This window comes from Choloepus didactylus, chromosome 15, assembly GCF_015220235.1.
Source record: "Choloepus didactylus isolate mChoDid1 chromosome 15, mChoDid1.pri, whole genome shotgun sequence".
NCBI classification, from domain to species: domain Eukaryota; kingdom Metazoa; phylum Chordata; class Mammalia; order Pilosa; family Megalonychidae; genus Choloepus; species Choloepus didactylus.
Window position 1 is genome coordinate 54,895,142 of NC_051321.1, and position 288,358 is coordinate 55,183,499.

Genomic DNA, 288,358 nt, shown 5'->3' on the forward strand with positions numbered 1-288,358 from the left:
TGGTTTGTACTGTGGCCTCATGCAGGCCTAGGTCTCTTTCTATCTTGGCTTTGCTGTTACCATTTTCAAATCTTCTAATCACATCCAGGTACACTTTCAGTATTATCACCTTGCTTTTCTTCGCTGCCCTATCAACGTTGTTGACCAATTCCCTCTTTCTATCATTCATTTTTCCAAAATGTCACATGGTTTTATCACTGGGAGACAAGGAGGCCATGCAACTACACACTTTGTTGTTTGCGGGTGAACTAGGTAATGGATCCTCAGTGACCAATCACCAGCAGACTTTGAAGGAATTAATGTGATTCATCATTGATCATGATACACATCTGTTATTTGCATAATGATTTATGGACAAAAGAGCTAGCAGCAAAGTTTGTACTTCATACAACTACTCACAGCACTGTGGTTACTGAAATTTTAACTGTTTTTGGCAGATTGGTGTTATTTAACTTAACTATTAAATAACTGGTAACTGACATTCATGCATATTGGAACTGTGCAAAGCAAGGACTACCTGTATCTTATATAAATCTTCAAATCCTTGGTCAGATAAATCCAACAAATGATGTTTTCTAAGAAAAACATCCTTCAATTTTATTCCTTAGCCCCTCTAAGTACCACTGTGGCAAAGTGTCTTGCAGAAAGATTTCCTTGAATTCAGAATAATCAATGTATCCTCATATCAGAATCTCGAACTCTTCTGAGGTCACATACCTACAGTCAACCATACTAAATCTCCTCTGTTATCGCCGCATCAGGGGGCCAGACACTGGCATGCCCCAGGATTCACCTCAATTTATGTCCTGACTCTCTGCTTCACATTCTTAACTTTGCCTTCAAAACAGGAGTGATGCTGACCTCCCCCCTACATGGGATTTGACACCCAGGGGTGTAAATCTCCCTGGCAAAGCAGAATATGACTCCCGGGGAGGAATCTAGACCTGGCATCGTGGGATTGAGAACATCTTCTTGACCAAAAGGTGGATGAGAAATGAAATGAAGTTTCAGTGGCTGAGAGATTCCAAAAGGAACTGAGAGATCACTCTGGTGGGCATTTTTATGGGCAATATAGGTAACTATTTTTAGGATTTAATAAATTGAAATAGCTATTAGTAAATACCTGACACTACCAAACTACAACCCAGTAGCCTTGAATCTTGAAGACGATTGTATAATAATGTAGCTTACAAGGGGTGACAATGTGATTGTTAAAGCCATGTGGATCACACTCCCCTTTATCCAGTGTATGGATGGATGAGTAGAAAAACGGGGGGAAAAAAAAACTAAAGGAAAAATAGGGCAGGGTGGGACAATTTGGGTGTTCTGTTTTTACTCTTAACTTTCTATTCTTATTTTCACTTTTTTCTGGTACAAGGAAGATGTTTAAAAAAATAGATCGGGGTGATGAATGAACAACTATATCATGGCAATGTGATTAATGGATTATATACTTTGGATGATTGTATGGTGTGTGAATAAATCTTAATTAAAAAAAAAGTCAGTTGGAAATATATTAAAAACAAAACAAAACAAAACAAAAAACAACAACAAACAGGAGTGATGGCACTGATTTGAGCCAGGACAGGTGAAAACAGGAGATAGAAGATCTTGTTACAGCAAAACACACCAACCACCACCTGCCCCCTTTCTCATTCACACTAGTATTTGTCATGCTGAAAGTGTCTCTGCATTCTGTTTAAAAGAGGAATTCCTGGGCAGGGGTGCAGATATTTTCTGGCTGACTGGACCAATCCAATAACCAATTTAAGTTTTCCTTCAAGATGCTTTCAACTTCTTTCCTTCTCTCAATATAATCTTCCTCATAGTGAGAGCTCTCTATCCCAGTGCCATGGGTGTCAGTTTCAGAAGCTCCATCAGTGCCTTTTGATGTCTGTGAGCAAGGTGGGCCCTCACAGTGAGAACTCTTGGAACTGCATCCTCCAGATTTATGCTGGACATCCAGTAGTTTTTTTTGGGGGGTCACCATTATGAAAGAGGAACTAAGGCTGAAACACTGCTCCCATTCCCATTATTGTTATAGTGCATTTCTACCCAAGAGCCTCTTACTACTGCCACAAAGATTTTTCTTCTGTTTTCCTCTGAAAGTTGTGTAGGCTTATGATCTATTTTGAATTAATTTTTGTATATGGTACAAGATGTAGATCAGTGCTTTGGGGGGTGGGGTGGGCATATGCCAATCCAGTTGCTCCAGCAAGCTGTTCTATTTGTTGAATTTGTGGAAACAACTATGCATTCACCATTGAATTATCTTGGCACTTCTGTCAAAAATTGCTTAAAACCATTGATAAAATATGTGCCAGTCTGAATATATTATGTCCCACACAAAGCCATGATCTTTTAATCGAATCTTGTTGGGTGGAATATTTTGATTGAGTGTTTCCATGGAGATGTGACACACCCAACTGTGGGTGATACATTTGATTAAATTATTTCCATAGAGGTGTGACCCTGCCCATTCAGTATGGGTCTAAATTAGATAACTGGAGTCCTATAAGAGAGTTCACAGACGGAGCTCAGAGCATCTGAGAGAGACATTTGAAGACAGCTGTTGAAAGCTAATGCTAGGAGATGCGGACAGAAGGACATTTGGAGATGCTGATGCTTTGAGATGCTAGCCCAGAGATTGCTCTGGAGAAGCTAAGAGAGGGCAAAACTCCCTGAGAGCAGCTGAGAGAGACATTTTGGAGAACGCTATTTTTGAAATGCAACCTGGATGCAAAGGACGAGGAGACGCCAGCCACATGCCTTCCCAGCTCACAGAGGTATTCCAGACACCATCAGCCGTTCTTCACTGAAGGTATCCTCTTGTTGATGCCTTAGTTTGGACACTTTTATGGCCTTAGGACTGTAAATTTGTAACCAAATAAACATCCCTGATAAAAGCCAATCCATTTTTGGTATTTTGCAGCATTAGCAAATCAGAACAAAATGAAAACCTTAAAAGGATTCAGAAAATAAAAGCATGTGGCAGAGAAACAAAAATAAGGAACATATAGATTTTTATTAGTCAGAAACCATGTAAGCCCCAAAACAATAAAGCAGCATCTTTAAAGTACTGGAAGAAAGAAAGAATTGTCAGCCTAACCCCCAGCAATATGGAAGGGATAACTGTATTCAGCTGAGTGTTGATCTACACATGGTATGAGGAAACCACAAGGGCAGGGAAAAGACCACCAGACAGGATTCAAAGAAACAAGCCAAGGAGGTCAATTACACAAGGCTAGGAATACTGTCTGCTCCCACCAAATAGAGTGGAAAACCTCATAGTTTATGGGAATTGAGTAGAACGCTCAGAAAGATTTTGACTCAGTAGCAGGGTAATATTAGCTCTTGATTAAAATTCTCTGGTTCCACCTAACAAACCTTAGAAACAAGACCAGAAAGGATTTCAGGTAACTTGACAGCCTAATATATTTTATTGGAGTCACTAAAGAGGAGAGGAGGGGACAGAAAACTATTTGAAGAAAAAATGTCCAAAAATTTTCCAAATATGATGAAAACTGTAAACCTACAGACCTAAGCACAAGAAACATGAAAAAAAACTATGTCAAGGCTTATAATCAAATTACTTGAAACTAGTGATAAAAAATCTTAAAAGGATTCAGGAAATAAAAGCATGTTGCAGAGAAACAAAAATAAGGACCATAGTAGATTTTTGTTGTTCAGAAACAATGTAAGCCCAAAAACAATAAAGCAGCATCTTTAAAGTACTGGAAGAAAGAAAGAATTGTCAACCTACAAATTTTACCTAGGGGAAATATCTTTCAAAAATAAAGGTGAAATGAATTTTTCAGACATACAAAAACTGAAAAAATTTATCACTAACAGACATGCTCTATAAGAAATATTAAAGAACATCCTTCAAACAGAAGAAAAATTATATAAGATGGAAATCTGAATTTGGAAAAAGAAATGAAGAGCACAAGAAATGGTAACTATGAATAAATATAAAACCTTTTTTTAATTTTTAAAAAGATAACTGTTTAAAGCATAAATAGTAATAGTGTATTGTGGGCTTTATAATATAGGTAGAAGTAAAATGTATAACAATAATGGCCCTTTGCCAAAAGGTGAGATATGGAAGTATATTGTTAAAAAGTTCTTATACTATATGGAAGAGTTATAATTTCACTTAAAGTAGAATGAAATGGGTTTAAAATGTATATTATAAACCCTAAAACAATCACCTAAATAAGACAACAAAAGATTTTAATAAAGATTTTAATTAAAAAGAGAGGTAAAATGCAATCATAAAAAAAATTCCAAAAGAAGGCAGGAAAAGAGAAAAATGAAAACAAAGAACAGAGGGAAAAAAATAGAAATAAATAGCAAGATTATAGTTTTGAACTCAACCATATCAATAACATTGAATATAAATGATATAAACTTCTCAATTAAAAGGCTGAGATTGTTAGAATGAATAACAAAGAATCAGCTAAATGCTGCCTAAAATAAACTCACTTTAAATATAATAACAGAAATAGGTTAAAAGTAGGTGGAAAAATATACCATGCTAATAATAAAAAGAAAGCTAAGAAATAGTGAAGAGGGAATGATAACCTAATAAGAACAGGTAAGTTATTGTGGGTAAATTTAACATTCTGGGAATGCTCAGGAATGACTAAGGTTTGTTAATTTCTGGTGGATATGTACGAACAGTTCACAGAAATGTAGTTATCTTAGGTTATCTGTTTTTCTTATTCCTTTGCTGGGTTATAGTCTGTATATTTTCTTTGGGTAGAGTAGAAACATTATGGAAGTAATGTAGTTATTTTAGGTTATTTGTCTTTTTTTCCTTATTCCTTTGTTTTGGTTTTGTTTGAAAATTTTTTTTTTATTGTCTGTTTTTCTTTTAATTTTTTGATAAAGTTAATTAAAAAATATGAAAAAAAATATGCAGAGCACCCCTGAGGAGCTGGGGGAAATGCAGAGGTGTTGGATTTCCTCACCTGGATGGTTGCTGATGTTCTCACAAACATTGAGGACTGGCAATTCGATGTGCCGAACCCTCTATCACCAGACTTGCCCTTAAGAAGCCTGTTACAGCAAAGAAGGGGGTAGGCCTGCTTGTAAGTGTGCCTGAGTCTCCCCCTGAATCCCTCTCTGTTGCTCAGATGTGGCCCTCTCTCTAGCTAAGCCAACTTGGCGAGTGAAATCACTGCCCTCCCTACTACGTGAGATCTGATGCCCAGGGGTGTAAATCTCCCTGGCAACATGCAATATGACTCCTGGGGAGAAATCCAGACCCAGCATGGTGGGATGGAGAACATCTTCTTGACCAAAAGGGGGATATGAAATGAAATGAAATAAAAGTTTCAGTGGCTGAGAGATTCCAAAGGGAGTCAAAAGGTCACTCTGGTGGGCACTCTTATGCACAATATAGGTAACTCTTTTTAGATTTTAGTGAATTGGAATAGCTAGTAGTAAATACCTGAAACTATCAGACTATAACCTAGTAGCCTTGAAGCTTGAAGATGATTGCATAACAATGTAGCTTACAAGTTGTGACAATGTGATTGTGAAAAACTTATGGATCACACTCCCTTTATCCAGTGTATGGATGGATGAGTAGAAAAATGGGGGCAAACAACTAAAGGAAAAATAGGGCAGGCAGGGGGACGATTTGGGTGTTCTTTTTTTACTCTTATTTTAATCTTATTTTCACTTTTTCTGGTACAAGGATAATGTTAAAAAAATAGCTTGGGGTGATGAATGAACAACTATATGATGGTAATGTGAACAATTCATTGTATACTTGGGACGATTGTATGGTGTGTGAATAAATCTTAATTTAAAAAAAAAAGAAACCTAAGATAAACAAGATTTAAAGCCAAAAAATATTATAAGGGAAAGAGAAGGCCATCTCATAATGATAAAGGAGACAAATCATGAAAGGATATAACATCCTAAACATTTATGTATGTAATGATAGAGATTCAACATGCATGAAGCAAAAATTGACAGTATGACAACCAGAAAGAGACAAAGCCACAGTTACAGTCAGAGATTTCAATACCCCTCCTTGGGGATTTGTACAACAAGTAGACAGAAAATCAGTAGGGATACTGAAGACTTGAGCAACAAAGGATAGGCAGAATACACATTATTTCCAGTACACACACCATTTATCAAGATAGACCATATTCTGGACCATAAAAAAGTCTTATATATTTAAAAATGATTCAAGTCATTCAAAGTATGTTTTCTGGCCAAAATGGAATTAAATTAGAAACCAATAACCAAAAAATCCTTTGAAAAATCTCCAAATATTGGGAAACAAAGTAACACACTTCTAAATAACCCAAGGACCAAAGAAGAAATTGAAAGATATAATAGAGCATTTTTTAGGCTGAATGAAAATGTAAAAGCAATATGTCACACTGTGTGGGACACAGGAATATAGGTAAAGCAGGATTTGTAGGATAATTTATAGCACTAAACACCTATATTAGAAAACAAGGAAGTCTAAAATCAATGACTTCAGCCTCCATCTTTAAAAACTAGAAAAAATAGAAAATTAAACCCAAATTAAGCAGAAGAAATGAAATAATAAAGATCAGAACAGAAATCAATGAAATAGAAAATAGAAAAACAATAAAGAAAACCAATGAACCAATACTGGTTCTTTGAAAAGATCCATAAAATTGATGAACCTCTAATCAGATTTGTCAGGAAAGAGAGAGAGAATACCCAAATTAGCAATATCAGAAAAAGAGAGGTATCATAACTATAGGTTCTACAGATATTTAAAATAAAAATAATCAATTTTTTAACAAAAAAAGTTTTTAACAAAATTTTTGTGTTGAATCTATACATCATTTTGGCAGGAACTTACATCTTAAAAATCTTGAGACTTCCAGTCCATGAACTTGGTATTTCTCTCCATTTAGTTTCATCTTTTTTGAGTTCTTTCATCAGTGGATTTTTAAAAATTAAATGTGAGTAGGTTATATCATCTATTAATTTCAGTTTAGGATAGCAAAGGTGTTTTTATAAAGTATTTTTTATTAAAAGGGTTATTAGGTCTCATAGGTTTGAGAATCTGACCTAAAAATTTATTACATAAATGAGAGAACTGATCTTCCACAGTACATCAAAACTCAATGACTGATAAGAGAATGATTCAGCAAGAGACAAAACAGGGAAAATGAGATGTCACAGAAGCCAAATGAAGATGGGCATTTAAAATGGAGGGCATGATCAACTTACTGTAATCAAATGCTTTTATGTCATATAAGATGAGGACTAAAAATTGAGCTTCAGATTTAATAATATGGAGGTCATTGCTCGACAAAAACTGATTCTGTTGATGGGGATTGGGTATGAAAGCCTGATTGGAGTGGGTTAACAGAGAACAGGAGGAGAAGTGAAGATAAATCCAGATATGTCACTGAAAAGGAAGCAAAGAAATGGGGTGGTAGATGTAGGAGCATAAAAGATTTTTAAGTGGAATATTATATATATATGGAAGATCCTACACATATACTGATGGGAATGAAACAGTAGAGAGGGACAAATTAAAGTTGCATGAGAGAGAAGGGTGAATTGCACCAGTGACTTTTTTAATACATATATCACATCTGAGGTTGACATCACATAAAAATTGGTAACATTCGTCCATTACAACAGGGAAAAAAGCACGTATGGGTTCAGGAAATAGATTGGTAAATTTGGTGGTGAAGTGACATGAAATTTCTTAGTGAAAATGTAAAAAAAAAAAAAAAGGTAACATCATGGACTAAGAGCAGGTAAGTGAGGAGGCATGGTTAAACACATGTCTAGGAGAGTGATGGAATCAATAGACTTGGGAAGGAATAGACTTGGGAAGGATTTCCTGGCAGCATTTAGAGACCACTTTCAATCTGAAGTCATAAATTTCAGTTGATAACAGTCAGATGGTTTTATTTTTCTCCAACCATCTTCAGCTCCAAGGTACAGGTGTTGGGTTGGTGGAAAGTTGAAGGTAATTGGGGTTGGGTTTTACCAAGTGGATATGATAGAGGAAATAAGACCAGGGAGCTGGTGGCTGTGTGTATGGGAGTGATTACAATGAAGGACCCTGGAATCCAACTTGGGTAAGAAGGAAAATGACTACATGCAAAAGAAGTAAGATCAATGCTCTGGAGGTCCTGGTGGGGTAGAAAAAAAAATCTTTGGCCTAAAATTAATAGATAGGATAGGAGGATGTCAGAGTGGGTTTGCAGGTGGGACAATAATTAGTAATGTCTAGTGTATGGCTGTAAAAGAACAAATGACTGAAATGGGATGGCAAACAGAATCATTGGGATTGAGGAGGTCAGGTACTGAAAGTTCAGGATGTTGGGGAAATCATCTATGTATATGTGGAATTACTTTAGAAACTGGGATCAAGAGTATGACTTAAGCTGAGGGTTAAAATTGACATCATTGAGAAACTGCAAATAGATGATACAATCAGAGAGTAGGTACTTCATGGGAGTTTGCTTTGCTTTGTTTTGTTTGATGAAAGAAGCAGATATAACAGTAGTTCAGGAAGTTTTGCCCAGAGGTGACAGAACACCTATCATTTCTGGGCATAAAGTTATTCAGGTATGGGGGGAAACTACCATTTCCCTACAATATCTGCAATATAAGATATTGAAAATATAAGAAATTATGCAATATCTTTTGGAAGGATTACTACAGCTTAAGAATTGTGATAACTGAAGAAATAAACTTCACTTACTTGCATATCTGTTACACTGACGTTTCTAATATGTCCTCTGCTATTTATGGTTTAGTCTCAAAAATATAAGATTATCATATGCGAAGAATCAAATACTTGAGCTCTTGTAAAAGCAAGGCCTCTATGAAAGCTATAAAGAAAATGTGAAAATTAAACAAAACAGCTACATATGTATATTTGCATGGCTACTGAGCACAAATCTGATTAATCATATTACTTGTGGTTAGGCAGAATTACCATAGATATAAAAACTAGAAATTAGGGAAAACCCACTGAGTGCTTTAGATAAATTAAGTCCAGAGTGCTAGATGTTGTCATTATTAAAAGAAGACTTACTAATTTGATTTTCTCCAAGAGTGATTTTTCCCTAAAAGAAATAGTCAAATCAAATTAAGAGGGTAAAAACCATCATAGTATTCCCTCTGGGAAAAACATACAGAAAAAGGAAATTATGAAGTCAGCAGAATTTCTAAGAATTTTCACCTTCCCTGATATATTAAATACTAACAATGGAAAAATAGAGTAGGGAGACATGACAATTAATGAAAAATGTGAAATTCTGATTTAGGGGAACTAAAATTATCTAAATTGACAATCAAACAGCACATTCAAGTTCAAATTGTATTTTAGTATTAAGTAGTCCCTGCACCTAAAAGCAGAACCAAAATTACTAGTTCCTTGAAAAAAAAAAAAAAGTAATAGAAAGTATGCATTTGGTTCTTTGCATAATTTTTGTTGTAGAAGCATAAGAGTTTGTACACACTTGGAAGAAAGTTAACTGACATTTGAATTATCAGCAAGGAAGCTCATAAAGGAATAAGACAAAGTGGCTTAGGATACCAAGCCATTTTCCAAACTATAACAAAGTAATAAATATTGGAAAGGACACTATGGGACTGTCCAATGTCTTTTACCCAGGGTAGGTAATGGGTAGAAACCTGTATATAGTCAAAAGAAGGAACAAGAATAGGGATTTTTAAAATTTGTATATGCTGCTTGTCCTTCTGCCTTTATTTTGATCAGCAGAATTAAATGTCCACATCGTTTGACCTGTCTGACATTGCGGCTTGATGAAACTATGGACTGTGACAAGAATCACTTTGGGTGTCCTGAGTTGGTCTGAGATTGGAGCATAGGGTTGATTGAATTATGGCCATCCTATATCTGTGCCCTTTGCCAGAATCCTTCTTGACTCTAGAATTGGCAACACTAACAAATTTGACACAAACAGAAGCTTGAAATGTGCTGGTATGTGTATACTTCTTCTCTTGGACCCCTACTCCACCAAGAGAAAATATTTGGACTAGAATGCTGGAAGGATGTGAGAGACACATCATCTAGCCATCCAGACAATCCATCCCAGCCACCCTACACCCCAGTCCCACCTTCCACCCCCACTGACTTGCCAATTTACTATAGAGATTTGAGTACGCCCAGACAAATCAGCAGAATCAACACCACTTATAGATCCATAGAATAATAAAGGGTTGTTTAAGCCACTACTGTATTTTGGAGTGTTTTGCAGCAATTACTGACAGTGTCAGGCTACTTGATCTCTTAGATTATCTTCTGTACTTCTGGCATAATCTGAGTGGGTTGGGCCCAACCAAAATAGGGAGTGGGAAGAGGAAGTTAAACCTGATGAAAGCTAGAAGTTATGGTGTTATGGTGTGTTTATACATTTACAAAAACAAAGATGTACCATGAATGGATTCAAACCCCATAAAATATAAATTTAGACTATTTACCTTAAGTTTACAATCTTAAAGTCATAAAGTTTATGAGATAGATCTGATTTCCAGTTGACTAAGATGGTGGCATAAGATGTTCCAGGGCACTGTTCCCCTACAGAATCTTTGAACAAGTAAAACTGGCAGACCCATCTTCCTCAGAACTCCAGAAAACAGATAAAGGGTTGCAGTAGGTGGACAAGTGCCAAATCAAGAAAACACAGCTTTAAAAAAATGGTAGAAACAAGTAGGACACTGGCTAGTTTCCTCCTCCTTACCCTCCCTAGTGCCACATGGAGGCTGACTTTGCTACCATTGAGGGTTTCTAGCCCTGTTCTGGAGGAAGCAGAATAACCCCTATGTACTTACTGGGGTGCCTATATTTCAGTGCCAATCTGTTGGATGTCGGCTTAAAAGATTGAGCCAGGAAACTCCGCTCTTGCTCACCATCTCAGAACTTGCCTGGAGGCAGAAGTAACTTACAGACACCTAAAGCAGTGTAAGAAACAAGTTGAAGCAGCCTGTGGGAAAGGGTTACCAGATTTAAGAAATACAAAGAGCACTTGGGAGGGAAAGTCTATTTTAGTGGAGTAGAGGGAGCATTCGAATTCCTGTAATGGGAATTCCTAAGGATGTCACAAGCAAGCAAAAGCCCAGGGTAAGATGCAATGCTCAGAAAAGAAGGCTCAGAAAAAGATGGAGAGAACCCTGAATTTCATATTTACCTTCGGATGATCTCTTATAAAGGAGGGCTAAAGTCTGAAGGAGAGCACCAGCTAACCCAGAACCAATTTGAAAAGCTGCAAAATGTGTTTTTGCATTGGTTTAATTTTGTTAGCTTCTGGCACTTAAGAAAATCACTGTCTTATCACTAGATGGATACAAATTTAAGGAACAGAGAGCTCAGAGACTAAATCCCAGAGTTAACACTTTAAAATATTAAAATACACAGTGTGCAATAAAAGATCACAAGACAAAGAAACAGGAATGATGGCACATCCAAAGAAACAAGAGAATATCAACAAAGAATACCAGACTCTGGAATACCACACAAAGGCTTTTGAAAAATGGTTCTCATTATGCTTAAGGAGTAAAAAGAAAACATGGAGAAAGAACTAAAGGATATTGGGAAAATGATGACTGAGCAATATGAAAATCTCAATAAGGAAATAGAAATTTTAAAAAGGAATGAAACAGAAATAATGGACTTGAAGACCACAACCACTGAAATGAAAAATTCCCAGTGTTTAACAGCAGATTGTAGCTGACCAAAGAATCAGTGAATCTGAAGAGAAGACAATTGAAATGATGCATCTGAGTTGCAGAAAGAAAAAAGAATGAAGAAAAGTAAACAGAGCCTAAGAAACCTGTGGGGCACCATCAAGTGTACCAATATATGCATTATGGGAGTTCCAGAAGAAGAAGAGAGAAAGGGGAAGAAGAAATATTCAAAGAAATAATGGCAGAAAGCTTCCCAAATTGAACAAAAGACATGAATATACACATCCAAGAAGCTAACAAACCCTAAACATGATAAACTCAAAGATAACCATGCCTATATACATAGTAATTAAACTGTCCAATGGCAAGGACTAGGAGAAAGCTGGAAGAGAAAAGCAATGGGTTATGTAAAAGGGAGACCCAATAAGATTAAGTTCCAATTTCTCATCAGAAACCACAGAGGCAAGAAGGCAGTGGGACAAAATATTTAACATGCTCAAAGAAAAAAATTGCCAACCAATAATTTTATATCTGGCAAGACTGTCTTTTAAACATGAGGGAGAGATTGAGACTTTCCCAGATGAACAGAAGCTGAAGGAGTACATTACCACTAGACCTACCCTACAAGAAGTGTTAAACAGAGATCTTAAGACTGGAAGGAAAGGACACTGGACAGTGGATTGAAGTGATATAAAGGAACAACATCTGGTAAAGATAAGCTATTGGGTAATTATACATGCCAGTACTATGGTATTGTATTTTTTGATATGTAACTCCACAATTTTTACTTCTCACGGGTGCTAATGCAAATGTATACAAAGTTATGTTATTTAGGATGTTAAATTTAAACTCCATGGTAAGCACAAATAAATTATCTGAAAAATATATAGAGAGAAGGAAATTAGAAGGGACTCAAAGTGGTAAACAATAAAAAAAAATCAAATAAATATGAAAGTGGACATTAATAAAAGAATTGAGGGACAAAAAAGGTATAAGATTTACAAAGACCAAATAGCTAAAATGGCTAAAGAGAGTCTTGCATTATTAGTGGTTACTTTAAATGTAAATGGATTAAACTCTTCAGTCAAAGGCAGAGATTGGAAGAAGAGATAAAAGAAGCATGACCCAACTATATGCTGTTTACAAGGGACTCACCTTAAATTCAGACATAAGTAGGTTGAAAGTGAAAGAATGGATAAAAATACACCATGTAAATGTTAATCAAAACAGAGCTGGCATAGTTATACTAATAAAAGATAAAATAGACTTTAAGTCAAAAATTGTTATGTGGGACAAAGAGGGTCATTATAAGCTGATAAAGGGGTCAATTTAACAAGAAGATGTAACAATTATAAATATGCATGCTCCTAACAGCAGAGCCCCAAAACATATAGAAGCAAATATTGACAGATTAGAGGGAGAAATAGATGGTTCTACATAAATAGTAGGAGACTTCAATACACCATTTCAGTAATGGATAGAACATCTAGATAGAGGATCAATAAAGAAATAGAAGGCTTGAATGATACTATAAACCAACTAGACCTAAAGACATATATAGAAAATTTCTCCCAATAGCAGCAGATTACATACACTTTTCTAATGCAATAGGTCATTCCCCAGGACAGACCGTATGTGTGGTCACAAAACAAGTCTCAACAAATTCAAAAATATTGAAATCAATGTATCTTCTCTAACCACAATGGAATAAAGCTAGAAATTGATAACAGAGAAATGGAAATTTCACTAATATGTGGAAATTAAACAATGCACTGTTAAACAACCAATGGGTCAAATAAGAACAAGGGAAATCAGGAAATATCTTGAGGTGAATGAAAATGAAAAACACAACATAAAAAACTTATGGGATTCAGCAAAAGTAGTGCTGAGAAAGAAATTTATAGCTCTCAGTGCTTATATTAAATAGGAATAAAAGTTTCAAATCAGAGACCTAACCTCACAACTGGAGGATCTAGAAAAAATACAAACTAAACCAAAAGTGAGCAAAAGGAAGGAAATAACAAAGATCAGAATGAAGATAAATGAAATAGAGAATAAAAAAATAATAGAATTAACAAAACCAAAAAATTGGTTCTTAGATATGACCAATGAAATTGGCATACCTTTATCTTTATCAGATTGATGAAGAAAAGAGAAGATAAAAATAACTAAAATCAGAAATGAAAGGTAGATCATTCCTACCAACCCTACAGAAATAAAAAGGAATATGGAATATACTATAAAACAACTATATGCCAACAAATTACATAATCTAGATGAGATGGAAAAATTCCTAGAAACACAAACTTCCTACACTGACTCAAGAAGAAACAGAAGATCTCAACAGACCAATAACAGTCAAGAGATTGAATCAGTAATCAAAAATCAAAAACCTTCCAACAAAGAAAAATCAAGACCAGATGGCTTCACTGGTGAATTTTACCAAACATTCCAAGAATTACCACAACCCTTCTCAAATGCTTCCAAAAAATTTAAGTGGGGGGGGGGGGTGGACACTTCCTAATTCAGTCTATGAGGTCAACATCACCCTAATACTAAAGCCAGATAAAGATACCAGAAGAAAAAAAATTACAGACCAATATCTCTTAAAATATGGATGCAAAAATCCTCCACAAAATGCTGGCAAACCAAATACAACAGTACATTAAAAGATTTGTGCACTACGATCAAGTGGGATTTATCACAGGTATGCAAGAGTGGATCAACATAAGAAAATCTATTAATGTAATTCACCTCATTAATTGAATGAAAAAAAAAAAAAAAAAACCCACAGTCATGTCAATTGTCAATTGATACAGAGAAGGCATTTGACAAAATCCAGCACCCCTTCTTGATAAAATTGTCAGAAAACTAAGAACAGTAGGAAACTTCCTCAACATGATAAAGAGCATAAATGAACAACCACAGCTAACATCCTTCTTAGTGAAAGACGGAAAGCTTTTCCCTGAACATCAGGACCTAGAAAAGAATGCCCACTGTCACCACTGTTATTGAACGTTGTACTGGAAGTTCTAGCCATCGGAATTAGGCAAGAAAAAGAAATAAAAGGCACCCAAATTGGAAAGGTAGAAGTAAAACTTCCTCTATTTGGAGATGACATGATCCTACATACAGAAAGTCCTAAAAAATCCACAACAAAGCTCCTAGAGATAATAAATTCAGAAAAGTTGGGGTAGAAGATCCACTCACAAAAATCAGTAGTGTTCCTATACACTGGTAATAACCTCAAATGGGAAACAAGAAAAAAATTTAATTTACAATAGAAGAGCCAAATATCTAGGAATAAATGTAACAAAGGGTGTAAAGGACATATACCCAAGAAACTGCAAAACATTGCTAAAAGGAATCGAAAACCTAAATAAATGGAAGGATATTTCATGTCCCTGGATTGGAAGACTAAATATCATTAAGATGTCAGTTCTACACAAAATGATTTATAGATTCAATTCAATAACAATGAAAATTCCAACAGTGGTTTTTGCAGAAATAGAAAAGTCAATCACTAAATTTAGAACTAAATAAGAACAAGGGAAATCAGGAAATACCTTGAGGTGAATGAAAATGAAAAACACAACATAAAAAACTAAATCACTAAATTTATATAGAAGGGTAAGGGGCCCTGAAAAGCCAAAACCATCTTGAAGAAGAATGAAGTTGGAGGAATCACACTTCCTGATTTTCAAACTTATTATAAAGCTACAGTAATCAAACAACATGGTCCTAGCAGAAGGGCAGACATATAGACCAATGGAATTGTACTGAGAATTCATAAATAAACCCTCACATCTTTGGTCAATTGCTTCTGACAAGGGTACCAAGTCCACTCAGTGGGGAAGGAATAATCTCGTCAACAAATGGTCCTAGGAATAGTGGACAGCCATATACAAAAGAAAGAAGGTGGATCCCTCCCTCACAACATATACAAAAACTAACTAGAAATGGATCAAAGAATATAAGAACCTGAATATTAGAACCAAAACTATAAAACCCTAGAGGAAAACATAGGGTAGTCTCTCCAGGACCTTGGTTGCTTATACCAAAGGTATGAACAACAAAAGAAAAAAATTGACAAATGAGATGTAATCAAAATTTAAAACTTCTGTACATCAAAGGACTTCATCGTGAAAGTAAACAAACAAGCTAAAAAACAGTAGGAAAAAATGGGAAATCACATCTCTGACAAGGGCTTAATACCCAGAATATATAAAGAAAATATACAATTCATCCACAAAAAGAGAAATAGCCCACTTTAAAAATGGGCCAAGGATTTGAACAGACATACTTCTAAAGAAGATATACAAATGACCAATAAGCACATGAAAGGATGTTCATCATCATTAGCCATTAGGGAAACACAAATCAAAACCACAATGTGATACAACTTCACGCCCACTAGAATGACTACTGTTTTAAAAATGGAAAATAACAATGTTGGAGAGGATGTAGAAAAATAGGAACATACATTTATTGTTGGTATGAAAATGATACAGCCACTGTGCAAAAGTTTGTTGTTTCCTCAGAAAGTACAGAATTACCCATATGACCTGGCAATCGCACTTCTAAGCCTGAAACTAAGAGAACTGAAAGCAAGGACTCTAACATATTTTCACACTGATGTTTATAGGTGGTATTATTAACATTTGCCAAAAGATGGAAACAATTCAAGTGTCCATCAACTGATGAATGGATAAACAAAATGTGGTATATAAATACAGTGGATTATTCAGCTGTAAAAAGGAATGAAGTTTTTATACATGCAAAAACATAGATGAACCTTAAAAACATGTTGACTGAAATAAACCACATAGAAGAGCAAATACTGTATGATCTCACTGATATGAAATAATCAGCAAATTCAAGAGAGAAACTAGAATATAGGTTACCAGGGGCCAGGGTGGGGATAGGGAATTGGGATTTAATGCTTAACTGGTAGAGTTTCTGTTTGGATTGATGGAAGTGTTTTGTTAATGGATAGAGGTGATGACAGCACATTATAAATGTAATTAACCCCCAAATTATATATTTGAATGTGGTTTAAAGGGGGAAGTTTTGGGTTGTATATGATACTAAATAAACTTTTTTTAAAAAGTCATAAGACTACAACACAGTGAACCCTCTTTAACTATGGACTATAGTTAAAAGAGCAATAATTATAATAATATTGTTTCATCAATTGTAACAAAGGTATCACAGCAATGCAAAATGTTAGAAAACTGTGGGTGGGGGGAATATGGGAACTCTGTATTTTCTACATGATTTTTCTGTAAACCTACAACTTCTCTAATTAAAAAAAAAAAATGTATCAGGTGATATTGTGCCCATTCCAAGGCACTTAAGATTTTCAAATTATTTTAACTTCCTAATCAGTAATTTTTTAAAACTTCCCTAACTTCTCTTGGAAACATAACAGATTTGATTTTTAACATTTTGGGTCATCTAAGTTATCTATGTCCAAAGCATCTCTAGAAAATTGTTAGAAGGCAAGTACAATGTAACTTATAAGCAACCACAGGATATTTTCTCTAGTTGTCCAAGTAGTCATCATTCACACAAAAGGCCAATGACACAAATAGAAAAAGACAAGTCCCAAGATTTGTTGCAGGAGGCAAAGATAAATGATCTTACCTACTGACGAACTTTTCTTCCAGTTGAGATGGCTGGTAGTATCTTGAGCCATTGCTGGCTGTATTTTCTTGTATTCTAAGCACATTTCTTTCTTCACTACTACAGTGCTTTCCTGGCTTTCAAATAGTTCTAGTTGCTCTTTCTGCTCAAAGTGGTTCACATTCTACTGCACACCCTCACACTCAGGAACTCTTTGTGAAACTTGCTACTGAAAGTGTGGTCCAGCATCACAGACCCCATTCAGGCCTACTGAATCAGAATCCACATTTTAACAAAACTCCCAAGTCATTATTTTATGCATTAATGTTTGAAAAGCACTTGTTTATAGGACTTCCCTCCAGTTTTTAGAACTTATACTTAGCTGTAATTTGGGTACTATGGTAGTAGAGTAGAGTAGAGTAATTTTCAGCAGTTAGGCAGCTAGTATTAATTTGGAACAGAGGAAGAAATAACTTCACATCTTATTCCTCCTCCCCACAGTGCACACGTAGTAGCATAATACGTTCTTCTGAAGCACTGACTCACAATTGCCTGTGACATAACGAAGCACACACCCTCTTTTCTAGCATGCGATTAAATGACTCTCCTCGCTTTCACAATCCTGCTGGATATTAAAGACCAATCTGAGCCCCAATAACATTTTATTCCACATTTACATATTTTTTCTCCCTACAAGACAGTGCGTATCTTGAGATAAATCCCTTAGTCAACTTCTCCAGATCTCCAAAGCCTAGTTCAGTACCTGGTAAAGAGTAGGTGTTTGACAGGGCCTGCCCCTCTTCTTTTAATTAATGAATAAGAATAATTGGTTACTAAGTAACTGACTCATTTCAAACACATGAAAAAATATCTTCCCTACTTCTGCTGCTTTGAAATTATAGTATATATTTTCACTCAGAGGCCACCTTGCAGGTCTTCCCTACTCCACCCTACCCCCCCTTCTTTTCTCATCTTGCTTGTTTCTGTGCAGGTGTTTGTTTCCACTCTTGCTTATTAGTGTGCAGGTATTCAGTATGTTTCTCTTTCAGACCACAGGCAGCTGGGGTAGGTGTTAAATTTTAGCCAGTCTCAGCTGCTTGCCAGAGCAAAAAGCTTACTCCTTGGCAGAGCCCCCTCCCGCTAGAGTGAATAAAAACTCAGCACTCAGGCAGAGCAGGTATCCCTCATCTGCAGCAGAGAGAGGCATGTGAGCTGCCATCCACTCACCCTCACCTGGGCAGGTTGCTTCCTGGGGTGGGGGGTATGATTTGGGGGAACTGGCCAAGGTGGGATCTCCACCCACCCCACCCCCTGGCTCTTTTGCACCCTTTGTGCTGTATAAATAATATAGCAGTTACTTGAAAGCCTTTGTTGTGCCTGAGCCTGGGTTCCCACAGTGTACCATATAGCAACTCTCTCCACAGTTGACTCCAAAAGACCTTAGTTCATCATGATGGAGAAAATTAAATATTCCTACAAAATAGTTTACATACTTTACTCCTAATGATTCCTATAGTTTCTGGCACATAGGATGCACTCAAATATTTGTTGAATGAATAACATTTTCACTCAAATGTTTCATGAGGTATGTTACAATTAATGAAAAAAAGCTCCAATGCAAAACGTTTTAATAGGTTGTCAAATATACAGTTATTAGAATTATCTAAATATCACTTAAGTTACAAAAAAATCAGTATATCACATTAGATGATTATATAAAATAAAAACACAAACCACATATTGACAATAACCCCCACAGTTCAAGAATACCCCCATCAATACAAATAACAAGTACATTTAAAAACGAAAAACTAGCGACATTAGACATTGAAACTAAGGTAACTGAGACTAGACTAAGTACATTAAGTACATTCATTCATCAAGTACAATAAATTTAGCATTGCTGCTTATAGTCACTAATAACACAATTTTAGGTGCAATTTCACATGCTTTCATAAATCTTCCAGTACAGTTCCCAGAGTAAAGTGTCTTTGTGCACACCATTGTCATTTATATGCAGGTGCATCATACATATTTCAGAATATTTCACTTCATAGTTGAACTGTTAATATACATTGTAAGTGAACACCAAGTCAAAATTTAACCCCAATGATGATAAAATTTAAAAATTAAAAAAAAATATATTGAAAGTATATACCAATTTGTTTAATCACGTAAGTACTATTTCCTCTTACTAGATGCTATGAAGATAATAAGAATTTAAACATTAGCTCCATAAAAAGGGAAGGTTTAAACTTTTCTAAAATATTAACAAGCATTTTAAGTAACAATAAAATTATTCTGTAGGTTGAAAAGTAATTTCATATTCATTGCCAAATTTAAAATACCAGTGATTTGAAGATAAGATTGAGGCCTAAAACACTGGTATTAAATTGTAAAATACAATTTCAAATGTGCAGTAATTTGCTTATGAATATGTAATGGAGTGTTTTCCACTGTAATGTTATGTTAAAACACTACTCTGAATGGACAATCTAATTAAATGTACCTTTACTGGGAAGAAAAGGGAAAAATTAAGGCTCTGTATGCTATCTATAATTACTACACAAACTCAAAAGTCAAATAGAGGTTACAATGCTGCAAAACATTATTCTTAACATCTTTAACATACTGTTAGCTGCTTCATCTTGACTCAATACTTATCTTTATACAGGCCCAAATGCTAGTTATCTTTATTATCTTTAAATGCATATTTTTGTATCTCTATTTTAATCAATTCTCTACCCCCATGCCATCTAGACAGAATGCTGGAACTGGTTAGGAACTTTTCTGATTGGTTCACAACTGTATATTTGGAGTCCAAAAATGCTTGGCATGTGGTAAACATCCAATAAATATTTTTGAATGAACTAAGAAGTCTGACATCCAAAGGCAATCCTAATTGTTTATTCAAAGCATTAATATACAATTGCTACCTCTTTACATAACCAAACTGACAAAATTTTAAAAGAAACGGATGTCTCCTAGACTATGAAAACAACATTATGGGATGTAAAAAAAAAACAAAAAAGAAGAATTAGGGTTACAAATAAATCAAGCTTGTTAAAGGCACTGAATAAGAACAATAATTACAAAGTATTATAAACCATTTTTAAAGCAAATTAAGTTTTAGGTAACAAATGCCAAACTGCTAAAGAAAATGGTATTAAAATGATGACACTTTAAAATAATGGAAGCAATTTCTGTAATTTCACAAATTAATTCTTGCACTGCTTTACCGCTTTCCTTCATTCTAGGTCTTCTACAATATTCCAAATACTAGAAATAAATGTGTTTTCAGTTACAAGAAACAATAAAATTGCAACTGAAATATCTCTAGAAATTAACTCCTTTTTCTTAAGTTATGTTATAAATTTGATATATAGTCTTTATATAAATGAAACATCCTCTTGGAAATCATAAAATACTAAGTTTTACTCGATAAAAATTCAGGAAAAAAATTCTTACTCAGTTGAAAACAATCTAACAGCAAATTGTAGTGTAAAAGAGGCATAAATATAATCTTCCCTGACACATAAGGAATAATGAGTAGTGAGTTGAAAATACCACAGGCTCCATGTTCGAGCCATTTAATATACACATTTTCATAACTGTTTATTAGAAAACTATTTAGATAAAATAATTATCATTTTATTGACTTTTCATCCATTTGCAACTTCCATCTATATTAAAATATCAATTAATGTAAATACTTTATTATAAAACTATTATACAATTTAAATTCTTATTAGAGAAATGTATTATTCATTATCAACAATTTCTTGAAGTCCTTTTTATAATCTCATTCCATAAGAAATACACTAAAATCATTATTTATGTTTCCTGGGTGGGAACAGGGGGGACTATGATAATCCTATTAACCCAAACTATATCCTTATTTTGCTTCATCTTAAACATTTATATGTTCAAATATGCTTGGTGAGTCATGATCATTCATCCCCACCCCCAGTAGTCAAATTTAGCATTATCTTAAATGACTAGCCTAGATAGTAAAATAGTCACGTGTAGATTACATAAATTGATACGAACTCTATTACATGTAAGCTCACTTGTAAAGTAACATAAAATGGGTCTTGGATAACAGTGATGTAAAAATGTAAACAAACAGAATTAAATGTTAATCCCTTCCCTGAAAAACAAAAAGACAAAACTCTTCTTGTTTTATTAAAACAAACAAAAAGAAACATAATATATTGTATAAAAAAGATAAGATTAATTTTATAAACCTGTATTTCCAAATATGGATAACCTGGAACAGTTGATTCAGACTTTACTGGGCTAAAAATGTGCAAAATATCTGGTAATACTTAAGTTTATTAAATTCATTGTACATAGGCTGATGCCATCCCATATATTAAAAAAAAAGCTCTGTCTCTTTAAGTAAGACTCAAAATGGTGTTAACTGTCACAGCTTAAGATTTATTGAGCTATTTTCCAAACAACAACAACAAAAGTCCACATTATAGGAAAAAAATGTAAAACTAAAAATTTTCTGACTAATTATGCCTTGAAATTCATCTCCACAAAAATAAGCTACACAGCCAATACCCATTTAGGCAGTCTCTAGAAAAAACATGAAATCTCTATGGAAAATACTTACACTGACTCTAAATTAAAAATGTAAAGCAATCAAATTTTGCTCTAATAAAATGCATATGAATTTGAAAGTCATTCAGGTTTAATAAGTTTACTAAGCATTGAATTCATAAAGCATATGGTACTTCTGTTTGGCTTCAGGTATTTGCAAAGTGCCCTCAGAAAGAGGTGAAACAGTGAGGTAAACATAAAATTGTGATACTTTCTTCCACAATACAAAAAAAGGTATTGATTTAAAAGTTTAATTTGTAATTATGGGGGGGGGGAGGGAAAAAAAAGTCAAACAATTTACAACTCCAAAACATTTCTAGAAATATGGCAAAACTGTTCAACCACTTATAAGTGTTATTAGTGACTCAAAATGCAAGCAGTGAAAACATAAACATCAAACATGTTTACAAATTTAATTTCAAAGTTTTAAATGTTTTTAATAACAAATAAATATGTTTTTTAAAAGGTGATGGTGTAAAACAGACAATACTTGAACATCTAATTCTTCCAGGAAAAGTAGGATTGCCCCTCAATCCCCATGGAATTAAATTTTAATAAATTTCTCTGCTGAATATGACATAAAACTTTTTAAAATAAGAGTGAAATGGAAGCAAGGACTTGGCTACGCACTCAACTCTATATGGCTAATTAACATATACAGTATTTTAATACTCACACTATTAGATGTTGTTACTACTTTGCTTATTAGAATTATAAGAACAATATTTAGCAACATGTTTATACTACTATTTAACTAAATGAGGACTTTTTTTAAAACTCAGAAGTTACATAAGGAAAAATAAGACAAAACTTCAATCATCTACCTTTTTGAAGCTGCTATTAGAGAAAAAGGTACTATATGGTTTACAACACTTTTCATAATGTATTAAACATATATTTCCATTTTTCCATAGATGAAAGATTTCAGAATAAAAGTACTTTGTTCCTTGCAAATAACCTCTCTTCTAATCCTGGCAAGAATAATTAGTGCCATTAATTTCAAGATTTTTGTTGTTGTTGTTCACTCCAATAACTTTTTCATGAAGTATATATACTTTTTTGAAATACATATAAATGGAAATTAAAAGGAAAGCCTGATTTTGGAATGCAGCAATTCTAAATCATTTCACTGTGAAGCACCTTTTGATATGCTGGTCTGAACTTTTAATACAGAACCTAAACAGTACTTATTTCTGAAGTAGAATCTTCTCCAGTTTTATTAATTTCATACATAGCATACTACGGACATCAACCTGTTTTTTCTAGATTTCTGTAGGTGTTCTAATAATTCAACAGTTTAGATATGGCTCATTGTCAACGTTGGGCAGGCTGAGATTTCACAATAAATTGGCTGCAGAGAGCAAACTAAATTCTTAATGACCGAACAATGGTTTGTGTTTTGCTTGAGTCAAATAGATGTTTAAGCCATGTACCACCACATTCCCTGCTTACTGCTTAATATTCTTAAGTTTCTTTATTCTTCATAGTTTTCCATTGAACAAATAATTAGTTTTCCTGAGTAAGATCATAAAAAAGTTAACCCTTCTACCAAAAGTATATAGACAAACAAAATGCAGACATACAATACAAATTTTTTACATAGCATTACAAGGACAGAGATACTGACTGTTGCTCTTCATTATGATTGGCCCATCCCTTAAAAAAGATTGCAGCAAAGGATTCAATTGTCCAAAATACTTCGCAGTACAGTAATTAAATGCTTTAGCCCATGAACATATCCCTCATCTTCTGTATTGCTAGGGAACACATGAGCAAAATCTATCATTCGCACTTCTACTTCTGCATCCTCTTGACAACCAGTGGGAAGGTGGTAGAAAACTTTTTCCAGTTTGGAAAATACATTTCCATTTAAATGTTCCTGTGACATGCTCTTCCACCCATTGTCTTGCTCCGTATTTTCAACTTTCAATGAAGTCTGACTGTGATGCCTTTTAGAATACATTTTTCTGTGACGAGCATACATTTTAGACAAGCTTTTGCCTACTGAAGGCTCTATTTTTCCATTTGCCATGGAACTTAACACATGAAAGTTATTATTGTACTCCAGTACTTCTGTGTCTAACTGCTGTCCTTTGGACAACAATTTTTCTGCCAAAGTTCTGTCATTTGTTTTTGTAGTGGTTGGCTGAGATGAACCTTCATAAACAAACAGTAATGAACTTGCGTAAAAGTTAAGCTGCTTCTGGCTTTCGAACCACTGCAGAATTTTCTCAATCTTCTGAATACTGGCAGCAACAGCATCTTTTCTTAAGCAGAACCCATTATGAAAAAACCTGGAGACTCCTATTAAAAGGAAAATTTTAGTATTATAATGAAATTATGAAATAACTATCATTTGGGAAATAAACTCATTTTAGAGGCAATTCGTCACTTTTTTCCCCTATCATCTCTTTCAATTAATTGAACAGGTAAAAGTCCAGCCAGGAACAGAAATTTGGACCTCCACTTAAATTTTGATGAAGATGTTCTTATTGGAAAACATTTAGGTGATACTTACGTAAGGTGAAATCTCCTATATAGACAAAAAAAAATTCATTATAGGTACACTGGTAGTTTAGTTCAATATATATATTCTCTTACGGAATATGATTCCTCCAAGATTTCTTTCATTTGCTCTTGTGTGGGATTTTGCAGAAAGGATTGTTTGCTAAAATCACATTCAAAAGCTAATCCAAAACCTAGAGTCAAATCATAACCATTTATAAAATGATGTCAACAAACCATTATTAAAACACCAAACCATAACTCTACTAATTTTTGGTCTCAATAACATTGATTATATCTGTCTTTTCACAAAAGTTAAGATCATTCTTGGGATTTAGCACTTCTCCAAGTTGTGCATTTTATTAAAAATTGAGACTTGTAAATGTTTTAACTTGTCAGATTATTAGGCTTCTTTTAAAATTATTTATTCCAATTTTATTATGTTTAGGAATTTAGGGGTATATATAATTTGATTTCTAATTTTTTAAAAGCCCCACCCCTCAACTATGGTACAGAAACTGTTATAAAAAAAATGTCTTCACATTAAGACCACACTGTTAATCTGAGAAACTGTTTTTATAAGTAGCCAATCTGAATATTATCTTTCTATTGGTTAAGTATACTAAGGCAAACACCAATTATTAAGATAATAGTTGTGGATGTTTGTTTTCATAAGTAAAATAAAAATTCTTCATACTCTTTATACTACATACCAGTTCTTCCCCACCTTAGACAGAGCTAAAACTAAATGTCTAATAGAGTATTATTTCCAGAAATTTTCCTTTTCTAGGATAGCTCTACTTTTGTAGTATCTTGGCCACAAATATTTTAGACACACATATATTAACTCTTTTTTAAACCAATTTAACACCATTTGATTATTTATTATATAGCTCTAGAAGCTTATTATAGCGCAATGATAAATGGAAAATTTCAATAAAAATACACTACATGCTACAATACAAACATTTTTAAGTCTCTAACACACAGTAATTAAATACTATTATCTACAATCTTTACTGGAAGAACTACTTTAAAGATAACTTCCAGTTGCAGTAATTGGACTAGATGGCTGATTCACAGACATTCATTACATTTTAAAAAAGTATATTAATAAAAAAGACATGAATGAAAAAATAAAAGGGGCATTCATGAACAAATAGTTTTGATGAGTCATGAACCAAGGATTACAACAATTCTGTGAAGCTAAAGTCCATTAAGATAAAAACATTTCTTTACTATGAGTTGAATCACTATGCCAAAGGAGAATTAAAACAGAAATACCTACAGATTTATTTTGATAACTGTCCAATATTGAAAGTATTTAAATATATGTTTTTAATCCTTACCATCCTTTATTGTTTCTTTTGTTAAGCTTCTTCCATAGTGCTGGTTCTGTGTCTCATAGCTATCAGAATGAACATGATAGACCTGTCCAAAAAAAGCATTAATATTATCTCTTATGACTATAGATGCAAAACTCAACAAAATACTAGCAAACCAAATCAAATAGCATATTAAAAGGGTTATATACCATGACCTAGTGGGATTTATCCCATGAATGCAAGGGTGGTTCAACGTAAGAAAATCAAGTAATGTAATATACTCCATCACTAGAATGAAAAGAAAAAAAATAAACACATGATCATTTCAATTGCAGCAGAAAAGGCATTTGAAAAAATCCAGCATCCCTTTTTGATAAAAAACAATCAGAAAACTAGGATGAGAAGGAAATTTCCTCAACATGTTAAACAGTATATATGAAAAAGCCACAGCTAACAAACTCAACAGTGAAAGACAACACTTTCCCCCTAACCCCCTAAGATCAAGAACAAGACAAATATGCCCACTTTCACCACTTCTTTCAACTTTGTACTAGAGCAATTAGGAAAAAAAAAAAAAAAAAAAAAGGAAGAGAGGGAGGAAAAATAAGGCATTCAAAATGGAAAGGAAGAAATAAAACTTTACCTAATCACAAATGAATGTTTCTATATACAGAAAATCTCAAAGAATCTATGAGAAAGCTATTAGAGCTAATAAATGAATTCAGCAAAGTGGCAGGGTACAAATCAGCACACAAAAAATCAGTGGTACTTCTATACACCAGCAACAAACAATCCAAAAAGATAATCAAGAAAATGACTCCATTTACAACAATGACGAAAAGAATCAATTATCTAGGAATACATTTAACCAAGAATGTAAAGGATATATATATATATATATATATATATATATATATATATATATATATATGTATACACACACACACACACACACACACACACACAAATATATATATATACACAAAACTACAAAACATTGTTGAAAGAAATCAAAGAAAAACTAAATAAATGGAAATAAATTCTGTGTTCATGGATTGGAAGATTAAATGTTAAGAAGTCAATACTATACAAAGCAATGTACAGATTCAATGCAATCAAAATCAAAATTCAATAGCCTGCCTTCTCCCCTATGTGGGACATGACTCCCAGGGGTATAAATCTCCCTGGCAACGTGGGATATGACTTCCAGGGATGAGCTTGGTTCTGGCATCATGGGATTGAGAAAGCCTTCTTGGACCAAAAGGGGGAAGAGAAAGGAAACAAAATAAAGTTTCAGTGGCTGACAGATCTCAAATAGAGTTGACAGGTCATTCTGGAGGTTATTCTTATGCATTAGATATCCATTTTTAATTTTTAGTGTATTGGAATCGCTAGAAGGAAATACTTGAAACTGTTGAACTGCAATCCAGTAACCTTGATTCTTGAAGACAACTGTGTAACTATATGGCTTACACTGTGTGACCATGTGATTGTGAATACTTTGTGGCTCCCACTCCCTTTATACAGTATATGGACAGATCAATAGAAAATAGAGGGCAAAAAGTAAATGAATAATAGAGAGAGATGGGGGGGGTATGGGATGTTTTGAGTGTTCTTTTTTACTTTAACTTTTATTCTTATTCTTTTTTGTGTGTGATAATGAAAATGTTCAAAAATTGATTGTGGTGATGAATGCACAACTATATAATGGTACTGTGAACAACTGATTGTACACCATGGTTGACTGTATGGTATGTGAATATATCTCAGTAAAATTGAACTTAAAAAAAATCAACAGCCTTCTTCACAGAAATGGAAAAGTCAATCATCAAACTCAAAGGGAAAGGCAAGGGCCTCAAAGAGCCAAAACCATTTTGAAAAAGAAGAAAAAAGTTGAAGGATTCACACTTCCCAATTTCAAAACTTATTACAAAGCTACAGTAATCAAGATAGCATCCCTGTACACTTGAAAGTGGTTAAAAGGGGAAATTTTTAGTTGTGTAATGTTACTAGAATAAAAAGTTTTAAAAAAAAGTTCATGAGGTGAAGAAAGCAGCTATGGTACTGACACAAGGACAGACCTAAAGACCAATGGAATGGAACTGAGAGTTCAGAAATAAACCCTTCCCTCTTTGTCTACACAATAGGGGAAGAATAGTTTCTTCAACAAATGGTGCTGAGAGCTAGATACCCAAACACAAAAGGATGAGACTGAATCATTACCTCATATCATGTATGAAAATTAACTCAAAATGGATCAAAAACCTAAATATAAGAACTAAAAACTCCTAGAATAAAATGGGGGAATAGCTTCAGGATCTTGTATTAGACAATGGATTCTCAGACTTTACATCAAAAGCATGAGCAACAGAAGAAAAAATAAAATGGAACTTCATCAAAATCAAAACTTTTGTGCATCAAAGGACATTATCAGAAAGTGAAAAGATAACCTACAGATGGGAGAAAATATTTAGAAACCAGAAACCATCTGATAATGGTTTAATAAAGAACTCCAACAACTCAACAACAAAAAGACAAACAATCCAATTAAAAAATGAGCCAAGGATCTGAATAGACATTTCACCAAAGAAGATATACAAATGGCCTATAAACACATGAAAAGATGCTCAACATCATTAGCCATTAGGGAAATACAAATTAAAACCACAATGAGATACCATTTCACACTCTTTAGAATGGCCATTATTTAAAAAAAAAAAAAAATTGGAAAACAACAAGTGTTGGTAAGAATGCAGAAAAAGGGGTACCTCTGTGCACTGTTGCTGGGAATGTAAAATGATACAGCCATTATGGAAAACACTCTGTAGTTCTTCAGAAAGTTATGTATAGAATTACCAAATTACCTAATTACTATCTCAAATCCTTCACTACACTGAAAAATACAACCATGTTCTAAACACAAATACACACACAGCCTATTTTAAGATAGATCATTCATCTTGAACAAAGTGTTACTATGAATTGAAGACAACCATTTATAAACACCAAAAAATTACATTTTATTATAGGATAAATCATTTTTAAAAGAGAAGCTCAGCATATCAAAACTTGCTAAGGAAAAAAACCTTACATACACTATACATATAACTATGTTTAAAAGAGATTCTCAAAATAGAAATTGTCACTGTTCTATTACTCAGGATGCATCATCTGAGCCAATTTAATTTCACATATGGACTAGCGCTAAATAGTTTCATTGAAACTCCTTTGCTGATATTTCTTCTTCCTCGTTTATGTCTACTTTGCTAGCAAAAGCTGGAATGGAAAGAGTTCTGAGAGTTTCTCCCATCTCTACCCACTGCCCAGTCTTGGTCAGTAGCAAAGACCTTTGTAAATCAAAAGTTACACTCCCAGATGCAAGCTTACAGAACAGGTGACTCAGAATCCAAGTTCCAGCAAAAATACACTAAAATAATTTAAATGTCCAGGTTTCAACAGAAGATTACAAAACAGGATGTGATGGCTGGGGCAGAGGAGATTAAAGCATCAGAAACCATCAAGGAGGAAGGAAGACCAGACCTGGGACATACCAGACAGACTTATACAAAGAAAGGTCCTAAATATGTTCAAAGAGCTAAATGAAATCATGGACAAAATGTTAAAGGAAATCAGGAAAACGATAAAATGAATACAAAGAGAATATCAACAGAGAGATGGAAATTATGAAAAGGAACCAAACAGAGCTGAAAACAACGGTAATTTAAAATTTTCTAGAGGGGTGTAACAGCAGATTTGAGCTGGCAGAAGAAAGAATCCATGAGCTTGAAGATAAGACTATTGAAATAACCCAGTCTGAGAAGTAGAAAGAGGAAAGAATGATGTGAACAGAGTCTCATGAAACTGTGAGTCACCATCAAGTGAACCAATATACACATTATGGAAGGCCTAAAGTAAAAGAAAGAGGGAAGGGAGCAGAGAGGATATTACAGATATAATCACTGAAAATTTTCCAAATTTAATGAAACAAATGAATATACACATCCAAAGGACCCATACCACAGCATATAATTAAACTGTCAAATCCCAAAGATTAAGGGAGAATTCTGAAAGCCGCAAAAGAGCCAATGTGCTATATACAAGGGAGCCAATAGTATTAAGTGTCAATTTCTCATTGGAAACATTTGTGGAAAGACATATTTAAAATGCTGAAAGCAAAAAGTTGCCACCCAAGAATTTTGTATCCAGCAAAACTGTCCTTCGAAAATGAGGGAGGAATTAAGACATTTCCAGAACAAAAGCTGAGGGACTTCATCACCACCAGACCAGCCCTACAGGAAATACTAAAGGGAATTCTGCAGGTTGAAAGGAAAGGACACCAGACAACTGACTGAAATCACAGGAAGAAATAAAGATCTCTGTTAAAGATAATGACATTGGTAAATATAAATATCAGTACTACTATATTTTTTATTTGTAACTCCACTTTTTACTTCCTACAGGCTCTAAAAGGCAAATGCATAAAATATTATGAAATATCAATGGTTTTGGAAAGTAATGTTTAAATACGTAATTTGTGGTAAGAACTACACAGAGGTGGGGGGTGGAAGGACATAGTTTATGTATGCTATTGAAATTAAGTTGGCATCAAAGCAAACAAGAGTGTTATAGATCAAGGATGTTAAATTTAAGCCCCATGTTAGCCGTAAAGAAAATACCAGAGAACAAACTCATAGAGACAGAAAGTAGAGTACAGGTTAGCAGGGATGGAGGGCAAGTTAATGCAAAATAGTATAGGATTTCTGTTTGCAGTGCAGGGAAAGTTATAGTAATGGATGGTGGTGAGGGTACTGCAACATTGTGAATGTGATTAATCCCACTGAATGGTATACTTGCGAGGGGTTGGGATGGGAAGAATTATGTTGTATATATGTTTTTATAATTAAAAAAAGAAAGAAACTAAAGAGATAATGAGAAATAAATGCAACACATTTTTCTAGATGGGACCTAAGAATGGAAAAGGCTCAAAAGGACTATACTGGGATATAAGAAAAAATTGGAACATAGAATGCAAGCTTTGTATCAACATTGAATTTCCTGAACTTGGTGAATGCACTTAAGGTGACTGAATGAAGTACTCTGTTCAAGGAGTATGATGTGTGCAACCTGCTCTCAGATATATGGAAGATAGACAGATGGATCAATAGACAGACTGACAGATATACAGATAGATGTTAGACTAATGAAATAATATAGCAAAGGTGGCAAAATGTTAGAAATTTTGGATCTGGGTATCTGGGGGGTTGGAGTATGCTGGAGTTTTTTGTATGGGGTTTGTATTACTTTCATCACTGTCCTGTAAGTTTGAAATTATTTCAAAACAAAAGTTTTAAAAAAACAAGGTTATACTTTTACCTTGAAAACATCTAAGTCTATAGTGAAAAAGGTATCTACATTTTTTTTTAATTGAAAAGAAAGCTGGAAGACATGAGTGGGGGGGATAGAGTACCAAGCAAAAACAAGCTTCAGCTCTTTCTGGATAAATCACTACCATAGAGACTTTCTTGGAAGGAGCAAACAAATTCAAACATCTTTAGCAAAATAATTTAATATTAAGCTCAATTTATGGGAAAGAAAATTTGAAGTATTATTGCCATTTACTATTATGAAGGGAATAGAAATACAGAGTCTGATTTTTAGACAATGTGTTAAATAAAGAGGGAAGCATCTTTTCCATAGTGATTAGGAAAGGTTGTCTCTCTCCAAAGGGTAAATATTTCCTTGTTACAAATTTAAGTTGTCTACAAAATATACTGGAACATCTAAAAATTACACCATCTAAAATCTTGTATTACACGAAAAAACTTTTCCAGTGAATTTTTACATTTTGTACTTTAGTTACTTTTGTTAAACAGATATAATAAATCCCTATAATTACATAGCAGAGTCAATAAAACAATGGAAAATTAAACAACAATGTATATAATAGTTAACTCATAAGGGCACTATTTCAAAAAACAGAGTTCCAAAGCAAGTTACTGATATACTTACTTCTCTCAAGTCTACATCCATATATAGTATACTCTAGTCATCTTATATATACTCCTAGCTGTTTCATAAATACGCTCTGCTTCTTGTTTTTTTTGTTTGTTTGTTTGTTTGTTTTTTTACCAATTCACTTCAAATACTCACCTTTCATTGAAACTGTGTTCAAACTTCAACTTCCATGTGAGACCAAGGGAAGAGATGTTTATTTGGTGTAGGATCTACATTTTCTAAACAATATAACTTCTACAGTCAGTTTGTTCAAACACTACAATTACAAGGAACTTTGAATAGGAAGTGAGCTGTGGTAGGTCTGTACAGATCAGAATGAAATAGCAACACATCCTAAAGTAATTTGGGTGGGGAATAAAAATATATATTCAGGGCCCCCCTGAAGAGCTGGGGGAGAATGCAGAGGTGTTGGACTTCCTCACCTGGATTGTTGCTGATGTTCTCACAAACACTGGGGACTGACAGCTTGATGTGCTGAGCCCTCTATCTTGGGGCTGGCCCCTATGAAGCTTGTTGCTGCAAGGAGAGGCTAAACCTGCTTATAATTGTGCCTAAGAGTCTCCCGAGTGCCTCTTTGTTGCTCAGATGTGGCCCTCTCTCTCTAACTAAGCCACCTTGGTGGGTGATCTCACTGCCCTCCCTGCTACGTGGGACCTGACTCCCAGGGGTGTAAATCTCCCTGGCAACACAGGATATGACTCCTGGGGATGAATCTGGACCCAGCAACATGGGATTGAGGACATCTTCTTGACCAAAAAGGAGACACGAAATGAAACAAAATAAAGCTTCAGTGGCTGAGAGATTTCAAATGGAGTCGAGAGGTCACTCTGGTGGACATTCTTACGCACCATATAAATAACACATTTTAGGTTTTAATGTATTGGAATAGCTAGAAGTAAATACCTGAAACTACCAAACTCCAACCCAGTAGCCTTGACTCTTGAAGACAATTGTATAACAATGTAGCTTACAAGGGGTGACAGTGTGATTGTGATAACCCTGTGGCTCGCACTCCCTTTATCTAGTGTATGGATGGATGAGAAGAAAAATGGGGACAAAACCTAAATGAAAAATAGGGTGGGATGGGGGGGGTGATTTGGGTGTTCTTTTTTTATTTTTATTTTTTATTCTGATTCTGATTCTTTCTGGTGTAAGGAAAATGTTCAAAAAATAGATTGGGGTGATGAATGCACAACTATAATATGGTACTGTGAACACCTGATTGTACACCAAGGATGATTGTATGGTATGTGAATATATCTCAATAAAACTGAATTTAAAAAATAAAAAAATAAAACTCACCCTTCCCCTTCAACCCCTTTTGACTCCCTTGTTCCCTCAGGCCATATTCTGTTTCTACCTCTATCTACTGTAACATTTATTTTGATAAATCTCATTAAATGATGAAGCTTAACACTATACAGAATCTTGGTATTAAAGAAATATAGAATAACTGCTTAAAAATAAAGAATTCCTAAATCATCATAGAAATAAGCAAGTTATTTTATCTACCAAACCTCTTCTACTACTGGTTAAACATGATAACAGAAATGTATTAAAAATGGATACACTTGATCACAGTCTACAATGATATGAAAGGATATTTTATTTTAAGGCTTGATGGTCCATCTGGATGGAACTCTTAAAAATTTGGAATATCAATTCTAAAATTATCCAAGTTTATCTTTATTACCAGTCTACAATCCAATATGATAAAAATTTTAATGAATTTATCACCTACTATAGAAATAAACTATTTTGTAAAAGTAATTCTAACACTACAATTAAAGCTCAAGATTCTTCTCCCAGTTCCAATATTCTAGAATTATATACTTGAATCCATAGTCACATTATCATTTTCATTTATTATTTTACATTTCAATTATATCCTCCCTCAGATAAGTACACAGTATGTAATTATAAACTGGTAAGTACCATATGAAGGAAGCAACAAAAACAGAGTAGGAAACTCAAATTGATCCAGTGCAATCCTACCAAAATCCCAGCTGGTTTCTTTGCAAAAACTGACAAAGCAATCCTAAACTTCATGGGGAAATTTAAGGAGTACAGGATAGTCAAAAAAAATCTTCAAAAAGAAGAGCAGAATTGGAGGAGTCACAATTCCTGATTTCAAAACTACAGTAACCAAGACAGCATGGTGCTGGAATAAGGATAGACACATAGAACAAAGGAATAGAATTGGTCTGCAATTGAGAGTTCAGAAATAAACTTTCACATTTACAGTCAACTGATTTTCAACAAGGGTTCCAAGAGAATTCAAGAAGGGAAAGAATAGTCTTTTCAATAAATGGTGCCAGAACAACTGGATATCCACATGCAAAAGAATGAAGTCCGACCAACTTCCTCACATCATACACAAAAATTAACTCAAAGTGTATCATACATCTAAATGTAAGGGTTAAAGTGATAAAACTCTTAGAAGTAATTCTAATAGTAAGTATTTGTGACCTTGGGTTAAGCAATGGTTTCTTCAATATGACAACAAAAGCACAAGCCACAAAAGAAAAAATAGGTAAAAGACACTTACCAAGAAAGTGAAAAGACAACCCACAAAATGGGAGAAAATATTTGCATATCATTTATCTGATAAGGGACTTGTATCTAGCATATATAAAGAATTCTTACAACTCAATAATAAAAACACAACCCAATTAAAAAATGGACAAATGATCTGAATAGACATTTCTCCAAAGAAGATAAATAAATGGCCAATAAGCATTATAAGCCATTAGCAAAATACAAATAAAAACCACAATGAGATACCACCTCACATCTACTATTATAAAAAAGAGAAATAATAAGGATTTACAAGTATGTGGAGAAATCAGAACCTTCATACACTGCTGCTGGGAATGTGAAATGGTGCAGGCAAGGTATGTACATCTGTTAGCAGAAAATGAAGGGAGATGCCGCCTGAGAGCTTTCATTTTTTCTGAGGCAGAAAGCAAAGTCATCTATTGAAAGTGAAAGGGGTAGTGGGAGGATGAGATATTTGAAAAGTGAAGGTTCAAACAGTCGCCTAGTCATATTCCTCAGGGATGTTTAATTTCTTATTCTGTTTTTAAATTTTGCCTTTATGCTTTCTTCCTTTACTATATATCCACATTAAATTATAGTTTTCTAAAATGAAATAACCACATGGATAATATCTTTGGTTTTGTTTATAATCAGCATATCAGAATCAATTGTGCTATTAACATCATATCAACAATTAATCTATAATACTTCCTATTAAAACTCAAAAGGAAGACTCATATGTCTTCTTTCATCATGATTTTGAAAACTGCCTATTTTGCATAGATAGATAAGCAATCATTTGTTATACTACAAATGAAAACTTATCTTGAAGACACATCATTTGTTTAGAAATTTTTATTCCACATAATTAACTTCTTAGCTGTGGCATACTATTTGAAAAGACAGCTTCAAATAATTCCTCCCATCCTTTTGCACAATCCCATTTGCATTGTGACTTAACAATGCATCAGAAGAAGAGTCTTATTTCCTTGCCCTTTCAATCTGGGCTGGCCCTGTGATATACTCTGATCTACAGAATTCCATGGAAGTGACAGTGACTTTCTAGCTTAGACATTAAGAAACCTTGCAGTTACCTCTCTCACCTTCTTGAAATATGGTACAACATGAGGATGCTTGAGCTAGCCTTCCAAAGGATGAAAAACCACATAGGAAGAGGCCCTGCCAAAAGATAGAACCAACTCCCAGACATGAAAGTGAGATCATCTTAGACCATCTGGCCCCAGCTGAGCCACCAAATGACTGCAGCCAATGAGAGACACTAGGCAACCGAAAGAATGGCCCAGCTGACCACAGCCTAAATTGCCAACCCACAGGATCATGAGGAGGGGAGGGAGGGAGGAAGGAAGGAAACTCATTGGTGTTTTAAACCACTTAGTTTTAGAGTGGTTTGTTATGTAGCAAAAGTCTGACACGATGATTGTTATGGATTGAACCATGTCTCCCACAAAAGCATGTTCAAGTCCTAACTGCTGGTACCCTGGGTGTCAACTCATTTGTAAACAGGACCTTCAAAGATCCTATTTGGATGAGGCCAAATTGAGTGAGGGTGGGCCTCAATCCAATATGGCTGAAGTCCTTAGAAGTGGTGGAAATTTGGACAGGGTCAGTAGAAGCCAGACACCAGAATAAGCCAGAGAATAAAGGCAGATCACCACATGGTGAAGCAGAGATGCAAGCCAAGAAACGCCAAGGATGCCAGCAAGATATCACCAGAAATCTACAGTCCCAGGGAGAAAGTATGACCTGTCAAGACCTTGATTTTGGACTTCTAGCTCTCCAAAATCATGAGACCATAACTTCCTGTTGTTTAAGCCAGCAGTTTTGCAGTATATGTCACAGAATACCTGGTAAACTAAGACAATGACCTAATTTCCGATTTCCCTTTTCTATTTTAAAAAATAGGAAAACAATTGAATATACAAACTTGACCCTTTTCCCATGGGAAAATCATAAATATCATGTTTACTGTTAACCTTTTTTTGAACCTTAACTTAAAGCTTCTTTATAATAAAATTACCCAAATCAGAGTCTTAAGGTACAACTATTCATTCATTTCTTCATTAAGCACCTGCTACGTGTGCCAGGATAATCCATGCTGTCATAGAGTTTACACGTACTGGGGAGATATGGCCAACCAAATACCAAAATGTGTTATCTTCTGACATATTTCAATTATAATGACATCTATAATTGTCAAGGAAATAACATATAAAGAGAAATGTGTAGATTATACTAATAATCACTCTTACCCTCATGCCAAGCACCAAAAACCCAATCTCTTCCATCAATGGGTACTTGCTGACCTGTTGCTGAATCTTCTCAGATGAAGCAAAAGGATCATAGCTTTTTTGCCCTATCTTTACATCCATTATACAGGGCTTATTAAATTTATGCGTCACATCTTCCAGTTTTAGGTATAAATCTGTTATTAAAGAAAACCTTAATTAGTAATAGGCAAACATTTTACTACTCAAATAACTGCCAGGGGAAAACAAAATGAGGAAATTCTAAAAACTGAAAGAAAACAAATTTAAATTTAATAATTATTATTACTCCACCTAAAAAATTGGCTGACCAGCAAATTTATAACAAGTATCAATATTCCTCTGTGGCAGGAGATGGATTAATTACCATTCAATGTGAAGCAAAACATATGAAGCAGATATAAGGTTACCAAGGACATTAAGAAGGCAATGAGATTATTTCAAAAGCTGTTCCAGAAATGCATTTTCCTTTGAATACAATTTGTCACTTATATTTTTGTATATTTCTTGGTAAATTATTTTAATATTTTTCTTAAAAGTTTAGTCTTCATTTAAAATTGATAACAGGAATAAATTCTTCCCATAGATTATACAACAGAAATATAGAATAAGAAAGGTAATGCAATCCAAATTATGGTAAATGCCAAATATATATTCTGGTCTCAATAGTTTCAAAGGAAAAACAAATAATCCTGCTTTTTAGAACACGGGCATTCCCCAAAAGATCACCTGTAAACCACTTTGGCATCCTAGATGCATTTTCTCAGGGAAAACTATTACACATGGAGATTCAAGATTCAAGTCTAAATGTACAAAAGCCTAGTGTCATACCCTGTAGCTAAACTACAAGTCTTAGCTTGAAAATAAGGGTTCAGATTATAAGAAAAGGAAGAAATGAGGAAATAATTCTCTTACCCTTTCCTAAGTGAAACCATCTTTCTAGACAAAGTTCTGAATTAAATTGGGAATCACTGTTTAGTTATGAATGTAATATGAAGCATTTTTCCTAAAAAGTTTTCATCAAAGACAGAAGAGGTTATGTTCTATCAATGTAACAAATAAGGTTAGAGAAGGTATATCTTTTCTTTAAGTTAACTAAAAGGAGGGTATCAAGGGAAAGAGAAGACTTATCATGGAGGTCCTTCATTGTCCCTGTTCCACCAAGATTAGCACAGTTATTAAATTACAACAAAGATGAATGTGCTGAATCAGAAGTGAGACCAACCCTGTTAGGGCTTAAGAAAGTTATGAGTCCTTTAGATAAGAGGTATAAGTCTTCTTCCTCAAGGGACAGGAGATAAAGATAACAGATAAATTTTATGTGTTAGTCAAAGGAAGATTGGGGGAAGGGACATGGATGTCTAGAACTAAAGGAGTTTAAGCCCAAATATGACAAAAAAGGAAATGTAGCTGAAGAGCACAGCACTAGCATATCAAAAGGAGCTGAAGCCCTTCATAGTTTAAAGTTCTCACAGATACCTTCAACAGAATAAGAGAAAACAAAAAGGTCTTGACACAGACATGAAACTGCTGGCAGTAAAAGGTAATGGGACAAGTGGGAATATCCTGATTAAGGAGCTGGAACCCACCCAAGCTTCTGCGCCTTAAAAAAAAAAGACGACAGGATGAGAGAAAAACATGGGGAAAGAAGCACAGGACAGTCCCTTTCAGATTCTCTCCTCCCACCTCCAACTACCTTGAGCAAAAGGAAACAGACCCATCTTCTCTCTACAGCTATATAAGAGTTTCAGCAACAAGGTTTTTACTTTAAATATCAGAAAAGATGAAACATATCCTAACAGATTCTTGGCATTCCAAATTTATCATCACTGATTTCCTTAACTGAAGAGGATCCCAAAGGTCTTACTGGGATGAGACTACGTATAGGAGAATAAAGATAGTGAGTGAATTTAGCCAACTATCCAGCATTTATATCTCAGTGTATGGTTATTATTTTCTACTTGTCAATTTGGCAGTGATTAAAAATAAACAAACAAAAAAAATGTTCCTTTGTAATACAACAGAGAAGACAGAAGCTAGAGACTTTGAGAGTCCGAATATAAAATCCCCCCTTACCTCTTCTACATATACTAGGAATACAATAAATGTTTGCTGAATGAATGAATGTTTGCCATTCCCATTCCCACTGGGACTTTGGACCTGACCTTTCTCACACTATAATAAATTGAGTCATTCTTCCACTGAAGTCATTCCTCTAAGTAAATAGGCCTGAGCATGATGGTATTTGACATTTATTTCAACTCACCAAATATTTTTTCCTTTACCTTTACTTTCAGGTTCTTGATATATTTTAGATGCTTGTATTACCAAATGTCTGCTAGATTATTATTAACTTTCAGAAATGAAACCTTAAGTTAAGGCTTGGTTTAGTGATTTCTTTTAGTTCTCTGGCCTTAATGATTTTGTTTTTTTAGGTGAAAAGTTAAGAATACGTGTTTCTCATTTTTATCTTTCTCTTTAAGTTATAAAAATAAACATCAAAACCTGCTTCAGGCATGCAGAGCTCTTTTTTTTCCCCTTTATTAGAGATGCTGTGGGTTTACAGAATAATCATGCATAAATACAAGATTCCGATATACCACCCTATTATTAACACCTTGTGTTCGAACCGAACATTTGTTACACATGCAGAGTTCTTAAGAAAGAACTCTATGTATATAGCAGCTTACCATAAAAATGCTAACAAATGATATAAATCAGAAAATGGGGGCATGATCTGAGCATTGAGATCTTTACTGATTTTTTTACAGGCATCATCACTAGAAATAAATCCGAATACTACATCCACTCTGGGGAAAAAATGCTATTTTAGCAAATTATCTAGAATAGAGCTTAATTAAAGGTAGTTCAATCCTGAGATTCAATTACTTAAATGATCAAAGGCATTTCATTACAAGGCAGCTTCACTTACAAAGCAAGGCCACAGATTTAATAACAAAAGACACCATTTCAGCTATGACCCCCCCTCTGGGTATAGAGTGGAATACTATTTTTCAATTTGTAGGTTACAACCCATTACTGGAGTGTTAATTCAACCAAATGGGCTTTTTGAATGAAAGAGACAATACCAGACTGTCTCACACATTAGTAAGCACTGTTGTGTGGTTTCATCCCAGTTTTATATACCATGAGTTGCAATGTGAAATATATTTCTTATTGTATACCATAGACAAAAAATTTTTTTTAAACATTTGAATAGGTAGAATGTCAGTGTATGGAGTCTACCCAGCTCTAGAGCTAGCCTCAGATCCACAGGAGCAGTCTCTTTGGAGCCACAATCATACTATGGGACTCCAGCCCCTTGGCCATAGTCACTGGAACAGAGATGAACATCTAATCCAAGTTTGGCCAGTCTTGCTAATTTGGAATTGAGACTTAGAAATAACTATTATTCTTGGTGGATGCCTGGTGCTGAAACATGTAAATTTGTGGGGTGAGGCTAGAGATACGCGGAGCAGAAAGAAGGCAGAGGAGAGAGGAGGGGTTAAGAAAATGAAGTGGACATGGCAGAGAGAGCTCCACCTGGGTTCTGACAGAGTTTTCAGTTTCTGGTTCTGGTCCATCTTGGACCCAGCTGGCCAGACCTTGGCTTTCATAAGATACTCCTGTATCCTTATAATAAAATTTTCCTTTTTGTTTAAAGTGATAGCTTTGGAAACAGAGAAAGTAGATTCAAATTTAAATAAAACAGATAAAAATCCCTGCCTTTACAGAGCTTCTTTTGTAGAGGAGAGATAGCATTATATTTAACATATTTGATACTCATTGAGCATTTATTAAATTTTAGCAGTAGGTATACTTAAATATTCAACAAGCATGTCATTGCTAAATACTAAAATTTATCAAATATGTTAGGTCACCAACAGGTACAGGTTGATGTTCAAATATTCAGTTTTAAAAAATATAATTTAGAGACTATCCTTATTCTTCCTTATAAGACAAGTTTAATTTAATAACAAAAAAAATAAATAAAAAGTTGTCACAACACAATAATGTGTTTGATACTGACTACTCTCCAACTCTCAGACTAATATCAAACTTTAGCCTGCAGTTAAATATTAATAAGAACATCTATTTATTATATATTGTTTTTATCTCGAATTAAAATAATGTGCTACTGCAAGTGGCACAGCTGCTAAACACACTCAATGATGATCACTAATCTTAAGCTGGCCTGTAAAGCTGCTCAACTATCATACTAAACTTCCCAAAACTTCACTTTTCCATTCTCCAAGACTACCATTTCATATACTTCCTCCCTCATCCATATTCCCAGCTTACTTCTTATATGTATTTTTTTTAATTCTGCAGGAGAAAAGGTTACAGATTAGTTAACATTATAGAAAGTAAAGATTACTGCTGCAATTATGAAAGCTGTTTTTGTTTTTTTTATTTTACATTAATGGTAAAAAGATGATAATAGTAAACAGAAAATGTGTTCTAATACCCATCAAAAAAATCTGATGGGCTAGAATAAAATCATGCCTACAAATTAGATATTTATGTGACTAATAAGATTGTGGCTTCACTGTATCTTCACTATTAGTAATTATTATGATAAATATGTTCTATCTGAATAGTTTAGTTTCACCCTGACTGAGGTCAAGGAAATAAATTGGACAACATTAATATGATGTTTGGAAAATATTCTGAAAAATATTTATGATATGATTATTTGGTAAGATGCAGCTTGCAAGTGAAGACCAGATTTTGAAGATTAAAAAAACCAAGTTGATTTTTACAAATACTGTACATGTAGATGTATATAGGTGTGTATAAATCATAAAGATAAATACTATGATAATGGGATTTACTTTTTCAATTCTGGAAGCTATATTTAGGACAACTGACACTTATGAACAGTGTGTCACAGGTCCAGGGACTGGCATTTGCAAACCCCAGATCTATGAGAAATAATTTGTAAAGCCTGGTATTTGTATAATAAATAAAAGGATATCAACTTTTATAAAAATGTGGAGTTCATTACAAGAGGTCACCCTGGCTAGAAATAGAGTTAATTCCAAGAGCTACAGTTAATAATCTATTATTTGAATAATTTATTCAAAGTATATATAGATTTTCTATAGTTCCTTAATTTTCTGAGGTAAAGATCCTAAAAATTACTACCAGGTGTTCCACAATGCAACATTTCAAGCCGTTACAAGCACACTAGGGGGAGCAACAAACAAGATAAGATTTAATGGAGATCTATGAATACTGAAACTTTAAATAAATATATATATATATATTTTTTAAATGCAGGAGTGTTGGAATAGCTGGAAGGAGGTAAATGACATGGTAGAACTGTAACCTATAACATCCTTTGAAATTTGCTCTATAACTACTCATTGAATTGTGCTTTGAAAGTCTTCACCCTTCCGTATATACCTTATATTTCATAATAAGGAAAGAACTGAAACTGTGGAAATGTAACCCATAACCATTTTTGAAATTAACTAACTGCTTATTGAGCTGTACTTTGAAAGATAACACGTTTTTGTATGTATATTTTACAATAATGGAAATAGCTGAAGTTGCAGAACTGTGACCCATGACATTCTTCGAAATTTGCTCTGTAAATACTTGTTAAATCCTACTCTGAAAGTTACCACTGTTATGTATATATGTTAAAGTTCACAATAAAAAAATGCATTAAAAAAAGATTACACAAAGGGTACTATAAATGAAAAAAAGCTTTATTATTATTTTGTTAAATAAACACATAGTAATGCAAAACAGTATTCTACCGCAGTTTAACACTGTTTTTTATGATCCAGTGGCTGCAAAGTATAAAATTTCCCATCTTATATTTTTTTCTTTGACAATTGAAAGCATGAAGAGAAACATGATTCCATGAAGTTTCTAGCAAAATCAAAGGAAAACAATCTGCATGGTACAACCATTTTGTCCAACTTCTTGCAGAGCTAACAGAGAAGGAAAGGAATATGAAATCCCCTGAGGTAACTGTTAGTACTACTGGAACACTCTATATCATGTGTAGGCTTTTTTTCTCCTGTTCTTTTTTCCCTTGTTATATATATATGTTTTCCTCTCATTTCTTATATCCCTTCCGCTTCTCATCTCAGTAGCACGAATTATCTCCAGTTATATTCAAATAAGAGCATTATAGTTTATTATAAAGCATTCTCACATCAAGTATTATGTCTTCACAGGAAATCTATATGGTATTATTTTCACTTAATGGAATAAAAAGTAGAGGCTCAAAGAGATTAATGTGTTTACTTGAAATCAGTAAACAACCAAGGTAGAACATGAATCCTAGTCTTCTCACTTCAAAGTTATTGCTCTTTCTACATTAGTATACGATGACCCTCAAGATTATTTAATATTAAAAACCAAAGATTGTTGATCGCAAGCAAGTCCTTGCTTTGATTTTTAAATCATGTGCTAATATAATTCTAAACTAAAAAAACGTTACTTTCAATCAAAATATTTCCTCTTATGCAAATTCTGTATAGTGTACTTTTCAAAGTATTAATATTCTGCTTGCTCAGTTAATCTACCCCTTCCAACAAGCTTTTTAAACTGTACAGAGAGAGAACTGCTATGCCCTTAAAATTTGCCTCTAACTATGAAACTTACCAGCGTTTTTCAAAAGACTGCAATTTCAGATCTATAGGTAGGGGATGAAAGGATAGGAGGTAGGGAGGAAGCCATATGGAAATCTATTTTTCTGGATTCCCTACTCAAAATGGGAAAAGAAATTGAAAATAAACTAGAGAAAAAAATAAAAAGGAACATCTGTAAATTAATACAGCATTAAGCACTAACACATATACTCGCAATGAACTGTAACACATTGGCCATTTATGTGTGTATACCTTTTAAGATATTGGTTATGAAAAACAACAGTATTAAGTTTTGTCTAATAAAGTAAAAAAGGATTAGAGAGAGAAACACATATATTCTGTGTTTTTATATGACTAGTCTTGATTTTACATAAAACCTCTTTAAAAGTCACTCATGCTCATGAATTAAGACTAAAAGACAGATTTTTTTCAGGATTACCATTTGGTGCAGTGGGAGGTGACCAAATGCCATAATATTTGGGTAGATATTTTCGTAGCTCTAGAAGAACACTGTCACTACAATCAGCAGCATATACCTGAAACAAAGGTAAATATAACATTTGCAAGTTAGTTTCTTAAAATGATTGTATGTTATAATGCTTGCTTGTTGAGTTTCTTACAATGCTTTATAAATAACTTTTAAATGCCCTGCACATTTCTCAAATAAAACACAGAACAGCTGAGTCATAATTTATGAAGGTTTGAACTTCAGTTGGAAGTATATTAGGAATAAACAGAAAAGATCACTGGGAGTCTGTGAAAACTATGTATTGTTTAGAGCACTCCCTTCTAGTTTATCTGATTCTAGCCTTTCAAAGTCCTTGAATTATTTCACAACTCTGTAAATTGTAGGTAACTGATAGCAATGCAAAATAATTGTTGTCCATAGACAAGAAAATAAAATCTGGCAAGTGGAGATTCAACTGACTTCCCTCCACACCCCATGGGAAGGGGAGGAGTTTAGTATCCATGTGTAAATTTATTTCACCACCTTTTATTCCATATACATTTGAGCTTCTCTGACTTTTCAAACAGTTTTGATATCTGCCTGGTCCCCTCATTAAATACTGAGTTAAATAAAATCTTTAACAAGTATATATTTTACATCTGTATGGGAGTCATGATTTTATCTTTAAAAAAACATGTATCTTTTAACACAGTCTAAGTCTATTGCTCATTTAATTTCTTGGTTTATAAATAATAAGTCTAGACAACTAGAAATTTCTAGATACCCTGAAGCCAGATTCTAGGTTTTTTCCCCCTAGAAGAGGAGAAAAAAATACTTTTGTTTAAAAACAATTTGTAAGATATTTTATCCAATGAACTCTCCAAATACAGTCTACTTAATTATCAAAGACCACTAGAGTTAACTGCTGTTAAATGTTTACTAAAGCTTAGTATTAGAATTCTAATTATATCAAACCATATTCATGTCAACTAGTTACATAAAACATAATTCCAACTAAACTCAGTTGTAGCAGAGACTCACCAAATACCTATGTGCTGCATTTTATTTCCCAGCCTCCCCTGTCGACCCCCCTTAAAGGTCCATGTCTTCTCCATAAAGTTACCTTCCCTGGGTTCCAGTAATCACTCCCTCTCCTTGATCTTTAAGGAACAGGGATGGTACAGCTTTATCTCTTGCAGGCTGCCTTAAACTCTGACCACACCTTTGTAAATAGTCCCTTTTTATTAAACTGTCTGAGTATACCATTTGTTTCTTGATAGGGCCCTGACTCACACAGAAGGCAATTTCCTTAATCTGATAAGTATCTACCCAAAATTTAGAAAGTCATGCTTTAATAGAAAATGTTAGAAGCATTTCTCTTAAATTAGGAAGATGCCATCATTATTACCATCTATTCAGCCCTGAAGTGTAGGTCCTGGACAGAAGTATATGGATTTGAAAGGGGCACACAACAGTACCAATCAGAGAATATATAATTGTCTACATAGAAAACTCCAAAGAACCTCAGATCAATATGAATTACTAAGAGTTCACCAAGAATGCTAGATGTAAAACACTATGCAAAATCTATTTCATTCATGTATATTAACAATAGTTGGAAAGCTATTTTAAAATACTATTTACAATGGAAACTAAAAATAAAATACCTAGATTAAATCCAACAAATTATGGACAAGGCTTGTATAAATAAAATGTTTTCTTCAAAAAAGAGGCAGTATGTAGTGGTTAAAAGCAGACTCTGGAGCCAGACTGCCTAGGTTCAAATCATAGGGCCATCTTATTTACTATTTGAATGATCTTGGGTAAGTTATTAAAACTCATTATGTCTCAGTTTGCACACTTACAAAATAAAATAGGGATAACAGCATTACCTAACTCACAGGTAACTGTAAGGATTAAATTAGTGAATAGTGCTACAGCATGTACAATAGTACCTGGCACATAGCATTATGTAAATGTTAAATAAAATAGAGACAATGTAGATATAGAGATAAAAGTTCATAGAAAGGAAGATTCAATATAGGAAAAACATAAATTCTCTTCAAATTAATCAGAATTATTTATAAATATTATACATGATGTCATAACAACACCTTCAATATACAAAGAGTTAATACATTTCATTAAAAAAGGAAACCCAAGAGAAAAATTAGTGAAGGTTATACACAGGAAATTCATACAATATAATAAGAACAACAACAACAACAACAAAAAATACACTAGCAGCCAACAGCAATTAAGCAAACAAATGAGATACTATTTTTTTGTCTATAAGATTTGGTGAAATATTAACCACTCTATTGTGATGGTTTGAAGCTGTATGTAACCCAGAAAAACATGTTCTTAAATATAATCCATTCCTGTGGGTGTGAACCCATTCTAAGTAAAACCTTTTGATGAGATTATTTCAATTAAGGTGTATACCACCTCAATCAGGATGAGTTTTAATCCTATTACTGCAGTCCTTAATCGAAGAATGAAATTCAGACAGAGAGAGAAAAAGCCACAAGGAGCAAGAAGCTGAAAGAGAACCCAGAAGAAAAGTTAAGATACCAGGAGACACAGCAATGTGCCTTGCCAGGTGACAGAGGAACCAAGGATCACTGGCAGCCATTCTCAGAAGGCCACAATCTTCAGGGAGAAAGCAACACTTTGATGATGCCTTGATTTGGACATTTTCCTAGCCTCAAAACCATGAATTAATAAATTCCCATTGTTTAAGCTGAACCTTTTCATGGTATTTTCTTGAGCAGCCCAGGAAACTAAAACAACCATATATTCTTATAGCCTGTTGAATTAAAAAACAAAGGGCAATAAATAGTATATGCCGGAGTGCAGCTGTGAAGGACATTTGGAAGAGGAGCTACAGCCAAGAGGGACACTTTGAAAAGTACACAGGAGCTGAGAGAGCAGCTGCAGCTGAGAGACAGTTTGAAGATGGCCATTAAAAGCAGACTTTTGCTTCAGAGAAGCCAAGAGAGGAGAAACGCCCCAAGAGCAACTAAGAGTGACATTTTGGAGGAACTGCAGCCTAGAGAGGAACGTCCTGGGAGAAAGAAATTTTGAACACAGAACTTTGAAGCAGACACCAGCCACATGCCTGCCCAGCTAACAGAGGTTTTCTGGACACCACTGGCCATCCTCCAGTAAAGGTAACTGAATGTTGATGCATTACCTTGGACACTTTATGGCCTTAAGATTGTAACTGTGTAACCAAATAAATCCCCTTTATAAAAGCCAAAAAAAAAAAAAAAAAAAAGAGTATATGCCAAGATTTAAAATGTGAATGCTCTTTAATCCATCAATTTAATGTCTTGAAATCTATTCAGTAAAAACCTTGACGTGTACACAAAATTGCCTACTGGATATCACTGTAACATTGTTTGTAATAGCAAAAATTCTGAAATCAACTTAATATCCACTTATACAATCTACCCAATGGAGTATTATATAGCTGTTAAAATAAATGAAGCACAACTCTAAATACAACTCTAAGTTCATATATATTAACAATAGTTGGAAAGCTATTTTCAAAATACTGTTTACAATAAATGGAAACTAAAAATGAACCTAGAATAAAAATGCTCATTTTTCTTTTCTGATAAAGACTTTAATAATAACTGACTACTACCTTCAACTCATAATTATATAAAATTGATAATCCATATGTCTTGGTTTGCCAGAGCTGCTATGACACATACCATATAATGGGTTGGTTTTAGCTACAGGTATTGGCTCATAATTTCAGACACTAGATGTCCAAAATAAAGATACCCGGCAAGGTCATGCTTCCTTTGGAGTCAGTACCTTTCTGGTGATGTCAGTCCTCCATCACATGGCAACGTTCTTGATCTCCTGTGGCTTTCTCCGATTTCTGGCTTCTTCCCATTTCTACTGACTGTGTCCAATTTTCCACTCTTTTAAGGTCTCCAGTAATACGGATTAAAACCTACCCTGATTCAATTTGGTCACACATTAACTAATAATATTATCTTCAAAAGGTTCTATTTACAAATAGGAACATGGAGTAGGATTACAAACATGTCTTTTGTTGGGATATGATTTAATCTAATCTATCATACCACATTACTATACATTTTCCCCCAAAAGATAACTTCACAACTCTTTACAAGAAAATTAAAACATCTGCCTAAAAATAGTTCACCGCTTCTTCTACAAATAGTCTCTCAGTTAAGTGTTCTCAAATTGTGGGTTATAACCTGTTAATTGAAATCAGTTTAGTAGTTCAGAATAAGGAGACTTAAAAAAAATGAAACGGAGTAGAAAATACTAGAATGCATCACAAACAGTAAAGATAAGCATTGTTTTTCATGAAGCTTTTGTTTCAATTATACATTCATAGTGTTTCAATTATATATTCATAGTTTACTAAGATGTGTAAAACATATTTCTTACTGTAAGTCACCACCAGAAAACTCTTGAAAAACACTTTGAATACAACAAAACAAATCTTACCTCACTTACCATATTATAGAATTCCAGCTCTCTTGGACCCCGTGGAGGGGGTTGTAACTGTTTCAAAACTGTGCCATCTGGATGTTGTAGTATACCTATGGGACAAAAAGCAGAAATTTTTAAGTTGCTTGATAATAGCATATCTTGCTTAATAGGATTGATTTCTTCCTGAAGTTATAAGTAAACTACTTCATAAATACAAGAATTTTCTTTTACTCATTTCAAACATCTTAACATTCAACCAACATGTTTCAGCGCTTGTTATATGAAAGCACCAGAACACAAATTCTGAATAGCTTAGGGTTAGTCTCTCCAACCACCATTTCCATTCTGAGACCCTCAGGCTTTCTAATAAATAGAGTATATGTGTAAATTTTTATAGAAATTCTTAAGTAGTAAATTTTTCCCAAGATATTAACTTATAGTGAAACAAGTAGCAGGTTAAAAACAGCATAAACTGACCTCATTTTCATAAGAAGAAAAAAAATACATGTTAACAGTGGCCATGTGAATTACCTAGTTGGTAATTTTTTAAAATTTCTCTCATCTGCTATATGAAAGCAACTAAAAAGATTCCCTGCATCAGAGAAGATGCATATGGTTGTACATGTGATACAAGTACACCTAGCCAAGGGGATAAGGACTATAATTAGGCACCAAGTCTGGAGCTCTGACAGGTGGCAGAAAGGGGCACCTTTTCATAATCGGTCTACTCAAAGAAGCAGTCTTTTTCTAAAGTTAACATACATGTACTTGCACTAGCCCTGTTTTTGTACCATGAAGACTCATTCCAAAGTTGATATGTTAAAAACTTAAATCTTCACACATTGGGATTTCAGAAAACTGTACAGAAGAGGACACAACCAGCTGCAAATAAATCTATTTTTAAATTGATAAAACATGCCACTTGAATTTTTATTTTTTATTTTTTGGCAAGTGTCACAAAGTTTTAATGGCAAAATGCAAATGCAGATTATTTTAATCAATATAAACAGAAAGTCTCAACTTAAGATGCAATGATCTAAGTTATTTAAGACCTGGATACAGAATAGAAGGGAGGTAAATATTAATCCACATGAATAAGACTAGTTGGTAAGTAATATAAAGATTTTGTGACTTCAAGGAGTAGTCTAACATAACAAAAATCACCAAAAAGAACTTTTGCTTCTGAAGGATAGGATGTAGAATAAGAAAAGCCTTCGTTCCAATAATGACACTTTCTATGGGCCTAATGAAAAGTGGTATATGCAAGGAAGACTTGATGATCTGAATTCCAGAGAAAAACTGGGGGCATTCTTAAATGAGAAGAGAACCATGGCAGCTTCCATACACTGGGGGCAAGCACCTGGTCAGGATAAAGGTGGGCCTGCCATTAAATTGACATTTTATTGGCAAGCAGAAATCAACCAAACTGTGAACAACAGTCTGGGAAAGCATACTTGATTACAGACCAAAATAGTCCCAAGCACAAAAACAGACTGTTTGTCCAGCAATCTCCCATACTATCTCCACCCAACAGAACCCCTCCAAGTTTCTGAGCAAGCAGTTGAGGAGGAAAAGATAATAATCCCAGACATTCTCACAATGAGTTGAATCCAGGATCCCAAAGTAAACCAACAGCATCTGGAATGGTACTCAAATCCCTCCTAGCTCAATCCCTGTCAAGGGAAAAAAATGGAGGCACTTTGAGCCAATAACTTATGAACCAATCTAAGACTGTAGCACAGCACTACCTTAAATAACTCTTAAGAGGAATATGTCTTATCAGTCCTACACCCTAAATACTAAACCAAGGAAAGGGCTTGTATTCTATGGGAAGCAGCAAAACAAAACAAAACAAAATTACATGGCAGTCCCCACTGCTCTTGAAATAAAATGTCTGAAATTCCATAAAAAATTATAAGACATAAAAAATTTCAGGAAAATGTGACACAAGAAAAAACATAGCTAACACAGAAGACAAAGTGATTCCAATTAGCAAACAAGGATTTTAAAAATAACAATTATAAACATGCCAAAGAAATTACAGGAAAATATGGCTATAGGTGCTAATGAGACGAGGTATTTCGGGAAAGAAATGAAAATTTCTAAAAAAAAAGAACCAAATGAGGCAGGGCAAGATGGCAGACTGGTGAGCTGTATGTTTTAGTTCCTCCTCCAGGAAAGTAGGTAGAAAGCCAGGAACTGCGTGGACTGGACAACACAGAGCAATCTGACTTTGGGCATACTTCATACAACACTCATGAAAACGTGGAACTGCTGAGATCAGCAAAATCTGTAAGTTTTTGCGGCCAGGGGACCCGCGCCCCTCCCTGCCAGGCTCAGTCCCGTGGGAGGAGGGGCTGTCAGCTCCAGGAAGGAGAAGGGAGAACTGCAGTAGCAGCCCTTATCGGAAACTCATTCCACTGATCCAAACTCCAACCATAGATAGACTGAGACCAGACACCAGAGAATCTGAGAGCAGCCAGCCCAGCAGAGAGGAGACAGGCATAGAGAAAAAAAACAACACGAAAAACTCCAAAATAAAAGCGGAGGATTTTTGGAGTTCTGGTGAACATAGAAAGGGGAAGGGCAGAGCTCAAGCCCGAGCTCAGGCCCTGAGGCGCATATGCAAATCCCGAAGAAAAGCTGATCTCTCTGCCCTGTGGACCTTTCCTTAATGGCCCTGGTTGCTTTGTTTCTTAGCATTTCAATAACCCATTAGATCTCTGAGGAGGGCCCTTTTTTTTTTTTTTTTTTTTTTTTTTAATCCTTTTTTCTTTTTCTAAAACAATTACTCTAAGAAGCCCAATACAGAAAGCTTCAAAGACTAGCAATTTCGGCAGGTCAAGTCAAGAGCAGAACTAAGAGAGCTCTGAGACAAAACGCAATAATCCAGTGGCTGAGAAAATTCACTAAACACTACAACTTCCCAAGAAAAGGGAGGTGTCCGCTCACAACCATCATCTTGGTGGACAGGAAACACTCCTGCCCATCGCTAGCCCCATAACTCAGAGCTGCCCCAGACAACCCAGTGTGATGGAAGTGCTTCAAATAACAGGCACACACCACAAAACTGGGTGTGGACATTAGCCTTCCCTGCAACCTCAGCTGATTGTCCCAGAGTTGGGAAGGTGGAGCAGTGTGAATTAACAAAGCCCCATTCAACCATCATTTCAGTAGACTGGGAGCCTCCCTACACAGCCCAGCAGCCCAGAACTGCCCTGGGGGGACGGCACTCACCTGTGACATAGCACAGTCATCCCTCAACAGAGGACCCGGGGTGCACAGCCTGGAAGAGGGGCCCACTTGCAAGTCTCAGGAGCCATACGCCAATACCAAGGACTTGTGGGTCAGTGGCAGAGACCAACTGTGGCAGGACTGAACAGAAGGATTAGACTATTGCAGCAGCTTTAAAACTCTAGGATCACCAGGGAGATTTGATTGTTAGACCCACCCCCCATCCCTGACTGCCCAGAAACACGCCCCATATACAGGGCAGGCAACACCAACTACACACGCAAGCTTGGTACACCAATTGGACCCCACAAGACTCACTTCCCCGCTCACCAAAAAGGCTAAGCAGGGGAGAACTGGCTTGTGGAGAACAGGTGGCTCGTGGACGCCACCTGCTGGTTAGATAGAGAAAGTGTACTCCACGAAGCTGTAGATGTGATAAATCAGAGATAAGGACTTCAATTGGTCTACACATCCTAAAAGAACCCTATCAAGTTCAGCAAATGCCACGAGGCCAAAAACAACAGAAAATTAAAGCATATGAAAAAACCAGACGATATGGATAACCCAAGCCCAAGCACCCAAATCAAAAGATCAGAAGAGACACAGCACCTAGAGCAGCTACTCAAAGAAATAAAGATGAACAATGAGACCCTAGTACGGGATACAAAGGAAATCAAGAAGACCCTAGAAGAGCATAAAGAAGACATTGCAAGACTAAATAAAAAAATGGATGATCTTATGGAAATTAAAGAAACTGTTGACCAAATTAAAAAGATTCTGGACACTCATAGTACAAGACTAGAGGAAGTTGAACAACGAATCAGTGACCTGGAAGATGACAGAATGGAAAATGAAAGCATAAAAGAAAGAATGGGGAAAAAAATTGAAAAAATCAAAATGGACCTCAGGGATATGATAGATAATATGAAACGTCCGAATATAAGACTCATTGGTGTCCCAGAAGGGGAAGAAAAGGGTAAAGGTCTAGGAAGAGTATTCAAAGAAATTGTTGGGGAAAACTTCCCAAATCTTCTAAACAACATAAATACACAAATCATAAATGCTCAGCGAACTCCAAATAGAATAAATCCAAATAAACCCACTCCGAGACATATACTGATCACACTGTCAAACACAGAAGAGAAGGAGCAAGTTCTGAAAGCAGCAAGAGAAAAGCAATTCACCACATACAAAGGAAACAGCATAAGACTAAGTAGTGATTACTCAGCAGCCACCATGGAGGCGAGAAGGCAGTGGCACGATATATTTAAAATTCTGAGTGAGAAAAATTTCCAGCCAAGAATACTTTATCCAGCAAAGCTCCCCTTCAAATTTGAGGGAGAGCTTAAATTTTTCACAGACAAACAAATGCTGAGAGAATTTGCTAACAACAGACCTGCCCTACTGGACATACTCAAGGGAGCCCTACAGACAGAGAAACAAAGAAAGGACAGAGAGACTTGGAGAAAGGTTCAGTACTAAAGAGATTCGGTATGGGTACAATAAAGGATAGTAATAGACAGAGGGGAAAAATATGACAAACATAAACCAAAGGATAAGATGGCTGATTCAAGAAATGCCTTCACGGTTATAACGTTGAATGTAAATGGATTAAACTCCCCAATTAAAAGATATAGATTCGCAGAATGGATCAAAAAAAATGAACCATCAATATGTTGCATACAAGAGACTCATCTTAGACACAGGGACACAAAGAAACTGAAAGTGAAAGGATGGAAAAAAATATTTCATGCAAGCTACAGCCAAAAGAAAGCAGGTATAGCAATATTAATCTCAGATAAAACAGACTTCAAATGCAGGGATGTTTTGAGAGACAAAGAAGGCCACTACATACTAATAAAAGGGGCAATTCAGCAAGAAGAAATAACAATCGTAAATGTCTATGCACCCAATCAAGGTGCCACAAAATACATGAGAGAAACACTGGCAAAACTAAAGGAAGCAATTGATGTTTCCACAATAATTGTGGGAGACTTCAACACATCACTCTCTCCTATAGATAGATCAACCAGACAGAAGACCAATAAGGAAACTGAAAACCTAAACAATCTGATAAATGAATTAGATTTAACAGACATCTACAGGACATTACATCCCAAATCACCAGGATACACATACTTTTCTAGTGCTCACGGAACTTTCTCCAGAATAGATCATATGCTGGGACATAAAACAAGCCTCAATAAATTTAAAAAGATTGAAATTATTCAAAGCACATTCTCTGACCACAATGGAATACAACTAGAAGTCAATAACCATCAGAGACTTAGAAAATTCACAAATACCTGGAGGTTAAACAACACACTCCTAAACAATCAGTGGGTTAAAGAAGAAATAGCAAGAGAAATTGCTAAATATATAGAGACGAATGAAAATGAGAACACAACATACCAAAACCTATGGGATGCAGCAAAAGCAGGGCTAAGGGGGAAATTTATAGCACTAAACGCATATATTAAAAAGGAAGAAAGAGCCAAAATCAAAGAACTAATGGATCAACTGAAGAAGCTAGAAAATGAACAGCAAACCAATCCTAAACCAAGTAGAAGAAAAGAAATAACAAGGATTAAAGCAGAAATAAATGACATAGAGAAAAAAAAAACAATAGAGAGGATAAATATCACCAAAAGTTGGTTCTTTGAGAACATCAACAAGATTGACAAGCCCCTATCTAGGCTGACAAAATCAAAAGGAGAGAAGACCCATATAAACAAAATAATGAATGAAAAAGGTGACATAACTGCAGATCCTGAAGAAATTAAAAAAATTATAAGAGGATACTATGAACAACTGTATGGCAACAAACTGGATAATGTAGAGGAAATGGACAATTTCCTGGGAACATATGAACAACCTAGACTGACCAGAGAAGAAATAGAAGACCTCAACCAACCCATCACAAGCAAAGAGATCCAATCAGTCATCAAAAATCTTCCCACAAATAAATGCCCAGGGCCAGATGGTTTCACAGGGGAATTCTACCAAACTTTCCAGAAAGAACTGACACCAATCTTACTCAAACTCTTTCAAAACATTGAAGAAAATGGAACACTACCTAACTCATTTTATGAAGCTAACATCAATCTAATACCAAAACCAGGCAAAGATGTACAAAAAAGGAAAACTACCGGCCAATATCCCTAATGAATATAGATGCAAAAATCCTCAACAAAATACTTGCAAATCGAATCCAAAGACACATTAAAAAAATCATACACCATGACCAAGTGGGGTTTATTCCAGGCATGCAAGGATGGTTCAACATAAGAAAATCAATGTATTACAACACATTAACAACTCAAAAGGGAAAAATCAATTGATCATCTCAGTAGATGCTGAAAAAGCATTTGACAAAATCCAACATCCCTTTTAGATAAAAACACTTCAAAAGGTAGGAATTGAAGGAAACTTCCTCAACATGATAAAGAGCATATATGAAAAACCCACAGCCAGCATAGTACTCAATGGTGAGAGACTGAAAGCCTTCCCTCTAAGATCAGGAACAAGACAAGGATGCCCTCTGTCACCACTGTTATTCAACATTGTGCTGGAAGTGCTAGCCAGGGCAATCTGGCAAGACAAAGAAATAAAAGGCATCCAAATTGGAAAAGAAGAAGTAAAACTGTCATTGTTTGCAGATGATATGATCTTATATCTAGAAAACCCTGAGAAATCGACGATACAGCTACTAGAGCTAATAAACAAATTTAGCAAAGTAGTGGGATACAAGGTTAATGCACATAAGTCAGCAATGTTTCTATATACTAGAAATGAACAAACTGAAGAGACACTCAAGAAAAAGATCCCATTTTCAATAGCAACTAAAAAAATCAAGTACCTAGAAATAAACTTAACCAAAGATGTAAAAGACCTATACAAAGAAAACTACATCACTCTACTAAAAGAAATAGAAGGGGACCTTAAAAGATGGAAAAATATTCCATGTTCATGGATAGGAAGGCTAAATGTCATTAAGATGTCAATTCTACCCAAACTCATCTACAGATTCAATGCAATCCCAATCAAAATTCCAACAACCTACTTTGCAGACTTGGAAAAGCTAGTTATCAAATTTATTTGGAAAGGGAAGATGCCTCAAATTGCTAAAGACACTCTAAAAAAGAAAAACGAAGTGGGAGGACTTACACTCCCTGACTTTGAAGCTTATTATAAAGCCACAGCTGCCAAAACAGCATGGTACTGGCACAAAGATAGACATATAGATCAATGGAATCGAATTGAGAATTCAGAGATAGACCTTCAGATCTATGGCCGACTGATCTTTGATAAGGCCCCCAAAGTCACTGAACTGAGTCATAATGGTCTTTTCAACAAAGGGGGCTGGGAGAGTTGGATATCCATATCCAAAAGAATGAAAGAGGACCCCTACCTCACCCCCTACACAAAAATTAACTCAAAATGGACCAAAGATCTCAATATCAAAGAAAGTACCATAAAACTCCTAGAAGATAATGTAGGAAAACATCTTCAAGACCTTGTATTAGGCGGCCACTTCCTAGACTATACACCCAAAGCACAAGCAACAAAAGAGAAAATAGATAAATGGGAACTCCTCAAGCTTAGAAGTTTCTGCACCTCAAAGGAATTTCTCAAAAAGGTAAAGAGGCAGCCAACTCAATGGGAAAAAATTTTTGGAAACCATGTATCTGACAAAAGACTGATATCTTGCATATATAAAGAAATCCTACAACTCAATGACAATAGTACAGTTGGCCCAATTATAAAATGGGCAAAAGATATGACAAGACAGTTCTCTGAAGAGGAAATACAAATGGCCAAGAAACACATGAAAAAATGTTCAGCTTCACTAGGTATTAGAGAGATGCAAATTAAGACCACAATGAGATACCATCTAACACCGATTAGAATGGCTGCCATTAAACAAACAGGAAACTACAAATGCTGGAGGGGATGTGGAGAAATTGGAACTCTTATTCACTGTTGGTGGGACTGTATAATGGTTCAGCCACTCTGGAAGTCAGTCTGGCAGTTCCTTAGAAAACTAGATATAGAGTTACCATTCGATCCAGCGATTGCACTTCTCGGTATATACCCGGAAGGTCGGAAAGCAGTGACACGAACAGATATCTGCACGCCAATGTTCATAGCAGCATTATTCACAATTGCCAAGAGATGGAAACAACCCAAATGTCCTTCAACAGATGAGTGGATAAATAAAATGTGGTACATACACACGATGGAATACTACGCGGCAGTAAGAAGGAACGATCTCGTGAAACATATGACAGCATGGATGAACCTTGAAGACATAATGCTGAGTGAAAGAAGCCAGGCACAAAAAGAGAAATATTATATGCTACCACTAATGTGAACTTTGAAAAATGTAAAACAAATGGTTTATAATGTAGAATGTAGGGGAACTAGCAATAGAGAGCAATTAAGGAAGGGGGAACAATAATCCAAGAAGAACAGATAAGCTATTTAACGTTCTGGGGATGCCCAGGAATGACTATAGTGTGTTAATTTCTGATGGATATAGTAGGAGCAAGTTCACAGAAATGTTGCTATATTAGGTAACTTTCTTGGGGTAAAGTAGGAGCATGTTGGAAGTTAAGCAGTTATCTTAGGTTAGTTGTCTTTTTCTTACTCCCTTGTTATGGTCTCTTTGAAATGTTCTTTTATTGTATGTTTGTTTTCTTTTTAACTTTTTTTTTCATACAGTTGATTTAAAAAAGAAGGGAAAGTTAAAAAAAAAAAAAAAAAGAAAAGAAAAACAAGGAAAAAAAAAAGATGTAGTGCCCCCTTGAGGAGCCTGTGGAGAATGCAGGGGTATTCGCCTACCCCACCTCCATGGTTGCTAACATGACCACAGACATAGGGGACTGGTGGTTTGATGGGTTGAGCCCTCTACCACAGGTTTTACCCTTGGGAAGACGGTTGCTGCAGAGGAGAGGCTAGGCCTCCCTATGGTTGTGCCTAAGAGCCTCCTCCCGAATGCCTCTTTGTTGCTCAGATGTGGCCCTCTCTCTCTGGCTAAGCCAACTTGAAAGGTGAAATCACTGCCCTCCCCCCTACGTGGGATCAGACACCCAGGGGAGTGAATCTCCCTGGCAACGTGGAATATGACTCCCGGGGAGGAATGTAGACCCGGCATCGTGGGACGGAGAACATCTTCTTGACCAAAAGGGTGATGTGAAAGGAAATGAAATAAGCTTCAGTGGCAGAGAGATTCCAAAAGGAGCCGAGAGGTCACTCTGGTGGGCACTCTTATGCACACTTTAGACAACCCTTTTTAGGTTCTAAAGAATTGGGGTAGCTGGTGGTGGGTACCTGAAACTATCAAACTACAACCCAGAACCCATGAATCTCGAAGACAGTTGTATAAAAATGTAGCTTATGAGGGGTGACAATGGGATTGGGAAAGCCATAAGGACCACACTCCACTTTGTCTAGTTTATGGATGGATGAGTAGAAAAATAGGGGAAGGAAACAAACAGACAAAGGTACCCAGTGTTCTTTTTTACTTCAATTGCTCTTTTTCACTCTAATTATTATTCTTGTTATTTTTGTGTGTGTGCTAATGAAGGTGTCAGGGATTGATTTAGGTGATGAATGTACAACTATGTAATGGTACTGTAAACAATCGAAAGTACGATTTGTTTTGTATGACTGCGTGGTATGTGAATATATCTCAATAAAATGAAGATTAAAAAAAAAAAGTCAATCCATTTCTGGTGTTTTGCATTCTGCCAGCATTAGCAAACTAGAACAACAGTCATGTGACCGAATCCACTGATTCCATACAACCAAGTAGCTCACCTAAAAAGAGTATTTTGTAAGGCTCGTCAGGCTGTTTCTCAAAGCAGTTCAGAGATTCAGGTGCCCTTGTTGGGCTCCTAAGGAAGCTCAGAAATAGAGTTGCCACTATTGTCTTCTAATCCTAGTTCAGAGACAGCTTCAAGTGGATTAACTACCAAAACTAGTTCAGAGACAAGTGTTTCATCATCAGTTTCTAAAAACAGTTCCTCATCAGGCACATCCTGGATAACTTCCAAATATATCACTGCGGTCTTCTAAAAGCACTTCCCAGGTAGCTGCATCGCTGTTAACTTCCAAGAGCAGCTCCCAGAGCAGTGGATCTCTGGTTTCCAAAAACACTTCCTTAGCAAGTGTGTCCCAGCTGGCTTCTAAGAGTAGTTCTCAAACTAGCACATCACAGTTGCCTTCTAAAAGTACTTCACAGTCAAGTGAGAATTCAGTCAAATTCTCCTGTTGCAAGTTAACCAGTGAACATGTGAAACAGAAGCAGCCTTTTTTAATAGACTGTATACAACCGTGGCATGGAAGTTGGTAGCTGTTGGTGGTTTTAGTCCCACTGTGAATCATGGAGAGCTCCAAAATGCAGCTATTGAGGCTCTGAAAGCAACACTGGATGTGTTTTTTTTGTCCCAGTAAAAGAACTGGCAGATCTTCCTCAAAATAAGAGCTCTCAAGAAAGTATTGTTTGTGAATTGAGGTACAAGTCAGTGTATTTGGGCACTGAATTTGGGCAGTTGCATCAAGAGAGGCATTGAAATTATTTCTCAAGAAAACAGTGGTGGTAAAAATATGTAAACGAAAATACAGGGGTAGTGAAATAGAAGATTTAGTACTCCTTGATGAAGACTCAACCTGTAAACTTACCTCCAGCATTAAAACATCCTCAAGAATTACTATAATGTCTCCAAAAGATAACTGCATAAAACATAGTATCTGAAGAGAAAAACTGGCTTACTTTTGCATAATGTAAAACACGGGCTTTCAAAAATTTTATATTGCTTTTTTCCAATTTTGCAGAAAATTTACATTCTAGCTCTCGTCACACAATACAAGTTGTAAATAATTTGTGAGTGACAGTATATATTAAAAGGTATGCATAAAACAGCATACTAGTATGCTGGTTTATTTGTTGAGGAAAATACTGTCTTCTATTTTTAATGATACGTTAGGTACGATGTGTAGTTCCATAGCATCTTAAAACTTTTGTACTACTTTCAATTTGGTGAAAATGTATTAAGTTGTCTACCATTCCTTTCATTTTTTTTTTAAGCTGATTAAACCTTCAAATCAAAGAAAAGGGGACCACAGTATTTGACTGTCTGAAAGTCTGTGAAACTTAAGGTTTTCAGAATGTTGCCCATAATGTCAAACATGTCTGTTAAAGAATAAAAGAAAAAATAGTTGCCTCAAAAAAAAAAAAAAAAAAAACAAGAAAGAGCTAAGACCAAAGACCCAACTAACAACTGAAGAGGCTGGAGAATGATCAGCAACCTAACCATAAAGCAAGTAGAAGAAAAGAAATAACAAAGATCAAAGGAGAAATAAATGATATGGAGAACAAAAAAACAATAGAGAGAATAAATAAAACCAAAAGTTGGTTCTTTGAGAAGATCAACAATATTGACAGATTCTTAGCTAGACTGACAAAGTCAATGAGGGAAGACTCAAACAAACTGAATCAGAAATTACAGTGGGATAATTACTACAGATCCCAAAGAAATTAAAAAAAAAAATGAGGATTATGGAAAACTGTATGTCAACAAAGCCAGACAATTTAGAGGAAATGGACAATTTCCCGGAAACACGTGAACAACCTAGACTGACCCAAGAAGACATAGAAGACCACAACAAACCAATCACAAGCAAAGAGATCCAATCAGTCATCAAAAATCTACCAACGAATAAAAGCCCAGAGTCAGATGGCTTCACAGGGGAATTTTACCACTTTCCAAAAAGAACTGACAGCATTCCTGCTCAAACTCTTTCAAAAAAATTGAAGAAAAAGGAACACTGCCTAACTCACATTATGAAGCTAATATCACTGTGATACCAAAACCAGATAAGATACTACAAAAAAAGGAAAACTATAGGCCAATATCCCAAATGAACAAAGGTGCAAAAATTCTCAAGAAAATACTTGCAAATCAAATGCAAAAGCACATTAAAAGAATTATACACCACAACTAAAAGTGGTTCATTACTGGCATGCAATGATGGTTCAACAAAAGAAAATCAACTACTACAATACAACACATTAAAAAATCGAAAGGGAAAAAAGTCAAACAACCATCTGATAGACACTGAAAAAGCATCTGACAAAATCAACATTCCTTTTTGATAAAAAACACTTCAAAAATTAGGAATTGACGGAAACTTCCTCAATATGATTAAGGGCGTGTTAAAAAAACCCACAACCAGCACAATACACAATAGTGAGAGGCTGAAAGCCTTCCCGCTAATATTGGGAATGAGAGAAGGATGCCCACTGTCACCTCTATTGTTCAACTTTGTGCCAGAAGTTTGAGCCAGAGCAATTTGCCAAGGCAAAAAAAATAGAAGGTATCCAAATTAGAAAGGAAGAAGTAAAACTGTCATTCTTTGCAGATGATATGATCTTATATTTGGAACATCCTGAGGAATCAATGACAAAGTTACTTGAGCTAGTAAATTCAGCAGAGTGGCCGGATACAAGACTAAGGAACATAAGTCAGTAATGTTCATATAAACTAATAATGACCTAACTGAAGAGGCTTTCAAAAAAGATTCCATCCACAACAGCAACTAAAAAAATCAAGTACTAGGAATAAACTTAACCAAGGACATAAAACACCTCTATACAGAAAATTACAAAGTTTTACTAAAAGAAATAAAACACGACTTAAATAGGTGAAAAGATATTCTGTGCTCATGCATAGGGAGGCTAAACGTTATTAAGATGTCAATTCTACCCAAACTGATCTACAGATTCAATGCAACTCCAATCAAAATTCCAACAACCTATTATGCAGACTTGGAAAAGCTAGTTATCAAATTTATTGGGAAGGGAAAGGGGCCTCGAATTGCGAAAATCCTAAAAAACCCTAAAATCCTAAAAAAGTGAGAGGACCTACACATCCAGACTTTGAAGCCTACTATAAAGCCACAGTGGTCAAAACAGGATGGTATTGGCACAAAGGTAAACATATTGATCAATGGAATTGAACTGAGAGTTTGGAAACAGACCCCCAGATCTATGGTCAACTGATTTTTGATAAGGTCTCCAAATTCGCCAAACTGGGACAGAACAGTCTCTTCAATAAACGGGGCTGGGACAACCAGATATCCATAACCAAAGGAATGAAAGAGGACCCCTACCTCACACCTTATATAAAAATTAACTGGAGGCGGGGCAAGATGGTGGAGCAAATGAGGTGTAGGTTTTAGTTACTCCTCCAGGGCAGTAGGTAGAAAGCCAGGAACTGCGTGGACCAGACACCGCAGAGCAATTTGACTTGGGAATACTTCATGCAACACTCACGAACATGTGGAACAGCTGAGATCAGCGAAATCTGTAAGTTCTTGCACCCAGGGGACCCACGCCCCTCCCAGCCATGCTGTTCCATAGGAGGAGGGGTCATTTGTGCTGGGAACGAGGACAGAGAACTGCAGTTGCGGCTCTGACTGAAAACTCAGACTGCTGATCGGAACTCCAAATATAGACAGACTGAGACCAGACACCAGAGAATTCGGGAGCAGTCAACCCAACGGGGAGGAGATAGGGCGAGCAAAAACAGCAAAAACCCAAAAATAAAAACAGAGACTTTTTGGAGTTCTGGTGAACACAGAACGGAGAAGGGCAGGGCTCAAACAGAGTCAGGCTCATATGCAAATCCAGAAGGCATGGTCCCTGGTCTGAAGAGCCGAAGAGCCAGGTTCTCTGCTTTCTTGATTGTTCCTTAATGGACCTAATCTCCTTGTCTCTCAGCATTTCAATAGCCCATTACATCTGCAAGGAGGGCCCTTCTTTTTTTTTTTTTTTTTTTTTTTATCTTTTTCTAAAAGAATTACTCTAAGAAGCCCATTACAGAAAGCCTCAAAGACTTGCAATTTGGGCCCAGACAAGAGCAGAGCTAAGAGAGCTCTGAGACACAAAGCAATAAGTCCAGTGGCTGAGAAAATTCGCTGAACACCACAACTTCCCAAGAAAAGGCGGGTGTCCGCTTACAGCCATCTTCCCAGTGGGCTGGTAACGCTCCTGCCCGGCACCAGCGCCACAGCCAGAACTGCCCCAAACCCAGTGTGACGGGAAGTGTTTCCAACAACACACACACACACACACATACACACACACACCCCACAACCTTGATTAGTTTACTAGAGCACTTATAAGCTCAGACAGAAGGAGAGATCTTGCTACCGCCAAGAGGGACACTTTGAAGAATGCACATAAGCTGAAAGAGGAGCAGCAGCTTACAGAGACATTTTGGAGATAGCCTTTGAAGGCAGACTTTTGCTCCGGAGAAGCTAAGAGAGGACAAATGCCCCAAGAGCAACTGAGAGTGACATTCTGTAGAGAAGCTGAAGCCTAGAGAGGAACATCCTGGGAGAAAGTCATTTTAAAACCAGAACTCCAGAGCAGATGCCAGCCACGTGACTTCCCAGCTAAGAGGTTTTCTGGACGCCACTGGCCATCCTTCAGTGAAGTTACCCCCTCACCTTGGACACTTTATGGCCTTAAGACTGTAACTCTGTAACCAAATAAACCTCCTTTATAAAAGCCAATCCATTTCTGGTATTTTGCTTAGGCAGCATTAGCAAACCGGAACACTAAGTTTATTCTTCAGAAACTCAAATCCTCTAGAGAGCTCCTATGCCAGCTAAGTCCCAAAACCCAGAGGCAATAGCCTCTTCAAGAACATCAACCAGATGTGTCCCCTTTTTCCATAATGTGGACACCCCTTCAACATGAACAAATTTGCCCAGATGTCTCTGAAGATCAGGAAAGTGATTAAACTCAAGGAAGGGGTAGCAACAGAGAAGACCAAATTTAACAAAGGATTATGAATACTGAATCTCTATATAATTTTATTTTTCTTAGTTGACAGGCTATTAGAATAACTAGAAGGAAAGAATTGAAATGATGGAGCTGTAACCCACAACATTCTTCGAAATTTGCTCTACAGCTATTTGTTAAATTGCAATCTGTAAGTCATCACCTTTTCTCGTATATGTTATGTTTCACAGTAAGGAAACAACTGAAACTATGGTACTGTAACTCATAACATTTTTGGAAATTTCCTCTATAACTACTTGGTGAGTTGTACTTTGAAAGTTACTACCTTTTTGCATATGCGTTGTATTTCACAATAAGGAAATAACTGAATCTGTGGAACTGTGACCTATGACATTCTTTGAAATTTGCTCTCAAAATACTTGTTGGGTTGCACTTGGAAAGTTATCACTTCTATGTGTAAAGTTATCACTTCTATGTGTATATGTTATATTCCACAATAAAAATATGATAAAAAAATTATGAACAGCTTCATGCCAGTAAACCCAACAACTTAAATGAAATGAACAAATTCCTTTTAAGACAAATTATGAAAGCAGACACAATATTATTCAACCACAAAAAAGGACTGAAGTTCTGACACATGCTACAACATGGAGGAACCTTGAAAAATTATGTTAAGTCAAACAAGTCAGACACAAAAAGACAAATATTGCATGGTTCCACTTATACTACAGAAACTGAGATTAAGCATTTAGAAACTTTTTTAAGGCAGTGTTTTTCAACCTCAGCACTGCTGATATTTTGAGCCCAATAATGATTTGTTGTGGCACTGTGGCCGTGAAACCTAACATATACAGAAAAAGGTGATGACTTACAGATAACAATTTAACAAATAGCTATAGAGCAAATTTCAAAGAATGCTATGGGTTACAGCTCCACCATTTCAATTCTTTCCTTCTAGCCATGTTTAGCAGTACCTGTGATCACTATCCATTAGATACCAGTAACACCCTTCCCATCAGTTGTGACAACCAAAAATGTCTCCAGACATTACTAAATGTCCGAGGGAGGAAATCATCCCCTTCTCCCAACTACTGTTTAAAAATAATTTGACAGAGGAACTTTATCTGTTCAACCTAATAATTAAAAATAGGACCTTTGGGAAAAAACTGACATAAAAAGAAATAGAAAATCTAAATGACCCTATGTCTATAAAAATATTGAATTCATAATTTAAAACGCCTATGAAAACTGCAGGCACAAATGGCTTTCCAACTAATTTGGTTTATTGGTTTAAATATTTCAAAAGGAGTAAATATATTGATGCTTTGGAGAGTCAGAGTTCTCAATGATGAAGAAAGGAGATACAGATATAGAATAGGAGGGGGGCAAAGATGAATCTGTGGTGTTACATCTAAATTATAGATATGAGTATGAACTCAAAAATTTTAACAATATTAAATTATATATTTCCTAGTCTAGTCTACTGAAAGGGCAGATGGCAATCAAACCCTAGGAGCAATGAGCACACCTAGTCCTCAGATCCTAGTTTCCAAACACCATTTATCCCTAAAGGAACCAGAGTTCTCTGAAGAAAAAATGGTACATTCCAGGGCTAGGGCAAGGAAAGTACAAAATGAACACGGAACATACTTTTATGAAAAAATGTTAGAAAATGCTTTAAAAAAAAATCAGTAAACATCAAAAAAGAAACAGAAGCCAGCTTGAAGAAACTCCCACTGCCCAAAACTGGGAGAAATTGAGCATCAAAATAAGCAGCAACAATAATGGATAGCATCCATCCATTTAAGTTTTTAAAAATCCGTTACTCCAACCTAATAATGAATGAATTAATGAATGAGACAAGAAACCTATTCGTTAAAGTAGAATACCAACTAACAAATGTAATAGGAATGACTGAGTATTACCATTTTGTAACTATCATAGTAATAAGTAAGTCAGTAGGTTTAAGTCATAAACTTTCAAAAATTTCATGGTTATTAAAGATAAAGAAAAAATGAAGAACTACTTCCAAATGACAAGCAACCAAAGAGTCATGACAACTAAATGCAATGTGTGATCCTGGATGGGGAAATTAATGCTATAAAGAATATTATTGGAACAATGGTAAAAAAAAAAAATGTTAAGTATTCTGAATTTGATAATTTTACCATATTTAAGTAATAAAATGTCCTGTTTTTAGGAGATAAACAATTAAGTATTAGAGGAAAGGGGTCATGATGTCTGCAATTTACTTGTGAATGGTTTTGCAAAATAACAAAAATACTATCATATACAGAGAGTGATAAAGCAAAGGTGGGAAAATATTAACAGTAGGTAAATCTAGATGAATGGCATACATTAGTTCATTGTACTACTCCTGTAACTTTTCTGCAAGTATGAAATGTTTTCAAAATTTAAAATGTGTTTTTTAAAGGCTGTATGATTTACAGCAGCATCAAGTATTTAGGGAAAATCTAGTGATTAATGTGTAAGACCTCTACAATAAAAACTGCAAATCACTGAGGGAAACTGAAGACCTAAAAAAATGGAGATACTCCATTTCCAAGTAACAGAAGACAACAATGTAAAGAAATCAATTCTCACCAAAGCAATCTATAGTACAGATTCAATGCAATCCCAAAGAAAATTTCATTAGGTTTCTTTCGGAAAATGACAAGGTGCTTTAAAATCTATATGGAAATGTAAAGTGCCAGAAAATGTAGGATGCTTACTCTACCATTTATCAAGACTTACAAAGCAACTTTAATTAAAAGTGAGGTATTATTGCTAGGATAAATAAGCCAATGAAAACAAATAAAAGTACAAAAACAAATCCAGGAAATCAGTTGAATAAATTAGTGTGTATACACACAATAGACTACAATTCAACTTAAAATAAGATGAGGAAGAGCTCTATGAACTTATATTGATTTCTAGGATATGTTATTAAATAAAAAAAAAAGCAAAGGACCAAACAGTACATACAGCATACTATATTTTATGTCAGAAAAAAAGGGACATAAGAACTTTTATATAGATCTGCTTATTTTTGCAACAAGAAACTCAAAAAGGATCAATCAGAAAACAATGAAATTGTTTAATTACAAGGGATGCTGAGGAAAGCGGAATGGGGTAGAATGATAGGGAAGGGAGTAACACTTTCTATTTTATCTTTCCGGAAAGTTTTGACTTTTGGAAGCATGTTAATGTTATAAACATCCAAAAATATATAACTAAGTCAACAAAAATGCAATGGAAGGAACTGAATTTAAACAGAAACAAATGAATCCAACTGTATTTCAAACAGATAATGTTACCATAGGGAAGAGGGAAAAAATAAATAACAACAAAAAAACCTAATTTAATTATCTTTTGAACACAGTTTCTGACCAGATACTTTCAGCATTAGGGAAAAACCCATCTTGCACTCTTTATCAAAAGTTTGTTTTTGCATTGCTATGGGGGTAGAAATTCTGACATTTCTTTTCGTATTACAGGATTAAGCCAAAGTATAAATGTATTGATACTGTTGGGAGCTAGGGTTCTCACTGGGTGGAAGAAGGAAAATCCAAATTTGGAATCAGGAAAGGAAAGGAAGAACCCTACAGAGCTAGACTGGACTGGAGTTATCAGTATGAAATCATGATTTCTAAAATATTTATAAATATTTTTTAAATTATGTCCACCAAAAAGGCTGTAACCAAGGAACACACCTAGCACCAGATCTTGGTTTCTAAATACCATTTAAAAAGAACCAGGAGGAGATCCAAGATAGCTGATTAGAGAGAGCCTGGCTCACTTCTCTTCCAGAAAAATAATTAGGGATCAGGCAGAAACTGTCTGCAGAAATGGATCTGGGGCTCTGGAAATAAGAGGAGGGCTCTACAACACACAGGAAAATGTGGGAGGAAGAGACAGAGAAGCTGTGGTGAGAGATCTGAGTAACCCCCTCAGTCACAACTCTGGGCACCCATTCCCCTATGGGGACAGAAAGCTTTGATTCTCCAGGCTCTGGCCAGTGAGGAGCTCCAGACCAAAAGGGCAGGAGAGGTCTATTCTCCGAAAAACAGGGCAATATTTGATCTAGCACTGTGCCAGCTTTGAGCCTATGAATTTGGACTCCTGGGACCACCAAAGGTTTCAATCTGCCCACTTGACCCAGCTAGGCCATTGTCTGGTGTGGAGAGCTAAAAATAGCCTGCCTTCTGAGGGCTAAGGGGAACACCTGCCAAAGAGTATCTGCTGGCAGGCAAAGAAAGCACACCTCCGGAAAGACACCTATAAAAGGCTTCTGAAGAGAGCCATATGCTGGGCAAGACAGAAAAGTGCACCCTTGAGAAGCAGAATTAAAGGCTTTTGGCATCTTTACTAACCCTCTCCCTGGGGCCCTGTGGAACTGGTGTGCGCCCCCTCCATGGGTCCCTGGCCCAGCCCTGGTTGGGTAATACTAACAAACCAAGTGTCAACCAAGCATTAACACAAAACCGATCAACAACAAAAGCTATGACAAGACAGAGACTTCAACTTCAGAGTAATCTCACCAAGATAACCCGATGCCCAGACATCAGTAAACAATAAGAAGCCATATTAAGAAACAGGAAGGTACAGTCCAAAGGAGCAAATCAAAAGGTCAGACAAGATACAGAATCTAGAACAACTAATCAAAGATGTTCAAACAAATCTCCTAAATAAATTCAATGAGATGGCTAAAGAGATAAAGGATATTAAGAAGCCACTGGATGAGCATAACGAAGAATTTGAAAGCATGTAAAGAAAAATAATAGATCCTATGGGAATGAAAAGCTCAGCAGAGGAAATTAAAAATACGCTAGAAGCACACACAACAGCAGATTTGAACAGGCAGAAGAAAGGATCAGCAAGCTAGAAGACCGACATCCGAATTTGAACAGACAGAGAAAAGAATGGGAAAATATGAGCAGGGTCTCTAGGAAATGACTGACAACACAAAGTACAGATTCATGTCATGGTGTCCTAGAAGGAGAATAGAAGGGAAAAGGGGCAGAAGGAATATTTGAGGAAATAATGGCCAAGAACTTCTTACAAAAGGCATTGATATCCAGGTCCAAGAAGCCAAATGTACTCCAAACTGAATAAATCCAAATAGACCACTCCAAGATACATACTACTCAGAATGTCAAAAGCCAAAGATAAAGAGAGAATTCTAAAAACAGCAAGAGAAAAGCAATTCATTACATACAAGGGATGCCCAATAGAGTAAGCACCAATTTCTCATCAGAAACCATGGAGGCGAGAAGGCCATGGTATGATATATTCAAGGCACTGAAAGAGAAAAATTGCCAGCCAAGAATTCTCTATCCAGCAAAAATGCCCTTCAAAAATGAGAGAGAGTTTAAGATATTTACAGACAAGCAGAAGCTGAGAGAGTTTATTAACAAGAGACCTGCCCTGTAAGAAATATTAAAGGGAGTCCTGCAGGCTAAAAGGAAAGGACAGGAGAAAGGGGCTTGGAGTAGAGTGTAGAATGAAGATTATCAGTAAGGGTAAATAAAAAGGTAAAAAGAGAGACAAAAATAAGATATGACAAATAAAAACCAAAGGATAAAATGGTTGATGTAAATACTGCTTTTACAAAGACACACACTAGCAGAATTGGTTAAAAAAAAAAAAAAGAGTCATCTGTATGCTATCTACAAACGACTCAAGTTAAACCCAAGGATACAGATAGGTTGAAAGTGAAAGGCTGGAAAAAGATATTCCATGCAAAACAGTATCAAAAAAAAAAAAAAAGTGGGGTAGCTATACTGGTATCAGACAAAATTGACTTTAAATGCAAAAAGAACCAGAGTTCCTTGGAAAAAGGGTTGATTCTAGGGTTGGGTAATGGAAGGTATGGTAGGAAGTCCAAAACATCTTGTGACAGAAAGTTAGGAAATGCTCCCACCAGCCAAATCTGGGACAATTTAAGCAGGAAAATAGGAATCCGTGAGTCCAAACTGATAATACATAAATGCATACACACGTGTGTGTATACACACACACACACACACACACACACACATATATATCAGGTATATATTATGAGGACTCTTCCTCATAATAGATTGTAGACTGATAAAGGTGAGGGAGTAGTAGAATTGGGAAAATCATTTGCAACTATTACAGTAAAGACTGCTTCAGGCAGTAATCAATGGATGACTAATCTATGGTGAAGTGTTTGATTAGAAGCAGAATATCTGCATGATCTTAAAAAGTGTCTGCCCACTGATGGCTTATTATTTGCAAGGGGAAAAATATTAACTATATAGTGAAGAAACCAGACCACACTTTGACTAGGTGATCAAAATGAGTACCATTATAAGGAGCAAACAGACCTTATGGGCTTCCAGATATGACACTCTTAAGAAAGATATACTTGTGTAGTATTCCAGTCAGAGATGCATCACTTGAATTTCATTGTAAGGACCCACTAGAAAACCCAAATTGAAGAATATTAAAAAACAAACAAACAAACAAAAAAAAAAAAAACACTGCCCTGCACTCTTCAAAAATAATGATGTCATAAAAGACAAAGGTTGAGGAACTGTTACAAATTAAAGAAGACTAAGAGACACGTCAACTAAATCCAAGAAATGATCCTGGACTGGACCCTGGACCGGAGAAAAACAAATACGAAAGAAGACATTATTGGGACAGTTGATGAAATTAGAATATGGACTAAAGATTAGATAAAAGTATTGTGTCACTGTTAAATGTCTTATATTTGATAACTTGTGGTTAAAGAAAAGAATACCCTTGTTCTTAGAAAATACACGCTGAAATATTACTGTGTAAAGTGGTTTGATGTAAACAGCCTACTCTCAAATGGTTCGGAAAAAATAAATATGCATACACAGAGAATAATAAAACAATGGGAAACTTTGTTATTGCAACTTTTCTGTAAATTTGAAACTATTTTAAGCCAGTTCGTTTCAGAAGATATTTAACAGATAGAGCAGTAAGCCAAAGCAGTTGTGAGTCTTCACACACAAGAATATTAGTTTAAATCTTTGTTTTCCCTGTAGATGATCTCATTTCTATATACTGAATTGGATCCAAATACAAATATCAGATTTCAACCATTTGTTTGAGACTTTAAAGATTTTTGAAGGAAATTAATGCAACCAGTTAAATAATAAAACAAAAAAATTTATTCTAACTTTGGAGAGCTTTAGGAATTTAAAATTGATAGCAAGTACACATTTGTGAGACTTTCCAACAGAAATAGCTGCACAATGTAAATGGTATGCCATAATGTACAAATATGTTCAATACATTATTTATAATAGCAAAATCTAAAACTCTAATACTAGAGAAATAGTTACATAAATTATGATACAACCCCACGATAGAATACAACAGTCTTTAAAAATAATGAAGTATATCATAAGCACAAATATGGATATTGTGATATAATACAAATTGTAAAAAGTTGCTGAATTATCTATTTTATGAAAAATCAAAATTGTGTTAATATGTTTATGTATGTGCCTAGAAACAAAGGCCTTGGAAGGATCTGATGAAACAGTTAACAATGATTGCCTGTGGGAAATGAGAGCAGGGGAAAAGGCACTACTCTACAGTTTGAATTTTTTTCCTAAAAGATCATGTACTGCTTTTAAAATTAAAAAAAAAAATAAAACAAGTTTTATTCTTAGAAGAATTTAAATGTACTTTGATGAAATATGATTTCAGTGAAAAACATAAAATATAACTTTTATATCAGAATTACTAACATATTCTTGCTACTTAACTATAACAAAATAATTCTGTTCAAGTACTTTCTTTTCTATTGTGTTTCACATTTTTAATTTTTAAAGTTAACAAACCTAACAATTACTTTTTGGAAGTAGGTAAGTTATCAATTCTAAATGGAAAAATCCTTGTTACTTAATGATAGTATCAAAACAAAACCAAAAAAAGAATATCCACAGAATGTCTTTAACAAAGCTTATTCTGAGAATTATTTCAACTGCCAGGCTCCACCAAGATATAATCGAAACACTGTACTTTAACACTGTAAGTAGTTTATGATAGTGCAGGGACATAATAAATTGTTGAACTTTGAATTACTGGCCATCTTGTTATCCTTTGCACATTTCATGAATAGTGAAGATTATCATCATTCACATATCCTTTTACTAACAATATATGCAGAAGTTGGAAATACCCTGAGAATTAAATTCAACAAATATTAGGTTGCTACTACAGTATTGTTCAGCGCTTTGAGCTCTGGTGATACAAAGACAGTCCCTAGTAACAGTCCCTAGTCAAAAGAATCTTACAAAATTGAAAAAGTTATTTTAAATTTAAAGCAATAATAAAGAAAATTAAGGATTACTTCTATAATCCAGTTTAATTAGGTTATTCGGGTGAAAAATTAACTTTTCCAGTCACAGTTTGCACTGTCGTTTTAAATAACATTCAGTACACATTGTAGTTAGTCAGAGATCACTATTACATAGTGTAACAATAGTTACACTCAAAGTGACAATCATCATTGGGATTTGGGATTTTTTGTTTGTCTATTCTCCTTTGCACATAATTCAATCTCTAGGGATCTTTAGGGAAACAATTACTTTTTCAGGGCTCTAAAATATTATTAGGTGCATTAGTATTACAGTTCATAATAAAATCAGTAGGCATGCCTCTATTAGCAGTAACTCCATGATGACTCTCAAACACTCATTACCAGAAGTGACACACACACAAAAGAAACTGTCTTTGCTAAGCACCTTGAGAATGTTGTTGTTGTTTTAATTTCACTGTACTGAAAGAACTGTCAAATCTCACTCTTTGACACCAATTGAGCATTAATGTGTGTACCTGGCTATGGAGATAAAATTATCTGGTCTCTAACTTCAAGGAACTCACAATCTAGTTAGGGAGAAAGACCCACAATTTACATGACAACATTCAACAAAAGGAAAGAGGTGGCAGAGATAAAAGTAATGGGAAAGTAGCTGCTCTTTGAGAAAGTAGATAATAATTTGTAAAATAAATCTGTTGACATAATTAAGACACAGAAGGCCAATGGTGACATTCTTTGTTCTTTGTACTTAGCACCTATGTTGGAAGAAGCCAAAATTATCCATGTAAACCTAGGTTTCTGTAAATCAGATTTAATTTCTACAACTGGATTTTAAACTTAAAAAATTAAATTTAAGGCATTATTTCAAGTGAAGAATTCTTAATTTTATAAATTTACAGAATGACTGAAAATCAACTGACTCAGATATTTCAAATCTACCAATTCTGAACTGATCAGCTCCAAAAAAGACACAAGAAACACCCTATGTGGTAATTAAGATGGAACAATTTTAGCAAGAGGGTTTGTTCTACTTCCTAGGACAGTCAACTTCAAATACCTGCTTCAAATACTAAATCAAGCTACTCCAGTAAAGAAACACCTTCCCCACCATCACCATGTAGCTCCACCTTCCCCTCCCAAGTACTCCCTATCACTGTGAAAGGCACCACTATACATCTTGTTTCTAAGCCATAAACAAACCTTAGGAGTCATACTACATACACGTCTTTCTTCTTCATCCCTCCTACCCCCAAATCTAATACATTACTAATTCTTGTCAACTTTATCTTCCAAGTTTTTCTCAACTTCATGCACGTCTACTCTACCAGATTGGTTCAAGTTATAGACATCTCTCACCAGGAGCACTGAAACTAGCATCTAGTCTCCTTGCAGATCTGTGTCTCTCTCCTCCAATCCCCTTTCCTCTAATTAATTCTCCACATTCCAGTTAGAGTGACTGTAATGGAAACACGAAGTTTCTTACAGTTCATTGATTTTGGGATAAGGAACAAAGATCCTTAGACTCACAAGATCCTACACAATCTGGTCCCATCTACCTCTCCAGCCTCTCATTGCCAGGCTCCCTTTTTTTTCCTTCCTTTTCCTAACCACATAAGATTTCCCATTGCCTTTAATATTCTCCCAACCTCCACTAGCCTAGTTAAATCCTTTATTTACTTCAGATCACAGTTCCTTTCTTTCTGGAGGAAGTTTTCTGTCATTTCCCTAACCAGGTCATTTCCCAACCCACCCTCTCCAATTTCTCACTCTGACAGCATTATTTACTTCCTCTTTGTATCACTTTGTAGCACAGTCATAATTTTATATTTATTAATGTAATTCCTTGACTGCCTTTCTATCCCACTAGTTCATGATAACAGGTATTGTATCTATTTTGGAATTTGCTCATAATTGTTGCCACAGTGCCTAGTACAGTACCCAGAAAATAACAGGCATTCAATAAATATTTGTTGCCAGGCCATTCTGAACCACATTTAATTCTATGTGCCACTGTCCTTCCTCTCAATTCTCACAGGCCAGATCTATACAAAAATCAGAGGACAGCAATACCTCATCACATTAAATAATAGTAATCTCAAAATATAATAGGTGAATGTTTATACTTTTAAATACCAATCCCTAATGCAATGGATAAAGTTACTAAGCTTCTATTATTTTAAGCATATTTCAGTCCTATGAAAGTAGTTCAATATTACCACAAAATTATACATTTGAATGATCCTGATTACCAGGACCATATTAAACTATTTTTAAACAAAAATTTAAAAAAGGAATCTTTAGATGTAAAGATAAAGTCACTGTTTGACACTAGCATAAAAAAAAATCACTTAACATAATTATGGCTTAAATAGCTTAAAACTATAAAATTGGCTCTGTAAAAATCCACGTTTCATTAATTCCTGGGAAATCTGAGAAAAAAGAAAATAATTGGCCTAAAGTTTAAGACTCAAGTCCCAAAATAGGAATCTGATTTTTTATAAAACCAAACAAAAACTATAAAAACTAGAGATACCCAAATTCATTATAATTGCCAAAGAACATTTCCATTAGTAATGGAAATTTCATATTTAACCACAAACACTGTTTCTTTATAAAATAACAGACACAATTACAGATACAGTCACTGAGTCACAGTATGTCAGCCTCAGTTTTTTTAGCAATGCTTCATCCTCCTCAACAAAAGTATTTAGTTAGACCATTTCTTTACAGTTGTCAGTTCCCAAAGGAAAAAGAAGCACAGAACAAACATAGTGTTGTAAATACTTTCAATTATCTGGTTGTTCCTCCACTTTAGCACCCTAATGCTTTCAGAATAGGTATATAAAAAATCAAGACACTACTCAGAAAATCTTAGGGCTGGGCTCCCGTCTCTTTCCCCCATTGCCCATGTTCTTCCAATTCCAAATCCTGTAGGTATTTTCTCTTGCTAAAGGGAGTTCTAAAGCAGCAACTTTTTAAAGTTTTGGAGTTGAAAGGGGCCTTGGGATTATTGATTCATTGCTCTCTTATATGGGTGAAATGATCCTAAAAGGTCAAATAAATTGTCCAAGTTCACAAGGCTAGACCGTGGTAGAACTGGCATTTAAACCTGACTTTCTTACTCAGTCCAGTTCATTTTTCAATTTCTCACAGTGTACAACGAAAAATGTACTTCGTGCATAACTAGTTTCACACTTCATATATAGGCTGTTTCTTTTTCTTTCTTTTGCTTTTTTTGTTGTTGTTGCAGGCATTGTTGAGCCCTCAGGAAGTACACCACATATCGTGATGGCTAAGGCAATTTTATATGGCTATGATATGGTTTTTAAAAAATCACATTATTAGTAAAAGACAGCTAATCTCATATAGAAGTCTCCGCATAATAAGCAACCTGTTCCATTAAAACTGCACGAAACTCCTACTCTTCCCATGAATACACAAATGTTTACAGCAGAAATTTTATTTTCACCAACTAGTTTTCCCTTGCCATCCAACATATTTCTAATATCTCTAAAACTCAATTGGCATTGAAGGTACAGGGTAAAAAAAAAACGAATTCTAAGCCTAGGTAAAACAATTTAAGAAAGCGGTATACCATATAACAATCAGTTAGTTTATTGCATTTCTTACTATTCTTTGCCACTTCTTCCCTCAGTGGCTTGTTAATTCATCTGATTACAACAGCAGGCTGAAATCAAATTCAAAACTAATACTCATCCATTTTCAAAAGCCTTGCTTGAGTTGTTTCCGCAAGCACAGTATTCAAAAACAAAAACAGTGCTCAGAGGCAGGACCCTTGCTTTCATAATCCTACCACATAGTGGTAGTGTTATTTTAGGCATGTCACTTAACCAAGCTTGGCCTCAGCCACCTCAACTGAAAAGGTCAGTATTATCAGCCTAAACCTGAATCCTCTTACCAGCATAATCCAAATTGTACCTAGCAGCCCCTCCAGGTCTAAGATCCACAATACTCACATACTATCCAACAGATCCCCCATGTAATCATGGCCCAGGGAAAGAGTGTTGAATAAACCAGGTGAATGAGAGTTTCTAAAACTGAACTTTCACATTACCAAGAGAATAAACTGAGGTAGCCCCTCTATTGTGCTTTAAAAGTTGTGAACTAACATACACAAGCATGATACATATAATCTTATAAAGACAAGCAAAAATAACTGAACGTCTAATTTGTGTACCCTTCTAGTTCAACAGCAGAGTATATTTCCTATGACCCCAAGGTTATGCATTACTGGAACCATACCTACCGGAGAAATCAAGGAGATACACAAAAATATCTCAAGGAGCAGGCTGAGATTCAGGATACACCAAGACAAGCTTTCCAAGAAAAACAAAACAAAAAAACATGTTTTGTCTTCCCCTCCAGCAATACAGCTGCACCCAGAAGAGAAGCACTAGATTAGCATCATCTGCATTTCATTCCTTTTCTTTTGCAATAGCTACTCGCCTATAATAAACAGAGCTTGTGCTCAGGGGAGCATTCACTTCCCTGTCCAGTAAAAATGAAGTTCCTTATTTTCACCAAGTACGCCGGCTCCAATCAACCACCCTCCCTGGGGAGAGCAAGCGCTCCGCTCCCCGCTACAAGCCGGACGCCCCTCTATCCAAGCCCCTTCAGCAAAGGTCGCGAGGCTCTGGAGGAGGGCGGAAGAGGCTCGGGGAGGGGGGGGGGGTCCAGCCCAGCCCGTGAGCGCCAGGCTCCTTCGGCCGGCCAGGGGGCTCTCGGAGGCGGAAGGGGAACGGCGAGTCCGGCGCCACCCCCACTTACCCACTTTGTCCTTCCCGTACATGTGCCCGGCCACCTGATGCGAGAGGGGCACGCAGCCATTCAGGAATCGAAGCTTGCCGCCCGCCGACTGCAGGGTGCCCTCGGGGGCGGCCTCGTTAGTCAGCGGGGTCCTCATTTCTGGGGGGCCCGGTGCCTCAAGCCGGAGAGGGGATGGCAGCTCCGTTGCCATAACGGAGAACTGAAACGGTGGCGGCGGCTAGAGTTGAAGAAAAAGGGAGGAGAGTGGGAGCGCCTGAGAGCGCAGGGGTCGCTCAGGCTCCGCCGCGAGGAGGCCCGGGGGTTCCCGCTGCTGGTGCCCGCTGAGGCCCGGGGAAGGGACCCATGACGCTGCGGAGGCTCGGGCGCTCCCCTGCCCAACTCTCAACCGTGCGCAGCTCCTGGCTCCCGCTCCAGTGCCGCCGCGGCCGCCAACCCCAGCGCTGCCCTGGAGGTAGAATCCAGCCGAGGAGCGGCAGCGGCACCCCGCGCTCCCCCGGGCCCTGACGGTGACGGCAGCCCCACCTCCCGCGCCCCCGCCCCCTCCCGCCGTCCTCCAGTCCCCTCAGCAGCCGCGCGCGCGTCAGCGCCGCCTGTACCGCCGCTGCTGCGGCGAGCTTCCGACTGCGCGACCCACGGCCGCCGCCACAACTGAGCATGCTCAAGAGGCCATCCGAAGGGACCACCCCACCCACTCACCCAGCGGCAGGGAGAGCGCGCTCGCAGTCATTCGCAAACCCACCCGGGCGCTTGCGTTAGGATGCCTCTGGTGCTATTGTGCCTTCATTCATTCAACTCGTGTTCCAGCGCTTCCCGTGGGTCGGCTCAAAGACGGCAGAGGCTTTCAATTTTGAGGAGCAGTCAGTCATTTTTATTAGGAAAGCTGGGAGACAGTAGCAATGCCACGAATGGCTTGGGAGGCCACCCCTTTTCAATCAACTTTCTCCAACTCCCAACCAACACAAAAATACAACAGAAGTAAAAACACAACTTGTTAGAAGACGCACCTTCAGAACACCCTTCAGGTTTACCCTTAGCTTCCTTCCCCAGATTGCGGTACTTTAGGTTAAGCCGCTCTTATAAAAGAATTTTGGAACCAACACTCATTTGCGGATGTAGCAGATAGAGAATAGTACTTTTTTTTTTAAGTGAACGTATTTTTTTTAAGAAATGAGTTTTTTCTCTCTCTCACCCAGCACTAAGAGCAGGTTCTAAGATCCTGAATCGTTTACTCACCAGGCCAAAGGCAAGAGAAAGGAATGTACATTCGGAGCTAGGGAGGTTTGGAATGGGACCCTACCATTGATTCCTGTGTGTCTGCTACAGGCACCTTCTATGAAAACTAGACCTGGCCTTGAAGGAACAAGACTATGCAAGAAAATGTTGGGTAAAATCTTAGATATCAGTATCCTGTGCACACGCCTTGCAAGTAACTAGCACCTGTCCTTCTTGCACCCAGAAACGTACACACCTGAAAGGGACGTAAATCCTGGCCTGGATTCACCATTCCACCGACCCTGCCCTTAGGCTCTCGGGCCCCACCCCTTATTTGCGCAAACTCTGTTAGTAGCTCTGGAGGCCTTTTCAACCCTCTCCCCTCCTGCGGCTGTCAAAATCCGGACTCGAGACTTCCTTTAAGCTCCGTACAAAGGCTGCACGCATGCTCAGCAACAACGAGCGACAAAAGTACACACGTGCTTAAAGCCCGCCGCAGCGCCTGCGCAGTAGCAATCTGGTGTTCATGCCCTTAGTACGCGTCTCGTACCTTGACTCCGGTTGTCCTCGCGAGCCCGGTTTGTGCTCAGTATCCTGTGCACACGCCTTGCAAGTAACCACGCCATGAGTTTGACTTCCAATTCCAGCATACGAGGTGAAGTTGGGTCGGGGGCTGGATGAGGCTGGCGCCCTACGCACAGGTTGCAGCGTACTCAGCACTTCCCCGTGCTGTTACCGGTGCCCTGCCGGTCCGCTGGTCCTGTAACCTTGAGATGCTGAAGGGCAAACCCTTGGCCTGCCTGGGGGCTGTGGGCGGACGGGGAAAGGGGGCGAGGTCAGGATATGGCTTGGCAGTGTAATGGGCAGAAGTGTAGAAAGGGCCATGCAGGCATCTACCCAAGTCTGTACCACGTTTCCCTTACCAGCCAAACACTGAAACCTAATAACGCTGTTGCTAGCTTTCCTTGTTCTCCCCTAAGAAGCTTGTGTCCTTAAGTCGCAGAGCCTGTAAAAAAGAAGAGGGAGGGGGGCCACACTTGTTCTCCCTTGTCACGTTTAAATTTTCGTGGAGTCAGAACGTCGATTTCCTACAATCCTGAAGTGATGCATGACTAATCACGTTTTAGTTTTGTACTCTTTTTTAAGGGAGAGAAACCCAATCCGAGATCTCCATTTTCCCATTTTTTAATTTTCCTTCTGGCATCTGGCGCTCGGTGGCGGTAGTCCAGGAGAGAGGATTGAAAACCGAGTTCAGTTTTTTCAACCTTGCTTCCCTTGTGCTAGTACCTAACGTTTGGAAACACTTCTTAGAAGGTCCAATTAAAATTAAGAGACCATAGATGTAGTTTTAGTGCAGTTTCACTTCATGACGATTCTTGTTGTTTGTATAATTGAGTGTAATACTATGCACCCCGTACGTGATATGTGTAATCTCTGCCAGGTATAAAACGCGGCACTCCACGGCTTGGTTACCCGTAACAGAGGTTCAGTAAGGATAAAAAGATAGTCCAGAAGTTGAGGAGAAGTAGTCCATTGATTCATTCAGTAAATGTTGGGCGTCTGCAATGCCAAGTACTGTATTGTGAAAGGTCCCTAGGAACTCAAGTCTTCATTTTGTAATAGCGGCAGTGTCTGTAAATCGGAGAATTCCACTTCTGTTGCCTCAAAGTAAAGGTGATAATCCATGACATTTTTAAGTTAAAATGTAGTACATAAGGAGGTGATTATTTGCAAAAATTATTTCCAAATATACTCATAGGTTCCTTTAAATAGAGACACCTTACTGTATTTAAAACAGTGATTTTTATTTGTGTTTTTGTTAAAAGAAACAAGCTAAGGAGGAGTGACAGTGTGATTGGGAAAGCCATATGGACCACACTCCCCTTTGTCCAGTGTATGGATGGATGAGTAGAAAAATGGGGCAAAAAAAAAAAAAAAAAGGCACCCAGTGTTCTTTTCTACTTTAATTGTTCTTTTTTACTTTAAATTTTTATTCTTATTATTTTTGTGTGTGTGGTAATGAAAATGTTCAAAAATTAATTTTGGTGATGAACGCACAACTATATAATGGTACTGTGAACAACTGATCGTACACTTTGTATGACTGCATGGTATGTATGGTCTGTGAATATATCTCAATAAAATTGAATTAAAAAAAGAAACAAGCTATATTTTCTGGGAATAACACTGTTGCGTAAAATAAGATGTTCATGTGACTTATGCCACTGATATTTCTAATTTTAGTAAGTACACTTGGTGAAAGAGGAGAAACCCCAGACTTGTCACTATTTGTAGGCTAATCTTTCCTGAAATCAAGACAAATTGGGTTTTGTGTTTTTTTTAAATTTTCCATTAGTTTGCCATTTTATATGGGATAGGAAATTGCTTGGTGACTCAGGTTATTAGTTTAACTTGAAGTATTCAACTTTGCTATGAGGAGTAACTACTTTCATTTCACCTTTAAAAAACCTAAAGATTGTCTTGAGGACTGTGCGGAGAAGCTCAGAGCCTTTGTAAATCTCTTCCACCAGCACCTTCCTCCTCAAATACAGTGGTAGAACTGAGCAGAGAATGTCTTGGGAATCTACCTTGTAATGTTTAAATCTCATAAAATTTGGTCCTACTCTTTTTAAACCAAACCTCTTAACTAATACAGGTTGAAAATCAAGTTAAATCTCTAGTTTGGGTGAGATAGAGGTGATCATGTCTCTTCTCAATTAAATGTGTTAATAGTTATAAAGGGCTTCAAATGATGCCTGACAATGGTAAGCACTACATAAGTATTTGTAAATAAAAAATAAAAGTGTGCATGTTCACACAGAATTCTTGTTTATATTGATACCGATCAAAAGTGGTGGGTTCTCTGCCCAATGTGCTCAAATGACCACATCAAGGTTTGAAAGAGAGAAAGAGTTTATTTGTAGGCACAAAGCAGGAGATCAGATGGCCTATTGGCCTAAACATCTGTCTCGCCAAACTGCAGTAACTCTGATTGTTCTATAGTATCAAAAGATGGGCAGGTTTTAGAATAATGAGGAGAATAGCTTGAGATGATGAGGTTAGAGATGATCTGATTATTGAATATGCACCGATTGATTACATGCTTAGTCACAGAACATATGTAAGAAAATGGGGGTCTTACAATGATGGGCATGATGTTTAGTATTATAATGAGGTATGGGTTATTTATAGGTTAAAGTTTGAGCTACTCCACATGTCCGGCAGGAGAATTTTGGTCGGATACAGCTCTATCAAGGTGACTTTGGAATTGGGGTGGGTTAGTTCTCGGCTGACTCAAGGACCTTTATTAATAAACATTAGGGGCTGTCCTTAGTGATCACAAGACTCTAATACTTGAAAAACCAGATAAAAGGATACAAGTGAGGGTCAGTCACAAGGTTTTTACATCACCAGATCACAAGATAAAGACTGTATAGTTATACAATCATCAAAGATCAAGGCAACTGGATTACAGTTTAGAGATTTCAGGTATTTCCCTCTGTCTACTTTTTAATCTACCAGAAAGTAAAAAGGAATATCTATATAACAATTCAGTAATTATAATCATCCCCTAAATCCTAACTCCTCTGTTACAACTCCTCCTTCTCATTATCAGTCTCTCAATCTTGAGGAATATCTGGGTGATGACTGTTCTAACTTCTTCATGCTAAAAAGGAGCATCAACATTATGGGCTGGAGGAATGAAACTGGTGGTTGTTCTTGGAGAGACTGCTTTCAGGGCTTATCTAGCATAGGAAAAATCCAGGACTTTAAGTCTCTGAAAAATAAACTTAATAAGTAAAACTTTATAGTCTTAGATAGAGCCCAGGCTATTCTTTTGAGTTTTAAGAAACACTGTTGGTTGGGGCTTGTCATACTGTGTAAGTTTGCAATATCTGGCTGAAACCTGTGAGTCACCTCCAAAATGACCTCTTGACTCTATTTGAAATGTCTTAGCCACTGAAATTTTATTTTATTTTGTTTTCCCCTTTTGGTAAGCCCATCGCATGAAGCCAGGGCTGGGCTCATCCCTGGGAGTCATGTCCCACCTAGAGGGTTAGGTAGTGAGTCTATTTGCAGAGTTTGACTTAGAGAGAGAAACTGCATCTAAGCAACAGAAGTTGTTCTCTGTGGGTGACTCGCAGGCATTAATTATAAGTAGGATTAGCTTTGCCATACAGAAATAAATTCCATAAGGGCAAGCCTCAAGATCGAGGACTTGGTTTATTAAATTGGGAGCCCCTAATGCTTATGAGAATAGCAAGAATTCCCCAGGTGGGGAAGTTTAATAGTTCCACGTTTTTTCTCTAATCTCTCAAGGTACTTTGCAAATACTTTTTCACTTTCTACCTAAAATACTCTGAATTGCATCAGGATATTACATTACAGTAACCTGTACAGAATATTAAGATCTCATTTCCTATTCTAGGTTCCATGTCAAATAAAGCTGAAATAGGTTGTTTAAATAAACTGACCAGACAAGTGAAGTTAAATATAAGTGTGCTACAAAAAAATTTAAATTCTGGACAAAATAAATATCCCTTCCTTTGGTCTCACATAGTACTTAAAGTCTTAAAATGCAGGCAGTATAATCTTTTACACTGTATTCTGTTTTATCTTAGCCTATCTGTTGTCGAAGTTTGATCTGTTTTTCACCTACTTTAACAGTTGCTTTATGGAATAGTGCTGACTTCCAGAGCTGGAGAACTAATTCTGAGTTTCAGGTGTCATACAGATACCCAAAGTTCTCGGGAACTACCAAGCTATATATAAAGAGCAAAGCATCTCAGAAATTGAGAAATAACAACCAAAGCTCAGGAATAAATGTGACTGCTGTAAGAGCTTACAATCTAGGCCCTAATTTTCTTATAAGCATTTTCTAAATGAAGCTATTTTCAGAAATAAAATGTTTGACAGTTGACTTACATAGGGGTCATCAACCACACATCATAGCAGAAGTTTTTCTTCTGTCTCACCTTTACGCATTTACCAGGATTATGTTAATTAACAGGTAGAACATAATTTATATATTTGCCTTGCTTCTCTTTTCAAGTTTCTTTGTGTTGAAGATGAAGCATCAGAGCAAAGTAGTGTAACTGACAAGTAAATTTGGCTGTTTCCAAAATCTGTAACCTTTTTCAGAGAATAGCTAAAACCATGACTAACAACATCATACTGTTATCTAACATCCTGCAGATCAGTATCAGGATTTAATATGGATAGTGAGAACATTGTCTAGTCTTTAGGAATTTTATACAATCCCTAAATATATGAAAAACATTTTACCTGTACAAAGTTAGCTAACAAAAGGATAGAAAATCCCTTTTAATTATTGTACTACTTCCCAAACACTTCCTATGTCATATAGTTAACAATTTTAACACCTCACTTTTATAAGGTGAAAGGGCAAATCTTTTGCAGCAGTTTTCCTTTAAAAGCGAGAGGATTTATCTTCTAAAATACAGAATGATAAGGTCAACATAAACATCAACAAGCATATTATTCTGATATGGCATAGAATCTTTGTTTTCATAGACAGAATACTAAGATGGTTAAGAAAAACTTTTTATAACTTCTCATTAAGAGAAGACCAAGAATCTACGTTATTTTAAAAGAGAGAAAAATTAAACTCCAGTTTTTGTATGAATATACAGTTTGACACAAAAAAGCTCTTACAAAATATTATAAACAAGCCTATCAAATTTTGGTCATCATTGACCATGACAAACAGAATTCACTTTCATAAGCCTTCTACAATTTTCAACATCCAGTCAGGTCTTGTCTTACATATTAAAACCAGCCATTTTACTTTAGGACCAACCATACTCCCTTAGACAATCTTATCAAATATTAGCATTGACTACAGTAAACAAAATTCACTTTCATAAACCTTCTACAACTTTCCGTTTTTACTCAGGCTTTATCCTACACATTCTTGAGGATAAAACTCCACACTTTTCTTTAACAAAGCACATCTTTTATATTTTACATATCCTCATACTTTACCAAAAAGATTTTTTGTGCTGTCTTTAAACATCTTACAAAACATAATTATTTTAAAAATAGTTTGTCAAAAATAGTAACTTAATTTCATTAAACACAAACTTACATTTTTTTACCATAATAAAGATCTAATAGATATAATGCTAGCTTATTTTACCTGTAAATTTGTATAAATTTAGGGAAAACATACCTAAGTAGAATAAAATGTATTTGTTTGATTCAAAAAGTCATCATAAGAACAGGAATAGGACTAGACTTTGTCACTGCATTTCTTCAGGCTGTATTTACTTATATATTCCTTCTATTGAAAGTTAAAAAATCTTGCTGTTTTCATAATAACCCAAAATTATGAGCAACCTCAAAAGCATATTGACTACCAAGCTCTGGAAAATATACTACAATTTTTAATTCATCCCAATCATAATTCCAGGAGAACTTTTCCATAGCATTCAAGGACATTTTCTTATACTTACTGAAATTCAGCAATTAGATCTTATTTAATTACTCATTCTTGGCTATAGCAAGCTCACTCTTTCTGTCTGGGCTTATATAGTGCTCTAGTAGACTAATCAAGGCCCACACTGAATGGGTGGGGCCACACCTCCATGGAAATTATCCAGTGAAAGATCTCACCCATAGTTGAGTGATCACATCTCCACGGAAACATCCAATCAAAAGTCTCCAACCGAATCAACACCAATACGTTGTTTCCTGCCCACACAAGACTGCATCAAAGATAATGGTGTTTGAGGGGACGTAATACATCCTAACCAGCACATTCCACCCCCTGAACCCAAAAATGACATAATCTTTCCATATACAAAATACATTCATCCCATCACAAAATCACAAAAACTTAAATCATTTCAGTAACAATAAGTAAGTACAAGATCCCATCAAAATCAGTTACAGGCATGGTTTGTCCTAAGGCATAATTCCCCTCTAGCCGTGGACCTGTGAAACTTAGAACAAGTTATGTACTTCCAATATACAAAGGAGGGATAGTCATAGGGTAAACATTCCCACTGCCATAAGGAGAAACTGAAAGGAAAACAGGGTTAACAGGACCAAAACAGTTCTAAAACCCACAGGGCAAACTCCATTAGATTTCAAAGTCTGAGAGTCATTAACAGATGCATCCTTGGGACTTGAGAGAGCGGCTTTCTCAACTTTCCAAGGGCCTATGCATCAGCCCTTTTCTCTCCAAACGCTGGGGTGAGTGCTCCAACATATCCACACATTGGGGAGACCACCTTTTTCTCAGCTCCACCCTCTTCAAACATCGGGGTGCCAATCAGACTCTGCCTTTCCAGGGCAAAGGCTCTACCCTCTTTGGGGCCTGGGGTGGCAAAATTCTTCCTGAGCATCCGGGTGGAAGGTCCACCCTTGACCTCAGCGGCAAACTTATTCTTTCCATTTGTATGGGCCACTCCACTCTCCCAGCCCGAGACCTCTTAACTCCAGATCTCAACCTCCATGACTCTGTCTTTGAAGAAATTTTTCCTTCAGTTTGTTCCTTGTCTGTCTCCTCCAATCCAGACCGGCAGCAACTCCATCTATAAAGATCTCGCAAAAATTCTGTTGGCTTCGCATGAAGCACATGGGTCAAAGCCATCAGACAGTAGGACTTTCCACAAATCCTTTCTGGATAATTCCATCTCCAATCCTGTCTTGTACTGAAATGGCGGCTGGGTTCCATCTTTGGTTAAATCCTCACGTTGGGCTGTAGCTTCTGGGGTTCTACCTCCTGGAAGCCCAGAACTTTCCAAACCATCAGTTTCTGGTTTCTTTGAATCCAAGGGTTCAGTTCTAAGTTTATCTCTGTCCTGTCACATTTTACTATAAGCTCCAAGTAGAAGCCAGGCTGCTACTTCTATATTTTGCTTGGTGATCTCATCAGCTAAATATTCCAGGTTGTCTCTCAAATTTTGCCTTCCATCCAACACCAGGACTCAATTTTGCCAAATTCTCTGCCACTTTAAAACAAGGTTCGCCTTCCTTTCAGTTTGCAGTGACACTTTCAACATTTCTGCTCATGGCCTCATCAGAAGTATCTTTAGAGTCCATATTTCTACCAATAGTCTCTTCAAAGTAGTTTAGGCCTTTTCTGTCAAGTTCCTCACAATTCCTCCAGAATCTTCCCCTTATCCATTTAAAAAGCCGGTGCAACATGTTTGGTATTTGCAAGCTCAGCAGCACCAACACCCCACTTCTCCAGTACCAAAATCTGTTCTAGTTTGCTAGTGCTGCCGGAATGCAAAACACCACAAATGGACTGGCTTTTGTAAAGGGGGTTTATTTGGTTACACAGTTACAGTCTCAAGGCCATAAAATGTCCAAGGTAATGCATCAACAATCTGGTACCTTCACTGGAGGATGGCCAGTGGCATCCAGAAAACCTGTTAGCTGGGAAGGCACGTGGCTGGTGTCTGCTCCAAATTCTGGTTTCAAAATGGCTTTCTCCCAGGACGTTCCTCTCTAGGCCACATCTCCTCTTCCAAATGTCACTCTCAGTTGCTCTTGGGGCATTTGTCCTCTCTTAGCTTCTCTGGAGCAAGAGTCTGCTTTCAACGGCCGTCTTCAAGCTGTCTCTCGTCTGCAGCTCGTCTCTCAGCTCCTGTGTGTTCTTCGAAGTGTCCCTCTTGGCTATAGCAAGCTCACTCCTTCCATCTGAGCTTATATAGTACTCTAGTAAACTAATCAAGGCCCACACTGAATGGGCAGGGCCACACCTCCATGGAAATTATCCAGTGAAAGATCTCACCCACACTTGAGTGGATCACATCTCCCCGGAAACATCCAATCAAAAGTCTCCAACCAAATCAACACCAATACGTTGTTTCCTGCCCACACAAGACTGCATCAAAGATAATGGCATTCTGGGGGACATAATACATCCTAACCAACATGCACACCAATTAACAATTAAACAAGCATTAAACACTTACTATACCTAAGAAACATACCAATTAACAGTTATGCAGGCATCATACACTTACTTAATTTCATTAAGTACTAATTAATTATTGGATTACTTATTTTCTAGGAGTATTCTTAACAAACTCAGGTCAGGGCCTTGATCCCCATACAGAGTGGTATCCCCAAAACCAGAAAGGTGTAAATGTCAGAGCAAAGAGGGATCATTCTGGAAGTGGGACCCCACACTCAGTACCAGGTCCTAGGGACTCGAACTGCCACACTGACTTCCGGCCCACTTTTACATTGATGACCCACTCACCGAGTCTGATGTCGGGACTTGGAACTGGAAACTGTCTCTCTCTTTGAAGCTTTTTAAGGTGCTGATGATCTGGAGTGCCAGAAGAGTAGAGAAAAACTCAGTTGCTGAGCCTCTAGACTAAAAGTGTCTAGCGGCCGCAAAAGGCTCAATTACCACATTTACCTGTCCCGCCAGGGTTCCAGAACTTTGAGCAATTGAACTCCTTATTTCTTAGGAATCTTTGTCCCTTCTGGGGTTGCCAAATTGATACCTATCAAAAGTGTTGGGTTCTCTGCCCAATGTGCTCAAATGACCAATTCCTGAGACGGGGGTTTCAAAGAGAGAAAAAGTTTATTGCTAGGCACAAAGCAGGTGATCAGTTGGCTTATTGGCCTAAAAATCTGTCTCCCCGAACTGGTGTAACTGTGATAGTTTTATAGTATCAAAAGATGGGCAGATTTTAGAATAATGAGCAAAATGGCTCAAGATGACGAGGTTAGAGATGATCTAATTATTGAGCATGCGCCAATTGAATAGATGCTTAGTTACAGAACGTATGTAAGAAAATGGTGACCTTATGATGATTGGGTTTGATTTTTAGTGTTATAATGAGGTATGGGTCACTTATAGGTTAAAGTTTAAGCTATTCCAAGTCAGGCAGGCCAATTTTGGTTAGATTCAGCTCTGTCAAGATGGCTTTGGAATTGGGGTGGGTTAGTTCTGGGCTGACTCAAGGCCCTTCATTAATAAACATTAGGGGCTGTCTTTAGTGATCACAGGACTCTAAAACTTGAAAAACCAGATAAAGGGTACAAGTGAGGGTCATTCACAAGGTTTCTACAATTACAAGAGCCCAAGATAAATGACATATAGTAATACATTATCAAAGATACAGGTAATTGGATTACAGTTTAGAGATTTCACATGTCTCCCTCTGTCTACTTAAACATACCAAAGAGTAATAAGGAATATCTATATAATGATTCAGTAGTCATAATCATAATCATCCCCTAAATCCTAACTTCTTGGTTACAATATTCAGAAGAAATATAGTGGGTGAGCTATAAATAAAAAATGATAGGTGTCAAAACCAGGGCTTGAATCCAGGGAGAGGCAATGAGAATGGGTGATTGGAAATTAAAATCCAGTCAAGGATACCAGTCAGTGAGATGGTTCTTGACAACCAGTTTGGTCTAGGATACCATTTGTTTCTTATAGTTTCAGACTTTAACTGTTAAGGCCTTCACTACCCTAGACGACTTCTTGTTCCATAAATGACATTCAGGAAGTTTCCTAAATGTCCTACTCCTTGATCCCTAGGACTCATTGAATTTGCTCTCATCTTTAACCCCTTCCCTTCTGTTGCTGTTTGCAAAGAAGTGGTTAACTGTGAGGCCATTCTCTCCCCATGTCCACCAGAATACCACTCTCTTCTGCTTCCTAAAGCTCTTGTCTTGATAATGATACCTATTGCTCCTAAGTCTTCAGCCATTTACAAGGATTTTTCTTCTGTTCAGCCTCATCTTAAAAAAGAAAAGAAACAAACCAAATATTTTAAAAGGTCTCCCTTAACTTCCCCTCAAATCACCTTTCTTCCTTTGCTTTACCCTCAAGTTACAAAATAGGGGTTTGTCCACCTTGATGCTTTGGTCCACTCCACACCCTAACACTGCAGTGTGCTGCAGCCAAAACTACATTTCATAAGTTCTTACTTTCTGCCTTTTATATCCTTGTGTATTCTGTTGAAACTAATTCATAATTTTCCATTTCATTTAACCTCAATATATGGAAATATAGTTTGGGTTCTGTAAATTCATTGAATCATTTAAAGTAACCACGTAAGAGTTCAATTTTGTGTAAGAAGGAATGTGGACTTCATACGAAGAATAAAGGAGATAGCTCCTCTAGGTTATAAAAAATAAATAAAGGGAAGAACTGGGGGCTATAGATAAAACAGTGGCCAGAGGTTCAAACTTATTAGAGCTAGCAATAGGTAAATGGAGGTTCACTGTACTATATCCTATATTTTTTGTATATCTGAGATGTTCCATACTAAAAAACATGTTTTAAGAAATCTCAGAGGAATTTTTTCAATTCCACACTTTTATACAATAGGTTAACATGAGACCAAAGGTATTATAAGTCTTTTGGTGTGAGAACAATGTCATTGTATGATTGACAGCTGGAATTGCAAATTAATAATCTATTAATTTCTTTTTATTCACCAAACATTGAATACCACCTGTAGGCCAGGTCTTGAGAGAAAAATATTACCAGGTATAGCCTAACAATCTCTGAAAGACCTCAGGGAAGGAGAGATTTAAACACCACTCTCCTCCCCCTCCCCTGAGATAAAAGGAACATTCTGATTCTGTGGCAGTTGACAGTGGGCAGGAGAAGGCCGTTTTTTGGCAGAGAAGGGGCTAAAGGAAAAGAAGCAGGGTGAGATTTTTAAGAAAAAGCAAAATAATCCCCAGAGTAAAGAAAAGCCTAGGAATGCGTAATAAACAAGGGCTTGGGAAGAGGTTCCTGTTTTTTCAGTCTCTGAGTAATTTTAAAAGTGAAATCCAAAGATTATACAATGGTAAACCAACAGGAGAGTTAGAAAGAGGGAATTATTTAGAAATGTTACCTTTCTCTATATTTTTTTCTTTATATTGGCTTACTTATTAATGGCATTTGTGTAGACAGCATTGTTAAGCAAAGTTCAGTAGGGTGGGATTTTGATCTATCTATAACATTAACTGTACCTTCAGAAATGTCTGTAGAAGGGGAAAGTGAAGTAAACCAGAAGGTACAAAAATAATGCTCAGGAATTTCTGGACCCCAGTTCTAAAAACAGTGTCTGAAAGGTGCCAACTGAAATGAAGTATCTTGTCAAATTGGGTCTTGGTAAAGTCCCTTGTTATCTCTGAGACTAACGAGACTAAATCCATTCTCAATAGTCATATATCCTATTCAATTGGACTGCTACTTGGGTTTCATTTGTTTACTGCCTTCTGATTTTCAGTCTTTGACATTTGAATCCATCATCATTTTTGTCTCTCTGTAGTTTTCTTTTCTTTCCTCTAGTGTTACCAGTGGCGTCCACCACAGCTTTTTGCCAGAAAATAATTGATTTAAGCATGCAGTAATGAAATGATAAAATAGCAACATTTGTCTTATTTCTGGGAACTCTTACATTTGTAAGATTAGAGAATTAGTGTTTGGAAAGAGAGAAAAAAAGAAATAGAAATTCATTTCTTGAGACTTTAGCTAGCTCTGTGATTCTTAAAAACTAAGTTGTAGTAAATACAAAGCTATTTTCCTAGCACACATAAGGTAATTTGTATGCCCCTTTCTATAGGGCAGGGTCACAGAGTATATGCTTTGTTTCCCCATGGGGCATCCACACTGAGTAATATCTAGGGTCAGCTTCCATTTCTATAGATGATGACTTTGCTGTTGTCTTTTTTCTGTATTAGTTATTGTCATTTCTTCCACCCTTAAAAAATCAGGTAAAAAAAAAAAAAAAAAGAAAAGTCACAATATGGACCATTGGTGATTTGAGAACAGAGAATAGAAGAATGTTTTCATGGCTAGGAGAGATTCTTTTAGCCTATCATGGGTTTCAGGCATAAATTCCTATAGGATTCTCTTTTTCTATCAGGAGACAATACTAGCTGAATGTGGTTGTTCTTTGGTTCTCAGACCGTTTTTTCAATATGTAGGCACCATAAGAACAAATACACTAGGAAGTACTTCATAATGTAACAAAGATTAACCAGCATTTAGGGACTTGCATTATTTTAGTCTTGAGATATTTTTCCCCTTTTAAACATAAACTAAAGATTGCAAACAACATTAAGCATATACTGTGCAAAGCCATGTTTTAGCCCATTTTGCAATAGGTACATTAGCTATTCAGAATGGCTTTCCATTAGCTAAGGAGTGGATTGCTATACTTCCTGGTATAAGGAATATCTTCTTGAGGGAGTTCCATGGTTAATAATACATCAAAAGGGAAGATCAAGAATCAAGAAATCATAGTCAAGTTACAGCCCTGCTTGGAATCACCACAAAATAATATCATGAAGCAGCACTAAAATTCCAGACATATCTTTACAAAATGTGTAGTTAATTTCCTCAAAGAGGTCAAAGGTTTGAAGCTGTCAAATGACTTACTAACTTAAGCTGTTTTCTCAGTCATACAGCACCTGGGAAGGACATAACGTTAATGTTTATTTTAAGGAATTGTTGCATGAAGGAATGGAAATGTTGTGGGAAGGAAAGTTTACATCTTTGAGCTGTAAACTACTTTGTAGAAAAAAATATTTCAGTGGTTGAAAATAGAATCCAAAGAACATGCTAATCAGAAACATTTGATAAAAACTAAATGATTAAATAAGCTAGAAGAGAAGACCAAGATAAAAGGGACTAAGTGTGAGACTGTCCCTTTCCATTAGAGTTTTATAAGATTGAGCTCTAGTTTTATGTAAAGCACTGATAGGTATTATGATTGATCACATTAGTTAAATAAGAAATTTGACTTGATAGTGCAAATAAACCATACAGTTAATTATTCATTATGCATATGTTTACGTTTGGCCTTGGAATGTGTTTCTTGTACTTATCTCTCGAGGGCTTTATTTGATAGTCTGGGAACTTATTTCAAACACTGTGAAGATCTGACTCAGGAAATGCTGGGAAGCAGTCCAGTGTGTTTATTCTGACCCCTGTTCAACTTCTTCCTGCAGCCCACTCCATGCTGGGAATAGACAACTCTTCTCAGAGGCTGAGGCTAACCAGACTATGCTGAACTTGCTTCTCTCCACCATTCCCTGGAGCTGGGGTAGTTGTTAAGTGCTTGGGTTTCTAAGGGCTCCTTGAAAAACTGCAAGAAAAGTCTGTTAGTCAAGCAAGTAATTGCTCAGAATAATGTCATTAAATTTTAAATGAAGTTTGTAGGGAATTCAGATAATGATCCACTGGTGAATAATAGAAATTTAGAATTTATTAAATGGGAATTATGGCTGTAATTTCAATAATCTTGTTAATGAAATTAGTACATTTTTATTTTGTTTTAATAATAAGAAAGTCATTTTGAAATTTAAAAAAAAAAAAACAACTTTTGAATGATGGCTTGTGGTTATATTTTATGCAGTAGTTGCTATTGAATTTTGATAAATTAAATCATCCAAAATCACTAAGGGACTTTGCTATTTAAATGAACTCTAATGAGTCTTTTTTTTTTTTTTTTAACATAATCACCTCCTTATTTTTTTGTTGTTTGGTTTGTAATCTGAATTTTTACCTTTCAGGTTTTTTTTTTTAAAGCAATAGGCACCTGCAAATTCACGTGTTACCATTAAATCAATTTATGAACACTTTTTTAAAAAAAGACTACTATGCCTTGTTTTTCCTTTTCCATCTATTCCATTTTGCTAAAGCTACTAAAATGCAAAATACCAGAAATAGATTGTCTTTTTTGATGGGGATTTATTAGTTCACATATTTACAGTTCTATGGCCACAAAAATGTCCCAATTAAGGCATCAGTAGGATGATAACTTCTCTGAAGGCCAATGGCATCTGGGGTTCCTCTGTCACAAGAGAAGGCACATGGCTGGAGTCGGCTGGGCCTCTCCCGGGGTTAGCTTCTGGTTTCCATTGCTTTCTCCAAAATGTCTCTGGGCTTCTGTCTTAGCTTCTCCCTCTTAGCTCTAATGCATCCTTGCTTGTTTCGCCCAGGGTGTTTCTCTCTAAATGTCTGAGGGTCCTCTCTTAGCTTCTCCAGGGCAAACTCTGGATTTCATCTCTTAGCATCTCTCCTGATTCTGGTTTCAATGACTGTCTCCAAAATGTCTCTAGGCAGTTTCTCTCTAAGCATCTCTCAAGGACTCCTACAAACTAATTAAGATCCACCTTGAATGGGGGGGGGGGGGGTCACATCTCCATGGAAATAATCTAATCAAAAGTTTCCACCTACAATTGGGTGGGTCACATCTCCATGCAAACAACCTAATCAAAAGATCCTACCCACAATAGGTCTGCCCCCATAAGAATAGAATAAAAGAGTCTTTTATAGGGTACATAATAGGTTCAAACCAGTACACCATCTATAAAATAATTTTTATTTCCCTTTTCTCTCATAATTCAGCTTTCCTCACTCAGTTGAAAATGCACAGTTGCCTCAGTAAGGGCTGGGGAAAGTCTTAACAAAGAACTATTACTCCAATGTGTTTTGGTCATTTTATTAACATGAACACCTTTGTCTGTTGGGACACTTAATACTCAAAAACTGGGATTTCCTGAACATCGATGTTAGATTATCAGTATATATTTTGGTTTTGATAATTACTGTTCTCTTTTTCTGCTCTAGTTGAATGGATTGCAGCAGTTACCATTGCTGCTGGAACAGCTGCAGTTGGTTATCTAGCATACAAAAGATTTTATATTAAAGATCATCGCAACAAAGCTATGGTAAACCTTCACATCCAGAAAGACAACCCCAAGGTAGTGCATGCTTTTGACATGGAGGATTTGGGAGATAAAGCTGTGTACTGCCGTTGTTGGAGGTCCAAAAAGGTAAGGAAAACAAATCCTTTACATTGTGTCATATTTAATATTATATTTCTTTCAAACTGTTATCACCAGATAATGTCAAGATATCCCCCTTTTTTTGTTTTTAATGAAAGCTTTTCTCTGTTTTCCAGTGCTCTTCTGAAATATATTTACTAAAATGTATAACCACTGTGCCATGAAATTATATCATACCCTCATAGGATTCAGGTGAATTTAACTGTATTCTTGGCCAAAGAAGAGAGAAAAATCCCTTTATTTACTTTTAGATTTTTTCTCCCAAGTGGCTCTTAGCCTCTACCATCACAGAAAAGGGAGTATGCAGCCCAAATACAGAGAGAAACAAAAGAAGTAAAATTTTTCTTTGAGCTTTTAAGGTCCTAGATTCTAGGACAAGTTTTAGAAATTTCAAAAGAAATTTTAAAAAATTATCTTGAAATTTTCTTATCTGGTAAATAAATATATTAACTCTATATCCTAAGCCATCTTAGAACTGCAGCCTCTATAGTTAAATATCTAAGAACGTAGAATGCAAAAATATATCCTATTTCCTTTTGTGAGAATTGCATTTCATCAAGTTCTATTTGGAAATGCTATTGGGGATACCTGCAGCTTTTAGACAATGATGACAGCCAGTGATCTGAAGATGGTAAAATGCTTTCCTAAGGTCATCTTGAAAGACTTCATACACTGAATGACTTCAGAATTTCTGGTGTATTTGAGAAATATGGTGAAAATACTGCACGTATTGCCACTGTTAGCAATCATATACAGTGGATTTCACTAAAAAGAACATTAAAAGGCCCAAGAAAATAAGACAATAAAAATGATGGCTCTACTTCTGAAAGCCGCTTATATTTGGGGCCTCTTCCCACAGTGGGGAGCCATTACCTCACAAATATGGAAGAAACCACATATTAACTACTGGAAAACGTAGTTACCTCCCCTCCCCACTTTTTCCTAATATGATTGATGTTGTTCAATCCAGCCATATAATGCTTAGATTCTGTCATTGTGTCCAGACACTGCTTGATGAACATATGGAATAGGCCCAATTCAACTTGTTCCTTAAGAGCGCTGTTCATTTGGAGTATGAGATTATTAATAATAACTATTTGTGGGGTTGTTAGAAATTAATCTCTCAGTAAACTTCCATAGACTAGACTTGGTTTGTTTTTTAAAAGCTGGCCTATAAAAGCTCCAAACTTTACATAGGAAGTAATGTTTCTAGAAATCATGGAATTTTTGAGTCAGAGTTTAATAGTCTTTAGTTAGTTATCTTAAATAAAATAGTTCATTTAATGTATTACTATATATACATGTATAATAAAAGTTAAATAATAAAACTGCATGTGTCATAGATGTGTATGCTAGGTGTATTACTCACAAGTGCTCTAAATTAAAGGAAGATAAAAGGGAGAGCTTACACTGCAGGCAAGAAGTTTCTGTAAAGGCATGGTGACATACATAGGAGTTAGCTGCCCCTGGAAGTATAGGTGGCATTTGAATAAACTAGCAAGTATTGGGGACTTTTTCTCAAAATCTGCTTTAAAGATCTCAAATGAACACAGCTGGGATCCGTTAAGAATCCAATCTGGTCTTTGCATCACCATACCACCCTGCTTTCCTGAATAAGTCCAAATTGAAGAGGGTCTTGGGTGCCAGCGGGAAAATTTTGTAGCTTCAGAAATGGGGGAGCTTCTTGGCAGGGGTTTCAGACATAAAGGTTGTGATACTTATACTAGGGTGCTGACTGTGGGAATGGGAAAAAAAATGAACAGATCCATAAAACATTTTGAGAGAAAGATCAACCAAATGTGATGACTGATTTGGGTGGGAAAAGAGCAGGGAGAAACTAACACTCATTGAAGGATCTAAGCATGGAGGATTAGAAGAGGGGGTTGTTATTAACAGAAATTCAGGGTGAAAAGTGGGTAATTTTTCAGGACAGTGATGGGAGTTCATTTCAGAGAGTGAATTTGAGGTGCAAAATTGGAAATGTACAGCAGACAGTCTGAAATGTGGGACTAAAAAGCTGAAACATCACAGTTGGCTATAGAGATCGGGAAAACTGCTGAAACATCACAGTTGGCGATAGAGATCAGGAAAACTGATGAGTCAAGTGTAGGAATGCAAGAGATCTTTGACACAGACAGGACTCAAGGGCTGAGTATAAAATCTTGGAGAATTTACTGCATTTTGAAAAGGACAAGAGCCAGTAAAAGAGATGGAATGGGCCAGAGGGGTTAGAGAAAACTAAGAATAGCATTGCTTCACAGTGGAAAAAGGAAAAGTTTCAAAGAAGACCTGGTAATCAATGTGGGCCTGTGCAAAGACAACCAGATGAATAAACAATTATAGTACGACTGTTGGAATAAGCAGTTAGAGGCAATTGACATTCTGCTGTCATTTCAACCAAATAATTAGGTCCTTCTTTTCTAATTATTCACATGTCCAAGTGGGTTGGCATGTGAATTACTGTAAAAGAAATGTTAGGAGTCTGAGTATATGGCAAAGTTTCAATAAATGGGCCAGTGAATGGAAAAAAAGGAATAAGGTAATTGCTTGAGTGAATTCTAAAGTTTGGTTTTCAAAGTCCAGTAAAGGATGTTTACTTTGCTTGGGTTTATCCAGAGGGAAAGGGCCCAGTAAAGGCAATATGGACTAGGAGCTCAATTATCACAGGAAGAATGACAAATCACAGACCTGTGGTTTAGACTCGATAATTCAACAAAACATTCCAAGATTATTCTTTCATCAAACAATTTGTATTTAGGGTTTCCAGATGGTTAGACTAGAGATTGCCAGTTCCCATAGGCAAGCATCGAGAGAAGAAATGCCAGACAGTCATTTTCAGTTTTCTCAGGGTCTCTTTTGTTGCTTTGGTGGTTTTTTGTTTGTTCGTTTCTGTTTGTTTGTTTGCTTGTTTGACTTATTGTTTATACTATTTAGTGATCCTCACTGCATTTAGGACTTACCAGTTCTGAGTGTTCACTGAATCTCGGGCACTTGTTATTCCTGCATCAATTAAGAGCTTACTTTGAATATTATTCTTCTGACACCTGTGGAAACTCCCTAAATGCCTGAGGTTCCTAAGGTTATCACATAGATGCCAAGTCACACACTTGCATGCCAATTCACAAAAGGCTTATAATTAATACCTTTGATTAGATGGTTATATTGAGTTTATAGTAAATAATCTTTCCTGCATGCATACCAGTCGAATTTATTATGTAACAAATTTAAATGCATTTTTACCAATTTCAAACTCGGCATTATATGTGATATAAACTTTGAGTTCTAATTTATTCTTAAGGTACATCACTAATAACCTGTCATGTGTCTCTTTAACGTTTTTTATTAGGTTTCCTTAAACTAATAAATCAGAAATAATTTACCAGTGTGCAGAAATTACTTTTCTTTATCTTGTTTGGGGTTCATTGAGTGTCTTGTATGTGCATATTCATGTCTTTTGTTAAATTTAGGAAGTTTTCAGCCATTATTTCTTTGACTATTTTCTCTGCCCCATTCCCTCTTTCTATTCCTTCTGGGACTTCCACAGTGCATATATTGGTACATTTGATGGTGTCTCACAGGTTCCTCTGACTTTATTCACTTTTTTCATTCTTTCTTTCTTCTGTTCCTCAGACTGGATTATTTCAGTTGTCTTATCTTGAAGTTCTCTGATTCTTTCTTCTGCCAGCCAGCTCAATCTACTATGGAACCCTGCTAGGGAATTTTTAATTTCTGTAACTGTGGTCTTCATAATTTTGCATCTCTCTATTGGTATTCTCTTTGTATTCATCTGTCATTTTCCTGGTTTCCCTTAGTTCTTTGTCCATGTTTTCCTTTACCTCTTTGAGCATACCCAGGACCATTTTTTTTTTTTTAAGTCTTTGTCTGGTATGTCCCAGATCTGTTCTTCCTTGTTGATGGTTTCTAATACCTTAATTTTCTCCTTTACCTGGGCATCTCTTCTTCTTTCTTTGTGTATTTTGTAATCTTTTGTTGAGTTCTGGGCGTTTTGATATTTTGATGTATTATCACTGGAATTTAGACTCTGAGGCATCTGATCCTTAAGCTTAAATCCATGTAGTGTTATGATAGAGGTTCCCTTGAATGCCAGGAGCTAACAAAAAAAAAAATTATTTATTTTTTATAAGGGGAGGAAAATACCTTTCCCAGCCTTTGCAAATTGACTTGTGCAAGAGGTGTCATTCCAAGCTTATCTATATAGTAAGTTTAGAGAATATAATAAGTTTAAAGAATAGCTGGAGGTCAAAGCATAGGGGCCACCCTGATTCCTTCTACACATGCATCTTTGGCTTGCATATATGGGCCTGGGAATTCCCCCATTTACACAGATACAAATGTCCCCTCTTCCCTAGCAAGCACTTTCCTCATGATCTTGGACACTGCGTTCCGTGTGCTGCGGCCAGTAATCCCTTGCTCAGGGCAGCATGACTTGACTGTTCTGCCACAGCATTCTGAAGGAAAGCTCTGTGAACTGCCTTCTACACAGAGGGCAAGTTTTAGGACAGTGAGTCTCCCCAGGCCACCACCAGATAGACAGGTTCAGGCATACATGCTCCCCTTATGTGCACAAGGTTACTCTGCTCCCTCTGGATCCAAGAGCAGGGATCCACACTGGGAGCACAGGCTTGCTCTGTGCCAAGCTGCTGAGTGGTACAGGAAGGGCCAGCTAAGGCACCAAGAGATCCTACTGCTTTTAAGTGACCTTTTTCTTGATTCAGTGCCCTCCCTGTTATTGTGGTCCTTTAACTGTTTTCTGGATCTTTGGGAAAGATGTTTCTCCCAGTTCTTGTTGGTTCAAAGCTTTTGTGGGAGGATTGAGCCCTGAAGTATCTCCCTCCACCATCTTTGGATTCATTCTTATCTCGTGGTTTTTACTTGCAAGAAATATCATTTTTATCATATACTATTCCTTCTTTTCCTTGCGGGATTAGCATGTTATCTGCTGTTTTAGAACTCTGGCCTATTTCATAGATTTCACAAAAGTGCTGACTATATTTCAGGTGAGAGTAGAAAGGAAATGATTAAAGCAACTATAGGGAATGATAGTATTTGAAAGAGTGGTGTCTTGAAAGGGTGAAAGGAAATGGTAGTAAGAACATAGATGTGAGAATTAGCCTTTAGAAAGAAGAAATAGTCATACTTTCAAAACAGGAAGATGAGAGAACTTTGATGTAATCGGGAAGAGTATGCAACAGTCTTGCTAGATTACCATCTCCCCACCCACTCACCCCAGGTAGTTTGCATCATTTGCTGAGTTGTATAGTGGCTGCTTAAGAGGCAGAAGAATATGAATAGAGAGAACAGAGGAATCAGACTAGGAAATAAATATAGAGGAAAGTCTTCCAGTTAGCATCAGGAGTCCAACTGAAATTGAAACGAAATGCAACTGGACATATATGTAGAATAATTTTCTTTCATTTACAACTTTGGGATTTGAGCTTCTGTCTTTTGAGTGAGCTTATTTTTGTTTTGGTGTGTTTATGTGCACGCACATGCATATACGGCTGTATTATAGAAAGTCCCCATCCTGTTAATAGTTTGGAAGTGAACTGCACCAAGTCCATATCTTTATAGAAACAATATTCTGAATGATGATTACATTCTTTGACCAATCCACATAAGGACAGTCTTATATAATCTTAATTTCTCTTTATACATTTTCCTGTTTTATCTACTGTCTTACATTTTGTTAAAGTAAATAAGCATGGTACTAAATCTCATATTGTTGTCAAAGGTAGTCTTAAATATCTCATTACTTTGGTTTCCTTTCTCCACCAAAACAAGCCTACTTCTCATAGCAGTTTATGTTATGGCCCCAACCAACTTCCTTGGGAAATATAATCAAAATTCTACAAAAAATACAAAATTTCAAAACTAAAGCTAAATTAAAAAAAAAAAAATTATTGCAGGGGAATAGATATGTCAAGGAGGAAACACAGAAACACCATAACTTGAGGTGTAAGGCCATTAAATAGAAACAAAGTCTGTTTTTAATGAAGATCCTGATAGTGTTGCTAGCTTTCCAGGTGGAAAGCAAGGATTTCTAGTGTTTTTCCTCCTAACCTTTATTCCAACCTCTCCTCCCAGCCCTCTTTTACCCAGTTTTTAGGATATTTGGGACTTGTTGTTTTATAATTTGTTTAACAAATATAACAGGATATTTTCTCAACATACAGGAAATTCAGCAAATTTGATTCACAAACCTTCTCCATAATTTGTTAATAAACAAACACTGGCACCTTACAACAAATTTTAGAATCAACTCTGAGCTATAATTAATTAGTCCTTTTAGTTTTAAGGATTGATACTACATGCATGAACTGAATTAGATATACACTTTGGTTGTGTTTTGTTTTTTTTATTTCAGCTCTTTGCTTTACAATTGAACAAATTTCAGAATTTTAAGTGAAAGATTAATGAAATTCTCGTGTTTTCATCACATTATTATTTAATACAAAAGCTATTATACTTTATAAGTTGTTTGAAAGTGTATATTTACCATACAGTTTCTCGTTCTCCTGCATGGAAGAGTTAAAAATAAAACAAGCCACTTCCTGAAAAACATAAATATTGTTAGGTAAATTACCAGTAACTGTGACTGATTCACTTAATACAGTATTGAGAACCATGAATTTTAATAAATATATTCCATTAACACATAAAATGTGTTCTTCAGAAATTGCTAATTCTATCTTGAATTACCCATTTTGGCCCTTTGTTGAAAAAAGTGTTTCAATCTTTTCATTAACTTAAAATGAGAAATCACTACTGAATAAATATCGTAAGAATACCTAATCTTGACTTCAACTTTGAGAGATGATGCTGACTTAAGTCAATATCTAGAGTGAAGTGATACAGGCAGTACTATTAAAAGATACGTGTCTTTGAACCAAATTATTTTTAATACCTAGTTTACATTTTAAAGGCATACAAATTCCATATAATTTAAAAGGAAAACGTTTATTAACGAATAACCATGATCTCTACTTACTACTTTTGAAAGAAATTTTTATTCATATGTTTTTAAGAATATGGAAAAATAGGCTAATTTAAGTTTTTAAGCAGAATCAGATTATTTTAAAAATTACCTTCTCATTTTAGATATATGGCTTTGGTTCTAAACATTTTATAAGATTTTCTTTGTATAGTTCTCTTCTTGATTCTTAAGTATGAAGGAAAACTTTGAGAGAATGTATTAGTTTTGCTAATATTTTCAGCATGAGATTAAAAAAGAAATGTTTTGGTAAATTACTTGAGGCTTTTTTATTTAGAAATATTTCATTTTTCAGAAATATATTTTATAACTTGTGTGGATTAAACTGTTCAATGAAATGTTTTGTGTTTGCTGTTTATAAAAATGGAGTCTTTTACAATGTAAACTTTTCACTGTAAAATCATCTGTTTATTAAACATATGCCACTTTGAAATGCTATTCTTTGCTGTGGAATACATTTTGGTTTGATTTTTATAGCTTCTTTCCTCTTCTGTGCCAAGAAAAACTGAAAACTTGGGTTCATGTTTTTGCTCTAAAGATTTGTTTTTAATATGAATGTACTATGTGCTACATCTTACCAACTTAAAAAAAGAAATAATGTAAGCTTTACATAACATTAACGTTTACATAGCCATCTACCCCAGGATAGAATTGATACCCAGAAATATAGGATATGTTGAATTATATACAGACAGTAAAATTATTTGAATTTAATTGTGGTAAGATATATGTAAAAATCACTTTAACCATTTTAAGTGGACAATTCTTTGACATTAAGTACATTGACAATACTGTGTAAGTTTCACCATCTTGTCATCATCCCAAACCCAAATTCATACTTACTTAACATTAACTTCCTTTTGCCCTTCCCCACCCCAGTAATCTCTATTCTACTTTCTTTCTCTATGAAGTTGCTTATTCTAAGTATTTCATATAAGAGAAATCATACACTAACCTTTTTTACTATGCTATTCATCCAGACTGCAATCCCAAAGTTTTAATTTATCCATCTCCATTCACCCACCGCTGTTAAAATGAAAGAAAAAAAAAAATGAATTTAGCAAATAAGCGAGGAAAGCATTACTATGTGAGTTGTCTCTTGTCTGCTTAAAGGGCATCCCATCTCTCCAGTCCACCACATTGGAAACCTGACAGGTATCCTAGATTATTCTTTTCCTCATTCCTGCATTCAATTAGCCATTACCTTTTCTTTCACATTAATTAATTCTTCTCTTCCATATCCTTCTTGCTAAATCCTAGTTTAAGATCCTATAAACTAATCCCTACATTGTGGCAGTAGCTTCTTAACTGGTCTGTCAGGCTTTTGTAACCCCTCTGCACTAATCCATATTCCACAACACCAGATGAGCAATTTTCCAAAAACATAAAGATGATCATTATACTCCTTTGACTAAATTCTGTCTGTGACTTCCTGTTTTCCAAAGAATTCCATCATCCTTATAAAGCCATGAACATGCTTATTGATGTGGCTCCATTTACCATTCCAACCTCCTTCACTCATTCATTCATTGAACAAATACATTTTGAGCACTACCCTGTGCTAGGTGCTGTTCTAGGTTCTGGGGATATAGAGGTGACATTGTTAGGCTTACATTTTAGTATAGGAGAGAGGAGATAAATAAAAAATAAATTCATGGTATTATTAGAGTGTTGATAGATGTTAGAGGGCAGGCTTAAAGCACGGTAATTTTTAAGGAAAAACTGGTGCTTTTTTTCTTTTTTAAACTAAGTTGGTGGTGAAAGATCTCTATGGAGTGGTGATAATTGAACTGAAATCTGAATGAACTAAGGGAGAGAGGCTTGTGAATGCAGGAAAAAGATACAACAGCTCTTCTCTTAGTTTAAACAACTTTTGCCACCACAGCAGTTACAAAAATAATACAAACTCCGTTCAGACAATTCCAACAAACTCCTACCCTCCCAAATACCCATGTCCACCAATTTTAACATTTTGCCACATTTGCTGTATCATTCAGTCTATCCAGTGAATCAATCATCTATCTGTTTATGAATCCATTTTCTGAACACTTGAGTATTCATCATTCTCCTTGAACACTTTAATACTAACATGTACACTTCTATGAACAAGCATATTCACTTCTGTATCCACTTTAAGTGCAGTTAATAAGTTTGAGAAGTTTAACACTGATATAGACCTTACAGTCTATATTCCAATTTTTTCACATCCTAGTAACGTCTCTTTGAGACTTCTCTCCTCCCTTGTTAGATCCTGTCAAGAATTATGTATTGCCTTTGCCATTGTCTCTTTAGTAGACCTTTTTTATTGTGGGAACATATATAGAACATAAAATTTCCCATCTCAGCCACTTACAAGCATACCATTGAGTGGGTTTAATCAATTCACTGTGTTATGGTGCGCTCACCACCTTCCATTACTAAAACTTGATTCCCATCTCCCCAGAAACCTTACACCCATTTTGTATTAACTCCCCAAGTCCCCTACCCTCAGCCCCAGGTAACCTGCACTGCTGTTTCTGTCTCTATGAGCTTGCTATCCTTGCATGTTTTCCTTATAGTTACTGTGGGGCTATAATTTAACATCCTAAATCCATAACAATGTTGTTTGCTCTGATGCCAACTTAATTTCAGTAATATACACAAACAATGTTCCTATATCCCTTTGTCCCCCCACCTTTATGTAGTTCTTGTCACAAATTACATGTTTATACATTATGAGTTCAAAACCACTGATTCTCATTACATTTTGTGCATTTGCCTTTTAGATCCTGTAAGAAGTAAAAAGTGGAGTTACAAACCAAAAATACAATAATACTGGCATTTATATTTATCCCTGTCATTTCCATTGCCAGAGATATTTATTTTTTCTTGTGGCTTCACTCTATCATCTATTTCCTTCCTTTCTTCTTGCAGCATTCTCTGTAGCATCTCTTATAGGGCTGGTCTAGTGGTAACAAAATCCCTTAACTTTTTTTTAAAGCAGTTTTATTGAGATATATTCAGATATCGTACAATCCATCCAGAGTGTACAATGAGTGGTTCACCGTGTCATCACATAGTTGTTCATTCATTACCACAGTTTTAGAACATTTCCATTACTCAAAAAAAAAAAAAAAAAAAAATCCCATACCCCTTATCACCCACTATTGTTGACCCTTGGCTTTGGTATGCCACATTTGTTACTGTTGTTGAAAGAATATTAAAACATTATTGTTAACTGTAGTCCGTAGTTTGCAATAGGTGCAGTTTTCCCCATATACCACTCTATTACTAACTCCTTGTAGTAGTGACATATATTTGTTCTAGTCCACGAAAGATCATTTTTATAATCAAACTGTTAATCACCATCATCATCCATTACAGGGTTCACTGTGTTATATAATTCCATGTTTTATCCTCTAGATTTCCTTCTAGTGATATACTTGACTCTAAACCTACCTTTTCAACCACAGTCACATACATAATTCAGTGCTGTTAATTACACACACCATATTGTACTATCATCACCTCTACCCATTTTCAAGCATTTAAATTCAACCTAGTTAAAAAGTCTACACACATTAAGCATCCACTTCCCATTCGCTACCCTCATTCTATTTTCTGATAATGATATTATAGATTTTAACTCTATAAATTATAATTAGCTCATGTTAGTAAGATCATACAATATTTGCCCTTTTGTGTCTGACTTATTTCACTCAACATAATGTCCTCAAGGTTCATCCATATTGCACAAGCATTAGGATTTCATTCCTTCTTACTGCTGAATAGTATTCTATTGTGTGTGTGTGTGTATATATATATATATACCCCATTTTGTTTATCCGTTCATCGATTGATGGACATTTGAGTTGTTTCCATCTTTTGGCGGTAGAGAATAGTGCTGCTATGAACACTGGTGTTCAAATGTCTGTTTGCATCCCCGCTTTCAGTTCTTTTGAGTATATACCTATAATGGGATTGCTGGATTATGTGGCAGTTCTATACTTAGCTTCCTGAGGAACCACCAAACTGCCTTCCAAAGTGGCTACACCATTCTACATTCCTACCAGCAGTGACTAAGTATTCTATTTCTCCACTTCCTCTCCAACACTTATAGTTTTCTGGGTTTTTTCTTTTTTTTTTTTTTGGGTACGGCTATTCTAGTAGGTATGAAATGATATCTCACTGTGGTTTTGATTTGCATTTCCCTGATAGCTCCTGGTGTTGTGCATCTTTTCTTGTGTTTTTTAGCCATTTGTATTTCTTCTTTGGAAAAATGTCTATTCGAGTCTTCTGCCCATTTTTGGTTTATCCTTTTATTGTTGAGTTGTAGGATATCTTTATATATTCTGGATATTAAATCCTTATTGGATATGTGGTTTCCTAATATTTTCTCCCATTGAGTAGGCTGCCTCTTTACTTTTTGACAAAGTCCTTTCTTTGATGGACAAAAATATACAGTTTTGATGAGGTCCCACTTACCTTTTTCTTTTGTTGCTTGTGGTTTGGGTGTAGAGTCTAAGAAACCACTGCCTACCACCAGATATTGGAAGATGCTTCCCTACATTTTCTTCTAGGAGTTTTTTTGGTCCTGTCTCTTATGGTTAGGTCTTTGATCCATTTTGAGTTAATTTTTATATAAGATGAGAGATAGGGTTCTTTCATTCTGTTGGATATGGATATCCAGTTCTCCCAGCATCATTTGTGGAAAAGACTGTTCTGTCCCAGTTGAGGGGACTTGACTACCTTGTCAAAAATCAATTAACCGTAAAAGCACAGGTCTATTTCTGAACTCTCAGTTCAGTTCCATTGATCAATATGTCTGTCTTTATGCCAATACTGTGCTGTTTTGACCACTGTAGCTTTGTAAACTGCTTTGAAGTCAGCTAACATTAAACTTAACTTTTGTTTATCTGGGAATGTCCTAATCTCTCCCTCGTTTTTTGAAAGGCAGTTTGGCAAGATATAGAATTCTTGGTTGGCATATTTTTTATATCAGCACTTTAAATTTGTCATCCCACTGCCTTCTTGCCACAATGATTTACAATGAGAAATCAGAATTAATCTTGTTGAGGCTCCCTTGTATGTGACATGTTGCCTCTCTCTTGTGGTTTCCAGAATTCTCTGTCTTTGCATTCAGCAGTTTATTTATAATATGCCACGACATGGGTCTCTGAGTTTATCCTATTTTGAGTTCATTGAACATCTTGGGTTTTGTATAATCATGTCTTTCATTAAATTTGGGAAATTTTCAGCCATTATTTCTTTGAATATTCTCTCTACTTCATTCTCTGTTTCTTCTTCTTCTGCGACTCCCACATTCATATATCAGTACACTTGATGGTGCCTCACAGGTTCCTCAGCCTTGTTTACTTGTCTTTATTCTTTCTTCCTCTGCACTTCAGATTAGATGATTTTAATTGTCTTATCTTGAAGTTCTCTGATTCTTTCTTCTGCCAGCTCAATCTGTGCTTACCCCATTATTGCAGTCTTTTAACTGTCTTCTGGTCTTCTGAGAAAGATGTTCTGCTAGTTGTTGCTGTTTGTTCAAAGCTTCTGCAGGGGGATAGAGCCCTGAAGTATCTCACTGGACCATCTTCATCAGGCTGGGGATCAACCAAATTTTATTTTAATATTAGGATAGAGACTTGTGGTTATCAAAGTTTAGGATTATACCATCATTGCCTAGTCTACAAAACAGTGAAAATCTAGCTTCTAGTTGTATTGAAGACATCAAGAATAAAACAGGACAGTCTAGCTAAAATTTAACATGAAACAGAAATAAAAGGTACAAATGTAGAAAGAAAGAAACTAACTTATTAAAAATTGGACTTTTAAGTATGAAATCCAAAGGAGTCTGCTGGATACATACCTGAGTCTCACGGTTATTGTTTAACAGTAGGGAGGAAAAACTTGCAAAAATCATTTATATATATACATATATATATAGTTAGATTAATCAGACTTGGAAACATATTAATTATAACAACCATAAAAATATATAAAATAAGGCAGAAATAATCTTACCAGAATACACGTGAGACCTGAAGAACAAAATGCCAAGAGAAATAAAAGAGGATTTGACAAAAAAAAAAATTCTGCAGTTTATCTGGAAGGAGAAACAGGTAAAGTTTAATAAAGGTAAATAAACAGAAAAGTTTTCAGAAACAAGAATAATGAAGGAAAACTAGCCCTACCAAATATTGAAACATTTTTAACCAAGTTATTATCCCCATATTGAAGACAGATTGATATAATAAGGTAGAACCTATAGCTAGACTTTTTAGGTGAAGAATTTTTTAGGATACAATTATGAATAAAGATATAACAATTTATGAAGCAACAGCTTCTATTAATATTGAAGCAACAGGATCTTAGAAACAGCGTTTTGCAATGTGCACTCCATAAAATGCTATGAGAGTGGATGCCAAACTTGTTTCCTTAGTCTAATCAGCTTGAAAAATTCTGGGTTAAAATAGTGCTGTTTATAGCAGAATCTCTTTAAAATAATAATGTATACTGTGAGTCAAGAGGACTATATGATAAAGTATGTATTTTTAAACTATGAATGAAACCAAAACAGAACATCTTTTAGTACCTGTCTGCTTTGGAACACACTGAGAAACAGCATGTTAAAAATTTAGTTAGTGCCTTTACCTCCCTCTGGACACCAAAATGTCAGTTACATCTAAAATAAATCAGAAAAGGAATGGGAATTTGTACTTACTATGTGCCTAGAAAAGAAGTCTCCGTAAGGGACATTTTAAAGGAATATATTGGCAAGTTCATATAAAAATGAAGAAATTAAGGATATGAAAAAATAAGCATAATGAAAAGATTTGGGGGGATATTTGTTGCAAATATCATCCATTAAGGGATAATTTACAAATTTATTTTAAAAGAATGAACTTAGACTTCTACAAATAAATAAGCAGAAGACTGGAAAGGATAAATAACTGGTATGTGAACAAAGAAAATGTTTTCAACCTCCATAATCAGATATCACAATGGAAATAGAATTTTTAATCTCTATATTAACCACAAATTGATATCTTCCTCCTACTTAATATATATACTCTACGTATGCACTTTATGAGAGCCTATAAGATGGCCAGAGAAATCTTTATACTGAGTTATCACATTATGTATTGAATTAAGCATTGCCCACACTGCAAAGCACAGCTGATGTTGCTATTAGATACTTCACATTCTTTCTCTCTTTTCTAGTTTCCACTCTGTGATGGGTCTCACACAAAACACAATGAGGAAACTGGAGACAACGTGGGACCTCTGATCATTAAGAAAAAAGAAACTTAAATGGACAATTTTGATGCTGCAAACTACATTGTCATAATGTTACCTGATTGTTTAATTAGAATGAATAGCACTTCTGTGTGATTCACATCCCCTAGATACTAGATGTGATATATTGCAAACTGCAGCTTTCATATTCATGGCATTTGCCTTACTTGTTGAAACATCGTGGTGCACATTTGTTTAAACAAAGAAAAAACAAAAAAAAAAAAAAAGGAAAAAGGAAAAACCAACCTCATGGCCTGTGGGTTATTTTGGTCTTGTAAGGAACCATTTCTTTAAATTTAAAATGATGACATTAGAATATAGTTGAATGTTGAAGTTAACATATGAAATTATTCTCAAAATCATGTATGTAGAGATTGTTTCAAAGAAAAAGTATCACCTCTTCATATTCTTCGTTAACCTGGAAAGTAAATTAGTAAATTAGTTGTGATTAAACTACACTAATTTCTTAATACAATCTAGGAAAAATCTTATGACCTTAATTTTCTTCTTGACAACGGTAACGTCACTGAGAAAATGTGGCTTCTGTTTTCACAGTTTTCAATCAAAACAAACTATGAATGTCATTCTGTTTAATTATGAGTGAGCCAGGTCAATAATGAAGAGGTGGTAACTTCTTTGTATTCATCTTCATGAATATTTAATTGATCCATTAAAGGAACAAATAGTGTAAATTTAGATCAAAGTGATATTAGATTTAAAGTCATTGTGAAGGCTCTCTTAATAATGTAGTGTTCTTCTGGAATTGTAGCCCAAGGAGCAGCAAGCACTTGAACTGGGGAAACTGAAGAAATTGGAGGACAAACTCTCAAGTCTCTTGAAAAGCCATACATCCATAACATAAATGGTAGTCACGAGTCTAGATCAGAGGTGTGCAGAGATTTTTCTCCTCATTTTGGCTAATCCAGCACATGGCTAATACTAGTGAAACTATTTTAAAGAGAAAATTAAGAATTACAACTCTTCTAAATTGTATGATCTTTTTCTTAAATGCAAGAATTTGAAGATAAGTGTTTGCGTAATATTCTTCAAAAAAACCTTGCATTCGTTGCTGGTTCAGAAAACACCAATGAAAACAATTTCAAATAATAAATGAATTAAGACAGGAGTTAAATATATTTCTAAAGAGAGATTGTTTTGGGTTTTATACATTTAGAAGAAAAAAATAACAATTCATCCATGATATATATTTAAGTAAAATAGATTATTTGAAGTTGGTAAAAGTACTCAAACAGGTAAATGTATACCCATTATTTCTTTTAAAATAATTGAGTTCTCAGTTGTAGTCAATGACAAGTTTCCTGTTACTAAAGTCCAATTACCTTGGAACTCAAAAATCCATGAAACTAGATATTAATGTTCCTGTGTTATATATAATCACTGATATTTTTAAAATGCATAGTTGTGTATTACAGTATTTGTGTAGATAAAATTGATAGCAAAATTGTGTGCACTGGTTTCAAGTAGCCTTTGTGACTTTTATTTGGACAGATTTTAAGGCACATCATCAGCTCCACATCTAAAGTTCTAAAAATCCTGATTCTTCCTATCATATTTTTAGGGTGAATTTTCTCCATGTCCCCCACCACCACCCCCCTTTTTTTAAAGTATGAATAGATCAACAAAAGAGGATCATGCTTTTAAGGATAGTTTTAAAAAGAAAACTTCCATAAACTGCTTTCCAAAGTTTCTGGAAAAGGAACATTCTTTAACTTGACAAACTAAACTATTCTTAATTCTGAATTTGAAATTATGTTGTTAGTTATGTATTTTTGTAGTTTCTCAAAGAAAAAACCAGTACCAATTCTCAAAACCATATTTTTCAAAGATAAAGTATTGTGTGTATATGTATGTGTATGGTGAAATTAAAAAAATGATCACCTTACTGTAAAATGCAGATCTACTTTAACATTTTTTATTAGAGAAGTTTTAGGTTTACAGAAAAATCATGTATAAAATAGAGTTTCCATATACCAATGTATTATTAACATCTTTCATTAGTGTGTAACATTTGTTATAATTCATGAAAGAACATTTTTATAATTGAACTATTAACTATAGTTCATCATTTATAATAGGGTTCTACTTTAGCATTTGATAGCCCCAAATAGTTAGGTATATGTATTTTCAGGGTCATGTTAAAACTCTATTATAGGCTTTTGATCTAGAATTCCTTCAGGATATTAAAACCTTTTCATGTTACCTAGTTAACCTAAAAAGTAAAGTGAATGTGATTAGGTTAATGTGAATTTTTCACGCAAAAATCATTGCGTCTGATTTCTGTTGTAATTACCCTAAAGGTTCTAATTGCTTTTATCATTTGAAGTATTGTTTGGGATATCGACAAGCTAGTTTGCCAAATCAGTTATTCTTATCAGGTAAGTGGGTCCCCTCACCTTGCCACTGCCCCCCATCACTGCCATCATCTTTTTTCTCTATCTCTGTGTCCCAGTGATTTCTTAAGATTTTGTGCTGGGTTGCAAAGTTATTAGTGTTGTGAAGAAACTTGTTTTGCATTGATTAAAGTGACATTCATTTGTTCACACAACAGACATTTATTAATCATCTTCTATGGGCCGTTGAGAATGAAACCTTTTGGAGAATTAGACACTCACAATTTAGATGATATAATGTATAGGTTATATAATTATAGTTAATTTATTATTTGGGGTTAATTTCCTTGACATATTGTAACAACTACAGTCATATATACCAAATATTTCTCTTACAGAGTAGGGGGGATTATTTGGTTTTATATAGGTTTTAGAGGTGTTTGTTTTAAGATAAAACATTGACTAAGATTCCTGATTAGCAATATGTTCAGTGCTTGGATGTCTCTAGGGGTGTATTCCTGTACTAGCCCATGCTTTCTTTCCCCAGTTCTAACACTAACTGACCTCAGGCAAAGCCATTCACCTCTCAGCCTTTTAAATTGAAGTGATTGTGCTAAATGGCATTTTGGGCAATTGTTCTAAAATTCTAGGCTCAGCCTAAATATCCAGCAGCCCACAAAGAAAAAGAAGGCTAATGAGTTATCAACTCTAATTTTTATTATAAGGGTATTCCAACTTTTGTGGTATTAAAGTATCCTTTCTTTTATTGTGAGCTGGTGATAGTAGATATTAGTTGCTTTAAATATTCTTACTTGCCAAAATAAAAGTTGCCAGCCCTATGCTGATCCCACTTTTTTTTTTTTTTCCCCACTGTTCCACTGGGAGCCCCTAAACCAAGGTCCTTTCTAAAGTTCTGGGACTTATTAATTATTTTATTAGGGTTTTAAAATACTGTTTTTGTTGATTTTTTAAATTTAATGTGTATATTTGAAATTATGTGATTAGTAGCTCAATGCTCAGTCTTCATGGAAAGTCACTACTGTTAAAAAAAAAAAAAAAAGTGGTTTGTACTTCCATTCAGTTTACCATCATGCGCCTAGACTAAGAATCCATTGTACTCCCTTATAACTTTAAATGATCAAATAAGAATACACAACCTAAGTGAACTACTTCATAAACGAAGGAATTCCTTATATTAACTGTTTGAAGTTGCCAGGAATCATGCCAAAAGGGAAAGACTGGGAATAAGCTTTTAATCAGTTTTTCAGTGAAGAGATGTAATTAAGATTATAAATTACTTGTAATTAAGATATCAATAAGGTGGTACCCCTTGGGTCTCTGAACAACAACAAAAAAGGCATTTTAACCTTAAACATGAAACAAAAGAATGTGAAGCTTAAAATGTTGCCAGGCCATGTGTAAAGTAGATGTTCTTTACTTTTAGTAATACCTACATCTGAGGATAGTCTATTTTTTGCCAATTCTTCCAGCCTGTCTCTTATTGATAACCTGAAGTTAGTTTCTGTCAAGCTCTCATTCTTCAAGTGCTGCTTCAAAAGTTGTTTTCCTTGTAAGCATACAGAGTTCTATAGATTCCCAGGTTTATTATATGTTTAAAATAATTTTGAGCTTTACCTACCTGCCCACAAGCTAATTACTGAGGGATAAATTATTTTTCTGCTGGTAATACAGACTAACAACATTTTGGCTCGTCTAACTCCATATGCAAGATAAAGAAGAGATGATGTCTCTTATGGCTCAATCATCAGTTAACTAAATCTGTTCAATTTATTTCACATCTCCAAAATATGAAGGGTAGAGTTCCATTTATGTGCTCCCTCCTCTGTGCAGTAATCTTTTTTCTTTGTCCTAACACAGGCTCCCTCTTCTCATCTTCCAAACTTGCAATTTGTCCTGTAGTTTTCACGAGTTCATTTTCTGTATCTCTTCTTCTCCTCATCCCTTCTAACAAAGATCATTTTGATCATCACTTAAAGCAACCTCTTTCTCTCTTTGCTATTTCTCTTCTGATCCACAGGGAAGGTACTACTAGCTAAAAATAGTGACTTTGCATTACTGGTTACTGCTTTTATCCTAACCCTGGATGCCACCTAGTGTAGAGTCTCTGATGAGGAAATAAATGATTAAACCATAAATATGCATTTCTCAATTTAACAGTGCCATCAAGTGTGTGCCCTTGAGTTAAGTCCCTGAGCCTGCAGTACCTTTGTGCCCTCAGAAGTCTGATCACTTGCAACAGAGTTCTGTGACTTAGAGTCTTCTGGTGTCTGGTTGGCAAGTTGTAATGTTCTACAACTCACTTTTTTTTTCCCTGCAATTTTATTGAGATATAGTCGCATACCATACAGTCATCCAAAGTGTACAGTAAATTGTTCATAGTATCATCATGTGGTTATGCATTCATCACTGCCATTTTTGAACATTTTCATTCCTCCAAAAAAAGTAATAATAAGAATAAAAATGAAAGTAAAAAAGAACACCCAAAACATTCCATCCACCCTGTGATGGTTAGGTTCATGTGTCAACTTGGCCAGGTGATGGTGTCCAGGTGTCTGGCCAAGCAAGCACTGTCCTGTTACTGCAAGGACATTTGTGGCTGGTTAATAAACCAGAGGCTCCTTTATTAAATCATCAGTCAATTGGCTGCAGCTGTGATTACATCAATGGAAGGGCGTGTCTTCCACAATGAGAGAATGCAATCAGCTGGATTTAATCCAATCAGTTGAAGACTTTTAAGCAAGACAGATAGAGGACCTTTACTACTTCTTTGGCTAGCCAACAAAGTGTTGCCTGAGGAGTTCATTGAACACCTGTATTGGAGTTGCCAGTTTGCTGCCTGCCCTATGAAATTTGGACTCGTGCATCCCCACAGTTGCATGAGACACTTTTATATGTCTAAATCTTATTTTTATATATCTCTTGTTGATTCTGTTTCCCTAGAGAACCCTAACTAATACACCCCCTATTATTTATGTACTTTTTTAATCTCCATTTTTCTACTTACCTGTCCATACAGATAAAGGGAGTATGAGCTACAAGGTTTTCACAATCACACAGTTACACCATATAAGCTGTATAGTTATACAATCATCTTCAAGAACCAAGGCTATTGGGTTGTAGTTCAACAGTTTCAGGTATTCCCTTCTAGCTATTGCAATACACTTAAACCTAAAAAGGGATCTCTATATAGTGCATAAGAATGACCTCTCCAATGAAATCTTCACTGCAACTTTAATACTTTGTTTCATTTCTCTTCCCCCTTTTGGTCAAGAAGGCTTTCTCAGTCCCATGAGGCCAGGTCCAGGCTCATCCCTGGGAGTCATGTCCCATGTTGCCAGGGAGATTTACACCCCCTGGGTGTCAGGACTCATTTTTAATTCCTGAGAAAGGAAATGATACTTCAAATTTTGATCATAACAATATCCCCAGTGCCCAGATCAGTTATAGGTACCTAGCAAGTCCTTAATATTTTTAAATTAATGTAATATTTGAATAATTTTAAAAGGACAAAAAAGGTAATTTCCCTTAAGTCAATATTTTTGCCTTGTTCAGTCCCCAAAACCTGATATATTTTTTTCAAATCTCTTCCTCCACTGTATCCCACGTTCCAGACTTCGGAAAATACCTCTTAGGATAATTTGCTGAATAGCTATCTTATCCTGACTATATTAGCTGTAATTTAGTCTACATAATCAATTTTTATTGAACTAACTTGTTAAAAAAAAAAAATTCTATCCAGATCAGCTGGTTTTAAGGAAGTATGTAGCTGGTGCATCATAATTGGGGAAAAGTGTGGTGGTATAGATTTTTCAATTCTGTGGACACTACTTTGGGAAAGAGGAAGAACTGTCATTAAAAAAAAAAAAGTTTTATGGTGTTTATCAACCAGAAAGGCCTATAAATTGCATTTATTACCTCCTTGAGAGCAGTGTGGACAGAACAATGATGGACTTCCAACTCGGACATAAATTCAAATCCCTGCTCTGCCACTAATTAGTTGAGACCTTGAAGAAATTATTCTCTCTGGGACTTTTCACACATGTAAAATGGGGAAGGACTATACCTATACTGTGAGGGTTAAAGATGATGACCATGAATTTAAGCGTCTATTATAGTATCTGGCAAATAACAGGGATTAACATGACTTCCTTACCCTAAAACCATGTCCTCTGACAAAAAGGGGTAGCGAAATAGATTCTGAGTTTTCTACATAAATAATACAGTGAAAGGATTATTTTAACATTTATTTTAACATTCCCAAGGCAATTTTCTAAACGTTCTCCTATGTTTCTGCCTAAGAGGAAAAGTTCGCTATTTGAAATTAGAGGGTCTTTCTACAGTTTCTACAAATAATCACTACTGTTTGCCAGGATCCAAGTAACAAGACTGAAACAATCCCTGCCCTTGCAGAGTTTATCAATTCCCCCTCCCACCCCCAGTAGGAGAGGAAGATTAGTGTTACAGACAAGTAATCAGGCCATTGCTAAATAATGTGTATAGAGGTATGAGGTGGGGGAGGTAAGTCAAGGGGCACAACCCCAGTACAGAGGTCTGGGCAATAAGAAATTAAGACTAAGAGTCTTTGAAGGCGTAGAGGGGGAGGCAAGTTTCAAGACTGATAGACTTGGCCCTTATTGTTTCACCACTTTTTATTTCTGCAGTGCACCTTCCTGTGGAATGATATCATTAAAAGTATTTTTTTCCTGGCTTTTAACATGCAGGATGAAATCCAGTTGTCATTCCAGACTCGTCAGAAGAATGCAGGGCAAAGCTGTAATTAAACCCAAGTAGAAAAGGCAGGCTTTTATTGTCTTAACCAAAATTTTAAAGGTCTTTTATTCAACCATTCAACCATGATCCCTTCACCAGAGAGGCCTGAAGTTAAGTCAATATTGGCTAGGTATTGTCATCATTACTTAAGGAAGAGATTCCTAATCTAGATGGGAATGTTTCATGATCGCAGTACAAATAGTGATGTTTTAAATTATGCTGTACCGTAGCACACTTATGAAGAGGAGGGCTAAATGAATATTTATACCAAAACTATTCTCAATATTTACTGCCTATTAATGAGCACGCTGAAGAGTCCCTAGCAAATCAAAAAAGCTAAGGACTACCTCTTCTGCTTAATAACCATGTAACCTTGGGCAGGTTACTTAACCTCTCTGAGCCCCGATATATAAAACAGTGTCTAACTCTGTAGCAGTACTCATAGGCCTATCATGAAAATTAGAAACATGAAGCACTGTACCCCACCCAACACCTAAGTGTGCTCAGTTATTCATTATTGTCCATTATTCAGCTGTTTAACTGCATGTCAGATTGCTACAGGAATCATTGCTAGTGCATGGTCATGGCCATTTCAATTCAAAGCCATTTTCTTTGTCAGAAACTATAGTTTGGTCAGAACTGTAGTCAATTAGCTATAGTTGGTTTGGAGCATAAGATCACTTTGGTTATTAAAACCCTTGCTTGAGCAATACTGTCTAAAGACCCAGGAAAAACTGGAGACGTATAGAAGCAACACAAAGTTGAAGGGTTTGCAAAATTGAACTGAGAGAAGTAACCCAAGCCCTCCTACAGTTTTTCTTTCCTCTCTTTACCTTTGTTCTCTATAGCTGCTCCTTAGAATGAAAGCCTACCGCAACATGCAAAGTTCTAGTACCGCCAGGGGGCGTCCTGGCCACACCTTTCCATTTCAAGGTAATAGTTACAGTGGGTCAAAGTCTCTATTTGTAAAAGTTTCTCATTAACATCTAATCAAGGTTAGAAAAACTGCAGTCCTGTTGATTAATGGGAGTGTACCACTTGATTTCAAAGAAGCACTTTCAACTAACTTAGTTTTCATTAGTGTCTTAAGAGGGAGAATGTAGATCCTAAGGACAGTAGACCAATCAAAGCAAGCAGATCTGACTTTTTATCAGTAGGTGCAAAAAAATGCACACTTGCAGGATAAGAGCTCTAAGAAACTGCTCATGCAGTATCAAATAAGATTTCTAATCTCACGTTGCCTTTAAATACATCTTAAACTAGACAATGTTTAACACAGTTTCGAGTGAAGCACATTTCTCTAGCCTTAATATTCTGATTTTTCTAAGAGTAATGATCCTTTTTGCTGCTTGGTAAGAAGGATTCCATATATTCATAATTCTTTCATAGGGTAAAACTAAGAGCCAACTATATATCTCTATGTCAATTTAATGGTATTTATATATGTGGTAAATATTTGTGATGTCTTGTAAGTATCAACTGCAAACTAAAAAGTCACTTTACACATACAAATTTATAAGTATGAAGTATGCAATTAGAAAAGAAGTAAAAACATGCCTTTGGGGATTCTAATTTGTATTGGAAGGCAAATTGTACAAGCAGGAATTAAAAGGAAAGGGAGAGGAGGCGGGGCAAGATGGCGGACTGGTGAGCTGTATGTTTTAGTTACTCCTCCAGGAAAGTAGGTAAAAAGCCAGGAACTGCGTGGACTGGACACCACAGAGCAATCTGTCTTTGGGCATACTTCATACAACACTCATGAAAACGTGGAACTGCTGAGATCAGCGAAATCTGTAAGTTTTTGCGGCCAGGGGACCCGCGCCCCTCCCTGCCAGGCTCAGTCCCGGGGGAGGAGGGGCTGTCAGCTCCGGGAAGGAGAAGGGAGAATTGCAGTGGCTGCTCTCATCGGAAACTCATTCTACTGATTCAAACTCCAACCATAGACAGACTGAGGCCAGACACCAGAGACTCTGAGAGCAGCCAACCCAGCAGAGAGGAGACAGGCATAGAAAAAAAACAACACGAAAAACTCCAAAATAAAAGCAGAGGATTTTTGGAGTTCTGGTGAACACAGAAAGGGGAAGGGCGGAGATCAGGCCTTGAGGCGCATATGCAAATCCCGAAGCAAGGCTGATCTCTCTGCCCTGGGCACTTTTCCTTAATGGCCCTGGTTGCTTTGTCTATTAGCATTTCAATAACCCATTAGATCTCTGAGGAGGGCCGTTTTTTTTTTTTTTTTTTTAAATCCTTTTTGCTTTTTCTAAAACAATTACTCTAAGAAGCTCAATACAGAAAGCTTCAAAGAATTGAAATTTGGGCACTTCAAGTCAAGAGCAGAACTAAGAGAGCTCTGAGACAAAAGGCAATAATCCAGTGGCTGAGAAAATTCACTAAACAACACAACTTCCCAAGAAAAGGGGGGTGTCCGCTCACAGCCACCATCCTGGTGGACAGGAAACACTCCTGCCCATCGCCAGCCCCATAGCCCAGAGCTGCCCCAGACAACCCAGTGTGACGGAAGTGCTTCAAATAACAGGCACACACCACAAAACTGGGCGTGGACATTAGCCTTCCCTGCAACCTCAGCTGAATGTCCCAGAGCTGGGAAGGGGGAGCAGTGTGAATTAACAGAGCCCCATTCAGCCATCATTTGAGCAGACTGGGAGCCTCCCAACACAGCCCAGCAGCCCAGAACTGCCCTGTGGGGACGGCACTCACCTGTGACATAGCACAGTCATCCCTCAACAGAGGACCTGGGGTGCACAGCCTGGAAGAGGGGCCCACTTGCAAGTCTCAGGAGCCATACGCCAATACCAAAGACTTGTGGGTCAGTGGCAGAGACAAACTGTGGCAGGACTGAACTGAAGGATTAGACTATTGCAGTAGCTTTAAAACTCTAGGATCATCAGGGAGATTTGATTGTTAGGGCCACCCCCCTCCCCGACTGCCCAGAAACACGCCCCACATACAGGGCAGGCAACACCAACTACACACGCAAGCTTGGGACACCAATTGGGCCCCACAAGACTCACTCCCCCACTCACCAAAAAGGCTAAGCAGGGGAGATCTGGCTTGTGGAGAACAGGTGGCTCGTGGACGCCACCTGCTGGTTAGTTAGAGAAAGTGTACTCCACGAAGCTGTAGCTCTGATAAATTAGAGATAAGGACTTCAACTGGTCTACAAACCCTAAAAGAACCCTATCAAGGTCAGCAAATGCCACGAGGCCAAAAACAACAGAAAATTATAAAGCATATGAAAAAACCAGACGATATGGATAACCCAAGCCCAAGCACCCAAATCAAAAGACCAGAAGAGACACACCTAGAGCAGCTACTCAAAGAACTAAAGATGAACAATGAGACCCTAGTACGGGATATGAAGGAAATCAAGAAGACCCTAGAAGAGCATAAAGAAGACATTGCAAGACTAAATAAAAAATGGATGATCTTATGGAAATTAAAGAAACTGTTGACCAAATTAAAAAGATTCTGGACACTCATAGTACAAGACTAGAGGAAGTTGAACAACGAATCAGTGACCTGGAAGATGACAGAATGGAAAATGAAAGCATAAAAGAAAGAATGGGGAAAAAAATTGAAAAACTCGAAATGGACCTCAGGGATATGATAGATAATATGAAACGTCCGAATATAAGACTCATTGGTGTCCCAGAAGGGGAAGAAAAGGGTAAAGGTCTAGGAAGAGTATTCAAAGAAATTGTTGGGGAAAACTTCCCAAATCTTCTAAACAACATAAATACACAAATCATAAATGCTCAGCGAACTCCAAATAGAATAAATCCAAATAAACCCACTCTGAGACATATACTGATCACACTGGCAAACATAGAAGAGAAGGAGCAAGTTCTGAAAGCAGCAAGAGAAAAGCAATTCACCACATACAAAGGAAACAGCATAAGACTAAGTAGTGACTACTCAGCAGCCACCATGGAGGCGAGAAGGCAGTGGCACTATATATTTAAAATTCTGAGTGAGAGGAATTTCCAGCCAAGAATACTTTATCCAGCAAAGCTCTCCTTCAAATTTGAGGGAGAGCTTAAATTTTTCACAGACAAAGAAATGCTGAGAGAATTTGCTAACAAGAGACCTGCCCTACTGGAGATACTAAAGGGAGCCCTACAGACAGAGAAACAAAGACAGGACAGAGAGACTTGGAGAAAGGTTCAGTACTAAAGAGATTCGGTATGGGTACAATAAAGGATATTAATAGAGAGAGGGAAAAATATGGCAAACATAATCCAAAGGATAAGATGGCCGATTCAAGAAATGCCTTCACGGTTTTAACGTTGAATGTAAATGGATTAAACTCCCCAATTAAAAGATATAGATTCGCAGAATGGATCAAAAAAAATGAACCATCAATATGTTGCATACAAGAGACTCATCTTAGACACAGGGACACAAAGAAACTGAAAGTGAAAGGATGGAAAAAAATATTTCATGCAAGCTACAGCCAAAAGAAAGCAGGTGTAGCAATATTAATCTCAGATAAAATAGACTTCAAATGCAGGGATGTTTTGAGAGACAAAGAAGGCCACTACATACTAATAAAAGGGGCAATACAGCAAGAAGAAATAACAATCGTAAATGTCTATGCACCCAATCAAGGTGCCACAAAATACATGAGAGAAACATTGGCAAAACTAAAGGAAGCAATTGATGTTTCCACAATAATTGTGGGAGACTTCAACACATCACTCTCTCCTATAGATAGATCAACCAGACAGAAGACCAATAAGGAAATTGAAAACCTAAACAATCTGATAAATGAATTAGATTTAACAGACATCTACAGGACATTACATCCCAAATCAACAGGATACACATACTTTTCTAGTGCTCACGGAACTTTCTCCAGAATAGATCATATGCTGGGACATAAAACAAGCCTCAATAAATTTAAAAAGATTGAAATTATTCAAAGCACATTCTCTGACCACAATGGAATACAATTAGAAGTCAATAACCATCAGAGACTTAGAAAATTCACAAATACCTGGAGGTTAAACAACACACTCCTAAACAATCAGTGGGTTAAAGAAGAAATAGCAAGAGAAATTGCTAAATATATAGAGACGAATGAAAATGAGAACACAACATACCAAAACCTATGGGATGCAGCAAAAGCAGTGCTAAGGGGGAAATTTATAGCACTAAACGCATATATTAAAAAGGAAGAAAGAGCCAAAATCAAAGAACTAATGGATCAACTGAAGAAGCTAGAAAATGAACAGCAAACCAATCCTAAACCAAGTACAAGAAAAGAAATAACAAGGATTAAAGCAGAAATAAATGACATAGAGAACAAAAAAAACAATAGAAAGGATAAATATCACCAAAAGTTGGTTCTTTGAGAAGATCAACAAGATTGACAAGCCCCTAGCTAGACTGACAAAATCAAAAAGAGAGAAGACCCATATAAACAAAATAATGAATGAAAAAGGTGACATAACTGCAGATCCTGAAGAAATTAAAAAAATTATAAGAGGATATTATGAACAACTGTATGGCAACAAACTGGATAATGTAGAAGAAATGGACAATTTCCTGGAAACATATGAACAACCTAGACTGACCAGAGAAGAAATAGAAGACCTCAACCAACCCATCACAAGCAAAGAGATCCAATCAGTCATCAAAAATCTTCCCACAAATAAATGCCCAGGGCCAGATGGCTTCACAGGGGAATTCTACCAAACTTTCCAGAAAGAACTGACACCAATCTTACTCAAACTCTTTCAAAACATTGAAAAAAATGGAACACTACCTAACTCATTTTATGAAGCTAACATCAATCTAATACCAAAACCAGGCAAAGATGCTACAAAAAAGGAAAACTACCGGCCAATCTCCCTAATGAATATAGATGCAAAAATCCTCAACAAAATACTTGCAAATCGAATCCAAAGGCACATTAAAAAAATCATACACCATGACCAAGTGGGGTTCATTCCAGGCATGCAAGGATGGTTCAACATAAGAAAAACAATCAATGTATTACAACACATTAAAAACTCGAAAGGGAAAAATCAATTGATCATCTCAATAGATGCTGAAAAAGCATTTGACAAAATCCAACATCCGTTTTTGATAAAAACACTTCAAAAGGTAGGAATTGAAGGAAACTTCCTCAACATGATAAAGAGCATATATGAAAAACCCACAGCCAGCATAGTACTCAATGGTGAGAGACTGAAAGCCTTCCCTCTAAGATCAGGAACAAGACAAGGATGCCCGCTGTCACCACTGTTATTCAACATTGTGCTGGAAGTGCTAGCCAGGGCAATCCGGCAAGACAAAGAAATAAAAGGCATCCAAATTGGAAAAGAAGAAGTAAAACTGTCATTGTTTGCAGATGATATGATCTTATATCTAGAAAACCCTGAGAAATCGACGATACACCTACTAGAGCTAATAAACAAATTTAGCAAAGTAGCGGGATACAAGATTAATGCACATAAGTCAGTAATGTTTCTATATGCTAGAAATGAACAAACTGAAGAGACACTCAAGAAAAAGATACCATTTTCAATAGCAACTAAAAAAATCAAGTACCTAGGAATAAACTTAACCAAAGATGTAAAAGACCTATACAAAGAAAACTACATAACTCTACTAAAAGAAATAGAAGGGGACCTTAAAAGATGGAAAAATATTCCATGTTCATGGATAGGAAGGCTAAATGTCATTAAGATGTCAATTCTACCCAAACTCATCTACAGATTCAATGCAATCCCAATCAAAATTCCAACAACCTACTTTGCAGACTTGGAAAAGCTAGTTATCAAATTTATTTGGAAAGGGAAGATGCCTCGAATTGCTAAAGACACTCTAAAAAAGAAAAACGAAGTGGGAGGACTTACACTCCCTGACTTTGAAGCTTATTATAAAGCCACAGTTGCCAAAACAGCATGGTACTGGCACAAAGATAGACATATAGATCAATGGAATCGAATTGAGAATTCAGAGATAGACCCTCAGATCTATGGCCGACTGATCTTTGATAAGGCCCCCAAAGTCACCGAACTGAGCCATAATGGTCTTTTCAACAAATGGGGCTGGGAGAGTTGGATATCCATATCCAAAAGAATGAAAGAGGACCCCTACCTCACCCCCTACACAAAAATTAACTCAAAATGGACCAAAGATCTCAATATAAAAGAAAGTACCATTAAACTCCTAGAAGATAATGTAGGAAAACATCTTCAAGACCTTGTATTAGGAGGCCACTTCCTAGACTTTACACCCAAAGCACAAGCAACAAAAGAGAAAATAGATAAATGGGAACTCCTCAAGCTTAGAAGTTTCTGCACCTCAAAGGAATTTCTCAAAAAGGTAAAGAGGCAGCCAACTCAATGGGAAAAAATTTTTGGAAACCATGTATCTGACAAAAGACTGATATCTTGCATATACAAAGAAATCCTACAACTCAATGACAATAGTACAGACAGCCCAATTATAAAATGGGCAAAAGATATGAAAAGACAGTTCTCTGAAGAGGAAATACAAATGGCCAAGAAACACATGAAAAAATGTTCAGCTTCACTAGCTATTAGAGAGATGCAAATTAAGACCACAATGAGATACCATCTAACACCGGTTAGAATGGCTGCCATTAAACAAACAGGAAACTACAAATGCTGGAGGGGATGTGGAGAAATTGGAACTCTTATTCATTGTTGGTGGGACTGTATAATGGTTCAGCCACTCTGGAAGTCAGTCTGGCAGTTCCTTAGAAAACTAGAGATAGAGCTACCATTCGATCCAGCGATTGCACTTCTCGGTATATACCCGGAAGATCGGAAAGCAGTGACACGAACAGATATCTGCACGCCAATGTTCATAGCAGCATTATTCACAATTGCCAAGAGATGGAAACAACCCAAATGTCCTTCAACAGATGAGTGGATAAATAAAATGTGGTATATACACACGATGGAATACTACGCGGCAGTAAGAAGGAACGATCTGGTGAAACATATGACAACATGGATGAACCTTGAAGACATAATGCTGAGCGAAATAAGCCAGGCACAAAAGAGAAATATTATATGCTACAACTAATGTGAACTTTGAAAAATGTAAAACAAATGGTTTATAATGTAGAATGTAGGGGAACTAGCAGTAGAGAGCAATTAAGGAAGGGGGAACAATAATCCAAGAAGAACAGATAAGCTATTTAACGTTCTGGGGATGCCCAGAAATGACTATGGTCTGTTAATTTCTGATGGATGTAGTAGGAACAAGTTCACTGAAATGTTGCTATAGTATGTAACTTTCTTGGGGTAAAGTAGGAACATGTTGGAAGTTAAGCAGTTATCTTAGGTTAGTTGTCTTTTTCTTACTCCCTTGCTATGGTCTCTTTGAAATGTTCTTGTATTGTATGTTTGTTTTCTTTTTAACTTTTTTTTTCATACAGTTGATTTGAAAAAAGAAGGGAAAGTTAAAAAAAAAAAAAAAAAAAAAAAAAAAGAAAAAAGACAAACAAGGAAAAAAAAAAAAAAAAGATGTAGTGCCCCCTTGAGGAGCCTGTGGAGAATGCAGGGGTATTCGCCTACCCCACCTCCATGGTTGCTAACATGACCACAGACATAGGGGACTGGTGGTTTGATGGGTTGAGCCCTCTACCATAAGTTTTACCCTTGGGAAGACGGTTGCTGCAAAGGAGAGGCTAGGCCTCCCTGTATTTGTGCCTAAGAGTCTCCTCCTGAATGCCTCTTTGTTGCTCAGATGTGGCCCTCTCTCTCTGGCTAAGCCAACTTGAAAGGTGAAATCACTGCCCTCCCCCCTACGTGGGATCAGACACCCAGGGAAGTGAATCTCCCTGGCAACGTGGAATATGACTCCCGGGGAGGAATGTAGACCCGGCATCGTGGGATGGAGAACATCTTCTTGACCAAAAGGGGGATGTGAAAGGAAATGAAATAAGCTTCAGTGGCAGAGAGATTCCAAAACGAGCCGAGAGATCACTCTGGTGGGCACTCTTACGCACACTTTAGACAACCTTTTTTAGGTTCTAAAGAATTGGGGGTAGCTGGTGGTGGATACCTGAAACTATTAAACTACAACCCAGAACCCATGAATCTCGAAGACAGTTGTATAAAAATGTAGCTTATGAGGGGTGACAGTGGGATTGGGAATGCCATAAGGACCAAACTCCACTTTGTCTAGTTTATGGATCGATGTGTAGAAAAGTAGGGGAAGCAAACAAACAGACAAAGGTACCCAGTGTTCTTTTTTACTTCAATTGCTTTTTTTCACTCTAATTATTATTCTTGTTATTTTTGTGTGTGTGCTAATGAAGGTGTCAGGGATTGATTTAGGTGATGAATGTACAACTATGTAATGGTACTGTAAACAATCGAAAGTACAATTTGTTTTGTATGACTGCGTGGTATGTGAATATATCTCAATAAAATGATGATAAAAAAAAAAAAAAAAAAAAAAAAAAGGAAAGGGAGCCCTTTGGGTTTCAATAGTTGGAAAAGACTGCATGAAGAAAATCAACGACGATTTGGGTCTTGGAATCCCACAATAAGGAAAAACATAGCTGTCTGTTCAACTGCAGGAGCACAAATAAACAAATAGCCTCACTCTCAAAAATGTTTGAGCATGAATTCAAATCTATGGAAGAAGAGTTCAGCGTGAAATGGAATTTCATGACAACCTTCCTCCTATGCTAATACAGTCACATTTTCTTAATCTCCATTTACCACTTGGGCAACTAGTTTAATCCAGATGAACTCCTGAGAACCATATGCATAGGATTTTACAAAGATTATAAAATGCTTTCTCATACACCATCTCAGTTGCATCACAGCAGCCATGTAAAGTAGGTAGTGTTTCTTGGTCCTTGTTTTATAGATGGCCTGAAAAATTAGGTGCCTGGCAACAGTCTCACCATTAGTAGGGGAGGAACAGGAGTCAAACGCCTGTATGCTGACTCCACGACCCACATGCTTTCTGTGGCAACAGATTGCCCCTTCCCAGACATGTAAATATAGCTAATTTTCATTCGTTTTTTCTCTTCTGTATCTTCTTCTACTTCCCACTGCCTTTTTTGAAGTTTCTTCCCTCTATTTTTCCTCAAGTCTATATAATTCTTCCATTTATTTATTCCTTTATTCTTTGCTTATCTCTTAGCCCTCAGCCTGACTTCTCTTTGCAAGAATCTGAGTAACACCTATTTTGCTTCTCTTATTAAGTCCTCATCCTTGTTCTATTCTGATTCTACAGACAACAGGCCATTTGGCATAGATTACAACTGTTGATTGACCCCTTCCATGCTAATCTGAGGCATTTAAACATGTAATGACCCATACATGCTCCCTGGACTTCCTTTCATGACATAGCCTGCAGCTTCATAACATCAAAAAATATCACATTATAACTGGATATATAAGACTTAAGAGTGTTTATTTCAGGATTCTTTTGTCACAGTGCCATCATACCTTCATATTCCCAGGTACACATATCGAAAATCTGCCCCTGATTATACTCTGCTGGTTTAATATGATAGGTCTTCCACCCAATCATATTTTCCCCAACAGCTATTTTATTTCTAAATAATAAAACATGTGAGCAATCTTTGGCATTATTTCTTTTTCTTTTTTCTTTTTTCTTTTTTAAATTAAAACTTTTATATTAGAGAAGTTGTGGGTTTGTGGGTTTACAGAAGAATCATGCATAAGATACAGGATTCCCATACACCACCACCCCACCATGGATTGGCATGGAACAAACAGCTGTTAAAAATGATGCTAGCACATTTTTATAACAGCACTATTAATCAAAATCCATGGTTTAACTTATGGTTCCCTGTGTGTGTAGTGTAGTTCCATAGATTTTTTAAAAAATTTTTTATTCTGTTACCATATATACAATCTAACATTCCCCCTTTTAATCACATTCAGGTATACATTTCAGTGCTGTTAATTATGTTCACAATGCTGTGCTACCATCACCACCATCAATGCCCTAAACATTTCCACAATTCCAAATAGGAACCCAGTGCATTTTAAGCCTTAACTTCCCATTCCCTGTCCCCACTGCATCCTCTGGTAAACTATATTCTAGATTCTGACTCTGTGAGTTTACGTATTCTAATTGTTTCAAAACAGCAAGATCCAACAATATTTGTCCTTTTGTGTCTGGCTTATTTTACTCAACATGAGGTCTTCAAGGTTCATCCAAGTTGTTGCATGTAGCATGACTTCATTCCTTTTTTTTTCAATTCAGTTTTATTGAGATATATTCACATACCATACAGTCATCCATGGTATACAATCAGCTGTTCACAGTACCATCATATAGTTGTGCATCCATCACTCCAATCAATTTTTGAACATTTTCCTTACACCAAAAAGAATTAAAATAAGAATAAAAAATAAAAGTAAAAAAGAACACCCAAATCATTCCACCCACCCCCACCCCACCCTATTTTTTCATTTAGTTTTTGTACCCATTTTTCTACTTACCCATCCAGACCCTGGATAAAGGGAGTGTGAACCTCAAGGTTTTCACAATCACACTGTCACACCATCTGAGCTACATAGTTACACAATTGTCTTCAAGAATCAAGGCTACTGGGTTACAGTTTGACAGTTTCGGGTATTTCCTTCTAGCTATTCCAATACATTAAAACCTAAAAAGGGGTATCTATAGAGTGCATAAGAATGCCCTCCAGGGGGACCTCTCTACTCCATTTAAAATCTCTCAGCCACTGAAACTTTATTTTGTTTCATTTCACATCCCCCTTTGGTCAAGAAGATTTTCTCAATCCCACAATTCTGGGTCCAGGCTCATCTTCAGGAGTCATATCCTGCATTGCCAGGGAGATTTACACCCCCGGGAGTCACGTCCCATGTAGGGGGGAGGGCAGTGAGTTTACCTACTGAGTTGGCTTAGCTAGAGAAAGAGGCCATATCTGAGCAACAAAGAGGTTCTCTGGGGGAGACTTTGAGGCACAATTATAAGTAGGCTTAGCCTCTCCTTTGCAGTAACAAGCCTCACAAGAGCAAGCTCTGAGATCAAGTTCCCAGAATACTAAATTGTCAGTCCTCAATGTTTGTGAGAATATCAGCAGTAACCCAGGTGGGGACGTCCAACATTTTCACATTTTTCCCCAACTCCTCAGGGGGGCCCTGCAAATATATTTTTATTCTCCACCCAAATTACTTTGGGATGTATTGCTATTTCACACTAACCTTTCAAACCTACCAGATCTCACTTCCTATTCAAAGTTTCATGTAATTATGGTGTTTGAATAAACTGACCATACAAGTTAAATTATTTAATGTGCTGTAGAAGATATATAGCCTGCACCAAATAAACATCTCTTCCCTTGGTCTCATATGGAAGTTGAAGTTTTAAAACATAGTTAATATTGTCCTTTATCCTTTGGCTTGATTTGCCCTAGTCCTAACCAGATCTGTTTCATTCATATCTCTAATTGAAGTCTGTGCTCTTTCAGCTTGTTTAACAGTTGCTGTATGTGCTAATACTGACATTCATAGCTGCCGAGCTCTAGCTCTGAGTTTCAGGTGTCACACAGATACCCAAAGTGCCAGAGACCAACCAGGTTATACACAAAGAGATCAGCATCTCAGAATTTGAGGATAGCCATTACAATTCAGGAACAGATGTGACTGCTGTAAGAGCTTACAATCCAAGGACCATTACAGTAAGGGTTCCCCTGATAAGCTGTGCTCTAAGATTCAATTCTCAGAGTTTACACATTGTAGTTAGTCCATATTGGTGAAACATTATAATGTTTGTGTTTGTTTCTGGTGTACTTCACTCAAAATGCTGTCCACGGGATCCATTCACCTCATTGTGTCTCACAGCTTCACTCCTTCTCACAGTTGCTCAATATTCCATTGTATGCATGCACCAGAGTTCATCATGCTGCTCATGGTGTTACCTCTTAATGCTATTTCCTGTAAAAACTTGTCCCCAGATCTCATTATTCCTTCCGGTGTTTCTTCACACATAAAGCTTATATCACACTTCTTTATTGCAGTCTGTCTAAAACTAGGCAAATGGGATTTTATATCAAAGTTTCATCTATGTAATCCTCGAGAGCCAACTGACTCTGAAACTAATCCTAGCAACAGATAATGTTTGCATAGATTTCTGTTCTCATGCTTTTCCCCAGAAACACTGCTGACCTTCCTTTTATCATACTAGTGACCTTAGGGGAATAAACAGATACACCAAAAGTATCAGAATTCCCTTTGACCTGTCTACCTCCTCTTCCTTCTTTTTATCTGTTCCATCCTTTATTTGTTGCAGGAAGAAGACACTGTGACATTCCTTTTTCTTCTCTTTCTACTACCTTTTTAACTTCGTTTGAGACAGACAAGGAGGAGGATTCCCTCTGTCCTCCAGTACTCACTAATACAAAGACTGAAAATTGGTGGACAAAGAAACACAGGCAGATTTTGTTTGTCCTTTTAAGCTAATATTTAAAAAAAAAAATCAGGTTTTATATAATAAGATGAATTCCCAGCTTCTCTTTAAAAATATGGTAACACTGGGACTGCATTCTAAGAACTGAGGAACAACTGTCTTTTTTAGATAGGGCATTAACTCTTGCGTTTAACAGTTTGTATCTGAAATACACTTATTTCAGTTAAGAAACGAGTCACTTGAAAGAAAAATATAATGGAAGTGACTAACCCTACCTCAGTAGTACTTGAATATGGCCTAAAGAGTGAAGGTGATACTTGACTGAGTGTTCGAAGTCATAGAGCCTGCACGTGGGCCCCTGGGTTCCCTACCACTGCCCACCTCCTACCCCACCTGTGTTAGGGTTCTCCAGAGATTAAGAGATCTATTGTAGGAATTGGTTCACATGACTGGGGGGACTGGCAAATTCAAATTCCTAAGGGCAGGCCTCAAAGTTGGAAACTCAAAGGTTTAGATGAACTCCCCAAGAGAAACTGGCTGAAGATAGAAATTCTTTCTGACTGCAGAAATCATCAGTTCTCCCTTTATGGCCTTCAACTGACTGGATGAGCCTTCTCTCACTGCTGAAGGCAGTCTCTGTTGATTGTAGAAGTAATCAGCCACAGATGTAATCAACTGACTAATAATGTAAATCCACAAAATACCCTCACAGAAACAATGAGGCTAGTTAGTGGTTTGCTTGACCAAGCAACTACACATCAGAACCTAGCCAAGTTGACAAATGAACTTAATCATCCTACCACCTCCAACCATTTAGTCAAATTATACATATAACTTTGGCATATCTGTAAGATCTACAACATATATTACACTCTTTACAAAGTACCTTCTTTGAAATTTTTTCCAGAATGTAACCATATCTGATATTAATATTGCAACCTCTAATTTCTTTCTGTGGGTATGTTCCAGAAAGTCTGTGTTTATCCTTTTATTTTCAAACTTTATGAATCATTTTTATTTAGTGCTCTATGTACAGAATATATAATATAGAATGTTCTTTGCTTTATAATTCAGCTAGAGTCTTTTTTAAGAATAGGTATGTTTTAGCATTTTTATATTTATAGGTATAGCAATTTGATGAGTCTTGGTTCTACCATTTTTTTATGTTTTCTTTCTTATTTTTAATTGCATTTTTATAATAATTCACTCTATGTTCTGTGCTTATTTTGTGTATGTTTCTTTTAATATTTTGAGGCATTTGTATTTTGTTTTAGTGGTTACCTATATTATGAAATATATTCAATCCTCTATTTGTTTACATAGCACCTAGCTACTACCTGTTAAAAATGATGACATGGGAATATTTGTGCTTCTTTCTCCTTGTCTTCTCTCTCTGCCACCAAGCTGAAGGGATATCTAACAAAAGCCCATTTCGCATAGAGGGAACAGCCAGTATAAAAGCCTGGGGTATATGATGCTTTGTTTACATGAGTCTTAGTTTCCTAAGGCTGCCATAACAAGTACCCCAAATTGAATGGCTTAAAACAACTGAAATTATTCTCTCACATTTCTGGAGTCCAGAAGTCTGAAATCAAGATGTTAGCAGGGCCATGCTCCCTCCTTCCTTGCCCTGTAGCAGCATCACTCCAATTTCTGCTGTCTTCACATGGTCATCTTCTCTATGTAAGTATCTATGTCTCTTCTTATAAGGACAGCAGTCATTTTGAATCTAGGGCCCACTCTCCTCCAGTACTCCCTCATTTTAACTAATCCCATCTGCAAAGACCCTACTTCCAGGATCAAATGATATGGGAGGGTTTACAAGCAGTTATTTTCTGCTTTCTTAATAATAGTCATTCTAGTAGTTATAAAGTGGTATTTCATTGTGGGGTTTTTTTTCTCTTTTTTTTAATTTTATTTATCAAAAAATTTAAAAAACAAAAAAAATCAAACAAAACAAAGGAATAAGAATAACAAATAACCTATAATAACTGCATTGCTTCCAACATGTCCCTATTCATTGTGGTTTTGATTTGCATTTCTCTAATGGCTAATGATGTTGAGCATCTTTTCATGTGCTCATTGACCATTCGTATATCTTCTTTGAAAGAATGTTTATGCAAGTCCTTTGCCCATTTTTAAATTGGATTGTTTCTTATTTTGTTATTGAGTTGCAGGAGTTTTTATATATTCTGAATATTAAACCCTTTCAGATATACAGTTTCCAAATATTTTCTTCCATTCTGTGTATTGTCTTTTCATTTTCTTAATAATGTCCTTTGATGCACAAAAGTTTTTAATTTGGTGAAGTTCCATTTGTCTACTTTTTGTTGTTGTTGTGTGTGCTTTTGATGTAAGGTTTAAGAATCCATCATCTAATACAAGATCGTGAAGATATCCCCTTATGTTTTCTTCTAGAAGTTTTTATTGTTTTAGTTCTTACAATTAGGTTGTTGATCCATTTTAAGTTAATTTTTGTATATGCTGTTTGGTAGAGGTCCACTTTCATTCTTTTGCATTTGGATATTCAGTTTTCTCAACACCATTTTTTGAAGAGAGTATTCTTTCCCCACCAAGTGAACTTGACACCCTTCTCAAAAATTAATTGACCATAGGTCTGATGGCATTACAAAGATATTTATGGCTTGGGCAAGATGGTGCCATAGAAAGGAGTGGAAGCTAAGTAGTTCCCCTGGAACAACTACAAAAAACTGGAAACAACTAGTAAATAATCCAGAATAACTGCAGGGGGACAAACGAGACCATACACTCATCATATACCAACCTGAATTGGGAGGAATGCCCAAGATCACAGCATAAAATCTGTAAGTAAAACCTGTGGATCCAAGTCATGAGACCCCCTCCCCTATAGCCCGAGCTGCAAAGCCTCATGGTGCCAGAGAGAAGCTCTCTCCCAGCAAGCGAATATAGCTCAGCTGAGCTCCAACTGGGGTTTTAAGTAGCGAGTGTGAACTGCTCACTACAGGTACGAATCCCCAAAAAACAGACAGAGGCTTTGGGTGACAACTGACCTTGGAGGGGCGCCTTGGACTAGGTCTGAAGGGGACTACCTGTTTCTTTTTCGGCTCAGTGGAGAAAGCCCCAGTCATTTTCAGTTTCCAGGGCTGTGACTCAGAGAAGGGTGGAGACAGGACAAGCAGAGAGAGAGACCATTGAAATGCTAATGATCTCCCCCTAGGGGGTCTATCTTCTCTAAGAGGAAAGAGGTGGGGTCCTTTCCATTCAGAACCAGATCCCAGAGCCTGGGGGAACACGGCCATACCTCCTCACACCAGTCAAGAATTATAGGCTAACAGGCATCAACTGCTGGGCAGAAAAGCACAGTGACCCGAGGCATCAAAGGGTGGAGCAATTTTCTAAGACACCTTCAGGGAAACCAGATACTGAATATTTCTTCCTCTGTGACCTGAGCCTGTTCTGGTCTGGGAAAACCTGATTTGGATAACCAAGGAAACCATGCCTAGAGAACAGAAAATTACAACCTACACTAAGAAAAACAAAGTTATGGCCCAGTCAAAGGAACAAACGTACACTTCAACTGAGATACAGGAATTTAAACAACAAATGCTAAATCAATTCAAAAAGTTTAGAGAAGATTTTGCAAAAGAGATAGAGGCTGTAAAGGAAACACTGGGCATATATACAGCAGAAATCGAAAGTTCAAAAAAACAACTAGTAGATTCTATGGAAATGAAAGGCACAACACAAGAGATGAAAGACACAATGGAAACATACAACAGCAGATCTCAAGAGGCAGAAGAAAATACCCAGGAACTGGAGAACAAAACACCTGAAAGCCTACACTCACAGGAGAAGATGGAGAAAAGAATGAAAAAATATGAGCAACGTCTCCGGGAACTCAAGGATGAAACAAAGTACAATAATGTATGTATCATCGGTGTCCCAGAAGGAGAAGAGAAGGGAAAAGGGGCAGAGGCAATAATAGAGGAAATAATTAATGAAAATTCCCATCTCTTATGAAAGACATAAAACTACAGATCCAAGAAGCGCAGCGTACTCCAAACAGAAGAGATCTGAATAGGCCTACGCCAAGACACTTAATAATCAGATTATCAAATGTCAAAGACAAATAGAGAATCCTGAAAGCAGCAAGAGAAAAGCGATCCATTACATACAAAGGAAGCTTAATAAGACTATGTGCGGATCTCTCAGCAGAAACCATGAAGGCAAGAAGGAAGTGGTGTGATATATTTAAGATACTGAAAGAGAAAAACCGCCAACCAAGAATCCTATATCCAGCAAAGCTGTCCTTCAGATATGAGGGAGAGCTCAAAATATTTTCTGACAAACAGACAATGACAGACTTTGTGAACAAGACACCTGCCCTACAGGAAATACTAAAGGGAGCACTACAGAGTGATAGAAGACAGGAGTGCGTGGTTTGGAACACAATTTTGGGAGATGGTAGCACAACAATGTAAGTACACTGAACAAAGATAACTATGAATACGGTTGAGAGAGGAAGGTTGGGAGCATGTGAGACACCAGAAGAAAGGAGGAAAGATAAAGACTGGGACTGTGTAATTTGGTGAAATCTAGAATATTCAACAATTGTGATAAAATGTACAAATATGTTCTTCTACGAGGGAGAACAAGCAAATATCAACCTTGCAAGGTGTTAAAAATGGGGAGGCATTGGGGGAGGGATGCAATCAACATAAACTAGAGACTGTAACTAATAGAATCATTGTATTATGCTTCCTTTAATGTAACAAAGGTGATATACCAAGGTAAATGCAGATAAGAGAGGGGGATAGGGGAGGCATGTTAGACACTTGACATTGGTGGTATTGTCTGATTCTTTACTCTACTTTGATTTAAGGTTATTTTCCCTTTTGCTGCTTCCTAGCTGTCATTTTTTTTCCCTCTTTCTTTTGCCTCTCTACCTTCTTTGACTCTCCCTCCTGCCTTGTGGAAGAAATGTAGATGCCCTTATATAGATAGTGGTGAAGGTGGTGAACACATAAATATCTGACTATACAGAGAACCATCGATTATTTACTTAGGATGGAATGTATGGTGAGTGAACAAAACCATATTAAAAAAAAAAAAATGGGTTGATGACAAAACCTCGAGGGCAATATACTGAGTGAAATAAGCCAGACACATAAGGACAATTATTGCAGGGTCTCACTGATAGGAACTAATTATAATATGTAAACTCATAGACATGAAATATAAGGTACCAAGATATAGGACGAGGCTTAAGAATGGGGAGTGGTTGCTTAGTATGAGCAGAGTGTTCAACTAGGATGAACTTAAATGTTTGGAAATGAACAGGGGTGTTGGTAGCAAGATGTGAGAATAACTAACAGTGCCGAATGGTGTGTGAATGAGGTGGAAAGGGGAAGCTCAGAGTCATATGTGTCACCAGAAGGAAAGTTGAAGGTCAAAAGATGGGAATGTATAAAACTGAATCTTATGGTGAGCAATGTCCATGATCAACTGTACAAATACTAGAAATCGCTTCCATGAACCAGAACAAATGTATGACAATACAATTAGAAGTTAATAATAGAGGGGCATATAGGGAAGAAATATATACCTATTGCAAACTATATACTACGGTTAGTAGTATTTCAACATTTTTTCATAAACAGTAACAAATGTATTATACCAATACTACGTGTCAACAATTGAGGGGGGTTGGTTAGGGATAGGGGAGGATTCGAGTTTCCTTCTCTTTTTTTCTTTTTTCATCTTTCACTTTATTTCTTGTCTGGAGTAATGAAAAGTTTCTAAAAATTGAACAAAAATTAAGTGTGGTGATGGATGCACAGCTGTATGAGGGTACCCAGGGGCAAGTGATTGTACATTTTGGATCTTTGGATAATTGTATGGTAGCTGAACAATCTCAATAAAAATGAAAAAAAAAATAGAATCAATGAAAAAAAATGATATTTAAAACTTCTATTTGACAAAAGAGAACCTACTTAGTACCCAGAATATATAAGGAACTTCTACAAATTCATAAGGGGAAAAAAAGCTATAAAAATTGGCAAAAGATATGAAAAGGCAATTCACAGACAAGACACTCAAGTGATCAATAATCAGGTAAAAGATGCTCATGAGTAATCAGGGAAATGCAGAATTTAGAACAAATTTAAAACAACTACAAAATGCCATTTGACACATATTATCAAAAACATATATTACAAAATGTAGGTACAGGATGAGGGAATGTTAGTTGACACAACCAGCTTGGAGAGAAATATGGCAATATCAAGTTGAAATTGAAATGTACATACTCTATGACCCATCAATCCTACTTCTAGAATTTAACCCAGAAAAAATTTTAATCACATGTAAGATCCAAACAGCAAAACCATTAGTGAAACATTATTAATAATAGTAAAAAGTAGAAACAATCTAAATGTCCACTGATATGAACTAGTAGATAAAAATAAACTGTTATATTCATATATAATATATAGCTATTATAATACTTAGCAAGCTCTAATACATCAAAATGAATAAAACTCAAAAACAGTTTGTTGAACAAAGAAAATAAGTTGCAATAGATACAGTATGTTACCATTAATGTACAATTTTAAGACACAAACCAATGTTACCTATAGTAATGTGTTCATAAAGGTTTAATAAAGTTATAAAAATATGCACAGGAAGGTTCATACAAAACTTCAGCATGGAGCTACCCCATTCAGAAAACAAGTAGGAAAATGAAGTGTCTTTAGCTTTATCTTTAATGTTAAATATGCCAAAATGTAAACATTCCTTAAAACTAACTGGTGGTTGTAGTAGATCTTTTATATAATATTGGCATTTTTATATGTTTAAAATACGTCATAATTTAAAGAGCAAAAGAAAAAAAAAAGTTAAGCTTAGTCTAGTACCAAAGCTTTAGTCATCACTGATAGAAAATTATTTTAATTAGCACAAGATATTTCTATTCACATTCTTCATTAAGCCAAGTTCCACCCTCACCATGGGTTCATGCCCAAAGTTTGCTGGGGAGGACTAGAAGAGGGTAAAGGCAAAGGGAGGGAAATGCTGTCAATGTAAACCAAATGTATCGTTTCCTAAAAATTCTAGAAGACATAGTGGTGCAAGGCATGGTGGGGCAAAGTTTTTTCTCCCACTTCCTTCTTGGTTCCTGGTACATACCAAAGCTGTGAAAACAGAGTAACTTTGATAATGCAATTCAAGGTGAAGAAAGAGACAGGCATCCTTTCAGTATATCAGAGCTCTGCTGGTAGGAAGCTAATTTTAAAGGTATTAAAGATTAGCTTTCTCTTATATACTCTACCCTGAGTCCAGAAAGCAAGTCCTGTTGCTTGTCCAATGCTCAGAATCTAAAATCCCTGGCTCCATCTCTGATAACCCAAGTAACAAGAACAATTTAAACTCTGGGAAGGGGAGCATAGGAATTTAAAAAGACTGAGATGATGAAGAGAGGGAAGGAGATACAGTAAGCCAAGGAAGAGAGGTTTCTTAGGCAACTGGATATAGGATGTCTCTAGAGCTGGGAATCCAGGCTCTGTCTGAGCACAATGGGAAAGGGAAGATTCATTCCATACTCTCATGTACCATCTACAATGTGAATCAGGACACTGAAGACTGCAGAGAACACAGTGCCACTCAAGAATTGCAGGGATCCAGGACACGGATGGTTGTCCCTTTTGGGGTATCTGGTAAAAACAGCAGTATAGGGCTCACTGCAGTGACAAGTGCCCAGTGGAAGCAATTCTCCTGTGGGTACTGAAGGTAACAGCAGCATGTCACCCAACCCAGTGACAATCCTAGAGTCAGGGACACACAGATTACATATACTGATAGATGGCTTCAATGGGCGACTGCAGAGGAGCCTTTGGGAGGTGGCAGAGGGATTCTATTCCATTGAGTTGAATGACTCTCATTGTCTTGTCTATGATAGTTTATGCTCCTATAACAGCATTGGTTATTTTCCTTCCTTATATATGGTGTGTTTTTGTTTCTGGAGTTTGTAACTTGGGGATGGTCCTTGTGAGATTTTGCAAAGGGGCGGGCAAATTGTGTAAGACTATTAAGATTCTCTGCAGAGCAGATTTCCTTTAATGCTTGTGTCCGTGTGCATGTGCGCATGTGTGTGGTGCATGTGATGTTTGGAAGGAGAGGTAGTGATAACATTCCAGCACTTGTTTCCAGGCAGCTCAAACTGGAAAAGAATAGTGAAGAGGGGCGTTTAATCCAATGGCTGAGTCATCATCCACTGCCCCCAGGTAAATGTAGTAAGAACATGATGGGCTCCCGGGGCGGACAATTGGAACAGGCTGGTACAGCTGATGCTCAGCCCAGGAAGCCCCAGCCCGGCCATAACACATGTTAAATTATTTATATTCCTCCAGAGGGTGAGTGGCCCTTCCCTAAAGACCACCCACTCTAGTGCTGCCCAGTTTCCCCTGGTCTTCTCCCATACTTTCCTTTCCTACACAGTTCCCTATGATCCAACAACCAAAGGGCTTCCATGACCCTGCTCCAGTATTACAGTCCAGAGGAATGACCAGAAAAAAGCCTCTACTATTTCTACCTTAGTTTTTCATCCTTTCTGACACCTTCATTAGGGAAACCACCACACCCCACCCCCCTTTTTTTTCTGTATGTACTTTCCACTTCTCGTATTTACTTTTCTCTCTGTGCTTATCTCAACTGAGCCCAAATTCTCAAATAACCATTCTGAGACCAAGGCAGAGCCTAGGAACATCTGACTCTAGCCCAGGAATCTCCTGTGAAGGAGAAATGCCCAGAACAGAGACTTCACCCAGTTTCTAGGAGGTCTTAGATTAGCATATACAACTTGTATGCTGTATACAGCATATGCAGAGAGTGCTTAAGTAAAGAATAGAAGGTGACGTGTCTCCAAAAAAACTGTTCCTCCTAGCCCCTTCCTTCCTTTTCTCTCATTTCTAGCTTGTTTTTTGTTTGTTTGTTTGTTTTACCAGATCTTTTATTCCTTTGTTTCTCTCCACTAGTCAGAAGCTATAGAAGCAGGGACCACCAAGCCCTGGAGTGCAGGCCTGGAGGTACTGGAGCATCTGCCTCTGAACTGGCCTTTCATTTCCTGATGTCCATCTGTTGGGTGTAGGAATACTGCAGACTTCTGTTCTGTTTTCTCTTCTCTTTTTAAGTAATAATAGAAGTTTTTTTTTTTCCTCCTTAACATATTCAGCTACTTTCCTCTAAAAAATATTTTCAATTCCCCTCTCATTTCTAGGTCAGCTAAACAACAACAAAAAAGCATTTTGTCCACAACAGGCACTAGAAATAGTCTTTACCTGAGTGAATGGTGTGTGTTCCAATGGAAGCTGCTAAAATGTTGGCAGTTCCCTGTTTCAAACATTATAAAGGTTAAATAAAAGAAAACTGAAATCTGTTATTTCAAGATGTAAAATGAAATATGTAAAATATCCCCATCCCTAAATGCATATCTAAGAAAATTTTTATAAGAACTATCCAGGAACTTAAATTTAATGTCTAATGGCTATTTTCCCCCAGATGATGTAAGAGGGACTTTTTTATAATGAGGGTTCCTTTCATATTTGACACTATTTACCACTAGCTGACATTACCACCAACATGCTATTACTCAATCTGGAGCACATATTTAGAGTTTTCCTTGTAAGAAGCAGCCTGACTATTAGACAATGCCTGCAATTCAAAGCTTCCACTCTGGTTCACTGTTTTTATACCAATTTTACTGCAAGTAAGGCTCAGAGAGGTTGAAAAACTTGCCCAAATTAACACAGCTGTTTGGTAGAGGAGTCAGGATTCAAATCCAAGTCTCTCTGACCACAGAATTCTATTTTTCACTCAATCCTAGACAATGAATGCTGAAGTTATTACTTGCGCTTTTCAAGAGGAAAGAAAGTCTTCTAGACTAAGTTTGGCATAAAAGTCAGTTTAAAGGAAGAGAGAAAAGGGGGAAAAAGAAGAGAGAGAGGAAAGGAGATAATTCAAAAGAAAAGATAAATAAAGAGGAATAGGAAGATGTTTCGGTTTGCTAAAGCTGCCGGAATGCAATATACCAGAAACGGGTTGTCTTTTTCAATGGGGATTTATTAGGTTACAATTTTACACTTCTAAAGCCATGAAAATGTCCAAATAATGGCATCAAGAGGAATATAGCTTCTCTGAGGAAAGGCTGCTGACATCTGGGGTTCCTCCATCACATGGGAAGGCACATGGCGACATCTGCTGGTCCTTCTCTCCTGGGTTCTGGTTTCAATGGCTGTCTCCAAATGTGTCTGGGCATTTCTCTCTCAGCTGTCCTGCTTTACCTGCCTTTCATCCTCTCATAGAGGACTCCAGCGAAGGATTAAGACCCACCTTGAATTGGGTGGGTCACATCTCCATGGAAACAACCTAATCAAAACGTCCCACCCACAACAGGTCTGCACTCATAAGAATGAATTAAAAGAATGTGGTATTTTCTGGGGTACATAACAGTTTCAAACCAGCACAGAAGAGAAAGATGAAAGGGGAGTGTATTAATTTTGTATTGCTGCATAACAATATTGCCACTTTGAGCATCAGTATGGAAATCTGTTTAAGTTCCTGCTTTCACTTCTATGGAAGTATATATCTAGAACTGGGATTGCGAGGTCACATGGAAATTCTATGCTTAAATTTCGTGGAACTGTCAACTGTTTTCCACAGTGGCTGCACCATTTTACATCCCCTCCAACAGTGAAGGAGTGTTCCTATTTCTCCACATATTCTTCAATAATTGTAATTTGCTTTTATTTTAATAGCAACCATTCTAATGGGTATGGAATGGTACCTGCATGTTTTTTTGTTTTTTTGTTTTTACTTAATAATATATGTTGGTATTCTATCCTGATTCTTTTTAACAGTTACATAATTTTCCATTGAATGGAATTACATAATTTAATTGAACAGCTCACTATGATACATATTTTGTCTGTTTCTAGTTTTTGGCTATGCCAGATTAATTTTAATATTGGGAGGGTGGTAAAAAGCAGACTTGAAGAGGAGAGGAGAGAAGGGGAGGGGAGAGGAGGGGAGGAGAGGGGAGAGGAGAGGGGAGGGGAGGGAAAGAGAGGGCAGGGGAGGGGAGGGAAAGGGTGGGGAGCGATAGGGAGGGGAAAGACAAGATGGGACAAAGGATCTAATGACAGAACAGTGCATACCTCACTCTTCAGTGCCAAGACCAGGGATTATTTAGACAATTACTGCTGAAAGCAACTTTCAGCAATGATGGAAATGTTTCATATCTGCTCTATCCAATATGGTAGCCACTAACCACATGTGATTTTGGGCACTTAAAATGTGGCTAGTGCAACTGATGAACAGAATTTTTTATTTTATCTAAATTAAATCAGTTTATATTTAAGCAGCCACATTTGTCTATGACTAGTGCATTGGACAGTGTGGTTTTGATTTGCATTTCCTTAATAGCTAATGATGTTGAACATCTTTTATTGTGCTTTTTGGGCCATTTGTATGTCTTCCTTGGAGAAATGACTATTCAAATCTTTTACCCATTTTTAAATTGACTTGTTTGTCTTTTTTGTTGTTGAGTTGTAGAATTTCTGTAACTATTCTGCATGTATATATTCTGGATATTATACCCTATTTGGATATATTATTTTCAAATATATTCTTCCATTGTGTAGGTTGTCTTTTTACTTTCATGATGTCCTTTGATGCATGAAAGTATTAATTTTTGGTGAAATGCCATTTATCTGTTTTCTCTTTTGTTGCTTGTGCTTTGGGTATAAAGTCTAAGAAACCATGGCCTAATACATCATCCTGAAGATACATCCCTATGTTTTCTAGGAGTTCTATATTTTTTGTTTCTTATATTTAGTTCTTTGATCCATTCTGAGTTAACACATGTATATGTTGTGAGGTAGGGCATCACCTTCATTCTTTTGCATACAACTATATTTTTCTCAGTGCCATTTGCTAAGATACTATGCTTTCCCCATTGAGTGGACTTGGCACTCTAGTCAAAAATCAAATGGCCATAGATATGAGGGTTTATTTCTGAATTCTCAATTTGATTCCATTGGTCTATCTGTAAGTCCTTCTGCCAGTATCAACTTTTTTTTTTTTTAAGAGAAATTGTGGGCTTACAGAACAATCATGCATAAAATACAGGATTCCCACATACCATAACAACCACCAACATCCCGCAATGGTGTGGAGCATCTGCCACAATTGATGATAGCACATTTTTACAACTGTACTATTAATTAAAGACCATGGTTTAACATAGGGTTTGCTATGTGTATACTGTAGTTCCACAGATTTTTTTTTTTTTTAGTTTTCATTCTGTTATCATACATACAAACATTTTCCTTTTTAAACATACTCAGATTTGTATTTCAGTGCTGTTAATTGTATTCACAATGTTGTGCTACCATCACCACCATCCTTTATCAAAATATTTCCACCATTCCAAACAGGAATCCTGTACATTTTAAGGACTAACTTCCCATTCCCCACCCCATGCCATCCCCTGGTAACCTATATTCTTGATTCTGACTCTATGAGTTTGCTTATTCTAATTATTTCAAATCAGTGAGATCATATAATATCTCTCCTTTTGTGTCTGGCTTATATTACTCAACAGGATGTCTTCAAGGTTCATCCATGTTGTTGTATGTATCATGACCACATTCCTTTTTATGACAGAATAATATTCCATTGTATGTATATACTCACATTTTATTTTTCCATTCATCAGTTCATGGACACTTGAGTTGCTTTCATCTTTTGGCAATTGTGAATAATGCTGCTATGAACATTGATGTGCAAACATCAGTTTCAGATCCTGATTTCTATTCTAGCATATACCTAGTAGTAGGATTGAGAAGTCATATGGCAGTTCTATACTTAGCTTTCTGAGGAACTGCCAGACTGTCTTCCAGAGCAGCTGCACCATTTTACATTCCCACCAGCAATGAATGAGGTTCCTACTTCTGCACATCCTCTCCAACAGCTGTTATTTTCCACATTCCTAACAGAGTCCATTCTAATGGGTGAGAAATGGTATCTCACTGTGGTTTTGACTTGCATTTCCCTGATGGTTAATGATGTTGAGTATCTTTTCAGGTGCTTTCTGGCCATTTGTATATCTTCTTTAGGGAGATGTCTGTCCAAGTCCTTTGCCCAATTTTAAATTGTGTTGTTCATCAATTTGTTGTTAAGTTGAAGGATTTCTTTATATATTCTGGATGTTAACCCTTTTTCAAATATGTTATTTCCAAATATTTTCTACCATTGTGTAGATTGTCATTTTACTTTCATGAAAAACCCTTTGAGGCACAACAGTTTTTAATTTTGATGTGGTCCCATTTATCTATTTTATCTCTTTTTGCTTGTGCTTTGGATGCAAAGTCTAAGAAACCATTGCCTAACACACTGTCCTGAAGATGCTTCCGTACTTTCTCTTTTAAGAGATTAACAGTTCTAGCTCCCATATTAAGGTCTTTGATTCCATTTTCAGTTGATTTTTGTACCTGGTGTGGGGTAGAGGTCTTCCTTCTTCTTCTTTTTTTTCACAAATGAAATCAAGTTTCCCAGCACCATTTGTTGAAGAAACTATTCTTTCCCAATTGAATGATCTTTGACATCTTGTAAAAAATCAGTTGCCTGTCACTAAATGAACTTGAAGTTATCCTTAGCTAGAATAAAGTTCCTAAAACAAAAGGCTTTCTTAGACTTTCAGGTGTATCCTATAGATTTAAAAGTTCAAGTCCCCATTGCTAAGACTTTTCCTTTTGTTTCCCTTAATGGTTTTTTCCCAATATTATGACCCACATGTAGATCAGAACTTCTTTCCATTGAATAGTATCAAGGGGAGATTATATATGCATTGAGACTGGAATGTGTCATTAGGGGCTTAATGTTTAGTGACTCCTGTTGAAGCATTCCCCAAACATGGTACTGGTCTTTTACCAGTACTGAAAGATGTATGTTTAGTTTAAAGAAACAAAAACAAAACCAAAAAGCAAAACCAGATACTTTTATTTTTATGTTTTAAGGGCTTTCTTGTTTACCTTTCAGAAAAAAGAGGAAATATTACAAAATCACACAAGACCTCCCAGACTTCTATAATGTAAAGAATGAATTGAAATGGATGTCTTAGGCTTCAATTTCCTAGGCTCTTTAACAAAGAGCCGCGTTCCTGATGTTAGAGAGAAGCTTTCAGTCTTTCACCATCAAGTAGGAATGTTAGCTGTGGGCTTTTCATATAAACCCTTTTATCATGTTGAGGAAGTTTTCTTCTATTTCTAGTGTTCTCAGTGTTTTTATCAACAAGTGGTGATATATTTTTGTCATATGCCTTTTCTGCATCAACTGAGAAGATCATGTGGTGTTTTTCCTTTATTCTGCTTATGTGGTATATTTATTATATTAATTGATTTTCTTATGTCAAACCAACCTTACACATAAGGGATATATCCCACTTGCTCATGGTGTGTAATTCTTTTAATATGCTGCTCGATTCAGTTTGCTAGTATTTTGTGGAGGATTTTTGCATCTGTTTAAGTGATATTGGTCAGTTTTCTTTTCTTGTGGTATCTTTATCCAGCTTTGGAATGAGGTGATGTTGGCCTCGGTAAAATGATTTAGGGAGTGTTCCCTACTCTTCAATTTTTTGGAAGAGTTTGAGCAGAATTGGAGTTAAGTCTTCTTGGAATGTTTGATAGAATTCTCCTGTTAAGCCCCCTGGTCCTAAGCTTTTCTTCGTTGGGAGGTTTTTGATTACTGATTCAATCTGTTTACTAGTAATTGGTTTGTTGAGATCTTCTATTTCTTCTTATTTTTTTAATTCATTTTATTGAGATATATTCATATACCATGCAGTCATACAAAACAAAGTGTACATTGGATTGTTCACAGTACCATTACATAGTTGTGCATTCATCCCCAAAATTAATCCCTGACACCTTCATTACCACACACACACAAATAACAAGAATAATAATTAAAGTGAAAAAGAGCAATTAAAGTAGAAAAGAACACTGGGTGACTTTGTTTATTTGTTTGTTTTTCCCTTCCCCCATTTTTCTACTCATCCATCCATAAACTAGACAAAGGGGAGTGTGGTCCATATGGCTTTCCCAATCACATTGTCACCCCTAATAAGCCACATTTTTATACAATCATCTTCAAGATTCATGGGTTCTGGGTTGTAGTTTGATAGTTTCAGGTATTTACTGCTAGCAACTCCAATTCATTAGAACCTAAAAAGTGTTGTCTATATTGTGCATAAGAGTGCCCACCAGAGTGACCTCCCGGCTCCTTTTGGAATCTCTCTGTCACTGAAGCTTATTTCATTTCCTTTCACATTCCCCTTTTGGTCAAGAAGATGTTCTCCATCCCACGATGCTGGGTCAACATTCCTCCCCGGGGGTCATATTCCACATTGCCAGGGAGATTCACTCCCCTGGATGTCTGATCCCATGTAGCCGGGAGGTCAATGATTTCACCTGCCAAGTTGGCTTAGCTAGAGAGAGGGCCACATCTGAGCAACAAAGAGGCATTTGGGAGGAGGCTCTTAGGCACAATTATAGGGAGGCCTAGCCTCTCCTTTACAGCAACGGTCTTCCCAAGGGCAAGTCCTGTGGTAGAGGGCTCAACCCATCAAATCACCAGTCATCTATGTCTGTGAGCACATTAGCATCCATCACGGTGGGGAAGCCCAATACCCCTGCATTCTCCACCAACTCTTCAAGGGGGCTCTGCATATTTCTTTCATTGTTTTTTTTTTAATTAACTTTTTTTTTAATCAACTATATAAAAAATTAAAAAACTAAAAAAAACATACAATAAAAAAACATTTCAAACAGAGCATAACAAGGGAGTAAGAAAAAGACAACTAACTTAAGATAACTTCTTTACTTCCAACATGTTCCTACTCCATCCCAAGAAAGTAACCTAATATAGCAACATTTCTGTGAACTTGTTCCTACCATACCCATCAGAAATTAACAGACCGTAGTCATTCCTGGGCATTCCCAGAAAATTAAATTTACCCATGATAGCTTATCTGTTCTTATTGGATTATTGTTCCCCTTCCTTAATTGCTCTCTATCACTAGTTCCCCTACATTCTACATTATAAACCATTTGTTTTACATTTTTCAAAGTTCACATTAGTGGTAGCATATAATACTTCTCTTTTTCTGCCTGGCTTATTTTGCTTAGCATTATGTCTTCCATGTTGTCATATGTTTCATGACATCGTTCCTTCTTACTGCTGTGTAGTATTCCATCATGTGTATATACCACATTTTATTTATCCCCTCATCTGTTGAAGGACATTTGGGTTGTTTCCATCTCTTGGCAATTGTGAATAATGCTACTATGAACATTGGCGTGCAGGTATCTGTTCGTGTCACTGCTTTCAGATCTTCCGGGTATATACAGAGACGTGCAATCGCTGGATCAAAGGGTAACTCTATATCTAGTTTTCTAAGGAACTGCCAGACTGACTTCCAGAGTGGCTGAACCATTATACAGTCCCACCAACAATGAATAAGAGTTCCAATTTCTCCACATCCTCTCCAGCATTTGTAGTTTCCTGTTTGTTTAATGGCAGCCACTCTAATTGGTGTGAGATGGTATCTCATTGTGGTCTTAATTTGCATCTCTCTAATAGCTAGTGAAGCTGTACATTTTTTCATGTGTTTCTTGGCCATTTGTATTTCCTCTTCAGAGAACTGTCTTTTCATATCTTTTGCCCATTTTATAATTGGGCTGTCTGTACTACTGTCATTGAGTTGTAGGATTTCTTTATATATGCAAGATGTCAGTCTTTTGTCAGATACATGGTTTCCAAAAACTTTTTCCCATTGAGTTGGCTGCCTCTTTACCTTTTTGAGAAATTCCTTTGAGGTACAGAAACTTCTAAACTTGAGGAGTTCCAATTTATCTATTTTTTTTTCTTTTGTTGTTTGTGCTTTGGGTGTAAAGTCTAGGAAGTGTCCACCTAATACAAGGTCTTGAAGATGTTTCCCTACATTACTTCTAGGAGTTTTATGGTACTGTCTTTTATATTGAGATCTTTGATCCATTTTGAGTTAATTTTTGTGTAGGGTGTGAGGTAGGGGTCCTCTTTCATTCTTTTCGATATGGATATCCAACTCTCCCAGCCCCTTTTGTTGAAAAGACTGTTATGTCCCAGTTCAGTGACTTTGGGGGCCTTATCAAAGATCAGTCGGCCATGGATCTGGGGACCTATCTCCAAATTCTCAATTTGATTCCATTGATCAATATGTCTATCTTTGTGCCAGTATCATGCTGTTTTGACAACTGTGGCTTTATAATAAGCTTCAAAGTCAGGGAGTGTAAGTCCTCCCACTTCGTTTTTCTTTTCTAGAGTGTCTTTAGCAATTCGAGGCATCTTCCCTTTCCAAATAAATTTGATTACTACCTTTTCCAAGTCTGCAAAGTAGGTTGTTGGAATTTTGATTGGGATTGCATTGAATCTGGAGATGAGTTCGGGAAGAATTGACATCTTAATGACATTTAGCCTTCCTATCCATGAACATGGAATATTTTTCCATCTTTTAAGGTCCCCTTCTATTTCTTTTAGTAGAGCTATGTAGTTTTCTTTGTATAGGTCTTTTACATCTTTGGTTAAGTTTATTCCTAGGCACTTGATTTTTTTAGTTGCTATTGAAAATGGTATCTTTTCCTTGAGTGTCTCATCACTTTGTTCATTTCTAGCATATAGAAACATTACTGACTTCTGTGCATTAATCTTGTATCCCGCTACTTTGCTAAATTTGTTTATTAGCTCTAGTAGCTGTATGGTTGATTTCTTGGGGTTTTCCAGATATAAAATCATATCAGTTTTTACTTCTTCCTTTCCAATTTGGATGCCTTTTATTTCTTTGTCTTGCCAGATTGCCCTGGCTAGCACTTCCAGCACAATGTTGAATAACAGTGGTGATAGCAGGCATCCTTGTCTTGTTCCTGATCTTAGAGGGAAGGTTTTCAGCCTCTCACCATTGAGTACTATGCTGGCTGTGGGTTTTTCATATATGCTCTTTATCATATTGAGGAAGTTTTCCTTCAATTCCTACCTTTTGAAGTGTTTTTATCAAAAACGGATGTTGGATTTTGTCAAATGCTTTTTCAGCATCTATTGAGATGATCATTTGATTTTTCTCTTTTGATTTGTTAATGTGTTGTAATACATTGATTGATTTTCTTATGTTGAACCACCCTTGCATGCCTGGAATGAACCCCACTTGGTCATGGTCTATGATTTTTTTAATGTGTCTTTGGATTCGATTTGCAAGTATTTTGTTGAGAATTTTTGCATCTATATTTATTAGGGAGATAGGTCTGTAGTTTTCCTTTTTTTGTAGCATCTTTGCCTGGTTTTGGTATTAGATTGATGTTAGCTTCATAAAATGAGTTAGGTAGTGCTCCATATTCTTCAATGTTTTGAAAGAGTTTAAGTAAGATTGGTGTCAGTTCTTTTTGGAAAGTTTGGTAGAATTCCCCTGTGAAGCCATCTGGCCCTGGGCATTGATTTGTGGGAAACTTTTTGATGACTGATTGGATCTCTTTGCTTGTGATTGATTGGTTGAGGTCTTCTGGTTCTTCTCTGGCCAGTCTACGTTGTTCATATGCTTCCAGGAAATTGTCCATTTCCTCTACATTATCCAGTTTGTTGGCATACAGTTGTTCATAGTATCCTCCTATAATTTTTTTAATTTCTTCGGGATCTGCAGTAATGTCACCTTTCTCATTCATTATTTTTTTATATGGGTCTTCTCTCTTTTTCATTTTGTCAGTCTAGCTAGGGGCTTGTCAATCTTGTTGATCTTCTCAAAGAACCAGCTTTTGGTGTTATTTATCCTCTCTATTTTTTTTTTTTTTTTTTTTTTTTTTTTTTTTTTTTTTTTTTTGTTCTCTATGTGATTTATTTCTGCTTTAATCCTTGTTATTTCTTTTCTACTTGGTTTAGGATTGGTTTGCTGTTCATTTTCTGGCTTCTTCAGTTGATCCATTAGTTTTGATTTTAGCTCTTTCTTCCTTTTTAATGTATGCATTTAGTGCTATAAATTTCCCCCTCAGTATTGCTTTTGCTGCATCCCATAGGTTTTGATATGTTGTGTTCTCATTTTCATTTGTCTCTATATATTTAGCAATTTCTCTTGCTATTTCTTATTTAACCCACTGATTGTTTAGGAGTGTGTTGTTTTCTATTTCTTCTTGAGTCCATGAAGATGCATGTAAATGATCAGTCTCTATTAGCCAAGCATATCAAGAAAGTAGGCAGCCAGCACCTGGGGGGACAAAAGACTAGGAATTTGCCTCACTTATAAAGGTAGATCAATAGAACACAAACTTTCATTCTACTCCAAGGAGGGCTATCTAAATCAGTTAAATTCAGTTGTTAGAGTCCTGACAGACCAGAACTTTGCACTTTGCCTTATTTTGTTTCCACTCTTTCTTTTAAAGTACTGTATGTAAATATTCCATTCAGGCCCTGCTAGACTCTTCCCCCATAAAACCTTCTCAAACTACAAGAGGCCCTAGTGATGACTCCCTTTCCTGAGGCAATAGAGATTTTGGTACAGTCTTTACTTGGCACTTAGCATATATAATTTATATTATTTTACCTTTTTATCTTCATTTATATGTTCTGAATTCCCAACTAGACTGTAAACCCTGCAAAGCAACATCACTCTTTGGAGACAGTATGGATTCCAGTCCACTAGTTAGAAGCCACAAGATACTATGTAAATTTCCTTACTTTGTTAAGCCTCTCTAAACCTCATCTGTAAAATGAAAATAATAAAACCCACTTCCTGGGGTTTTTGTAATGATTGAATCTGGCAACATGTGAGAAACTGCCTGTTGTGGCAGCTGATACATAGCAGATGTGAGTCATGCTGCTACCAGTTTCTAACAGAGTAATTTGCATGAAGGAAACAGAGTAATTTGCATGAAGGAAACCAATAATACATGTTTATTTATGATAACAGTTAACAAAACCCAACCAAACATAAAAGTTATCTTCAAAGACAATCTTTGCAATGTTGCAAGATATTTGCCCTCCAGAGCAGATCGTTTTTTTCTAACACCTTCCTCTTTATATGACAAAATTATTTTCAGTAATAATCATAAAAAAGAGTGAAAGTAATAATAGCCAGAAAAGAAATGCAGACTGGGAAAGTTTTATTTTATTGAACTTTGTATATATAATCATGCCAGTAAAAATAAAACTAATTAAGTATTTCAATAAAGTAAAGGAAAAATGTAAAGAACTGGTACTTTCAAATTATATTAATGTATTTTTTTCAAAAAAGAGAAATTGGCCTGTAGAGTAATGAATAATATTGCATTTTCAATTTTTGAGTGTTAACTTAAAAATTTTGCCTGTCAATGGCTTCATCAAATTTGACCTTTAAATTTTCACACTCAATTTATAGTATAGACAGATTTATCTTCAGAGTGAACATTTTTAATAATTTTAATTTTGAAAGATTCTTTCACAAAAAACAACAGACATACAAAGCAGTTAGAGAAAGTCTTAAACATCAGAATTAGTTTGGCAGAGGGGCGTAAAAATCAATTTCACAATAGATTCCAGAAATTGCAATAACTGCTCATGTCTTTGTCTTTAAAGCCAATTCTAGTGTCTTTCAAATGTTTCCACAATCAAAAAATTTCCACTAAAATATATCTTTGCCAGAAAACCTATTAGAAATTATTTTTAGTAAAATCTTTCAAATGTTTTCATCTTAATACAAAAATCTGGAAAAATCACTGAATAATAGTAAATATTGGCATTTTTTTTAATCCATTGCTTTAAAATGGATGTCCATTGCTTGGTATTTGGTTGAATCATGTACCCCAATAAAAGGCACATTCTTAATCTTAATCCTGTTCCGTGGGTGTGAAACCATTTGTAAACAGAAATTACGTTTAATATCATCTTTGGAAGATGTTATTACTAATTAAGGTGTGACCAAAAGCAACCAGGGTGGGCTTAATCCACATTACTGGAGATTTTATGAGGAGAGGAAATTCAAACTCAGCTCATCAGTAGAAACCAGAAACAGAAAGAAGCCAGAAGATGTAGAAGCCACTAGTCAGAGAAAGTCACAAGAGACAATGTGACAGAGGCACAAGATGCAAGCCCAGGACCCCAAGAATTGTGACAAGTCAGTCTCAGAATTTACAGACTCCGGGGGAAAGCATGGCCTGTTGAGATCCTGATGTTGGACTTCTAGCCTACAAAATCATAAGACAATAACTGTTCATGCTTGAAGCCAACCCATTGTGTGGTATTTGTCCTAGCAATCTAAGACCATGTTCAAACAGTAACTTTTATTTCTTCTAGCAATATAAGACTGGCATCTTTATTCTTTGTCTCGGCATTTTTTCTTTAAAATTTTATTCTTTTTTCTATATAAATGACCCATTTCCTTACATTTTGTTGCTGTATAGTTTTCTCCACAATTTCCAAGTGCATATCTTCATGGAACAATTTTAAGGCTTGGTGTTTCACTGTATATTATTCAAGTCTGATTCTGGTTGTTTGAAAATGCTTTTTGTATCTGATTAATCTCATATAAAAATTTCAAGCCAGGGGAAAAAGATAACTTAGGAAAAAATAATTTACATTTATTATTGTTTATTTTGAAGCTAATGTTGTAAATACAGGAATATGTAAACTATGGGGGTTGGAGACACAAACTGTGTCCAGAGTGACCTCAAACAGTTCTACAGCATTATGAACTTATTCTCAGAATGTTCATGTGTAGCTAAACTCAGTTGCATCAGGGGCCAACAGTATAACTAGAAATTCTCAAGTTAACATCCATATAGTATACAAAGCTATTACAGGATTAGTAATAAAAAGATGCTAATTAGAAGCTTACACATGTATTACTAAACTCAACAGGTGATGAAAATGTTCTAAACTTAGGTTGTGGTGGTGTTTGCACGATTGCGTATAGACTAAAAACCACTGAATGATACACTCTAAATGGGTGAATTTTATGTTTTGTGAACTATATCTCAGAAAAAGCTGTAAAGAAAACTCAACAGGAACTGCAGTGATTGTTTAGAATTTAAGAAAATATTTTGGAGGGTAAAGGAGTATCTTATCGCTAACATTGTTTAGAATTGTTGGCCTATAGCATGAACTCTTAGTCAGTTTTATGTTGTTTTTAAATTCTCTACAAACAATGCATCCCCATGCAGTCTGCACCCAGTGTAAATAGCACCCTATTTCCTACACTTGTCACACCACTGGATCAGTGAGTGTACTCATAATATTATGTAACAAAATTATTATTAAATTCTATTCTGTTAAGCTCTAAAATCAAGAACAGGGATCTAAGTATGTGCTGTGCATGTATGGCACAGATGCACAAATGCTAAACCACGGTAATTCAGGGGATTGTGAACTCCAGCCCTAAGTGGAATATTCAGGGGTGACCTTGCAGTTTTCCTTCCTCATGCTGAATTTTCTGTCTTGCAATTCCTTATCTGTTTCTGCCTCTCTCAGTCACCTTTTCTGCTCTGCCAGCATTCTGTGTTAGAAATATCTGAAAATTATTCTGAGAGGCTTAATGTTCTTAAAACTGTCAGTTGTCTGAGACTTTTTAACACCAGCAGAATAAGGTGATTTTTCATTTTTGAGGTGCAAAGCATGCAGCAGCTGTGTAACTACAACACCTACAGTCACAGGAATTCAACCTCCTTTTCCTGCAAAGACAAGGGAAACTTCAATCCAGATATCAAAAGTTTGCTTTGTTTTGAGGGGGTGGGGGGTTAACGTTGAGACATGCCTCAGTTGTTTCCCATCCCCCACGAGACTGGTGGGCTGAGGAGAATTAAGAAACTCACAGCATAGCAGTCACTGATGTAGGTGCACACTTGACGGGATGTTTCTGTCAAATCCCAGAATCTGTGGCTTTCCTTCCCATTTCTATTCCATTGTTCTCTCCCCATTCCCCAACAGGCAAGCATCAAAGCAGCACAGTTGTCCTTTAACAAACAAAGGCTTCTGCCCAAAAGTCTCAAGCCTTTTCTCCTAGTCAACTATCCTTTCTATTATTGTTTCCCAGGCAGCTGTAACCCTTTTATCGTCAAGTTACACAAAGTGGATTGACTCCTCATTTTCTATCTCTTCTCATTTCTTCCATTTCCTGATCACCTAATGTTAGAGTTCCTTTTCCCCAGAACAACAATAGAACCCTCTGACAAAAAGCTGGAAAGAGAGGCTTGCAAAAGGAACTGGCTGACAGACTTAAGGGTCAACCATCTGCCGTCGCCACAAAGAGAAGGGATAAGCAACACTTCTGGGCCTGACTGTCCAAAGCCAACTAGGGTAGGCGGAGTGTATGCCAAAACCCACTGTCTAAGAGAGCAACAATTCTCAAGGGAAGAGGGTTAATAGTGGAGGAGCACATATATTTTGAAAAACATATGATAGCAAAGGAAGGTAGTACAGTGCCATGGCTACGTATATGACTATTAGCTTGGTCACTGACAGGCTGTGTGACCTCATGAATGATTTTTTTTCTCTCTAAGGCTCAGCTTCTGTATTTATAAAAGGGGGCTAGCGAAGTATTTCCTTAATTCAAAGACAGACTTTTTGTATTTAAATGTTTATGAAATATCTTACAGTCTGTGCTGTTTTATATTACACATCTACCAGTACCTACCTCCTAGGATTGTTGTAGGGCTCAAAGATTCTAGTGTATGAAAAGTACACTTGACAGATGTTGATGCCCAGATAGTAGCCATTTCCTTTCAAGGAGTTTGAGGAGGCATGTTAGCATCTGTGGGAAAATGAGATTTTATTTTTATTTTGGGGAACATGAGTTGTACATGTGTGTATATTTATTTTGCTTACAAATCTTCAACTTGGGCAGAATCCTGCTGAGACAGCTCTCCTGTGCTCCAGAAGGCACCAGCCCAGTTTGGAAGACCTACTTCCAAGATGGCTCACCCATATGTGGGTGACAGGCTTTACATAGAGTAAAATGCACCAATTTAAAATACACATTTACATGATTTTTAGTACATTTACCAAGTTGTGCAACCATCACCATCATCCAGTTTTAGAACACTTCTGTCACCCCAAAAGTTTCCCTTGTGTTTGTCTGCAGTTAATCCTCACCTATATTACCAAGCCTAAGTAGCCACCAATCTGCTTTCTTTTGGTCCTTAAAAATTTGCCTTTGTTGGACATTTCATATAAATGAAACCATACATATACAGCTCTTTTGCATGTTTTTTTCTCTTAGCGTAATGTTTTTCAGGTTCATCCATTTTATAGCATGTGTCAGCACTTTTTTCCTTTTTTTGTTTAATAATATTCCACTGTATGAATAGACCAAGTACAGTTTATATATTCCTAGTTGATGGACATTTGGATTGTGTCCAGTTTTGGACTATTATGAATAATGCTGCTATGTACATTTGCATATATGTCTTTGTGTAGACATGTTTTCATTTCTTTTGGGTAGATTCCTAAGTGTAAAACACTAGATCATATGGTTAAGTTTATGTTTAACTTTTTAAGAAACTGTCAAAGTGTCTTTCCAAAGTGGTTGCATCATTTTTCATTCTCATCTGCAGTGTATGAGGGTTCCCAGTTTTTTCAAATCCCCTCCCCAACATTCACCTGTCCTTTTAATGGGTTTTTAAAGGCTAATGAATGCTTTATTTGTCATCCTTAGCATTAACCAATGTTTCTCTTGCAGTTTTTTTTTAACTTTTTACTTTGAAACAACTTCAAACTTACAAGAAAGTTGTAAAAATAATACAAAAACAATACATATACATGCCCCACCCAGATATCCAGATTTACCAGCTTTCAGCATTTTCCCACCTTTGTTATATCATTCTTTCTAATTATCTGTCTGTCTGTCTACCTATCTGTGCCAGTTTGGATGTATTATGTCCCCCAAAGCACCATGTTCTTTGATGCAATCTTGTGGGGGCAGATGTATTAGTGTTGATTAGGTTGGAATTGTTGGATTAGGCTATTTCCATGGAGATGTAACCCACCCAACTGTGAGTGACACCTTTGATTAGGGTGTGACCTCTTGATTGAATGTCTCCATGGAAATGTGGTCCCACACATTCAGGGTGGGTCTTGATTAGTTCATTGGAGTCCTATTAAAAAGAGCTCACAAAAAACCTTGTGGATCATACTCCCTTTATCTAGTGTATGGATGGATGAGTAGAAAAATGGGGATAAAAACTAAATGACAGAGGCGGGGCAAGATGGCAGACTGGTGAGCTGTATGTTTTAGTTACTCCTCCAGGAAAGTAGGTAAAAAGCCAGGAACTGCGTGGACTGGACACCACAGAGCAATCTGTCTTTGGGCATACTTCATACAACACTCATGAAAACGTGGAACTGCTGAGATCAGCGAAATCTGTAAGTTTTTGCGGCCAGGGGACCCGCGCCCCTCCCTGCCAGGCTCAGTCCCGGGGGAGGAGGGGCTGTCAGCTCCAGGAAGGAGAAGGGAGAATTGCAGTGGCTGCTCTTACAGGAAACTAATTCTACTGATTCAAACTCCAACCATAGATAGACTGAGGCCAGACACCAGAGACTCTGAGAGCAGCCAGCCCAGCAGAGAGGAGACAGGCATAGAAAAAAAACAACACGAAAAACTCCAAAATAAAAGCAGAGGATTTTTGGAGTTCTGGTGAACACAGAAAGGGGAAGGGCGGAGATCAGGCCTTGAGGCGCATATGCAAATCCCGAAGCAAGGCTGATCTCTCTGCCCTGGGCACTTTTCCTTAATGGCCCTGGTTGCTTTGTCTATTAGCATTTCAATAACCCATTAGATCTCTGAGGAGGGCCGTTTTTTTTTTTTTTTTTTTTTTTAATCCTTTTTGCTTTTTCTAAAACAATTACTCTAAGAAGCTCAATACAGAAAGCTTCAAAGAATTGAAATTTGGGCACGTCAAGTCAAGAGCAGAACTAAGAGAGCTCTGAGACAAAAGGCAATAATCCAGTGGCTGAGAAAATTCACTAAACAACACAACTTCCCAAGAAAAGGGGGGTGTCCGCTCACAGCCACCATCCTGGTGGACAGGAAACACTCCTGCCCATCGCCAGCCCCATAGCCCAGAGCTGCCCCAGACAACCCAGTGTGACGGAAGTGCTTCAAATAACAGGCACACACCACAAAACTGGGCGTGGACATTAGCCTTCCCTGCAACCTCAGCTGAATGTCCCAGAGCTGGGAAGGGGGAGCAATGTGAATTAACAGAGCCCCATTCAGCCATCATTTGAGCAGACTGGGAGCCTCCCAACACAGCCCAGCAGCCCAGAACTGCCCTGGGGGGACGGCACTCACCTGCGACATAGCACAGTCATCCCTCAACAGAGGACCCGGGGTGCACAGCCTGGAAGAGGGGCCCACTTGCAAGTCTCAGGAGCCGTACGCCAATACCAAAGACTTGTGGGTCAGTGGCAGAGACAAACTGTGGCAGGACTGAACTGAAGGATTAGACTATTGCAGTAGCTTTAAAACTCTAGGATCATCAGGGAGATTTGATTGTTAGGGCCACCCCCCCTCCCCGACTGCCCAGAAAACACGCCCCACATACAGGGCAGGCAACACCAACTACACACGCAAGCTTGGGACACCAATTGGGCCCCACAAGACTCACTCCCCCACTCACCAAAAAGGCTAAGCAGGGGAGATCTGGCTTGTGGAGAACAGGTGTCTCGTGGACGCCACCTGCTGGTTAGTTAGAGAAAGGGTACTCCACGAAGCTGTAGATCTGATAAATTAGAGATAAGGACTTCAACTGGTCTACAAACCCTAAAAGAACCCTATCAAGGTCAGCAAATGCCACGAGGCCAAAAACAACAGAAAATTATAAAGCATATGAAAAAACCAGACGATATGGATAACCCAAGCCCAAGCACCCAAATCAAAAGACCAGAAGAGACACACCTAGAGCAGCTACTCAAAGAACTAAAGATGAACAATGAGACCCTAGTACGGGATATGAAGGAAATCAAGAAGACCCTAGAAGAGCATAAAGAAGACATTGCAAGACTAAATAAAAAAATGGATGATCTTATGGAAATTAAAGAAACTGTTGACCAAATTAAAAAGATTCTGGACACTCATAGTACAAGACTAGAGGAAGTTGAACAACGAATCAGTGACCTGGAAGATGACAGAATGGAAAATGAAAACATAAAAGAAAGAATGGGGAAAAAAATTGAAAAACTCGAAATGGACCTCAGGGATATGATAGATAATATGAAACGTCCGAATATAAGACTCATTGGTGTCCCAGAAGGGGAAGAAAAGGGTAAAGGTCTAGGAAGAGTATTCAAAGAAATTGTTGGGGAAAACTTCCCAAATCTTCTAAAAAACATAAATACACAAATCATAAATGCTCAGCGAACTCCAAATAGAATAAATCCAAAAAAACCCACTCCGAGACATATACTGATCACACTGTCAAACATAGAAGAGAAGGAGCAAGTTCTGAAAGCAGCAAGAGAAAAGCAATTCACCACATACAAAGGAAACAGCATAAGACTAAGTAGTGACTACTCAGCAGCCACCATGGAGGCGAGAAGGCAGTGGCACGATATATTTAAAATTCTGAGTGAGAGGAATTTCCAGCCAAGAATACTTTATCCAGCAAAGCTCTCCTTCAAATTTGAGGGAGAGCTTAAATTTTTCACAGACAAAGAAATGCTGAGAGAATTTGCTAACAAGAGACCTGCCCTACTGGAGATACTAAAGGGAGCCCTACAGACAGAGAAACAAAGACAGGACAGAGAGACTTGGAGAAAGGTTCAGTACTAAAGAGATTCGGTATGGGTACAATAAAGGATATTAATAGAGAGAGGGAAAAATATGGCAAACATAATCCAAAGGATAAGATGGCCGATTCAAGAAATGCCTTCACGGTTTTAACGTTGAATGTAAATGGATTAAACTCCCCAATTAAAAGATATAGATTCGCAGAATGGATCAAAAAAAATGAACCATCAATATGTTGCATACAAGAGACTCATCTTAGACACAGGGACACAAAGAAACTGAAAGTGAAAGGATGGAAAAAAATATTTCATGCAAGCTACAGCCAAAAGAAAGCAGGTGTAGCAATATTAATCTCAGATAAAATAGACTTCAAATGCAGGGATGTTTTGAGAGACAAAGAAGGCCACTACATACTAATAAAAGGGGCAATTCAGCAAGAAGAAATAACAATCGTAAATGTCTATGCACCCAATCAAGGTGCCACAAAATACATGAGAGAAACATTGGCAAAACTAAAGGAAGCAATTGATGTTTCCACAATAATTGTGGGAGACTTCAACACATCACTCACTCCTATAGATAGATCAACCAGACAGAAGACCAATAAGGAAATTGAAAACCTAAACAATCTGATAAATGAATTAGATTTAACAGACATCTACAGGACATTACATCCCAAATCAACAGGATACACATACTTTTCTAGTGCTCACGGAACTTTCTCCAGAATAGATCATATGCTGGGACATAAAACAAGCCTCAATAAATTTAAAAAGATTGAAATTATTCAAAGCACATTCTCTGACCACAATGGAATACAATTAGAAGTCAATAACCATCAGAGACTTAGAAAATTCACAAATACCTGGAGGTTAAACAACACACTCCTAAACAATCAGTGGGTTAAAGAAGAAATAGCAAGAGAAATTGCTAAATATATAGAGACGAATGAAAATGAGAACACAACATACCAAAACCTATGGGATGCAGCAAAAGCAGTGCTAAGGGGGAAATTTATAGCACTAAACGCATATATTAAAAAGGAAGAAAGAGCCAAAATCAAAGAACTAATGGATCAACTGAAGAAGCTAGAAAATGAACAGCAAACCAATCCTAAACCAAGTACAAGAAAAGAAATAACAAGGATTAAAGCAGAAATAAATGACATAGAGAACAAAAAAACAATAGAAAGGATAAATATCACCAAAAGTTGGTTCTTTGAGAAGATCAACAAGATTGACAAGCCCCTAGCTAGACTGACAAAATCAAAAAGAGAGAAGACCCATATAAACAAAATAATGAATGAAAAAGGTGACATAACTGCAGATCCTGAAGAAATTAAAAAAATTATAAGAGGATATTATGAACAACTGTATGGCAACAAACTGGATAATGTAGAAGAAATGGACAATTTCCTGGAAACATATGAACAACCTAGACTGACCAGAGAAGAAATAGAAGACCTCAACCAACCCATCACAAGCAAAGAGATCCAATCAGTCATCAAAAATCTTCCCACAAATAAATGCCCAGGGCCAGATGGCTTCACAGGGGAATTCTACCAAACTTTCCAGAAAGAACTGACACCAATCTTACTCAAACTCTTTCAAAACATTGAAAAAAATGGAACACTACCTAACTCATTTTATGAAGCTAACATCAATCTAATACCAAAACCAGGCAAAGATGCTACAAAAAAGGAAAACTACCGGCCAATCTCCCTAATGAATATAGATGCAAAAATCCTCAACAAAATACTTGCAAATCGAATCCAAAGACACATTAAAAAAATCATACACCATGACCAAGTGGGGTTCATTCCAGGCATGCAAGGATGGTTCAACATAAGAAAAACAATCAATGTATTACAACACATTAAAAACTCGAAAGGGAAAAATCAATTGATCATCTCAATAGATGCTGAAAAAGCATTTGACAAAATCCAACATCCGTTTTTGATAAAAACACTTCAAAAGGTAGGAATTGAAGGAAACTTCCTCAACATGATAAAGAGCATATATGAAAAACCCACAGCCAGCATAGTACTCAATGGTGAGAGACTGAAAGCCTTCCCTCTAAGATCAGGAACAAGACAAGGATGCCCGCTGTCACCACTGTTATTCAACATTGTGCTGGAAGTGCTAGCCAGGGCAATCCGGCAAGACAAAGAAATAAAAGGCATCCAAATTGGAAAAGAAGAAGTAAAACTGTCATTGTTTGCAGATGATATGATCTTATATCTAGAAAACCCTGAGAAATCAACGATACACCTACTAGAGCTAATAAACAAATTTAGCAAAGTAGCGGGATACAAGATTAATGCACATAAGTCAGTAATGTTTCTATATGCTAGAAATGAACAAACTGAAGAGACACTCAAGAAAAAGATACCATTTTCAATAGCAACTAAAAAAATCAAGTACCTAGGAATAAACTTAACCAAAGATGTAAAAGACCTATACAAAGAAAACTACATAACTCTACTAAAAGAAATAGAAGGGGACCTTAAAAGATGGAAAAATATTCCATGTTCATGGATAGGAAGGCTAAATGTCATTAAGATGTCAATTCTACCCAAACTCATCTACAGATTCAATGCAATCCCAATCAAAATTCCAACAACCTACTTTGCAGACTTGGAAAAGCTAGTTATCAAATTTATTTGGAAAGGGAAGATGCCTCGAATTGCTAAAGACACTTTAAAAAAGAAAAACGAAGTGGGAGGACTTACACTCCCTGACTTTGAAGCTTATTATAAAGCCACAGTTGCCAAAACAGCATGGTACTGGCACAAAGATAGACATATAGATCAATGGAATCGAATTGAGAATTCAGAGATAGACCCTCAGATCTATGGCCGACTGATCTTTGATAAGGCCCCCAAAGTCACCGAACTGAGCCATAATGGTCTTTTCAACAAATGGAGCTGGGAGAGTTGGATATCCATATCCAAAAGAATGAAAGAGGACCCCTACCTCACCCCCTACACAAAAATTAACTCAAAATGGACCAAAGATCTCAATATAAAAGAAAGTACCATTAAACTCCTAGAAGATAATGTAGGAAAACATCTTCAAGACCTTGTATTAGGAGGCCACTTCCTAGACTTTACACCCAAAGCACAACAAACAAAAGAGAAAATAGATAAATGGGAACTCCTCAAGCTTAGAAGTTTCTGCACCTCAAAGGAATTTCTCAAAAAGGTAAAGAGGCAGCCAACTCAATGGGAAAAAATTTTTGGAAACCATGTATCTGACAAAAGACTGATATCTTGCATATACAAAGAAATCCTACAACTCAATGACAATAGTACAGACAGCCCAATTATAAAATGGGCAAAAGATATGAAAAGACAGTTCTCTGAAGAGGAAATACAAATGGCCAAGAAACACATGAAAAAATGTTCAGCTTCACTAGCTATTAGAGAGATGCAAATTAAGACCACAATGAGATACCATCTAACACCGGTTAGAATGGCTGCCATTAAACAAACAGGAAACTACAAATGCTGGAGGGGATGTGGAGAAATTGGAACTCTTATTCATTGTTGGTGGGACTGTATAATGGTTCAGCCACTCTGGAAGTCAGTCTGGCAGTTCCTTAGAAAACTAGAGATAGAGCTACCATTCGATCCAGCGATTGCACTTCTTGGGATATACCCGGAAGATCGGAAAGCAGTGACACGAACAGATATCTGCACGCCAATGTTCATAGCAGCATTATTCACAATTGCCAAGAGATGGAAACAACCCAAATGTCCATCAACAGATGAGTGGACAAATAAAATGTGGTATATACACACGATGGAATACTACGCGGCAGTAAGAAGGAACGATCTGGTGAAACATATGACAACATGGATGAACCTTGAAGACATAATGCTGAGCGAAATAAGCCAGGCACAAAAAGAGAAATATTATATGCTACCACTAATGTGAACTTTGAAAAATGTAAAACAAATGGTTTATAATGTAGAATGTAGGGGAACTAGCAGTAGAGAGCAATTAAGGAAGGGGGAACAATAATCCAAGAAGAACAGATAAGCTATTTAACGTTCTGGGGATGCCCAGAAATGACTATGGTCTGTTAATTTCTGATGGATGTAGTAGGAACAAGTTCACTGAAATGTTGCTATAGTATGTAACTTTCTTGGGGTAAAGTAGGAACATGTTGGAAGTTAAGCAGTTATCTTAGGTTAGTTCTCTTTTTCTTACTCCCTTGCTATGGTCTCTTTGAAATGTTCTTTTATTGTATGTTTGTTTTCTTTTTAACTTTTTTTTTCATACAGTTGATTTGAAAAAAGAAGGGAAAGTTAAAAAAAAAAAAAAAGAAAAAAGACAAACAAGGAAAAAAAAAAAAAAAAAAAACGATGTAGTGCCCCCTTGAGGAGCCTGTGGAGAATGCAGGGGTATTCGCCTACCCCACCTCCATGGTTGCTAACATGACCACAGACATAGGGGACTGGTGGTTTGATGGGTTGAGCCCTCTACCATAAGTTTTACCCTTGGGAAGACGGTTGCTGCAAAGGAGAGGCTAGGCCTCCCTGTATTTGTGCCTAAGAGTCTCCTCCTGAATGCCTCTTTGTTGCTCAGATGTGGCCCTCTCTCTCTGGCTAAGCCAACTTGAAAGGTGAAATCACTGCCCTCCCCCCTACGTGGGATCAGACACCCAGGGAAGTGAATCTCCCTGGCAACGTGGAATATGACTCCCGGGGAGGAATGTAGACCCGGCATCGTGGGATGGAGAACATCTTCTTGACCAAAAGGGGGATGTGAAAGGAAATGAAATAAGCTTCAGTGGCAGAGAGATTCCAAAATGAGCCGAGAGATCACTCTGGTGGGCACTCTTACGCACACTTTAGACAACCTTTTTTAGGTTCTAAAGAATTGGGGTAGCTGGTGGTGGATACCTGAAACTATTAAACTACAACCCAGAACCCATGAATCTCGAAGACAGTTGTATAAAAATGTAGCTTATGAGGGGTGACAGTGGGATTGGGAATGCCATAAGGACCAAACTCCACTTTGTCTAGTTTATGGATCGATGTGTAGAAAAGTAGGGGAAGCAAACAAACAGACAAAGGTACCTAGTGTTCTTTTTTACTTCAATTGCTCTTTTTCACTCTAATTATTATTCTTGTTATTTTTGTGTGTGTGCTAATGAAGGTGTCAGGGATTGATTTAGGTGATGAATGTACAACTATGTAATGGTACTGTAAACAATCGAAAGTACAATTTGTTTTGTATGACTGCGTGGTATGTGAATGTATCTCAATAAAATGATGATTAAAAAAAAAAAAAAAAAAAAAAAAAAAAACTAAATGACAAATAGGGTGGGATGGGGGGGATGGTTTGGGTGCTCTTTTTTTACTTTTATATTTTATTCTTATTCTGATTCTTTCTGATGTAATGAAAATGTTCAGAAATAGATTGTGGTGATGGATGCATAACTATATGATCGTACTGTGAGCAGTTGATTGTATACCATGGATGATTGTATGGTATGTGAATATATTTCAATAAAACTGAATTTAAAAAAAAAAAAAAAGAGCTCACAAACAGAGGGACCTCAGAGCAACTGAGAGTGACATTTTGAAGAGGAGCTGCAGCTAAGAGAGGACAAAATGCCCCAAGAGCAACATTTTGGAGAACACAATTTTGAAATGCAACCTGGGAGCAAGCAGACGCCAGCCACGTGCCTTTGGAGCCAAAAGAGGTTTTCTGGACACCAATGGCTATCCTTCAGTGAAGATATCCTTTGTTGATGGACACTTTATGGCCTTAAAACTGTAACTGTGTAACCAAATAAACCCCTTTATAAAAGCCAATCCATTTCTGGTGTTTTGCAAAACAGCAGCATTAGCAAACCAGAACACAATCTATCTATCTATCTTCTATTTTCTAAACATTTGAGAATAGGTAGCATATATCATGATCCTTTAACACAACACTTCCATGCACATTTCCTAGGGACAAATCTTAAGTACAGCTAACAAGTTCAAGAAATGTAAATTTGGAAAGCTTACAGCCTATACTCCAATTTTTCATATGTCTCAGTAATGTCCTTTGGGGCATTTTCTCCTCCATTATTAGTTCCAGTCCAGGATCATGTATTGCATTTAATTGTTGTCTCTTTAGTCTCTCTTTTTAAAATTGTGATAACATATACACAAAATAAAATTTCTCATCTGAACCACTCCCAAATATACGACTCAGTGGCTTAATTATTTTCACAATGTTGTGCTACCATCACTATTTTCCATTATCAAAACTATCCATCACCCAAAACAGAAACCCTGCACTCATTATGCAATAACTTTCCAGTACCCCTTCTTGCTGCCCCTGGTAACCTGTTGAAGAGGGAGACAGTAAAAGAGGAATAAGAGGAGGATATTAGGAAGTACAGAAAGGAATTAGAAATATACATTTTGTCCCACATTTTGTCCAGGGTAAGCCCAACTAACAACCTCTCCTTGGTAGTCAGAAGTAATCACTTTTCTGCCTTTTCATAATATATATAAATATATATAAATCTAGGCAGATTGGCTTTTGGAGTCCTCATCACTCTTAATTCATTATATAGTTATCTCTGTATTTACTGACTGTAATTAGATCCTGCTAGGCTTTGCAGAAAAGCACATCCAGCCATGATTCAGGGTACTTGGAAATAAATTTGTTTGTTAAAGGGCTGTATCATGTAGACTTGATGACTTTTATAGAATTAACTGTTTATTATTGTTTAAACTGGGAGTAAAATTACAAACATCCCTCTTTCAATAAATTGCAACAGTGTCATGGAATAGCTAAGATAATCAACAGAGTGGGGTACTCATTTACTGCCTCTTAAGAATAGGCTTTACCCCTAGCATATGTTGTTACAAACATTGGGACTGGTGGTTTGATGTGCTGAGCCCTTGAGTATGGGACTTGCCCTTATGAAGCTCATTACCACAAAGGAGAGTCTAAAGTTGTATCTAATGGTGCCTAAGAGTCTCCCCCTGAGTACCTCTTTGTTGCTCAGATGTGGCCCTCTCTCTCTCTAACTGAGCCATCTCGGCAGGTGAACTTGCTGCCCTCCCCCCTACGTGGGACCTGACTCCCAGGGGTGTAAATCTCCCTGGCAACGCAGATTATGACTCCCGGGGATGAATGTGGACCCGGCATCGTGGGACTGAGAGTATCTTCTTGACCAAAAGGGGGATGCAAAATGAGACGAAATAGTTTCAGTGGCTGAGAGATTCCAAATGGAGTCGAGAGGTCACTCTGGTGGACATTCTTATGCACTATATAGATAACACCTCTTAGGCTTTAATGTATTGGAATAGCTAGAAGTAAATACCTGAAACTACCAAACTCCAACCCAGCAGTCTGGACTCCTGAAGACAATTATATAATAACGTAGAGTACAAGGGGTGACAGTGTGATTGTGAAGACCTTGTGGATCACACCCCCTTTATCTAGTGTATGGATGAGTGGAGGAATGGGGACAAAAACTAAAGGACAAATGGGGTGGGATGGGGGGATGATTTGGGTGTTTTTTTTTCACTTTTATTTTTTATTCTTGTTGTGGTTCTTTCTGATGTAAGGAAAACGTTCAGAGATAGATTGTGGTGATGAATGCATAACTATGTTATCATACTGTGGACAGTGGATTGTATATCATGGATGATTGTATGGTGTGTGAATGTATTTCAATAAAACTGAATTTAATTAAAAAAAAAAAAAAGAATAGGCTTTACTATTAGATGGCACTATCAGATGCAAAGTGTGCAATTATTGTAGCATAGGGCAAAATTTCTCAGAGTGACAAAATGTGGGGGTGGGGGTGAAAGGCATAGTCCAGAATATTTATGTCCTAGTTTAATATGACAGTTCATGTTGAAGGAAGAAAGCACTAAATTTCTGAAAACATTTGCGGGGAGTCAAGAGATTTCCAGGCATAGGAGAAAATTATTTAATATAATTGAAAAGAGAGAGGGAGAGAGAGAGAGAGAGAGAGGGAGAGAGAGAGCGAGAGAGCGCACTGAAAAGGAAGATTCTGCAAAAGAAGAGAAGGCATCTATGTAGGGAATAAAATTCTCTTCACATATAACTTTCTGCTCTGGATTATCACTGCCCTAATCTTTTTTACATCCAAAATTTGAACTGAGATTATTTGGTATATTTTCCCATGGAATCATATTTCCATTTTAGAAATCAATGGAGGAAAATTGCTGTATTGCCACTGTTGCTTCTTTTTAAAAATATTAATACAGGTGAATTCATATTGTATTCACATAATTTCTCAAAAATTTTTTTCAATTTTTTTTAAATGAGGGAGATGGGTTCAACCAGTGATTTCCAAATCTGTCCTTAAAGTTTTGGAAGCTGATCTTCTAACAAACTCTAATGTGGAATGCAAACACAGTAGCAGATAACACTTTTCTGAAAATGCACCACACTCCCCACACTATGCTAAGTGTATGACATACATTATTTTCTTTCAGTGATCCTATGAGGGAGGTGCTATTATACCAATTTTTATATGAGGAAATTTACCCAAGGCTGGTTTAGAAAAACAGATAATTATTGAACTGCTCCAATTAAAGCTGGAGGTGGGGTGGACTGGGTCTAGGGCCCCATTCACTTACCTGCCCTCACCATCACCTTATCCTAGCTCCCACCATCCCAGACCTAAATTCCTGCTACTTCAGAAAAATGGCTCTCTGCCCCAGTTTGCCTCATCAGGAGCCCTTCCCCTGAGCACTGTGCTGAAGAATGGGGTGGTACAGCCGGTGTTTAAGAAAAGTTCAAGTTACCCAGGGCTGCTCAGAATCTTAATAAAATAAATCATGACCAGAAACACATCCTTCTCATACCTCATCAGTCAAAAATAAAAACCTTTCAAACACTCTTCTGCTTGCTGCTGTGTGCTTGTTCCACTTACTAATGCTGCTGTTATGCAAAATACCACAAATGGATTGGCTTTTATAAGGGGGTTTATTTGTTACAAAGTTATACTCCTAAGGCCATAAAAGTGTTCAAACAAAGGCATGAACAATAGGGTACCTTCACTGAAGAACACCTATGGCATCCGGAAAGCCTCTGTCATCTGGGAAGGCACGTGGCTGGCGTCTGCTCCAGGGTTCTGGTTTCAAAATGGCTTTCTCCCAGGATAATTCTTTCTAGGCATCTGCGGATGTTCTCTTAGCTTCTCCCAGGCAAACTCTGGACTAACAAAAGTCTACTTTCAATGAGCATCTCCAAAATGTCTCTCTCGGCTGCAGCACTGAGCTTCTTCTGTCTTAACTAGTATTCAGCTCCAGTAAACTAATCAAGACCCATGTTGAATGGGCAGGGCCACACCTCCATGAAAATAATATAATAAAAAGTATTATCCACAGTTGGGTGGGTCACATCTCTATGGAAACAACCTAATCCGAAGACTCCAACCTAATCAACACTAATACATCTGCCCCCACAAGATTTCATTAACGAACGTGGTGTTTTGGAGGACATAATACATTGAAACTGACACAGCGCTAAAAACTGATTTTCATTAACAATGGAAAGAAAAGGCTAGATAGATAGGAATGGTCTTGAAGGGTACAGTTAACAGAAACAGCTTTGAAGGAAGCACACGTCACTACTGAGAAGTTTATGGCTGGCTTCATCACTGTTCCAGTTCTACTCTGTGCCCTTCCCAGGCAGGGTTCTAGCTTGGTTGCAATCACAGACTCACTCAATACTGGGTTCTAACCCTACGGAGATTTGCTGGGGGACAAAGAAGTTCACACATCAATCCATAGGTCCCGCCCCAGGAATGGCCTCTGAGATCTCATGGCCTGTCTAGAAAGGGTTAGTTTAGGGGTGAAGATAGGGTTTGTGAGCCAACAATCCAGCAGCTGTTCCAAAATAGGACACAAGGAAGGAAACTTGAACTATATCGTTCTGATCCACCCCCCGACGCTCCTGACTGGACTGCACCTTCTGGTGTTTCAGTTACGGTACTATAGGATTGCCAGGGGAAACCAGCCTAAAGCAAGCACCCATGGATCGAAAGAGTTGGGAACACTTGGAATGGGGAGGTCCTCTCCAGACACCATGAACTGCTGGGCAGCACAGCCACAGGGAGGCACAAAGAGAAAACAGAAAGGAGCTCTTAACGTTCAGAAAGACAAGACTTCACAGAGAAGTGGGAGAGGAGCAAAACTGTCAACTGGACGATTGTCTCCAGCAGTACCTGAGAAATCTGGTACCTCCTTTTTCAGGGAAAGCAGAACTGGCGGTGCTTGCGCGGTCAGCACAGCCACTCCCAGCTGTCCTCCCTCTCTCCACCAGGGCCAAGTACAAGTTCGTGGATGGTAGCCCCTGTTCGTGGACGGTAGCCAACTGATGACCTGCTCCATGGCATCTTTGTCCAGGAATGCCTGAATCTTTTTACCTAACTTTATTCACTCTTCGAAAATTTCTGGCAGAATCAGCGTGTCAGTTTCCTCCAAGTTCTCCATAAACTGCTGGATTGTCGCCTTTACTCCTCTTACCGGGTGTGCAGAGAGGCTCAGCCGGCCAATCCTTGGCCAGAAAACCCTGCCTGATCCCAGTGAGCTCTTTAGACACCTCTTCTACTCCGTCAGGCCTCTTCTCCACGGACTTTTCCAAATCTGCCATCCTCCTTAATTCAACTTCTGCTTCTGGACCATTCTTGTCTCGGATTAACACCCGGCAACCACTATGTATTCCAAGTACTGGCAATAGCTGCTCCATATGCTGCAGAGAATTTCTTTTAAATATGAGTTCCTGAAAAGGCGGCAGAATCCCTGTGGCCTCCTCAACAAGCTGGGCTGGGTCTTGGAGAAGCGGTTCGCTGCAGCCCAGCCGCGGGGTGACAGGATGGTCAGACTTCTCATTGCTGATGTGACGGTCGCGCGGAGCCCAATCCCGCGGTGTCTTCTCCCGGCTGAGCGCCGCCGCACTGGCTTCTTTCCTTGCCGCCTGGAGCGGGGGCGGGGGGGGCGGCGGTGAACGGCCCGGAAGTAAGTGTCCTGCCCGGTGGGCGGTGCCTCGGAAACCCGGCGCTGGAGGGGCGCAGCCGGGCGGGGGATTCCGGCGCCGCTCCCGGCCTGGCGGCCCCTGGACTCTGCCACAATCAGGATTTCTAAAAAGTGATTCTAGGTGTTTTGACGCACAGCCGGGCTGGAGGGTTTTAGGAAGATCTTTACTTTCTCATTTGAAGGGGGTGGAAATATAGAAATAGCAATCTTGAGAAGGAAGTTTCTAATAGGGCTGACCCCAGAAGAATCCAGAGGAAAGAGAGTGATAGTGTCGAGGCTACTTGATTCAAATCCCAAAACGGATAGAACTGATATTTTTAAGCAACTTTACTGAGATACAATTATGTACTATCAAGTACACCCATTTAAAGTGTACAAGTCAATTATTTTAGGTATATTTACAGAGTTCTGCAATATCTAATTTTAGAACATTTTTCTCAGGCCGGAAAGAAACGGTCTACCGGTTAGCAGTTTCCATCCCTCCTCCTCTCTGTGTACCATCCCCCTCCCCCAACCTTAGACAATTACCCATCTACCTTCCGTCACTGTAGATTTGCCTGTTCTGGGCATTTCATATAAGTACAATCATATACTATGTGGTCTTTCATGATTGGCTTCTTTAACTTATTCTAATGTTTTTGAGATTCATCCACATTGTAGCGTGTATCATCAGTATTTCATTCCTTTTTATTGCTGAATAATATTCCATTGTAGGGATATACCACATTTTGTTTTTCTATTCATGAGTTGATGGACATTTGGGTTATTTCCAGTTTTTGGTTATTATGAATTATGCTGCTATGAACATTCCTGAACTCATTTTTGCATGGTGCATGTTTTCCTTTCTCTTGGACAGATACCTAGGACTGGAATTGTGGTAACTATTTTTAACATTTTGAGGAACTGCAGAACTCTTTTCCCAAGTGGCTACATTCCCACCAGCAATACATGTGGGTTCCAATTTCTCCACATCCTCTGTCTTAGTTTGCTAGTGCTGCTATGACAAACAGCACACAACGATTGTCTTCAACAACAAGAATTTATTGTCTCACAGTTTTGGAGGCTGGAAGTCCAGAATCAAGTATCTCCAGGCAATGCTTTCTTCCAGAGTTTGTAACATTCTGATTCTGGCTTGCCAGCAATCCTTGGGGTTCCTTGACCGCTAAATGAATCTCTGCCTCTGTCACATGGTGATCTCTCCTTCCTCTTGGCTTCTACTTCTGTGTCGAATTTCCTTTGCTTATATGGACTTCAGCCATATTGGATTAAGGCTCACCCTCATTCACTTTGGCCACTCCTTAACAATATCTTCAAAGGTCTCATTCACAGATGTGTTAACACCCATAGGACTAGGGATTGGAACCTGAATATGTGATTATGGGGAACACGATTCAATCCTCAATAGTGCCAATCAATTTCTGCCTTCATCACATGGCAATCTTTTTCTGTCTTTTTCTATTTCCTCCTCTGACTTCTGTTTCTGTGTCCAAAATTCTTTTGCTTATAAGGACCCAAGTCATATGGATTAAGGCTCACCCTGCTTCAGTTTGCCCTCATCTTAATAGAATTTTCAAAGGTTTCATTTACAGATGAGTACACCCATAGGACCAGGGGTTAGGACTTGAACATATCTTTGTGGGTGACATGATTCAATATGACACACTGTCCAAAACTGGCTATTGTCTGTCTTTCTGATTTAGCCATCCTAGTATGTGTAAAGTAGTATCTCATTTATTTTCTTTCCCTTATGACTAATGATGTTGAGCATCTTTTCATGTGTTTATCAGCCAACTGTATATCTTCTTTGGAGGAACATCTATTCAAATCCTTTGCTCATTTTTCTTTGGATTTTTTGTCTTTTTATTATTATGTTATAAGAGTACTTAATAGATACTGGGTACAAATCCTTTATCAGATATCCAATTTGCAAATATATTCTCAAAGTCTTTGGGTTTTCTTTTCACTTTCTTGATGAGAACTGACTTTTTTTTTTTTTCAAATTAAAGAACTTGTAGGTTTACAGAAAAATCATGCATAAAATACAGACTTCCCATATACCACCCTATTATTATACCTTGCATTAGTGTTGTCCTTTTGTTACAATTGATTAAATAATATTATTGTAATTATTATTATAATTGGTTAACATTAGGTTTCACAGTTTGTGTTGTATAGTCCTATGCTTTGTTTTTTTTAATTTTATTTATTTTAGTTATATACATACATATGTTTGTGCCAGTTTGAATATATTGTGTCTCCCAAACACCATTATCTTTGATGTAATCTTGTGTGGGCAGATGCTATCAGTGTTGATTAGATTGTAATTCTTTGAGTGTTTCTTTGGAATGCGCCCCACCCAGCTGTGGGTGATGACTCTGATTGGATAATTTCCATGGAGGTGTTGCTCCTCCCATTTGTGGTGGGTCTAAGTTGAGTCACTGGAGCCATATAAATGAGCTGATGGAGAGAGGGAACTCAGTGCAACTGTGAGTGACATTTTGAAGAGGAGCTACAGCCACAAGGGACACTTTGAAGAAAGCACAGGAGCTGCAGATGAGGCACATTTTGAAGACGGCTGTTGGAAGCAGACTCTTGCTCCGGAGAAGCTAAGAGAGGACAAATACCCCAAGTGCAACTAATAGCAACATTTTTGAGGAACTTCAGCCTAGAGAGGAACATCCTGGGAGAAGGCCATTTTGAAACCAGAACACTGGAACAGACACCAGCCATGTGCCTTCCAGGCTAACAGAGGTTTTCTGGACACCATTGGCCATCCTCCATTGAAGGTACCCGATTGCTGATGTGTTACCTTGGACACTTTATGGCCTTAAGACTGTAACTGTGTAACCAAATAAACCCCCTTTTATAAAAGCCAATCCATCTCTGGTGTTTTGCATTACAGCAGCGTTAGCAAACCAGAACAATATTCTAGTATAAATATTCTAGTAATTATATATGTTTATTTCCTAAAATTTCCCCTTTTAGCCACATTCAAATATATATTTCAGTGATGTTAATTACATTCACAGGGTTGTACTACCCTCACCACCATCCATTACCAAACAGAAACTCTGTATCGATTAACCATTAACTCACCATTCCCCATCCCCTTACTGGGCCCTGGTTTACCTATATTCTAGTTTCTGATTCTATGAATTTGTTTATTCTAGTTATTTTATATCAGTGAGATCGTACAGTATTTGTCCTTTTGTGTCAGGCTTATTTCACTCAACAGGATGTCTTCAAGGTTCATCCATGTTGTCACATGTATCAGAACTTTCTTCCTTTTCATGGCTGAATAATATTCTGTTGTATGTATATACCACATTTTGTTTATCCATTCATCTAGTAGGTGTGAAATGGTATCTCCTTGTAGTTTTGATTTGCATTTCCCTAATGGCTAATGATATTGAGCATATTTTCATGTGCTCTTTAACCATTTGTATATCACCTATATCTATTTAAGTATTTTGCCCATTTTTAATCAGGTTGTCTTTTTCTTGTTGAGTTGTAGGATTTCTTTATATATTCTGAATATTAAACCCTTATCAGATATATGGTTTCCAAATATTTTCTTCCATTTTGTAGATTGTCTTTTTATTTTCATGATAAAGTCCTTTGATGCAAAAAAAAAGTCTTTAATTTTAACAGGGTCACATTTATCTATTTTTTTCTTTTGTTTCTCATGCTTTGGGTGTAAAGTCTAAGAAACCACTGCCTAACACAAAGTACTGAAGATGCTTCCCTATGTTTTCTTCTAGGATTTTTATAGGTCTGGTTCACATGAGGAGTTAATGTTTAATTGATACAGAGTTTCTGTTTGGGTGATAGAAAAGTTTTGGTAATGGAAGGTGGTAATGGTAGCACAACATTGTGAATGTAACTAACACCATCAAATTATATATTTGAATGTGGTTAAAGGGGAAATTTTAGGTTGTATATATATTACTAGAATGAATTAAAAAAAAACCCATGGGAGTGTACATCATGGTGAACCCTAATGTAACCTATGGAGTATAGTTAATAGTACAATTATAATAATATCGTTTCATCAATTTTAACAAAAGTAACACACTAATATACATTGTTAATAAAAGGGAAAAGTGTGTGTGAGGGTGGGTATTTGGACAGTCTTTATTTTCTTCATGATTTTTCTGTAAACCTACAAATTCTCTAATAGAAAAAAATAAATAAGTTTAATTAGTTTGAGATTGATTATGGTCCTAAACATGAAGCTAAAACTATAAAGCTTCTATAAGAAAATATATGAGAATATCTGTGCAACCTTGAGGTTGTCAGAAAGTTCTTCAAGAGGATATATAGATCACTAACCATAAAAGGAAAATTGATTTCATCAAAATTCAAAATTATTGGTCCTCAAAAGACATTGTTGAAAATGAAAAGGAAACCACAGATTGTGAGAAAATATTTTACAATGCTTATATCTGACAAAGGACTTATACCCAGAATATAAAAGTAATACATAATACATAAATAGATAAGCAATCTAATTAAAAATGGGTAAAAGTTTGAACAGACACCTCACAAAAGAGGTTATATGAATGGCCCATAGGCACATGAAAAAGTGCTTAAAATCATTAGTCACCTGGGACTAATCATAGTGAGATATTTTATACCCAATAGAATGGCTAAAATTTAAAAGATGGGTAACATCAGATGTTGACAAGAATGTGGAACTAACAATTATAATACATTGCTGTTGGGAATTTAAAATGATGCAACCACTTAGGAAAACTCTCTGGCAGTTTCATTTTATGTTACACATACTCCATTCTATGACCCAGTAGTTCTAATTCTAGGGTTTTTAATCCCAGAGAAATGTTAGCATATATCCACAAAAAAGAGGTGTACAAGAATATTCATAGCAGCTTTATTTATAATAAACCCAAACTGGAAACAACACAAATATTTATCAAGAGAGAAGGGGTTAAAAAAAAAACCACAAAACAAAAGAACTAGTTGTGTATTCATCATACCATGGAAAACTACTCATCAATGAAAAAGAATGAACTACTGATATATGTAACAAAATAGGTGAATCTCAAAGATGTTATTTTAAGCAATAGCCAAACAAAAAAGGGTATGTATTGCATTTTCCCATTTATATGACAATCAAGAACAGGTAAAACTAATCTGTGATGATAAAAATCAGAACAGTGTTTTGCTATCGGGGTAGAGACTGAGTGGGAGTGGTCCAAGGGACTTTTCTGTGGCGATGGAAATGTTCTATGCCTTGATTGTGGTAGTTGTTATGCAGGTATATTCATTTGTCAAAATTCGTTGAATTTTGCACTTAGCTTCGTGCATTTCACTGTGTGTAAATTGTACCTCACTTTAAAAAGTAGCATTTCATATTTTCTTAGAATTCAATAGAGATAAATAGTCATGGACAAGAAAAGTGGTATCTGTAAAGTAGGAATATATTGCTTCTGGAATGAAAAGAATAATATAAACACTAATCAACTCACCTCAGCAAATAGGTAGAGGAGATTCATAGAGCAGGTAACATTTGTGTTGGGTCTGGAAGGATGTGTAGGAGTTTGTCAGATGAATGGTGGGAGGTTATTCTATACAGAGAGAATTTAGTATGCAAAGACTCATATAGTGTGTCCTGCTAAACATGGAAAGAAGGAGTTTGGGGCCAGATTGTGTTGGGCCTTTTGTATTAAGCTGAGGCTTTGGGCTTCCATGATACAAACCAGTAAATGTTTTTAAGCAATGGAGTGATGTGATCAGTTTTTATTTTAGTAGTATGGAGGATGGTCTGGAGCGGCGAGAAATTGATGCCAGTGTCGGAGCCCTTGACACCTCTTGAATGAAACTGCCCCAACTATCCATAGCCCCTGCTTGAGTCTGTCTGTTTGTTTTCTATGGAGAGATGATAGGGATTGTCCACTGAATCATCCTGGAAGTTTTTTCTGGGTTGCCTGGCAATGAGCTACCTACAACTAGTGTTTCCCATAGTGGCAGCAGCTGAACATACCCTCACTTCCCACATGATATCTAAATGCTATCAGCATGGGAATGCAACTCCCCAAAGCAGCTGGTACCCAAGCCCAGACTGTCTCCCACTTACAAGGACACTCTCACTCTTGTCCAGTAAAAAGGAAGAGAAATGTGGGGGTAGGGTCCCTCTTTCTGGAGCACAAAAAAAGGTGTATCAGCTAGCCCAAATATATCACATGATGAGAAGATCTCGCTAGTGTTTTCCAGAAGCCCGTTGGCTCAGCAGAATTTCCAAACTTCCCACAGCTAACTGGACCATGAGTGACCACCTAACCCCCAAAGCAGTCAATTCATAGTTTTTCTACTAGCTTATGATGAAGTTGCATTAATTATATTCTTTCTTTTGGGGATTTGAACTTAGGAATAGAAAAGGCTTGGATATTTAGCAGCAGGAACAGTTGCTGGAAAAGTGTCACAAACTGGAGTAAGAGCTTTGGCAAGCCCAAGCCACGTGTAACAGAAACTGAGGGGGAGCCAGAAAGAGAAGGGTGGGGTCAACATTCAGAAAGAAAAGAGACTACATGAAAAGGAAAATAAGAGGGTAGCCAGGTCTCAGACCTGTCTCAGTTTGCGGGGGTAGGGGATGAGTTGGGGGCAAGGTGTTTAAGTTTCAGGTACCATTAATTCTATCATTCTTCCACTACCCCATTCTCCTGCACTTTTCTGTTTTTGTTTTAAGATACATGAATTGATTTCTGTTCCTTGTTCTTTATAAGCCCTTAGAATGCTACAGTAGCTACTGTTTTTGGCTTTGTGGAAAGGTTTCCTCCACCATTACCCTTTAGTGAGACTCCTGACCACAGGGAAGGAAGGTGGATGTGTCCACTAGACTTTTGGAAATGTAAGACTGAAATTAGTGTGAGAGGTTGGGTTGGGAAGTGAGATTTTGCAGTTATTACCTTATAGATAAAAACAAGAAAGCAAATAATATTTATAGGGCACTTTGAACTTATAAGACATTTTCTTGGGCGCATTGTATATTTTAATGTCAATTAATTCTTACTAACACATCTAGAGATTGTGATCTTTATGGACAGTTAAAGCTTAAAGAACTTCCGTGGCTTGGCCAGCGTCACACAACTGGTAGGTGTCAGAGCTGGGATTCTATCCTGGGATAGTGGTCTTCCACAAAGCCCTTGCTCTTCCGACCATCGTGGACTGCCTCCCAGTTCATGGGAATGTTTGAGATCTATCTCCTGTGAAGATACTGAAGGTGAGACGGTCAAGGATTAGAACTCAGGGGCACTCAACGCTTAAGAAAAGCAGCAGCCAGTGATTTTAAAAAGGGGTGGGGGAAGTCAGAGAAGTAGAAAGAAGACCCAACTATCACGGTGCTGTAGAAGGCAGAGGCGGTGAACGTGTAGAAAAGCAAAAGGGTGGCCAGCAATCACATGGTTCAAAACATCACGGAAGATAAGGACTGAATTGAATTTGGGAATTAGAAGCTCAAGCGTGACCTTGGTGAAAACCCGATTCTGCTAGAGCTGAAAGCAGAAGCCAAGTTTTATAGGGCAGACAAGTTAACAGGGGTTGAAAGGATGGAGAGTGTGGGTAGACTACTAAGCAGACGCTGTAAACGGAAGGGAAGGAGCTAATGGTGAGGGTTTGAAAGGGTGATTTTTGAGGAGGAGCTGGAAAAGTATAGACCGGCGGGATGAGTTTTGGAAGAGGTGGAGCGTTCTCCCTCCGAGATAAGAGCTATGGAAGGAAGGACGTAAGGAGCCTGCGCATGTATGGAGGCCGAGAAACTGAGGCAATTCATATATTTGAGAAGAGACAGTGAAATCTGTAAAGGTAAAAACAAGATCGGCTGTAGCACATATTGGATAAAGAATGATTAACTCTGTGAAGATTTAGAAATTCTGTTAAATGCGTTATGAGCTAAATTTTTCTCCCCACTTTACGGACGGCGAACCCCAGGTTAAGTAACTTGCTCAATAGAAACCAAGTACATATCCCAGCAGTTCTAATCCCCGCTGCCCAGTGTGTGCTACTGAGGTCAACAGAGTGACTAACAGCGCCTCGGGGCTGGCGGCTACCACCGCGGTGCACTCGCGGCGAAGGAGAGGACGCGGGACTACACTTCCCAGTGTGCCAGGCGGGGCCGGGTGCGGACAGGGAGGGCGCAGGCTCCTTCCCAGAAGCAAAAGCGGAAACAAAAGAGTCTCGCCGGCGTCCCCGCCCGCACACTCGCGCACCCTCGCGCTCCGGCGCACACGGCACTGGCATCCGCGCCCGGAGCAAGCCAGCGAACGGCGAGCCGGGGACCCACCGGGCTGAACCAGCCGAGCAGCCAGCGAGCCGAGCCCGCGACGACCGCACGCCCCCAAGCCCCGCAGCCGCCGCCCGCCGGCCGGTGTCCCCGCCGCCCTCCTTGATCCATGGCGCTGAAGCGGATTCAGAAAGTGAGTGCCGGGGCTGGGCCTGGGGCGGCGGGGCGGGCATCGGTCCCCTGCCCGCGTCGACCTGCCCGAGTTTCCGGAGAGACGCGTCGGGAAGGCACAGGATGGGAGAATGGGCGGGGACCAGGGGGCGCCGGCCCGGCCCGCCGGCACGGGACAGGTGAGGTGGGAGCAGGGGCAGGTCCCGGGTGGCCGGAGGTGCCTGGACGCTGGGGGCCCGATGTGCGCTCGCGCCGGAGCTGACCCGGAACCCTCGAGTGGAGATCCTTTTTGGTCTCCATACCTTCCCGAAATGTGCCTCAAGATCACGGCTAGGTTTTGTCCTACACAGGGCTAGTTTTGACTCCTGTCATGCTGTGTTTTCTCCGCGCCTTTCTTAAGCCCGTTCTCTTTTATGTTTTTCCTTCTTTGGGCTCCTGGAGAGGGCAAGGAAGGTGTGGTGGGCCTACAGTCTTTCTCTTTTGAGCTGTTGGGTTTGTTCTTCTTTCCTCTGCTGTTGGCTCTTGCCCAGTTGCCCGAATGAGCTGGAAAAGCCCATTTGGGGGCCGGCAAGCCAGTCGCTTCCTTCTGCCCCTTCTATTTTGGTGCTTCTGCTGCTGCCACTTCAGGTCACATAGCTGTAGTGAAAACATAGTTGCTGATACACAAGATGACCTCCTGGCTGTGATTCATGGTGACTCAAGCCAAACAGGTTTTTTCCCCCCCTTGATAAACTTATATGTAAAGTTGGAGACACAACAGAAACTACCACAAATCAAATTGCGTGATGCTTTGACACATGGGTATAGAATGAGGAAGAAATGTATATATTCATTCAACAAATCTTTATCCATTGTAACTTTGCAAGAAATAATCTTCTCTTGCGTATTATTTACTGCTCATGTTTCAGGTGTGGACATCTTTCTGAACTAGGGTTTGGGCATTTTCTTCCTGTTCACTTTTATTTCCTGTTGGATTATTGGTCTGTTCACTGACCCAAGTTTTAGGTTTTGCAGTTATAGTCCCTGCTGGGAACATTGAGAATTTATTTTTTAAATGGGGAATGCGTTCAGCAATTTAAGCTAACAGTGGACAGTGTGTTTTGTGATTTCAGAAGAAATTGCTGCCTACTCAAAAATTGTATCAACTTTTTCAACCATGAATTAATACTGCAGTAGTACATGTTACAGCAGTGATAGAAACATTTACATTTGTATTCTGAGTCACTATTGGTAGCATCTCTAGGTACAGAGTACAGCAACTTTTTAGACTCAGACTTTTATTTATTTATTTTTATTCAGATACTAAATCTGTGGATTGCTATTATTTGTCATGCCATTTAAGGGTCATCTCACTTTAAACATACAGGTTACAACCAGCATTATTAATATATTTTCTGATTTCAAGATGATACAATTACACATTTTTCCCATAGAGGTAATACTAATTTTCATGCTCTGGTCTTCATTTTTACCATTCCTTGCATACTTATTAATGATGAGATGATGTAATATTGGTTCACATTTGCATCAAAAACACCACATATTTTTCAAGGAAGTTTTCAAATTTTCTTCTTTCCTAGTTGTGGGAATTTCTCACATGACTTTGCATGTACAATAGCTTTTTAAATACATGGAATTTGTCTATAATAAGTACACAATCAGAGAAATATGTATGCTTCTTGTAAACTCCACTGGGCAACTCATTAGTCACCATGCTAAGCTAATGTATTTAGCTTATATTTGTGTTTATAATTTGGCATATACCTACATCATATTTGTAGTAACTGTTAGTTTTAGTTTGTAACAGTTGTCCAGTACAAAAACATCATTTACATTAAATTGGTATCAGACTTGTGACAAATGGATATTTTAGAGGAGTATGTGGGGATCACGTAATATCACATCTCCATGTGTCAGTCGTTGGGTTCCTTTTCTACTATGAGGCAAGTAGACTTGCACAAATCTCCCATCCTTTAATCACATATTCAAACCTTGATTGAAAGCTGATTCAAGGTAAGGTATGCTGTTGGCCATATGGATGGTTACAAAGCCCTCTTTGATACCATCACCATATAAATTCCTATTTGAATCTTGCATGTTCCAACAAATAAAAATATGTACTAATTCCTGCTTTTTCTTTTTTAAGCTATTAAAGCAAAACTGTCAGATAGCTTCCAGGTCATTTGGTTGCACTTTTACCATACCTAAAGTGGCAGACTTAAGAGCTGCGCAGAACTGTAGAGACCCCCCAGCATAGTGATTCTCAAGAGGGCAGGGAAGGGGGACAGCTCTTAGAGCAGTGTATGAGAATCCTGCAGGACATTTTCAGCCTGTCAGTACTGCTGTAAATGGAGAGATGTTGAATCCCTTAGATGTGCTGGGTTGGAAAGAATGTTGGGAACCATTAATATTCTAGTCTACTTATTTTTCAAAGAAAGAACCTGGGGCCTGGAGTGGAAGAGTGCTTTGCCCATCTTGAGAAATGATTTGACAAATTTGAGAGTGTTAAAAAGTTCATTATTTCACATTTCTTCACTATGAAAAGGTTAAAGATGGTTAAATTTAAATGTTTGTATATACAAAGCACGTGATCGTCATTGTTCAAAATATATTTTTATGGTAGCGTATTCTAAATGGTTTAATATTCTAGTTTAGAGTGCCAGTTTTGCATTTCAGCTCATAAATTTACACACTCATGCCCTATTTTTAGATACAGTGAAAGGTGTTATCACAGTCACCTGAATCACTAAAGGGCAAAAGTTTGAACAAAGTCCGAAGAAAGACACCAAAACATGCCTGAAGAAAAGAGTAGGTTTTTTTAGCTAGGCATCTGTTCTTTTCTAGAATTAATTTATAAATGTTTATGCTATCAATACTATTTTCAATCCTTGATAAACTTTCTTTGGAAATCATTTTTAAAATTATAAATGGTACATCACAATACTGAATGTTTTGAAAACAGAAAAGAAATCCTGATATAGTCATTGTCAGCATCTTAATATATTTCCTTCTAGATTTTTTTATTTGATAATGAATATGAGATAATGTTCAACATACTAGCATGATATGATATAATAGACTTGTTCCCTTTTATTGTCTATCTCTTGAAAAGTGAAATAAGAGTTTTGTTTTGAAAATATAACAACTCAGATAACTGTTCCTTGGTGTTCAGTTTCTAAAAGAGAACATTTGATTTTTTCATCAATTTAACTAAAATGTATATATAAACAGATTAAAAAAACTTTATAAATATTTTGAGCTACTAAATCTTTTGAGTCCATGTAAAACTTTTTTGTTAGTCTAGAAAACCTGAGGATACTTAAAAAAATTTTAAAACCTCTGTAGATGAGGCCTCAAATGGAGAAGAGGGTCTGGTTTCTATTCCCGGTTCCTTATCCATACAGTGATGACAATGCTGATACCAGCCAGTGTGTTTATTGTAGTTACTCTGTGCCAGATACTGTTCTGAATGCCTGACATATATTAATTGGTCTAACCCTTAGTAGGGCCAAGATGTAAAAAATGATTATCTCCATTTTACAGATGAGGAAACTGAAGTATGGAGATATTGAGTAACTTACTCAGGAATCACACATACAGTAAGTGGCAGAGCTAGGATTCCAAACCAGACAGTTGGCTCCAGATTCCTCACTCTTAACCTCTCCACTGCATAGCTTTTCCTATCCAGACTGACTCATATCTTACAGCTATTGTATTTAAGCTGAAAGACATAATGCAGTCAAATGTGGTTATGGATGTAAGTGCTTAAAAGTAGGATGTTCTATGCAAATAAAGTGGTATTGTAATTAAGACCTTGGCATATTTTGTCATTTTCACTGACTCATCCCTAAGTGTGTTGACTATGCATTGTAAATCTCTTCTGTAAAGTAATGTACAATGTGCACTGGGTCATTTAACATTGTAAACGAGTAATCCTAAACTTGGTTCATCTTTGTTACATCACTTTAAATTTGTCTCCTCCTAAAGGATTTAGAAAAATTGGTTGTAGTTCATAAATGTTTTATCAAAAGTATCATTTCATTTTGGAGTTTTCATTTTAGAAGACTGTTGTGAATTGATATAGTTGTTTGGTTCCTGGCTTTGAACAGTAGTCAGCTGTTCAGATTGCACATATATGTTAGAATGATTTTTCACATTACAAGATTGAATCCAAGATTCTAGGTCTTTCAAGAAAGGATGTAACTTTAAAACAATAAAAAAAGGAGGAGCACAGTATTTATGCTATTTGATAGACAAATGGTTTGCCTTTAGAATGAGAGGAAGAAAATGTTCTTTCTCTAAAAAGCCAGCATGTGGATTTCTCTGCTCTTGAATCTTTATTATAATTATATCTATTATTAATTATAAAGCTCAGTTTTTCTTTTGTCCCTGATACCATGTATTTTTCTTTTTTTATCACAAGAAAGGTGTAAAAGATGAGGTAACCTATTATCTTTTAAAAGTTCCGAGGTTTCTTCTCTTTGGAAATAAATAGCATAGAACTATTTTAAGAAGCAAGGCACATGTGAAAACCAAACCTAGCAGGATGTAGGATTGCCTCCAGAAAAGGAGAGTAGCATCCTTACATGCTGAAGTTCCCTGAAATACAAGCAGAAAATGTAAGGGCTTTTTATTTTCATGTAATGTGTGCTACTAATCAAAATGATAAGCCGTCAGACTGAGTTAATGGTTGTCTGTTAGTGTGTTAACCACCCCCACACACACCTTAAGTGGATGAACTGATAGTACATTTAATTGAAAAACAGGCATTGTGATACTTGTCCTCTCTCCTCCCACTTCTGTGAAATGCTGGAATAAAAGATACTGGAATATATAATGTGACCCAGATTCCCAGGATTTGGAGTTCTCAGCTACCTCAGAACATCTTTCTGAAGGTTCTGTTTCTGGCCTGTCTTGGTCTCGGTGGCGACTGAGAAGCTAAGGCTTTCTGCATTTAATTTAGTTCTGGGATGAATCTACAAAGGTTTAGTTACACGTACTAGACAGTAACGAGAGGCTACCATGTTCCAGGAATTGTGCTTAGTGTGGGGAAGAAGTACCATCTAGAAGCATGCAGTTTAGTGCTGCCCATCCCTGGCCACCATGCTCTGCAGCCTCGTCTTTCCAGATGTTTCCCCACTGTTCTCTTTTCATATTACCCTGGTTGTATGGCTCATCTCCTTTAGCGATACCACTGCTTATTTGGATTACTAGTCTCCTTTCAGACTTCAGAAAAGCCTCTCCAAGGGGACGAGTTGGGGGTTGATTTCCTCACCTAATGTTTCCTCAGTAGTAGAAATAATCTGATTGTTTTCACTGTCTTATGGCCACCCCTTATGCAATCAGTTTGGGAACAGTTGGTTGAATTTCTCTATAGAGAACCAAGTCGACCTGTTGACCTGAGCTCATTGCTCTCCTCCAAGCCAGTAAAACTCTGGCCTGTCTTTTAGCTTCCCCCAAATTTTCATTTGTTGTGTTTCCATTTTCATTTAGCTAAAAATATTTTGTAATTTCCTTTTTGATTTCTTCATTGATCCACGGATTATTTAGAAGGGTTTATTTATTTTCTGAATATTTGAGGATTTTACAGATATCTTTCTGATATTGATATCTAATTTGATTCTGTTGTAGGCACAGAACATGTGTTAAATTGACTTCTTTTACATTTTTGAGACTTGCTTTAAGGCCCAGAATAAGTCTGTATTTTTTTTCTTGCACAATATTAAAACTATTAGGTGCTCAGTACAGTTTTTGAGTGAACAATGTTTGATAATTTCTAGACATCAATTTGTCATTTTTCTAATTGGTGTTTATTGAGCCTGCGTTATTTCTGAGGAATCAATGTCAAACTAAGGATTCCCCCTGCCCAATGTCTTTGTGATCGTTTAAGAGTTTCCAGAACAGGGTTGACAAAATCAGTTTAGTGGATCACAACCAGCACTTTTTTTATTAGAATGGAAAAGAAAATACTAGTGCTTTGCATGTAGTAAGAGTGTTGTTTCATGAAACTTTTGTTTTAGTTATTTATGTGTGTCCCTGTGCGTGTGCACATGCATGTGCATGTATGTGTCTTCGGTAGGTTGTGATATAAAATGTTTTTATTACGAATTGATGAAAGGAAAGTTTGAAAATGGCTGTTCCATAGCATAAGATCCTTAGGTAAAATCAATATTGCCAAAAACACATGCTAGAGAGAGAGAATGAATATATGTATACATAGACACACACCCCACCCCACACATATATACACAGACACACACATCCAGGCACAGGGTAAATACACAATGTAAAATGTTCTAGCCATGGTAACATTTCTGTTTGATAGACTTGCAGTGCTGGTTGTTTTCTGCTGCAAGTAGTAACATTACAGTATTCAAGAATAGTATTGGGTGATGTTAAGAGAGATTAATTTATTTATTATACAAACATTTATTAAGTGCCTACTATATGCCAGCTATCATAGATGGAGCTGTAAGAAGTGAGATTAAGTAACAAATCTTTGATAGGTATGTTTGTGGTTTAAGTAGATTTTAAGAAACAGGCAGCCAGTTTTTTTGTTTTTGTTTTTCCCCTTGAAGCACCATCTTTCTTGATTACTATCAAGTAACCTCTGGTAATATAGCATTTAGAATGTTCTATGTAGCTTGCTTCATTAGGTATTAAAGTTCTATCATTTATTTTTGAAAGCTGTATATAATTCCCTATCATGTTTTTCTTGTCTCTCAGAGCATCTTTAAACACAAACACTCCCATCAAAGCTTAGGAAGTAGTGCTCATTTCTAACCTTTTATAAGATATCATAAAGCTCCTGGGAAAAGATGAAAGAATTCCTTTTCACTCCTTCACTCTTCACTCTTTTGTTTCTCTTGATCATGGCTAAAACTTTTCAAATGGCCTTAATTCAGTACTGGAGCCTTGTTTTCTCCAATTTTGGTTGTGAATAATATCCTCTAGTTAGTATAGCGTAGGGATGAGTATGTGGTGGGAAGTATGCTGGAGTGGAATTAGTTAATTGCATTTATGGAGCACCTTCTATCTATAAGGCACATACTAAGTGCTGTGAGGAGATATATAGAAAAGTAAGATATAACCATCATTATCAAAGGAATTTAAAATTGTTAAGCATAAGAAAAGTATCAAAATGACTAGGTAGACTTGTATCATAAGGAAAATACAAAATATTTATGCAGGAAGGGGGTCAAAAGGCAGGAGAGACTTTTTTTTGCCAGGGGAGGTAGAAATCAGGAAAGATCCTGTGGAGAAGATGGAACTGGATATAGGTTTGGTAGAATGGGTAGGATTTCAAAAGACTCAGGGAGAATGAGTTGGTAGAAGAAGCTTTAGAAGCAAAGACACAGAGATAGAAAGTGTGTATCTTCCTTGGGAGAGAATAGGTAATCCTGCTTTGTAGAAGCTTTCAAGGAATAGTAGACCATATAGGTTCATGCTGTGGAGGACTTAGTGAAACCACTGATGGTTTTTGAGTAAGGAAGTAACATTTTTGTTCAGTCGTCTGTTGGGTATGCATCCTTGCCCTGAGAGAACACAAGATCGTTTACTATTTGTAATTGTAAATTTGATGTCATGCAAAGGGAAGCACAGAGTACTCTGGGAAAATAGCAGGGGTTATTAACCCACTGAAGAGTTCAGGGAAAGACTCCCTAAGGAAATGTTTAAGCTGAGACATGAAGAGAAAAATAAAATAGGTAGAGTGAGTGTGTGCGGGTGTGTGGTGGGGTGGGATGGAAGGCAGTGATTAAGAGTCTTTTGGCTAAAAGGAAGACATATTTGAAACTAGACACAAGATAGCATTTGGGAAACAGAGTTGTCATGGCTAGTGCAGAGAGCACTGGGGGCAAGTGGCAGCAGATATCAGGGTAGAGAGCAGGAGGCATCTTGGAGGGTCTGGTAAATTATTTTAAGGCTAATGGAAAACATTGAAAGGGTATGACATGATACTTGAAGATGATTTGGGCAGCATTGTGTAGATAGGGAAAAAGGAGGACAAGAGGTCAATTAAGACATCATTGTACTTGTTCAAGTGAGATCCAAGGAGGGTCTGAGCTAGGGTGATGGCAGAGAAAATTGAAAGGTATATGTGTGTGTGTACCACCAGAGCCCTTTTGAGTAGGACTGACCTGCCTATGCCTAAACCTGACTTGGCCCTTCAGTCAAGCCTCAGAGGTTCGCTGGTCCAGGTAGTCTCAGATGCCTCCTTCCACCAACCAGTCTCTTCTGAGAGACTTTACTAGTGTCTGCCTATTTGAACCCTTGGCCTCCTATCCTGAATTGCCGCCCCTTTGGCCCTTCTCAGACTCTTCTCCTGCCCTTTGGACCTCTGCTGTCCTCTGTGGTGTCTGGCTTGGCCGACTCCTGGGACCTTTTCAATGGGAGGGATCTCAACAGTGGTAGAATCTGAAAAACTTGGTACTGATTAATGTGAGGGGATAGAGTGGGAAGTGATGGGAAAAAGGAATCATGATGATTCCAAGATTTAAAGTTTGAGTTACTGGAATAATAAATGCATTTTTGCCATAAGACTTTAATAAAGTAGATTCAAATATAGCTTTTACAGGACTACCTTGGTTTTGTCTAAGATATTTTTATTTGTATAATTCCTGTGATGGAAATACTATGTGTAAAGTCCTCAGGTGGATGATGTCTCTAATCCTGACCTCAAACTTTTATTCTCAATGTACTTTTTGTAGTTTGGATTCAGTAAATACTAATCTGATGCAGTAAAGTTGATAGCATCGTTGCTTTTGTCACTTTCTTCTTTTGGGTGGAATTTGGCTGCATTATTCCTATTTTTTTCGATAAACAGCTTTTGCCAGAGATACCTGATCCAAGGAGACAGCAAAGCGGCCAGGACCAGTTTGTTTAAGTGATTTTGGTTCCCATAACTTAATTAATTGGATTTTGTTAGCATTTCAAAGTCTTCTGGGAAGAAGCCACATGGTTTAAAATAAAAATGTTATTTAATTCAAAAGCTTAAAGACATTCTGTATTTGGAGACATTTCTGGCAATTGTTTGAAATCTCTCTATTGAAATAGCCTCCGTCAACTGGGTAAGGAGGTCAGCATCTGAACTGAAAGTCTATGAAATGTTTATTTACGGGCAAACCAAATATAGCTCATATATCCCTTTAGAGACAGCATCAAAAATACAATTCAGTAAGAACCACTGCCTTGTTTCAGAAGCTTTAAGCTAAAGATGGTTGTACCACATTAATTAAATTGCCTGTTAAGCTAGGATTTTTGAAATAATGCTTTGGATTCATTAATGTAGATTTTGGACTATAAATCATTCCCTATACATGGGCTGTTTAATTTCCTTTATATATACCCGATGGAGTATATATATCTATTACTGAGATTTAAATCTTCTGAATGCTGAAGCTAGAAAACAACAAAGCATTTTCCATCTGATCAAAATAATCTTTTAGGGAATATTTATTGCACAATATTATATTGAAGTTGGATAGTAAATAAAGCAGCTCTGAGTTGTTAAGCTTTCATTCCCCCACTATTCAGATTGGGCTGCTAACCTTCTAGGAGCTGGGAGATTAACTCAGGCCTCCTCTCTTACATTCCCTTCTTTGTGTCTTTTTATTTGTTTATTTTCTTTGAATTGGGCTGCCTCATCTACTTTTAGATTTTAAGTCCCCTAGATGCAAGGACTGTGTCTAAGTTGGTTTTATGAAGAACACTCAGCATATTGTGGGATGTTATAAACATGCCATCTGTGCCAATTTAAAATTCAGTTGCAGACCTTTCAGTACTTTGTGTCTAGTTGGTTACAGAAATCTGAACAAAAATAGAGGTACTTAGCCATGTAAGATATATAAACTCAGAAGTATACATTTTTGTGGCCTCTTAGTGAATTTTAGTTCCAGTCATGATATTAAGGACAATATCTCATAATCACCTTTCATTAATATATCTTATATTTTTACTTTGAAACTTAGATACCCTTAACAAGTTTCTTGATTTGAATGTTAATCACATTAGAATAAAAAACTGCTTCGTTGACACAGACTGCCTTTGTCTGGGGCTTACTTAACCAGTTTGATGACATTTATTGCTTGAGCTCTGTTTAGGTATATATAGGGTCAGTTTGTTTTAAGTTTCCTTTGTTTCAAAGGAAGGAAATCAGGTCAATTATGTATTTCAATTTTAGATTAAAAAGTCACTGGAAAGGAAATTGAGAGGTATATATACATACATATGTATATGCAGACACAAAATGTACTTACTGTAATGAGTTCTTTTCACGTATGGATTTACAACTAGTCTCATTATTTGATAACCTTCTTTTACTTTATATGAATTCTGTATGTCTTTGCCTACTTTTTTAATGTTATCTAAGATAATATCATCTTTTCTTTTCAAACCCACTGTAAAGCTAGCTAGCTATTCCTATCAAGTTGGTCACTTTTTTCCAGAGAAGGGTAAGAAGACTGTGCAGGAAAGAGATTTGCAAAAATGCCCAACTTCTGTAGGGAAGCAAAATCCTCATTACATTATTCATTATGGCAAAATCCATTTAAAAAGGTGTGTGCTGCTTTGAATGTATTATGTCCCCCAGAAAAAGCCATATTCTTTGATGCAATCTTGTGGGGCAGACATATTAGTGGGGATTAAGTTGGAACATTTGGATATGGTTGTTTGCATGGAAATGCACCTCACCCAACTGTAGGTGATAACTCTGATTAGATATTTCCATGGAGGCTTGGCCCCACCCATTCAGGGTGGGCCTTGATCAGTGGAGCTATATAAGTGAGCTGACAGGCAGAGGGAACTCAGTGCAGCTGAGAGTGACATTTTGAAGAGGAACTACAGCCAAGGGCAACACTTTGAAGAAAGCACAGGAGCTTCAGATGAGACACAGTTTGAAGATGGCCATTGAGAGCAGACTCTTGCTCTGGAGAAGCTAAGAGAGGACAGATACCCCAAGAGCAACTAAGAGTGACATTTTTGAGGAACTGCAGCCTAGAGAGGAGCATCCTGGGAGAAAGCCATTTTGAAACTAGAACTTTGGAGCAGATGCCAGCCACGTGCCTTCCCAGCTAACAGAGGTTTTCCGGACACCATTGGCCATCCTCCATTGAAGGTACCTGATTGCTGATGTGTTACCTTGGACACTTTATGGCCTTAAGACTGTAACTGTGTAACCAAATAAACCCCCTTTTATAAATGCCAATCCATCTGGTATTTTGCATTCTGGCAGCATTAGCAAACTAGAACAAGGTGTAATGTAAATTTTTGTTCCAAGTGTAAGGTATGTACAAGAAGATCATAATAATATAGCTTGATGGATTTTCACAAATGGAACACACTTAAGAAACCAGCGCTCAGCTCAAGAAATAGAACATTACCCACACCCGGAAGCCCTCTCTCCCTTCCCTTCTTTACTCCTTCCTCCAAAGTTAATTACTGTTCTGACCTCTATCACCATAGATTACTTTTGCCTGTTTTTGAACTTTAAAGGGAATCATACAATATACATCTTGTTGTCTCTGGCTTTTTTTTTCCCTCAACTTATTTGTGAGATTCATATTTATTTTTACATGGGGTTGTTAAGTATATACCTAGTAACAGAATTGCTGGATCGTACTGTTTTCTTATGTTCACCTTTAGTTGGCTGCTGTAAGTTTTCCTCTACTACCAGCTACAGATTAGAGTTCTAGTTGCCTCCCATCCTTGCCAACATTTTTGTCTTTTTCATTTTAACCATTCTGTTGGGTGTGTAATGGCCTAGCATTGTGGTTTTAATTTGCATTTACCTGATGACAAATGGAACTGAGTCCGCTACCCATGTATATTGGCTCTTTGGATGTCCTCCTTTGTAAAGTGCCTGTTTAAGTCTGCCTTTTTCTTACTGATCTGTAGGGTTTTTTTTTTTCTTTTTTACATATTTAGGATGTGAGTCTTTTGTCAGATTTATGTATTGCAGATTTCTTCTCCCACTTAGTGGCTTGCCTTTTCACACTTTTAATATGTATTTTGATGAACAGATGTGCTTCATTTTAATCAAGTTCAGATTTTCCATTTTTCTCTTAAGGTTTGTGCTTTTTCTGTCCTGTTGAAGAAATCTCCACCTTCCCCAAGGTCATAAAAACATTCTGTGTTTTCTTTGAAAGCTTTATTATCTTCCATATTTTAAACCTATGATCTATCTAAAATTGATTTTTGAGTGTGATTTGAGGTGAGAAATCAAGATTCTTTTTTTTTTCCATGTGGATACCCAGTTAACCAGCTCCATCAATGGAAAAGACTTTCCTTTTCTCCCTAATAGAATATCACTGTTTTCACTTCTTAATTTTTGAATTCCAATTTTTCCATTGTTTTCTTTGCATTGTCAACACATTTATGAAATAACTAAAGTTAAAATAAGTACTCACTGACCCACTCAGATGTCAGACACAGTATTTGTTTCCATATCAAAAGTGCAATTTGTTTATCCAAAACAGTGATGACATCCTAAGTTAGATTTAAAGAATATGTCGTTTATCTCTTTTATGTTCAACTTTCCATAATGCATAATGAAGCTATGCACAGCTCTAGCATAGGCACCATACACATTGTAGTCTGTGTAATGGATCCCCCTGGAATTGGCAGTACATGGCCTATATGGCAAAATGCAGCTCCTGGAATGTTACTTGTAAAACCTGGCAAATTAAAAAAATCATTACTTTTTTCTGTGCCTCCAGCAACCCATCGTTTATAGCAAATAAAGCTTATTTATATTTAAGTACAATACCAAAGTGTGCCACAAGTTCAAAGTGTGGGATAGGAAGTGACATCAGGGGCAATCCACGTGACTTTTCAGCATTTACCAGATCTTATAATTTTACTTTTAACGTTTCATGTATCAGTGTGTATTGTTGATCGAGAAGTTAGTTTGTGTCAAATCATTTTATGCCACTTCCTTACTAGATTGCTCTTCAGTTCTTAGGGGAATCTTTCTTTCTACAAAAATATATTTAGGACTCCCTACAGTGTTCTAAACTAAGAATCTAGAGGACCTCTTTTCTATACCTTTTAACCTACTTCTTATGAAGGTTTTTTCCCCACAAATGAATAAGTTCTTGATTTTCAGTCCCCAGTTTAATCATCAACAAATGTGCCTGACCAGTGACTTTTATGAGAATTTTAATTTGCATTTTATAATCTGACAGCATTACATTAAATCTGTTTAAACTTGAAAAATCTGGAAGGGTGGAATGGGATGTATAAAAGCAGAATCATGCTGCCTGTTAGAAAGGATGTGGAAGTATTTAATAAACTTCTGCTATAATTAGTCCAGGTAGCTAAATTGAACATGGGACAGATTAAAAAAAAAAAAAACTCTGTCCATGCCACAGACTGCAGCCCTGACTGTGGGCAGCTCTGTCACCAGGTATTGCCAGTGGTTAGAAGACTTGCTTTGAGACTGGGTCAGTACAATACATACCCAGAACTTCTGTTGGAAAGGCAGCTCAAAGCTGTGTCCTGAAAGTAGATTAGCAGCATCCTAAAAAAACAATGAAGACTGAATATTTAGAGTTTTGAGGTCTTCTAAACCAGAAGAACCCAAAGAAAAAATTCTAACAGGAATTTTATGTGGCTGTGGATGCTTTGCTAGAATATCAAACATTCTTTAAATTGAAAATAGTTGTGGTAGTGGCATGTGTTCTTAATATCTTAATGATTAATATTATCTTGAAATTCATTTTTGAGTGTCATTACATGTTATTTAAAAGGCTGCCAGTGCTTTTAAGTGGCCTGAACTATTCTCTCTTAACATCTGTTACTCTGATACTCTTTTTATTATACGTAATCTGTATATCTGCAAAGGGAAGTAATTGATTTTGATCCATTGCCAAATCTAATCATGTGCATTTTTGAAAGATTGAGAGTTGAGATAATTCTTATGATTATATTTAGCTTCTGCTGATCTCATTATTCCTTAAATTTTATTGCTTTACTCAAATAATACCAAACAGCTTATGTGAAAGGCATTGCTGTAACCATTGTAGAGGAATAAATGCATAAAAGTTCTGGTTTCCAAAAACATATATTTTTTTTAATCTTCATTTTATTGAGATATATTCACATACCACGCAGTCATACAAACCAAATCGTACATTCGATTGTTCACAGTACCATTACATAGTTATACATTCATCACCTAAATCAATCCCTGACACCTTCATTAGCACACACACAAAAATAACAAGAATAATAATTAAAGTGAAAAAGAGCAATTGAAATAAAAAAGAACACTGGGTACCTTTGTCTGTTTGTTTGTTTGTTTCCTTCCCGCATTTTTCTACTCATCCATCCATAAACTAGACAAAGTGGAGTGTGGTCCTTATGGCTTTCCCAATCCCATTGTCACCCCTCAAAGCTACATTTTTATACAATTGTCTTCGAGATTCATGGGTTCTGGGTTGTAGTTTGATAGTTTCAGGTATCCACCACCAGCTACCCCAATTCTTTAGAACCTAAAAAGGGTTGTCTAAATTGTGCGTAAGAGTGCCCACCAGAGTGACCTCTCGTCTCCTTTTGGAATCTCTCAGCCACTGAAGCTTATTTCATTTCCTTTCACATCCCCCTTTTGGTCAAGAAGATGTTCTCCATCCCACGATGCCAGGTCTACAGTCCTCCCCGGGAGTCATATTCCACGTTGCCAGGGAGATTCACTCCCCTGGGTGTCTGATCCCACGTAGTGGGGAGGGCAGTGATTTCACCTTTCAAGTTGGCTTAGCTAGAGAGAGAGGGCCACATCTGAGCAACAAAGAGGCATTCGGGAGGAGGCTCTTAGGCACAATTATAGGGAGGCCTAGTCTCTCCTTTGCAGCAACCATCTTCCCAAGGGTAAAACCTATGGTAGAGGGTTCAACCCATCAAACCACCAGTCCCCTATGTCTGTGGTCATGTTAGCAACCATCGAGGTGGTGTAGGCCAATACCCCTGCATTCTCCACAGGCTCCTCAAGGGGGCACTACATCTTTTTTTCCTTGTTTTTTTTTTTAACTTTTTTTTCTTTTTTAAATCAACTGTATGGAAAAAAAAATTAAAACAAAACAAAACAAAACAAAACAAAAACATACAATGAAAGAACATTTCAAAGAGACCATAACAAGGGAGTAAGCAAAAGACAACTAACCTAAGATAACTGCTTTACTTCCAACCTGTTCCTACTTTACCCCAAGAAAGTTACCTAATATAGCAACATTTCTGTGAACTTGTTCCTACTATATCCATCAGAAATTAACAGACCATAATCATTCCTGGGCATCCCAGAATGTTAAATAGCTTATCTGTTCTTCTTGGATTATTGTTCCCCCTTCCTTAATTGCTCTCTATTGCTAGTTCCCCTACAATCTACATTATAAACCATTTGTTTTACGTTTTTCAAAGTTCACATTAGTAGTAGCATATAATATTTCTCTTTTTGAGCCTGGCTTATTTCGCTCAGCATTATGTCTTCAAGGTTCATCCATGTTGTCATATGTTTCACGAGATCGTTCCTTCTTACTGCCATGTAGTATTCCATCGTGTGTATATACCACATTTTATTTATCCACTCATCTGTTGAAGGACATTTGGGTTGTTTCCATCTCTTGGCAATTGTGCATAATGCTGCTATGAACATTGGCGTGCAGGTATCTGTTCGTGTCACTGCCTTCAGATCTTCCAGGTATATACCGAGAAGTGCAATCGCTGGATCGAAGGGTAACTCTGTATCTGGTTTTCTAAGGAACTGTCAGACTGACTTCCAGAGTGGCTTAACCATTATACAGTCCCACCAACAATGAATAAGAGTTCCAATTTCTCCACATCCCCTCCAGCATTTGTAGTTTCCTGTTTGTTTAATGGCAGCCATTCTAACCGGTGTTAGATGGTATCTCATTGTGGTCTTAATTTGCATCTCCCTAATAGCTAGTGAAGCTGAACATTTTTTCATGTGTTTCTTGGCCATTTGTATTTCCTCTTCAGAGAACTGTCTTTTCATATCTTTTGCCCATTTTATAATTGGGCTGTCTGTACTACTGTCATTGAGTTGTAGGATTTCTTTATATATGCAAGATATCAATCTTTTGTCAGATATATGGTTTCCAAAAATTTTTTCCCATTGAGTTGGCTGCCTCTTTACCTTTTTGACAAATTCCTTTGAGGTGCAGAAACTAATAAGCTTGAGAAGTTCCCATTTATCTATTTTTTCTTTTGTTGCTTGTGCTTTGGGTGTAAAGTCTAGGAAGTGGCCGCCTAATACAAGGTCTTGAAGATGTTTTCTTACATTATCTTCTAGGAATTTTATGGTACTTTCTTTTATATTGAGATCTTTGGTCCATTTTGAGTTAATTTTTGTGTAGGGTGTGAGGTAGGGGTCCTCTTTCATTCTTTTGGATATGGATATCCAACTCTCCCAGCCCCGTTTGTTAAAAAGACCATTATGACTCAGTTCAGTGACTTTGGGGGCCTTATCAAAGATCAGTCAGCCATAGATCTAAGGGTCTATCTCTGAATTCTCAATTCGATTCCATTGATCTATATGTCTATCTTTGTGCCAGTACCATGCTGTTTTGACAACTGTGGCTTTATAATAAGCTTCAAAGTCAGGGAGTGTAAGTCCTCCCACTTCGTTTTTCTTTTTTAGAGTGTCTTTAGCAATTCGAGGCATCTTCCCTTTCCAAATAAATTTGATAACATGCTTTTCCAAGTCTGCAAAGTAGGTTGTTGGAATTTTGATTGGGATTGCATTGAATCTGTAGATGAGTTTGGGTAGAATTGACATCTTAATGACATTTAGCCTTCCTATCCATGAACATGGAATATTTTTCCATCTTTTAAGGTCCCCTTCTATTTCTTTTAGTAGAGTTATGTAGTTTTCTTTGTATAGGTCTTTTACATCTTTGGTTAAGTTTATTCCTAGGTACTTGATTTTTTTAGTTGCTATTGAGAATGGTATCTTTTTCTTGAGTGTCTCTTCAGTTTGTTCATTTCTAGCATTGTGCCAGTTTGAATGTATTGTGTCCCCCAAATGCCATTATCTTTGTGGTCTTGTGTGGGGCAGAAGTTTTGGTGTTGGTTAGATTTGCTTGGAGTGTGCCCCACCCAGCTGTCGGAGATAATTTTGATGAGATGTTCCCATGGAGGCGTGGTCCCACCCATTCGGGGTGGGCCTTGATCGGTGGAGCTATATAAATGAGCTGACTCAAAGAGAAAAGAGAGTGCAGCTGGGAGTGATGTTTTGAAGAGAAGCAAGCTTGCTGGAGAGGAACGTCCTGAGAGAAAGCCGTTTTGAGGCCGGAGCTTTGGAGCAGATGCCAGCTGCCTTCCTAGCTAACAGAGGTTTTCCGGAGGCCATTGGCCATCCTCCGGTGAGGGTACCCGATTGCTGATGTGTTGCCTTGGATGCTTTGTGGCCTTAAGACTGTAACTGTGTAGCGAAATAAATCCCCGTTTTATAAAAGCCAATCCATCTCTGGTGTTTTGCATTCTGCAGCATTAGCAAACTAGGACAGATTTTGGTACCAGAGAAGTGGGGTGCTTTTGCTGCTGAGTTTGCAAATACCAAACATGCTGGAACGGCTTTTTAAGTGGATAAGGGGAAGATTCTGGAAGAATTGTGAGGAGCGTGATAGAAAAGGCCAAAACTGCTTTAAAGAGACTGTTTGTGGAAATATGGACTCTAAAGATACTTCTGATGAGGACTTGAACAGAAATGATGAATGTGTTGTAAACTGGAAGAAAGGCGATCCTTGTTTTAAAGTGGCAGAGAATTTGGCAAAATTGAGTCCTGGTGTCAGATGGAAGGAAGAATCTGGAAGCAACAACTTGGAATACTTAGTTGAGGAGATCTCCAGACTACGTGTGGAGGACGTATCCTGGCTTCTCCTTGCAGCTTATAGTAAAATGCGAGCAGAGAGAGATAAACTTAGAACTGAACTCTTGGGTTCCAAGAAATCAGAAACTGATAGCTTGGAAAATTACAGGCTTCCAGGGAGTGGAATCCCAGAAGCTACAGCCCAACGTGAGGATGTAACCAAACATGGAACCCAGCCGCCATTTCAGTACAAGCCAAGATTGGAAAAGGAGTTAAGCAGAAAGGATTTGTGGAAAATCCTATTGTCTGATGGCTTTGACCCCTGTGTGCTTCATGCAAAGCCAACAGAATTTTTGCGAGATCTTTATAGACAGAGCCATTGCCGGTCTGGACTGGAGGAGACAGACAAGGAAAAAATTAAAAGAAAAATCTCTTCAAAGACAGAGCCATGGAGGTTGAGGTCTGGAGTCAGGAGGTCTAGGGCTGAGAGAGCGGAGCAGCCCACACGCAGGGAAAGGGTGAGTTTGCCCTGGAGGTCGAGGGCGGGCCTTCCGCCTCGTTGCTCAGGAAATGTCCTGCCACCCCAAGCCCCAAAGAGGGTGGAGCACATTCCCAGGAAATTGGGGAGAGCCTGGCTGCCACCACGCTGTTCTGAAGGGGTTGAGCGTGTGCCCCGGAGATGGAAGGGAATCCGGGAGCAGCCCCGATGTTTGAGGAGGGTGGGGCCGAGAAGGTGGTCTCCCCAATGTGTGGATATATTGGAGCACTCACCTAAGTGTTTGGAGAGGAAAGGGCTGCCGAAAAGGCCCTTAGGAAGGGTTAGGCTCCCGCTCTCTCAAGCCCCAAGGATGCAACATTGTTCTGTAAATGACTCTCGGACTTTGAAATCTAATGGACTTTGTCCTGTGGGTTTTAGGAACTGTTTTGCTCCTGTTAACCCTGTTTTCCTTACTGTTTCTCCTTATGGCAATGGAAATGTTTATCCTATGAATGTCTCTCCTTTATATATTGGAAGCACATAACTTGTTCTAGGTTCACAGATCCACAGCTAGAGGGGAATTATGCCTTAGAACTGACCAGGCCTAAACTGATTTTGATGGGATTTTGTACTTAACTTTTGTTGCTGAAATGATTTAAGTTTTTGTGATATTGTGATGAAATGAATGTATTTTGTATTTGGAAAGATAATGTCATTTTGGGTTCCAGGGGGTGGAATGTGCCAGTTTGAATGTATTGTGTCCCCCAAATGCCATTATCTTTGTGGTCTTGTGTGGGGCAGAAGTTTTGGTGTTGGTTAGATTTGCTTGGAGTGTGCCCCACCCAGCTGTCGGAGATAATTTTGATGAGATGTTCCCATGGAGGCGTGGTCCCACCCATTCGGGGTGGGCCTTGATCGGTGGAGCTATATAAATGAGCTGACTCAAAGAGAAAAGAGAGTGCAGCTGGGAGTGATGTTTTGAAGAGAAGCAAGCTTGCTGGAGAGGAACGTCCTGGGAGAAAGCCGTTTTGAGGCCGGAGCTTTGGAGCAGATGCCAGCTGCCTTCCTAGCTAACAGAGGTTTTCCGGAGGCCATTGGCCATCCTCCGGTGAGGGTACCCAATTGCTGATGTGTTGCCTTGGACGCTTTGTGGCCTTAAGACTGTAACTGTGTAGCGAAATAAATCCCCGTTTTATAAAAGCCAATCCATCTCTGGTGTTTTGCATTCTGCAGCATTAGCAAACTAGGACAAGCATATAGAAACATTACTGACATATGTGCATTAATCTTGTATCCCGCTACTTTGCTAAATTTATTAGCTCTAGTAGCTGTATCGTCGATTTCTGGGGGTTTTCCAGATATAAGATCATATCATCTGGAAACAATGACAGTTTTACTTCTTCTTTTCCAATTTGGATGCCTTTTATTTCTTTGTCTTGCCGGATTGCCCTGGCTAGCACTTCCAGCAGAATATTGAATAACAGTGGTGACAGCGGGCATCCTTGTCTTGTTCCTGATCTTAGAGGGAAGGCTTTCAGTCTCTCACCATTGAATACTATGCTGGCTGTGGGTTTTTCATATATGCTCTTTATCATAGTGAGGAAGTTTCCTTCAATTCCTACCTTTTGAAGTGTTTTTATCAAAAACGGATGTTGGATTTTGTCGAATGCTTTTTCAGCATGTATTGAGATGATCATTTGATTTTTTCCTTTCGAATTTTTAATGTGTTGTAATACATTGATTGATTTTCTTATGTTGAACCATCCTTGCATGCCTGGAATGAACCCCACTTGTTCATGGTCTATGATTTTTTTAATGTGTCTTTGGATTCGATTTGCAAGTATTTTGTTGAGGATTTTTGGATCTATATTCATTAGGGAGACTGGCCAGTAGTTTTCCTTTTTTGTAGCATGTTTGCCTGGTTTTGGTATTAGATTGATGTTAGCTTCATAAAATGAGTTAGGTAGTGTTCCATTTTCTTCAATGTTTTGAAAGAGTTTCAGTAAGATTCGTGTCAGTTCTTTCTGGAAAGTTTGGTAGAATTCCCCTGTGAAGCCATCTGGCCCTGGGCATTTATTTGCGGGAAGATTTTTGATGACTGATTGGATCTCTTTGCTTCTGATGGGTTGATTGAGGTCTTCTATTTCTTCTCTGGTCAGTCTAGGTTGTTCATATGTTTCCAGGAAATTGTCCATTTCCTCTACATTATCCAGTTTGTTGCCACACAGTTGTTCATAGTATCCTCTTATAATTTTTTTTTTAATTTCTTCAGGATCTGCAGTTATGTCACCTTTTTCATTCATTATTCTGTTTATATGGGTCTTCTCTCTTTTTGATTTTGTCAGTCTAGGGGCTTGTCAATCTTGTTGATCTTCTCAAAGAACCAACTTTTGGTGATATTTATCCTCTCTATTGTTTTTTTGTTCTCTATGTCATTTATTTCTGCTTTAATCCTTGTTATTTCTTCTACTTGGTTTAGGATTGGTTTGCTGTTCATTTTCTAGCTTCTTCAGTTGATCCATTAGTTCTTTGATTTTGGCTCTTTCTTCCTTTTTTTTTTTTTTTTTTTTTTTTTTTTTTTTAATCATCATTTTATTGAGATATATTCACATACCATGCAGTCATACAAAACAAATTGTACTTTCGATTGTTTACAGTACCATTACATAGTTGTACATTCATCACCTAAATCAATTCCTGACACCTTCATTAGCACACACACAAAAATAACAAGAATAATAAAGTGAAAAAGAGCAATTGAAGTAAAAAAGAACACTGGGTACCTTTGTCTGTTTGTTTGTTTGTTTCCTTCCCGCATTTTTCTACTCATCCATCCATAAACTAGACAAAGTGGAGTGTGGTCCTTATGGCTTTCCCAATCCCATTGTCACCCCTCATAAGCTACATTTTTATACAATTGTCTTCGAGATTCATGGGTTCTGGGTTGTAGTTTGATAGTTTCAGGTATCCACCACCAGCTACCCCAATTCTTTAGAACCTAAAAAAGGTTGTCTAAAGTGTGCGTAAGAGTGCCCACCAGAGTGATCTCTCGGCTCGTTTTGGAATCTCTCTGCCACTGAAGCTTATTTCATTTCCTTTCACATCCCCCTTTTGGTCAAGAAGATGTTCTCCATCCCATGATGCCGGGTCTACATTCCTCCCCGGGAGTCATATTCCACGTTGCCAGGGAGATTCACTTCCCTGGGTGTCTGATCCCACATAGGGGGGAGGGCAGTGATTTCACCTTTCAAGTTGGCTTAGCCAGAGAGAGAGGGCCACATCTGAGCAACAAAGAGGCATTCAGGAGGAGACTCTTAGGCACAAATACAGGGAGGCCTAGCCTCTCCTTTGCAGCAACCGTCTTCCCAAGGGTAAAACTTATGGTAGAGGGCTCAACCCATGAAACCACCAGTCCCCTATGTCTGTGGTCATGTTAGCAACCATGGAGGTGGGGTAGGCGAATACCCCTGCATTCTCCACAGGCTCCTCAAGGGGGCACTACATCTTTTTTTTTTTTTTTTTTCCCTTGTTTGTCTTTTTTCTTTTTTTTTTTTTTTTTTTTAACTTTCCCTTCTTTTTTGAAATCAACTGTATGAAAAAAAAAGTTAAAAAGAAAACAAACATACAATAAAAGAACATTTCAAAGAGACCATAGCAAGGGAGTAAGAAAAAGACAACTAACCTAAGATAACTGCTTAACTTCCAACATGTTCCTACTTTACCCCAAGAAAGTTACATAATATAGCAACATTTCAGTGAACTTGTTCCTACTACATCCATCAGAAATTAACAGACCATAGTCATTTCTGGGCATCCCCAGAACGTTAAATAGCTTATCTGTTCTTCTTGGATTATTGTTCCCCCTTCCTTAATTGCTCTCTACTGCTAGTTCCCCTACATTCTACATTATAAACCATTTGTTTTACATTTTTCAAAGTTCACATTAGTGGTAGCATATAATATTTCTCTTTTTGTGCCTGGCTTATTTCGCTCAGCATTATGTCTTCAAGGTTCATCCATGTTGTCATATGTTTCCCCAGATCGTTCCTTCTTACTGCCGCGTAGTATTCCATCGTGTGTATATACCACATTTTATTTATCCACTCATCTGTTGAAGGACATTTGGGTTGTTTCCATCTCTTGGCAATTGTGAATAATGCTGCTATGAACATTGGCGTGCAGATATCTGTTCGTGTCACTGCTTTCCGATCTTCCGGGTATATACCGAGAAGTGCAATCGCTGGATCGAATGGTAGCTCTATATCTAGTTTTCTAAGGAACTGCCAGACTGACTTCCAGAGTGGCTGAACCATTATACAGTCCCACCAACAATGAATAAGAGTTCCAATTTCTCCACATCCCCTCCAGCATTTGTAGTTTCCTGTTTGTTTAATGGCAGCCATTCTAACCGGTGTTAGATGGTATCTCATTGTGGTCTTAATTTGCATCTCTCTAATAGCTAGTGAAGCTGAACATTTTTTCATGTGTTTCTTGGCCATTTGTATTTCCTCTTCAGAGAACTGTCTTTTCATATCTTTTGCCCATTTTATAATTGGGCTGTCTGTACTATTGTCATTGAGTTGTAGGATTTCTTTGTATATGCAAGATATCAGTCTTTTGTCAGATACATGGTTTCCAAAAATTTTTTCCCATTGAGTTGGCTGCCTCTTTACCTTTTTGAGAAATTCCTTTGAGGTGCAGAAACTTCTAAGCTTGAGGAGTTCCCATTTATCTATTTTCTCTTTTGTTGCTTGTGCTTTGGGTGTAAAGTCTAGGAAGTGGCCTCCTCATACAAGGTCTTGAAGATGTTTTCCTACATTATCTTCTAAGAGTTTTATGGTACTTTCTTTTATATTGAGATCTTTGGTCCATTTTGAGTTAATTTTTGTGTAGGGGGTGAGGTAGGGGTCCTCTTTCATTCTTTTGGATATGGATATCCAACTCTCCCAGCCCCATTTGTTGAAAAGACCATTATGGCTCAGTTCGGTGACTTTGGGGGCCTTATCAAAGATCAGTTGGCCATAGATCTGAGGGTCTATCTCTGAATTCTCAATTCGATTCCATTGATCTATATGTCTATCTTTGTGCCAGTACCATGCTGTTTTGGCAACTGTGGCTTTATAATAAGCTTCAAAGTCAGGGAGTGTAAGTCCTCCCACTTCGTTTTTCTTTTTTAGAGTGTCTTTAGCAATTCGAGGCATCTTCCCTTTCCAAATAAATTTGATAACTAGCTTTTCCAAGTCTGCAAAGTAGGTTGTTGGAATTTTGATTGGGATTGCATTGAATCTGTAGATGAGTTTGGGTAGAATTGACATCTTAATGACATTTAGCCTTCCTATCCATGAACATGGAATATTTTTCCATCTTTTAAGGTCCCCTTCTATTTCTTTTAGTAGAGTTATGTAGTTTTCTTTGTATAGGTCTTTTACATCTTTGGTTAAGTTTATTCCTAGGTACTTGATTTTTTTAGTTGCTATTGAAAATGGTATCTTTTTCTTGAGTGTCTCTTCAGTTTGTTCATTTCTAGCATATAGAAACATTACTGACTTATGTGCATTAATCTTGTATCCCGCTACTTTGCTAAATTTGTTTATTAGCTCTAGTAGGTGTATCGTTGATTTCTCAGGGTTTTCTAGATATAAGATCATATCATCTGCAAACAATGACAGTTTTACTTCTTCTTTTCCAATTTGGATGCCTTTTATTTCTTTGTCTTGCCGGATTGCCCTGGCTAGCACTTCCAGCACAATGTTGAATAACAGTGGTGGCAGCGGGCATCCTTGTCTTGTTCCTGATCTTAGAGGGAAGGCTTTCAGTCTCTCACCATTGAGTACTATGCTGGCTGTGGGTTTTTCATATATGCTCTTTATCATGTTGAGGAAGTTTCCTTCAATTCCTACCTTTTGAAGTGTTTTTATCAAAAAGGGATGTTGGATTTTGTCAAATGCTTTTTCAGCATCTATTGAGATGATCAATTGATTTTTCCCTTTCGAGTTTTTAATGTGTTGTAATACATTGATTGTTTTTCTTATGTTGAACCATCCTTGCATGCCTGGAATGAACCCCACTTGGTCATGGTGTATGATTTTTTTAATGTGTCTTTGGATTCGATTTGCAAGTATTTTGTTGAGGATTTTTGCATCTATATTCATTAGGGAGATTGGCCGGTAGTTTTCCTTTTTTGTAGCATCTTTGCCTGGTTTTGGTATTAGATTGATGTTAGCTTCATAAAATGAGTTAGGTAGTGTTCCATTTTTTTCAATGTTTTGAAAGAGTTTGAGTAAGATTGGTGTTAGTTCTTTCTGGAAAGTTTGGTAGAATTCCCCTGTGAAGCCATCTGGCCCTGGGCATTTATTTGTGGGAAGATTTTTGATGACTGATTGGATCTCTTTGCTTCTGATGGGTTGGTTGAGGTCTTCTATTTCTTCTCTGGTCAGTCTAGGTTGTTCATATGTTTCCAGGAAATTGTCCATTTCTTCTACATTATCCAGTTTGTTGCCATACAGTTGTTCATAATATCCTCTTATAATTTTTTTAATTTCTTCAGGATCTGCAGTTATGTCACCTTTTTCATTCATTATTTTGTTTATATGGGTCTTCTCTCTTTTTGATTTTGTCAGTCTAGCTAGGGGCTTGTCAATCTTGTTGATCTTCTCAAAGAACCAACTTTTGGTGATATTTATCCTTTCTATTGTTTTTTTGTTCTCTATGTCATTTATTTCTGCTTTAATCCTTGTTATTTCTTTTCTTCTACTTGGTTTAGGATTGGTTTGCTGTTCATTTTCTAGCTTCTTCAGTTGATCCATTAGTTCTTTGATTTTGGCTCTTTCTTCCTTTTTAATATATGCGTTTAGTGCTATAAATTTCCTCCTTAGCACTGCTTTTGCTGCATCCCATAGGTTTTGGTATGTTGTGTTCTCATTTTCATTCGTCTCTATATATTTAGCAATTTCTCTTGCTATTTCTTCTTTAACCCACTGATTGTTTAGGAGTGTGTTGTTTAACCTCCAGGTATTTGTGAATTTTCTAAGTCTCTGATGGTTATTGACTTCTAATTGTATTCCATTGTGGTCAGAGAATGTGCTTTGAATAATTTCAATCTTTTTAAATTTATTGAGGCTTGTTTTATGTCCCAGCATATGATCTATTCTGGAGAAAGTTCCGTGAGCACTAGAAAAGTATGTGTATCCTGGTGATTTGGGATGTAATGTCCTGTAGATGTCTGTTAAATCTAATTCATTTATCAGATTGTTTAGGTTTTCAATTTCCTTATTGGTCTTCTGTCTGGTTGATCTATCTATAGGAGAGAGTGATGTGTTGAAGTCTCCCATAATTATTGTGGAAACATCAATTGCTTCCTTTAGTTTTGCCAATGTTTCTCTCATGTATTTTGTGGCACCTTGATTGGGTGCATAGACATTTACGATTGTTATTTCTTCTTGCTGAATTGCCCCTTTTATTAGTATGTAGTGGCCTTCTTTGTCTCTCAAAACATCCCTGCATTTGAAGTCTATTTTATCTGAGATTAATATTGCTACACCCGCTTTCTTTTGGCTGTAGCTTGCATGAAATATTTTTTTCCATCCTTTCACTTTCAGTTTCTTTGTGTCCCTGTGTCTAAGATGAGTCTCTTGTATGCAACATATTGATGGTTCATTTTTTTTGATCCATTCTGCGAATCTATATCTTTTAATTGGGGAGTTTAATCCATTTACATTCAACGTTATAACCGTGAAGGCATTTCTTGAATCAGCCATCTTATCCTTTGGTTTATGTTTGTCATATATATTTTTCCCTCTCTCTATTAATATCCTTTATTATACCCATATTGAATCTCTTTATTACTGAACCTTTCTCCAAGTCTCTCTGTCCTGTCTTTGTTTCTCTGTCTGTAGGGCTCCGTTTAGTATCTCCAGTAGGGCAGGTCTCTTGTTAGCAAATTCTCTCAGCATTTCTTTGTCTGTGAGAAATTTAAGCTCTCTCTCAAATTTGAAGGAGAGCTTTTCTGGATAAAGTATTCTTGGTTGGAAATTTTTCTCACTCAGAATTTTAAATATATCGTGCCACTGCCTTCTCGCCTCCATGGTGGCTGCTGAATAGTCACTAGTTAGTCTTATGCTGTTTCCTTTGTATGTGGTGAATTGCTTTTCTCTTGCTGCTTTCAAAACTTGCTCCTTCTCTTCTGTGTTTGACAGTGTGATCAGAATATGTCTCGGAGTGGGTTTATTTGGATTTATTCTATTTGGAGTTCGCTGGGCATTTATGATTTGTGTATTTATGTTGTTTAGAAGATTTGGGAAGTTTTCCCCAAGAATTTCTTTGAATACTCTTCCTAGACCTTTACCCTTTTCTTCCCCTTCTGGAACACCAATGAGTCTTATATTCGGACGTTTTAGATTATCTATCATATCCCTGAGGTCTGTTTCGATTTTTTCAATTTTTTTCCCCATTCTTTCTTTTATGCTTTCATTTTCCATTCTGTCATCTTCCAGGTCACTGATTCGTTGTTCAACTTCCTCTAGTCTTGTACTATGAGTGTCCAGAATCTTTTTAATTTGGTCAACAGTTTCTTTAATTTCCATAAGATCATCCATTTTTTTATTTAGTCTTGCAATGTCTTCTTTATGCTCTTCTAGTGTCTTCTTGATATCCTTTGTATCCTGTACTATGGTCTCATTGTTCATCTTTAGTTCTTTGAGTAGCTGCTCTAGGTGCTGTGTCTCTTCTGGTCTTTTGATTTGGGTGCTTGGGCTTGGGTTATCCATATCGTCTGGTTTTTTCATATGCTTTATAATTCTCTGTTGTTTTTGGCCTCATGGCATTTGCTGAACTTGATAGGGTTCTTTTAGGATTTGTAGACCAATTGAAGTCCTTATCTCTAATTTATCAGATCTACAGCTTCGTGGAGTACACTTTCTCTAACTAACCAGCAGGTGGCGTCCACGAGCCACCTGTTCTCAACAAGCCAGTTCTCCCCTGCTTTGCCTTTGTGGTGAGTGGGGGAGTGAGTCTTGTGGGGTCCAAATGGTGTACCAAGCTTGCGTGTGTAGTTGGTGTTGCCTGCCTTGTATATGGGGCGTGTTTCTGGGGAGTCAGGGAGGGGGGGTGGCTCTAACAATCAAATCTCCCTGGTGTTCCTGGAGTTTTAAAGCTCCTGCAATAGTCTAATCCTTCAGTTCAGTCCTGCCACAGTTTGTCTCTACCACTGACCCACAAGTCCTTGGTATTGGCGTATGGCTCCTGAGACTTGCGAGTGGGTCCCTCTTCCAGGCCGTGCACCCCCTGGTCCTCTGTTGAGGGATGACTGTGCTATGTCACAGGTGAGTGCCGTCCCCCCAGGGCGGTTCTGGGCTGCTGGGCTGTGTAGGGAGGCTCCCAGTCTGCTGAAATGATGGCTGAATGGGGTTTTGATAATTCACACTGCTCCACCTTCTCAACTCTGTGACAGTCAGCTGAGGTTGCAGGGAAGGCTAATGTCCGTGCCCAGTTTTGTGGTGTGTGCCTGTTATTTGAAGCACTTCCGTCACACTGGGTTATCTGGGGCAGCTCTGGGCTATGGGGCTGGCGATGGGCAGGAGTGTTTCCTGTGCACCAGGATGATGGCTGTGAGCAGACACCCCCCTTTTCTTGGGAAGTTGTGGTGTTCAGTGAATTTTCTCAGCCACTGGATTATTGCCTTTTGTCTCAGAGCTCTCTTAGTTCTGCACTTGTCTTGACCTGCCCAAATTGCAAGTCTTTGAAGCTTTCTGTATTGGGCTTCTTAGAGTAATTGTTTTAGAAAAAGAAAAAAGGATTTAAAAAAAAAAAAAAAGTTCCCTCCTCACAGATCTAATGGATTATTGAAATGCTAAGAGACAAAGCAATTAGGGCCATTAAGGAAAGGTCCACAGGGCAGAGAGAACAGCTTTTCTTCGGGATTTGCATATGAGCCTCAGGGCCTGAGCTCTGCCCTTCCCCCTTCTATTTTCACCAGAACTCCAAAAATCCTCTGCTTTTATTTTGGAGCTTTTTGTGCTGTTTTTTTTCTAGGCCTGTCTCCTCTCTGCTGGGCTGGCTGCTCTCAGATTCTCTGGTGTCTGATCTCAGTCTATCTATGGTTGGAGTTTGGATCAGTAGAATGAGTTTCCGATAAGAGCTGCCACTGCAGTTCTCCCTGCTCCTTCCGGGAGCTGACAGCCCCTCCTCCCACGGGACTGAGCCTGGCAGGGAGGGGCGCGGGTCCCCTGGCCGAAAAAACTTACAGATTTCGCTGATGTCAGCAGTTCCACATTTTCATGAGTGTTGTATGAAGTATGCCCAAAGTCAGATTGCTCTGTGGTGTCCAGTCCACGCAGTTCCTGGCTTTCTACCTACTTTCCTGGAGGAGTAACTAAAACATACAGCTCATCAGTCCGCCATCTTGCCCCGCCTCCAGTGAGTCCAAAAACATATTTTGATAAAAAAGGAAACAGAGGGAAGAAATTAGTGTTTATTAAGCATGTATTATATATACCAGAGATTAAGCTAGGGGTTTTCATTTAATTCCCAGTACAGTTCTTCAAGGTAGCCAGTGATATCTCCATTTTACAGATGGTTCTCTTGAGACCTAGAGAAGTTAGGTAAATTGCCCAAGTTCACACAGCTAGTAAGGGTTAATAGCAAGTTCAGAATTTGATTCAGGTCTGACTCTAAAGCTCATACCTTTGAGAAGAAGGCCTCTTTTAAGAAGGATGGGTAAATGTGGACAGGGAGAGAGAGAGAGAAGGATATCTTAGGAGAAGGGAAATGAAGGCCAGAAATCTTAGCGATGTACGGGGAGCATCAAGTAGGTCAGGCTAGACTAATAGTGCTCAAACTTCTTTGTCTCAGGACCTTTTTATACTCTTAAAAATTATTGAGGACTCCCCAAAGAGCTTTTGTTTGTGTGGATTTTATCTATTAATAGTTACTGTATTAGAAATTAAAACAGAAAATTAAAAATATTTAATAAAAATTTTAAAATAACAATAAACTCATTACATAGTAACCTAAATATTTTTGTGAAAAATAGTTATATTTTCCAGAACACACAAAAAGGGTGGCATTGTTTTACATTTATTCAAATGTCTTTATTGTATGGTTTATAGATGACAGCTGGAGTCACATCTGCTTATGCCTTCAGTCTGTTACAGTATAACATGTTATTAAGCCTCTGGAAAACACTACTGTATACTCATAAGATACTGAGAGTGAAAAAGTCAAATAACATCTTAGTTTTACTCTGAAATTAATTTTGACCTCACAGACCTCCTGATAGTGTTTTAGAAAACCCAAGGAGTTCTTGAGAGCGTCTCTGGTGAGTTTGTGAAGGGGAACTCAATTGATAGGGTAGTGTTGGGACTAGATCATGAAAAGACCTTCATTATTGAGTGTGGTCTTTAATTTTAAACAGAAGATTGAAGCACAGAGATGTGCCTTTAGAAATTATTTTGGAAGGAATACATAGGGTATTAGGAAGCAATTTTAACTGTGGTTTCTTGGGCTTAAGTAAACTGGTAAGTAATATAATGGTTATTGATGTAGAGTATATTGTACTCTACATTTGACTATATATGAATGACGAGAAGGAGAGGAGTCAAAACAATGCTGAGGTGTGCCTAGTGATTGGGAGGCTAATGTTCCATTAACAGATACAGAGAATAAAAAGAAGCAGGCATGGGAAAGAAGCTAGTGAACTCTTTTGGAACATTTATCGAGTCTAGAAAATGTTTTATTTTGAGATCATTTTAATCTTACAGAAAAGTTTCAAAAATAGTACAGAAAAAAAAAAAATAGTACCGAGAGTTCAAACATACCCTTAACCCAGCTTCCCCTAATATTCACAACTTACATAACATAGTTCACTTATCAAAATGAGCAAAGTAACATTGGTACAATATGATTAACTAAACTACATACCTAATTCAGATTTCACCACATTTCACTAATGTCCTTTTCCTGTTTCAGGATCCAATCTGGGATCCCATGTTGCATTTACTTGTTGTGTCTCTTCACTATCCATTCCGTGACAGTTCCTCAATCTTTCCTTGTCTTACGAAGATTTTTTTAATGAAAAGAGAAGATACAGTGTATATGGAGGGGGAAGAAAACCAATGTCATTTCATCTCTTTAAAAATGTATTAGAACCTGAACAAAAATCTTTACTTTTTCTTTTAAAAAGTTACAAAAGTATCATTAAAAAAATTGAAACAATATAAAAGATATGAAGTAAAAAGTGACAACATACTCCCAGAGATAACTACTGTTAACAGTTTATTGTATTTCCTTTTTTTTTTCTATGCATGTATGGAAAGTGCATGTATATATTTTGGGATTCTAATAGCAACTTTTTCTTGAACCTTTTTTTATTCACTCAAACACCATATTCACCAAATATCCTGGCAGTGTCAGCATATACAGATCTTTCTTTCTTTTTAATGGCTGCACAATATTGCATAATATAGCTATATCATTTTATGAAACCATTCCCTCATTGATAGACATTTAGGCTAGTCTAGGTTTTTCAGAATTATACAAAATGTTACACTGAACATCCTTATATATGTATCTTTGGCTACCTTGGCAATTATTTCTATAAGGTGAAAGTACTGGATCAGATGCTATATGCATTTTCTACTTTCACAGTTATTGCCAAACTGCCCTCCAAAAGGTGGTACCAACTTATACTCCCTCCAGTAATGAGTGACGTGCCTATTTCCTACCAAAGCGCTGGATGGAAGTATTCGAATAGGTTGACAATGGATTGGTCTGGGTCATGGTCTCGGGGGTGTTTGACTATTTATCTATTGCTTTCTCTCTTTATGTATATTTTTTTCCTATAAAGCACTGGTTTTGTTTTGCTTTTATAACACATATACACACATATAACACTTAGTAAAAATGAATGCTTTAAAATGCTCCGTGTTTGAGGCCTTTTACTTTTTTTTAAATTCATTTTGTTGAGATATATTCACATACCACGCAGTCATACAAAACAAATCGTACATTCGATTGTTCACAGTACGATTACATAGTTGTACATTCATCACCAAAATCAATCCCTGACACCTTCATTACCACACACACAAAAATAACAGGAATAATAATTGAAGTGAAAAAGAGCAATTAAAGTAAAAAAGAACACTGGGTGCCTTTGTCTGTTTGTTTCCTTGAGACCTTTTACTTTTAATTCAGCATGGAATAAAACCATGACCACGAAGAAGTCTAGGCAAGAGGCATGAGGGGCTTACAGAACAGTTTTTGGGAGGTTTCTTGTGGGGTACATCCTAGATTTCAGGGTTGTTATGGAATAGGAAGAAGTGCTCAAGAAGTGGGAGTCTGGAGTCATTAATTAGCAGTATGGAATGTTGAGTTAAAAGGCTCTAATGAGGATTGTGTGATCTTGAACAAGTTTTATAATTAGTATTCACTTATTACAGAGAGGGGCGAAGAAGAGCAAAGGAAGAGATTATTAATCCTAGCATATTATTTTGGAATAATGTGAGAAACAGCAAATTATTTTTAATACCCCATATGTGGCCATGAGGCTAGAGGTAGATAAATAAGAATACCAGAGATAACAGAGAAAACATAAATCAAGTAACTAGGCAGTTTCAGCAAAACTTGGAATAAACAAAATCAGAGGGAGAATTTAATGAATATAAATGATCCTCAATTTATTGTGTCTTATTTACAAGTGCACTGGCTTGCTGACTAAACTTAAGAGCAAAAAGGGTGGAGTGTTGTGTGGGTGTAAATTTTGTTTGTTTTATATTTTCACCTCATTAGTACATCTTAGAACTAAATTTTATTTTTTAATTTTATTTTTTCTTAAATGTCTTAATTTTATTTTTTCTTGTCAAATTCAACATGTATTTTTGTGGGTGAGGGAAGGTATATATTATGCCTTTTATTTTCTGATAGTCATATGTACCATAACTTTATTTGAGTACTTGTAAGCAATATAATGGGCCATGTTTCCACACAAATGATTTGAAAAAGGAGTAGAACATTAGAAATCTAAACCCTCCTAAAACTTCCAGGATGGTTAATGTCCTCCTGTACTTTTTAGTAGTAATTACTGATGTGCACATTAAGAATGTTTGATGTACTGTGAGTTACCTCTTTTCTAGAATGAATACCTTTAAGTAGACAACTTTAGACTCTGGCCTTTGCAGGAGCTTGGTTGGTAGACTTCACCTCCCTCTTCCTTAGTCCTACCTCCTCCTAGTAGAGGAGATAAAATCAGGTACAAAGCAATAACAAGAACAAGATAATCTCTTTTTATATATTTTTAACTTTTTATTTTGAAATACTTTTGAACTTATAGGTAAGTTGCAAAAATAATACAAAGCCCATATAGAGAACACCAAAATACACCCCACCCAGATACCCATATAAAATATTAAAAGATTTGAAGAACAGACTGACATCTGAAATTTGATCATGGTTCAAGGCTAATCCAAGTAAAATATGCTTTTCTTGTGGTTGTTAATTTAAAAAAATAGTTTGTATGTGTTTGGGTATATGTGTGATTTATTTTCATACATATTATCTGTGTAAAATATATACATAATTATCAATTTTTTACTGCAATTACAAACTGTCATTTTCTGATTATTTTTTTAGTTCAAATAAAGACAGAGAAGTCCCATTTACACTATTTAGAAAACTCAACATGATGATTATTTTCAGAAGCAATCTCTTAAAAGCCTAAATTTGAAAACTATAAAACAAGGCACAATCATTGTAAAATGGCTGTGTCTTGGTAACTGCGACTTCCCTAATATTTTATTTTATTTTTATTTATTTTATTTTTATTTTTATTTAATTTTAATTTAATTTAATTTTATTCTCTGTATTGACTCAGAGGGTCAACAGCAATGTTTTAAAACTATTTAAATAATTGTATTCTACTATTTAGAGATTTGGGTGGTTGTCTTCAATTCCATATTATCCTGATATTTATTTGATTGTCTAGTATGTGCCTGAGACTGCTGTGCACTTTACATGTATCATTTCACTTGATTATCACAGAAACAATGGATGGAGGTAGTAATGCCACTTTTTGTTAAAGAAAATTGAGGTTTGGAGAAAAAAAAAAGGTCACATGGCAAGTGAGTGGTGGCACAGAGACCTGTACTTCAAAGCCCTGCTTTTAACCACTATAGCAAAGTCAAAGACTAAGGTCCTTCTCTTTATCTCTTGACTATACATGAACCAAAGGAGCAGCTGACCCTATAATTCTTGTTAGGTAGAGAAGCACAGCACCAGTTTTTAAAAACAGCAATAAAAACAAAACTGAAAGTACCAAGATACACTGGAAAAGAACTTGGAACTTAGAAGAAGGAGCTGCAAGCTTGCACTTGGCTCGCTTACTTAGCTCTTATATCACCTTCTTAGGACAGCCTTTTCCTCCCTGCCACCTCTCTGCCTTGTTTGTCTATCGAAGCACTATACCCGTCACTGTAATTACCATATTGCAGTGATTCTAAGATGCATATCTTCTCAAATTTTAACATTTCTAAAATCTGGATGTATCTTATAATTGATGGTGTCTTAAAATTAATTGGCAGCATTTTTCCTTAATTAGTGGTCCATAAAATAATGATGTTATTTACAGTTGATGACATCTTAGATCTGATGTAATGCAGTATTTGTTTACATGTGCTCCCATGAAAATGTTTTAAATACCAGGTATATACAATGATTTTCAGATTTCTAATCTACTCTTCTTTTAAGCTCCAGGCCTTTATGTTGAATTAATTTTTTTCTTGGTGTCATAGGGTTCACAAATTTTTTTAAATAATTCAATTTGATTGAGATATATTCACATACCATGCAGTCATACAAAGCGTACAATGAGTTGTTCAGAGTACCACCATATAGTTGTGCATCCATCACCAAAATTAATTTTTGAACATTTTCATTACCACACACACAAAAGTAATAATAAAAATTAAAGTGAAAAAGAACAATTAAAGTAAAAAAAAGAGAACACAGGGATCACAAATTTAACATTTCCAAATTAACTTGTCTTCTAGTGTTCCTATCTCAGTAAATGGCATCTCAGTAAATGGTATATTTGCTTAAGCGAAAAAGCGAGAACTTCACCTAACTGGCCTTGAATCCCAATTCCACCCTTTACCTACTAGTTATATGAGCATACAGTGAAGTGTGTTCCTTTATTCTTCATTTGTAAAATGGCGAGTATATCAACACCTACTTCTGAAGATTGTTAGGATGATTAAAACATTGAGTAAATCTTAGCTGCCACTAATTTTCATCATACATAGCCACTACCTCTCTCCTTCACTGTGCACATATAATTCATCGTCATATCCTATGATAGGCCTTTCAAAATATCTCAGATCTATCCGCTTTTATCTTTTTGCCGTTTCACCATTTCATGTCCCCATTTCCTTTGCTTGTTCTAATCTTGTAGCTTCTCTTTCTGATCTCTAACCCAGTCAATAAATATAGCAGTAAGAGTGATCTTTTAAATCAGATCATGCCACTTCTTAAAACCCTTCCCAATGCACTTGGTAAAAAACTTCCAAATCTGTACCATGATGTATTTTCTGGTTTGCTAATGCTGCTGTTATGCAAAATACCAGAAATGGATTAGCTTTTATAAAGGGGGTTTATTTGGTTACAAATTTATAGTCCTTGTGCCAGTTTGAATATATTGTGACCCCCAAATGCCATTATCTTTGATGTAATCTTGTGTGGGCAGACGTTATCAGTGCTGATTAGATTGTAATTCTTTGAGTGTTTCTGTGGAGATGCGCCCCACTCAACTGTGGGTGATGACTCTGATTGGATAATTTCCATGGAGTGTTGGCCTGCCCATTGGGTGGGCCTTGATCAGTGGAGCCATATAAATGAGCTGACAGGCAGAGGGAACTCAGTTAGCTGTGAATGATGTTTTGAAAAGGAACTACAGCCAAGAGGGACACTTTGAAGAAAGCACAAGAGCTGCAGATGAGAGTTTGAAGACGGCCGTTGAAAGCAGACTCTTGCTCTGGAGAAGCTGAGAGAGGACAAATACCCCAAGTGTAACTAAGAGTGACATTTTTGAGGAACTGCAGCCTAGAGAGGAACGTCCTGGGAGAAAGCCATTTTGAAACCAGAACTTTGGAGCAGACGCCAGCCATGTGCCTTCCCAGCTAACAGAGGTTTTCCGGACACCATTGGCCATCCTCCATTGAAGGTACCCGATTGCTGATGTGTTACCTTGGACACCTTATGGCCTTAAGACTGTAACTGTGTAACCAAATAAACCCCTTTTTATAAAAGCCAATCCATCTCTGGTGTTCTGCATTCTGGCAGCATTAGCAAACTACAGCAGTCCTAATGTCATAAAGGTGTCCAAACTAAGGCATCAACAGGAGGATATCTTCACTGAAGAATGACCAGTGGCGTCTGGAACACCTCTGTCAGCTGGGAAGGCACATGGCTAGCGTCTGCTGTTCCTTTGCTCCCGGATTGTATTTCAAAATGGTGTTCTCCAAAATGTCTCTGGGCTTGTCTCTCTTAGCTTCTCTGGAGCAAACTCTGGGCTAGCATCTCCAAATGTCTCCAAGCATCTCTAAGTGTCAGCTCCCAAATGTCTCTCCAGAAGTTTCTCTCAGCTGCTCTGTGTGTGAGCTCCCTTTAAAGGACTCCAGTAAACTAATCAAGAGCTACCCTGAATGTGCGGGGTCAAATCTCCATGGAAACAGTCAATCAAGAAGTCACACCCTAATCAGAAAGATGAATAAATCTGCCTCCACAAGATTGCATTAAAGAATATGGCTTTTGGGGGGACATAATATATCCAAACCGGCACAATGTATTTATTCTCTATTTTCATACTGACTTCTATCTTTCCAGCCTCATCTTATACTACTCTACTTCACAGTGCTCCTGTTCCCCCAAACTGAGACCAGTCCATACTTTAAATATCAGCTTAAATGTCACTTCCTCAGAGACATTCCCTGATCTTCCAAACTAAATTAGGTTCCTCGGTTGCAGTTTTTTATACTGAATTTATACCTTTAATATTTGCAGGTGATTGGTTCCTTCCTGGTTGAGGCTAAGGAAGTTAACTGAGTTCCCCAAGCTCACAGAGCTAGTTATGGTGGAACTGCTATTCCATCCCAGGACTGGCCAGCTCTAAAGCTTGTGACCTTTCCATAATCCTTCCTTCATTGCATTTAAAGCAGAAAAAAGCATATGAATCAGTGCTCCAGATTTCAAAACCTGATCTGACTGCTCTACTTTCTTTCCACTGAACCTTCAAGTTATTCCTTAAATATCCATCTCTCAGTGAGCCGCCTTTCTCCCTTATTGAATTGCAAACCTATTGGAAGGAAGATCTGTGTCATGTATTGTTTACCTAGCTCTTATGTAAATTACTTTGCATGTAGTAGATACTCAGTAAGTCTTTTGTGTTAGGAATGTTAAAGAAAACAATATTTTAATCCATTTAATTTTTCCAGTGTTGGAGCTTTTTCATGAAGGGAGTTAACACCTTATTTTCATACTCTTCTGCTAGTGAGTGATAAATTTTGTGTTTTTATATTTTGAATGGAACTGCCTAAAATGAGTTTTAAAGTCAAGCTGTTATTGTGTTAATGAATTATTATGGTTACTTCACTGGATAAAGAAAGAATTAATCTTAAATATTTTTGCTTTGCTTCAGGAACTGAGTGATCTGCAACGTGATCCACCTGCTCACTGTTCCGCTGGACCTGTGGGAGATGACTGTAAGCTTTGCTCTGTTGCTAGGATTTTACTACCGTTAATAATATAGGTTTGAACATTTGTAAATGACTCCAAAACTCCTTTGTTTGTTTCAGTGTTCCACTGGCAAGCAACTATTATGGGGCCTGTAAGTATGATTCATATATATATGAAATTAATACTCTCAGCCATACCTCATTCTTGCCATTTCACCTTTGATCAGATACTTGTGGCTAAAGTTGAATTTTCTTGTACTCTTATTCAGCTAGTAAGCAACATATGATTAAGGATGTATGACAATTTTCTAGTGCGTTGGTGGCAATACATGCTAGGATTACAGTGATGTTTTCCTTTGCCAAATCCTTGATGATCACACATAGCAGTGGATCACCGCAATTTGCAACCAGACTGCCAGGCTGTGGGATGGCTTTACCTTTTTTTCCCAAATACAAAAAGTCAGTTGTTCAGAACTAAGCATAATCATTTATTTATGTAGAAATAAATCTAATTAATCCAATAATAGAATTCCTACAGGAATAAGCACTAATTTGCAATGGTAAGTTTCAACACTGTTGCTATTTGTGAGAAAGAACTGATAAAATATTGGAGTGGATCTATCTTTGCCAACTCATGAGTTTTTCTCTTAATACTTATTATCCTTTGTTAAGATTATTTCTACACCTGAGAGACAGTTTTGCTTTGAAATAGGCTTTTCTTTCCACGAGCAAAAATAACCACCTAAGAATGGGCATTGACAGCTCAAATCTACTTGCTGGGTGAGAGTACATTAGTACCATATGTCCATGAACATCATTGTCTCCTCCCTCCACCGAAAGCACTGTCTAATAAACAATAGAAGTTTTAATCATTCTGCCTTGTGTTTAACTGTTTAAAAAAAGAGTAATAATTTTCAGAGTAGGACTTTTAGGCAGGGTCTCAAATTGCTAAATTATTATACTGTTAGTTTTTTAAAGGGTAAAATGCAATTTATTATTTAAATATTGATTTTCTATAAGAATTTAGTTATTTCTGTTTGGTTTTCATTGCTTACTGTTTTCACTGTTTATTCAGAATACTCATTTAGAGGCTTACACATGCCATTTTAATTGTAGCCCTCCACAAGTATTTCATAGGTGAATCACATGTAGCAAATGGTTACAGTTATGTTGTTCATACCTCTCTTAATTTAGTAATGGAAGCATACCACTCTATAGTACTCTGCAGTATTATTTGAATATCTAAGCAGACCATATCTGTCATTGTAAGTTGCTTACATTTTCTACATTCTTTATAACCTTTAAGGAACAAAGTTAAGCAAAATATTTAGTAAGAATAATTATATATTACAGTCCTTAAATATATATGCAGAAGCTTAAGGAGGAAGTAATGATAGTCTTGCCTTTATTACCAAAATGTTACTATTACATGATATATTTAGTTAAATATGAAGGAAATAAAAATAGAATTTTAGGTATATTTTGCTACCTTTTTGCTTTTCTCTTTAATCATTTTTTTTTTTTTTTTTTTTGCTTTTAGTATTATAAATATTTTCTAATTGCCTAAACAAACCTGGCCAAATTTAAATTTCCCTTTGTAAAATTAATTCCAAGTTTTATAATTCCATGAATACTGAGATTTATTTAGATCTAATTTGGGATTTTTTTGCTCTTTGTTGAATCTGGATGTAAATTAGTTTAATATTTTGAATCAAGCACTAAGATAAATATAATCTGGAATGAGAAGAGATGTTGAATCATTAATAAAACTGTAGGACATTTTCCACATTATTTTATAAATTTTATAATTGTTACTATAGATGAAGATTTGAGGTCAAACAGTGTCACCTAGTCTTTTCTTTTCATAACTCGATCTCTTCATTTCATCTCCATTTTTGCCCCTTAAGTGAATATCAGAACTTAGTTTTGTAAGTAAGAAGATAAATACTAGCCCCAACCCTTGTTTTCATACTAATTACTGCTGCAGAAAATAATTATTTTCTCATAGCAATCTTGTGTGTGTACTGATCTTAAAAAAATTGTAGTCATAAACAGATTCGTGTGGACAAGCCATACCACTGTGTGTGTCCTATTTTTGTTTTGTTTTAAACTGTGTGATGTCAATGTGATTGGTTGGAAAATCTTCCTGTCTCCAAAGGTAAATGATTTGAACTTATGGCAAAATGATGGCATTTTCGTCAAACCGAAAATCTCTGGGGAACATAATTTTAAGTTACTAAATAGATTTAGTAATCAAACACTGATTCAGATGTTTTGTAATTTCAGCCCGATAGTGCATATCAAGGTGGAGTCTTCTTTCTCACTGTACATTTTCCGACAGACTATCCTTTTAAACCACCAAAGGTATTTTTATGTTTATGATTGATGTGATTCTCATGTCAGGGATTTTACTCTCTTCCCAGAGATATTTTCATGATATCAAAGATTGTAGGTATTTGTGTGTGTACACGTTTCATAAAACCACTGACTCTGAAATAAGCTCTCTTACTCAAATATTGCATTATATTTGTATAGCAGAAGGCAGTGTTCCATATGTTATAAATTTGGTTCCTTTTCTTTCTTTACCTCCTTATTAAATATGTTTGGGAAGTTTTTATGATCAAGAATCGGACTTTTCCATTCAAGGGATTATCTTTCCAAAGTTTACCCTTCTTACTCAGTTTTTAAGTATTCAACAAACATTTAGCACTTACCTTGTTATGTTATATTCTAGAATACAGAAGTACATAGGTCACAATCCTTTCATTTAGTATGGTGGAGGAGATAAAAATACGTTCTTATTAAATTTAAGTTAGTTTTAAAGAGGAAACAAATGATAGATCAAGGTTAAAATACCAGATTAACATTATTTATATGAAATATGACAACAACTCGTGAAAATTTAATATTCTTGGTAGATTTTTTAGGACATGTAAAAACTGAGGTCTTTCAGCTTACCCCTGAAACAGAGTCAGTACCCTGTATTTAGATCCAAGTGTTACTTTCAGGTATCATCAGTAAGCAAATTAAGAAAAAGATTACTTTGAGGCTTGATGAAATCCGTGGATAATTACTTCAGATACTAGTCAACTAGCCATCCTGACTACTATAAACTACTTATTATACTCTGAAATACTTCTAAATTGGGGAAAGGGAGAAGGAATTTGACTTATTTACTTTCATCTTCTCAGTAGCTAGAACCACATATAGCACAAAGTAGATGCTTATTCAGTTTGTGTTGAATACCTCCTGTAAGTTCACATTAAGTTGAAGACATTTTACTATAGAGCAAATTGATTTTGTTTTGTGGATAATTCATGGATTGTAACATTTTTTTTGGTTTTGTTTTTTTGTTTGTTTTGTTTTTTTTAATGTATAGATTGCTTTCACAACAAAAATTTACCATCCAAACATAAACAGTAATGGAAGTATTTGTCTTGATATCCTGAGGTCACAGTGGTCACCAGCTCTGACAGTATCAAAAGGTAATTTCATTTATCAGATTTATAACAGTTGATAACAGTAAGACAGGAAAAATATGGTAGAAATAACTAGGGCCAAAATTTAAAAAATAATTATTCTACTCTTCTTTTCTCATGTTTTGATTTTGCTTCGTTTTTATAGCTCCGAAATTACTCTGACTTTTAGCACTTAGCTTGGGGGGATGGTGCTTCATGGGCAAATTTAAATGATGAAATGAGAAGAAATTCAGAATGTAAGAGCTAGAAATTTGGGACTAAGCCTATTGACTTTCTATGCCTTTAATTTGGGCTTTGTCTTTAAAAAAGTAGGGGTAAGAGACAGAAGTAAAAAATAGGATTTTAGGACCAGCCGTCCCATTCATTAAATTGATTTATGGAGTAAAACTTTACATCTGATTTACTTCACCAAGAAGAAAAATGATATTTGGCTTATAAATAAATGATTTAAAATGAAAGATAGATTTTACACTCTCAAATAATGTCAGTCAGTACATGTAACATGTTAGTCTAAACTTTGAATAATCAATAGCATCATTACAAATGACACAATCTATACTGATTCTTAACTTTCAAAAATGTATAGTATTTGTGCTTTGCTCAATTATTAGATGTCTACATAGGACATTTGAAGTCATTTCTGTTTTAGTGGCTAATATTATTTGTTATTTCTACACTCTTAATTTGTGTCTTGTTTCTTAAACACAAGAGAACTTGATAGTTGGACAATATTGTTTGGATTAGAAGCTTCTGGCCCTGAAGTAACTTGATAGTTTTCCTTTTCTATGGAATTCAAGAGAATTGTTTCTTTTGAATCGTTCATGGGAAGAATCCATGATCATTTTTTTATATATGCTACCTAGAGATGTAACTTTTGTGTATATGTGTGTGATAAGTTCTATAGGAAGCAGTGTACACAGAGATAAGTAATTTAAATTTTAGATAAGTAATAGTCCTTCAGGTCATTTTTTTGAGCAATAGTTTTTCTGACCTAAAATGCTTATCTAAAATGGTTGTATAGTTTCTAGTGTCCTCTTTAAAACCTTTCACACAGTATAACTGTTATGCACTGGGTATGAGAAAGATTCTGTGTCAAAGGATTATTCAAATTAATACATTCTTTTCTGGAATGGTGTCATAACATGCATGTCATCTGGCATAAACACCCAAGTACTTACACCAGTAAAAGAAATGGCAGATTGCCAGATGCAAAGCAGCACTTGTCTCTTGACATTAGTAGGTTTTAAAAAGAATAATTCGTATTATTGGCTTCTGGAAGCTTTGTCCTTTAAGAATTCAAGCAACCTCAGTTTCCTCATATGTAAAATGGGATTATATTAGAACTACCACGTAGGGTCATTATGTACCTGGAACATATTAAGCACTCACATGATTGCTATTAGCACCTTTTTCCTTATCTTCGGTCTGTGGATAATTGTGAGATCAGGGCAAATGGCTCCAGGTGGCAGAAGTGAGGAGAAGAGGAACTTCACTCTTGCTTATTTTATAGTGGTAACTCATACTTGGCTTATTTGTTTACACATATCTTACTTTTCTATAGTTCCAAAGTCTTAATTTGCTTTTTCTCATGAATATAGTCTGGAAGCTTTCTGGAGGTGTATCAATAGGATATCCCAGAAAATTTACCCCATTGGTTTGATATATAAGGCATAACGTCTCAGTGGGCTGAAGGGGAGATAAAGATGATGTACAAAATATTATATTTTTCAAAAGCTGTCACCACATGCTTTCCCTGTCATTTAAGAGTCAACTCTACTTTATATATCCAACTTCAGATTAAAGGGCTGGAAAAGATAAAGGAGCATCATAGAAGAGAGTGGAGATGGGAGGAAGTTCCAAAGATTCCATGTTCCCCTCAGAAGTGGTAGCATGCAATTGATACAGCCAAATGAGGAATCAGAGTCCTTGTTCCCTCTGCTTTCAGATATTTAAATCTCTTTTTTTTAAAGTGTAGTCATTTGCCTTCATATTTTTATGTTATGTAACATGAAACAACTGTTTTTTCAATTTTCATTTATATTTTAAAATATACAAGTTAGGTAAAGATATCTGTTTACGTGCTTTTTAAATGTGTGCAATACAAATAAAAGGCACATGGAAGAAAAGATTAATTGAACAGATCTTAAAAATCTTCCTTCTTTGCAGATAGTCTGTGGCACTAAGTCAAAGTAAAATGGCACAGGAACCTGACATTAAAAATGGTTTGGACTGTTAACTGTAATTTGATTGTTCTACCTTGAATTTAATTTATTAGAGCACACATTTTCTGCATTAAATTAGAATTTAAAAAATGGACAGTTTTTATGTTAAAATATAAAAGTATGTCAAGAAATATCTTACATTAGGATGCCATTCTGAAAAGTTTTTGATCATGTGCCATTGAGGATATCGTTAATTATCTAAAAATATTTTTGTAGAGAACTCTTGAGTTTAAAGGTTAATAGCTACTTTGGACATTTAGATGTTTTAAATACATTGAAATTCAAGTAGAATATAAAACTTCAAAAGGTATATTAATTTTGTGTTTGTATATATTATATGGTTAATTTAATGTATTCATTTTATTTTGCTTTCTTTATAAGTTAAATATGTAAATTCAATAAAATTACTTTACATATTTGTATAAAGTAGAAAGATCATTATCTAATGTGATGTTCTCTTTTAAATCTAGTTTTATTGTCCATATGCTCTTTACTTTGTGATCCTAATCCAGATGACCCTTTAGTACCAGATATTGCACAAATCTATAAATCAGACAAAGAAAAGTAAGTGTTTACTTACATTAATTTCTATTTGGGTGCATTTCTATGTAGGTATGCCAAAATTTAAGAGTATTATTAATATATTTAAATACATTTAATGATGCTTATTATGCTAGTATTAAGTTTATCTTAAATACTCTTTTTAACTCTTAGTCTTTTTCCAAAAGATCCATGTTCCTTCCCATTTATCATTTAATCCTTTAATATTTGATAGTACATGTTCTGTGTTTGCACAGTATCTCATGTTTATTAATGGGAAAGAACTATATATAACTGGGCAGTAAATTAAAAATGAAAGTATTTAATGATTGCAAAGTATTGTATATTGTGTTCTGTATCTTCTCCCAGGAAGTTGTTATATTTAATAGCCATCCCCACCCCCACCACTAAACTGACGTAATTTTCAAACTACTTCATCTTGCTAGTTTCATAGTTAATTTACAATTTGTAGATAACATCCATTTAGAGTTGGCTTTCATAAATTTCTATTAGAAATTGGGTTTTTCATTTTGTTGTTTATATCTTTATATTTTCATAGAGGTTGTAGAGAAATCCATGAGTTAAAAAACAATTTATGTTTTCTATTTTATTTGTGCATGAGCCTAAGTCTCGTTGATCCCAATAATTGGCATATATATGATTACTGCAGTTAAACATAGGAAGGCAGAATTAGTTTTATGTATATAGATGCTTCTAAAAGATTAAATTTGAATGTTTTTACTGTATCCCTTTTGTATGCCTACAGATACAACAGACACGCAAGAGAATGGACTCAGAAATATGCAATGTAAATTCAGAATTTTTTTTCATATATGAGTACTGTAAAATCTAGGTTTTTCTTTCAACATTAGCGGTATATTGAGCACTGTTTACTGTTTCAGTGTACCACAAAATCCCTTGATTTTTACCCATTTTAAATGTGTTTCTGAAGCAAGACAAAACAAACTTCCAGAAATACCCTTAAGACTGTGATGAGAGCATTTATTATTTTGTATGCATTAAGAAAGACATTTATTATGGTTTTTAAGAGACCTGGACATCTGCATCTTCAGCTTTCAAGATCTACAATGCAGCTGAAAAGCAACCAAATTATTTTTTTGCTGAAACTAGGTGTTTTTACATGAGAAATACTGTGTGTACTAAGATGTCAGTTTTATAAATCTGTATTCAGATTTCATTCTTTGTTAGCTCACTTTATAATTTGTATTTTTTTACTGTATAGACTAAATATATTCTATTTACCATGTACATCAACTCATTACTTTTTTCCTGTGAACAGTATTGAAAAAACACAAAAACCAATTAAATGAATTAACTGTCTGTCTCCCTTGTCTGAGGATATTCTGTAGATTGATTGCATATTTCTTAAACCTGAAATGATCTTTACACTGTAATTCTCAGTATACTGATTATGGAGAAACACTTGTTTTGATTTTGTTATACTTGAGTTAACTATTGCAATGTGAATTAATTGCACTGCTAAGTAGGAAGATGTGTAACTTTTATTTGTTGCTATTCACATTTGAATTTTTTCCTGTATAGGCAATATTATATAGACACCTTTTACAGATCTTATTGTAGCCTTTTCCATATAAATAAAATGCTTTTTCTACTATTTGTCTTTGATTACTTAAGATAAAATATTTAAAGTTATTTTATCTATAAGGATCAAAACTCTGTATAAAGTTTTGCATGAAGATTAATTCCAAATTGTATAAATGAGTTTTGTTGTATTTGGCATTGTCCACCATTAATTATGTAAATTTTGTTGTTTTAAGTTGGGTATCTCTTAACTAAATTAAGAGTTTTTAAGATGATCTAAATTGACCCCTTTTTATAGAGGAGAATTTAGAGTAAGCTGAGGTTTTTCTTGGATCACATCTAAAATGGATTATTTACTAAAGTACTGAATGAGAGTAAGGCAGAGTCAGCAACACTGAAGAAAAGTCTTTATAAACCTGAATAGCTCAGTTAATTAAAATGCCCCTTCATATATAACTGACATTGTATTTCTTGACATTTTAGATATAGAATTTCTGAAATAGAATTTTAATGTCATTGCAGCTTGAAAGAGAACATTCATTTTTTACTATAGAAGTTACAAAGAAAACTCTAAAATAATGCTTCCCTCTGTTTTTATAAATTGCCAGCTAAAAATGATTTAAATAAGCAGGTTGTCATGACAGCTTTTAAAGAACAAGAAAGTTCTAATAACTTGGGGAAAATTACGTCTGTTTATTCTTTAGCATGCTTATCAAACTTGAATGAATGTCATTTTTAAGGATAGTTGTAACTTCTAATTATTGGAATGGCTGTATAAATGTACTAAAATCTGGATGGGTATAGTCATTAACATAGGATTTAAATGACTTGAATATTTTACCATGGTTCACTATTATTAAAGCACAAATTAACCGGTTGCTAGAAAATATGCCATTGATTTTAATAAATGAATGTAAAATAATTAGTGAAATGGAGGTTTCAGAAAATGTAGGCTTAAAAATGTAACTGTTACAAGTGATGTCTTGAAACAGCCATATCATGAAAAACACTACTTTTTACTAACTATATTATTATAAGCTATGTTTGCCCTGAATTTGAACATTCAACATCAGTAGATTTAAATACTTAGTATATTTTGATAGTAAAGGATTTTGTTCCTTGAGTATCTTATACTTTTTAAAAAAAATTTCATTTGTGTGGCATTTATTTTTGGAAGTGTTTTTTCTTTTATTAAAGTTTATGAAACTTGCTTAACTATTGTTTGCCTTTGCTTATATCTGAATTGAACAATCAGTCTACTAAGGAGTTAATGAGTTCTCATAATTAAAAATATTAAGAGCTCAGTAGTGGCATAATGATCAGTCAGATCAGCATTTTGCTGTATTGGTTTCTGCTTAATTTTAACAAAGAGATCATGAGTTGCCATCTAAAACTGTAAATACAAGACCAAGGGTCTTCCTCATAAGTTAAACATTAATGTAGAGGCATTCTTGGAAAGAGGGAACTAGGAAATCTTTTGGGGATTTAGGATCCCACCTGTTGAAATCCTGGAGTCCTGGATGCTTTGAGGCATAAATGAAAATACTATTCAAGATGTACTATGGATACTTGTAACTGCCACATACAAAAGGTTAGTGATTCTGGTTATGAGGGCAACTTCACCTCCATACCCTATTCCTTCTACACTTTGTCCAAAGCATATAATTCCTGAAGTACAGGCTTTGCACATATGCCTATGTAAACCATATATAATAATTCATTCTTGCTTTAAGTGATTTCTCCCCATGAACTTGATAGAGAAAACTTACATTTACTTGTTAATTACTTATCAATTTCAGAGGACCAAACAGTATTACTATCCACACAAACACAGAACATGAGGGCACCCTAATATTCATTCAAAGAATTTTTTAAAATAATAATGAGTTATATTTCTTTTGTTTTGTCACAGTGATCTATTTTTGCCAATGATTCAGTCATTGATGTTCAGTAGGATCCTGCTCTCACAGTTGTATATTTTTAAGATGGAAAGATTGGGGAAATTAATTTTCCTCTCAGACTAAAGGAGATTCTTGCTCATGGAGCTGTTTAGTTGTGTCTATTGGTAACCAATCAAGTGGACTCAAAGCCCAGTCTAATTGATTATGTTTTAAAATTTGAGATCTGTGGTAGAATCATCAGTCCTGTTCCTCACTCTTCTTGGGATCAGCCATGGAAAATGTGATAAATGCTTTAGCCGTGGTCAAATAAGTAAAGCTTCAGTTGTATTCAAATTGTTGGATTTGGTCTATGAAGATACAACAGAGCACTACTTATCTTTTAAATTTGTTATTAAGATAAATCTGAATTTTAAAGAATTCACAATTCTATCATTCTATCAATTGTAAACTAGGACTTTAAAAAAGAAATCTTTACAGCAGAGGTTTAGTTGCAATGTAATAACCCTAAAATGTAATGCAGGTTATTTGTGAAAGTTCTCCTTTTTATAATGCTCCTCTTTTACTGTTCTGATAGTTTTATTGCACAAATTAGGCATCAGTAAAGGTTCATCTAATGTCACTTATAAAAGTTGCTATGCATAGATAACTAGTCATTTCTACTTTTATATGTGTGTGTACTGAGTAATGTCTGCAATCTCTTCTTAGACTGTAATTGATATGCTTCCACCAGGAGTTTTATTCAGTAGTGGGGAAAACCAAGAATTTATGTTTTGGGTTATAGAAATAATTTGTGATGCAGTAGTGTCTTGGTGACAGCCTAGTAGATGTTGTATCACTTATTTGTATTATGTCACATTTAAAGTTCTGCTCCCATTATTTTAAGTGTACAGTTCAGTGGCAATTACTTTCCAAATGCTGTACAATCATCACATACTTTTTCATCACCCCAGACAGAAACTGGGAGTTGCTTTTATTATAGTGGCGCACGTAGAAAGTGTGAGCTATGCTTTCCACAGTTTCCTTGATAGAAAAGACTGTGTTAAAATCTCTTTAGTTGAAGATCTATTTGTATCCTAAAACACTTATCAGTTGTATATAACAGATTTTAATATAACTCCTTAATATACATATTGTGGAGAACGTTTGTGACACTGCTTGTGTCAGCACTTCTGATACCACTTGTTTTGGCAGTCTCACGGCCACCCACACATAGTGTCAATAGGACTCAAAGGACTCAGCATATGGTCGTGCTCATGGCCAAAATGTATCACAGCGACACAGCAAGGATACGCAGCCAGTTCAGTGAAGGGGAAGGACACCAGGTGGAATCCATGTGCAGGCTTTCCAGCTCTCCTCATAGGGGCTACACACAGTGTGCTCTCCCTCCAGCAGTGAAATGCAGTACCATGTGCAGTGTTTCTGCCCAGGGAAGCCCACTTGAGACTCCTGAAGTTCAGGATTTTTACTGGGGGCTGGTTACATAGGCATCCTTTTCCCACCAACATTCTAGACTCACAGAAGGAAAGCAGGTGTTCACCAAAAATCACAGTGTCAAGTCAGGCTGGCACAACAGGCCCAACCTTATCACTTGTTATCATTTATCACAAGAGCCAAGTTCCTGGATGTCAGCCAAGGGCCAGCCTTCTAAGCAGGCACTTCTAAAGATCAGGCCTGCAATGTTAACTCTCCTGCACAAAAATTAACTAGATTTGTCTGTGATATGTATCTGTGTCACATTTAAGCATATTAGAATTTGATGTCTGCTAGTGTGAGATCTAATAATAACGAGCATTTTACTATCTGTAAAGCATTTTTACCTATAGTGTCATCAAAAGCAAGAATGATTACACTATGCAAAAGAAGACTTACTAGTTCTATACTTTTGAGAAGTGCATGTATCTCATTCTAGTCACTAAATTACTGCATTAAGTTAGGGCCCATATACTTGCCTTAATTTGCTGAATGGAATCCTAGTGGCCCAGAAGAGTTGACAGAGCTTTTTTTAGAAGTACCTATAGTGCACCAGGAGAGTTCCAACCCAGGATAGCTAGCACCTTAATGAATACTGAAAAATATCCACTGACCCAAATGATAATTCATGTGAAAAAGAGTACTAACATTGAAAGAAAAAGTAAGAAATAGTTCAATTTGGTTGGGAACATTCTTTAAATAAATAGATATTATTTTAGTTGCAATGTTTTTTTTTTAACAGAATTATACAGAAAAAATAATTCCAACCCAATGATACTTTCTAAAAATAGTGATCATGTATTAGGTGAAAGTATTCAAATAGGTCACTATCCCACTTCATTCTGGCTCTTACCACTCTACTTAAACTGCTCCCATTAAAAATAAACCCCCAACTGGCAAATCCAGTAGATATTGCTGTCCTTATCCTTAATGGAATCTCTGCTGTATTTGAGACTCCATATATTCCCTCTTAAAATTATTACCTTAGGTTTGGTAGCACCTAGGTTTCTTAGTTCTCATAGTTTTTATACCTTTGTGTTACCTTGAGCTGTACTTCATCCAGTCCTTAAATGTTGGTGATTCGTCTTGGTTTCATCTTAGATCATTGCTGTGCTTGGGATATGGTAAATTCTCAATAAATAGAATTAACCCTTCTTGTGGGATTAATCACATTCACAATATTGTAATACCCTCATCACTTTCCATCACTAAAACTTTCCATCTCTCCAAACAGAGACCCTACACCCACTATTCATTAATAACCCATTCCCCCTGCCTCCCACCCCTGGCAACTTGCACTCTAGTTTCTGTTTCTATGAGCTTGTGTATTCTCTGATATTTTCTTTGTAGTTACCAAGAAGCTTAACTTTAGCATCCTAAATATATAATAATCTCCTTTGCTTTGATATCAGCTTAATTTCAAAAGTATACACAAATTATGTTCTTCTATCCCTCCATCTACCCACCTTTATGTAGTTCTTGTCACACATGACATGCTTATACATTATAAGTCTAAAACCACTGATTAGTCATCACATTTTATACATTTGCTATGTAGAATCTGTAGGAAGTAAGAAGTGGAATTACACATCAAAAATACAATAGTACTGGCATTTATGTTTGACTATATCATAACCCTCAACCGGAGATCTTTATTTCTTCATGTAGCTCCGATCTATTTATTCTCTATTGTCCTTTCCTATTACATTTTCTTCAGTCTTTTAACTCTTTGTCTGTTCTTTGAGGCCTTCTTCCCCTGGCAGGCCTTTGTCTTCTCAATTCTGTGAGACTGCAGGAAATTACACTATGTTTTTCAGAAGCTTAGATTTTAGCTTCCTGCCCAGCATAGGTTAAGACTTTGGCACCTATCTGGAGTTGGAAAGTAGTCACACGTTCACATCCCTCAAGTCTCCAGTTTTGTCACTCGAGCACTAAGCAACCACAAGAAGCTCTGCTAGTTTTTCTGTCCCCTAGCAGTGGCCGTCTGCCTGTACCAATCCCAACTTCTCAGCCTCTGGCCTGTACATTTTTGTCTGCAGTTACTCAGCTTACCTCTGAGAGCCTCGTGGCTTCCACAAGTCTGTCATACTTTTACAATTAGGATCTTTATATTTAATCCAACTTTTCTAATTCTGAATAGAATAGATATCCCTATCTGCTTATTTTTTGATGGGACTACTACTACAACCTCCTATCTTTTTCTTACCTCTAGTCTCATACCCTCAAATCCATCATCCACAGAAGTGCCAAAGTATTCCATCTAAAACCCAAATCTGGAGTTTTTTCAAGTTTAAAAAGTTTTAATAGTTCCCCAAAGCCTCAACAGTGGCTTTGCAGAGAGACCTGGGGAAAAAAGGAGAAGGGAGATGCGAATGGATTAGTCTTTGAACTTAACACTTCTACTAAAAACAGTGCTCTCATTTTTACCTATTTATATATCAGGATCCTACAGGTTCTCAGGTTCTTTTTTCTCCCTGGTTAAATCATCAGCCAACAAAATGAAGTACTAAATTCTTATGGCCCTCATGTTCTGACCCTGGCTTACATCTCCAGTCATCTGCCACCTCCTGCTTCCCACAAAACTACTTGCAGTTCCCATTGGCTCCCAACCTCTCCCTATTTCCATTATAGTGTGCTGCTTCTCACTCTCAAACTTTAGTCACACTGTCCTCCTGCTTAAAATGCCCTCTGCCACTCATCCTTTAAATCTCTAATCCCATGCCATTTCTTCCTTTTGAGGAAATAAGTAGCCCCCATCAGTCCTACCAGAATGCCCTATGTGCCTCTCTATAATTGTCCTTACTATTCTTAGTATCACTAACTGTGAGTTCCTTGATGTTTCTTTTCCATTTTTGACTCCCTAGGGTCTAGTACAGTGTTTGGCACACAAATACTCAAATATTTATTGAATTAAAGAATTACCTGGGCCTTGGAAGATATATAGACTTTTAATTAAATTAATGTAAGTGAGGAAAGCATTAAATAGGAGACCAAATCAAGATATAATAAAATGGAAATAAGTGATGATGGCATTGATGGTTCTGTGTGCAGTTACTGAGAGAAAAGCAGATCCACTGGTTGTGAAACCTTGATTTGGTAGCCTTTAAGAAGTCCACATGAGTTTTTAAACAGTAAAGTGATACGTGAAAGCATTTACTTAGGGATGTTTACTTAGCAGGTACACAACTTGAATTGGAATACAGGTCAGCCTGCCCCACTAGAATCCTCAAAGTCATTCTTGACCTCTATATGCTTAACTGGCCAATGAAATCCTGCTGATATTAATTAGAAATGCCTTTGAAGTGAGCCATGGTACTATGATAGTATAAAATCTCATCCCCTCTATCCTGGATTGTAGTAATAGCCTCCTAACTGATTTCCTTCTTCACACTCTCTATTCCACTACCAAAGGGACTTTTATAAAAACAAGTTTAATTATGCCACTAATCTGCCAAAAAAGCTGTTAGGCTATCTTTTGCTAACAAACTCCTTAGCATGTTATACTTGGCTATTCACAACCTAACCCTTCCCAACCTCTTAGGTTGTTTCCTACCACTCCTTCCTACATATAAGGCCATTCATTTTGTTAAGTATACCATGCCCTTATGTGTATCTGTGACTTGCACATACTGTTCCCTTTTTTCTGGAAAACACCTCCATTCTTCTCCACTTGAAAATACAGCTTGAATGTCACCTTCTCTGTGAAACCTTCCTCTATTCGCCCAGGCAGATTCAAACAGATGGATCATGCCTTAGTCATCTTTGTATTTTTAGAACTTGTTGCAGAGTCTAGCATAGTACCAGCCTCTACTAGTTAATAAGTTTAAGAAAAATTTATAACAAAAGGTGAATATTACTGTTGTATCTGGGGGAAAAAAATAATATAGATCTATATAAAGTAAAAAGTGAATGCCATGCACTGACTCCTACAATACTGAGATATAATCTCCATTAAATCCAGTTTGTCTATTATTCTCCCAGTTTTTTTTTAACATACACACGTCCATGCCTATATATTTGTGTAAGTTTTTTAATGCAGGCCTACTAAGTGCTTTGAATGGCTGAATGAAAGAGTGAAAAGAGGAACATAAGGTGTTATTTTTAATAATCTACTCATCAGTCATGGAAGTCAAGAGAGGGTAGCATTTGTGGGGATAGAAAAGAAACAATGGAATTTGAATGAGTGTTTAAAAACTCTGCAACTTCGTGGCTGATTTGCCTATATTGTGCTTTATACATAGAGTCAAATATAATTTCAAAGCTGCAAATTTTGGGATTCAGAGATGGGAATTTTTTTGTTATCAACATGCTAAGAAAGAAGATAATATTTCCTATATATATATCTCTCTGAATAGCAGTTTTCATACCTGCACAATAGAAATTATTCCCACCTTGTAGGACTCATGAAAGAATTAGAGATAATATATGTAAAATACCTGGCACATGGTTGAATAATTATAATTATTATCATTCTATTTATCAAGTGCTTTACAATAATGTGAGGGCAAACAATTAGGTTATCCTATTCTATTAATAGCTTTATGTCAAAAATATAATCATTCTGGATTTCTTCCTTTCTTTAAGTCAGCTTTCAGGAATATCCAGTAATATGAATTGGAGTTTTTATAAATTTGCATTAATTATAGCTGTCCTTTTTGCTTGTTCTACCATCTGACTCATAGAATTGGCTTTAAAATAGAAAAGCTATATTTATTTTGTGTAATGCTGCTACAGCAATGGCTAAAAATAATTCTGATATGCTTTTAATAATTAGGACTACATGCAGACTTTGCTCTAATTGGGAAGTCATTCATAAACTAATTGGGTACCTGGGAACTATTAACATGCAGTAAATAGGTCTTTCTAATTTTTCCCTTTCTCTCTCTCTCTCTCTCTCTCTCTTTTTTTGCAATAGCCCTTCCACCTTTTCTTTCATATACTGATTTTAAAGGCAAACTCCAGTGAAGTGATAATAGATCCCAAGTGAATGAAAATAGTTTGAAGGAAAAAATTATACATGCACTTTTCTTCATGTATAATTTATTAATATTTTGATTTATAGGAAAGATAAACTAGGAGATTGTTATTCAAGTTGTAGAAATTTTTCTCATATTGCTGCAATGAATTGCTACACTTCTGTGTTTTTTGCACATTTATTCCATTTCCCCAATTAGAGTGTAACCTTTCTGGGACAGGAACAATGCCTTAGCCTTCTAGTGCCCCTTCTAGTGCCTATCACGGTATTATATAATTGCTGATGAGTAAATTTCCTTTAAATGTGGTGTTTACAATATGATTTTATTTCCAGAAATAGATTGGACTTAAAATTCAGAATCACATCTGTTTCTTGTGCTAAATCTACTAGGTGATTGCTTCTATTGTCGAGCTGAATTATTTATCCATTATAGTTACAAAAGCAAGACTATTTTCTCTTAGGAGTATTTTTTTCCCCATTAGAGTGATATCTATGCATCTAACTCCATTATTCAGACTTTTGGCTGCTGCTGCTATTCATCAGTTCTATTTTTGGTATTACCAGTGTGCAAGTATCAACAAACTATGGTCATTACTTTTATATATATATCCCAAAGTTTTACATGGTTCTCATCTCCACACATAACTGTCCCTTTTATTGGCAAATAACACTCTAAGAGATAGCTGTTGGTTTTGGGGGGCCAAATTTGTACATCAATAATTTATGCAAATGCTAATTTTTTCACATTTTATATCTATTTTACTATCTTATCATGCTATCTGTACTGTACCAAGTATTATAGGGGATAAAAACAAGCATAAGATCTAGTCCTGTCCTCAAGTAACTTACCACCTATTGAGGAAAAAAATATGTATACATAAAAAATACAATTATGGTAAGTCCCAAATAAGTGATGATACAGGCTCACACACTATGGAAGCTCCAAACAAAATATTTTGAGCTGGAATGATGTAGTGTGTTGACTGAGTCTGAGGGATGATCTGATATCATGGGAAAAGCACAGGATAATGAACTAGAAGGCCAGATTTTCATGTCCACAACTTACTGTTTTAGTTTCCTAGGCTGCTCCAAGCAAATACCATGCAATGGGTTGGCTTAAACAATGGGAATTCATTAGCTTATAGTTTGGAGGCCATGAAAATGTCCAAATCAAGATACTATCTCAAGGTGATGCTTTCTTCCTGAAAACTGGCTATCAGTGATCCTTGGCTCCTGTCATATGACAAGGAACATGGAAGTATCTGCTGGTCTCTCCCTTCTCTTCCTGGTTCTGTTGATTTCAGCTTCTTGCTTCCTTGGCTCTTTCTCGCTCTTTCTTCCTCTCTCTCTCTCTCTCTCTCTCTCTCTCTCTCTCTCTCTCTCTCTCTCTCTCTTCATTCCATTTATAAAGGACTCCAGTAATACGATTAAGACCCATCCTCAATGAGGTGGGTCACACCTTAATCGAAGTCTCATGAAAAGGTCCTACTTACAATGGGTTTATACCCAAAGGAATGTATTAGATTTAAGAACATATTTTTCTGGGTTACATACAGCTTCTACCCACCATACCAGCTATTTCTACCTTATGTCTTGCGCTTTCTGAACTTCATTTTCTCATTTGTAAACTGGGAACCAATATGTCAATCATATAATCAAATAAGATTATATAAAAATGTTTTGAAAACATTAAAGTGCAATTCAAACCTAAGGGTGTGTTCTTTTACTTTTTCATCACCCAATAGTGTTTATGCTCAAAAAAATGACTAAGTTAAGAAATGTTGAAAGTTCAGTAGGAACAGAGGAGCAATATTGGTATTTAATATGTGTGTGTGTATATATATATATGTTATTTAACATGGACAGGAAGTGACAAAGAAGTAATATAGGGCTGTGTTGCAAATCTTTTTATTTGGGGATAATCTACACTACATCAATAATTATTAAAATGCTAATAATATTTGTTATTAATAATATAAGGATATAATTAGCCACCATTTATTGAGCTTTTACCATGTGCCAGGGACTTTGATAAGAACTTTATATACCTTACCTAATTTATTCTTCACAACAATCCTAAGAGTCAACCATTATTGTCTCCATTTTATAGAGGAGAAAATTCTGGACCAGAGAAATTTTTAAAGCTAATAACCAACAAAAGCAGGATTTGAACGCATACCTGTCTATGGTTACATAAGCTTATATTCTTACCTAGTAATTCCGTAACTTTCACAAGTCACACAAAAAGCAACTGTAGACTCAAAGCCAAATGAAGTGGTTTGATGTATCTATTAAATCAGAGAAATAAGTATTTAAATCATAAATTATTTCAAGAAAAGTATGAAGTGAGAGATGGAGCTCGACAAGAAGCAGAAGGGCCAGTTCTTGTACGTCATAAATGAGAATTTCAACTTGCTTCTGTGCATAATGAGTAGCCATTGAAGGTTTCAAGTTCAAGAATATGGTAATTGCCTGTCTGGCATATAGTGCTCAATACCTACTCAAAAAACAAACGAATGGATTTGCCTTTTAGGAAGATTGATCCATTGACAGTGTGGAGCATGATCTGGAAGGAAATAAGACTAGAAGTAGAGAAACTACTATAAGAGTTCAGGAAAAGTTGGTGGAGCCGGAACCAGTATCATACAGGAACAGGTTGGTACTGGTTCCGAGAACCAATTACACAAATCTCTTCCTAACTTCAGGTTCAGTGACATCATGTTGGTAGCTTGAAATCAGCTATGGTGTAAGTATTTACACCAGGGAAATCAGCAAGCACTACAATTTAGAGCTTTCTGTAGGACAGCCAGTTCACCAGCACACCACTGGCCTGAACAGTAATGGGAAGGGAGAGGAGGAAGTGCATACTAGAGGGGTTAATGAGGCAGGATCAGCAATACACATGATCAGTTGGATCAAGAGGGGAATGTCAATGGAAAGATTCTAAGATGACTTATCAAGTTATTAGCTTGGATGACTCAAGGGAACACTGGTGCCTCTTACAGAGAGAATGCATTCAAGATAGGGGAAAGATAATGAATTATGTTCAGGGCATGTTGAAATTGAAGTGCCTGTGGGAGGTGATTAGAGAGATCCAGCAGACAGTTGATTATATGGATATGGCAATGAAAGGAGAGGTCTGGATTCAATATTAATGAGAATCATGAGGCTATAACAGAGTTGAATTCATGGGAGTAGATGAGCTTTTATTTTTTTTATTTTTATTTTTTAATACTCATTTTATTGAGATATATTCACATACCATGCAGTGATACAAAACAAATCGTACATTCGATTGTTCACAGTACCATTACACAGTTATACATTCATCACCAAAATCAATCCCTGACACCTTCATTACCACACACACAAAAATAACAAGAATAATAATTAAAGTGAAAAAGAGCAATTAAAATAAAAAAACACTAGGTGCGCCTTTGTCTGTCTGTTTGTTTCCTTCCTTCCTGCATTTTTCTATTCATCCATTCATAAACTAGACAAAGGGGAGTGCGGTCCTTATGGCTTTCCCAATCCCATTGTCACCCCTCATAAGCTACATTTTTATACAATCTTCTTCAAGATTCATGGGTTCTGCGTTGTAGTTTAATAGTTTCAGGTATCTACCGCCAGCTACCCCAATTCATTAGAACCTAAAAAGGGTTGTCTAAATTGTGCGTAAGAGTGCCCACCAGAGTGACCTCTCCTTTTGGAATCTCTCTGTCACTGAAACTTATTTCATTTCCTTTCACATCCCCCTTTTGGTCAAGAAGATGTTCTCCATCCCATGATGCCAGGTCTACATTCCTACCCGGGAGTCATATTCCACGTTGCCAGGGAGATTCACTCCCCTGGGTGTCTGATCCCACGTAGAGGGGAGGGCAGTGATTTCACCTTTCAAGTTGGCTTAGCTAGAGAGAGAGGGCCACATCTGAGCAACAAAGAGGCATTTGGTAGGAGGCTCTTAGGCACAATTATAGGGAGGCCTAGCCTCTCCTTTGCAGCAACAGTCTTCCCAAAGGCAAATCCTGTGGTAGAGGGCTCAATCCAAGTAGATGAGCTTTTAAAATGAAGTGAAAGGAGAAGCTATAGTAAATCTTCATGTTTTATAAAGTAAATATAAGTGAAACCATGTGTCTTTTTCATTAAAGACAATTTGAGTAAGTAGGTAGAATTATGTTTTCCTTGTAAATACTGCATTTAGAATGAAATTATCATTGCAGCATAAATGAGTTTTAAGGAAAATTGGTATGTGACGAAAACAAAAATGTTATAGATCAGATTTATAAGAACCTGTGCCGGTTTGAATGTATTCTGTCCCCCAGAAAAAGCTATATTCTTTGATGCAATCTTGTGGGGCAGACATTTTAGTGCTGATTTAGATTGGAATTCTTTGAGTGTTTCCATGGAGATGAGACACACCCAACTGTAGGTGATAATTCTGATGAGATAATTTCTGTGGAGGTGTGGCCCCACCCATTCAGTGTGGGCCTTGATTACTGGAGCAGTATATAAGCTCAGACACAAGGAGCAAGCCTGCTACAGCCAAGAGGGACAATTTGAAGAATGCACTGGAACTGAGAGAGGAGGTTCAGCTTAAAGAGACATTTTGGAGACGGCCTTTGAAAGCAGACTTTTGCTCTGGAAAAGCTAAGAGAGGACAAATGCCCCTAGAGCAACTGAGAGTGACATTTTGGAGAGAAGCTGAAGCCTAGAGAGGAACGTCCTGGGAGAAAGCCATTTTGAAACTAGAACTCCGGAGCAGATGCCAGCCATGTGCCTTCCCAGCTAACAGAGGTTTTCCGGACACTATTGGCCATCCTCCAGATTGTTGATATGTTACCTTGGACACTTTATGGCCTTAAAACTGTAACTGTGTAAACAAATAAACCCCCTTTTATAAAAGCCAATCTATTTCTGGTGTTTTGCATTCGGCAGCATTAACAAACTAGAACAGAACTCTATTGCAAGATTTAGCAAAAAGAAACTTTAAAACAACCTGTTTTTTTTTTAATCCAAAAGAAGTTTTAAAATATCAAACAAAAAACAGAAAAAAAGAGGGAAGCAAATTGTTTTAGAAATTAGCTAAAATGTAATAAGGAATTCTATCCCATACCTACCTCTTATCTCAGCACTGTAGTGAGTTGTTTACTTTGCCTCTGCCACTAGACTTAATTCTCAGAGAAACAGAGACTGAGGGAGAGAGCAAGCTCTGTACTTTTTCTGTTTGGGGACTTGTACCTAGTAAGTACTCAGGAAAAAAACAAAAACAAAAACTGTTTCTTCCATGATGGGACGGGTAGTTTGAACAGATGACCTGAAAGGTCCCTTTCAACCTTGAGGTTCCATGAAAAGGGAAGTTGTGATAGATGCTTACTACTTAAAAGAAAAATTGGGCTAAGTTGTTCTGTGGCTCTAAGGGCCAATGTTTCAAAACTGCAGAAAGGCAACATACTCTTAGCTCACTGTTTCACTGGTAAGAATTTTCTAACAATTACAGCCATCCAGTAGAGGTAAAGGTTGTGTCAGGAAGTGGTTATCTTTGAAATAACTGGAATTTAAAAGCTGGAAGGGACCTTAGAGATCTTTAGTTGGTTTTCCCCATCATTTTCATGCCATGGCCCATGCAAAAAATGGTATTTTTACTGCACACAATGAGGTAAACTGGAAGGGATTTGGTGACTACATGGGGCTTGACGAAAAAGTTTATAAAAGTTATTAAATAATTTGTCTGAAACTTCCCAGTCGTTTTCAATTAAACTAAATGCACATCAGTCAACACCTCAAGACATTCTTGTCATTTGTTCTCAGGGCTTTGGTCGAAAAACTCTGTATTCTCTGTTAGCATTTTCCAGAGAAGCAGAACCAACAGGATATATATGTGCATGTGTGTGTGTGTGTGTGTGTGTGTGTGTGTGTGTGTGTATAAAGAAATGTACTGTGTATATATATATACACACACACACACATGTACACTTTATATGTATAGTATATAAAGAAATGTACTGTAAGGAATTGGCCCGTGTACTGTGGGGGCTGGCAAGTCCAAATTCCTAATGGCAGGTTGGAGGCTGGAAATTCTCAGAAGGTGCTGTCTTTAGTCTGAATCTGTAGGGAAAGCCAGGGAGGAGGGGAGGTTGTGGTATCAAGGAAGAATTACTGCATATTCTTGAAGCCCTCAGTTCTGTCTTTTAAGACCTCCAACTGATTGGACAAAGCCCACCCACTTTTTTGAGGGTAACTCTTAAAAGCCAATTAACAGCAGATGCTAATCCCATCTATAGAATATGACCACAGTAACAACTAGGCCAGTGTTTGACCAAATATCTGGACACCATAACCTAGCCAAGTTTACATAAACTTAACCATCACATGGTGCAACACTCATTTGCAGATGAGGATGCCTCATCCCTGGGTCAAGACTTTAAAGTCAGTGCTGGGCTAGGCAGTCTCCTCCCCCCAGATTAAGCAGGTCTGGATTTCAGACTTTAAGTCTGTGTCAGGGATATTTATAGCAGATGGGACGATAATCTAAACTGGTATAGCATTATATGAGATCCCAAGACCAGCTGCATTAGAACTTGATAAAAATGCAGATTTGTGGGCTCCAAACAGTCATATTGAATCAGGCTCTGGGTAAGTCTCAGGACTCTGCATTTTCAAGTTTGAGAACTTCGGCTTTAAAGGCTCTCTGCAGTATCTTTGAACTCTGAGCTCCAGCCCTCGCTTGAGGTGAGGAGCTCTGGTGGGCGCGCAGCAGCCACTACCTTGACTTATGAGCAGCCCAGGCTGCTCAAGTATCCACTATGCTCGGGGCATACTCTTGTTACGTACTAACCGTTTGGGCCGTCACGCCGACGCCAGGCAGTGCCCGGTCGGCGTGAGACCGCCGCCATCCCTCCAGCAGTCACTTGGCCCCGGTGAAGAACCGACTGCGGGGGATCTGAGGGCCAAGCGAACTCTCCAGTGCCCCCTCGAGACCAGGGGCCCTTCGGGGACGTGCAGCCCTGCGGTTTACTTCCATCGACCAAAGCTCCTCCTCCTCCGTAGCAGTGCCGCCCACCAAAGGGACTCCCTATGGCGCCTGCGCCAAGTGCAGGTCTCTGTTCGGCCCCATCCAGTCGACCAACCGGATGTTAGCTGCTTCCCAGAGTGCCTTGCGAGTGGCGGGCATGATAACAAATTCGCTAGTGTTTCACGGAGGCGCGGGTTGTCATTGTTGGGGTTTTATTGAGCCAGGCGACTCTACGAGAGTGGAGCCCAGTCACTGCGTTGTCTGCAGGTGCGATGGCGCTTCTCCGGAGCATGTGGGGCTTGTTGAGTTCCCTGGGAAAGTCGGGAGCGGAGCTCTGCTCCGGTTGTGGAAATCGACTGCGCTTTTGTCTAAGGTAGGACAGCTCACCGGCGCCTCGGGGGCGATAGGCCCCAGGTCTGTCCGGGGCTGGCATGTGGACGCTTTCTTCCACTTCCAGCACCTCCTTAGAATGTCAGGGCCAGCGTGGCCCTTTGATTCAGGCCTTGACCTTGCCAGAGGGACGGTGGCTTTGAGATAAGGCCTTACTCGAGTAGTACCCGGTGCTTTGCTTCCTGCCGCCTCCCGTTCCTTTCCTCCGGGACTGACCCAGCGTACAGCCATCGAACACCCTTCAGTGTCCTCTGCGAAGTCGCTCTTAGAGTCTCCCGGCAAGCTAGCGTTGAGGAGGCGGGTCCCGGTAGTTAGAGTATAGAGGCTTCAATCTCTGCCCTGGTAAGGGAGGAGGTAAGGACTTTTCAGATTACAGTATTGCAAGGCTCCTCCCCTGGTTAGGACCGGATTTTAAAATAAGTCACTACTTTCTTGTGGAAGGTGTTAAAAATACTGCATCTTAATAATATTCGGGATTTGTGTTCATATATATATATGAATATTGACAATTAAATACCTGTAATTTGGTTACTTTCTTTTTTACTTATATGTAGTTATGCGTGTACACAGAGATGGTTTTCATCTACCTTGGATAGTTATCCAAAGAAACCTTTGACTTCATACATTCGCTTTTCTAAAGAACAGCTACCCATATTTAAAGCTCAGAACCCCGGTAAGTAGTTTGGAGGCTTGTTACTCTTCTCTGATGTACAAATAAAAAGGATGCAAAGCAGTTAAACCACAGAACAGATTTATACTACCAAAGCATCCTATGATTGGAGAAACATAAATACCTCAATTAATCGTTGTTTGATGGTGTGTAAAATAGAAAGCATAACGTATTTTATACTAAATAGGAATGCTTGAAGTATATCTAAATGAGATGTATAAACGTTTATATTTAATATAATATACACTATATATAAATATGTAAGTTTTACTTATGTAAATATTTAAATGAGAACTAATGAAAGGTATTTTTAAAATAGCATGTAGAATGGAAAGCACCCCTGAAGAGGATGAAAAATCTGAGTTTTGGGCCCATTGCCACTGGTCTAGAGGACCACTGACTAATTTTATCTCTTGCTTCCCTTCTTCTTCTGCCTCAGAATTGTTAATGAAATTGGAATAAAATAACTTGTCAGAATGCCTTGTAAACTGAAATGCTCTATGCAAGTTACTGTTAATTTCAAGAGTGCTTTCTGTGTGTGTTTATGTGTATATTTTAACCAAAAAATGGATTCTTGAGTTCCTGAAAAAAGATTTCCAGTTAAGATGTTTGTTGAATCCCTAGAAACACCGTGGAGCTTTATTTTAATAACTGATAATAGCTAACCTTTGTTTATGATTTTTCTAAAGCCCTTTCACATGCAGTACATCACAGAGCACTTGTGAAAATCAAACAAGCCATAATAAAAATACTCATATTATATATAAGGGATTAGTTTAAAGAAATGGGGAATAATGGGTTGATTTTAGAATAATTTAATGTTTTCAAATGGTATTTCTGTAATTGAAATACAAGGTGTGTATACGAATAGACTACTTTTTTTTTAGTATTTTTTTTAATTATTTTTTTTATTAAATTCAGTTTTATTGAAATACATTCACACACCATACAGTCATCCATGATATACAATCCACTGTCCACAGCATGATAACATAGTTATGCGTTCATCACCACAATCTATCTCTGAACATTTTCCTTACATCAGAAAGAACCAGAACAAGAATAAAAAATAAAAATGAAAAAAGAACACCCAAACCATCCCCCCATCCCACCCCATTTGTCCTTTAGTTTTTATCCCCATTTTTCTACTCATCCATACACTAGATAAAGGGGGTGTGATCCACAAGGTCTTCACAATCACACTGTCACCCCTTGTAATCTACATTATTATATAATTGTCTTCAGGAGTCCAGACTGCTGGGTTGGAGTTTGGTAGTTTCAGGTATTTACTTCTAGCTATTCCAATACATTAAAGCCTAAGAGGTGTTATCTATAAAGTGCATAAGAATGTCCACCAGAGTGACCTCTCGACTCCATTTGGAATCTCTCAGCCACTGAAACTATTTCGTCTCGTTTTGCATCCCCCTTTTGGTCAAGAAGATACTCTCAGTCCCACGATGCCGGGTCCACATTCATCCCCGGGAGTCATACTCTGCGTTGCCAGGGAGGTTTACACCCCTGGGAGTCGGGTCCCACGTAGAGGGAAGGGCAGTGAGTTCACCTGTTGAGATGGCTCAGTTAGAGAGAGGGCCACATCTGAGCAACAAAGAGGTACTCGGGGAGACTCTTAGGCACCATTACATACAAGTTTGGACTCTCCTTTGTGGTAATGAGCTTCATAAGGGGAAGTCCCATGCTCGAGGGCTCAGCACATCAAACCGCCAGTCCCAATGTTTGTGACAACATCATCACCAGTCCAGGTGAGGATGTCCAACACATCCACACCTTCCCCCAGATCCTCGGGGCTGGGGAGGGGGAGGCTGTAAATATATTTTTTATTATCTGCCCAAATTACTCTAGGATGTGTCACTATTTCACTCCAGCCTATACTAACCTACCATATCTCACTTCCTATTCAAAGTTCCATGCAATTGTGGTGTTTGAACAAATCAACTGTAGAGTTGTACCGTTTAGAAAATTTAGATCCTGTACCAAATAGATATCTGCGAATAGACTACATTTTAATGTCTTATGAACTTGAAAATTCCAGAAAGACTTGAAAGAAATGCTTTGATTGAAATATAATGCTGCTTAAAGTAGTATTCAATTTCTGAGGACTGTTGTAGGTTATATGTGATATAGTCTTTCTTAATTATTAGATATCTATATCATATTTAATCTATTTAAAAATATTTGAATAAAGAAAAGTTAAATCATTGCTTTCAGTTGTGTGGTATAGAAGTATCTATGATATAACTTGCTTTTAAAACTAATGGATTGTACTTTCCTGGAAGTTTTTAGAAATTAATCCTGAGACATAAAATTGTGATATCTCTCTTTATTTTATTCTAATCCATAGATGCAAAAAATTCAGATCTAGTTAAGAAAATCGCCCAGCTATGGAGGGAACTTCCTGATGCAGAGAAAAAAGTAAGCATATAGGTTTTCAACATTGCTGACCAGTGTTTTTTGCAGTTAGGGACAATTGTCATATCCTTTAGGGGACCAGACGACCCAGACTTTTTTTTTTTAAACAGCCATTATTTTTGATCTATATAAATAATGAGAATATGGAAGTATGGGGGCAGAGGTGAAGGGTTCGCAGCACTTTGAAATTGGGGGCTAATTATAAGACTGTCACCTTGCTTAGCATGTATATGAAAAGTACATGTTTTTTATCCATATATATATGATTCCAGGGCACATTTTCTGTGTGGTGATTCTCTGTCTTTATCTGAGGTCCTGCCATTGCCTTTCCCTAACAGGTGTGCTATTTTAAATTGCCCAACAACAGTTTGACTTTTTGTTTCTATTATTTCTAGATATATGAAGATGCTTACAGGACAGACTGGCAAGCATACAAAGAAGAGATAAACAGAATTCAAGATCGGCTAACTCCAAGTCAGATCGTATCTTTAGAAAAAGAAATCATGCAAAAACGTTTAAAAAAGAAAGCATTAATTAAAAAGAGAGTGAGTATTATTGAAATTTTCTTTTCCTTTGGTGAAGAACTGAAATTTACCTGAGTATATGTAGTGTTCCTTTATTTTGCTGATATGTGTGGATATATAGTAAAATGTCATTAGGGGTTCTCCAGTTAGACAAAAATGGGATAGCTTTCTTATTCTACCACTAGGATAGCTTGCCATTTTGTCTGTCTTAGATACTCTGTTGCTGCTTTTGGCCTTATCTGAATTAACATATATAGTTAATAAGATTAGCATGACACAGCATACCAGGCCCTTACCAAAAGTAGTCCCCAAACACCCAGGTCCCTACCTGATAGTCTATAAAAGATGTACTCAGTAAGTTTCATCTTTCAGAAACTTAATTCACTAGAAGGTTCCTATACCAGACAAATCCTAAAACCCGGAGGCAATAGATTCTTTAAGATTAGCTATCAGATGCAGCCTCCGTCCCCATACTGTTGACACCTCCTTTTAATGTGAACAAGTTCGGGTGCTCATTGCCTAGACATCCCTGAAGATGGAGAAGGAGATTAAGTGGGAGGAAGGAGTAGCAACAAACAAGATAAGATTGAACAAAGGTCTATGAATACTGAAACTTTATATAATTATATATATATATATATATATATATATATATTTTTTTTTTTTTTTTGGATGATGGGGTGTTGGAATGGCTGGAAGGAGGTAAATGACGTGGTGGAACTGTAGCCTAACATCCCTTGGGATTTGCTCTATAGCTGCTCGTTGAATTATGCCTTGAAGGTCTTCATCTTTCTGTATATACCTTGTATTGCATAATAAGGAAAGAACTGAAATTGTGAAATTGTAACCCATAACAATTTTTGAATTTACCTATATGACTGCTTGTTGAGCTGTACATTGAGAGATGACACCTTTCTGTATGTGTGTTATATTTTACAATAATGGAAATGGCTGAAATTGTGGAACTGTGACCCATGACATTCTTTGAGATTTGCTGTCTAACTACTTGAGAAATTGTACATTGAAAGTTATCACTGTTATGTTTATATGTTAAAGTTCACAATTTAAAAAAATGGGAAAAAGAAAGATTAGCATGAAAGCAAAAGCAGAGTTACAAAATAACCAAACCAGAAATAGCAGGACTCTTTGCTTCTGAACCTTGTTTAGAATGATCTGTTAGTTTGAATTGTATAGATAAAATGAGTTTGACTCTAAATATTGCTGAATAGACTGAATTCATTCAGTAATATCATCAGGGAAAGTGCCTTTAGAATGGAACTCTGTTCCTCAAATAAATAACTATTAAAAAACTCCACCTGGTTCACAATTTCTAGTTCCTTACTTAAGGTATTAATTTGTTGTTTGAAAGTTATACTACATTTGTCTGGTCAGCATTCTAATCCAGCTCATATTCTATAGAAAATGATTGTCCGAGTTAATAGTCTTCTCTGAAAAAGTAGATTCCATCCTTTAATGTGAGGTCACATTTCTCCCGATCCTAATCTCTTAAGCTGTTCTAGCACTAGGGTTGAGGACTAACTTAATTTCAAGTCAATGATGGGATCTAGGACTGCTTTTCCAATAGTAAAAGGGAGCCAGAAGAGATGCTAAAGGTGAGAATTAGGGTCTTTGCAAAGAAGTGGTATTTAGAATGGTGAATACTAAGGCTCATTCCACCACACAGACCTTTTTTTTTTTTTTCAACTGCTCCCAGCCAGTGCTAAGAGTGGAGATGACCAGAAATGAGGATTAGGTAGATTAGAGGGGTTTCTCTTTCCATTCTGACTCTCTATTTGGAATAATTGTTCATTCCACTAAAGACTTCCAATGCCGACTAGCTCATATGTCAGGTGAGAAGTGTGGGGAACAAGGAACTTGCAAGTCTGAAGCTCTGGGGAGAGAAATTCCTAGTAGATGGTCTAGACACGAAGGGGAAATAGTTAAGTTGTAAAGTGCCTGGAGTGTACAGTAGTCTTATTACTAATTTGAGATTCAAGAAGAAGGAAGTGATTTCAGGTGAAAATAAGAGGAGCCCTACTTGTGAATAAGAATTGCATTTGTCATTGACCATAACCAAATTGCTATTAGAAGCCACAGATTCTTGTAAATTCACTATCCAAATTCAGAAATTAATAGGTTAGGATAATGTGATATCCCTTACTCTATGGACTCAGGAACTAAATATATTTAGATAGCAAGGAATGCATAAATTCTTTTCCATATTTCCCCCCATTTTTGGTGCCTAGTAAAACAAATGGAATTTAACACTTGTTGAGGTTTAAAGGTTGAAAGATGTGCAGGGAAGGGAATGAGATAGAAGACTGACAGATACTCATTATTCATGAGTTGATGTGGAGCATGTATGTACCTCATGTGATTTGGCCAAGGGGATGGCCGTGTCCTGTAAGGATGAAACTGGGATTGTTTTATTTATTTTTTTAACTTATTTTGGAGTAATTTCAAACTTACAGGACAGTTACAAAAATAATACAGAACCCAGGCAGAGAACTTCAACATACCACCCCCCGGTTACTGAGATTCACCACCTTTTAAAATTTTGCCTCCTTTTCTGAATCTTTCTATCATCTTTCTGTTTTCCTAAACATTTGAGAGTAGGTTGTACCCATCATGCTGTTTGAACGTTGAACACTTTCCTGTACATTTCCTAAGAACAAGGACATTCACTTTTATAAACACCTTATGTATAGTTATTCAGTTCAGGAAATTTGTAATGTTGATATAAAGCTTACAGTCTATATTCCAATTTTTTCTTATGTCTCAATAGTGTCCTTTTGGGCCTTTTCTCCACTATTGTTAGATCCAGCCCAAGATTATGTTTTGCGTTTGTCATTGTCTCATTAGTTGTACTTTTTTTTTGAATTGTGGAAACATAAACAACATAAGCTTTCCCATCTCAATCACTCTGAAGCATACCATTTAGTTGGATTAATCACATTCACAGTGTTACACTACCCTCACCACCATCCCTTACCAGAACTTTCCCATCATCCCAAACACCCTACACCCATTATGTATTAATTCCCCATTCCCCTGTCCTCCCCACCCCATAACCTGAACAATAGTTTCTGTGTATAAATTTGCATGTCTAGGTATTTCATATAAGTGTAATCATACAATATCTGTCCCTTTGTGTCTGACTTCTTTCACTCAGCATGTCTTTGAGGTTCATCCATGTATCAGAACTTAATTTTTTAGTACTATTCCATTGTCTGTGTATACCACATTTTCTTTATCCAGTCAACTGTTGATGAACATGTGGGTTTGCTTCCACCTTTCAGCTATTGTGAATAATGCTGTTATATAAACACTTATACAAATATTTGTTCAAGTCCCTGCTTTCACTTCTTTTGGGTGTATACCTAGAAGTGTGATTGCCAGGTCATATGGTAGTTCTGTGTTTAACTTTTTTTGAAGATCTGCCAACTGTTTTCCATAAGCAGCTGCACTGTTTTACATTTTCATCAACAGTGTACTCTTTCTCTGCATCCTCACCAGCACTTGTTAAGTTTTCGATTTTTAATAGTAGCCATTCTAGTGGGTGTGAGGTGGTATCCCATTGTGGATTTGATTTGCATTTCTCTAATGGCTAACGATGTTGAACATCTTTTCATGTGCTTATTGGCCATTTGTATATCTTAGAGAAATGTGTATTCAAGTCCTTTGCCCATTTTTTAATTGGATTGTTTGGAGTTTTTTGTTTGTTTTTTGTTTTTGGTTAAATTGTAGTTCTTTGTATATTCTGGATATTAAACCCTTTTCAGATATATGGTTTCCAGATATTGTCTTCCATTCCATAAGTTATCTTTTCACTTTCTTGATAATGTCCTTTGATGTACAAAAATTTTTACTTTTGATGAAGTGCCATCTGTATTATTTTGTTGTTGCTCATGCTTTTGTTGTAAAGTCTTAAGAATCCAGTGTGTTTTACATTTTGCAGAAGGTTTTGTGAATATGCGCTTGGTTATTTGGTTCATGGCAACCATGAAAATAAATATATAAAGGAAATGTTTTTGTATGGAAAATAACACAAACTCTGTGATAAAAAAATTCTAACTTCAGGATGTAATAATTGAGTGCCTGGCAGGAGACGCTCTAGTTAGGGGTGGAAGCCTGTGCGGCAGCCATGGACCTGCGGGGGCTCTCCTGGGAGCTCTCCATCTACCTGGAGCACAAGGTCCGGGTCGGGTTCTTTGAGTGGGAATTGGGCTTATCCCTGATCCTGGGCTTCAGCGTTGCCTATGCCTGCTACCTGAGCAGCATTGCTGAGTGAGCTTATTAAAGCAGCAGATGGAGGACAGATTTCACTGGACTGGTTTGATAATGATAACAATAAGTGTTACATGGCTGCCGACACGAGACCTACTATCTTATTGTTGCCTGGCCTTACTGGAATAAGCAAGGAATTGTATATCCTTCATATGATCCATCTCAGTGAAAAATTGGGATACAGATGTGTGGTTTTTAACAACACTGGAGTGGCGCGGGAGAGCATCCTGACTCCAAGGACTTACTGTTTTGCTAACACCGAAGACTTGGAAAGTTATTCAACACGTACACAGCCTGTACCCTTTTGTGCTTTTTCTGGCAGCAGGGGTTTTGATGGGAGGAATGCTTTTAAATCACCTGGACAGAACTGGGCCTAAAACTCCTCTGAGGGCAGCTGTCACTTTTTCAGTTGGTTGGAATACTTTTGCTTGCTCAGAGTCATTGGAGAAACCACTGAACTGGATGCTTTTTAATTACTGTTTGACAACAGCCTCCAATCTTCTGTTAATAAGCACCGACATATATTTGTAAAACAAGTTGACATGGATCATGTCATGAAGGCTAAATCCATCAGAGAGCTTGATAAACGATTCACATAGGTCGTGTTTGGATGCTGAACACTGGATGATTATTAAACTGATGCCAGTCCAAATCATAGACTTAAGTCAGTAGGAATTCCTGTGTTGTGTCTAAATTCTGTGGATGATGTTTTCTCACCAAGTCATGCTATTCCAGTAGAAACTGCTAAGCAAAACCCTAGTGTTGCTTTGGTCCTTACTTCTTACTGAGGCCATATTGATTTTCTGGAGGGAATCTGGCTAAGGTGATCCACCTACATGGATCGTGTCTTCAGGCAGTTTGTGCAGGCCATGGTTGAGCATGGACATGAACTCTTTTAACGTGTAGTTCTTCAGGTGCATTTTGGTCTGAGCCACCATTATAAAGGCAGCTTAGCTTAGTGCAAAAAATTTAACTACTGTATATAAAGCATATAAGCCAGCAGGTGGGTGAAGAGGTCCACAATGAGTTGCAAAAACTATTTTGGGGGGGGGGGGAGCAACTTTGTAGCAAGAAATTAAATTTAGTATTAGCTTGTTACTTATGTAGATTTTATTTTTACTATGCCTTACCAAATGTGACCTTAAATAAAGTAGTACCTACATGAAATTGCACCTAACCAAAACTATTGTGTAAAAAGATTTTAATTCCTCAGGGTTTTAATTTAGACTAGTATATTTTAGGTGACTCATTTTAGGTGATTTAATGGTATTTTCATAACTGTTAAGATTTTGGTTATTTGACTTTAAGTTATAAGGTGGCACATTCCTAAGAGTATTTATACCTAATGATGAGAACATGAAAATTGAAATAAGATAAAATACCATGCACTAAATCTTCTTTGTAGTCTAACTTTAAAAGGCAAGTGCAATAATGTTAGACTGACTTCTGAACATGCTTTTTTATTCTGATAATATTAAATTAGAGCTGACTTACATTTTATAATGATTATAATATTAGAGGTGACTTACATTTTATAATGATTGTAATTTGCGTGCTTATTTTTAAAAGTGAATGTGCATATATATATATATATATATATATATATATATATATATTTATCATTAATTTAAAATAAATTCTACCATTAAAAAAAGATGCAATAATCACGTACTTTATATAAGATTCATAACATTCACTGTAAGGTACATTCTGCAATGCATAGTAGTGAATGAAGTTCCTATGTGTTAACACTATGTCAAATGGTGGTTAAAACTGTTATCTCTTTTATGTTTTATTATCCAGGAGTTAACAATGCTTGGAAAACCAAAAAGACCTCGATCAGCTTATAACATTTTTATATCTGAAAGCTTCCAAGAATCTAAGGAAAATTCATCACAGGTAAATCAGAACTGTGCTTGTTTTTAAATTTTTGTTTATTTTAATTTTTAAGATATTTTGACACGGAAGTTCCAGGGGTGCCACGTCATGTCAGGTGGTGAAGAAAAGTAGTGAGTTAAGAAATTAAACTTTCTATGGGATCCTCTTTCGTAGAATCTCTTTTAAAGAAAAATCCTTTTTATTTCTCACTACATGCAATTAATTTGTATGTATGGTTGTCAGTATATACATTGTCAACTTTTCTAAATTAAAGAACGTAATATTTTCTGATTTATGGGGATGGAAATGTCTTCTGGAGATTTTCTAATCTGGCAGTTCTTAACATTTCCCAGTCACTGAAACAATGAGAGTAGAATTACATTATATACTGGGAGTTAAATATCATCTATTGTTCCATGTTGCATCCTTCAGTAAAGTTTTGGTTAGGCCTGTGAGATGTGTTATACATAAATGTCCTCATATGAATGTGTCAAAGATTAAAAAGCTTGTAAATCACTACCATGGCTTTAGTCTTTCCTTTTTTTAATTTTTAGAAGCTCCAAATTAGCAATTGTAGTTTTCCTGTTATAATATAACATGGTAAAAGTGGATGATCAGCTCTCTAACCTTTGCCAATCTGAGATGAAGTTTTTTTGGCACTGCTTTTTTGGTGTTATTTGGATCTATCATTCATTTCACAAAATCCATTTAATATACAATTTTAAAATGTATATATATGATATAGTCTTCCTTGGCAACATACTTTCACTGATTTATCCCTTTGGGATTTTAAATTCAATGTCTGTGACCTCCATTACTGAAATGCAAGTCTGTGTATTTTTCAGTTGGAATTAGCTCTGTATTTATTCATTTGTGTCTTATAAATCTGTATGAAATTCATCTCTTGAACCAAAAGGATAACCTAGCTAAATATGTGTTGTTCCAACTATGTTATTAATTTACTTTGGATTTAGTTTCCTTATCAGTATGAAGATGGTTCGTAAGCTAGAGAATCCTCCTAAATCAGTGGTTGTCAACTCGCAGTGCATCTTGGAATGACTTAGAGAACACAATGGCTAGGTCCTATCTCTGAAAATTCAAACATAAGCCAACTATATCATTTTTATCCACTTAAAAAATATTGTAATATAAAATAATTCTTTAAGGCTTGTTATGAAAGGTAGCAGTTTTCACTGTCCTGCTTCTCCCTGCTCTATATTTCCTACTCCAAAAGCAGGACATTCTAAAGTTTCATCTGATTCTTATGGTATTTACTTCCATATCTTTAAATAACATCCTTATATTGTTAATTCTTGGTGTTTTCAATTTTAGGTATTATCTATTGACGTCCGCTATTTAAGATGAACATTTAACTATTTTTCATCCCATTGTTCACATGTGCCCTTTCCATCCTACCTCCCAATATAAATGTCATAATTTTGGTTAGATCAGTATTGAGTATTTACCTATTATGATTATGTAAACCATATTCACAGCTGAATCATGCTATGTGCTATGATTATTTCTCCTTTCTTACAAAACTTATTTTCCCTGAAGTTCATTATGTCTTTTTTTGTTGTTTGTTTGCTTCTTTTTTTTTCCTATGTACATAATAATTTAGCCTCAAACTCTTCAGTTTTCACCAGCTTTCAATACATTTAGATGCTTTCAATATTCTGTCTATTTCACTCTGGAACTTCTGATTTTTTCCAAGTTGTCTATTTCCAAGTTGTCTATTTCCAAGTTGTCTATTTCTGATTTTTTCCAAGTTGTCTATTTTTCCAAGTTGTCTATTTCCAAGTTGTCTATTTTTTCCAAGTTCCTAGTGTACAGCTAACATCCTAGGGTCTTCTTTCATTATCTTCCTTGTGCTTTTGCTTGTGTTGTTGTCTTCTTTCTTGGTTTACTTTCATTCTAGAATAGCATCTCACCCAGTAAAGAGATTAATTTTTTGAGTCCTTGCACGTCTGAAAATTTCTTTATCCTCGCATTTGTTTGATAGCTTCACTGGCATAGAATCCTAAGATGGAAATCATGTTCCTTCAAAATTTTAGAAAGTATTGCTTCTTTCTCTTTTTAGCCTCCTGTATAGTTTTTGAAAAGTATAAAGCCATTTCAATTGTTGGTTCTTTTTAATGTGATGTAATTTCTGTTTTTTCTCCCTTCCTGGATGCTTTTAGGATTGTCTCTGTTCCTTAGTGTGCTTGGCATGGGTATATTTTCATCCATTGAGTATTAATGAGTCTTTTAATTTGGAAATCCTTGTCCTGCAGTTCTAGGGAAGTGTTTTGAGTTATTAGATTTTTTCTCTCTTTATTCTGACTCTCTGGAACTCCTGTTATTTGGATATTAGATCTTCTGAAGTGTCCTCTAGTATTCTTGTCTTTTTCTACTGTTTTTTTCCTTTTCATTCTCAGATATTGTATAAGTTTTCACTAATCTCCCTGTTTTTAGCATGGTATCATTGTCTTCAAATGTACCTGGTTTCCCACAGAGTGACCCTCTTGAGAGGATAAATATCCTAGAATCTTCTGTGATGGTAATTAATCTTTTTTTAAAACAGATTTTCAGCCGATTCCTATTTTTAGCCCTACCTGCACCTGTTTTATGTATATCTGGTGCTGCTGCTTTCCTGAGTTATTGGGAGTTCTGAATCAAGTTGCTGTTTTCTTTTCCCTCCTTCTAGCTTAGGAATTAGCTTTCTTGCATAAAAGTTACCACTTCATTTTTTAGCTTCTGAAATTTTATGTTGGTTGTGCTCTCTCCTGTTGTCTTTGTCCATGTGGATTTATGCCTTTTAAAAGAAATGATTTTAATGCCATTTTAATGGGGTTGTTGAAGAGAGCAAAAATAGACTTCTTTTCATTTCTTTAATTTTATACATGAAGAACCAAGCCAAAGGGAGGTAAAATGATTTTTTCAGGTCACATAATTAGGCTCTGCTAAGTAGAATTGAGGACTGGCATCGTAGCATTCCTATGACTACACCTAAACATGAAGACACAAATTTCAAGTAAACCATCAAGCTATAACCAAGAAAAACGGTCATTGAAGTGAGATAGAATGTAGATTATTCTGAGTATTAATGTTTCTGTATCAGAAAAGATACATACCTTCATTCATTGCATTTTTGTAAAATTTAACAGTTTAATAGTTTTTGTTTAGAGAGACATGATGTTAGGAATTGATAAGGCTTTGCCTGTAATTCTTTAGGTCTGAGTTTTTGTTGTTGGAATAATAAAAAGTTCTTTCTTTAATCACTGAAGTCCCCATATCTGCTACTTAAACATATGTTTTTTACAGGCAAAGCTGAAGACTGTAAATGAAAACTGGAAAAATCTGTCTGGTTCTCAAAAGCAAGTAAGTATTATGTTTTTCAGTCTCAAATATCCAGTTAGAATGTCTTTGAGACAAAATATTAGGGCAAGGCTTGATTCATATGAAAACAGCCTTAGATTACTAATAACACAGTTAAAGTATTTTAAAGTTATTTTCATGTTCTTAGAACCAATTTGGCTTTTATCTCTTGGTAGTTTTTGATTGAAAATAAAAGTCATATTTAAATTAAAATTACAATCCCTCAGAAGTTTAGAACATCCAATGTATTCAGTGATGATCCCCCATCTCACACCCCAAGCCCTGAAATTACAACATCATTAATACTTACAAATATTTATTTCTTATCTTTTTTGTGTCTAGTTTTTAGCTCACAAAAGCTTTCCTTCTCCAGTCCCTCTTTATGCATATAGGCAGTAATGTAATTTCTAGAATATACTGGAGGGCATTACGGAAATTAATTGCAAAGATTTTTCTCTAAAGAAATCATCTTAACAATTGTGCTTTTTCTCAGGTATATATTCAGCTTGCTAAAGATGATAAAATTCGTTATGATAATGAAATGAAATCATGGGAAGAGCAAATGATTGAAGTTGGCCGAAATGATCTTATACGTCGCAAAGTGAAGTACCAAACAAAAGATGGCACTGAGACATCTTAAAATATAAGATTGAGTTATATCCATAATGGATAGGCTCAAGAAACCAATTAGGTCTCAATACCTGAAACTTGTAAAATTGGATAAAGTTGGAAGCATTTTGTATTTGATTCTTTTTTCTTTAGCCCAGGGACTTCTGCCAATTTAATGTATCATGTATTATTATCTTGCCTTAGAAAACCCAAACAGATACAAGTTCAGGCTAAATTTATTTTGTGTTTAGGAACTACTGAGGATCAAGATAATGTATGCAAATATAGCGGTGTATCATTTTACCTTCTGATAAAGGTAAATCAGACTGTGAACTTTTTTATGCTGGATGAAGACTATGGAAAGATTATTCTTGTTTCTGTATATTATGGAGGCAGGAGTTTGCTTTTCAAAATTCTCCCAAATTGTAGAAGCCAGTATTCTGTGATGCAATTGTGTATTTTTTAAAAAGCAGCCAGAACTCATGTAGGTAAAACTCCAATTCCTACATATAATTCAAGAAAGGGATTGAGAGATTTATAAACTTTTCCCTCATTGTCTTTTTCCTAAAGTAAAAACTAAAAGATTATGTACCAAATCTATGCATTTTGTTTTATATTGCATAGAATTAAAAAATTCCATCTTTGTTTAATTTTACATGTTTCCAAATTATGTGTTTTAAGGTGAAACATTGGTTTTATAGTGTCTTTTGTAACTATGGAATTAATTTTTTTTTCTGAATTATTTTCTCACTGGTGGGTTAGTGTATTTATCCAAAAAGTAGAGACCTTATCTAAGTTTTAAAATGAGAGATTTAGAAACAACAGTCTCCAAATTTTGAACGTGTTATTTCTAAACATTTTGCATAACATCTAAAGGCCTTATATAAGGAAACAGCCAACTACAGACCATGTGCCAAATCTGGTCTGTGGGCCAAATCCAGCCTGCTTCCTGCTTTATATGGCCTCAATTGTGTTTATGTTTTTAAATGGTTAAAAAACAAGAATTTCATGACACATGAAAATTAATATTAAATTCACATTTCAGTGTTCATAAATAAAGTTCTATTGGATCACAGCCATGCTCATTCTCTTACTGTGTATGGCTGCTTTTGTGCTGCAGTGATAGAGTTGAATAGTTGCTATAGGGACTTTAGCCCATAAAACCCTATAATATTACCTGGTTCTTTACAGAAAATGTTTGGCAACCTATGGTCTATAGTATAGTGTAGTGTGACTATTGATGTGTTGGGATATTGTTGTCAGCTGTTTCCAATGTTCTTTTTTTAGAACCCTTAAGAGAAAAAAATGTCAAGTCACTAAATAAGCTAGATAAACTCTTGCTTCTTAGTGTTAGCAAGGAAAAGAATCCTTAATTATGTTCCAATATAATGAAAAAGATCCATATAGTGTGGAATGAGATTCTCTCAAATTCCTTACTGTGGCTCAGTAAAATGTATCTTAGATGTTTTATACCTAGCAGATATAAAAATCTTACTGTAGTCAGGAGTCATCTTTCTTTAGCATTTGTTTATACTCTTAGAAGAAGTGAGCAAGGTTTCCAAAATCCGCATTACCTTTTTGAGCAGAATAATTCATCTTTCATCCTCAGTTCACAGGTATAGGATAACTCAGAATTTATATGCACTTTTTATATTATGCAAAATCTTTAGAAATTGTAGATTCTATATCTCCAAAAAGTCTTTGAAGATTTTTGTTGTTTGAAAGTAGAAAATAAGTAAAGACATCACAAAAAGATGACTTGTTATATACTGAATTTCATAAAGTATGGACTGAAGAGAAAAATATGGCATAAGAGAAAACATAAGATTTGAATATATAAAGTTGGGTATTTTCAAACTTCTTTCCCTCGGGGATGTGAATACAGGGCAAAGTCTGCTGTTAGTAAAATAGATACCATGTGTCTGAGGTCGAGTAGTTTGGTGTGTGTGTGTGTATGTGTTGTTTCTATCATAGTCTCTCTCAATCAGAGTTCCCTAATTCCCTGTAGCATCAGTTGTATGTCATAAATGAACTTCTGTGCATCTACAATGGTACTGGTTATGTGCTATCCTTAGGGGAATGAAGAAAAACAATTTTCTGTGCTTCAGATGAGCCCAGTGAGCACAAAGGAGACAGCGTCTATGTGATGTTTGGAGGCCTTATGGACCCCAGAAGTTTGTTCTGAAGTTAATCCATTCCTGTGGGTGTAAACTTATAATAGTTGGGACCTTTTGATTAGATTATTTCAATTGAGATGTGACCCACCTCATTCAGGGTGGGTCTGAAACCTCTTACTGGAGTTCTATATAAATGGGATGAATTTGGAGAGAAAAACATAGAAAAAAGCCCCACAGAAGCTTAGAGAGATAGAAGCTAAAAGAGAGAAACATACAGAAGCTCAGAGAGGAAGCCACTGAAGCCAGAAGCTGGAAGCACCAAAACCCGGGAGAGAAGGACCAGCAGACATCACCATGTGCCTTGCTATCTGACAGAGGAGCCCAAGCTCACTGGTAGCTGGTCTTCTAGGAGAAGGTATTGTTCTGTTGACGCCTTAATTGGACATTTTCATAGAACTGTAAGCTTGTAAGCTAATAAATCCCCATTGTTGAATGCCAATCCATTTCTGGTATATTGCATTTCATCAGCTTTAGCAAACTAAAACAGGCTAATGAATATTATGTAATGAGTGAGATAGAGAGTAATATAATATAAACAAAGGACAAATGTATAAAAACATCTTTGTGATTACCTTGCAAGGAAATTTCTCCCTTCTGAGCTCTTTTAGTATTTAACCATGTGCACTTTTTATAGTTAACAAATTCAAATCATATCTTTTCAAATATATTGTGAAGTTCAGTGACTAGTAGATTATGAAGTATTTACAACTTAATATTGGGGAGAAAATTATAAAACAGTGAAAAGACCCAGAGCAAAGCCATTTTATGATACTGTCAAATTTTATATGGTTTTCTTTGTTTCTAAAAGAATATCATTTTTAATACTCGAAATAATAGGGTAATCTGATTCCAGACCTTTCTTAAGAATTCTGGTATATGTGGAAGACTAGCATGCCATAACCAAATGCTGTCCAGTTGTAACAGTATACACAAATTTTCTATTAGAAAGAATAAGAACACCAATAACCAGGGACCACTCATATAAAGCCACTGGCTGCATGTTGGGAACGTCATGTAGGTGGCACAGGAGACCAGGCCCAGAGACCCAGCAAGACCTGGTGAGCTGGTTCTGGACCACATAGTGGAACGCAAGCGGCCAGTCAGCCTGTGCAGCAGCGTCATCGATGGCTGCTTCTGGGAGCAGAAGTTCAGCTGAAGTGCTGTGGCCTGGGGCATCAGGTGTACCTGGTGGAGGAACATGGCTCAGTGCATGACTCAGACTTCCAAGAACACTGCTGCAAGCTGCCACCAACACTCAGATCATTGATGGCTTCTTTGTGAAGCACATGGCAGACATGAAAGAGTCAGCTGTCTACCTGGCCCTCTTGACGTGGGGCCTGCCAGGCCCTCCCCAAACCCTCTCTGCTCATTCCTCACCTTCAGTGACTTCAACGCAGGAGCCATCAAGAACAAGGCCCAGTCCGTGTGGGAGGTGTTTGCCTGGCAGCTGATGCAGGTATATGGAGTGAGTGGGAAGAAGACAGCAGCCCTGATGGACCAGTACAGCATCCCTATGAGTTCCTGGCCGACTAGGATGCCTGTGCCACCCCCAAGAAACAGGAGACCCTGCTGAGCACCATCAAGTGTGGGCACCTGCAGAGGAATCTGGGGCCCTCTCTGAATAGGACCTTGTCCCAGCTCTACTGCAACTGCAGCCCCCTGAGCTGAGCCATGCACGAGCAAGTCCTGCCCGTCTTCCCTCCTGCCAGGCCAGCCAGCCTTTTAACCAGAATCTTTTGGACTTCAATAAAAATCTTAAGTGCAACAAAAGAAAACAAAACCAAGCATATGGGATGCAACTAAAGCGGTGCTTAGAAGCAAACTTTTACAGCACCTACATTATAAAAGAAAATATCAAAACAGCTTAACCTTCCTCCTTAAGACAGTGGAAAGAGAAAAAGACAGTAAACCCAAAGAAAGCAGATGAAATGAAACTATGATTAGAGCAGAAATTAGTGAAATAGATAACAAAAAGAGAAAATTGATGAAATCAAAAGTTGATTATTTGGAAAGATGAACATAATTGACAAACATATAATTAGATTGACCAAGAAACAGAGAAGACCCAAATTACTGGAATCAGAAAGGAAAGAGGGGACGTCACTATTGACTTAAATGAAATAAAAAAAGGATCGTAGGTGATACTATGAAAGAACTGTATGCCAACAAATTAAATAACCTTTTTGAAATGAACGCATTCCTAGAAAGACACATGACTGAAATGGGCTCAAGAAGAGAGAGGAAATCTGAATATATAACAGGTTGGGAGATTGAATTAGTCATCACAAACATCCCTCAGAATTGTGGGAAGATGACACAGTAGGAAGCTCTAGGAATCAGTACCTCCATCAAAATAACTATTGAACTGGCAAGAACTGTCTGGTCTGAATCTACTATTTTGAAACTGGAGTTTAGCAGAAAACTATGCAACACCCAAGGAAGAACTTGAGGAAGAGGCTGGTAAAGTGCAATAAATACCAGTGAATTTCACCCACCCCCAGCCTTATGGCAGGCAGCAATGGGGACAGCAGTCTGGGCTCCTGGTGCAGCTTGCTGGTGCAAGGGTGGGCTATAAGGACGTGGTCCTCCAAATGCAAAGGTGTGTGGTCTGATCACTGATCACTGCTTTTGATCAGCTACTTCAGATTGCTGGGGACTGGCTCCGAGGGCAGCCATTGTTCCAACCCCCATCATGCAAAAGTGGCAGAGGAACCTTAAAGACAGCACCCTTAATCAAAAGTACAGAAAACAGTTAAATGACTGCAGTAACGAGCTGAGTGCCAAATCAAGAAAACACAGCTTCAAAAGCCATAGGAGAAGCTTCTGGTGCCCCTGCTGGTCCCTCCCCTGACCCCTCCATGGTGTAGTATGGAACCAGCCTTTGTGTCCATTGTGTGTCCCTGGCCCTATTCCAGAGAGAACAGAGTGGCCTTTGTACGCAATGGGGAGCATGTCTGTCAGTGCTAAACTATCCTGTGGAAGTCTGAGGGACTGAGCAGGGGAACTTGTCTCAGGCTTACCCTCCCAGAATTTGTCCTGAGGGCAGAAAAGTGCCTTGCAGACAAGTGAGGCAGTGTGAGAAACAAGGCAATAGAGTTGGGGTAAAGAACTACCCTCATTAAGTCATAAAGAGCACCTGGGAAGGGGTGACAGTATTTCAAAGGAATTTGAGGTGGCATTCAAATTCCTGTAAACTGTAAATGGGGAAATTCCTAAAGTCATGGTCAAGCACAGGCCCAGGAAAAGAAACAGGCCCCAGGGCTCCACTCATGCTCAGACAAGACACAGAGAACCCTGCACTTAGCATTTGCCTGGGGCTGGTCTTGATAGGAGGGCTAAACTCCGAAGGAAACACCAACCACAAATCAACAGCCAATTTGCAGACTGTGAAAGGTGATTTTTACTTTCATTTGTTTGTTTTGGTTAGCTCCTGGCATGCAAGAAAACCTCTGTCCTTTCACTAGCTGGATACAAAGGAATAGAGAGCTCAGGAACTAAATCCCATAGTTACAACTTAAAAATATAAAAATGTGCATTGTGCAACAAAAGATTACAAGACAAAGAAACAGGAAATGATGGTCCATTTAAAGGAACAAGATCCACAAACCACCAGTGAAGAGGTCCAGACTTTGGACGTCCTGGATGAAAACTTTAAAAAATGTTCCTCAGTGTGTACAAGGAGATAAAGGAAAATGCAGATAAGTAACTAAAGGATATGAGGAGGAAAATGAGTGAACACTATGGGAATCTCTTTGAGATTCTCAATAGAAACCAAAGAGAAATAATGGGAGTTGAAATATAATCACTGAAATGAAAAATTCCCAACAGCAAATTGGAGCTGGCAGAAGAAAGAATCAGTCATCTCAAAGACAAGACAATTGAAATGTTTCAGGCTGAGGAGCAGAAAGGAAAAAGAATTTTGAAAAATGAAGAGAGCTTAAGAGACCTGTGGGAAACCATCAAGCATACCAATATATGCATTTTGGGTGTCCCAGAAGAAAAAGAAATAAAGAAAGGGACAGAAGGAATATTCAAAGAAATAATGGTAGAAAGCATCACAAATAAAACAAAAGATATGAATATGCACATTCAAGAAACCCAAGGAACCCCAAACATGATAAACAGAAAAAACCAGGGCTAGACATGGTAATTGAACTGTCCAATGACAAGGACAAGGAGGTTCTAAGAACTACAAGAGAAAAGCAGTGAGTTATGTACAAGGGAATTCCAATAAGATTGTGTCAATTTCTTATCAGAAACCATGGAGGCAACAAAATAAATGCTGAAATAAAAAAAAAAAATTGCCAAACATGTATTTTATATCTGGTGAAACTTTCTTTAAAAAATGATAGTGAGATTAAGATATTCCCAAATAAACAAAAGCTGAGGGAGTTCGTCACCACTATATCTGCTTTACAAGCAGTGTTAAAGGGAGTTCTTCAGAATGAGCAGAAAGGGTATTAGACAGAGACAAAAAGATACAATACTTACAAAGAACAAATAACAAAGTAGGGAAAGAAAGTCCTGCAGCATCAGTAGTTATTTTAAATATAAGTATATTAAACTCTCCAGTCAAAAGGCATAGATTGGCAGAATGGATAAAAAGCAAGACCAACTAACTATATGTTGTTTACAAGAGACTCACAATAAATTCAGACACGAGATTGAGAGTGAAAGAATGAAAAAAATATATACCATGCAAATAGTAACCAAAAGAGGTGGAGTAGTCATACTAATGTTAGAAAAATAGACTTCAAGTCAAAAACTGTTCAGAGGGATGAAGAAGGCCACTATAATAAAGGGATCAATTCAACAAGAAGGCAAAAAATTGTAAATATATGTGCACTAATGACAGAGCTCCAAAATTTATGCAGCAAATATTGACAGATTTGAAAGGAGAAATAGATGGTTCCACATTAATAGTAGGAGACTTCAATACACCACTTTCAATAATGGATAAAACCTCGATAAAGAAATAGAAGATTTGAACAATACTCTAAACCAATGACCTAACAGACAGACATACATGCAGCAGCAGAATGTACATTCTTCTGTAGTGCACATGGCACATTCCCCAGGATAGGCCATATGTTAGATCACGAAACAAGTTTCAATAAATTAAAAAATATCCAAGTCAGACATCTTTTCTTACTACAATAGAATGAAGCTAGAAATAAATAAAAGGAGAAATAGAAAATCCACACATATGTGGCAACTAAATAATGTCCTCTTAAGCAACCAATGGGTCAGAGAAATCACAAGGGAAATTAGTAAATATTCTAAGCGAAATAAATATGAAAACACAACATCCCAAAACTTTTGGGATATAACAAAGGCAGGGCTGAGAGGAAAATTTATAGCTCTAAATGTTTACTTTAAAAAAATAGAAGATGTCAAATCAGAGACCTAAGCTCACAACTGGAGGATGTAGGAAAAGAAGAGCACACTAAATCCAAAGTGAGCAGAAGGAAGGAAATAACGAAGATTAGAGTGCATATAATTGAAATAGAGAATAAAAAACAATAGAATCAACAAAACCAAAAGTTGGTTCTCTGAAAACATCAATAAAATTTACAAACTTTTAAATAGACTGACAAAAAGAGAGAGTACACAAATAATTAAAATCAGAAATGAAAGGGAAGATATTACTACTGAACTCACAAAAATAAAAAGGATTATATGAGGATACTATGAAAACAGTATGTAAAAAAATTAGATAACCTAGATGAAATGCACAAATTCCTGGAAACACACATGCTACCTACACTGAATCAAGAAGAAATAGAAGTTCTCAATAGACAAATAACTAGTAAAGAGATTGAAACAGTCATCAAATCTCTCCCCAAAATAGAAAAGTCCAGGGCCAGATGGCTTCACAGGTGAATTTTATCAAACATTCCAAGAAGAATTAACACATTTTCTGTTCAAACTCTCCAAAAAGTTGAAGAGGAGGGAACACTCCCTAACTCATTCTATGAAGCCAACATCACCCTGATACCAAAGCCAAATAAAGATATCACAAGAAAGGAAAATTATAGACCAATATCCCTTATGAATATAGATGCAAAAATTCTCAACAAAATACTAGCAAACCAAACCCAACAGCATATTAAAATCCCACAATGATCAAGTGGGATTTATCCTGTCTGTGTGAAGGTGGTTCAACATAAGGAAAACAATTAATGTAATATACCACATTAACAGAATGAAGGGGAAAAAAAACACACATGATCATCTCAATTTATGCAGAAAAGGCATTTGACAAAAGCCCGCACCCTTTCTTCATAAAAACACTTAGAAAATTAGGAATAGAAGGAAACTTACTCAACGTAATAAGGGGTATATATGAAAAACCCACCATTGACATTATACTCTATGGTGAAAGACTGAAAGTTTTCCTAGATAGGAAACAAGACAAGGATGCCCATTGTCACCCCTTGTTTCATTTTACTGGCTGCTGAAGTATACATTATGCAATGGTTTGGTTTAAACAACAGGACTTTATTGGCTCATGATTCTGAGATTAGAAGAAGTCCAAAGTCAAGGTGTCATCAAGGTGATGCTTTTTCCCAAAAGATTGGCATTCTGGGGCTAGCTGCTCAGGATGCTTGGTCCTTGGCTATTCTGTCACATGGCAGTGCAGAGAGCTGTGTCTTCTTTCTCATTCAGATTCCATTGACTTCCAGCTTTTGGCTGCCCCCTGTAGTTTTATCTCTCCCTGTGACCCTCCCTATAAGGTTTTCATTAATAGGATTAAGACCTTCCTGATTCAGCTGGGCCACACCTTAAACTGAAGTAATCTTATATATATATATAAAAAGCCCTATTTACATGAGTTCACACTCACAGGAATGGATTGAGTTTAAGAACATGTTTTTTTGGGGTACGTAGGTTCAAGTCACCACAGCCTGCCTCTGGATCCCACAAAGATGTTCTTTCCACATGCAAAATACATTCATTCCATGACCATATCCCAAAAGCCTTAAGTCAGTTTAGTAACGATGCTAAGTACAAAGTCTCATCATCCACAGTGTACAATCACTTATTCACAGTACCATCATACAATTGTGCATTCATCATCAGAATGAATTTTTGAACATTTTCCTTATTCCAAAAGAAAGAAAAATGAAAGAAAAAAAAAAAAACACCTAAAACATTCCATCCCCCATCCCACCCCATTCTTCATTTAGTTTTTTAAATGCAATTTTATTGAGATATATTCACATAACATACAGTCCTCCAAAGTGTACAATCGTTCATGGTATCACCATATAGTTGTGCATTCATCACCACAATCAATTTTTGAACATTTTCCTTATTCCAAAAGAAATAACAATAAAAGTAAAAAAAACACCCAGAACATTTCATCCCCCCATCCCACCCCATTCTTCATTTAGTTTTTTTTTTAATCTTCATTTTATTGAGATATATTCACTTACCACGCAGTCATACAAAACAAATTGTACATTCGATTGTTCACAGTACCATTACATAGTTGTACATTCATCACCTAAATCTTCATTTAGTTTTTGTCTCCATTTTTCTACTCATCTGTCCATACACCTGATAAAGGAAGTGTGAGTCACTAGGTTTTCACAATCACACCATCACACTGTGTAAGCTACATAATTATGCAATTATTTTCAAAAATCAAGGCTACTGGGTTGCAGTTTGACAGTTTCAGGTATTTCCTTCTAGCTATTCCAACACACTAGAAACTAAAGAGGGATATCCATATAGAAGATAACGATGCCCTCCAGAGTGACCTCTCAACTCCGTTTGAAATCTTGCAGCCACTGAAACTTTATTTTGCTCCATTTCTCTTCCCCCTTTTGGTCAAGAAGATTTTCTCAATCCCATGATGCCAGGTCCAGGCTCATCCCTGGTAGTCATGCTCCACATTGCTAAGGAGATTTCCATCCTTGGGAGTCATGCCCCACATACACAGGAGAGCAGTGAATTCACCTGCTATGTGGGCTTAAAGATAGCAACAAAGAGGTTCTCTGGGGAAACTCTTAGGCACAATTATACGTAGGCTTAAACTCTACTTTGCAGTAAGAAGCGTCATAAGGGCAAGCCACAAGATCTTGGGCTCATCCTACTAAATTGTTAGTCCTCAAATTTTGTAGAATATCAGTACTAACCCAGGTGGGGAAGTCCAACATTTGTGCATTTTTCCCATTTCCCGGTGGGGGAGGGGGGGCTGCAAATATATTTTTATTCTGTTCCCAAATTACTTTGGGATATATCAGGACTTCCCACTAACCTATACAAACCTATCAGATCTCACTTCCTATTCGTAGTTCCATGTAATTATGGTGTTTGAATAAACTGACTGTACAAGTTAAATTATTTAGTCTGCTGTAAAAGATATATATCCTGCACCAAATAAACATCTCTTCATTTGGCCTCACACAGAAGTTGAAGTTTTAAAACACAGTCATTATTGTCCTTTACCCTTTGTCCTAATTTGCCTTAGTCCTAACCAGATCTACTTCATTCATATCTCTAATTGAAGTCTGAACTCTTTTTCAGCTGAACAGTTGCTGTATGAGGTAATACTGACATTCAAATCACCTTTCTCTGGCTGCTTTCAGGACTTTCTCCTCTTCGGCATTTTACAATCTGATTAGTATATGTCTTGGAGAAGGTCTATTTGGATTCATTCTTTTTGGATTTTGTTGGGTTTCTTAGATTTGCATATTTATGTCTTTTATAATGGTAGGGAAGTTTTCCCCAACTATGTTCTCATATGCTCTTCCTAGCCCTCTACTCTTCTCCTTTTGGGACACCATTGATTCTTATATTTGTGTGTTTCATGTTGTCCATCTTTTCCCTGAGATCTGTTTCAAATTTTTTCATAGTTTTTCTGTTTTTTTCTATTACTGTTTTGTGCATTAGCATTCAGTTGCTGCATCCTTTAGTTCTCTTATTCTTTCTTCTGACTTCAAATCTGCTGTTGTATGTTTCTGGTATATTTTTAATTTGATCTACCATATCTTTTATTTCCATAAGATCTGTTATTTTTTATTTACTCTTTCAAATTCTTCTTTATTCTCTTCTACAGTCTTCTTGATGTCCTTTATGTCTTTAGCCAACCCATTGAAGTTGTTCTAGAGATCTGTATGTACTTCTTTGATTAATTGCTCCAAGTTCTGTGTCTCCTCCAGTTTTTTAATTTGGTCGTTTGGCTTGTCCGTATCTTCTTGGGTCTTCATGTGCTTTGTGATTTTCTGTTGACTTTGGGGCATTTACTTATCTTGATAAGATTATTTTGGGAAATGCAGGGTTATTTGAATGTTTATTTATAATTTGGCAGAACCACAGCTTGCTGGAATGCACTTTCCCTGTCTTTCTAGCAGATGACACTCTTGAGCCACCTCTTACCCTCAAGCCAGCTTTTCCCTAATTTCAGTTGTGCTCTGGGTGCAGACCAAACCAGGTGAAAATCCAGTCAGCACAGCTGTTCTCCATGTGTACTGGGGACTTCCAGCCCTGGGGGTAGAGGGTTGGGCCCTGTGCAGTTCAGCAGGGAGTCCACTTAATGACACAGTGGGTCTGATGATTCCCAAGCCTCTGAATGGATCACTTTTGGACTCTGGGGCTGCACGTCTCACCCTCCATGAGCCTCTGGATTGGGGTATGAGCTCCTGGTGCTCCCACGTGGCACCCTTGCTTATGCCAGCCTCTTGCCTATGCACACCACAGGCTTCTGTGGTGGAAGAATGAATGCACTGGCTTTTCTGTGTGTGGTCAACACAGGTCCTCTGTTTCCCGAGTTACCTCACAGGAGCTCCCAGCCACGGGGTTGAGAAGGATTATCTCCCTAGCTAATGGCTGAGATGGGTGTTGTACTGGTTTGTATATATTATGTCCCCCAGAAAAAGTCATGTCCTTTGATGCAGTCTTGTGGGGGCAGACATATTGATGTTGATTAAGTTGGAACATTTGGATTAGGTTGTTTCCATGAAGATGCACCCCACCCAACTGTGGGTAATAACTCTGATTGGATAATTTCCATGGTGATGTGGCCCCTCCCATTCAGCATGGGCCTTGATTAGTTTACTAGAGCACTATATAAGCTCAGACAGAAGGAGTGAGCTTGCTGTAGCCAAGAGGGACACTTTGAAGAATGCATGGGAGCTGAGAGAGGAACGTCCTGGGAGAAAGCCATTTTGAAACCAGAACTCTGGAACAGACACCAGCCACATGCCTTCCCAGCTAACAGAGGTTTTCTGGACACCATTGGCTATCCTCCAGTGAAGGTACCCAATTGTTGATGCATTACCTTGGATACTTTATGGCCTTAAGACTGTAACTGTGTAACCAAATAAACCCCCTTTTATAAAAGTCAATCCATTTCTGGTGTTTTGCATTCTGGCAGCATTAGCCATCTAGAACAGGTATACAGGAGTGGAAAGCTGCTCCCTCCCCTGCTTGGCAGCTGGCTCACAACCACCAGCCCCCAGAAGTCCTAGTTGAATAAACTCACCCATTCTTTCAGACATAATTTCTCCACTTTTTCATCCAAGTCCCCACTATATATTGTAGAGGTCCTTCTCTGGCCACTTGTACTCTGAAACTGCTGTCCCATGCATTTTCTGTCTTTTCTCTAGTTTTTTTCATGAGGAGAAATTTGCTCTGCCTCTCCTATTCTGCCATCTTCCCGCAAGTCCTCTATTATAGAGTTTTAAGAGTTCTTTATATATTCTAGATACAAATTATTTATCAGATATATGAGTTGCAAACATTTTCTCCCATTCTGGGAAGATATTGGTGTATTTGTAGTTCTCAAGTTTTAATTTTGATGATACCCACTTTATCTATTTTTTCTTTTCTTGTTGTGCTTTTGGTGTAATATCTAAGGAACCACTGCCAAATCCAAAGTCAAAAAGATTTACCCTTATATTTTCTTCTAGGAGGTTTATAATTTTAGCCCTTACATTTAGGCCTATGATCAATTTGAGTTGATTTTTGAGTATAGTGTGAGTTAAGGGTCCAATTTCATTCTTTTACATACAGGTATCCATTGTCCCCACGATGTTTGTTGAAAAGACTCTCACCCCCATTGAATTGTCTTAACATCCTTGTAAAACATCAATTGACCTCAGATGTATGGGTTTATTTCTGGGCTTTCTATTCTGTTCTGTTGATGTATATGTCTCTACTTATGACACTACCATAATGGTGTTTTTTGTTTGTTTGTTTTGTGTTAAGACTTTATCAAAAATTAGAGAAAAACTGACTTATTTAAATAAATACCTAAAATTGTCACAACATAAACAATAAAACCACAACTTTAGTACATAAGTGAGAATTACAGTGAATATATATATTCTTTACTTCAATACTTTTACTTTAAAATGTGGCCAGAATCAAGACAAATTCCTTCATGAACAGCTTGATTGAAGAAACCCAGAACATTTTAGACATATCTTTAGATAAGTTTTTCTTAAACTGGAACCTGCAGACCCATGGGGGCCAGTATCTACATAAGCATTTTTTTTTTTAATTTTGTTTTAATTTCAATGTAATGTAAAAAAGCGTTATTCTAAAGAAAAAAAAGCATTATTTTACATCACCTGAATAACCACCTCATAAGTAAACACTGAATTATATCAGTTCCTGGAGTTGCAATGTGTTCACTTACAGTGGTACCAAGTAGTAACTAATAACCTAAAATAATAGCATTAAATGTTGCTCAAACTGGTCCCTAAACATTCTCAGGGGTCCTTAAGTTCTCAAGTTTGAGAAATACTGTTCTAAACATTTACAAGAATGCTTATCTATTATTGAAATTTGTAACCCTCTGAAAAACCTAACATCCTAACATATCTAACTTGAATTATCTCCCCCTCCGCCCAAAAAAATCACCAAAAACAAAAACCTAGGAACTCTTTATAAAAATATCAAATTTATTTTAATACCTAGTTTCATTTTTTAATTAGAGCTGTTGGACAATTTTTTGTAACTTAAAATTCATATAAAAAGTGGGGAAAACATTAGTAAGCTCTTAAAGACTGACCAAGAAACAAATTCTTGGACACATATTTACAAAAGCCATGTTTAATTGTAAAAATTCCAGCTATGCTACTTACTGAGAAATATTCTTTAGCTCTTTACTTCTAAATGTAACATTCTCATTTTGACATAATTTATCTATTTTCATTCCAATTACTACTATGCCCAACAAAATTTTTCCAAGCTTTCCTTACCACTTACGAAGTATTAGTTAACTATTAATCTTAAGAGTTCCTTAAAAGAACTCTTTTGTTTGATCAAAAAGTATAGGACATCACTACCACATGAGTTAAACAAAAAATGGAATAATAAACAAAAGTGATATCTATATAATAAGCAAATTACCTGATAAGAACTTTAAGTATGTCACATTTCTACTTAGCACAAGCCAAAATAAAGAGGTTCCAAGATACTACAATGTTTGGCATTTGTACTGCAAACTTTAAATTATAATTTTATTCTGCTTAACAAGTCATCTCTAAGAAAATGGCCATGCTCATAAATAAAAAAATTTTTATACCCAGCAGGCAGTATTCTACTAGTTAAGACAAGAGAACTCTTTACAAAATTAGGTTAAAAAGTGCAGAATGTCTGATATTTATATTACCAGTACAAAGGCTAAAAATCAGACAAACTATACCAAAAATAATTAAATGATTAATATTTTGCTTTGAGAAAACCAGAAATGATTATATTCCAAGAAATAAGCAATAATGGCAAAAGAAGTGATTAATATACTATATCTTTTTTTAAGCCCAAACATCTTAAAGAGGACACTTCTGACTTTTACTTTCTCTTCCCAGGATAGGACCCAAATTTAAGCTATTATTTGTATAGAGTTCATAATCTAAAGTCTTTTTTTTTTTTACCATAGGATATTTTTATTTCAGTAGATAGGCTACAAAATGGCAAATGACTAAGTCAGTTATAAAAATTTTGTAGAATAAATACTAATTTATCCAATAAACTGTCACAAATACCAACATATTTCTATATCCAACCCTAGAAGTTACTGCAGTATTGAGGTCATAACTAACATGATTCTTGCATATGGTCAGACATCATTTATATATAATACTGTCATAAAATCCAAAGAAGAAACGTTAGTGAGTCCTTCCAAAGCTGCATAATTTTCCAAACAATTTTCCTCTGGTTTCAGAGCCTGTTCTATTCTTCAATCCTTTTTCAGATGTTTGCAATATTTTCTTAACATTTTTGTTTCTGCTTCTGCTCCTTTTTTCCTGGCCTCAATCATCTTGGCCAATTTCCAGGATGATATAGTACTTGCTAGGAACAGTGGAGTAAGGGCCAAAATCACTGTCATAAGGAAGCTATAGGGGTCCTTTGCAGCCCATTCCACAACATACTCAGCCCAAGCCTTTATATCAAACATCTTTTTAGTGGTCTTAGGAAAACTTATGCTTGAGTCATGATCTCTGACTTTGGCCTGGGATTATTAGAGAGCCAATAACAGTTTCAGATGATCCTTGATTGTCTTCTTTAGTTCTACCATACACTTCTGAGAGAAGGTTTGAATTCATCAGAACGGAAGCAGGAAGGTGGACACTGCGCCAGCACACTGTTTTGATGATTGTAGCTTTGCAGTAAGTTTTGAAATTGGGAAGTGTAGGTCCTCCAACTTTGTTTTTTTTTTTTTCCAGGATTGTTTAGGCTATTCTGGGTTGCTAGAATTTCCATATTAATTTAATATCAGCTTGTCAATTTCTGCCAAGAAGCCAGCTGGGATTTTGATAAGGATTATGTTGGGTCTGTAGTGAAGTTGATGTTGTATAATAGTAGTTTCTATTATTCTATGTCATCAATGACATCTTCATATTAACTTGCATTTGGAAGATATATAATTTTTTTCTCTACATCATTCTGGAGAGTGATTATACGTCAACCTCACAGTGAGAGGGTCACTATGCAGCTGATAGACTTCCACAGTTGTGAAAGGGAAAGGAAACAGCACATGCAAAGGCCTTATATGGGAGTTAGCAAGAATTAGGTTGATTCATTATATATTTAAGGGATTTACTCTATAGGACTTCATAATCGATGGAGTGTGAGAGATGAGGTGGAGAAAGATACAAAAGATGGTGCCCAAGTTTTTTTGGGCAATTGAGATGGGGAACTCCAGAGAAGTAGCTGAATTCCTTAAACGTGATCATTTCTCTGAAACAACCTGCAAATTTTTTAAACCCTTCCTGCACATTTCTGGCCCCACAAAGCTATTGTATCCAGGGCACAAGAGGCAGAGCAAGGCCAAGACTTAGAATGTAGGCAGCAAAAATATGTTAAATCTGGGAGGGTTGATAGAGTTGTTACATTGGACAGAGCCAAAGGTTTATTTATATAGAGATAAACATAAGTTTGAATGTATGTCTATGGAGGTCAATACTCATGGGAATAGACAGGTGAGACGTTAGTATTGTGAGTAGAGATATAGGACATGTGCTGTCAGTATAGGCATAAGCTAGACAAGAGTATTCAAATCAGGTGTTGAGTTGGCAACAAATCTGAAGGACTCAATTGGGAAACCAGGGTTCGGATTCCAGAACTCAGAGATTAGATACAGAACATCACTATGATGGTTAGGTTCATGTGTCAACTTGGACAGGTGATGGGGCCCAGGTGTCTGGTCAAGCAAGCACTGGCCCAACCATTACTGCAAGGACATTTGTGGCTGGTTAATAAACCAGAAGGCTGGTTTATTAAACCATCAGTTAATTGATTGCATCTGTGGCTGATTACATCAGTGAAGGGCATGTCTTCTGCAAGGATAGAATTCAATCAGCTGGATTTAATACAATCAGTTGAAGAGAAGAGAGAGAACTTTCATGTCTTCTTCAGTCAGTCAGCCTCTTCTGGGGAGTTCATCAGAGACCTTCATCGGAGTTGCCAGCTCTCTGCCTGCCCTATGGAATTTGGACTTCTGTGTCCTGCCCTATGGAATTTGGACTTGCATGTAATGCCCTATGGAAATTGGACTCATGCACCCCCAGAGTTGCATGAGACATTTTTATAAAATCTCATATTTGCAGATATCTCCTGTTGGTTCTGTTTCCCTAGAGAACCCTAACTAATACAATCATCCACCTGGAGTCTGAGATTCATCAAAATCAGTCTGTATCAAATTGAACTTTAAGAATCATCTGGGGATCCAAGATGGAGGCATAGAGAGGAGTGGAAGCTAAGTAGTCCCCCTGGAACAACTGAAAAAAAAACAGAAACAACTAGTAAATAATCCGGAATAACTGCAGGGGGACAAGCGTGACCATCCACTCATCATACACTAACCTGAATTGGGAAGATTGCCCGAGATCACAGCATAAAATCTGTAAGAACTGCGGATCCAAATCGGGATACCCCTCCCCCACAGCCCGAGTTGCAAAGCCTGGTGGTGTCAGAGAGAAGCTTTATCCCAGCAAGCGAATATAGCTCAGCTGAGCTCCAACTGGGGTTTTAATTAGGAAGTGTGAACTGCTCACTACAAGGTGCGAATCCCCAACTGGTAGACAGAGGCTTAGGGTGGCGACTGACCTTGGAGAGCCAGAGGGTCACCTCGGACTAGCTCTGTTCCTTTTTCGACTCAGTGGAGAAAGCCTCAACCATTTTCAGTTCCCAGTTCTGTGACCCAGACAGGGTTGTGGCACAGGCAGAGAGAGGCCATTGAAATGCTAATGACCTCCCCCTAAGGTGTCTATCTTCTCTAAGAGGAAAGGGATGGGGCCCAGCTCTACTACCTCCCTTTCATCCAGAACTTACACCAGTCAAGAATTATAAGCTAATCTTTGCATCAGGCTGGGAGCGCCCCTGCACAGCATGGCTGCCCGGGGCTTCCCTTGAGGGACAGTGCGCACTTGTGACATAGCAGAGACTTCCCTCAGCAGAGGTCCTGTAAGATCACAGCTGAGAAGGGGGGCCCGCCTGGAAAACCCAGGGACGCTACATCAGTGCCGGTGGTTTGTGGGTCAGTGACAGAGAAAATCTGGGGCAAAATTAAAATGAAGGCTTAGACTCTTGCAACAGCCTTGAATCTCCAGGAACACCTGGGAGGTTTGACTATTAAAGCTGCCCTGCCTGCCTAACCACCCAGACACACGCCCCACATTCAGGGCAGACAGCGCCAACAACAAACCCAAACTGAGTTCACCAACTGAACCCCATAAAAATCATTTCCCCACACACTACAGAGACAGAGTTGGGGAGAACTGACTTGAGGGGTATAGGTGACTCACAGACGCCATCTGCTGGTTAGTTGGAGAGAGTGTACACCACCAACTTGTATTTCTGAAAAATTAGATTGGTGGTTTTTTTTTTTTACAACTTGAAAGAACCCTGTCAAGCAAAGCAAATGCCAAGAGGCAAAAAACAACAGAAAATCATAATGCATATGATAAAACCAGACGATATGGAGAACCCGATCCCAAACACCCAAATCAAAATATCAGAAGAGACACAGTACTGGGCACAATTAATCAAACAGTTACAATCGAGGAATGAAAACATGGCACAGGATATAAAAGACCTGAAGAAGACCATGGAGCAGGATAAAAGGGACATAAAGAAGACCCTAGAAGGGCATAAAGAAGAAATTGCAAGATTAAATAAAAAAATAGAAGATCTTATGGAAATAAAAGAAACTGTTGGCCAAATTAAAAAGACTCTGGATACTCATAATACAAGATTAGAGGAAGTTGAACAATGACTCGGTGTCCTAGAGGTCCACAGAACAGAAAATGAAAGAACAAAAGAAAGAATGGAGAAAAAAATAAAAAAAATCGAAAAGGATCTCGGGATACAATAGATAAAATAAAACGTCCAAATTTAAGACTCATTGGTGTCCCAGAAGGGGAAGAGAAGGGTAAAGGTCTAGAAAGAGTATTCAAAGAAATTGTTGGGAAAAACTTCCCAAACCTTCTACACAATATAAATACACAAAGCATAAATGCCCAGCGAACTCCAAATAGAATAAATCCAAATAAACCCACTCCAAGACATATTCTGATCAGACTGTCAAATACTGAAGCGAAGGAGCAAGTTCTGAAAGCAGCAAGAGAAAAGCAATTCACCACATACAAAGGAAACAACATAAGAGTAAGTTGTGACTACTCAGTGGCCACCATGGAGGCGAGAAGGCAGTGGCATGACATATTTAAAATTCTCAGAGAGAAAAATTTCCAACCAAGAGTACGTTATCCAGCAAAACTATCCCTCAAATTTGAGGGAGAGCTTAAATTTTTCACAGACAAACAAATGCTGAGAGAGTTTGCCAATAAAAGACCTGCCCTACTTCAGATACTAAAGGGAGCCCTACCGACAGAGAAACAAAGAAAGGAGAAAGAGATATAGAGAATTTTAACAGACATATATAGAACCTTACATCCCAAATCACCAGGACACTTATTTTTCTCTAGTGTTCACAGATCTTTCTCCAGAATGGACCATATGCTGGGTCATAAAACAAGCCTCAATAAATAAATAAATAAATAAATAAATAAATAAACAATTGAACATATTCAAAGCACAGTCTCTGACCACAATGGAATACAAATAGAAGACAATAATTTTTGAATTGTAACTCCACTATTTACTTCCTACATGATATAAAATATACAAACTCTAATGACAAATCAGTGGTTTTGAACTCAATGTAAAATTTGTAATTTTTGATAACTATATAAAGGTGGGGGAATGGAGGCGTACATAGTTTATGTGTCCTATTGAAATTAAGTTGGTATCAAAGAAAAACAAGATTGTTATGGATTTAAGAGTTTAATTCTAAGCCCCACAGTAAACACAAAGAAATTATCAGAGAATATGGCCATAGGGATGAAAAGTAGAGTATGGGTTAAGAGAAATGGGGGAAGGAGCAATGGGGAGTTAAGAAATGAGTGTAGGTTTGCTGTTTGAGGTGAAGGGAAATCTCTAGTAATGGATGGTGGGAAGGTGATAGCATTACAACATTCTAAATGTGATTAATCCCACTAATGGAATGCTAGGGAGGGGGTGGAATGGGAAGATTTAGGCTGTTGTGATGGTTAGGTTCATGTGTCAACTTGGCCAGGTGTTGGTGCCCAGCTCTCTGGTCAAGCAAGCACTGGCCTAACAATTGCTGTGAGGATGTTTGTGGCTGGTTAATAAACCAACAGGCTGGTTTATTAAATCATCAGTCAGTTGACTGCAGCTGTGACTGATGACTCACCAAAGGGCATGTTTTCCACAATAAGAGAATGCAATTGGCTAGATTTAATCCAATTAATCAGTTGAAGACAGATAGAGGACCTTCAGTTCTTCTTCAGCTGCCCAGTGAAGCGTTTCCTGAGGAGTTCGTCGAAGTTGCCGGTTCGTTTCCTGAGGAGTTCCTCAAATACGTTCATCGAAGATCCCAGTTCATTTCCTGAGGAGTTCGTCGAAGTTGCCGGTTCGTTTCCTGAGGAGTTCATCGGACATCTTCCTTGGAGTTGACAGTTTGCTGACTGCTCTACAGAATTTGGACTTGTGCATACCCACAGTTGTGTGAGTCGCTTTTACAAATCTGATAGTCAGAGACACCTCTCATTGATTCTGTTTCCCTAGAGAACCCTAACTAATACAGCTGTATATGTTTCCACAATTGAGGAAAAAAAAAAAAAGTCTAAATAGATGACAGTTGAATGCCAAGGATGACCCTGGATGGGATCTGAGGATGGCGGACGGGAGGCTCAAAGGGACACAGTTGAGACATAAGGAAAAGGAAATATAGAATGTAAGCTTTGTATCGTTGTTGAATCTCTTGTACTTCTTAGCTGCTTAATGGGATTGCATAAAAGAATGTTCTTGTTCATGGGAATTGTATATGTGAATTATAGTGTTTGTTCAAGGATGTGTGCAGCTAGCTCTCATATGTTCAGAAGACAGAGCAATAGATGATGGATGATAGATAGGGAGAGAGGGAGGGAGGGAGGGAGAGAGAGAAAGAAATAGCTGTGTGACAACATGTTAAAGTTAGTGGAACAGGGTATTGGGGGGGTCAGGGTATGCTGGAGTTCTGTGTATGGGGTTTGTATTGTTTTTGCAACTGTTCCTATAACTTTGAATTTATTTCAAAATAAAATGTAAAAAAAAAAAAAAAGAATCATCTGCATGACATGTAAAATGCAAGTTTCTGGGCCTCACTCTCAGTAGTGATTCTGTGATCAAGTGATTCTGCTGCAAATGGAATGTTGACCACAATTTGAGAAACAGTGAAGAACCCATTAAAAAGACCAATATAATGATGAATCAGCAGGCTATTAGGATACATATTCCCTGTTTATGTCTAGAACAGGTCTTAACATATGAATAGAGATTGGAGTTATCTACCAGAAATAGTGCCATACCACACTGGTCTTTGGACAGTGTTGTTCTGTCACCCTCTAAATCAGTGGTTCTCATCATCGGGGGAGGGGCATTTACTGTTGTCACAGCTGGGGGAAGGGGATGTTACTGGCATTTAGTGTGTAGATGACAAGGATGTTCTTAAACATGCTACAATGTACAGAATAGTCATCACAGGAAAGAATTAGTTCCAAATTCAGTGTTTCTACTGTTGAGAAAATAAAATCCTTGTATAAAATAAGATCTTGGGATGAAGGAAAGAATAGTTGCTAGAAAGATTAGACATGGCTAAAACATTTCTATCTCAGTTTCTTTGCAGTTGTGACTACTGGCAATATCCACACACCACCAAAAGAAATACTTGGCTTTATGGAAAAAGAAGCATTAAGAGGAAAAATATACATCGGGACAGCAAAACCCCCAGGTGTTTCTCTTAAGTCTTTTCCATGAAGACGGGTCTGTGATGGCTATTTTCATTGCTTGGAGGTCCTTGTAGAAAGTGACCAGTAAGAAGGGCTTTTACTGGCATAGCACCTCAGTTTACAAAGCACTTGCACTTTCCTTAGCTTATACTTTGCCTGGGGAGGTAACTAGGCTGTATTAGTTTTCTGAAGCTGCTGTAACAAATTACTACTAATTTGGTGTTTGAAACAACAGAAATGTATTCTCTTTCAATTCTGGGGGCCAGAAGTCTGATATCAAAGTGTTGGCAGGGCCACATTCCCTCCAGAGTCTCTAGAGGAGAATCCGTTTTTTTACCTCTTCTAACTTTTGTGGCTATTGGTATTCCTTGGCTCGTGGCCACATATCTTTCTGGGATATGTCTCTCCGCTCCATCTGCACATTGCTTTCCCCTCTGGGTATGTGTCTTAAAACCCTCTCCACATTTCTCTTATAAGGGCACAAGTGATTGCATTTAGGATCCTCCTAAATAATCTAGATATGCTCTTTCAATCTAGATGCTTAATTTAATCACATCTTTTGCCATATAAGGTAATGTTCACTCTTTTGTCATATAAGATAATATTCACAGGGCCTGGGGATTAGAACATGAATGTATCCTCCTGGTGGCCACCATTCAGCCCACCACACAGGGCAGCATTGATTCCCATTTTGCAGATTATTTTAATGTCATGGCTAGTAAATTGTGGAATTTAGCCTAGAGCCCAAATCCTAGTCCCCTCTTTTTTTTACTATACTGTAAATCATAATAAGAAACAAGATGAGGGAAACAAATAGGTAAGCCACAAAATGCAGATAGAGGAGAAACAGTGAAATAGGAAGCAAAATTAAAATACAGACTTGGCATTTTGGGTGGTAAGCAAAAAGAATCACTGCTGTGAAAAATCCAACAGACAGGCACAAGGGCAATTGCCAGTTGATGAATAATTAAATCATCCCCTTCTGCAGTTTTTCTTTGTTGCTATGCCTCTGGTGTAGTTTAGTGTTCCAGGCCTGGAATTATCTATAGTGGAGATAATTCCTTTCACTTGTAACAACAGCTGGCACAGTGTATTATCATTTCAGCATTATAACCATAGTTATCAGCCCCCTTTAACATTTTTGTACTATAGTAGATGTTCTATAAGGACTTCCTGATTTGATGTTTTTATAAACCTTGCAAATAGTTACTTGCCAGAGGACTAGTACTTCCTGGAAAATAGTAAACAAGGCAGCTTTCTTTTTTTTTTTTTTTCCTATTCTTTGTCTAAAATGACCCTACTGAGAGGGACAACATTAACTAAGATCAGGAGTTTTCAACTTTGCCTGCACGTTAGAATCACCTGAGCAGCTTTTTAAAAAATTGACGTTCCAAGCACTAGCGGCTCAACTGTCCATGGAGAAAAGTTTGTTGTAAGCTTCAGGTGGTGAAGCATTTTCCCCCAGATTCACTATTTTAAGTCTTGCACCTTATTATCTAATGCTTGAAATGGCTACTTTGGTTTGTGTCTATAAGTTAAGGACTTGGATGTGGTTTAATTGTTTGTCATTAAAAGGAATAGAACTTTTCTGCTGATATGAAAAAAAAAAACCATGAATGCATAGTGACAAAATGCAGACTGGTAGTTGCCTGGGGCTGGCTGTGGAAAGAGGGATGGACTGCAAAGGGTTATGAGGAAGTTCTTGTGGCAGATAAGAGTTACCTACTCAAGAAAAGAAAAAAAAAATGTTCTTAATCTTAATCCATTCCTGTGAGTGTGACCCCACTCTAAATAGGACATTTGAGGATGTTTTTAGTTAAAGTGTGGCTAACTAAATTGGGATGGGTTTTAATCCTGTTGCTAGAGGCCTTATTGAGAAGGCCACAGGGAAAAAGCTACTGGGAGGGGCAGGAAACCGCAAGTCCATGGAACTTGGAATGGAATAGAAAGGAGAGGATGCCATGTTAATGGGAAAAGTCAAGGAAAGCAAAGAATGCCAGCCAGTCAGAAAGTTACCAGCCTAGGAAGGAAGCAAGCATTCTAGCCTCTGAAATGGTGAGACAATAAATTCCTGTTATCCTTCCAGCCCTTTGTGTGGTATTTGTCATAGCAGTCGGGAGACAGCTCTTAAGGGACGATAGAAATGTTTTGTAACTTGATTGTGATGGTGATTTCACAAGTGTAATCATTTATCAGATTTATGACTTGTACAGTTTATTGAATATAAGTTATACTTCAATAGTTGATAAAATTGTTACAAATTTTTATAAATATTAAACAAAAAGTAAATTTTTGTTGGAAATATGTAGAAGAATAAGTCCCTTCTCAAACTAGTAAAATCTGTCATTTTTGAAGCTAAAGATGCTATAGATTCATACCCTCCCTCCCCCACCAGGACCTCATCTCCTATTATTCTACCCTTAATTCACTTCATTCCACCGACCTCTTTTGTGGTTTCACACACTCACCAGACAATATGCCCACTTCAGGGCCTTTGCTCTGGCTTTTCTCTCATTCTAGAAATATACCCATGTTTCTTTCTTGCACCTCCTTCAAGTCTTTGCTCAAATGTCATCTTTTCATGATGCCCACCTTAAACATAACCTTTTAAAATGGCAAACTGTCTCTCCATGCCCACACTACCATCTGTTCTGCCCCACTCTTTTCTTTATTCATAGGACTCAGCATCTTTTGAAAACTATATAATTGACTTATTATGTTTATTATTCATTTATGTTTATTAATTGTTGCCATTAGGCTGCAAACTCCATTATGGCAAGGATCTTTTTCTGTTTTGTTCTCTGTTGTACCTAGAATTATCCCCAGCATATATTTGGCATTCAGTAAATGTTTGTTGAAAAACAGAACATATGCAAGAAATAGACTTAAAACTGAAACTTTTCAAGTTAGCATATACTGTGCTTCAATAAGATCCCTCGAAAAACATTTTAAACCCTTCTACGGGATTCCATGAGGGTACCTTGTCCAAAACAAAAACAAAACCAAAAAACTCTCTGTTCAAAGAGGCTGATTTTGTGGCTTTTTGTTTGTTTGTTTGAGATGAAACCAGCAGGTTATAAACACTATGGAATTCAAGAGCACTCAGTATAGTCACTTGATTAAATAACACCAGTGACACTCCAGGGTCTTGAATGTGAGGCAGAATTCTCTGAAGCTGCAAAATAGCTCTTCTTCTTTACAATGAGAACACCAGACTTAATGAGGAAAAGTAAATTTTTTTTGTTGAGTTGCCCATCTGGAAGTGCAGTACCATTAACTGGGGAAACACAATTCCTATAGCCTCTAAATAGATGGTTCTTCAGATAAACTGAAAGAGTAGACCAAAAGTGAAGCAGACATAGGAGACATCTCCAGGAAGAGAATGATGTTAACATTCCTCTTCCCAAGGAGGGGAAGGAATTCCTCTTCTATGTTTCAGCTCTTTCCTTGTATAACATGAGAGCTTTATTCTTTCAGTCTCATCACTGAAACCTAGTTTCTTATGACTTTCTCATTTCCAAATCAGAGGACCATCAACTTTGACATGGAAGTGTCACAGTTTAGGTAGACTTCTAAACCACATAGGTTAAGCACTGAAACCTCCACCAAAGGGCTATAGAAAATCAGAACTGGGTGAGGGTAGTTGACCCAGCTGTGGGTTCACTGTTATGCTGAACTCTGGAATATATCAGGTAGACAGCATTCTCTAGGAGGTCCAATCCAGTGGTCCAGTTAAAGGTGGGTGAAGGTGTAATGTGCAATGTTCAGAGGGAAGGTGGATAGTGGATAGTACTCAGAGACAAGTAGAAGCAATAGGAATGCCCCAGGAAGCCAGGCAGTGGCTAGGGTAGACAAAAACCCAAGAGAGGATTTCTTTGGAAAGAGTTTGGCAAGAACTTAAGAAGCCTGGGGTTCAGGCAGAGGCCCCAGTTCCAGCAGAGACAAAGACAGTATGCCACTTCAGGGACTGACCTGGAGCAGGAAGATATGTAGGGAAAGCTCTGTCTTCTGAGAGCTTTAGGGAGGACGTGGAACATTCAAATTTTGAGACTCCTAACTCTTGGAATGACTCCTAACCCTTGGAAGGAGATAGTATGTGGATTTCAGTTAGGGCCAGGAGTTCAACTTTAAAAGCAATATTGGTAGTCAAAATGGCATAGTGTTAACAGCACCTACCTTATAGTCTTGTTTTGAAGATTAAATCAGTTAATATTTATATAGCATTTAGAACCATGCCTTATATAGTAAGCACTAGATATGAGGAAACATTTGTATTACAATAGAAAAAAACATGAAATTTCAGTCCTTAAGTTTTTACCCTAGTATGAAACAAAGGTTACATTGCACTTTCCTAAATAAAATATAAACTTAGGAAATCAGTGGGTAATTTGAGCAATAATTACTTTTTAAATGACAAAGGAAAGTGTGACTTAATAGATTTGAAAAATATTATTACAGAACTGATGAAAAGGATGATAAACACTACTATAGGGAAAAGTATAAAGGTTACATATGTGACACTTCTAATTTTATCTGAATCAAGTCAAAACATAACAATACAAGTAAATCATAGCAATGTCAAAAGATAATGCATGCTGAAAAAGACTGTAAGAAAAGAAATACAAAACTAGATAAAGATATTACAAAGATGATCGGCGAAGCAATGAACTTACAATATTCATGTATTGTGCACATGAACTACAATATAAACAGTACAGAGAATTGTATAGGAATAGTGTGAATGATCATTTAGGAAATATCAATCTCATGCTGCTCTCTGAGAAGAAAGGTGTCATCACGTAAATAGAAGTAGATAAAACATCTTTGAACTATAAGCTGGGCAACCAATTGTTTTGTGCCCCTAAATCCAGCTTTCCATAAGTGAATAATTCTGGGTGACCAGCAATTACCTCTGCCGTTGGTTCCATTATAGTTATAAAAATAAAAAAGCTATGGATATCCTCAAGCTCAAAAGAACCAATTAAAAACATACATGGAGGGAGCCTCTCCTTGCTTCCCAAGAACAAATTTGCCAGTGAAGAGTAGCCAAAATTAGGGGCCTTTTGAACTTGAGGTTGAAGCCAAATGACATGGCTGGATACCCCTTTCATAGATCCTTTGACTTGGTTTGAAGGCTTTAGCTCACCCAAATGCTAATTCTGTGACCCTTATGGTACTGTTTCTCACAACTGCTAAGAATAAAGGCCCTTAAATCTTCATTTCTGGCAATTAACACAGATGATTCTTTGGTCCACTAAAATTTAAAATCTGTTGTGCTTCAGTTCATATAAATGCTTCTTCCTTAGCTAAGTCTATCCAGTTATCAGGAATAATATCCAGAGCTGGCTGAGGCTGATGGCATCCAAGTCTAACAGAGAGCTGGCTGCCTCTGTCAAACAAATAATCTTCCCTCGTCCTTTACCCCCTTTATTAACCTCAAATGGTAGTGTAATATACATACCATTCTGTCCCTTAGTTTTACTGTTATTGTTTTACTACTAGCAACATATCAGGACATGAAGAGCTTCTTTTTTTAAAAAAAAGGCTGCTTTGTATCCCATTGTATAGTTGTACCATAATTTTTTTAACTGGTTCCTTAATAATGGCTTCCAAACTTTTGTTACTACAAAAAATTTTGCAATAAATAGTCTTGTACATGTTGTTTTGTACCTCTATGAATAAATCTGTAAGATAAATTTCATGAAGTGGAAACACTGGCTTAGAGATGCAAGCACTTACAAGTTTGATAGACAGTGCCCAGTTGCCTTCCTCAGAGGTAGTGCCAATCACATGCCTGCTAGCAATGTGTTTATGACATAATTTTTATGGCTGCATTTTATTCTATTGTATTGATTACCATAATTTGTTTACTCTTTGTCTCCTGTTGTGAACACTGAAATTGTTTAGCTCTCAAAGCCACATTATTTTATTGTGCTATGACTAAATTTCTCAATATGGGATGAGGGGGGAGTTGACAACTTGGGAGGATCCTTGTGGTTGGCTTATTATTGTTGTCATTATCAAAACACAAACATAGCACTAGAAACTTTTTTCTAAGTGTTTCTCCATGTATGATCTCACTTTTGTAGCTAGATCTCACCTCGCACCCCTGAGAATTTCTTCTGTGAACCCAGCAGGATGACATCCCTTAAGTCAAATTTCAAAGCCTTGAAGAGTAATCAGCAGATCAGGACCCCCTAATGACTGATTACACACATCTCTGACCCCACACATAGCTTCAGGCTTGTTGTTTTCCGTAGCCTTTCATCCCTGCATCTTGAAGATGAGTCCATCTCTTCCCCAGTGGGAAAGCAAACAGTGGAGTGGGAAGAGAATGATGCATATCCCCCAGGCTATGCAGAGGGGAATGCTCTGATCTCTGAAGCCCATCTTGTTTGCAAATATTCTTTCCCTTAGTGCCGGAGGAGAGACAAGAGGAGTGTTGAGTGGGGACAGCTCTGGGACCTGGAAGCTGAAGTTTTTTATGTGCATTAAGCAATATAAGAAGTGCTTTCTGTTGAGCTTCTCCAGCCGGCTTGTTGTATGTTGGTTACTGTTCTAGCCTCAAACTTGGATGTTTCTGTACTGTTTGACAAAGAGTTCCAAATATTTAGAGGTTGTCAGAGATGGTTTTGGGGGAATACAGTTCTCAGAAGAGAATTCCCAGGCTTGATGGCCTTTGGTCTAATCTTACTCTGATTTTCTAGCCTGAATCCGATTAGAAATCAGAGTGAGATCGGGGTGCTATTAGAAATTATTTTGACCAGAAACCCATCAATGTTTAAATACTGCCAAAGAATATAGCCAACCTATCCCACAGTGTTCGTGAGGGAGGCATATTCTCAAGAAAGGTTAGCAAAGAAAGAAAAAGCACTTGATTGATATAACGAGCTTTTGACACCCCCTTCAATCCCAGTTTAGACTACTCAGTTGAACTTGTCTAAAGTGAGGCCTATTCTAACCCACCTCCATCCATCCAAACATCCTGTTCTAGTTTGCTAAAGTTGCCGCAATGCAAAACACCAGAGATGGATTGGCTTTTATAAAGGGGGTTTATTTGGTTACCAAGTTACACTCTTAAGGCCATAAAGTGTCCAAGGTAACACATCAACAATCAGGTACCTTCACTGGAGGATGGCCAATGGTGTCTGGAAAACCTCTGTTAGCTGGGAAGACATGGCTGGTGTCTGCTCCAGCGTTCTGGTTTCAAAATGGCTCTCTCCCGGGACATTCCTCTCTAGGCTGCAGTTGCTCAAAAATGTCACTCTTAGTTGCTCTTGGGGCATTTTTCCTCTCTTAGTTTCTCCGGAGCAAAAGTCTGCTTTCAACGGACATCTTCAAACTGTCTCTCATCTGCAGCTCCTCTTTTCTCAGCTCCCGTGTGTTCTTCAAAGTGTCCCTCTTGGCTGTAGCAAGCCCGCTCCTTCTGTCTGAGCTTATATAGTCCTCCAGTAAACTAATCAAGGCCCATGCTGAATGGGCAGGGCCACACCTCCATGGAAATTATCCAATCAGAGTTATCACCCACAGTTGGGTGGGGTGCATTTCCATGGAAACAACCTAATCCAAACGTTCCAACTTAATCCCCACTAATATGTCTGCCCCCACAAGATTGCATCAAAGAACATGGCTTTTTCTGGGGGACATAATATATACAAACCAGTACACATCCTGTCATAGTTCCAGGTTTTCCACAAAATGGCCATGAAGGAAGACGAGGGAAAAAATGAGATAACGAAGATTTACCTCCCTTAAGAATGGGCTCTGGACCTTACCACTTTAGCGGCTTGGAAAGAAGACAAGAGAAAGCCATACCTCTGTGGATGTGATAACTGGGAAAGAGTGTTCCATGCAGGAGGAAAGGTAAAGGCACTGAGGCAAGGGCATGCTTAGCATGTTCAGAGTTATTATTATTTTATTATTTAAAATTTTATTATTTAATCCATGATTCTGACAGGCATTTTGCATCTCAATCGATGGCTGAGAATTTAATGATTTAAAACATACTGGCCTTCATTTCTTGCTTGCACTGAGCAATACTTCATTCAGAAAACTTTATTTTGTTGATGTAAACTTATTCCCTAGTAACACATAACATTCTGAAAATTAACAATGTCACTGTCATCCTAGTCATCATATACAGTGGTGATGGGGCTTGGAGGTCCTTGTAAAGATAGTTTACAAAGAAAAGTCAAATCAATAATTAAATACTTTTGTTGGAAGTCTTCACTTTGCTCCATAATTTGTACCAATGATTCATAATTTAATTTATCATTTGCTTTCCTGATTATTTCATGAACCACAAGGAATGCTTAAAACCTCCTTTCTCTGATTACGGAGGAAGAAAGTAAACTATACTATGAGGTCTGAGTGAATAACACTTACACAAACTTGATCTGGAGGTTAGTTACCCCAGAAAACTGCAGCTACCGGTATTCTCTCATCAGGCTGTTTTTCAGCATTTCTCGAAAAGTAGTTTATTCCACAAACATCAGAGGGCAGCATTTGATAGGGATACCAAAAAGACAGAAAAAATTCTACCTATCAGAACTGCCTGGATGCTCCATTGGGCCATGCTTTCTCGTCTCTTTCATGGTTCCAGTTTTACTGTGGCTTTCTGCAACCAACCATCCCTGTTTTTCTCCAATAGCAAACTGGCTGAGATGTACATAGTAGATTAGTGCTCAGCATCCCTCCCTCCTCCTTCAAGTATGCCTTTCTATACAACAGAGGCTAAAACCTCTGTTTCCCAATTCCCTTATAGTTAAAGTTCCAGATGTGATTTAAGTTTGGATAATCAGAGGCACCCATGGGATATTTGGAAGATAGAAGTGTGCATGGAGGAGCACTGTTACTGCTTCTGTTTCCTGTGGGCAAGCATGGGTGTGGAGGGGCTGGGCTGCAGAGCATTGCAATACCCAGTCACTAGCTTCATGAAGGTCAAGGAGCAGGGTGCTGGGCACCCAGTTTTTGTTGAAGCAGTTCTAGCAGGAGCAGTATGACTTCAAAGGCAACAACTGGAGTGGAGTGCATACTCTTTCCTGGATTGTTGTTCAGGCTGTGAGTTTCCGGAGCTGATAGTCCCTGTGGTAGTTTCCTGATTCTCCACCTTTCTTGATTATGGCAGGGTTAGCTGGTGCCTTGGAAGGCCAGTTATGTGTACTGTTCTGGGAGCCATTCCTAAAGGCCAGCCTCAAGTTTGCTTCGCCAGACCTTCCAATATTTTATACACACCCAATTTTCTGCATTTTTAAATCCCTTCTTGCTTAAAATAGCTCAAGTAGTTTTTGTTTTCTAAACCTGACACTGACTAATACACTGGCTGAAAATAAACAAAAGCTGCAGCCCAAGTGAAGCACCAAGATTCGTTTCTCTCTGATTTTTTTTTTTTTTCATTTTTATTGAGATTGTTCAGATACCATACAATTATCCAAAGATCCAAAGTGTATAATCACTTGCCCCTGGGTACCCTCATACAGCTGTGCATCCATCACACTTAATTTTTGTTCAATTTTTAGAAACTTTTCATTATTCCAGACAAGAAATAAAGTGAAAGATGAAAAAAGAAAAAAAGAAAAGGAAACTCTAATCCTCCACTATCCCTAACCAACCCCCCTCAATTGTTGACTTGTAGTATTGATATAATACATTTGTTACTGTTTATGAAAAAAATGTTGAAATACTACTAACTGTAGTATACAGTTTGTAATAGGTATATAGTTCTTCCCTATATGCCCCTCTATTATTAACTTCTAATTGTATTGTCATACATTTGTTCTGGTTCATGGAAGTGATTTCTAGTATTTGTACAGTTGATCATGGACATTGCTCACCATAGGATTCAGTTTTATACATTCCCATCTTTTGACCTCCAGCTTTCCTTCTGGTGACATATATGACTCTGAGCTTCCTCTTTCCACCTCATTCACACACCATTCGGCGCTGTTAGTTATTCTCACATCTTGTTACCAACACCCCTGTTCATTTCCAAACATTTGAGTTCATCCTAATTCAACATTCTCCTCATATTAAGCAACCACTCCCCATTCTTAAGCCTCGTCCTATATCTTGGTACCTTATATTTCATGTCTATGAGTTTATATATTATAATTAGTTCCTGTCAGTGAGACCCTGTAATAATTGTCCTAATGTGTCTGGCTTATTTCACTCAGTATATTGCCCTCGAGGTTTTGTCATCAACTCATTTTTTTTTTTTAATATGGTTTTGTTCACTCACCATACATTCCATCCCAGGTAAATAATCGATGGTTTTCTGCATGGTCATATATTTGTGTGTTCATCACCTTCACCACTATCTATATAAGAGCATCTGCATTTCTTCCACAAGGCAGGAGGGAGAGTCAAAGAAGGTAGAGAGGCAAAAGAAAGAGGAAAAAAAAGATGACAGCTAGGAAGCAGCAAAAGGAAAAATAACCTTAAATCAAAGTAGAATAAAGAATCAGACAATACCACCAATGTCAAGTGTCTAACATGCCTCCCCTATCCCCCTCTCTTATCTGCATTCACCTTGGTATATCACCTTTGTTACATTAAAGGAAGCATAATACAATGATTCTATTAGTTACAGTCTCTAGTTTATGCTGATTGCATCCCTCCCCCAATGCCTCCCCATTTTTAACACTTTGCAAGGTTGACATTTGCTTGTTCTCCCTCGTAAAAGAACATATTTGTACATTTTATCACAATTGTTGAATATTCTAGATTTCACCAAGTTACACAGTCCCAGTCTTTATCTTTCCTCCTTTCTTGTGGTGTCTCACATGCTCCCCACCTTCCTCTCTCAACCGTATTCATAGTTACCTTTGTTCAGTGTACTTACATTGTTGTGCTACCATCTCCCAAAATTGTGTTCCAAACCACGCACTCTTGTTTTCAATCACCCTGTAGTGCTCCCTTTAGTATTTCCTGTAGGACAGGTGTCTTGTTCACAAAGTCTCTCATTGTCTGTTTGTCAGAAAATATTTTGAGCTCTCCCTCATATTTGAAGGACAGCTTTGCTGGATACAGGATTCTTGGTTGGCGATTTTTCTCTTTCAGTATCTTAAATATATCACACCACTTCCTTCTTGCCTCCATGGTTTCTGCTGAGAGATCCGCACATAGTCTTATGAAGCTTCCTTTGTATGTAATGGATCGCTTTTCTCTTGCTGCTTTCAGGATTCTCTCTTTGTCTTTGACATTTGATAATCTGATTATTAAGTGTCTTGGCGTAGGCCTATTCGTATCTCTTCTGTTTGGAGTACGCTGTACTTCTTGGATCTGTAATTTTATGTCTTTCATAAGAGATGGGAAATTTTCATTAATTATTTCCTCTATTATTGCTTCTGCCCCCTTTCTCTTCTCTTCTCCTTCTGGAACACCAATGATACGTACATTATTGTACTTTGTTTCATCCTTGAGTTCCCGGAGATGTTGCTCATATTTTTTCATTCTTTTCTCCATCTGCTCCTTTGCGTGTAGGCTTTCAGGTGTTTTGTTCTCCAGTTCCTGGGTGTTTTCTTCTGCCTCTTGAGATCTGCTGTTGTATGTTTCCATTGTGTCTTTCACCTCTTGTGTTGTGCCTTTCATTTCCATAGATTCTTCTAGTTGTTTTTTTGAACTTTTGATTTCTGCCGTATACATGTCCAGTGCTTCCTTTACAGCCTCTATCTCTTTTGCAATATCTTCTCTAAACTTTTTGAACTGATTTAGCATTAGTTGTTTAAATTCCTGTATCTCAGTTGAAGTGTACGTTTGTTCCTTTGGGCCATAACTTTGTTTTTCTTAGTGTAGGTTTTAATTTTCTGTTGTCTAGGCATGGTTTCCTTGGTTATCCAAATCAGGTTTTCCCAGACCAGAACAGGCTCAGATCCCAGAGGGAAGAAATATTCAGTATCTGGTTTCCCTGCAGGTGTGTCTTAGAAAATTGCTCCACCTTTTGATGCCTCGGGTCACTGTGCTTTTCTGCCCAGCAGGTGGCACCTGTCAGCCTGTAATTCCTGACTGGTGTGAGGAGGTATGGCCATGTTCCCCCAGGCTCTGGGGTCTGGTTCTGAATGGAAAGGGCCCCACCCCTTTCCTCCTAGAGAAGACAGCCCCCCAGGTGGAGGTCATTAGCATTTCAATGGTCTCCCTCTCTGCTTGTGCTGTCTCCACCCTTCCCGGAGTCACAGCCCTGGAAACTGAAAATGCCTGGGGCTTTCTCCACTGAGCCAAAAAAGAAACAGTCCCCTTCAGACCCAGTCCAAGGTGACCATCCGGCTCTCCCAGGTCAGTCATCACCCAAAGCCTCTGTCTGTTTTTGGGGATGCGTACCTGTAGTGAGCAGTTCACACTCACTACTTAAAACCCCAGTTGGAGCTCAGCTGAGCTATATTCATCTGCTGGGAGAGAGCTTCTCTCTGGCACCACGAGGCTTTGCAGCTTGGGCTATGGGGGAGGGGGTCTCACGACTTGGATCTGCAGGTTTTACTTACAGATTTTATGCTTTGTTCTCAGGCATTCCTCCCAATTCAGGTTGGTGTATGATGAGTGGATGGTCTCATTTGTCCCCCTGCAGTTATTCTGGATTATTTACTAGTTGTTTCTGGTTTTTTGTAGTTGTTCCAGGGGGACTACTTAGCTTCCACTCCTCTCTATGCTGCCATCTTGCCCGAGTCTCCCTCTCTGATTTTTGCAGTCATCAGGTGAATTGAAGTGACCATCATGAAACCTAAGGAGTAGCAACTTCCTTCTTCCTGTGTGTTTTGCCCTGCTTTTAAAGAACTGCTTTTAAGTGTAATCCCATCACTGCCACCAGTGATGAATGATCCCTTGAACTTCATGCTGGTGATCAAGCTCATAGCCGCAATTCATTCAAAAAGCTGTTACCTTAGCAGATGACATGAGATAGCTTAGAAAGCCTAGTTAGGGACTAACTACACTAGCAATAGTGTAGTGTGTCTCCCCTGATCCCACAGAGACACACTGGCTGATATATTGTCATAGCCATGGCTTCAGGAACCTACAACCAACTCCCGCAGCTATTCTAATACCTTCCTTGTAGATGAGGCACAGTTGGTAAGTGGCTTTCTAACACTATTCACATACCAGCATCAGGAACATCTAAACACATCCACTTGACAGGAGAGATCCTAAACAAGACACATGCTACTTTTTATGCCTTTGGACAGCTGCTCTTAGGGTGCTTTAAGTCCAAGGTCCCTTCATATTGCTGACAGGGCAACACAGGAATGAGACACAGACACAAAGCTAAGAATTAAGGGAGCAGGGGGCCCACTTGCATCTCGTGCTAAGTGGACGACAATGCAGCCTTGCTCCAGCTATTTATTTCAGAAGATAAGGTGTATATGCTAAAGGTGCTCAGGTGGGGGAGAGCCCACCAGATACTTATGTTTAGATCATGTGTATTTACATCAGGTGCATACAATCTAGGTTTAAGACAATGGTAGCCACAAGACACACATCTTTACAGGGCGGCTCAGCGTTCTAAGCCACCACCCCAGATATGCCTCAGGCAACATGGAAGACTCAGTTGCCCACACCTTCACAGGACCCTCCCCCCCCCATATCATTCACTTGTAGAATGACATCTAGTTACTTCAGCTAATGTATTGAGTTTCTGACAAATGGTCTCTTTTCTGCTAAATGTACAGATTTTTACTTAAGATACTTGGCAAGACTGAAAATTCACCTGAAATTATAATTCAGAAACCTACAAAATCAAACTCAGAGTTTTCTGTTCAGGGAGTCACAGACTGAATTCCTCCATTTTCTATGACTAGAATGCTACAAGAATCTCTAACTATTGTAGCTGCTGGGCTGAGATTGCCATGAGAATTGGAAAAGGAATCAGAGATTTCCGAATACTTACATCCCTCTTAAATCCACCATTGAGATTCCAGAACAAAAGAAAGCTGTCTACCTCCCTTGTCTATAGAAACCACTCTGAGGTTACCCTGAGAGCTCTCTTTCAGAAGGAAGCAAATAATCCCCCTCATGCCTGCCATCTCACTGTCACTAGGCCAGGCACTGGGTCCACATTCCATTATGCCCTGGGGTCATATGCAAAACCACACATTTCAAGAGAAAGTCTATGCTCTGAAAGTGTTGTAATAATTGGCTAGTTTATACAAGCAAAAAAAAAAAAAAAAAAAATCTAAGCAATCTTTTTAGAAATGATTTTGGAGGTGCTTGGCCTAGGAAGGTAGTTCATAATTTTAGATTTGTTTATGTGAGTGCAAAATTCCCTTGTGGTTTATTCCCTACAACTTGCTCTCTGGAGCCAATGTTCATATCTGTTAGGATTTTTCAGTGATAAGCAACATAAATCAACTAGGGATTACTGGTATGGTGTAGTGGTCAATAGTTTAAGCTTTCCTGGGTACTATTCTGACTCTTTAACTTACTAATTGTGTCACTGGGGCAATCAAACTAAGCTTCATTTGCTCATCTGTAAATGGAAATAATAAAAACACTACACACCTCACATGGTATTGTGAGGAATAAGCCAGGAATTACACGTGAAGAGCTTGGCACATAGTAACTCTTTAGTAGATCTGAGCTATTATTCTGTTCCTAGTTGGTCTTTTCCATACATTCCTTGAAAGAATTTTTAACAGTCACTAAAAAAAATAAACTTCTGCTTCCCCTTCCCCTGGAGCCCACTACACAGAGTTGTTGATGTAAAAAATGAGTTCTTTCCTAATGAACACTTGCAATTTGCAATGCTTTCCCTTGTGCCATTAAATTTTGAACTTATACCTGAAACCATTTATGTTAGTTGGATCCTCTGGGAAGTAGACTCTGAAACTGAGTTAGGAGTGGAAGAGGTTTATGGTGAGTATGTTTGCAAAGGACAAAAGGGGAAAGAAGTGAGATTTGGCAGGAAGAGACTTCAAGCAGTGACATAGATTGGGCACCTGTGAAAGGAGGTAGCAGTATTGGGCAGAGAGAACCTCAGACCATGACGCAGATCTGACAAAGTCTCAGTCAACCCAGTAGGGAGTCCCAAAGCAGAGATTGCTTATTAGAGGAATCTACAGAAGTGGCCAGGCTCTAGTGTCCTTGCTGTACTTAGTCTCTGGCTAGGAGCTGCCTGGGAAGAGTGTGGCCTCAGCTTGAAAGTTGAGGTGGATCCTGAAAGCACTAACCACTGGCTCCCTTTCTTGAAGAGAGTTCAGAGCAGTTAGACTGGATGGCTGCCACAGTCCATCCGTTGTGCTCGGTGGCTCCATCTTTCCACATACCTTTGTGGAGCAGCTCCTCCAGTGCTCCAATGAGCCTCTCTTCTCAACAGGACACTGAATAGGAATTTTAGGGGTTGCAGTGGGAACTCATCTTCCTTTCCAATGTCCTTTTTTTAATTCCCCTCTCCCTCAACTGCCACCTTTTTGGTCTTAGTGACTTAATTATTGGTTTGACCTGAACCCTCATTCTTGAGGAGTCACCTGCAAGTAACCATGTCCTTCTCAGGTCAGGATTGCTGCACTTGTCCATTCACAGTCACAATTGGACAAGGGAGTAACTAGAAGGGCCCATGTGGGGCACCTGAGTTCTACACATATTCTTCCTTATTCCAATTGTGTAACAGCAGCCCCACTTCCTTCTGTTGATCAGGGTTAATTACTCCTGGTAAGGTAGTGGCTCCTGTTTGCCTACTGGTTCTGGATACAAGGAGCCCAAGATGCCCAGAGTTGTGGGGACAGGAAGCACAGAGTCTCCTAGTGGTTCACTGCAAATGATGCTTCTACCCCTTAGTTCCTGGGCCAATGTATTCTTCCCATTGCGGACACTGCACCCTACGGAGGTCACTGATTCAGTGGGTGTATAGTGCCTTCCGGCGGATGACACTCCCTCTTTTCAGAGTATTGCCTCAGAGTTAGTGCTTCAGCTGTACCTTTGGCAGGTTGTTTCATCACTCTAGCAGGCTGGCAGCTTCTGGAAAGGGCAATATATGATATGACCAGCGGATCTCATAGTCATGGCCCACTCCCCTACCTCCTTCTCCCCATACCTCCAGTGGATCCCCTGGTCGAATGCTATATTGTGTGGGATTCCATGGCACTTCATAGCCATATGCTACAAATTTGATCAAAATCTCATCCAACTGTTTTCAGTGATACAAAGAGCATTTCTACATTAATTTAATTTACATAGATTTTGTAAAAATACAACTTAAATGTGTAATTGGTGCAAAGACAAACAAGCTGACATATATATAGTTATTTGAGTTATGACAAAGGTGACACTGCAGTGCAGTGGATGTAACAGATGATCATATTGATAAATGGTGCTGGATCTACTGGATATATATATGGAAAAATTTATCTTGATTCTTCCTCATGTTGTACTCAAAAAAGAAATTCAGAAAGACTGTTGATCTAAATGTGAATGGTAAAACAATAAGGCTTTTGGAAGAAAACATAGGAGAACATCTCTAAGGCCTTGGAGTAGGCAGCAATTTTTTTTTTAAGATAACAGAAAGTACTTATTAGAAAAGACTGGTAAATTGGACTTTACTAAAATTAAGAACTTATATTTATCAAACAAAGAAACAAATGTGGAAAGCAGAAAAGCAAGCCAGAGTCTGGGAGAAGATATTTGCAATGGCACATGGTCAACAAAGGATACATACTC

The 288,358-nt window shown here is 37.1% G+C and overlaps 4 protein-coding genes, 1 long non-coding RNA gene and 3 pseudogenes across 11 annotated transcripts; 5 read left to right on the forward strand and 3 right to left on the reverse strand.

Annotated features, from left to right (window-relative positions):
• Positions 1 to 18,921: 18,921 nt before the first annotated feature.
• IPMK (inositol polyphosphate multikinase) lies at positions 18,922 to 76,511 on the reverse strand. Of its 3 annotated transcripts, none has more exons than XM_037804051.1 (6): positions 76,291 to 76,511; positions 48,146 to 48,231; positions 43,631 to 43,727; positions 36,566 to 36,738; positions 25,767 to 25,848; positions 18,922 to 24,216 (listed from the first exon to the last, which is right to left on the reverse strand). In XM_037804051.1, the coding sequence occupies exons 1-6, from the start codon at positions 76,478 to 76,480 to the stop codon at positions 23,594 to 23,596; spliced, it is 1,251 nt and encodes a 416-aa protein (XP_037659979.1). In that variant the 5' UTR covers positions 76,481 to 76,511; the 3' UTR covers positions 18,922 to 23,593. The 3 variants fall into 3 exon arrangements, with proteins under 3 accessions (XP_037659979.1, XP_037659980.1, XP_037659978.1); XM_037804052.1 differs by having other exon boundaries at positions 36,620 to 36,738; positions 48,137 to 48,231; XM_037804050.1 differs by having other exon boundaries at positions 48,137 to 48,231.
• Positions 50,148 to 59,076, forward strand: LOC119510707 (annotated as a pseudogene).
• A 1,497-nt stretch (positions 76,512 to 78,008) lies between the features above and the next one.
• Positions 78,009 to 111,028, forward strand: CISD1 (CDGSH iron sulfur domain 1). 2 transcript variants are annotated; one of them, XM_037804053.1, is made up of 4 exons: positions 78,017 to 78,157; positions 91,459 to 91,553; positions 93,083 to 93,288; positions 107,522 to 111,028. In XM_037804053.1, exons 2-4 carry the CDS (start codon positions 91,514 to 91,516, stop codon positions 107,609 to 107,611), a joined length of 336 nt encoding a protein of 111 aa, XP_037659981.1. In that variant the 5' UTR covers positions 78,017 to 78,157; positions 91,459 to 91,513; the 3' UTR covers positions 107,612 to 111,028. The 2 variants fall into 2 exon arrangements, with proteins under 2 accessions (XP_037659982.1, XP_037659981.1); XM_037804054.1 differs by lacking the exon at positions 91,459 to 91,553 and having other exon boundaries at positions 78,009 to 78,157.
• Positions 97,244 to 106,357, reverse strand: LOC119510035. 2 transcript variants are annotated; one of them, XR_005211806.1, is made up of 5 exons: positions 106,322 to 106,357; positions 105,771 to 105,900; positions 101,268 to 101,338; positions 99,818 to 99,872; positions 97,244 to 97,411 (listed from the first exon to the last, which is right to left on the reverse strand). It is a non-coding gene; the product is annotated as an uncharacterized LOC119510035 (long non-coding RNA). The 2 variants fall into 2 exon arrangements; XR_005211805.1 differs by lacking the exon at positions 106,322 to 106,357 and having other exon boundaries at positions 105,771 to 106,298.
• Positions 107,838 to 175,419, reverse strand: LOC119509926 (annotated as a pseudogene).
• Positions 174,980 to 220,311, forward strand: UBE2D1 (ubiquitin conjugating enzyme E2 D1). 2 transcript variants are annotated; one of them, XM_037805063.1, is made up of 7 exons: positions 175,133 to 175,441; positions 212,398 to 212,461; positions 212,555 to 212,586; positions 214,721 to 214,798; positions 215,814 to 215,919; positions 218,606 to 218,699; positions 219,442 to 220,311. In XM_037805063.1, the coding sequence occupies exons 1-7, from the start codon at positions 175,418 to 175,420 to the stop codon at positions 219,485 to 219,487; spliced, it is 444 nt and encodes a 147-aa protein (XP_037660991.1). In that variant the 5' UTR covers positions 175,133 to 175,417; the 3' UTR covers positions 219,488 to 220,311. The 2 variants fall into 2 exon arrangements, with proteins under 2 accessions (XP_037660992.1, XP_037660991.1); XM_037805064.1 differs by lacking the exon at positions 212,555 to 212,586 and having other exon boundaries at positions 174,980 to 175,441.
• Positions 220,312 to 235,739: 15,428 nt separating this feature from the next.
• On the forward strand, positions 235,740 to 250,813 carry TFAM (transcription factor A, mitochondrial). Of its 2 annotated transcripts, none has more exons than XM_037805251.1 (7): positions 235,740 to 235,969; positions 236,541 to 236,659; positions 239,016 to 239,086; positions 239,479 to 239,628; positions 245,698 to 245,793; positions 249,076 to 249,132; positions 249,623 to 250,813. In XM_037805251.1, exons 1-7 carry the CDS (start codon positions 235,869 to 235,871, stop codon positions 249,767 to 249,769), a joined length of 741 nt encoding a protein of 246 aa, XP_037661179.1. In that variant the 5' UTR covers positions 235,740 to 235,868; the 3' UTR covers positions 249,770 to 250,813. The 2 variants fall into 2 exon arrangements, with proteins under 2 accessions (XP_037661179.1, XP_037661178.1); XM_037805250.1 differs by having other exon boundaries at positions 235,744 to 235,863.
• On the forward strand, positions 243,510 to 244,904 carry LOC119510842 (annotated as a pseudogene).
• Positions 250,814 to 288,358: the final 37,545 nt, after the last annotated feature.

What these genes read in the sequence shown, in the direction of transcription:
- IPMK (XM_037804050.1), bottom strand. Translation starts at nt 76,480, where the DNA reads ATGGCAACGGAGCTGCCATCCCCTCTCCGGCTTGAGGCACCGGGCCCC. An exon ending in ACCTCCCACTGCACCAAATG is followed by an intron (nt 36,739 to 43,630) that starts GTAATCCTGAAA and finishes CTTTAATAACAG; the next exon opens with ATTTATACCTAAAACTGGAA. An exon ending in AAAAGAAACAATAAAGGATG is followed by an intron (nt 24,217 to 25,766) that starts GTAAGGATTAAA and finishes TCCTTTTAATAG; the next exon opens with GAGTCTCCAGGTTTTTTCAT.
- CISD1 (XM_037804053.1), top strand. Translation starts at nt 91,514, where the DNA reads ATGCTGAACTTGCTTCTCTCCACCATTCCCTGGAGCTGGG. An exon ending in CACCATTCCCTGGAGCTGGG is followed by an intron (nt 91,554 to 93,082) that starts GTAGTTGTTAAG and finishes TTTCTGCTCTAG; the next exon opens with TTGAATGGATTGCAGCAGTT. An exon ending in GTTGTTGGAGGTCCAAAAAG is followed by an intron (nt 93,289 to 107,521) that starts GTAAGGAAAACA and finishes TCTCTTTTCTAG; the next exon opens with TTTCCACTCTGTGATGGGTC.
- UBE2D1 (XM_037805063.1), top strand. Translation starts at nt 175,418, where the DNA reads ATGGCGCTGAAGCGGATTCAGAAA. An exon ending in CGCTGAAGCGGATTCAGAAA is followed by an intron (nt 175,442 to 212,397) that starts GTGAGTGCCGGG and finishes GCTTTGCTTCAG; the next exon opens with GAACTGAGTGATCTGCAACG. An exon ending in TGGACCTGTGGGAGATGACT is followed by an intron (nt 212,462 to 212,554) that starts GTAAGCTTTGCT and finishes TGTTTGTTTCAG; the next exon opens with TGTTCCACTGGCAAGCAACT.
- TFAM (XM_037805250.1), top strand. Translation starts at nt 235,754, where the DNA reads ATGATAACAAATTCGCTAGTGTTTCACGGAGGCGCGGGTTGTCATTGT. An exon ending in CTAAGGAAAATTCATCACAG is followed by an intron (nt 245,794 to 249,075) that starts GTAAATCAGAAC and finishes TGTTTTTTACAG; the next exon opens with GCAAAGCTGAAGACTGTAAA. An exon ending in TGTCTGGTTCTCAAAAGCAA is followed by an intron (nt 249,133 to 249,622) that starts GTAAGTATTATG and finishes GCTTTTTCTCAG; the next exon opens with GTATATATTCAGCTTGCTAA.